Source organism: Monodelphis domestica, chromosome 5 (genome assembly GCF_027887165.1).
Source record: "Monodelphis domestica isolate mMonDom1 chromosome 5, mMonDom1.pri, whole genome shotgun sequence".
Lineage (NCBI taxonomy): Eukaryota > Metazoa > Chordata > Mammalia > Didelphimorphia > Didelphidae > Monodelphis > Monodelphis domestica.
The window spans coordinates 159,832,924-160,060,169 of NC_077231.1; the positions used below are offsets into that span (position 1 = coordinate 159,832,924).

The window sequence follows — 227,246 nt, forward strand, 5'->3', positions numbered from 1 at the left end:
TACAGTGTCTCTAATGTTATTATTTTTTTAATTTTTGTATTCATACTATGTACGTTTTTATTACCTCTTATTTTATCTTCTACCACACCCAAATGACTTTTCTTTGTCTAGTCTTTTCCCACAAACTATAATTCAACAACTAGTTCCTGATAGAATCTTTCTCAGATTTCATTGTCATTAGCATCAATAAAAAGATTTTGTATTTATAGCTTGAAGGGCCATTAAACCTTAGACATTACCTAACCAAATGCTTTTATTATATGGAAAAGAAAAATGAGACACAAAGAGGTTAAAGAGGCTAATGTGAAGGCAAATATCTGGTAAAAGACTCAGCACAGAAAATCTGGAACTCTTTTCACTAAATTACATTTTATCACCTCTTCTGAAAACTTCAAGAATTCCAAATTTAACATATTAATTAGTATTTAAAATGCCAACATAATTTTAGTTGCTGTATTACAGATACTCTCCTAAAAGTGGTTTAAGACATGGTTCCTGTTGAAGCCTAAAGTACAGTTAACAGGCTACTGAAATTGAGAGGCGCTCATCCCTTTTAAACTTCATCAGTATTCCCCAATCGACAAATGGTCAAGGGACATGAATAGGCAGTTTTCATAAGATGAAATAAAAACTATAAATAAACACATGAAAAAGTATTCTAAATCCTTCCTGAGGAGGCGGAGTCAAGATGGCAGATTAGGAGCAGTAATAGTTCAGACCTATGAAAAACCTTCCTTGCCAATCACAAACTAAATGCTCCTAGGGGACTGAAAATCAAACCTAACAACAAGACAGAGCCGGGGAACACTCCTGCTGAACTCAATTCAAAATGTATGCTTCCCAAATGCCAGAATACAAGAACACTTGGGCTTAGGGGGAAGGCAGAGGGAAGGTCCCAGGACCCCCCAAACACCCACCTAGAGTGCTAAGCCTCCAGTGGCAGCGGGAACCTCTGGGTGGGAAAAGTTGCTGGTCTGGAGGGTGTACCTTAAGGGCAGGGCTGTGCCAGGTTCAGAGCATAGAACACAGGCGGCAGGGAAGCAGCTAGAGAGGGAGCAAAGAGCTGGCAGCCTGTCCAGGACGGCTGACTCCCTCCATATTGCTCCATTCTTCCAGATGGTTTTGGCCTCAGTGAACATCCAGCCCAACCCAGCTGAATTTGATCCCATAAAAAGTCTTTAGAGCTCAGGGAAGTCCAAGTTTCAACACCCGTCCCTCACTGACTGCTGGACTTTAATCCAATCAAAAACCTCCAGAGGACAGGGAAGCTCAAAATTCAACACTCCTCCCCCAGAGACTGCACTGAAAGATCTAACAAAGCTCCAAAAGGGGAGGCTAACAGAAAGCACCAAAACCAAAAAAATGAGAGGAGCAAGAGCACAGATAAATACGGGGAGAAAAGAAGGTATATATATGAGCAAAAAACAGAAAAAGAAGGAATAAATTACAATTGAGAGCTTGTGCACAGGCAATGAACCAAGAACAAACAATTCTCAGGAGGAGGCAAGTAATAAAACAGCAATCTCAGCAAATTGGATACAGGATTTGGAAGAACTCAAAATGCAATTCAAACACAACTAAGAGAGGGACAATTGAGAAAAGAATTTTAAAACTAAGATAAGTCATCTGGAAACAAAATAGTGTCTTGAAAGCCAAAATCAACCAGTTTGAAAATGAGGTAAAGGAGATGAAAGATGAGGCAAAGAAGATGAAAGATGAGGCAAAGAAGATGAAAGATGAGGCAAAGGAGATGAGAGATGAGGTAAAGAGAATGAAAGATGACCTCCAAAGAAAATCAGACCAGAAGGAGAAGGATGACCAAAATCCAGGGATGAAATCCAATTGTTAAGAACCAGAATACACAAGGCAACAGGGCACTATAAAACAAAACCAAAAGAATGAAAAAAATGAGGAAAATATGAAGCATCCCATTCACAAAACAGAGGATTTAGAAAATCATTCGAGAAGAGACAATTTAAGAATCATAGGTCTACGAGAAGACCATGACAAAAAAAAAAAAGCCTGGACATAATACTACAGGAAATTATTCAAGAAAACTGCCCGATATTCTAGAATAAGAGGGAAAAGGAAAAGATTGAAAGAATTCACAGATCACCTCCTATACTTAAACCCCAAATGACAATACCCAGGAATGTTATAGCCAAATTCAAGAACTATCAGACCAAAGAAAAGATATTACAAGCTGCCAAGAAGAATTCATTCAGATATTACAGAACCACAGTGAGGATAACACAGGATCTGACTGCATCCACACTGAAGGACAGAAAGGCATAGAATATGATATTCCAGAAAGCAAGGGAACTAGGTCTACAACCAAGAATCAACTATCCAGCAAAACTGACTATATTCTTATAGGGGAAAGTATGGCCATTCAACAAAATAGAAGAATTCCAAGAATTTGTAAAGAAAAGACAAGACCTGAACAGAAAATTTGATGCCCAAGCACAGAACTCAAAAGAATCATCAAAAGGTAATTTAAAAAGAGGGGGGAAAAGAGAAAAACAAAACAAAACACTTTTTTTAAGAGACTGGATAAGTGAAAATGATATGTATCCCTATAAGAAAAGAGGTCATTGGTAACTCTTAAAAACTGCTAATTTCAACTGGGCAACTAGAAGAATTACACTTAGAGTGAACAGTGACAAACTGTATAGGATGAAATGACAAGACATAAATAGGTATATAGATATATGTATGCATATATGTACATATATGTATGTGTGTGTATATATATATATATATATATATACAACTAGAGCTAAAAAAGTGGTTAATACTAAAAGAAATGGGAAAAGAAGCAAAAGGGGATAAATTTATATGTCACAATGAAGCTCATGGCAGGAGGGGGGAGAACATCAATACACTGGAAGAGTAAAAGTTTGGAGATGGGAAATACTTAACTCTTACATGCATTGAAATTGACCAAAAGAAGGAAGAACAAACCAATCCAATAGGTCAGAGAATAGATTTTCACCTTATAGGGGAATAGAAGGGTAACAAATGGACTGGTGGGGATGGAAGCAGTACAAGGGAGGGATAGGGTGGGGGTAGTTTTAGAACGATTGCAAAGCAAATGGGGGGAATAAGAAGGGAGGGTTGTAGAAAGGGAAGTAAAATAAGGATGGGAACTAGGGGGATTGACTAAAAACAAACATTGATGTAGAAGGAAATAGTGAAAGAAGCAAAGGCAGGATCAGGAGTAGAAATCAAAATGAGGAGAAATACACAGCTAGTAATCATAACTCTGAATGTGAATGGAATGAACTAACCCATCAAATGCAAGCGAATAGCAGAGTGGATTAGAATCCAAAACCCTACCATATGCTGTCTATGAGAAACACACATGAGGAAGGTAGATACACATAGGGTGAAAGTAAGAGGATGGAGCCAAGTCTATTGGGCATCAACTGATAAAAAGAAGGCAGGAGTTGCAATGATGATATCTGACATAGCCAAAGTAAAAATAAATCTAGTTAAAAGAGATAAGAAAGGTAATTATCTCCTGATAAAAGGCAGTATAGACAATGAGGAAATATCAGTACTCAATATGTATGCACCAAATGGCATAGCTTCCAACTTTCTAAAGGAGAAACTAGTGGAGTTCAAGGATGAAATAGATAGAAAAAGTATACTAGTGGGAGATCTGAACCTTTCTCTATCAGAACTAGATAAATCAAACCAAAAAATAAATAAGAAAGAGGTGAGAGAAGTGAATGAAATCTTAGAAAAATTAGAGTTAGTAGAAACAGGAACAAAAAGGAATACATCTTCTTTTCAGCAGCACATGGTACATTCAAAAAAATTGACCATGTATTAGGGCATAAAAACATTGCAAACAAGTGAAAAAGAGCAGAAATAATAAATTCAACCTTCTCAGATCACAATGCAATGAAAATGATAATTAGTAAGGGCACATGGAGAGGAAAATCAAAAATTAATTGGAAATTAAACAATATGATTCTCCAAAACCAGTTAAAGAACAAATCATAGAAACAATTAATAATTTCATTGAAGGAAATGACCATGATGAGACATTCTTTAGAAACCTATGGGATGCAGCCAAAGCAGTACTCAGGGGGAAATTTATATCCTTGAGTTCATATATTAACAAATTAGGGAGGGTCAATGAATTGGGCATGCAAATTAAAAAAAAAAACTGGAAAGTGAACAAATTAGGCAAAATCCTCAGATGAAGACTAAATTAGAGACCTTAAAAATCAAAGGAGAAATTAATATAATTGAAAGTCAACAAAATATTGATTTAATAAATAAGACTAGAAGCTGGTATTTTGAAAAAACAAATAAAATAGACAAAGTACTGGTAAGTCTAATTAGAAAAAAGGAAAGAAGACAACCAATTTGACAGTGTGCAAGATGAAAAGAAAGAACACACCTCTAATGAAGAGAAAATTAAGGCAATCATTAAACACTATTATGCCCAATTATAAGGCAACAATTATGGCAATCTAGGTGATATGGATGTATACTTAAAAAATATAAATTGCCTAGACTAACAGAGGAAGAAATAGATTAACTAATAAACCCCATATCAGAAAAAGAAATTGAACAAGCCATCAAAGAACTCCATAAGAAAAAATCCCCATGTCCTGATGGATTCACAAATTATTCTATCAAACATTCAAAGAACAACTATTCCCAATATTATACAAACTATTTGACAGTAAGCAAAGACCGAGTTCTACCAAATTCATTTTATGACACAAATATGGTACTGATCCCAAAGCCAGGCAGGTCAAACACAGAGAAAGAAAACTATAGACCAATTTCCTTAAAGAATGTAGATACAAAAATATTAAATAGGATACTAGCAAAAAGACTCAAGCAAGTCATTATGAGGGTTATTCATTATGATCAGGTGCGATTTATACCAGGAATGCAAGGATGATTCAATATTAGGAAAACCATCCACATAACTGACCATATTAACAAGCAAACCGACAAAAATCACATGATTATCTCAATAGATTCAGAAAAAGCCTTTGATAAAATATAACACCCATTCCTATTGAAAACACTAGAAAGCATAGAAATAGAAGGGCCTTTCCTAAAAATAATATACAGTATATATCTAAAATCATCAGCAAACATCATCTGCAATGGGGATACATTAGATTCATTCCCAATAAGATTAAGAGTGAACAAAGATACCCATTATCACCTCTATTATTTAACATTGTACTAGAAACACTAGCAGTAGCAATTAGAGAAGAAAAAGAAACTGAAGGTATTAAAATTGGCAATGAGGAGACCAAGCTATCACTCTTTGTGGATGATATGATGGTCTACTTAAAGAATCCTAGAGAATCAACCAAAAAGCTAATTGAAATAATCAACAACTTTAGCAAAGTTGCAGGATAAAAAATAAACCTGCATAAGTCATCAGCATTTCTATATATCTCCAACTCATTTCAGCAGCAAGAATTAGAAAGAGAAATTCCATTTAAAATCCGCCTAGACAATACAAAATACTTAGGAATCTATCTGCCGAGACAAACACAGGAACTATATGAAAACAACTACAAAACACTCTCCACACAATTAAAACTAGAACTAAACAATTGGAAAAACATTGATTGCTCATGGATGGGATGAGCTAACATAATAAAAATGACCATTCTACCCAAATTAATTTACTTATTTAGTGCCATACCCATTGAACTACCAAAAAACTTTTTTACTGAATTGGAAAAAAAAAAGCCATAACAAAGTTCATTTGGAGGAACCAAAGATTAAGGATATCCAAGGAAATCATGAAAAAAAAAATACAAAGGAAGGAGGACTTGCAGTCCTAGATCTCAAACTATACTAGAAAATAGTGGTCATCAAAACAATTTGGCACTGGCTAAGAGACAGAAAGGAGGATCAGTGGAATAGACTTGGGGTAAATGACCTCAAAAACAAAGACTGCAAAAACAAAGACAACAGAGAGACTCATCCTGGAAGCTCTCTTTGCAGATGACTGTGCTCTCATGGCCCACCAAGAAAATCATCTCCAAACCATTGTGGACAGGTTCTCCACTGCAACAAAACTGTTTGGCCTGACTATCAGCCTCAGCAAAACAGAGATGCTATTCCAACCTGCACCAGGGAGGCCAACGAACCAGCTGTGCATTACAATCAACAGCACGCAGCTTTCTAACGTCAACACTTTCAAGTCCCTGGGCAGCACCATCGCCAACGTCGGGTCCCTAGACCATGAGATCAATGCCAGGATCCAAAAGGCCAGCCAGGCACTCGGGCGGCTGCACTCCAAAGTCCTCCAACACAGAGGTGTAAGCACTGCGAAGAAGCTCAAAGTGTACAACACAGTGGTCCTTAGCTCTCTCCTGTACGCTTGCGAGACATGGACACTGTACCGGAAGCACATGAAACAGCTGGAGCAATTCCACCAATGCTCCCTCTGGTCAATCATGAGGATCCGATGGCAGGACCAAATCACCAATCAGGAAGTCCTCGACAGAGCCAACTCCACCAGCATTGAAGTCATGGTCCTCAAAACCCAGCTAAGATGATCTGGACACGTCATCCACATGGACCCACAGCGAATACCAAGACAGGTATTCTATGGTGAACTGTCAGCTGGACTCAGGAAACAAGGCCGACCAAAGAAAAGATTCAAGGATCAGCTAAAGTCCAACTTGAAGTGGGCTCCAACTTGAAGTGGGCTGGCATCACACCAAAGCAACTAGAACTCGCTGCCTCTGTCAGAAGCAGCTGGCGAATCTACATTAACCATGCCGCCATCACCTTTGAAGATGAGAGATGTCGACGTCTTGCCGCTGCACGTGAACACGGACACCAGGCCACAACCGCACCTCCCTTAACAACTGGCGTCCCATGCCCCATGTGCCACAAACTCTGTGCCTCAGCCTTTGGACTCCAAAACCACATGAGGGTACACCGTAGATGAAACTGCACAAAGACAATAGTCATTCTTGATCACCGAGAGACTACCACTAGAAATGACCTCAGCTAGGCAGTCTATGATAACCCCAAAGATCCCAGTTTTGGGGACCAAAACCCACTATTTGATAAAAACTGCTGGGAAAATTGGTAGACAGTGTGGGAGAGATTAGGTTTGGATCAACATCTTACACCCTATACCAACATAAACTCAGAATGTATGAATGACCTGAATATAAAGAAGGAAATTATAAGCAAATTAGGCGAGCACAGAATAGTATACTTGTCAGATCTATGGGAAAGGAAAGACTTTAAAACCAAGCAAGTGCTAGAAAAAAATAACAAAATGTAAAATCAATAATTTTGATTACATCAAATTAAAAAGGTTTTGTTCAAACAAAACTAATGCATCCAAAATTAGAAGGGAAGCAACAAATTGGGAAACAATCTTCATTAGAAAAACCTCTGACAAAGGTCTACTTACCCAAATTTATAAAGAGCTAAAACAATTGTATAAAAAATCAAGCCATTCTCCAGTTGATAAATGGGCAAGGGACATGAACAAGCAGTTTTCATTTAAAGAAATCAAAATTGCACATGAAAAAGTGTTCTACATCTCTTATAATCAGAGAAATGCAAATCAGAACAACTCTGAGGTATCACCTCACACCCAACAGATTGGCTAACATGACAGCAAAGGAAAGTAATGAATACTGGAGAGGATGTGGCAAAGTTGGGACATTAATGCATTGCTGGTGGAGTTGTGAATTGATCCAACCATTCTGGAGGGCAATTTGGAACTATGCCCAAAGGGTGATAAAAGAATGTCAACCCTTTGATCCAGCCGTAGCACTGCTGGGTTTGTACCCCAAAGAGATAATAAGGAAAAAGACTTGTACAAGAATATTCATAGCTGCGCTCTTTGTGGTGGCAAAAAAAATTGGAAAATGAGGGGATGCCCTTCAATTGGAGAATGGCTGAACAAATTGTGGTATATGTTGGTGATGGAATACTATTGTGCTCAAAGGAATAATAAAGTGGAGGAATTCCATGGGGACTGGAACAACCTCCAGGAAGTGATGCAGAGTGAGAGGAACAGAACCAGTAAAAAATTATACACAGAGACTGATACACTGTGGTTCAATTGAATGTAATGGACTTCTCCATTTGTGGCAATGCAGTGATCCTGAACAACTAGGAGGAATCTATGAGAAAAAACACTATCCACATTCAGAGGAAACACTATGGGAGTAAAAACACTGAAGAAAAACAACTGCTTGAATACATGGATCGAAGGGATATGGTTGGGGATGATGACTAAATGAAAATCCTAGTGCAAACATCAACAACATGGAAATAGGTTCTGATCAAGGACACAAGTAATAACCAATGAAATTATGCATGGGCGGTGGGAAGGATGGGTGGTGCAGAGGGATGGAAATAATATGATTATTGTAACCAAGGAATAATGTTCTAAATTGACTAAATAAACTAATTCATATGAAAAAAATGCCTCCTGATTAGAGAAATGAAAATTAAAACACCTCTGAGGTACCTCGTTATACCTAGCAGACTGACCAATATGGCAGCTAAAGAAAGTAATAAATGATGGAGGGGATGTAGCAAAATTGGGACACTAATGCATTGCTGGTAGGGTTATGAATTGGTCCAACCATTCTGGAGGGAAATTTGGAATTATGCTCAAAGGGCTTTAAAAGAATGACTACCCTTTGATTCAGCAATGCCATTATTGGGTCTGTACCCCAAAGAGTAAATAAGGAAAAAAAAAACTTGTACACAAATATTTATAGCCAATGTCTTTTTAGTGGGAAAAGATTAGAAAATGATTGGATGCCCTTCAATTGGGGAATGGCTAAACAAATTGTGATATCTGATGGTGATGGAATACTATTGTGCTCAAAGGAATTACATATGAACTGGAATTACTTCCAGGAATTGATGCAGAGCAAAAGGAGCAGAACCAGGAGAATCTTATACATAGAGACTACTACATTTTGGCACAATCGAATGTAACAGACTTTTCTGCCAGCAGCAATGCAATGACCGAGGACAATTCGGAGGAACTTGTGAGAAAGAATGCTATCCACATTCAGAGAAAGAACTGTGGAAACAGAAATGCAGAAGCAAGGCATATGATCAAACATGTAGTTTGATGGGGATAGGATTAGAGTTCTAATGTTAAAAGATCACTCTACTGCAAATATGAATAACATGGAAATAAGTTTTGAACAATGATACAGTGGAACTGCTTGTCAGCTCCAGGAGCAGTGAGGAGTGGGGGGTGAGGGGGAGGAATGATAATGAATCATGTAACCATGGAAAAATAATCTAAATAAATAAAATTTTAAAAAATAAACTCTATCAGTGAAAAAAAAAAACACCAAATCACTGATTTTGTCATCTAATTAGCCAGAAGAATTAGTTAAATAGGAAGTTACCAGTTAGTAGTCTTCCACTGGTGGCTACACCTAAGTGTTCTTTTACAGATTGCCTAGAAATGATATCAAATTGTCTTAAGGTATCTAATAGGGGTCTAGGGTCTTTATGTCTCTCCATCTGGGGTCTTGTTTAATGGAGTCTCTCCACTACACAACTTATTTCATTTTGATAAGTTGATGTGACAACTTATTTAATGTTTCTTATCCTGGACATAAAAATATTAATAGCTCTAGTACTCATCCTAAACTCTTTTTTTTTAATTTAGTCCTCAAAATAAATGAGAAAATGATACCATTTATATTTAATGATGATTTAATTCTGTATGTATGCTTAGGTCTGATTTAGTGATTTCAGTAAAATTATTAAAGTACAACTTAGATCTTCGAGACTTGTTTAAAATTTTTCCTAAATTGCTCATGTAATAACTAAAAACCATGACATTTTCAACCAGTAAATTCTTTCATGCCTTCTTCCTTTTATTTTTGTTATTTTCCTTTCATAGCTTATTGTAGTCATTATTAATTTCAATAATAAAAATGTTTTATTAGGCAACATTGCTTAGGTACTAGTGGAATATAAATAGATACTATAAAATCCCATCGAAAGTCACAACTAATAGGTTACAAAAGATAACTATTTCATTATTAAATTATATAACCAAGTTCTGTAATGACAACTGTATTCAAAACATAACCACTGAAATTTCTTCTTTAAAGACAAAAAATGGGAGTTTTCCTATAGAAAAATTAAATCTTTCCATCTGTCTTTTAAAATCTTTCAACTGAACACTCCTTTCACTTAAAATGAATACATATACACACCCATACCTTGATGTTTGTTCCTTATTTTTTCCCCAATCTTGGGAATATTTTATCCTAATGTTATATATAATTCATGCTTTTATGTAAAAGTTATTCCTATTGACTTAATGCAGGAAGTTCTATTAGGTAAAAGTCTCTCTTCTCCTTTGTTTTTAAAAACATGGCTCTAATAATGGACAAAAAGACTTGTACAAAAATATTCATAGCTGCGCTCTTTGTGGTGGCCAAAAATTGGAAAATGAGGGGATGCCCATCAATTGGGGAATGGCTGAACAAATTGTGGTATATGTTGGTGATGGAATACTATTGTGCTCAAAGGAATAATAAAGTGGAGGATTTCCATGTGAACTGGAACAACCTCCAGGAAGTGATGCAGAGCGAGAGGAGCAGAACCAGGAGAACATTGTACACAGAGACAAACACACTGTGGTATCATCGAACGTAATGGACTTCTCCATTAGTGGTGGTGTAATGTCCCTGCACAATCTGCAGGGATCAAGGAGAAAAAAACACTATCCAAAAGCAGAGGACAAACTGAGGGAATAGAAACACCAAGGAAAAGCAACTGCCTGACTACAATGGCTGAGGGGACATGACAGAGGAAAGACTCAGAGCGAACACTCTGATGCAAATACTAACAACATGGCAATGGGTTCAAGTCAAGAACACATATGATACCAGTGGTGGAATCACACGTCGGCCACGGGGGGGTGGGAGGGAGGAAAAGAAAATGATCTTTGTCTTTAATGAAAAATGCATGGAAATGATCAAATAAAATACTATAAAATTAAAAAAAAAATCAGGATCAAATAAAAAAAAAACATGGCTCTATATTCACCTTCTCTAAGAACTGATTCAACGTTAAGTTCTATATGATGTGCACGTGTATGGCATGTTCCCTGACTTTAAGTAATTTAAATACCATTTGGAAGATAAGAGTACTAGAATAGAACAATTACAAGACATTAAATGCTAAACAAAATATAGTAGGAGTTCAGAAAAGGAAGACATATGTGGGATAGTGTATTTACAGGAAGTGAGGATTTGACTTTAGTCTTGACATGATTCATTTACAATTTATGACCTAACTGAACTTAGAATGTTAGATATGGAAGGAAATTTAGAGATCATCTAACTCAAACTATTTTATATAGGTGAAGTAACTAAATACCACAGAAGCTAAAATTAGTGTTAGAGACAATATTAAAACAATAGCTCCTTTAACCAATATTACTTCTATTTCCGTATGATAAAGAAATTAAATATTGGAGAAAATTTATTTTTACAAAAATATTTAAAGCATTTTTGTAGTTGTAAAGAATTGGAAATTTAAGGGATAGTCAACAATTGGTGAATGGCTGAATAAGTTGTGGTATATGCTTGTTATGGAATACTGTTGTACCACAAGAAATGACAAACAAGATTATCACAAAAAACCTAGAATGTGATGCAAAATAAGGTGAACAGAACCAAAAATTTGTACATAGTAACAACTATAATGCATGTATGAATCAACTGTGAATGACAACTATTTTCAACAAGCTAAGGATTCAAGACAGTTCCAAGAGACTCAACACACACACACACACACACAAACACACAAACACACAAAGATATCCATAGAAGGAACAGACTGAGTCTTAATGCAATATAAAACATACTATTCTTAACTTTATTTTCTCCATGAATTTTTCTCTAATGTAAGCAATATGTCTTCTTTTACAACATGATAAACATGGAAATATGCATTGTATTATATGTGCAGGCTAGATCATATAACCTGCTTTCTATGGGAAGGGGGAAGGATGGGATGGAGAGAGAGAACATGGGTTGCAACATATCAGAAAATGAATATTAAGAAATTTTATGGATGTGTAATCTGGAAAAAAAAATTAAACCTGGCTCCTATATACCAGAGACTTTAACATCAAACCAAACTATTTTTTCTCCATGGCTTTCTTGTTCCTCTATACCTTTTTCCTCAAAAAAGCTCCTCTTCTGACTAATTCCTGGGAACCTGTTTAGAAATCCAGAGAATTATACCTGAAAGGTTCTTACATAACATCTAACAGAGGCCCTCATTTTATAAATGAAGAAACTCGGGTCCCAAGAGACTAAGGGAATTTTCAAGAGTTTTAAAATTTACAAGATGCAGAACTAGGACTATTCCTGGTCTTCTGACTTTATAAAAGTCCCTTTACCACAATGATTCTTCCAAATGACTTACAAATCTTTTTTAAACTTAAATTATGCCATAAAATGCAAATGGAATGGTGACAAATGAATATTTCTAATAATTGAGCATTTTTGAAATAATTACTAATATCTTTTTATATCATTATAAAGGTTTTAGATAAGTAATATTAAAGGAAAATTAGATATATTATGAAATTTCAACAACAAAAATAAATATTGTTTTTGTTATTTAAAAAGTAATTGTGATTTTTATCACCTATACTTTGAAGCAAGTATTCATTTTGAGCAATATAAGATTCATTATGTTAGATTTAAAATGGTTGAAGGCCTTAAACTGTAACAGTTAAAAGAGTGATGTTGTAAACTGTAGTGAGTTAAAATGGTAGGAGATATAATTGTGATAGATATAAGAGAGGGTGAGTAAATTTGACCGCAGAAAATATGTTTCACTACAGTGTCTTGGTTTTTAAACCAAATATAAGGTGGTTGCCAGGGAAATATTCCCAATTATTCAAATACCCAAGTCAACTGGGTTTTATGGAGATTTTAATTAATACAAATTTGGAATTAAAGAAAAGAGAGAAAGAGAGAAAAAGGAAATAAGTATGAAGGGCCTTAAGCCAACATGGCCTAGACCTGAGTCTTAAGAGAGAGAGATCAGTCAGTCAGTCTTTTAACACTCACCACAAGGTCTGTCTAAGCAAGGATTCTAGTGACACCAGGCCAGCTCCATCTCAGCTGACTTCACCAGAGAGAGTTCCAGCCAGAGTCCTCCTTAAAGAGCCTTCCAGCTAGAGACTGTTCCAAAGGGCCTCTCTCCAGAGCCTCCAGAGGGACAGAGTCCCCTCAGAGGAGCTCCAGTGAGACCTCCTTAGAGATTGTCCTCCAAGAGCTTCCCTTCTCCAGAGCCTCTCTCAAGAGATTCTTCCCAAGCGATCCTCATCAGAGATCCTCCAAAAGGATTTTTTTTTCTCAAGAGATTCTGCTTTTTCTTATATAGGGATTTTTCTCCTATGTCACCTCCCCTAAGTCCTTACATCTACCAATTACTGTAGACGTTTTCCAAAGGACTGCCCATCTGAATTCCTGCTAAGTCGATTAATCTCCTCAGTAAGTCTGAACCAGAAAAAATGCTGCTGTGTCGACTAATCTCCTCAGTAAGTCTGAACCAGTGAAAACACAGCTGAGTCAACTAATCTCATTAAGAGAAAACTTGCCCGACCCTTTTAGTTACCCACCATCTCATTGTATCAGTTCTAAAAAACAGGCATGGCTCAAAGAACTCCTTGCCTTATTATAAGCATGGGTCCAAGTACTTTCACTGTTTAGCAAGGAGTTTTCTCCCCTAAAGCAGTCTTAAGTATGGGTGGAGTAGAGGTCCTCCCACTTCTGATCCTGGCGAGTTCTCACATCAAAATAGGGAATGTTTCCCAGTAGGGAATTTGTTCCAATGGAGGATTCCTCAGTGTGGAAATTTTTAACATTCACAAGTCTGAGAAATTTCAAGATTTACAATTAGATGCAAAGAGAATGAAATAAATATTCTAAAAAAATACACACTGACTTCATACTAATGAATGTACCTCAATTGAGAACAAATGCAAGAAAATCAGTTTTAGTCTGTTTAGAGTTTTCAAAGACTCTCTGCTGAGAAACAATCCAGGATTTTCTGTTCTTGTAACACACAGTGAAGATATCACAATTAATGGCATAAGAAGATATACATTATACTTTTGGATTTACTTATCTTTTACCTCACTCTAGAACAAGGATATGCTGGTAAATATTTAAAAACTGGCTAAAAAACAAACACCCTTTTAAGTTTAATTTGTGTTATTAATATTTTATTCACTATTTAAGTTTACAACCAACCACCACCAACAACAACAAAAAAACAATCCCTAATGCTTTTTAATGGTTTGTAACTGATTTTTAAAAATCCTTACTTTTGGTCTTATAATCAATACTAAGTTTTGGTTCCAAGGCAGAAAAGGGGTAAGGGATAGAAATTGGAGCTAAATGACTTGCTCAAGATCACACAGATAAGAAGTGTGTAAGGCCATATTTGAACCCAACTTCCTGGCTCTCAATCCACTGAGTCACTTAACTTCTTCATGATAGGCTTTAAATATAAAAATCAATTCTTGAGCACTGGTAGGAGCCAACTTTAGCATACTTCTGCTCCATTTTGAGTAAATGCAGCTATCATGACAGGCACCATTCAAATCATAGTTCATCATACTTTGTGGAAGAGAGATTGTTTGTCCTTTCTCTTTCTTGAAAATAATGCTAAATAGTTCAGTGGAGCCAAGATGGTGGAGTGAACTGAAAGAGCTCCATGTCACCATGAGAATCCTCTCTAACCAAGATTAAGATATTGCAAGCTAACATTCAGATCTTAAAATCCTGCCTGGGAAAATAGTGGTACAAACCAACCCACATCACTTGAAATTTCAAACCTGTGGAGAACTCTGGAGTCCCAGATCAGGGCAATCTTTTTCAGATCAAAATGAGGTAAAAATCATCATTAACAAGGGTCTATGGAAAGACAAATTTAAAATCAATTGGAAACTAAATAATCTAATTCTTTAAAACTGGTGGTTCAAAAAAATCATAGAAACAATTATGGACTTCATTGAAGAGAATGACAATGAGGAGATAATATATCAGAATCTATGGGAGATAGCCAAAGCAGTACTCTGGGAAAATGTATATCTTTGAGTGCCTATATCAACAAAATAGAGAGGGAGATCAATGAATTGGGCTTGCAACTTAAAAATTAATTAACTTAATTAATTGAGGGAAAGAACTCATTTTAATTTATTTTTTGGGGGAGGAGGGCAAAGTTTAATTCTTAGCAACTTACCTTCTACCTACTTGACAATGTACCACATTCTATAGTATTCTAGAATTGAAATCATATACACTTGTGTTTAATCTTACTTACCTCTGACACAGAGGTAAATTACCTCTCTTTGAATCTGTTCAAAATAATAATATGCATACTACTTACATCACTTGAATGCTATCAAAGTTCAAATGCCAATGTAATTTAAGCATGGCATAAACATTAAGGATTGTTAATGAATGCTTATTTAATTCAGTTTAATAAATTCAATTTTGAGTTGAATAGGAAGGACAAACAGAAGATTAATCTAAAGTGTAGGTGCAAGTACTGTACATGAAAAATTAAGGGGCAATAAACTCACAGTTAATATTGTAAGTACATATGAATTTCCATACTTTTGAAAAAAACTGAAGAATTTCATAAGGAAAACTACATAAACACAAACACAAACAGAGGATTAAGGAATGAAGGGGAATTCATAGTTGTCCTTCCTAATTAAGAAAACCTAATAGTAACTAAGAGTAACTAAGTCCTAGTTACCTAGACACCTTCTTCTATGCTAGTGTCAAATTACTTCTCTTATGAAAATAAAGAAGAGTGATTTCTTTTATGTAACTGTTGAGAGTTAACAAGTTTTTCTTGTTTACAAAATAAATTTGTACCTAAGGATACTTGAATCTCCCCATCCCACATACTTTTACTGCCTAGGGAAACAAGGGGATTCCCACTGAAGTTATTGAGTATGGGGGATCAGAACATGCAATTGTGCAAACTGTAAAATGGAATATATATCCCTGGTGAAACAATACTATATGTGGTAGTTATCTATAGTTTAAATATAATTACAGATTTGGAAAGGAACTTGGAGCTCATTTATTTCAATCTCCCACCCAATTCAGGAATGTCCTCTAAAATATCTCAAATATATGGATGCATATCCTCTCCTCAAATATTTCCAGATACATGGAACTTATTATTGCACCCAAAGCCCATTCCACATATGTAAGTGCTTCTTTTCTTGAGTTCTTTGGATAGTTGTCACTGTTTGTAATAATTCTAAATTTCTATATTTTAAAGGTTCATCTTTTAAATATTCATATAATTTAACTGGTCAAGATTATTGTGCTATAATATATATGTATATATATTCATATATGTATATACCTGACAATAGAACCAGGAAAAACAATGTTTTAATCCCATCTTTGGCCTATATTGCCCTTGTGACACTAGACAAGTCTCTTTACTTTTCATTTCTTTATGAAATTGTTTAAAACTATCAGTTTCCAACCTACATTCATAGTTTCCTATATTATATCAATGAGGTATATGTATATACCTGTGTGTATATCTGCCTATATACACATACAAACAGATATAAAATGATAGACACATAGAAACTTGCCCATATGTGTGTATATACAATACATTTATACATACATGTACACACATGTTTATGAGCTCAAGTTGAAAGAAGGATACAGAGAGGAAGAACTATCTTTACAAGTTTAAAAAGAGTCCGTCCGAAATCCAGAGATGGATTTCCATTGGAAGACTGAATTGACAACAAGGGGTGGAAAAGAGGAGAGAACCTTCATTTTTCCTAGCTTCTCTGCTTTTATTTATTTCATAAATCTTCTTCCAAGATTGTCAGGTTCACCTATTAAAGTCCACAAGAAGTGTACTTAAAATTTATCCATTCGGTGATCAGCTGTTCTCTAATTTCACTAAAGGAGTGACAGGATATTTACTTTTCTGAATTAGTTTAATTCTATTATGGTGGATTCTTTGTTCTCTAGCCACTTATAATGTAGGGACTAAAAGGGAACAAGGATGATGGAGGGAGAGAGGGAAATAGAGAGGGCTGAGAAATCCTTCTTTCCCTCTCTTCCTTTTGGGAGAAGGTAACCAAGTCTTGTTTCCTTGACAGAGGGAGTATGTCTTCTCAGAGAATGGTTCTGGGAGATGGAGGACAAGAACTAGAGGGGAAAGCCCTGGCAAAATAAAACACTGTCCTTCCCTTGAGGTCCAATTTCTTATGGAGAGGCAAGATGAATTCCTCTACCTCTGGTTTCCTCAGGGACACCAACTGCCAGTTCCCTTCAGGATCCTGGGGCTACACCACTATGAAGAAGAAATGTTTGTTCCTTGGGTCTGGTAGTTTGGATCACTGGGTCTGGTAGTTTGGATCACTGGGATCCAGAGGTTAACCCCCTTTTTGGGGAGAGGTATGACCTCCCCAAATCTTCAGTCCCCTTTCCTACTATTAGTAACTAGCCCAGACCTAGATGTAAGGTAACAGATGAATTTATTTGGGTTCAAACAGGGATGGAGTGGTAAAGGGTATCAAATGGGTAGGTGGGTGAACAGGAAGCCCTAAAACTTATCCCCTCTGACAAGTTAGTCCACCAAAGTCTTGGGGTTCAAGACTTTTGGCCGTGATCCTTCATTTTGCCAGCTGCCAGTTGGCAAACTAACTAGCTTTGAATACAGGAGTCCAGGAACAGGTTAGGGAGAGAGATGGAGAAAGAAATCTTTGGAAAGGGGTGTCAGTGGACTGCTTCCTTTCAAAGTCCCAGTCCACAATATCCACAGATGGCTCTAACTATCTTCTCTCTGGCTTCCAGCTGGAAGAAGTGAGAAAAGTGGCCAGCTGGACTTCTCCAAACTTCTGAATCTTTGACTGGAATCTTGAGTTTTTTCCTTCTTGTACTTCCTCCACACTCTCCAGCTAGTCTCTGTCAGAGACTGTTCTCTGCTCACAGTGGACCCTCTCTTTTCCTGTCTTACACATACCATTGCTGGGTCTGCACCCCAAAGAGATAATAAGGAAAAATACTTGTACAAAAATATTTATAGCCGTATTCTTTGTGGTGGCAAAAATTGGAACATGAGGGGGGTGTCCATTGACTGGGCAATGGCTGAACCGATTGCGGTATCTGTTGGTGATGGTATACTGTTGAAGTAAAAGGAATAACGAACTGGAGGAATTTCATATGAAATGGAATGACTTTCAGGAATTGATGCAGAACAAAAGGAGCAGAACCAGGAGAATATAAAGAGACTAATGTACTGTAGCATGATCAAATGCAATAGACTTCTCTACTAGCAGCAATGCAACGATCCAGAACAGTTCTGAGGGATTTATGAGAAAGGACACTCCCCAGGTCCAGAGAAAAAATGGTGGGGATAGAAACACAGAAGTAAAACATTTCCTTCATCACATGGTTTGATGGGGATATGATTGGGGATATCAAATTTAAATGATCACTCTAATGCAAATATTAATAATATGGAAATGATACATGTAAAATCCTGATAAATTGCCTTTCTTTCCCTTTCAAGTTCACTGACTCTTAATTCTCTTATCAAGAAAGAGTTTTACAAAAAGTACAATTTCAGTTGGCATTGCACAATGGGGACCACCTTCTGCGGTCACATGAAGCCTGAGAGTAAGCCTTTCATCTACATCTACCAAGGCCAGGTTGTCATTTGTTTATTGAGGTCTGATTAGAGCACAGATTATATTCTCTCCACAATAAATTTCTAAATAATAAAGACTACAGCATAAATTTCAAATACTAGAAATCAAGGTCTTTAGCCTTGAAATAGAAACACTAGCCTTTATTGTATTGTTGCTTTTGTTCAGAGTTAAAAACCAATGTATTGTAAAACATTTAGTAAAACAATTTAAAATTTGTATTAATTTTAAATTCCATACTCCATTCTTCTTTACATAAAAAACAAGTTGCTCTTTTATAAAAGGAATCTATTGAAGATATGTGTTAAATAAAAAGAACAAAGAAAAATAGGTTGCAGACCTTAAAGCCAGGTAATGAATCCCTGCTCTAGGCAATTATATTTGGTCTAAAGGCTCACTGTTATCTTTCTTTTTGACATGATCTAGCATTCCCTAAGGTAATGATATTATCCCAGGATGGGGATGGGGAGGAGGGAGTGGAGAGTGATCGTGGAATTGAGATAGGATGCTGGAGGGGAAACCCAACACATTCCAATTTAATACTGACTGGTAGTGGAAAGAGCACTGGGATTTGGAGTCAGAAGCTTTTTTTTTGGAAGTCAGCTCTGCTGCCTACAACCTTGGGCAAGTGTTAACATATGGTGTGCACTCTAATTTTACATATATCTGTATATACTTCAGTGCATGAAATCAAACTTTATTAAGCAAAGCCTGTAAACAATATTCTCACCAGCCTGCCTCTTAGAGATATCAATAAGCTTCTTTCATACCAGACTCACAGAAACTTTCCACTTTGCCCACCCCAAGACCTTGTGTCTTCCTCTGAGGTGGTCATCTGGAAAATCTCCATCAGTCAGCACTGCCCCCATGTGAAAACTGACTGCTTGAATCTCAAATGTTGGGAACACAAAGTCAGTCCTAATTCTACCCTAGGAACAGGCTTTTAGTTGGCATTTTGGGTTGGTTTTTTACTTTTAATTGTGGGTGCTCCTACACTGGTTACCACAGAGTTTGATTGTTGAATTTGTTTAGAATACTTTTTTCCCTGGTGGCCCATCTTGTCATGTGATCCATATTTTTTTTTTTACATATTTAGATGGACTTACAGGTGTTATTCTGTAAGAAATGCTCATATGTAAAATGAATTTATCATTTGTTTAGGAGTAAGCATATATCATTTCTAGAATACACCATGCTGACATTTATATTATTCATGAAAAACAACTTAGAGCAATTCAATCACAAAATAGACAAAGTCAAAATGGAGTGAGGTATGCTAAGTTGACAAGCTATCTTCTTAAGGTAATAAAATGATTTAACTACACTATCAGTTATGCTAAATTGAAATGTGTATTTTTACTAACTTGAACTTATTCTCTCTACAAAAATATACTAAATTAATAAACTTATTCTCAATACAGTAAGTCACTTGACTTTCAGGGGACAACTTTTATTTGTCTGTAAAATGATCAGGTTATGATATTTGATCTCTGGATCTCTTACTGCTCCAAATCTACAATTGTATGGATCTATTCAAACATTTCCAGAGATTTTGGAGCAAAGAGACTTTAAAGGGAGAGATTGGTGTTGATAGGATGGTGCCAGCATCTTTACTGCTAATGTGGTATTGCATCCTTACAATTATGGCTCAGTTACCAAGGGAACAAATTCTACTCCATCACCTTGCTTGAATAGAGTAAATCCTGAGCTTCTTAGTTCAGTGTTCATTACCATCACCAGGATGAGCTAAACAATACAGGCCCAGATATACAAAGAGGAGAAATTGAGTCACAACATAGTTTATTTCACTGAGCGTCACAGTATGAATTCATGGTACCTCTGTAATTAATGCTGTTAGAATTTTTTGCACCCAAGAGATGAAACTAAATGATACTTTTAAATATAATTTCTGGCAGCCATTTCATTTTGAAGCAAAGATATTTCTATTCTAGTGGTAAAGAACACAGTCTTTAAGGGGGAAAATAATCCAACTAATTCTCCAAGGAACTTTCCTTTCTTTGATGAATTCTACAGATTTATGTGCAAGGCTAAATTTTCTTTGAAAAGGGCAGATTCCTTTGTTTTAGTGTTTGTACATAGTGGATTCCTATGTTACATGATTTCTACCTTTTTACTCATTAAGTAGATTCCACTTTTAGATAAATTTTGCAATTAAATTATGTATTGAGTCACTTATCAATCCTATAAAATTGATTCATTCTGTCAAAAACTTTAAAGCATATTTGACATATGCATTTTCTTTTTAATACTGAGGATGAAAAGGAAACTGTTTTGAGAAGGGTTCTTGTGTTATTAATGTATATATACATTAAGATACAGTCTCTGGTTTACACCCTTGTGAAGGAGTACTGTGAATAGGTAGAAGATAAGACATCAGCTACTAGAGAGAATCAGGTAAATATAAAAAGTAGGGAGGCAATGGAAGATAGAAACTTGTGCTGTGAGAAATGTTCTAGATTTATTTTTTGAGGGTTACATATTTAGATGGACATAAAGGTGTTACTCTGTAAGAAATACTCATATGTAAGTCTAGTTTAATAATATTGAGTCAGAAATTAAGCAGTGTGCATATGTGTGTGAAATATGTCCTGTAGTTTTATAGTATGTTAAAATTTTATTTGGTAAGATTGGTTCTCAGAAAAACTAACATGTCTCCAAGATGTTAATACTTTGGCCTTGATGATCAAATAATCTCATATGTCTCTCAGCAATTGTGAAGTTTGTCAAAATGTGGAGTCATGAAAAATCAGTGAATGTTTAGAGTTACTTTGCTGCTTTCCCATTTCCTTACTGCCTGCCAGATCTGGCATTATCAAAGTATCATTTAGCCTATTTATTATTAGGTAGAATTGAAGACCTTAGAGTTGGAAAGGACTTGCAATACAGTTTAACATTTTCATTTTATGAACAAGAAAATGGAAGACAAAAATGTTTAGGTGATTTTCACAGGGACAATAGTAGAAATGGAAGAACTCAGATCTCCTGGCTCTAATTCCAGGAGATTCTAATTTTTCCATTACACCACACTGACTCTCAGAAAGAGAAAGTAAGCAAAAAAATCTCAACAACAAGGCACACACTCAGTTTTGCTAGAGGGCATGAAGTAAAAAAAAAAAAATCAGAGTTCTCCTTTAGAGGGAGAAGAAATTGCTTTCTTATTTTGCATCCATTAGTTTTTGTAGCACAAAAATTACTGAGTTCATACCAAACTTTAGAGTTCAAATATAAACCAATATTGTCATCATAAACTGATGTAAACCTTTCAAACTCAAACTAAAGCATTGAAAGCATGTTCTAACTGTGCCAGTGAATATCTATTCTTCTATCATCACTAGAGTAGAAAGAAGGATTTATCATTGTTTACTTAGTCTTAAGTATCTCAAACTGTCTCTGTCGAGGGACAAAGGCAGTTTTGATAGTCAATAATACTAACTGACCTGAAGCACACCTCTGAGCATCTCTTCAATTGCACTCTTCTGGACTCCTTCAATGTCACCTTTATCTTCATTAAGATGAAATCACCAGCTCCCCTTCGAGCAGCTGTGGTAATGCAGTTTGGTAATGCACTTTGTCTCTGTTTAAAAGGAACTGGTGATTTTGTCCTTTAACAATGTCCTTTGTGTTTTATGCCTGTTTAAATGGAGCTCTCTAAAAGCCATGTTCTGTTTTGGAGTGATTGTTGGGGAAATATTTAGAGCCATTTTCATCTCACACTTGAAATCATTCTAAATTTTGCTTGCAGACCTAAAAATCATCACATGATCAGAAATACTCAAAGTTCTCTGGGCTATATTACTTTTCTTCTATTGATATAAATAATACTGCCAAAGCTTTTAGGGAAAACAGAGATATATGTGTATATAAGCATATAGAATTAAGGCCTGGTGGAAAAGAGATTCAAATGCCAAGTTTTCTTCATCCTGTTTTTATGTATTTTAGACATATTGATATATTTTCTTCTATCTTCTAATTTGATTTTTTTAAGCCAATTTAACTGTTCAGTTCACACACTTTCTCCCCTTCATATTCATATTATTCACATAAGAGAAGGGTGTCCTGCATATCTTTCACCAGTGACAGAGTCCATTTGTCAACCATTGGGAATGGTCTTTGAGGAGTTTGTGTGGAGTCATTTGGGACCTGGTCTTTTGGAAGCTAAGATTGAGCTCCCCAAGTTGCCCTTATGGAAAAACTTAGACTACCTCCCTACCTTAGAACCTGGTTTTGACCTCAGACATCTGGGTATGATTCTAACGCCGGACTTTCTCTTTCTTTTCAGTGTTTTGGACCACGAAGGTATCTGAAACTGAAAGTCCGTGGGCAGTTTGTATCCCCCTTGCATACAATGTAAGGGACTCTATTGGTCCAGTAGGGCAAAATAAATCTAGTGTCTCATAAAGCCTGAACCTTGGGCTCAGAATTCTCATTGGACATCAACTTTGGAAAATGTACTTTGTTACAAGGTCCAGTCGCTAGTTCCGGGTGGAAAGTGGGGATTATGGTAGGAGTGGCCAAAATACCGTCTGGATCCTGTCTTCCCCCGATGCCTCTGAGCAGTCTTGACTTGACCGTTTTAGTATGTAGCTATATTTATATATACTATATACGTAGAGACTTAGTGTCATGCTGGGAAAAGCTTCCTGAAAGTGCCTCAATAATGAGTTTTAGTCCTCAGCAAATAGCAGGAGGCAACTAGGTGGCTCAGCGATGCTGGCCTTGCAGTTAGTAGGACATGAGTCGGAATCCGGTACCACACACTTACTAGCTGGGTGTTCCGGGGCAACTAACTCTTTTTTACCTCAGCTTCTTCATCTCTAAAATGAGCTGGAGAAGGAGATGACAAACCATTCCAGTATCTTTGCCAAGAAAATCCAAATGGGGTTAGTTACAAAGAGCGGGTCACTACTAACTGACAAAACAATCATGAATGCCTGGTAATGGAATTCTTGTGGCCATTACTCACTGGCATGTACTCTAGGGCTCATTTCAGCAAGACTCTCTCCATAGGTCTCCAGCAGATGGCATCACTCCTTTTTCTGTCATTTTGTCTGTGTTACAGCCTTGATGGTATTCTGTGGTAGGAGGTGTGGAGACCCAAGTTCAAATCCACTTTACGCTAATTTCTAGCTGTGGGATTTTAGGCAAGTCACTTATTCTTTCTCTGCCTCTGTTTTCTCATTTATATCTAAAAATATCTATAAAATAACGCCCATATGAAATAATAATAGAAAAGAGTAGCATATTTCCTAGCATATTTTACTATATAAATGTTAAATATTGTGATCATTATTATTGTTTTGACCTACCATTTATTTTTATTTTTATATATAACACAATATAATATATAACAATAATATAATGCATATGATTTATTAGAAATAAGGACTAAATTACAATAAATATGCTTATCTAAGAGAAACAAATTTTCACATTAGCTATGTCCAAAATTCTATGACATCTCCCACCCCCATCTTTTCTCCCTCCCCAAGAAGGCATGTAATATATTATTTGCACATATATTATCATATAATACATATTTCCATGTTCATCATGTTGTGAAACAAGACACATATTGCTTATACTATTAAGTGTAGAATGATATTTCAATCTGCATTCAGACTGTTCCTTCATTAGGTGGGGATAACCTTTTTTGTCATAAATCCCTTTGAATGGTCTTGGATTCTTACATTGCTGATAATAAAATTGAGTCATTCACAGTTGATCAATGTACATTATTGTTATTGTGTATAGTGTTCTCCTGGCTTTACTCATTTCACTTTATATCATTTCATGTAAATCTTTCAAGGATTTTTTATGTTCATTTTATTTGTCATTTCTTATGGCACAGTGGTATTCCATTAAAATCATATACAACAATTTCTGCTACCATTCTTCAATTAATGGGCACTACCTCAATTTTTTGACCCCACAAAAAGAAATGCTATAAATAATTTAGGACACATAGTTTCTTTTCCATTTTTCTTTATCACCTTAGGAAATATACCTAATAGTGGTATTAATTGGTCAAAAGGTACACAAAGTTTTATTATTCTTTGAGAATAATTCTGCATTTTTCTCCAAAATGGCTTGATTAGTTCAGAGTTCCACCAACAATGTATTGGTGTCCCTATTTCTTACATTCCCTCCAATATTTCTAATTTGCCCTTTTATCATTTAACCACTATGTGGTGTGAAATGATACCTTAGAGTTATATTGATTTGCATTTCTCTAATCAATAATTATTTTGAGCATCTTTTCATATGATTATATATACTTTGATTTCATTATCCAAAAGATGTTTGTTAATATCTTTTGATCATTTATCAATTGGGAAATAGTTCATTTTCTTATATATTTGACAAAGTTCTCCACATTTTTTAGATATAAATTCTCTATCTGAGGAACCATCTATAAAATTATTTCCCAACTAATTTTCTTCTAATTTTGGCTACATTACTTTTATTTTTATACATTCTTTTCAATTTTAAAATATTCAAAATTATCTATTTTACATTTCACAATGCTTTTTATCCCATCTATTCATAATGTTTTCTTCTATACACCAATCTAATAGGTAATACATTTATACTATTTTCATTTCTATATAGGACATATATCTATTTTGATTTTATCTTGGTAGGTAGGGTAAGATTTTGGTCTATATGTAGTTTCTGCCAAACTGTTTTCCAGTTTTCCCAATAATTTTACAGAATGGTGAATTCTTATTCCAAATATTTGGAACTTTATCTTAGTCAAATGTAATATTACTGTCATCTTTAAGACTATTTGTTTCATGTTTACTCTGTTCTACTTATCTATTCTTCTCCTTTTCCTTTTCCTTGTTGTTGTTCTTATTGTTGTTATTCTTCTTGTTGTTGTTCTCCTTGTTTTTCTTGTGCCTCTTCTTCTTCTTTCTTCTTCTTCTTCCTCATTATTATTGTGCCTAAGATTCACATCTGTCATTCTTTTTCTCTGGGAGGAGTCAGATTTCTGTCTCCATTTCTGTCATGTTAAAACACATTACACATCACTCCACATTAGTATGCACCTACTCATAGGGCTCCCTTTTAATAATATGACTTCCTGTGGCCTTTAGCCTCACAAGAGAATTATCTTATTCTCCTTCCCAATTTCTGCCTTCCCTGTTAAAATAGAGTTGCACGATCATAATATACATCAAATAAACAGTTCCCAGTTTCAAAGAGTATATAAATTTTAATAAGTATATGTAGGAACATAAAAGATGCACACAAATTATATTTGATAGAAAAGCATCATTACTTGCTGGGTTACCAAAAAAAGTGGCATTTGAGATGAGTTCTGGACAGAATTTATCAATAAAATGTGTTTTTTTAAAAAAATAACTTGACTAATGAATACTGTATAAAATTGTTATTCTTATTTTAATTATTTTCCTCTTAAATTATAATATATAGTGATCTAAAATTAATGAAAAACAAATTAATATTTTGCATCAAGTTATTTCTTAATTTTGTGATCATTTTTAAACTTAAGAAAAAATAAATTTTAAAATTTCACATTCTCCAAAAAAAATCTATTGGAAAATGAATCAAAGTTTCTGTTTATTTTCATGTATCATTTTCAACTAAATACTTGAAAAAAACTTAAAAGGGAGATAATCAGGTGTTAGGTTAATGACTGGGAGTTTCTGATACAAATGAAATCACAGGTAAAAGTTCAAAAAATAAGACAAACCAACTTAATTTATTAAAGCCTACAAAAATCTTTATGAATATTATTTCATTTTCTATTAATAAGAAATGGTCATGGTACGTATTCTATGTATTATTATTACCATTTTACAGAAGAGTGAATTGGAATTTAGGACATTTAAATTACTTACCCAGGGTCACAAAACTGAGAAAATCTTGAGCCAGGAATTAAAATCAAAGCTCTTCTGGATCCAACTTCAGTTGTCATTCTAACACCTCAGAAAGTCAATCTCTTATCTAGAATGTTAAAATAAAAAGATAAGAAGCGAATTTATTTATTAATATAATTTATGTTCACTTATGTTGAAGTCTATGTGTTACAACAAAAACAAGAATTCATTTTCATGGATCACTTCATTTGATCCTCATCATCTCAATGATACAGGTTTCATATGCACAAATGTTTCTGGTTTATAGGTTAGAAAATTGAGGTTCTGACTGGTTAAAGGATTTCTGCAAGTCCACATCCAACTCAATTAAAACCAACAAGTACCAATTCTATGCCTTTAGAATGCAACAATAGCCTTTTTTTTTTTTGAAGTAGAAATTGAGTGACATGGACCTTCAATCAATCAACAAGTATTTAAGAACAGCTGTAAAGGAACACATATAAAGAAAGATACAATCCCTTCTTAGAAGGGTTTTGCATTCCAACAATCCATGGTAAGGGATGAGAAGGACTCATGGAGAGTCATTGAAGTCTTTGCCTTGAATTGCTCTTCTTGAAATAGTATAGTCTCCTTAGTAAAATTGGAAATTTTAGTAAATGTTTTAAATTAACATGTAATGCACAATTATTTTTTCCTTTTTCTTCTTTTACAGGTGAAAGTAAGCTATGTGATAAAACCCATGATGACTAGCCCAGTGTACCTACACATAGAGTTGGGCAGAGAGTTCATTCTGGAGTAATCTTCTAACACATCATTAAGATAAAAAAGCTTCCTCACTATTTGACTAGACAACCCAAATTTGTCTGTCCTTAATCTGGTATTCTCTTATCTTATTGAAGTACGCAGTAGTGATCTATGCCTGTTCTTCTGCTTAAGCCTAAGAAATATGACCAAGGAGGTAACACTGAGCAAATGATTCCTCTCTGGAGAAATTTAATACTGCCCACACATACTATCAGGGTTTGACTGGAGTAATATTAAGTTAGTTTTCTTTTTTGTGAACAGAGAGAGAAATTAGGAAAGACTCATGCTGCTATCTCAGTATATCTTCCTTTTTCTTTTAACTAATAAAGGTATATGTGTTACAATGAAACCCATGCCTCCTGAATTCATAATCTTCTGGTTTTATTGGTAAAGTCAACATTGGAATGTAATTCTAGTGTCCTTTTTATAAGATTTTCAGGCACTCAAGGTTTTGGCTCATTTTTTATAAGCACCCTCAAATTTTTCTCTTAGAAATATACTGTATTTCCAGTGGGAGATATAACAAATGCATTTTATACATCTGCCTAAATTTGGAATTTTTTCTCCCATATTATGAGCAACTCTACTAGTTGGATGCATATTTATATTGTTATAAAATTCTTTTCAAATGAGGTATTGATTCCAAAGCCTGAAACACAATCTTTTTACAAAAACATATTAAAACTTCATTTAAGTCAGAGGACCTTAAGAAAAATGGTCATTAACTGTATTGTGGTGTTTTAAACTTCCTACCTTAAATTATTGTTAGTTACTGGGAAACAGCTGTTGCATTTCAATGTAGAATTGGCTATATTTCAACAATGGATGATGTGATGCATACATCATGGCAGTGCAGGGTGGCCCTTTGGAAAAAAGAAATCCTACAAAAGCAATCTCACCTCAAATGAGGTTGCTTGTAAGAAGGCTATTGCAGTCAATTTTCAATTATTCTGGAGTAGATCATCCATTGTGATATGGAATTTCATTGGTATAGACATAAGTCCTTAACAGCCAATATTGAAGCTCAGATAGGAGCTCTTGTCAAAATTGGACAGAAAGTGGAAGAATAGCACCGTATGTGTGTGTATGTATACATATATGCTACTATTGCACACCTGCCTTAAAAAATCAATGATTTCCTATTATCTGATATTTAAAATCAAATAATTTCTGCTCCTTGTCACAAATTAGACAAGCATATCTATGGGTGTTGGTGTTAGTAAAAAAATAATATATGTTCTATGTACAGAAAATGCTGTGTTTCAGTTTGTTGGTATCACATAGGTGACTAAAGCACTTGGGATCTATTAGGATAGGAAAACACTTTAAAATACAAGGTATTCCAATTTTACAACATATAACTTCTAAAACATACACGTTGCCTTCTGTCTAGCCTCAAAAATGTATTTATAGCTGAAGTCAAAGTTACCAACTTAATCCTTAAAATGACATTATGAGACCAGGTATAAATTATTCTCTCCTCTTGTACAAAAATTGCACCACCGTCTTTTGAAATGGAAAATCCTAAATCTTTTTGGATGAATTCAAATGTATCCTCTTTCTAATCTGAGATTGAAACATTTTCACTTTGTTCTGTAAAACTACAAGTTAATGATAAATGAGGAGAGCCTACAGTTACATTTACTCTTATCTCTTTTGAAGCAGAAAAATCTGGCAGCATCTTATCTGGACTTTAACAAGTGGAGATAAACCTTGATAGAAAAATGTCTCTGGGCTGCCATAGCTTTTAGTAACAGTAAACTATTTAAACTAAAAGCAGCTGTTGGATTAAAAAAGTCAATCTGAAAGTAAGATTTTCTTTAAAGACAGACACACTATTCAATGTGGGTTTCATTCAACTGAGAAAGCAACAATAAAAGAGAACTATAAACTATATGTTACACATGTAAAGCTATTTACATTAATTTCTTTTGGCTGGGGAACATAAAGGCTGAAATAATGACCAGTTCAAGTAATTGGATGTGATTAAGGACAATATTACAATGGTACACAACTAAGCTCATCATTATTATCATTCTTTTTTTTTAGTTTTGTGACAACTCAAGATAAAGTGATCTGACTTCTCAGTTTCCTCAGAGGAAACCTATTTTTCACCTTCTCATCTCAGCTGCTTGGAGGCTCTCAAAGAACACCTAGAAAGGGTCTTGGCTCCCAAGGCAGCAAAGTTTAGGAAGTCTTCCTCCTCACAGAAAAGCATGAAAGGAAGAAAAAAAATATTAAAGTCTATAGGATGTTGGAAAAATAGGAGGAGGAAACCTTAGAGGAGAGACAGCCAGCAAACAGGTGTTCACTAAATATAAATATAAATATAATTGGACACTTTAAGATTTTTACCACTTTTCAATCTTAGCTAACATCCACATTTACAAAGTAAAACAGCTTCTGAGTATTCCTCACCTTACTTCACAATGATTTTAAAATCCTGTTCTCTTTTTTCCCAGTGCATGAACTTGTGTGCAACTCTTAGATTGCATCAAAACTCACATGTATTTTCACTGAGTTATGGCACAATCCATAAAATGGTAGAATGGAAAGAAACTGAATTTGGAGTCATATCACATTCATTACTTGTTAGCTCTATGGAATTGGGGGAAGTTATTTCATCTGTCTAGGACTCAATTTCCTCATTTGTAATATGGGACAGTTGGATAGTTGATCTCTAAGGTATTTTCCAGCTCTAAAACCAATGGTTTGATATGGTCTGTCTTATTTGTAACTTCCTGGAAAAGCAGAGATCACCAAAAAAAAAAAAAAAGGATTTTGGTGATTTACATATAGCTGTAGACAGCGGGAAGGATCACAAAAACAGCCTGATTTGGTCAGTTTTCTAAGAGACAGAAATGTTCATGAATCTTGCCCCTAGATTAAGTTAGTTAAGCTCTTGTCTCTGAGGATGCTCTGTCTTCACATTCAAGGAACAAGATTTGGGGCAGAAAGAGATACTCTATCTGATAGATTGACTCCTGGCCTCTTCTTATTAATAAATTCTGACAAAATTTATGTATTTATGAGGAGAATAAAGTTAGCTAGTTGGACAAAATTCAGAAAATCCTATTTATAGTTTAATATTAATAAGCAATGGGAAGTACTATATAGGCAGAATTTATAATAATTATATTTTTGCTCTCAATGAAAACTGCAAAATAATTCTATGGTATTGAGGCAAGAGGGATTGTTTGAGACTTTGCAGAACAACAGTATAATTGGTATTCTGGGTTTCTCAGGTGGAGGCCTAAAAATGATATTTTTTGGCTTCTTCCTAGGAAGGCAGCCTGGTAATTGATGAAATAATTCTGGATCTAGAATCAGATAACCTGGTTTCAAATCTGCCCCCAAGCTTACTCCTTGGGTGGCACTGAGAATGTTGCCTAAGTCTCTAAGGTGCAATTTCCTCATCTGTAAAATGAGTGGGTTGAAATAGAGAGCCTCCAAGGTTTCTTCCAATTCTGAATCTATGACCATATGATCCCAAGTGTTGCCTCCAATATGAAACACAAATTTCTCAATGTGGCATCAAATTTCCTCCATAATCAGGCCTCAGTCTCCATTCTGAATTGTATTTCATATTACTCCATTTGGGGCACTCTATGGTCAAGTCAAATGCATCTACTGTTATCTGAATTGTGCATATCTCCCATCTCCCTACCTTTGCAGAAGCTACCCACTGAAGGTTGTTTGAATTCCTAGTTTCCTTCAAGTTTCAGCCTAGGTGGTCCTTCTAGAAGGAAACCATTATTGATACTCCCATTTATTAGTATTCCCTAATTTCTGAAATTATTTGGTATTTAAATTAAAATAAACAAAGCTTTTAAGTACCTAAGATAGGTCTATGCAAAGGCATTGGTGATCCAAGAACAGGAATGAAACAGTTTTGCCCTCAATGGACAAACTTGGTAACTGGTAGGACATGGGAGTGAAAGAGAAGAATGAAGGATGGCTACAGAATACAGATAAGTATAACTATACAGATAGTGATAATTTTGATATAAGTAAGACGTTTTGGGATAAAGGTGAGGTTTTGTTTTGGACACGAGTTTAGGACAAGCATGGGGCATTTAGATGAAGGTGAGTATCAGAGAGTGGAGATGTATGACTGGAGCTCAAAAGAGAGTTCAGGGCTCTGCTCATGCAGATTTGGGAGCTGTTGATAAGAAATGATAACTGAATCCTTGGGACATGATGAGATCACTCAGAGGTATAGAGAGAAGAAAAAAAGGGTTGAAGATTAAGTTCTAGTATACAGCTGCAACAAAGGGGAGTGGGAGAACTAGAATGTAAGCTCCTTGCGAATAGATTGGTTTCATTCTTTGTACTTGCATTCTCAGTTTCTGGAATATAGCTGGTGCTTAATAACTGCATTCTGAATGATTGACTTACTGGTCAAATAGGTAGAAAGAGAACAAGAAGAGAAGAGTGACAGGAAAACTCAAAGAAGAAAAATACTCAAAATGGCAGAAACTGTATGGAACTTTGTTTCCCAGAATCTACCCTAGTGCCTAGTTCATAAAAGGTACTTGATCAATATTTAATGAATTGAATTTTTTATAAAAATGAAAATAATAAAAACATATGGGAGTCTCAGATAAATGGCTTCAAACCCTGGGAGATATTTGGATCTGTGTTTTAGGGAATCAGTGTTCACAGTCCTTTCAAATTCTGAGGAACTTTCCAAAAAATTGATTTCAAAATGCCTGTAATCTGTTTGAATTTTTCCAATATTGGCTCACTGACAATTCTTCTTTTAGCTTCAATTAACTTCAAAGCTTATTTTTTGAACAAAACATTTGTTTTTTCTATTGATTTTGAGTTCTTCAGTTTTATGCTTTGTTTATGAAGCAATGAGTATGGACTTTCAGGAATTTATTTTGGAACCCTGAAAGAACATCAACTCATCTGCCAATTCCTTGGATGTGATAGGTCCTATTAATATTCAAAAGCTGCCAATTTTCTTTATCTTTGCTCTTTATGAGAGACGGCTGGCTGGCAGGGGGGTTTGTCTTCTTTCATCGAGTTTGGTTGTATGAGGTGTCATTATAAAATAATGAGTCTGATTTTCCACTGTGGGTTGTGGAATGTCTCATTATTATATAGTCAAAACTCATCTACATGGAACATTAAAAAAAGGTTGGGGGTGAGATTTTCCACATTTTTGCTACTTTTGAATTCTTATAGATTTCTTTTGGCACCATGATATGTTTTATAGTATTGAATCCTGTTTTAGAAAAATATGTTTTATTGATGCATTTTTATATCAGTGTCTCTTGACAATGGCCCAATCCCTACCTCCATCCTCTCTTGTGACAAAGAAGCATAACTAAGCAAAACAAACCAACATGTTGATTCTCTCTTACAATGTAGTCTCATTCTACACGTACATTCTGTCAAGAGGGGGAGGTATGTTGCACTATCTGTAAAGTTAAGATTGGCCACTGCATTCCTCACTGTTCTGATAACTTTCTTTTAAAAATGTTTTAAGTGAATTCCTGCATTAATTTTTAATATTCATTTTTTAAAATGCTGAGTTCCAAATTCTCTCCTTCCTTCTAGTCTCCTTCCCATCCATTGAGAAGACAAACAATATGTTTCTGATGTCTTTCTCTCTCTTTAAAAAACAACAAAACTTACCTTCTGTATTCTGTGTATTGGTTCCCAGGTAGAAGAGTTGTAAGAAGTAGGCAATGGGGACTAAGTTACTTGCCCAGGGTCACACAACTAGGAAATGTCTGAGGCTAGTTTTGTCTTTATCCAGTTAAATAGATAAAACATTTCTCCACTTGCTTCTAAATGGAGACCTAATGCATTGTAGAGGAAAGAATATTCTATGGGTATTATATGCCCTGGTTCCATATCCTGGTCCCGAGAAATCTTAGTTGTGTGTCCACATCCAAATCATAATCTATCTGTACCTGTTTCCTCATTTCTAAATTGTGAAAGAAAAATGTTGTATTCCTAAATCTCTGGGCTGGGCAGCCATGATTTTGGTCAAACATGCCCCCATTCTCCATTCCCTTTGCATAGCGCAGAGAGGCAGCACTGTCTAGCATATAGAGTATGAACTTGAAAGCAATCATATTTGGAATCAAATGCTATTTCAGACACTAGAAGTGATGAAGTCATTGAACCACTCTTGACCTCAATTCTGCAATATGAGGATGGGTTTTATAGCCTCTTTTGCCCCTTTATTGATATATTATATTTTGGAGGTCTGCTTTTGGAGATCTGCTATTGTTAATTGACTCTTGGTTCTGGGTCAAACAAGTACTTTTCTAATTGATCATTTAGACACAAATTCTGGTTCTGACCTCAATGTTGTTTTGGAAGCCTTTCCCCCTTCCTCTAACCTACTGACCTATTAGCTCATTCTATACTTGAGTCACAAATCTATAAACTACTTGTACTAATTTCTCTGGCATCCAAATCACATCAGATTTTCCAAGTATCTCTTTGTATCTCCTGCTCCTCATTTTCTCAGTCCTTTTTTCCTTTTTATTCACAGCCCTCTACCTTTATCCTTTTATCTCATTTCTTACTCATCTTTCACACCTGTTGCTCAGTTGTAGCAGCAGGAGAGGTCTGTTTAACTTTTGTTCTCTCTCTACATTCATTCTGTCTCTGGGCTAACATCCTGAACATCATAAATATCCCTATTTGCATTTATAAAAGTTCTTTTCTACATGAAAAAGACAGTGCTACTCATAATGAATACTAAGGCCAGGAAGGGGATTATTCTTCACTGTAGGGAACCTGACTGTTGTCTAGAGAAGCTGATGGTGTCAGGCATACAGACAGTTGAGTCCCTAATGAGGAACACTAAGAAATCTGGATTCTCAAAATGGAAATTATGTATTCAACAACCAAAGCCAGAGTACTAGCTGAATGGTAAGGAGGAACTTCTTATTCATCTCTTTCTTTCTGTTGATGTCCACTCCTCCTTCTTCTTCTCTACCTAAATTAATTTACTTACTTGATGTCATATTAATTGCTCTAACACAGGATTAATCTAGAGAATTAGAAGAAAGCCCCAAATAATATGAATACTCAAAACGTCAAGAATCACAAGAGAGATAATGAAAAAAAGTAGGAGAAAAGGAATCCTAGCAGGGTCAGATCTCAAACTATACTACAGAGTACAACTCTCAAAACAATTTTTCAAATTGAAAGACTCCTAACTATAGAGAGGATCATAGTCAATTAAAGGAATAATTTAAACTACATTGTAAAAAATTGACAAACTCTAAGATGAAAAGGGAAATAACTTGAAAAAATCTTTGCAGCAAGTTTTAATAATAAAAGTCCAATTTCCAAGACTTATATGGAATTGAATCAAATGAATAAGATTATTTCCCAGTTGATAAATGATCTAAGGATACAAACTGTTCTGAAAAAAACCAAGAGTATCTATAGTCTTAAAAGTAAAAGGGCTCTACACCATTACTAATTAGATAAATTTATATTAAAGCAAATCTGTGATTCTACCTCACACTAACCTTACTAATGAAGATAAAAAAATGGAAAATGATCATTATTGGATCGATTATGAAAAAATAGACACATCATTGCTTTGTTAGTAAATTTGTGAAAGGGTACAATCATTCTAGAAAGAAATTTGGAATTGTCCATAAAAATGTGAATGCCCTTTGATGCATGACACAAATAGACCTATAACCCAAAGAAATAAAATAAAATAAAAGGGAAAAAGTCTTTCATATATATGTATAGATGTTTGTATGCATGTGTTTGTATGTATGTATATGTGTATATTTATATATAAAGAAACTGAAAAGTAAAAATTGTCCATAAATTGTGGAATGAAAAATAGATGACTTTGAAAAGATATAGACAACTTTATGTGAATTGAGGTGGAGTGAAGAGAACCAGAAGAACAACTGATACAATAATATCAGAATTTAAAAATTTTGGGAACTTTTTTAAACTGTTGAAGAGCAAAATGATTAGAACCAATAGAATGATTTATACAATTACTATGATACTGTAAAGAAAACAACTTTGAAATCTTTTAAGAACTATGATCATTATGATGACCACACATGATTTCAAAGAATGGATGATGAAACATACTACCCACATTCTGACAGAGAGATGATAGATACAAGGTACAGAATGAAGCATAGATATAAAGACATAGACACATGTACTCAAAATATATGCATTATATACACATACATAGTATACATTTAATGATGAAATTTGTTTTGTTTTATTACGTATATTTCTTTTTCTTTTCTCTTTCCCCCCCTTAATGTGGAGAGGGGAGGAAGGAGAAAATAAATTTCTATTAAAAACTTAAAATAGTATTTTATTTTTACCTCAATTACATGTAAAAATAATTTTAATATTTAAAAATTGCATTACAAATTATCTCCCTCCCTTTCCCCTTTAATCTCTCCATCTAATATAGATTTTACATACATGATTATATGAAACATCTTTCATATTGGTTATTTTGTAGAATAAATATTAAACAAAAAACAAAGAAAGAAAATGAAATGTAGTATGTGTTGGTCATGCAAATTCCTTCAGACTTTCCCTGGAGACAGATGGCATTTTTCATAATTTTTATTATTTGTCCTTTGGGATTCTCTTAGATTATTGTATTGCTGAAAATAACTAAGTCATTCACAATTATTATTCATACAGTATTGCTATTAGTATCTACAATGCCTTCCTAATTCTGCTCAATTTACTCTTCATCAGTTTATGTTCATCTTCCCATGTTCACTTGCAATCATTTTGCTCATCATTTCTTTTTTTTTTTAATTTCTCTAGGTTCAATGTAAATACAATTTTAAAAATAAATTCTATTTTTTCCAGATTACCTATCAATACTATTTCTTAATATTTGTTCTCTCTCCTTCCCAAATTTCTTCATTCCCCACCTCCAACCAAGGAGGCAGGTAATATGATATAGGTTGTACATACGTAATCATATAATACATATTTCCATGTTCAGCATATTGTGAGAGAAGACATATATTGCTTACACCTGAGAAAAATTGTATTTATTTGTATTATATAATTTGCAATTATATGTTTTCATCTGAATTCAGACTGTTGTTTTTTTTTTATGGTGGTGGATATCCTTATGGTGGATATCATTAAAAGTCCATCGGAGTTGTCTTGAATCCTTGTAATAATTGTTAAGTCATTCACAATTGATCATTATACATTATTGTTGTATTATTTACCCTGTTCTTTTGGTTCTACTCACTTCATTTTGCATAGCTTCAATTAAGTTTTCCAAGGCTTTTTGGGGGATAATAAACTAAAAGGATTTAAATATATCCCTTACAAATATTTTCATATTAGATTTGGTCCAAGCTTTAACATTTGAAGTACATTTTCAAACACCCTCCTTTTCTCAAGGATTCTCATTACATGTGCACATAACTTCTTTTATTAGTGAGTTCTTCCTTATACTGAGTCTAACTTGTCCTCTTTGAAATGTTAACCCAATGATCCTAGCCCTCCTTTCAAGTACCAAACAGAAATAATCTATTCCCTTAAAAAAAAAAACAGAAAACACCTAAATATTTTTAGATAAATTGGCATATATCAATTCCTATTCCATATCATATTTAACTTTCTTTTTCCAGATTACATCTTGATACAATTTTTAATATTCCTTTCTGACATTTTGCAAACCATGTTCTCTCTCTCTCCCAGGCCTTCCTTCTCCCTGAAAAAGGAGATAATATGAAAAAGGTTGTACATATATTATCATACAAAACATCTTAAAATGTGAGAGAAATGGCTAATTGACTTAGCGACAGACCGAGGATTTCAAAAGATCTTTACCATTTTTTGTGGTGGGGGATGCAATTTGTGGAGAAGCTAATAAAATTAAATTTTAAAGGATATGAATGTAAATTCAAATATAGGTTCAAGAAATAAGTTCCAAATATTCTATAGAGTACAGGCCTCATGAATTTTTCCCTAGCATAAGTAACATATCTTATTTCACAATGTGATGAACCTGGGAATCATAGTTTTTAGAGCAACAGTTTCCAATTTCAAAATGGCCTGCTTTATTTTACACAAGATAGAAATATTTTTTTTTCCACAAATGAAGAGGTATCAGGCAGCTGAACATGAACACCAAAGTTAAATTCTTTAAAATTTCCTTTTCAGATGTAGAACCATTTTTTCTTATCTGATAGAGATATATTTTTTAACTTCTTCAGCCATGTCAGTGTATTATTTTTGCTGCCCAAAAACCCACAGTGTAGATAATACTGTACTTTGAGTTGGGATAACTTGACTAGGGGTAGCTAGATGACACAGAGTGTATTAGAGGCTAAAGCAACAGGAAGATCTGAGTTCAAATATGGCCTCAGACCCTTATTAGCTGAATGTGATCCTGGGTAAATCACTTAGCCCTTATTTGCCACAGTTTCCTCACCTGTTAAAAATAGAACCTAGTATTGAGGATTGTTGTGGGGATCAAATGACATAAAAATTGAAAAGTGATTAGCAAAGTTCATGGCACATACTAAGTGCTATGCAACTATTAGCTATTATTAATATTATCTTGATTGGGAATCCTACCTCTGATATTAGCTATATGACCTTGGGCAATTCACTTACCTCCATAATCGGATTTTACTCCTATGCAAAAAAGAAGAATTTGAAACTGATGGCCTCTAAGATCTTTTCCAGTACTTAATCTATGATCTTTTGAATCACCAAACTGGATACCCTGCTGATTACTATACTTTTAACTTTACTTTGCCAGCTCACAGATGATATAGTTCTACTGAACTGAGTATTTCAAACCTTTCTTTCACAGAACCTAAACACTAAAACCACTAGTAATCACACTGCCAATGGTCAAACAGATTTTCTGTCCCAAGAGTTTCTTCTACAAAATATCTGGGACAATATGCCTGCTTTATAAAATATGGCTGAGCCTTGTAACTAAGAATTATAAATCAGAATCAGTTTCTGGTCCAAGCCATAAATTAGTGGAACATTTTACCAGCACATGTAATTCACTAGCTTGTGCTCCTTTTGCCCAATTTTTCAATTCAGTCTGATTAATTTAATTTTGGCTAAGGAGTCTTTTTCCCCTCTTTCTTATCTGGTTCCAGCTACTAGTACAAGAGAAGCATGATAAAGGCTGCAAAGTTTTTATCAAGACTTATTTTGTTCATTTATTGCTCTTTTTGTTGTTATCAAACCTGACTCTCCCACCTCATAGAAATTGTGTGGTGGTATTTTTGATATGTAAATGGGTTGCAACAAAGTATAAATTGGATCTCTGTATCTCATTATTTACCCTTAGAGACTTTGATGTCCTTAAACATTACCATTTGAAATTGTAAAGATCAGGGTTTGTTCCCTCTATCCTTTAGCTCCAGGATTAAAATAATTTTTAATAAAACTATAGCTACAGGATTTAAATTGACTCCTTCAGCGCAAGCAGTAAGACTTAGTCTCTCATGGAACCTGAGGTAAAATTGGAGAGGAACTGGACCTTTATTCACAAGGAGTGAAAATTTGATATTTGCCCCTTGCATAAGTACCTCCTGCCTGAAACAAAAGTACAGCAATATTTTCCCAAGCTTTATAAGAGAAAATGAAGGCGGCCAGGAAAAGGTGGAAAGAGTCCTTCAGAAAGTACCCTTTCATCCCATATTTGAAGAGAAAACTTTACTGTGGAGCATTAGAATTTTGATTATTTTTTTCAGAACCAATACTAAAAACATGCTAAAGCAAGCAACAGAAAGACATTTTTTGGTCATTGACCTAAGAAATGGCTTAGATCCTGGACACCTTTTAATGAGTAGCATAGAAGCACATTCTTTCTAGATTAACTAATTATTTTTTATACCTAGTATATATGTTGTTTTTTTTTGCTAGCTTTAAAAAAGTCTTGATTGTTGGGGTTTGGAATTGGACAAATAGTTTGCCTTACAAATAGATAATTGGCCTCAAAGCCTGGAAGACATGGTCTTAGGCATTTCCTTTGACAAATACTAGCTGTGGCCCCTGGGTAAGTCACTTTCATTCTGAAATAGCTAGGTCATTCTCTAAGAATTATAACATAAATAGAAGATACCAATTTGCAATGATAGTAGCAGTGCATTCATCCAGGGAGTTCCTTATTCCAGTGAAATTACTGGTCCATTCCCTATAACGGGATCTAAAAAGTAAGGGGAAAGGGTTTCTCAAGTCCTGCTCCTTTTGGGCTCTAAATCCTCAAACCATTTGGCTTTTGTCATAGTGATAATATCAGAGATGGAAAAGTTTGGGGCTTTCTAAGCTTTACCTGGTAAACTTTTACGAATTCCTTTGATTATGAAGTTAATGGACTTACTCAGAGTCATACAGTCAGCATGAGTCAGAGGTAAGACTTGAACCCAAGTCTTCCTGACTCTGAGACAATACTTTAAATGTAAGGCTGCCATTTTATCTAGCGATTTGTAGCATTGCTATTTATAGATTATATAAATTACCATTCATTTATATTGATTTAAATGGTAATGCTATAAATCAGTATATTATCTAATATAATATGATTATATTATACTATAAATCAGTATATTAAACAATATTATACAATATACTGATTTTCTATGGGGTATATGGTATGTTTCAGGATAATTAGCACCTCTGGTCTGATGACTAACTAAACCCTTTTCATGGTTGCTCATCCAACTTTGAAGCCCATCTTCCACCCAACTCTAATTTGTGGCTCCAAGAATCTATAGTATACATAGCAGCCATACTTGATCCATCCATTTGATAAAAATATATCGTACAGATTTCAAAACCAGCAGAGTTTGGGGATTGCCTCCCCCAAGCATGTGAAGACTTCCTTGGCAGAACTAATGGATGAAAACAATTTGTTCCAATAGCCAGATTGCTGCTGAAACAGGCACTGTAGAGTGCTAAGTGTTTGGTTAGACATCAAAGATGCTACGGTCATCTAGTCCATCCTGGATCATGCCAATCATCCCTAATTATTTTCTTGCAACTGGACAAGGATGACTCTGGAAGAGAGTTTTTGCAACTCTGCTTCATTTAAAATACAATCCACACACAGTCCCGACCTCACTCCATAATGTCATTTGTTTTCTTCAAAAAAGAAATATGAGCAACAACAATATAATGTAGTAGTTTGTAGCACCAATACATATCAATGTATAAATAAATAATACTATAGATCATGGCATACATATACATATATACATATACATATACATACATATATTATAGAAGTTATTCCAAAAGTTTTAGTGAAGTTTTCAGCTTTAACGAATTAAAACTGAACTAAGATATTTTAGTACTTTGTATTATTTCATAATATACTACACTGGACCACACTACACTGTACTATATACTGTGTTGTGTATAATAACATATTTTAACTTCTTATGAACAAAATACAAGATACTAATATTTAATACTAATACTAATAAAATGTGATAGATATTGATATTACATCATATGTAATAATAGGATATATTTTATATAACTAGATAATAACTAATCAGTTGATAAAATAGAGTCATAGTACTGCTAATCAATCATCTAATAAATTGGCTTTTAGTATTATCATTATATATGATAGTTTCACATGGTAATGCTTTAGATCAGTGTATTACTATGGAATCCTTAGGGCAGCTGGGTGGCTCAATGGATTTTGTGTCAGGCCTAGAGATGGGAGGTCTTGGGTTCAAATCTGCCCTCAGACAGTTCCCAGTTGTGTGACTCTGGGCAAGTCAATTAACCCCCATTGCTAAGCCCTTACTGCTCTTTTGTCTTGGCATCAATACACAATATTGATTCTAAGATGAAGATAACTTTATTAGTCAATTTGGTACATTTCCCCCTGGTTACAAGAATTATGTTCCTTCCCTCCCCTCCCTACCCCTCCCGTAGCCAACACACAATTCCACAGGGTTTTACATGTGTCCTTGATCAAAACCTATTTCCATGTTGTTGATGTTTGCACTAGCATGATTATTTAGAGTCTACATCCCCAATCATATCCCCCTTGACCCATGTGATCAAGCAATTGTTTTTCTTCTGTGTTTCTACTCCCACAGGTCTTTCTCTGGATATGGATAGCATTCTTTCTCATATGTCTCTCAGAATTGTCCTGAGTCATTGCCTTGCTACTAATAGAAAAGTCCATTACATTCAATTTGTTAAATTTAATTGTGGTTGGTCTTAATATTAAAATTTGTGGTTTAATTAGTGCTTGCCAGGAATTTAATTTCTAAATACCAAAATGAATTACTAAAGTAAAATGCAATTTGTGGTAGTTTATTTTACAATAGAAGTTAGATATTAAGGAAGTAAGAAAAGGGTAGAGAGGGAGAGAGAGCTCTGGCTTCCTCAGAGCCAGATAGAAAATCTAAGGCCCTAATCAGGGAAAAACATCCCAAGACAATGGGCCTTTCTCAGAGGTTTACACCTCTGAGAATGGCAGGGTTACTAAATCAGCCTTTCACTTACAAATGGTGATCATCTAAAAAGAAAGCAGACAGGTATCCTGCACGAGCTCCTCCAGGGGTTCAATTCTACAGACAAGTCCAAGTGTCTGTCTTCCAGTCTCTCCTCCGAGTGAGAGTTCTTCAATCTAACTTGAATTGAATATATATCAATTCTTCTGGCCTCTGGTCCTCTTTATAAAGATCTTTTTTCTCTTGTGTTACCTCCCCTAAATTTCATGTCTACCAATCGCACAGTCTCCAGGACTGCCCACTCCTTAGTTCACACCTTCTTTGGTTAGATTATACCTTTTTTGATGACAACACCTTTTTTGGTTAGTTCACCTTTTGTTGTTAGTTAACACGTTTTTGTAGTTAAAATGGGTAGATATACTTCCAATACTGAGTTAAAGATAAAAAAGGCATCAGCAACAGGTGGAAAGAACACTTCAGTCAGCTTCTCAACCGACCCTCTTCAGTCGACCAAAGCGCCCTTGACCAGATCTCCCAAAACCGCTCCATTGAACAACTTGATGTCCTTCCTTCAATAGAGGAAGTCCAAAAAGCCATTAAACAAATGAGTGCAGGCAAGGCACCTGGTAAAGACGGGATCCCAACCGAGGTGTACAAGGCCTTAAATGGAAAGGCGCTCCAGGCATTCCACATAGTGCTGACCAGCATATGGGAAGAGGAAGACATGCCCCCAGAACTCAGAGATGCCTCCATCATAGCCCTATACAAGAACAAATGCTCACGAGCAGCCTGTGACAACTACAGAGGCATCTCACTACTCTCCACTGCTGGAAAAATCCTCGCCCATGTTATACTCAACAGACTCCTGTCATCTGTTTCAGAGCAGAACTTGCCTGAATCACAATGTGGCTTCCGACCAGATCGCAGCACCATCAACATGGTCTTCACGGTGAGGCAAATGCAGGAAAAATGCCTTGAGCAAAACCTGAGTCTCTACATTGTCTTCATAGACTTGACAAAGGCATTCGACACAGTGAACAGGGACGCATTGTGGGTGATCCTCAGCAAGCTTGGTTGCCCAGCAAAATTTGTCAAACTGATCCAGCTCTTTCATGTCGACATGACAGGGGAAGTCCTATCTGGTGGAGAGACTTACGATCGCTTCAACATCTCCAATGGTGTGAAACAAGGCTGTGTCCTTGCTCCGGTACTATTCAACCTATTTTTCACCCAAGTATTACAATATGCTGTGATGGATCTAGACCTGGGCGTCTACATCAACTACTGACTGAATGGTTCACTATTCGACCTTTGCTGCCTGACTGCAAAAACAAAGACAACAGAGAGACTCATCCTGGAAGCTCTCATTGCAGATAACTGTGCTCTCATGGCCCACCAAGAAAATCATCTCCAAACCATTGTGGACAGGTTCTCCACTGCAACAAAACAGTTTGTTCTGACTATCAACCTCAGCAAAACAGAGGTGCTGTTCCAACTTGCACCAGGGAGGCCAATGAACCAGCCGTGCATTACAATCGACGGCACCCAGCTTTCTAACGTCAACACTTTCAAGTACCTGGGCAGCACCATCGCCAACGACGGGTCCCTAGACCACGAGATTAATGCCAGGATCCAAAAGGCCAGCCAGGCACTTGGGAGGCTGCGCTGCAAAGTCCTCCAACACAGTGGTGTAAGCACTGTGACGAAGCTCAAAGGGTATAACACAGTGGTCCTCAGCTCGCTCCTGTACGGTTATGAAACATGGACACTGTACCGGAAGCACATGAAGCAGTTGGAGCAACTCCACCAACGCTCCCTCCGGTCAATCATGAGGATCCGATGGCAGGACCAAATCACCAATCAGGAAGTCCTGGACAGAGCCAATTCCACCAGCATTGAAGTCGTGGTCCTCAAAACCTAGCTACGATGGTCTGGACACGTCATCCGCATGGACCCACAGCGAATACCAAGACAAGTATTCTATGGTGAACTGCCAGCTGGACTCAGGAAACAAGGCCGACCAAAGAAAAGATTCAAGGATCAGCTAAAGTCCAACTTGAAGTGGGCTGGCATTACACCAAAGCAACTAGAACTCGCTGCCTCTGACAGAAGCAGCTGGCGAACCCACATTAGCCATGCTGCCACCACCTTTGAAGATGAGAGATGTCGACGTCTTGCAGCTGTGCGTGAACGCGGACACCAGGCCACAGCTGCACCTCCCGTAACAAATGACGTCCCATGCCCCATGTGCCACAAAATTTGCACCTCAGTCTTTGGACTCCTAAGCCACATGAGGGTACACTGTAGATGAAACTGCACAAAGACAATAGTCATTCTTGATCACCGAGAGACTACCATTACTGAGTTACCACCATTTTGTAGATTAAAATCTAAGAATAGACTGGATTATAATTCAATCTTCCCAATAAAAGGAGAGCTAAGTACCTTCATTGTTACAATTAGAGGATTACAATTTAATCTTAACAATAAAGGAAGAGCTAAGTATCTTCATTGTTACGATCAGGAGATAGTTAAATCCAATCTTCACAAATTGTATCACAGTGTATCAGTCTCTGTGTATAATGTTCTACTGGTTCTGCTCCCTTCACTCTGCATTGATTACTGGAGGTCATTCCAGTTCCCATGGAATTCCTCCACTTTATTATTCCTTTGGGCACAATAGTATTCCATCACCAGTATATACCACAGTTTGTTCGGTGATTCCCCAATTGAAGAGCATCCCCTCATTTTCCAATTTTTGCCACCACAAAGAGAGCAGCTATGAATATTCTTTTACAAGTCTCTTTCCTTATTATCTCTTTGGGGTATAAACCCAGCAGTGCTATGGCTGGGTCAAAGGGCAGACAGTATTCTAGCACCCTTTGGGCATAGTTCCAAATTGCCCTCGAGAATGGTTGGATCAATTCACAACTCCAACAGCAATGCATTAATGTCCCAATTTTGCCACATTCCCTCAAATATTAATTACTTTCCTTTGTTATGTTATCCAATCTTCTAGGTGTGATATGATACCTCAGAGTTATTTTGATTTGCATTTCTCTGATTAAGAGATTTAGAACACTTTTTCATGTGCTTATTAATAGTTTTATTTCTTCATGTGAAAATTGCCTATTCATGTGCCTTGCCCATTTATCAATTGGGGAATGTCTTGATTTTTTGTACAATTGATTTTGCTATTTATAAATTTGAATAATTAGACCTTTGTCAGAGGTTTTTATTATGAAGATTTTCTTCCTAATTTGTTGCTTCCCTTCTAATTTTGGTTGCATTGGTTTTGTTTGTACAAAAACATTTTAATTTAATGTAATAAAATATTTATTTAACGTTTTGTAATTTTTTTGTAACTCTTGCTTGGTCTTGAAATCTTTCCTTCCTCACACATTTGACACGTATACTATTCTGTGTTCACCTAATTTACTTATAGTTTCCTTCTTTATATTCAAGTCATTCACCCATTCTGAGTTCATCTTGGTGTAGGGTATTAGATGTTGATCTAAACCTAATCTCTCCCATACTGTTTTCCAATTTTCCCAGCAGTTTTTGTCAAATAGTGCATTTTTGTCCCAAAAGCTGGGATCTTTGGGCTTATCATAGACAGTCTTGCTGAAGTCACTTAACCCAAGTCTATTTCTCTGATCCTCCCTTCTGTCTCTTAGCCAAGTATCATATTGTTTTGATGACCACTGCTTTATAGTATGGTTTAAGATCTGGTACTGCTAGGCCACCTTCCGTCACATTTTTTACTGGTGAGGTTTCAATAAATCCAGTGCCAAAGACAACTCGGGGGAGTTACTTCCTTATAACCTAAGCAATTCTGTCCCTATTTAAAGACATCTCAGAATTCAAAACAGCTATATGCAATTTACATAATCTCTGGATTGCATTCAAGCCTTCCAATAAGTGTAATCTGAAGACTGAGAAGGAAATGAATCATACCTAGGGGAAAGTCCATGCAATTCCTCCTCAAATTAAATTTTAAGTTTAAATCTAAAGAGCTCAATTTCTCTTTAAGTCTCCTTGGGGTCAAGGACAATTAAGAATTTTTTTCTAATGTTTGTTAATAGAAGTACTCTTCTACTGGTCTTGATTGCATTTACTCATTCCTTGAAAAAATATTTAAGCACCAATAATACTCATTAGCTACTCTATCACTAAGTCAAAAGTGAACATTTCTTTCATTTAAGGAGTGGCATTTTGGGGGTTGAGAGGAGATATGGATAGCTGTATATACATCTAAATAAATACAAAAATATACAAAAATTATTTCGTGTAGGATAGAGGAGGGATGAAAGAAAGGGACAAAGGGAAAAAGTATGTGAATGAAGAATCAACAGATCTTGGTAACCATGTATGTGCCCAGAGTTAGAGAGAAAAGATAAAGGACTGAGTGTGACATATGAACCCTATAGAGTTACACAAAATAGCACTGTGAGTAAGTAGTAGGTTCCATCTGGCAGCTCTGTTGACCATTACCCAGTTCCACATTACAGATTCAGAATCGAAAGGAGTGGTTGCAAGTGAGCACAGGGGCCCACCTGATTCCTGAGCACAGAACTCATTGTAGAAAACTTGCATTGTGGCTCTGAGCTCAGGAACAGAGGAAATACTTATTTCTAACCTTCAACTAGCACATAAAGCTGCAGTGGAATAATCAGAGCATGAGACCAAGACCAAAAAGAGGATTCAGCAGTTCAGTCACTCTTGAACATACAGAATCCCCTAGTGGGTGGACAATGATAATTCAGCAACAGAATAAATAAATTCAACAACAAGAAGACCAAATCTACAGAGCACAGAACAAGGGCCAGTAAACATATATGCGCTTGATGACAGACAGCATTTTTGAAGCACTGAACACTTGTAAGCCTCCAGAATGACCTGTGAAAGAAGCAAAACATAATAGAAAAGCATCTCAGAAGAGATATTTGTGCCCCCCAGAAAAGAACAAAGCCCAACACTTACATTAAGTCCATAGTTAAGAAGTAGGCTGAAATAATGAGCACACAAAAAAGGTCTTGAACATAAAGAGCTATTATGGTACAGAGAAGCTCAAGACTCAACCAAAGAAGATGATGACAACTCAAAACCATCTACAAGCAAAGCCTCAAAGAAAAAAAAAGATAAATTTAGGACATAAGCCGAGCAAGAATTCCTATGCAAACTATAAAATATTTCAAAAAGGATCTAAAGATGATTTTAAAAAGTCAAATGAGGGCAAATGGTTGAACATAATGACATATGATTGTGATGTAATACTATTGAGTCATAAGAAATGATAAAGAGGACAATAACAAAAAAATATGAAAAGACTTAATATGAAGTAATGCAATGTGAAGTGAGAAGAACCAGGAGAATACTATGCACAGTAACAGTAATAACGTACAATGATCAACTGTGAATGACTTAAGTATTATCAGCAATGCACAGGGCCATGAGATAGGCACAGTGCTCTGTATATTGAGACCACTAGCTGTCTTCTAAGCATTTTATGGCAAGTCTCAAATAACCTCATTGGAAGAAGGATCAGTATTCTATTCTTAAAACTGGTCATCCACAGGAAGCAAAGAAATTTAGCAGTTAACAGATGCTCTAATGTGTTCATGTTAAAATTGTCTCTTTTACATTGTCCAGCAAGGAACACTGTAGCTTTGGCTTAGTGACTTAGCACTTATAAAAATACCTGAAGAAATTTTAAAAGTTATTTTCTTTCTTTCAAGCAATCATGCCATTTCTTTTTGTACTAAATGTTATGGCCATCTGATGAGTTAAAATTAAAAAATTAAGTCCTATCCATAATTGAAGAGCAGTTTCCCCTATGCTCAATTTGACATTGAAAGAATCTCACCTACAATAAAGAATATCTATATCAAAGTGAACTTGCAGAAATAGATAAATAAATGGACTGAAATCTTGCCACGTCTAAGACAATACTTTAGATATCATTAACTTTTAGGCCATATTTTCTTAGTATCCTATAGAAATGCTTTTACTTGCTGAGTTTAATGTTAATGGTACAATGGATCAGTTCCTGTATTCATATTTTTCTTTTCAGGAAAGAAGTTTGTTTTGCTACATGGATTTATAAGATTTCTTTTATAAAAATGAATACTATTTATTTTTGCTTTAGATATGAAAACTCTGAGCAAAATTCAATGCCCAGCTTTAGTAGGCAATTTACCTCATGTGCCTAGTAGTAGCAATTCCCTTAGTTTCCTTTAGATAGTCTCAGTTTTGCTTTTATTTTTAATGGTTATAATTCACTTAATATTCCACTTGGAAGCCATGTCAAATCCTTTTGGAAGAATAGTAGAATATAATTACCAGATCAAGGAATAACTAATAAAAGTGAACATAGTACCAAAAAATAAAAATGAATGCCTTATTTACATAATAGCTTTTAATAATAACAATGGTGAAAAAAAACAAAAAACCTAGACCTAGGAATTTTTTTCCACTGGGGGGAAAAGTCACAAACATTGAAATGATATGGGCTAATAATTGTTATTTTAAATAGTTAAGTGAATTATAGCATATTCAGCAATATGGATAGTCCTGAAACTAGTATAAAAAATTTGGGTTCAAATCCTATCTTTGAGTCTTAAAAACTGTATGGCACAAATCACTTAATTTCTATTTGTTTATGGCAACTCAATAGGATTCATCTGCTTAATCACAGACAATTTAAAAGAGTTCACACATCAGAACATCCTTGTTCTTGTAAAATCATAAATCTTTACTGAGTATTAACATACATAACATTTGGCAAAACTGATAAAGCCTGTATCTATCAGGACTCCTCATTCAGGTCAGCTTATTTAGACTTGATAATGGACTTCTAATCATGAATTTTCCATTTGTTCCAGTCTGAGAAAACCAGAAGATCTTTATTTACTTTAGGGGAACTAAGGTTGAGGGAAATACTTGGGACAGCCTTTGGAGAATGATATTTTTGTGCTTTTTATTTTAGTCCTTATCAAATATATTCATATATTTGATAAATATACAAAATATTAAAAAAGAAAGCTATAGTTCTATTTACATGCATGCATGCACATATATATGTGTTTGTATCTATATCTATATCTATATGTACACATCTGCTCCTGGCAATCTATAACTCACATACCATCTGACTGTTTCTTAACATACTGGGTGTCAGAAAAGAATGTGAAAGAAAGACATTACAAAGAAAACAAAAATGTAAACTCCTAGCAAACATATTAAAATAATGTATGCAAAGCAAAACAAAGTATACACCACAGGAGGGAAGAACTATCTGGAACACATATGGAATAAGAAAGCTGTTAGTTTAGATAGATTTATTAGACCTTCATTTTTATCCTCAAAAGTTATTATCAGAGCTTCCTAAAAATGATTAATATGGATGACATAAAAATCATGTGTCTTTATATAAAGAAACAGATTGTGAACATACTGTTTGAATTACCTCCAAAGTGTAAATTTGAAATGTTATTTCAGGAAAAACTAAAAATGTTTTACATTATGCCAAAATGCTAATAATGGAGAAACCATGATTTAGCCTAAAGTTGATAATTAGAAAACAAAAGAACATCTTGTTAATATCTTCTAAGATAGGTTGCACATTAATGATCAGAATTGGCTAATAAATATTAGCAAAATAAAAACTGAATTAAAATGTAATAAAATATATAAGGATCATAGATGCAGTTAGAATAAATGTTAAATATCACTTAGTCAAGTGGTTTCCATTTGGTGGTAAATGAACCCTTGAAGGTTTAAAAAGATGGTTTGAGGGTTTCAGGTTCAAATTTCTTTACTGATGCAAAAATCAGTGAATATGAGCTCAAATATTTTACAAATAGACTTTTCCTATGTGGCAAACATGCACATGTATGAAGCATTAAAGACTTGTTTGAAATTATTTAATATGATCATTATTATACATACATATTTCTATATATGAATAAAATTACCATTACAATTTCTTTTATTAAAAATGTCATTTAGACAAGCTTCTAGGGGGAAGATTCCCAACATTTTCCTTCAAACAATATTAAAACAGCACCTAAATCAAATTCTGGATTGACAGAGTGAGCAAAAAGTCAAAGTGGGACATTCTTGTAGGTCAAGACGATTGAGGTGGTAGGAAAGAGAGATATCTGACATGTCATTGGAGGTTGACCCAAAGCACACACAGATGAAACAACAGTGGTGGGTATAGGTGACAGTGAGAAATAATAGCAGTTACAGGAGCTCTCAAACCAGACATGTTAAGGGGAGCTGGCAACTGGTCAGAATGATACTACAAGGAACTCTTAGGTTAGAATTGGATGCACAGCCAGATGCTATTTGACAAGTCCATTATTCATGTCCATTTCTGTGTTGTAGTTCAAGGGCTGAGAAGAGCACTTTCAGTCAAAGAGGAATAGAAACCCAGAAGGACCATATTACTCTTTTATGCAAAGGATCATAGACCCTGAGGAACACTATCACTTCTCATCCCAAATGTGGAGATCTTGAGAAGCATTATTAATTATAATGCAAGGGATGAGGCATCATTCCTGGATAAGGACAAAAGGACAGAACAGGAGAGCAGTGATCACAATTCTCCCCAGTTAGCACCAACTTGGAGACACCAAAAATTTCCAAACACAAAGAACTGCTACTGAAAACAGTAGTACAAAAGAGTTTGAAGTGCAAAAAAAGTAATTACAATCCCATATATGGGAACAGAACTCAATTTTAATATACAGTTCATAATCAAGAATTAAGGGAGAAAAATAAGTAAACAGAAAAAAAACCCTTGATCTTAAAAAGCTTCTATAGTGAGATGGGAGATTAAGAAACAAACTCAGAAGAAGATAATGAATTCAAAATAGCTATAAGCAAAATGTCAAAGATAAAACTGTGACTTGGAAACATGCCCAACGAGAATTCCAAGAAGAGCTAAAATTATTTTTGAAATCAAGTAAGAGTGGTGCAGGAAATTCTAGAGAAACAAATTAAAATAAATGAAGAAAATTATGAAAAGACAATTAATAGAATGGTAAAAGAGCCACAAAAATTCTGAAGAAAATAATGCCTAAAAATTTGTAAAATGGAAAAGGAGATATAAACATTCATTGAGGGAAAAAATTTGCAGAATTGACCAAATTAAAAAGAGGTACCAGAGGTCTTTTTGAAAATTATTCTTTAAAAATTAGAATTGTACAAGTGAAAACCGACTCCACAAAACAATATGTAGAAGATGTCTCAACTTTAATACAAAGCAAAAGTCAAGAAATGGACTAGATAAATGGGCAAATAACAGCTATAACAACAACAAATCTGTTCAAAACAAGTTATTATGATGATAGGGAAGATCAAGACAAACTCAGAAGACAATAAAGTGAAAATAGTCACATGCAAAGTTTCAAAGAAAAATGTGATTTAGTCATAGATTCAAAAAATAGTGCCTAGAATAGCTCAACAAAGATTTTAAAAATCAAATAAGAAACAGAGAAGGAAAATTGTGAAAATGTGAGTGATGCAAGAAAATTATGAAAAAAGATTCAATAGCTTGATAAAGGAGACAGAAAAAACAATTAAGAAAACAACCCCTTAAGAAACAGAATTGGCCTAGTATTAAAAAAGAAATAAAAATCAACTAAAGGGAACTTCTTTAAAAGTAGAATTAGACACAGGGAAAAATAAAGTGAAAAAATAACAGTAACTATGGTGAAGAGAGTACTGTTCACTAAGAAAAAGATTACTTATGGGGTATAGAGCCAAGATGACAGAGAAGCTATAGAGATCCACCTGATATTTACCAAATTATCTTCTAAACAACTATGACGTAACATCTGAAAATGAATTCTAGAGCAGCATAACCCACATAAAGACAAAGTGAAATAATTTTTCATTATCCAACAATTTTAAAGTCTGCATCCAAGATCTCTTGTTCCGGGGTGGAATTGGAATATAAAGCAACACACCAAGGCAGGGCCCACTGCAACAATAGGGCTTGGGAGCAGTTGAATCAACAGTAAAGGTTTCCAGAGATCTAAGATACAATCAGTGAGGTGGGGTTAGACAACTGCTCAGAAGGAGATTAAAGGGGTCCTATTACTGACTCTGAGGAGAAGATTCTTGTTGCATTACTCATTTGCAGATGCACATCACAGTCCTGGATTATGTTCTCAGGTTGAGGAGAAACAACTTCACAAACAAGTGCCTGTGACCACAGTGGAACAGGAGACCCTAGTCACAGTTCCAAAGTAAAAAAAGAGTACTTGTGGTTGCTTACAGACAAGAGCACAGGATGGGTGAATATTAAACACAACTCTCCTTACATCAAACCACTTTGGAAGAATTGAAAGCTTTTATTTCCCCAGAGCTGGTTCTGAAGGCAGTTGCATACAATGCCTAAAGTTTTAAACAATGATTCCTTCATCACAGCTACAGAACCCAACTTTACCAGTTTCTGTTAAGTTAAAAGAGGAGGGAAAATGGCTGCAACATAAGCAAGCAACAATAACAGGAACTCGATATAAAAAAGTTATTTTGGTGACTGGGAAGACCAAAACTCAAACTTGGAATAAGATGATAAAGTCAATACTGCACATCCAAAGCTTTCAAGAAAAATTGTGAATTGGCCTCAAGCCCAAAAAAGAATTAGTGGAGGAGCTAAGAAAAGAATTTTTAAAATAAAATGAGAGAGGTAGGAGACAAATTGGGAAAAGGAATAAGAGTGATACAGGAAAACTATGGGAAAAAAGTCAACAGCTTGGTAAAGGAGGTACAAAAAATACTCAAGAAATGAATAACTTAGAAAACAGAATAAACCAAAAGGTAAAAGAGGCACAAAAACACACTGAAGAGAATAACTCCATAAAAATCAGAATTGGCCAAATGGAAAAAAGTCATACAGAAATTTCTTGAGGAGAACTTCTTAAATGGCAGAAGGAGTGATACAGAAAAAAGAGATACAAAAATTCACTGAGGAAAAGAAATTCTTAAGAAGCAGAATTGGCCAAATAGAAAAGGAGTTACAAAAGCTCACTGAAGAAAAGCATGTTTTAAAATTAGAATTGGACAAGGGGAAGTTAAAGACTCTATGACACATCAAGAAACTACCAAACAAAGTCAAAAGAATGAAAAAAATAGAAGAAAATGAAATATCTCATTGGAAAAATAACTGACCCAGAAAGTAAATGCAGGAGAGTCTACTTGAAAGCTATTATCAAATAAAAAAGCTTTGATATCATCTTTCAAGAAATTATCAAGGAAAATTTTACTGCTATTTTTAGAACCCAAAGGTAAAATAGAAATTGAAAGGATCCACCTATTAATTCCTGAAAGAGATCCCAAAAGGATAATTACAGAGAATATGATAGCCAAATACTAGAACTCTGAAGTCAAGGAGGAAATATTAAAAGCAGACAAAAAGAAACACTGTCACTGTTTGAAATTTTCCAATTTACACAGTGTAGGATAAGAAGCTGTTCAAGAATTTATTTCTTTATATCAGCAATTTTTTTTTTATCTGCAGACTTAAACCTTTATGGATAGCTTTTTGAGAGTCTATACATTTAGATGGCAAGAAATTACATGTTTGTTTTCACTAACATCTAATTGAAACTTAGCATTTTCTTTAACCATGAATACATTATTCTATGTATGCATTATTCTAAAATGGTACAATGTATACAATATTCTTAAAGGATCAAAATGCTTCATCTCACTGCCAAAGCAGACCCTGGTACAAAAGGAAGATTAAGAACTCTATTACATATTCTTTTCCTTTTAGTATTGCTGCTTTCCTTGTAATTGTTTCTAGAAGATTCTGATAAGGAAATGATGTTTTTGTGGACTCACAAAAACAATTAGATAGTTATTTAGATTATTTAAAAGTTATTTGGACAATGGCTTTATAGGCATTCAAATCATAGCAAAGTCTTTGAAATACTAATGCCAATTTGTTGTTGTTTAATCATAGATTTTTCTTCTCATTTCTTTATTCTCTCTTTAAGACTACCTTCTTAGAAAAACCCTTGTTTTTCATTCCAATATTTTTCAACCATTTGTTTATAAATCAGTGACCAAGCTCTCCAATGTCTAATAAATAATCACTCTCATTATGTTACTGTTGATAAGTGAATCATATGCAATCATTCACAGCTAAGATCTACTACGAAACATTTGGCCAGCCATGAAATGAAGCAAGAGGAGGTGGGTTAATAAATAACCGTGAACTCCAAAGTATAATGACAAATATCCAGAAATATGGAATCTTCTGTTGGAAGTACTTGTGACCATGAAATACACTCATTTGCAGTTTGTTTTGTCTGCACATAAAACTGAAACAATCAAAGGATAATACTTGCCAAACTACACAAAAAGATAAAAATATATATTTTCCCCCTCATATAGATGAACTCTACATATATCCAAAGTATAGTCAATTATGAAGAAAATTTCTTTGTTTTTTGGACAGATTTGGTATAGAGAACTGCTGGTGAATAAATCTCCTCCAGCAATGTAATTCAGAAACTCTTTAGCAATTTGTGGTCTATGAGATTTCCTAAGGACTGAGAAGTTCAATGGCTTTTCCAGGTTTGTATAGCCAATATATGTAGGAGCCTAGACGTGAATTGAGAACAAACAGAATTTGAACCTAGATCTTCCTTTTAGAGGCCAGTCTTTTACTAATCATGATCCAATGTGATTGCATTATTATGAATATTTATTTTGCTAGAAGAAGCATGATGAAGAGAAGATTGATTTTAGCATCAGGAAAATTCATGTCTACACCCTGTCTCTGATACATGTTAATTGTATGACTATGGACAAATCACTTAACCTTTCTGCAGATCTGTATGGAGGTAGGAATTTTGGGTCTGGGAGTTCTCCACACTGGAAAGATATTTGAACAACATTAAAAACAAAAGGACAAACAATCAAATAAGCAAATAAAAGTTTTTTTTGACATTTGGAGAATAACTAGTAGAAGAAAATAAATATTCAGTTTTACAAAATAATGTCAAAATCACTATCTTTGAGGACCAAATGAGATAAAATCAGGTGATATGCTATTACTCATAACAAAATTATTGGAAATATAAAAACAGAGATCTTAAAATAAAGTAAGGTCTGTTGGAGAAAGCATAGCAATCATTCCAGCATGTCATAACTTGTTTTCTCCTCCATATACTAATAGAGGGCTATATAGATTTCATGAAAGTTAATTTCAAGAAAATTTACTTCACTATACTTTTATATGTTACACATACACATGTTTATATATATGTATGTGTGTGATATACCTACCATCATATTTGCAGACAAAATATTATATGTAATTTTGAATATACATACACACCTATATAAGATAGATGCTAGAATGTTTAAAAAAAGCATCAGGAAATGATAGCTCCATCTTTAAGTCTCTTGAATTACATTTTCTTTTTCTCTTTTATTAAAAACTCTTACCTTTTGTCTTAGAATTTAGACTAAACTTCCATTCCAAAGCAGAAGAGTGGTAGGGCTAGGCAATTGGGGTTAAGTGCTAAGAATTTGAACTCAAGACCTCCCATTTCCAGGCCTGGTTCTCTAGCTCCTGAGATATCCACTGCTCCTCAGGTTACATTTTGTCCAGGCTAAAAGGGTAAGAGATGAATTTGCAATACATTTGTTACCCTTTAACTATTCTCATAAATAATCAAATGTACGACTACAGGATTTTTGGGGGGCATCTCATTTATAGATAGGGAAAAACAAAAACAGAAAAATAAAATTTGCCCATCAAGTTTTCATTCTGTGCTCTCATTATAATGAATTTTAAGAGCTAATAAAAATCAATCTGGAATTTGAACATTTGATGCTCTGTTTTCATTCAGCAAAACAAAAAGTAATTATGTGTCATCAAAAAAATCCAGCTGCATTTACCCAGTTTAAAATGAAACATTAAAATATAAACTCTTAAATACTTAAGAAACTTCTGCTTCTAGTCATTTATTACTCATTCTACTTCCTTTTGGAAAAACTGACTGTAATTGGCAGTCTCAGTTGATGTTAATTTGATGATTTTATCTTTTCAGTTAAAAGTCTGTCTTATAAGAAATTTTGGCTCAATTGTCTTAAACTACATAAAAGATCATAACAGCATCACCTCAAAGTGAACATATTCCAAACTGAAATCATCATATTATCTTCCAAAACATGCCCCTCCTAATTCCCTTAATTCGATTGATGGTATCACCATCCATCAAGCAGACTTAAAACTCTGGTGCTTAATTTTTACCTTTCTTTCAGTCCCTACATCTAGTGCATTGCCAAGGATTTTCCATTCAATCCCACTTTATATGTTCTTTTTTACTTCTAATGCCATCCTGTCTCAGAGTCTCATAATCTTTCAGAAGGACTACTGTAAAGTCTGTTACGTGGTCCTCTGCTTCTACTACCTCCTACCTCCAATCAGTGCTACAAATTGCTGCTACATAGTGGCCTTCCACTGCTCACTGAAAGAAACCTAAATTTCTCATCTCAGTATTTAAAGTCCTCCATAATCTGAGAGGCCAACCTACCTTTTTTGGCTTTATTGCACACTACCTTTTGTACATTCAATGTTCCAGCCACACTGGGCTACTTGCCATTCCCTGATCTCACTCTGTCCTTGCTTTTGGTGTCTGGAACAGTCTCTTCCCACATCTTTGCTTGGTGAAATTCTTCCCTTCCTTCAGCATCCAAGTCATGTCACTTCCTCTGTCCTTCCCCAGCTTCAAAAGTTCCAATGACTCCATCTTACCTCTGGGATCAAGTACAAAGTTCTCTGGCTCTTAAAGCCCTTCTAAATCCAGCTTTAGTCTTCCTCTCCAGGTTTGTTCCCATTACCTCCTTCAAACATTTTACATTTAAGTCAAATTGGCCTGATTATTGTTCTCCCTACATGGTATTGCCTGTTTTGGATAGACTTTTCCATATTTGGAATGTTCTCCCTCAATAATTCTGCTTTTATAGAATTCCTAGCTTCACTGAAAACTCACTTACAAATGTCATGTTCTACATGAGCCTAAAGCTTACCTTCCTAGGTGCTAATGCTCTCCCCATCGGAACTTCATGTTTTCTTTGTACATTTAAAAATACATATTGTCTACAAACCTGTTTTTTCCCTCCCAGAGAATGTAAGCTCCTTTGATACTAACTAGCATTTATATTATACATAAAGGTTTGCAAAGTATTTTTCATGTTATCTCTTGTTATTACCTCAATCCTGTCAGATATTCTTCTCATTTAAGAGAGGAGTAAATGTAGGCGAAGAAAGCTCAAGTGACCTTTTGAGAGTCACTCAAGACAAATTTCTGATAATACTTGTGATACAAATCACTTTCTGTTTCTTCAAATGTATCCTGAGGGGATCCCCCTTTCTCCTGCAAGCACTAAATCCATATATATATATATATATATATATATATATATATATATATATGTACTATAGGAGAGATTTTATTTCATAGCCCAGAAAAGGTAGATGATGCAAAAGATTCTGAAGAGTCATAAAGACAAAGAGGAAATACATAATACTCTCACATAACTCACTGGCTCACATTGGAAGGGAACTGAACTTGGATTTGCTTTCAGAACAACCTTTAAACTGGCCTGTCTGGCCTCAATATTTTTTGGTAAAATGTAAGGGTAGGTCTTCATCTGAAAAGATGAGGGAGTTCCATATAGGCAAGGATTTTGAATCGACAGGGCCCCTATTTGCTTCTACAATAATAGTGGTGGCATAGAATGCTATGCTAAAAATCTCATAGTTTTTGTATTATCTCTAAATTTTAATTTAACTATTGGTATTTTAAATTAAAGTCCTTCCCTAATGTTCAACAAACTGATATGTTAGAGGAAATAAACCATATAATATTAAAATTTTCAATGAAAATGAAACCATAAGAAAAGGAACTTCATCTAAGTGGAAAGATACATCTTCAGACAGAGAATCCATCAAGCACTTACAATGTGTGAGAGAGATTGTATTAAAAAAAACAAACCAGAATACAAACAGAAGAAGGTAGGCACCTGCCTTCAAGGACCCTACATTCTAATGGGAATGGTGAAACAAAAAAGGGAGTTGGAAAGGGGATGTGGTATTTAATGTGATGACTTGTTTTGGAAATAATGGCCTGGATTTGGGCAACCTAAATGAAAATTCACTTATAAGAACCTAGTGTTCCTGGATCAGATTCGAAAGTTCCTACATGTGGGGTAGAAGAGGATGGCAAAAGTATAGGCTTCTTGTTTTTAAAATGTTGTCTCATGGAGACAAAAGATTTGGCAGAATTGGTTTCAATCTATGGCCAAAAGAAACAAAAATGCAAAATTCCTTGGCACACTTGGGCATTTACCCTTGTAATGTTCATGGTAAACGCACAGTAAATAAGAGGTTACCAAAGTGGGATTCATTTCTAAGTCAGTTATTTCTGTGTTGTAAAGATACTGATTAATCAGAGTAAAAGTAAAAAATCAGCATAATTTTAGAAAGACAAATATGAGAAATTTTTTCTCTTTATATTACCAGTATTTAGAATAGTGCTTGGCAGATAGTAGAAACTTAATAAATGTTTGTTGACTTGATTCGTGCAATGACGAAGTCTAACCAGACATAGCATTTACTAATGTTAAATGTGTGTAGTGAAAAAGGAAAAATATTGATGCTAATTTGTGTCATTTTCTGCAGAAATTTCACCAATATAAAGTAGTCATCACAGAAAGAGACCCAAAGATCCTATAAACTATATTGACCAGGAAGCAATATTTCTTTGCCAAGTGGAGATATGACTTTATTCATCCTTTTCTGCTTCTAAAATGTCTTCCTATTCTAAATCTTTCTGTTCATTTCTACCCATCCTTTAAGACACAGATAAAACATCATCTCGTTCATTATGCTCCTCATGATATTATTTCTTAGAACTTAAACAACAATTTCTTGTTTTTTAATGAATCTGTGATCTAGTAATAGATGACAGTCAGAGCACAGGCAGAGAAATTCTATATTTTTTTATATGTATCTTATTTTATCTCCCATACCACTAGACTTTATGCTTCTTGAGGACAAGGATCATTCATTACCCTTTCTCTGGCCATTACCTAACAGGCTTCCTTGAGCCTGCTGAATGTTTAATAAATATTTGTTTGCTGAATGGAAGTTTATATGACACAAATTATAGATAATATCAACTTAAAAAAAACCTTTGGATTATTCTCTTCAACAGTGAACCCCAGTACCTTCACCATTCTTATTTATACAAACAATAAAAAGTATCAATTTGAAATCATGTGAAATCTTGGTTAATAAAAGTTTTGTGTGCACTTTCCCAAAGAATTAGAATTTATGGAGTAATACTGATCCTGTGCACTTTATTCTTAAACTTAGAATTTTGAAGAAATATTATAGTAAAAGATTCTAAGAGAAAAAGGAGAAATATTTATTTTTGAAACAACCAAATTAGAAGTCTGTCTTCCAGTCTTGGAGGCTACATGAGAATGCTTGTTAGTGGTGCAGTGAACTAAGTATACTAGCAATGTTTGTTTGTTTCTCCAGTGAGGACCACAGATTCTAGCCCCTCTCCACTTGAGTTCAGTTTCTAGCATTATTTGATTGAATTTTCCCCTTTTGCTTTTTCGGGTCCATTTTGAAATATTTAATAGAATTGTGAAATTTGTACATAGGGATGGGCAGTGAAAATGTTCAGCATCCACTACTAGTACTCAGTAATTAGTTGTCAAATTCTTAATCATAGGTATGCATGGGAATTATACAAACTATATTCTGGGTTCTATAGGCCTATATTTAGTACAGTGAAGACAGATTTAAATCTAAACAAACTTCAAAAACATTTCATTGATGTATGTTGTATTTTATATCACCATAGTTTTCCCCAGGATTTCTCATACTCCCAAATAGCCATCCCTTAAAACAAAGTCTTTTTTAGAGCCCAAAATGTGAAAAATCAGTCTAACTTGTCAATGCATAATAGGTAATGAAAGCTTATTGTTATATAGCACTTAATATGGACCAGCCCTGTGCTAAACACTTAGCAACTATTAACTCAATTGATCATTGCAACAACCCCAGAAGGTAGGCATATTATTACCCCCATTTTTCAGGTGAGTAAAACTGATGGGGTACCAGAAATAAAGACATATTACAATCCACGAGATTGAACTTTTGACTCCAGGTTCAGTACTCTGGGCTGTGTAAAACCAAAACACAAAAAAGTCTGAAAGTACGGGAAATCTGCAACACTTATGGAACTATCATTTCAGCAGTGGGGTTGTGTGGGGAAGTCTCATCACTTCTTTTGAGTCCTGCTTTTAAAAATTATTTTATCAATTCACTTCTTTTGGAAGTTATTCTTTCCATTTGCATTGTTATACTCATTTTCTAAATTGTTTTCCTGGTGCTACTTACTTTACCCTGTGTTTGTCATGCAGATTTTTAAAGCTTTTTTTTTTTTTGTATTTGTCCCATTTACCATTTCTTATAGAACAGTAACTAACATTTCATTCCATTCATATACTAGGATTTGTTTTGTCATTTCCCAGTTGATGGACATCTTCTTTTAAGTATCTTATTTTTTTAATTGTATATTCTACTAAGAGAATAGGGCAGCTAATAGATAGAGCGCCAAGCCTAGAGTCAGTTCATGAATTCACAATTCAAATCCAACCTCAGATACTTACTACCTGTGTGTCTCTGGGCAAGTCACATGATTTTATTTGCCTCAGTTCGTCATCCATAAAATGAGCTGGAGAAAGGAATGGCAAACCACACCAGTACCTTTGCCACGAAAACCCCAATTGCAGCCACAAAGAATTGGCCATGACTGAAACAACTGGACAACAATGACTAAACGAGTAGGAAGAGTTTCTTTAAACATTTGTTTCTCATTTGTATAGATTTACATAGGGAAAAGTTAGCTGAAATAGAAGAACAACGTATGTAGTGAACACAATAATGAACAGGAAAACCGCATTGAAAGTCATTGGATATCTGTCAATACAAGCAACCAATCAACTTTGAAGCGCTCATGTGAAACATGCTTCCCTCTTTTTTGCAGGGAGGTAGGAGTCTATACTTGTCAAAGGGGAGACATAATGTAGATATGGGTAACAGGTTGTTTTTTTCTATCAGTTGTATGTCTATGTTATAATGGAGAGTTCTGTGTTGGTTTTGGGAAAGAATTCATTGGAACACAACAGCAATGTTTTTAAAAAGAGATTCCAATTTAAAACATATTTTAAAAGTTTCAGTTTCTCTTACTGGGAGGTCTCAGTCTTCCTCTGCACCCAAAGTCAAAATTACTGAATTTGTATAGAGCCTCATAATAAGCTATAGTCTGAAGACAGGAGAAAACAGAGGAAATTTATACTCATAAGCAAGATAAAATGTAGATAAAAACATAGTGCCACATTCAAAATGATATGATATGGGAACCTCTGCTAATTAGGTTTGCAGCCTTAATTTGGGCATTTTATTTAGCGTGAGTAACAGAAGAAAACTAAATCTGCCTTCCTCCTGGGACAGTTTTTAAGAATTCCTTGTGTAGACAGTCTTTTCCTGTCTGTCTCCATTCTTACCTGCCCACATCCCACAGAGGTATTGTGAAGCATATCAAGCCACTCATTTTTATCCTCCACAAAAAAGAGTCTGAAACCACCAGCAACAACTAATAGAAATGTATTTCTTTGAATTTGATGGCTTGCCAAGGAAATATGAATTCATGCCAAATCAAACTCCAAACATTAATGCTTTCACACTTAAAAAATTTCAGTCTTATTGTAATGTGATGTCCAAAGGACATTTTCTTTTCAATACAACATGATGTGAAGGGAGGGGGGGAAAGATTTTGATTAAGCTTGTTATCTAATAAGAAATAAATAATTTTCACCTACTTACTTACTCTAAAATTACAGGAGAAAAATAGTTATCCCCCTAAAAGAAAAGCTTTGTGTTGAATCTTCAATGCATGAGGGCTGGAACATAGAGTATTTTTAAGTCTTTCTCAAGATGAGTCTATGCAAGAAAGTTCCCTGAAGAACATGTTTTCCAAGTTGAAAATAAACATGGACTTTGTAGATTCAAAGACAGCAACATAACCAAGCTTTCTCTAGTCTGTTTTTGTTTAAGGATAAAAAATACCACCTTGGATTTACACAGTACTTTTCTTTCAAAGAGTTCAAAGGATAACTGGGTGTACTTTTTCCCTTCTATGATAAAAGTCTTAATGTCACAGAGGCTAAAATAGCTTTTCAGTTAAAATGTATTTCATTTTTAAAAACTATTTATAAATAAGATAATGAATAATTGAGGCTCTAATCTGGATGAACTTTTCCAGAAAATGGATACGTTCGGAATAGTTTAAACTATTGAAGGACTTGTCAAAATGTATTTAGGCTAAAAAAAAATGCAGAGTTGTAAAAGCCGGCTTAGAAATCTGGCTGGCAACTAAGAAGAAACAAGAAACATTTGGTCTGTAGTGAAGAACTCTCCAGAGGAATACTGCTCCTCCTTTAGTTTGTTAAAATGACCCTATTCATTACACAATTAGGGAATCTCAGGGTTGGAAGAGACTTCAATATAGACAATTTTCGCTTTACATAAGTGGACTGTTCTGCAGACTTCTACTTAAAGTGATTTTTATGTAATATGAATTTGCAGCAGACAAGGGGAAGGGAGGGAGGAGGCTCTTACACAGTACAAGAACATTTGGGGGCAGGAAGATGGGAGGAAGACAGAATTGTAAGCCAGACACACAAGATGGTCAGAGCAGGGCAAAGGTTTCTTCTCTCAGAGCCAGAGGTCTCAAGCCAAGCTCTAATCCACAGTAATGATGGCAGTCTCTCTAGGCATTTATTCTTCTGCTTTCACTTGTAGATTTTTTTTGGGGGGGATTTTATTTTTAGGAGATTTTATTTTTGGAGGGAAGATGGAGGCAGCAGAGGGCTGAATAGAGGGGCGAGAGTTGAGAAAGCACAGTACTGTAAAGTTAACAAATGCTTTTTTTTTTTTGGTTTGTGGCTTTCTTTTAGAATTCTTTAAAATAAAATTAAGTTTGCGAAATGCAAGTTTACATAAAAGAAGAATTATCTGTGCTGATCTCATACAATTTATGTGATAAAAAATAATCAAAAAGAAAAAAAATAAATGTTACATAAATGGTCTTCTAAATTCCATTTGCTTTAAGATTTCTAGGAGAAAGGTATAATTCACTACCCCTCTACTCACCATGTGCCCTTTTGGATAGCTCTGATTTTAATAAAATTTCCTTCTATCAAGATGAAATCTTATTCTTTATAACTTCTATGCATTGCTTCGAATTTTCCCCTGTGTTCATGCAACACAAGTCCAACTAATCCTCTTGTCACCTGACAGCTTTTGAAATACTTACAAAATTAATATGTCTTCTTCAGTCTAACCATCTTGAACAAACATTTTCATAAGATCTGATTTTTTAAGCCCTCTATCTTCCAGAGATAATATCCACTGAATGCCTTTGGGGTCTTAATACCCTTTTAAAAACTTGGTATATTGCTCAAAATAATCACCTCTTTTTGTTCTAGACACTAGGACAACCTTCTTAAGTTTTTTGACAAATTATTTATTTTTAGCATTGACTTAAGATTGAGTTCAAAATTCTTCTTCTTCTTCCTGTTCTTTCTTTGCCTATTAGGAACAAAAGCAATATGATATCAATAATACATGTGAAATTATGCAAATAATTTTTTTCCTTTTCTCAGAAATTTTTCCCTTTTCTCAGAAAAGGGAAAAAAGTAAAGAAAATAAAAAAAATATACTTTGACATTCACTCAGAGTTCATCAGTTCTCCCTCTGGCAATGGATAGCACTTTTCATCATGAGTCCTTGAGAACTGACTTGAATCATTGTATTAATCAGCGAAGCTAAGTCTTGAAGAATTGATCATTAAAATACTGCTATAAGTATGAACAAAGATCCTGGTTCTATTCACTCATTCTGCTTCAATTCATATCAGTCTTCCCAGGTTTTTCTGAAACCATACTTCACTTCATTCTTTATAGCACAATAGTATTACATCACAATAATATATCACAACTTGTTCAACCATTCCCTAATTGATGGATATCCTCTCAATTTCTGATTCTTTGCCACTACATAAAGAGCTGTTATAAATAATTTCTTTCCTTTCCCTATGACCTTTTTTTCATTACAGAACCAGCAGAATATTTCTGGGTCAAAGAGTACATGACATTTTAGAGTCCATTGGGAATAGTTCTAAATTGTTCTCCAGAATGGTTGTCTAACTTACAAGTCTAATAACAGTGCATTAGTGTCTCTATTTTTTTCCATATACCCTCTAGCATTTGTCATTTGTCTGTTATGCCATGTTAGTCATTCTCTGTCATCATCCTAATATACTTGTCTCCAACATTTCTTTATTAGTAATTTCTTCTTTAGGACCTGTGACAAAAAGGGATGGGAGGAAAGGTGAGAACATGGATTTCATGAAGAATACTAAGAGATTACAAAATAAATTACTTTTAAAATATTACAGCATCCATGTTCATATAATTTTGAATATTTGTTGTTTAAATAAAATGATGTACCCCAGGATTATGTTCCCCAGAATTCCTTTACTTTTCCCAGAATTCCTTGAATTACATTTCCCACTTTGCATCCTTATGTTTTGTAAATAAGTTGTGCAACCCAGCCTTTTCTCTCTCTTTTCCCCCATGTTCTCCTCAGTGCTCTCTTCTTTCCATGCTCTCCTCCTTGCTCTCTCTTTCTCTTTCTCTAGTGTCCCCACTCTTGGATGCTCTTCTTTGTTGAGACTATCACTGTACTTTTCTTCAAGTTATTATTAATAAATTCTTATAAAAGTATAATACTTGAAGTATTTGGATGTTAATTTTTAATCTTACGTTTCTCTGACATTTTGTAATCCATGTTCTTACCTTTCCTTCCACCTTTTTTTTTTGTCATGAGTCCTAAAGAAAAAAACTACTAATGTGATAACCCATGAATTAATTAAATTGTATAATTGAGAGGAAGAAAACAAATGAAGATGAGAAGAGTTTTTTGAAATATATATAGTAAGAAGAAAACTAATGAATAAAAATTTGGAAAGAACTATATTGGGATGGGAAATTTTGAATCAACCATTCTGAAATTGAGGAGAAGGTAGGATGTCTGGCAGAAAATGGATATATAACCCTAATTCATTATAGGCCAGCTGAAGAACAAAGAAGCATTACCTAAGAAGTTATAAGACAAAATCAATTAGCTTGGAGATACTCAAATAGGATCAATTAAAAATTGACATAAAATCCATCTGATTATTTCACATACATCTTTTTTATGGTTCTCCATATTTCTTATGGGACAACTGAATTCTGTTTTTTTAGATGCCTTCTTGTACTGTTGGTTTATATGGAGGGAGCAGCCCAGAAGTTTGTGAAAAGAGTTATTTCACTATTCATTTCCCATCTCGTATTTTTGAAACTGCTTGAAGTCCAGTAAAAGACTACAGTTTTCTTTATTAAGGTTATTCTTTCTCTAAAAATTCCTACTCTGATAGCTCATTTTGTTGCTGAGATGCTCCTGGATTCTTAAACACCATGCCAGAGGAGCTTAAGCTCTGGCAGTCTCTATTAGACTGGAGAGGCTTTGAATATTGTCCCAGAAAGTTAAGTCTTCTCTCTGATGCTCAACCAGAAAAGAATAAAGATTCTCAGTAGGCGGGACACTAATTAATTTCATTTTTGTCATGGAAACATGAAAAAAAAACCCAAAGTGATGGTAGTTGTAGGAGAAAAAAGGAGAAAGTTCTAAGAAACACAAAATTTTTATATGATTTATAAAAATTATCTTAATTACTGGTACTCCAAATCAATTATTTTTATCCAATTATTATTGACCTTACCAAATTATTAAAAGAATTAAACAATAATAATGTCAAAAATTTCATGAAACAATGGATTCAAAGAGAAACAATATAACTTGTAGAATTGGTTTAATGAAACTCCCAAGGGGATGCATGGCATCTTAAGATAAGTTTGTAGTCAGCAATTTGAACAAAGATAAACAAATGGAGTCACTTAATGCCAACTACAGTGGTAATAGAGATTCAATGGTTCATTTGTTTTAAGATTTCTTTTAGTTTAGCAAAAGTTACTACATACCTCAAACTAATTGTTTTTAAGTCATGGAGTTCATTAGCATTGATGGATAAAAATAAAAAGGACAGCTAGCATATCACTTCAGTCTACTATGCACCAGGTACTGCTAAGTGCTTTACAAATATCTCATTTGATCTTAAGTACAAGTTCATTTAAAAATATACGACTTAAAATTCATGTAGCCAGTTTTATATGCCATTTAATGTAAGCGGTATTGTTTCTCAGAATGGAACTCCAAATCCCTAGGGAATCAAAGAGTTTTAGGTAATTTTCTAGTTAAACTGATATATCTATGAAATAGGTTAACTTAGCTATTTATGATTCCACAATCTATACTGCTTTATTTTTCATGATACTACTTAATTGATGAGTCATGATGTCAACAAATAAGATATTCTATGAACAGTTATGTTCATTGTTGTTATTAGTGCCCAGAGAGGCATATTTAAGACTGCTAATAAAAAGATCTTACAAAAATAAGTTTTTTTGATATATTTTGTTTCATATCATCTAAAAATTATCTGTATGTCTTTTTAACTGCCTTCTAAAGAGCCATCCCATATAATGTTTTTTGATAATAAATACTGATAAAATTGAGTGATACTGATTTTAAAAATATGACAACATATTTAATGTCTCATAGCTGTTAGTTCAAAATTTAGAAAGAAAAATGTTTAAAATATAAAAAAAGAAAAATAATATTATGGAACACTCAAGTCTAGTTATTATTATCCCCTAGTTCTTTAAACCTAACTATTCTATCTCTTCTAAACTTAAGAGGAAAAGCATTAAATGACCCCTTTAAATATGTCCAAATCAGGAGACCCAAGTCAAGAGTCACTAAGTTCCAGAGGGAGTTATTTCATCCAAAGAATATATTTATTGAAAATTTGTTAAATGGAAATAGGCAGTGTCTTGGCCAGAGAAATCAACAATGAGATTCAAATATTTTGGACTACAGAGTACTTTTGAGGTGACGAAAATATATTATAGATGAACTACTCCACTCACTTGTACTGGATTCAACCAAGTTCTATTATCCAAGCTCTTGCAGCAGCAGCAAAGTGATAACTGCATAAATGTTATAAGGTATAGCTGTTGAATTTCCAGCAAAAAGGAATTGTTAGTTAATAACTTTCTATCCCTTCTGTTTCTTTTCTTCCACTAAAAACAGGAGTATAAGGCAGATCTTGGTATGGACCCTCCTGACATTTTGAAATATGTCATGCATTACCTGGAAGATAATCCTAATCTCCCAGAGAACCTCAGACCATGACCTAAAAACAAATGCACTACTTTAAAGGGTCCAATCCATTTTTGCAATGCGGCTCAATAGCACATTAATGGCAATAGTGTGTTAGAAAAAGCAAGAAAAGATTTCAGGTAAAATGAGGATAATTGCTCTTTCATCAATTTGACCAAAATAAAAAAAAATAGCCTACTGAAGAAAAGAATAAAATCAAAGTGCTGAATGTTAAAAATTCTATTGTTCTGATAAGTAAACAAAGATCAGATAATATTTAAAATTTGTGTTTTAAGGAAAATGTCTTAAATAATGCCTCAGCATGGTTTAAGTCTAGGGTCCATCCAAAAGAAATTAACTTGATATCATCTCAAAAAAGCACTCAATACCCAAAGTAGATGTCAGAATAGGACAACTATTTATTTCTTCCAGCACTAAAGAAATGCTTAAAACATAAAATAGACCCATAAATGTTCCTTAACTCAAACCCAAAACAATGTCACTCTACCCTAAAAGGCAAAAGCATTTTATTAGGAAAGCTGAATGGATATTTCTTGATCGCCACTGATATATGCTGGTTGTGCAATACACAAATTCAAATCTGGCTCACCTGTCTTAGGCTTTCTTATTCTTTTCAACCGTAGTATCCCTTCTAAACACTGGCCATCTTTTTCTAAAGCATTTTAAGACTAGTAAAAATCTTCTGGACAATCAGCATCAATTCAAGAACTCTTAACTACTCACTCTTAAGTTCGCTGTGCAGTCTAAAAAAACATTAATTTTTCCTTTTTTAAAAAAATAATTAAGTCAATTCCTCCATCCCCTACCCATACCATAGAAGGCAACATTCAGTAAAATACATATATAATGTTTTTCCTGTTTCTATTTCTCAGTTAATTCTCTGGAGGTTAACATTCATAAGTAATTCTTTAAATATGAAATTCTTAGCTGAATAAAATGTCTTCTTGGTTCTATGATTTTCACTCTTCATTACCTCATGCAAAAATATTAATCCTTCAAGGAAGACCTCTGTTCAACCACCCATGCTCAGGAAAAGAAACTCAAAGTGTAATATCCATACAAGGATTTAGAGTTCCTTGTAATCCTCATGTAAGTGAGCATATGTTAATTGCTCTGACTTCAGGTAGATCATAGTTATTGTGTAAGGGTGAGTAATGTCCTCTTTCCATCAGTGAGAAGATAAAAGGACAGACATGTCCCAAACCAGACAAGGCCCAAAAGAGAGGAAGGTCAAGCTTTTTTGTAGCTTCTGCAATCTGTCCAGGAAGAAACTCTTCCTAGTCACTCATTATCTTTCCTATAATCTGGCCTCATGGAGACAGATTACTATCAATCCATTGCTGTTCATCATGAGTATATTTGCAGATGGTCCACAGGAAAAAGCCTGAGTCCATTCCCAGCACCATTACTGATTTAATATATTTCTGCTTCTAGGTTTGTAGCACACATACATATCTGAATCACAATGAGAAAAGCTACAATCAAATAAATTATAGAAGTTTTGTATAATATTATTTACTCAGAAAAATAAGCAAAAAGAAGAGATATAAAAATACCTTCAAAGCATTTAAAACATTTGAGCTTCAATTTCCTTATCAATCCAATGGGAAAATAATGCCACATACATTAAGGTTTGTCATAAGGAAAGCGGGCTATAAATCATAAATACTATCTTCATTTAAATCATTATTACTCCTCCTCTAGAGTCCTATTCTAAGGCCTCATCATAGAACTGAGGTGACAATGAATTCTCAGAAGTAATCTCAGAAGAACATAATGTTGGGGAAATCTTTCTAAGCAGCTTTGTGAAATCTGGAGAGTCTAGGAATAAGAACACATTCCAAAGCATTGGCCTCATCATCGAGTAGGACCACATTTTGTCAGAGACTGCCAGAAAGGAAGAGGAAGTGGAAGATGAAGCCAAGGAGTTTTTGAGATTAAGAGAAGGGGAGGAGAATGAACTGTAGCATAGGCTAATTTTCTTTTCAATGAGATACCAGTTCCTCACACGAGATAGAAAAATGATGAATTGTAGAGGGCTTTAAGAGGAAAAGAAAGTTGGGAACAGGTTTTGATGGTATCAGATAAGTTTTTGACAGTATAAGAAAGAACTTTCTTTCAGAGGTTGAAGAGTCTTAACTTCATGTGTAATAAACTCTTACCTGTGCCTCTAAGAAGTTGTAGTATGCATGGTGGCCACACCCTGGTAAAAACCATGGAATCACTTAGGGTAAATGGCTTTAATTTTTTAAAACTGAGAAAGAAAGAGAAAGCAAGGGGGAAAGGGATGCTATGGAAGATTTGAAGGGAAAGTCAGTTTAGAATAGAAGGGGAACGTGAATTGATTAGGGAGAAGTAACATGAGTGTCTTGCTAAAGTGAGAACCCAATTCCATTTATGTAAATAAAATGATGCATTTATGATTTATCATTAGGAAAGATAAAAAATTAATACAAATAACAGAATTTCAAGTTGATGAACATATGAGTAGAAAATTGTGGGTTATGGAAAGATCAAGAATATGATCATCTTTGTATGTAGCTGAGTTGGAGTGGAAAGGTAGGTCATGAGAATGAAAGAGACTGAGGCAGTAGGAAGTGAGAGTATTTGAGGAAAATTCAAAAGAATGTTGAAGTCTCCTAACAATGGCTAGAAGAGAGAGTAAGGCTAACAACTTTGAGCAACTGTGCCCCATTTAAATCCAAGTCAGGATACCCCCCCCCATTATGTCATTGGTCCTTTTCAAAAGTAAGGATGAACAATAATAAAGAACTGATAGGATTCCATTTTGAGAGGGAATGTTAGAAGGGCAGAGACACCTGATCTCTTTCTTCCAAAAAGTATTCTATAATGTCTCAAAATGAAATCTAAAGCAGCAAAAACCACATAAAGACAGGGTTACGTAATTTTCAGCCCCAAATGATTTAGAAGACAAGCACAAAAGACTTTTTGCATCAGGGTGGAAATGGACCACAAAGCAGTACACCCAAAACACACTTAATTGTTTTGGGAGTAGCTGCTTCAGCAGCAAAGACTTCAGAACTTCAGAAGCTCTCAGTCATAGATGGTAAGGGGGGTTTAGATAACTATTTAGAATGAGGTTACAGGGATTCATTTGTTAAATTGACCATCTGCAGATCCTGGTCTCTTCCTGCATTGGTGTCTCATGGTGAAGAAGAATATTAACACTCAGCACTTGTACCCACAGGGGAGGATAGGAACCTGGTCACAGTTTTAAGGTGCTTGTAGTTTCTCACAGACCAGAGCACAGACTAGAAGAATATTAAACACCATCTTAAACAGACTAAAAGCTTATAGCTCCCCAGAGCTATCTTTGAAAGCAGATGCACAAAGACACTGAAAACTGGAACAGTGCTCCCTTTACCACAATTATAGAGATGAACTTTAAATTGTTTTAAAAATTAAAACAAAATTTAAAAATTCTGGAATATAAGCAACAAAGAAAGTTATTTTGATGACAGAGAAGACAAAAACACAAACTTAGAAGAAGACTACAAAGTCAATAATAGTTTTACAACCAACACCTCCAAAAAAAATAGGAATTGCTCTAAGGCTCAAAAAGAATTAATGGAGGAGTTAAAAAATGATTTTATTGATAAAATGAGAAGTAGAAGAAAATGGGGAAATAAATGAGAATGATGCAGGAATATCATGAAAAGTTATTCAACAGCTTGTTAAAGGAAGCACAAAAATGTTGAAGAAATTAGTATCTTAAAAAATAGAATAGGACAATCCTTTGAAGAGAACTCTATAAAAAGAAGAATTGGCCAAATGGAAAAGATATACAAACATTCCCTGAAGAAAAGAACTTCTTAAAAGTCAAAATTGGATGTATGGAAAATGATGTTCAAAAATTCACTAAGGAAAAGAGCTTTTTAAAAAGTAGAACTGGTCAAATGGAAAAGGCGGTGCTAAAGCTCATTGAAGAAAAATGTGCCCCCAAATTAGAATTAGGAAAAGAATCTAAGGACTCCATGAGACACCAAGAAACAAATAAAGTTAAAATAATAGAAAAATAGAAGAAAATATAAAATGTCATTGAAAAAAAATGTGATCTGGACAATAAATCAAGGAGAGATAATTTAAGAATTATTGGACTACAGGAAAGCCATGATCAAATAAAAGAACATAGACATCATCCTTCAAGAAACCATCAAGGAAAACTGCCCTGATATTCTAGGTCCAGAGGATAGAATAGAAATTGAAAGGAGCCACCAATCTCCTCCTTAATGAGATCCTAAACAATAACTTGTAGGAATGTTATAGCCAAAATCAAGAATATTTAGATCAAGGAGAAAATACTGCAACCAGCCAAAAAAGAAATAATCCAATAGCATACGATTTAGCCCCATTCTACATTAAAGTATCAGATGGCTTGGAATATTATATTCCAGAGGACAAAGGAAGTAGGACTTGAACAAAAATCACTTACTCAGCAAAAGTGAGCATATTACTTCATGGAAAAAAAATGGGTCTTCAGTAAAATGGAGGACTTTTAGACCTTTCTAGACTTAATGGAAATTTTTATTCTCAAATATAAGACTCAACAGAAGCATAAAAAGAAAGAAAAGTGAAGTTAAGATTTTCAATAAAGCTAACATTTCTATATACATATATGGGAAGATAATTATTGTAATTCCTAAGAACTTTATCCTTTTCAAGGTGGTAAGAAATAATATACATAGAAAGGGGGCAAAGGTATGAGTTCAATATGATGGGATATTTTAAAAAATGGAATTAAGGAAAGAGAAAGAGGAATACATTGTGAGAAAGGAAACACTGAATAGGGTAAATTTCGTCACATAAAAGGGAAATTTTAGCTATAGCATTATCTATCTATCTATCTATCTATCTATCTATCTATCTATCTATCTATCTATCTGTCTATCTAATTAAAGCATCACAGACCATGAAGAGCTATAGTATTTTCCTAAATATGATACAAGTTCATATAAAATTAAGAATATTTAATATATTTTTGAATGAACATATATAGGAATAAGAAATTTAGTTGTACCTGTAATCTATTTAATACACTCAGTTTACTATTTGATGATTATTACTTTAACCCAATATATTTTGAATTTATTTTTAACTCCCCACCTGTCCACTAGCTTTGGAACAGAGGGATTAATTCTTAATAATTGGATTAGATGATATTTATTTACCTATGATTCATAGTAACTGTGGGACCTTGGGTAAGTCCTATAACTTTTTCAAAGTTCTAGGCAACTCCATAAGACTAGAAGTCACATTAAAGGTGCTGACTTCCTTTGGCAATTTTACCAAGAGTTATCTGTATCAATGAAATCACAAGTCCAGGTTGTATCCTTGCTTATCAATTCATGTAGTTTAGACTATAAAAAACTTATTCGTGTTGCTATTAATACATAGTTATACAGATAATAATCTCAAGTGATTTCTTCTATGTGACATGGGATCTTTTACTTTCCCTAAACATCACAGAAATATTCCAATGCTACCTAGCTCATTTGCAAAAAATCATGTTCTTCACGATCTCATATTTTGCTGTTTGTTGCCTGGGATGCACAAAATATTTGAAGGTTCAATTTTGTTATGATTACTAAATTCTACTGAATTAAAGTTTTCTGATCTGATTGTTTAGTATTACTCATGATGTACCAGATGTAGAGCCTAGGAATTCCCAGGAGTTTTATGAGGTCATATAAAAAGAAAGCCTTTGTTTACTACATTAATCATTTCTTCATTACACCATATATTCCAACAATGGTTTTCTAAATATAGAGAAGAAAGAAAATTATACTACCAAATTCACTGATTTGAAATTCCATAAAATTGTTATTTTCATCTTCACATGGCACCAGCACTAATTTTCAACATCTGTGCCTTTTCAGGATTTTGTACTACAACATATCATTTATATAACATTGTAACAAACCCATTTCCTAGTCATGAATTTTTACTAAAAACTTCAGATTTTAGGAAATTTATTTGATTTGTTTTTCATCATAGACTTCCAATTAAAAGTCACTGAATATATAAGTAATATTGATTAATAATTGGAAAAGTAACCCCCAATACCCAACTTCATCAAAATTATTAGCCTACAAAATGTTAAGAAACATGGAAAGAATAAATTAAAGGATTCTCCACAAAAAATGTTAATTTGCACAACTGCCTTATACATAGTCAATCATCATCAATTTTACTGTCTTGGCAATAGTTTAAAGCACATTTTTAATGTAGCTGAATTATGTTTCTAAGTATTTTAATGCATTAAGCAAAAATTTTTTTTCAATATTATCCAGTAATTGGCTGAATTATGTTTGATTAGTATTCCTCTTTTTGAGATCATTTCCTTTAAGACTATATACATATCTAGCATAGATCCATATTTAAGTCATTCTTTTAGTAGAAAAGTAATTTTTAAAAGCTTATTTTAATTTTGATGATGCTTAGAAAATAATTTTAAATGCAATGATGATTACTTTCTATGTCAATATTGTATAAATTAAATTTCATTCTCAGAATTAATTTAATTCAATGAGTCATTATTCTAGTGAATGTTGTACACAAATCATTAAATAAAATGGCTAGTCATTAATACAGTTATAGGGTAGCTAAGTACCATAAAGGAGAGAGTGTTATGTTTGGAGTCAGAAAGATTGCGGTTCAAATCCTGTCTCAGATACTTACTAGCTGTGTGACCCTGGGCAAGTTACTTTATCTTGTTTTCATCAATTTACTCATCTGTAAAATGAACAGAAGAAGGAAATGGCAAGCCACTCTGGTACCTTTGCCAAGAAAACCCCAGAAAGTGGTCCCAAAGAGTCAGATATAACTGAAAAAACAAGTGACTGAAATTCAGACAAGGAATTTAAAAAATATATTTTCTAAATAGTAATTCAAAGGATATGAAGACACTTTATTGCAGTCTTGCAAAGTGATCCTTTGATATAAAATATAGGCATTTTCATTAGATAGTTAAGAGCAAAGGAATACTTGTCATTTATTATGCCAAAGAATATTACTTACTAACACTAAATCATCAGTATCCTCTTTACATCAAAATAACTTCCTTTAAAGTTGTAGTTTCATTGTTGTTAATACCAAAGAGCTAATTTTTTGATATCTCATTTAAAAAGGATGGGGATTACTTCTACCAAAAATGATACTATCGAATAGGAACATATATGAGATAGTTTCCAGATAGTTTCTTTACATGAGAGAGGGCATGCATAAATAATCCTTTCTTCTTTCATTCTCTGTTTCTCTCACCCTTTTGTCCAATTTGAGTAGAAGTACATTGACTACATGAACATATTAAGTAAATATATGAGATAATCACAATGATTATTTGAGAATAAAACAACTAGCTGTTATTTTAAGGAAAAAGGGTCTATTTGGCCCATGAGTGTTGTTTCCATTACCCAGGTTCACCAGATAATTGCTAAGATGTTAATTTCATCATTTTACTAGACTAGTTTTGAGGGGTTTTGAGGCAGGGCCAACAACTCACAATCTTGAATCAATTTAAGGCTCTCAGAAGTAACCCAGGTTTCTCCTAACTGATAAACATTCTTCTTGGGGGATGAGTAAGTTATAAGGACATGCTGACCCTTTTAATTGTTATTAACCATCCTTAAAGAGTGATCATAGATAGAGCAAATGAAAATTGTTTTTCTGTTAGTAAATAACAAAATAGACTAGAAAATATTGGTGCAAGGAAATTATTTGAGATTAGTAGATTGAGAAGTAGGTAGGACTAATGTGGAAAATGGAATTAAATGAGAAAAATGGGAAATTTATCAAGAAGTATGACACTTTAAATGAAAATGTTTAAAAGTAGATGGAAATTTAAAATTATAATAAAACTTTGCATTAATCTATTTTAAACAGAAACTTATTTGCTCTATTTTTTACAAAAGCTCATTTTCCAATATTATCAGTTATAATTCACATATATATTAAATGTATTTGAGGAGCATAACAAAGCCCTAGAAAATAATCCTTTCATCATTGGAATTCTTGATATTAGCCTTAATCAATATAGTACATCTAACTGAGGTTCCATTCACCCTTAACTTTACTTTCCAGTTATCTTCTTGCTAATTGCTAATATTTCTTCCCATTTCCCATTTTTAGTTCTAGAAATATAATCAATTCTGTTCTTACTCTGAGAAATTGATGAGTCTATATACTTTCCCTTTACTCGTCATACCTATACCTTTCCATTGGTCAACATTTCTTTCATGGATTATCTCTCCTATTAGAAAAAATTTCCTTGAGGATTAGAACTTTCATGTCTTTTTATTTTCTTTTCATTCATTTATTTATTTATTCATTCCATCCAAATATTTCATTATTTTATTGAAACTCATTATATATTAAGAACAAGGCAGTGAAATGATACTCTTTATATAAAAATGCAGATCTAATCATCTCCTTTAAAAATTAATACAAAGAACAAACACTTTAGCTTTTTCATTTCTAGAATAAAATACTAATTCTTCTTTGACATTTAAATCCTTTGACAAGCTGACACTAGTTGACCTTTGAAAGCTAATTATGTCTTCCAATCAAAATGCTCCAATGGATGGTCTTTGTACATATTCCATATTCCTAGAAATCCTTTGGAATATGTCATCCTTCAAATTGGGAAGGTTTTTTTTTTCCTTCTTATACTTTTGTATTGTCCAGAAGAATTCACAGGTCCCATCAATGTTCAGAGGACTACTTCCAATTTATATTTTTATTGATCCCTTCCCATGTGCTTGCTCCCTCCCAATTACTTTGTATACATATTATACACATATATATTTCTCTATGTATACATATATGCATAAACATATAGATTGTATTTGTATAAATATATAAACAAAACATAATCTGTATTTTACATATGTATATACAAATGTGTGTGGATGTATATGTATATACATACATGATACATGTATGCTGTTTTCCTCAACATAATTCCCTAGATTTCCCAAAGGAATAGCTCCTCCAGTGATGTGTTTTTTTGTTTTTCTTATTCATCACTACATAACAATGTCTGACACACTATGGGGATTTAATCAATGCTTGTTGATTGACTAATAAAAGCTAATTATGTTTTGTTCTCACTTACAATAAAATAACCAAGATAAAGGAAATAATCTATTTTTCTATCATTTCACCTGTTATCTTAACATACCACATAATTCTTGGAGTTTAGCTATTCTCTTTTTAGAAAAAGAAAGATAATACTTAACTTTCCTTTATAGTGCTCTATATAATTTTTGTTATTTCCCAAAGACCCATCTAGCTACATGAGGGAGAACACATCTGTATCTTTGCTATGAATTTCTAAATAACACAAATTATGATAAGGATGAGAAATAACGTTCAGGACTCCAAGGATATGATAGCTATAGATTGTACACTCAGAAGTGCTGGCTGTTATTCCAAATTATTCCATCTGGTATAATTATTTAAGAAAGGTAGCTTCCTATAAACAAGGATCATACAGCTGTTTAGGGTAAAAAGTTAGAGATAAATTTATAATACTTAGGTATAAATTATAATGACAAACATTTCTTGTAATAAACAACTGCTTTAATGCCCTTCCCACAAAAAAAAAACAGAAAACACTCCAAAATGTTTTTTATAGACTTACAGCTCTTACTGAAGCTATGTCTACACTGGTAATCTTTCTGACCCAAGTTTTGCCAACATTTGTCATCCATTCCCACTGCAAAAAAAAAAGAAAAAGAAAATGGATGTTTTCCATCTGCAACAACATACAGTCAAAACAAATGTATTTCAATTGGAAACACTTGCTGGTAAAAGGTCTGCTCTCCTTTAAAACATCTGGTTGTGTTTTAAGGTCATTGCCAAATAAACGGATGCAGGAACATCTATTTTATGTGGCACATGGTTGCTAGTATAGACACAGCTTAAACCTGTGTCAGTATAAGGGCAACACCCTATTTTAGGGAGGAAAATATACATTTATTTGAGCTTCAGCAGTGGTTTCTTAATGGCAGACTGGAATGTAAATGTATTTTCTGAACCTGTCTATTCCCCTGTAGGAAGGGGAAATAATGGACATTCCTTTTGAGCTCTCAGCTAGACAATACAAAGGCTGAGAAGGGGGAATTGAAATAGCTGCTACTTGCTAGTAAAGGCTTCCTGTGGTTAGCAAGCCTGCCCAGTTCCATTAGTAAGGAGTCCCTATATGACCAGAGACTCAAATGAGTCTGCTTTCTATCCTTGGTTGGCCCATGGTGTATCCCCTTTCCCCTCAGCAGGAAGGTGATGTCTCTTCTACTGGGATATCAGCACCTTCCACTGAACCATGGGCTTAGGAGGGGGCACACCGAGACTCTTTCCATTTCCAGTCTTTTTGTGTCCTTTCTTTCTCGAAGGCAGCTGGGCCAAGTTATGAGAATTAACACAGGCTACTTCTTTTCCCCAAGTAGGGGGGAAGTGCAGACAGAGCCACTTGCAGCAAGGCTCAGAGAAGAAATCCACTTCCATAGTGGATATTTGTAGTTTATGTTAGATTAGTAAATATCACATGACTTTATTAGGTTTCACTATATAATTAATCTTGACTACATTTCCAAGGATTTATTGTTGCATCACATAAGTACCTTAGGAGTCAGTCTGTAGTTGGTAAGTATTTATTAGGAGTCACATATTTGCCAGGCACTGTGCTAAGTAGTGGAAATTGAACAGCCAAAAAATTGTCCATAATCTCAAAGAATTTATAGTATTAAGAGGGATATAATATGCAAACAACTATGTAAAACAAGATGTATAGCTTTATCTATCTATATCTATATCTGCAAATATGGCAAAGTGGAGATAATCAGCAGAGGGAAGGCATAAGCTTTAAGGCATATGGAAAAAAGATTCTTGTGGAAGGCTGGATTTTACAGGGATTCTTAATCTGGAATCTGTGAATCTTTAAAAACTATATTTTAACATTTTCTCTGTAATCATGTGTATTATATATTTTAAAACATTATTTATTCTGAGAAGCCACAGACTCCATTAGATTGTTGAAGGGTCCCTGACATAATACAGGTAAAACTTACTAGTGCAGTGGAAAGAGTTAGTGGTGTTTAAAATTGGCAGACCTAAGTTCAGGTTCTAATTCTGATGATCCCTAGATATATAATTCAGAACAAATGTGTAAAATGGGGATGATATGTCCATTCTCTATGCCATATGCAAATTCTATGTAAATTATAAATTGGGGTATAATTATGAGCTATCATTTTACTGAAAATAAATTCATCAGGATAGATGAATTATAGTATAGATAAGATTACATATGAAGCTAAAATAACTGAACATTTAAAAATCCAACAATCAGCCAGATGTTTGATCTACGTAAGCCAATTAGTGCAATTCATTATTTTTTACAGAACTAATATACATTTTGCATAATGTAGATATATCTTTATAACAAAATGATTTTGTATTCACGTGAGTGAGTGCCAAATCACACAAATTCTTCCTGAAAATTTTGTTTTAATAGTTAAAGTACTGAGACCATATATACTTCATGTAGCAACAGGGATCTAAAAAGCAAATTTTCAAATGATCAGATGGAATGAATCCTTCCCTCCATCCACTGTTTTCCTCTCTTTCTCCTTTCCTCAATCCAAATCTATGGATACATTTTTTTTTCTCAAAAGTCAACTAACTGAGTGCCTATTGGTTGCATGACTTTTTTTGTAGAGGTCAACCAGTCTTAAAATTTTAAGCTTATGCTTTCTGAAATGTTCTGGGAATTTTCATTTTGAAAGGTGCAAACTAAATGCAGAATGTTAGTCCCACTAGGATAAAATGGATAGTCCAGAAGAAGCTTATAAATAAGTGCCAGTTTCTATACTAATAGCAAAACCTCTAAAAAGAGTTTCTGATTTGAGAAGTTCACTATGTCACTGAATTCTCCACAGTTATGTGGGCTGTGTAACAATGCTGAAACAGATTGAGAATTGTTCCATTTCCTCCAAGGGCTACTTAAGGCATCAGTTCAAAAGATTTTCAGTTACTCACGAAAGATCTGGGTATTTTCAGTCAAGCAACCAGAGTGACTCATAGGGTGAGTAACAGAACAAACCCTTTCTTCCCCCATCTTTGTCTCTATTTTCCTTTACCCAGACAGAAAGACTACTCTCGCTGACTACTTTTTCTCCCATATCTTTCTGTTTAATTCAGTCTACAATCTGCCAAGTTTACTCTGATATTTACATAACTGGGTTGCCTAATCCTACCAACATCATTTTAAATGCAAAAATAGTCAAGTAGGTAACAAGGTGTGAATAAAGAGGCTTATTTGGCTGAATGTCCTATTTGCTTACTGAGTTACCTCATTCTCCTTACTTGTCACAGTATTATTCAAAGAAGAAAACTATCATCACTACCTAATGAAAGCTGCTAAAGCTCTGGATTCCCATAGACCCAGGTGGCCTAGAGGGACTCTAACTAAATTTCTCTTTGGTATGTGTCCTTTCCTCAGTGATCATTAGCTCCAAAGACAAACAACAACATGAAAACACTCAGATTTATAAAACAGTTAGAGGAAAGACATGTTTTGATTTGTTTTTAAATATACCCCCTTTCATAGCCTTTAATATGCTCAGAGAACTAGCTTGTACATTGGTTCGGCTCTCAAATACTTGTAAAAAGGAAATAATTTCGTTTTGTTAAAAAGTCAAGAAATTCCCCTCCTCTCCCCCCTCCCCCACTGGCTCTAAAGACAAACAACATTTTAGCACTGCTAACAAATATCATATATATATATATATATATATATATATATGAATGATATACACATGAACACAGGCATATTACTTTTGTTGTTCAGGCTTTTCAGTTGTGTCCAGTTCTTCATAACCCCATTGAGGTTTTTCCTGGCAAAGATACTGGAGTGGTTTGCCATTTGCCATCTCCAGCTCTTTTTTTAAAGATGAGGAAACTAAGTCAGAGAGGGTTAAGTGATTTACCCAGGGTCACATGGATAGTAAGTTTATGAAGCTGCATTTAAACTCATGAAGATGAGTCCTTCTGACCCCAGGGCTGGCATTCTCTCCTCTGCACCAACAAGCTACCCCATATAATACTGCAGCCCTAGTAAAAGCTGTCAAGTACCGAAAGCTTATCTTTTGCTAGCAATATTTCTCTTTCCTGCATTTTCTCTACCTATCCCACCAAACCCATGATACCTGTCTTGCATCCCATTGTTATAGGAGATATCATAGAGAATCTGATATCATAGGATCATAGATTTCGAGGTCACTCATTTCAGAAATGAGAAGATTTACTACCAAAAGGTTAATTAATTTATCCAAGGTGAAATGACATTAGAGGAAGTATTATTTCTACTGTAACACATTGCTTCATAGTATCAGTAGAGATTCAATTTGTTATTACAAAGTAATTTGCAATTTTTTAATAGCCTCTGGAGGACCGAACAAAAGACTTGAATGAAAAAAAAAATCTCCAATGGAGATTCTGAGGTAGAGTAACAGTAAAAGTTATATTTTCAGAATGAAGGCCTTCACATATGTAAAAAAAGCCCTGCACAGGTAGAGATGACTACTTTGTCAACTTAGTGCCCCCCTCTATAATTTTATGTGAAGAAGCATAGATTATTGGATTTTGAAGTGGTTTCTGCTCCCCTCTTAAACCCATCTAGTCCAATGTCTACTATTACACTGTATAAATGTAATTTGTGACATACCTGATGGTTAATCAGACCTACCTTGAATTCCTCAAGCCCCAGAATACTCCCTTCTTCTCTATTGAAGTGGCTAATACATTTTCACAAAGATTTAGTTGTTAGAATTTTCTTTCTTACTTTGAATTGAAATGTACCTCTTATAATATGCCTCATGACCTTTTTTTATAAAAAGAAAAGAATGAAACTGAACAATAGGTCTAATAAATTTTACACATAAAAACTTTTTTGAATATGATATTTGAAGCAACTATTACATATATATATATATATATATATGTATATGTTAGTGTAAAGTACCACAAGTTCCACTTTGGTGACTTTACATTTTTTTCTCTTTTGCATCCCCAATCCTTAGCACAGTGCTGGTTACATAGTACAATCTTAATAAATATTTTCTGATTTGTTGATTAATTAATACTCTCTAATTCTACTCTCATTCATGCTAAACTTCCCCAGTCTCCTGAACTGATCTTCATATCACTATCACTTGTTTTTAGTCTTTTTGCCATTTACCTCATCTGCCTCTGAATATATTCTATTTCCCTAAAATGCCTCTAACAATGTGGAACTTAAAATTATACAAAATAGTCTCTGTCCAGCACTGCATAAATAGAGCTTGTTACCTCTTTCTCTTTTTAAAGTAGAATACTATGAATGGCATGCAATGCGAAATTAGGTCCCTTTTATTTTGGTAACAGTATAACATTAGCAGCATGTTGAATGTGTAGTAGGGAGCTAACTCTCCCAAATTCTAGTGCCTTCTCAGGTTTTCCTGATGGTATAGTTATATTTTTAAAATTGGACTGTAAGAATTTACATTTATTCAGGATTATAGGTAGAAATTTAATATAAATGAGCTCCCCACAAATTGTTATAGAGCATTCTATATGAAAAGGTATAGAGAATACTTTTTCATTCTCTTTCTAATAATATCACTGGCTGATTGAACTGCTACTTATCATCAACTCAATTGAGAAAAAATAGTCATTAATTAGATGATGATTTAATTGGACAATAGATTAGCCTTCTTCTAGCCATCCCTCTCTGACCTCACTTCTAATTCCACATAACAGGAAGGTTTGAGGAAAGAGGAGGCCAGATGTACACAGATACTTCAGAAATGGCAGACCAAGTGTGGATATTACCAAATCCTCCAAAGCATCTTGTGTTTTCATCTTCACTTTTTCTGTAATGATTTGGCATACTTTCCAGCTGAGGTTCTGTCATGTTACACTGTACTGTATCATCTCTCCATCAACTGACCCTATGTAGTAATAGGGTTGTGGTCATATCTATTAAATTTCTCTTTGATAGAGTCCACTATCATTCTAGACTTTGAAAATCTTTTTGGACAATGAAATTTATCACATAAGCACACCTAAGCAGTTCTCCCCCTAGTTCTGTGTGATTCTTCAGATTTGATGAGGATAGTATTTATCTTCATCCAAGACATGAATAAGAAAGAAAGAAATTGGAATTCTTTGGTTATGGTCATTTACAACATCTGTGAATCCACCTACTTGTATTACCAACAAACTTGCGTTTGTTTCTTCATTTTCTTATAGACTCTGGCACTTTTGAGAAGCAGACCCAGACAGTTAAAAGGATTCTGGAGTTGAGGTTTGAGGAATCTGAAATAATATCTTGAATAGGATACTCTTATATGTTTGACCATGGTCAAGTCATTTAACATCATTATATCTCAGTTTTCATATAAGCAAAATAGAAGAAATATTAACTGTGATATCTTTTTCACAGTAGCATTTTGAGGATTGAATAAGATTACAAATGTAATCTTTAGAAGCTCTCTAATGTCAAGATACACTACAGTTATAGTATTCCTCTGAGCTATCAACATAATAACCCTGTCATCAAAGAGAATTAGATTAATCTAGACAAGTTTGTTTTTACTTAATACATGTTTATTCCTAATAATCACCCTTTCTTTTCTGAGATCTCATAAAATATTTAATATTTTTTTCTAGAAAGATCCCAGGGGTAGAATTCTACTTCTAGCAGCTGAAAATGGTGGAGTAAGGAATGTTCTGAGCTCATTCAAACCTACCTCTAAAACAACCACAAAAGAAAAGAAAATGCCACAAAACAATTTTTGGAGAGATAGAGCCAGTAGAAGATAGAGTGAAGCAGGGTTTCAGCCAAAGAAAACATAGGGGGATAATAGGAAGGAGTCAGCTCACTGGGGTAGGAGGTGAAAATAATGGACCCCCCAGCATGAAGAGTGGCCAAATGTAAACACATGCTGAGGAGCTTGAAGATCAAATAGATTCAAGAACACTAAAGGAAAACTCCAGTGGACAACAACATACAAAAGTTATTTAGGATACTTAATGTAATCAAGGAAAACAATGGAGTTAAACTTATTGCCTTATTATATAGGGTAATAACATACTTGAGATGTCTGATATATGAAATACTTAGGGTACTTAAGATACTTAGAGTAATGAAGGGAAACAATGTGATTAAAGTGACTGAATTACTACATAAGATGATAACTGATATACTTGGGATGTCTATGGTACTTGAGGTGCCTGGAGTGCTTAAATTGGTTAGGATAATTAGGGTATGGAAGATGCTTGAGAATTTTAACCCTACTGAGACAGTGAATGGGGACATATATGGACAGAGAACAGGAAGTGGGTTGAATATGAAAATGATATCCAAAAAAAAACACAAAGTAAAACAAAATCAAGGACTAAGGAGGACTACACTGGGAAAAGAGAGAGAGAGAATTGGGAGTGAATTGTCTAACACAGTGAGACTGTAGGAGTCAATGCAATGTAAAAGGTCCTTCTTGTTTCTTACCTTTATCATTCAATTATCTCTTAACTAGTCTTTCTGACAAGGACTTCTGGCCAGATTGGTTGCCTAAATGGAGACAAGTTGCCCTGCTCTTTCTCAAATATTCCAATAAAACCCTGAAATTTACATTAGACCAAATAATGATCAAGAAATCCAAAGATAAATGATAGTAAGTGACCTCGCCTGGGACACACTTGAGACAAAGCAAGAAGCAATCTTTCTACCTCCCTACACTGGAACAGATCTTCATCCCTCAGAATAGCTTGAAATCCTGCCTACCCCACTGGGACCTCTTCTCTATCCTTTATTCTAAATCTATATCATTAAGACAATATAGTTTAAATGGGACCATGGTTATTGCACAATCTTTAAAAATAAAATAATTTCTACAGACAGTCTATCTGTACCACTTTGAAAAAAACATTCTGGGGCTCCTACATGCCAGTGGCATCCCCGATCCTAGAAAAGCCAATTCAAAGTGAAGCAAACAAACAGCATGCAAGAGAGATACACATGTATATATGATCTTAAGTGTTCTGATTCTGTAGCCTGCAAGAAATGAGGTCCTTCATTAAGTTCCCAGGTATCTCTTTCCCTCCTTTCCCTTCCTTTCTCCTCTTCTCTCTTTCCTTCCCTACTAGCACTAGAGAAGTCATTTAAAAACTATGTTTTTCTTATTCCTATTTTCTATGTTTTCTTATTTCTATTTATTAGGTCCCCCCCATATAACACAAATTAATCTTTAAGCATTGTGTCTGTTGCTCTTCATTCTGCTTGTTTGAAGAAAATTCTAGGAAGAGTGTAGACATTTCCACAGCAGTATGGCAGCCCTCAAATATAGAGAATGCAGGCCAAGGAACTTCAAGGTATGTACTATCCTGTTCTTAGTATCATAGAAGGCCCTGAAGATTCAGTACTATGAAACTCAAGTATTGGGCAGGGGTTTGGGGTGGGGTTGAGGAAGTCAACTGGAATTCAAGAAGAGACCCATTCCACATGACCACCCTACCAGAAAGTGCAGCAAAAGTTGGAGTCTGACCCTGGAAAAAAGCTCCAATTCAGGACCAGAATTTGGAGAGTTAAGCAAAACTACTCTATAGACTTATCTCAAATCTCTCCTCACTCTGGAATTCATTTCACATACTGATATCACAGAAATTCTTCCCAAAACATATCTCTGACCATATGACTCTCCTATTTAACTCCAGTGGTTCTTAATTCCCTGAATAAAATCCAGACTCCTTATCCTGACACTTAAGGTCTTTAGTCTTTTATTTTTAATGAATGAATTGAAAATTTTTATTTAATTAATTGATTTAGAATATTTTTCCAGGTTTACATTATTCATGTTCTTCAATGAGTAATTCCACTGGGTTTTACATATGTCATTGATCAAGACTTAAGGTCTATAATCTTGTCTCAATATACCTTTCTAGTCTTTCAACTATTGCTCTAGACACACTCTAAGATCCATAAAAATAATCATTGTCATTCCTCAAGCACATGCTGTACTTTTATTATGGATGCTTCGATTTTTACTTAGAATACTAACCCCATTCTCTTCTGAGGAGTCTCTTCCCTTCCCATTTCTGTCCTCAGAATTCTGTAAGACCCAATTGGAATACCTTATTATTAAAAACAGCCCAGCCTGTAGTGATAGCTCCTTATTCTTAAATCCCATAGCACTTGGTGCCTACATTATGATACTTATGACATAGGCCTTATATTCTAGTTTAAACTGATGTCTTCTTTCTACTAATGAATTATAAATTCCTTAGGATAAAATCAGGCTTCACTCATCCATATATTTATTACAGTTCTACTTCTAGTACTTCATATGTAGCATTGTTTAATAAATTTGTATCAAATAAACAAGTAAATGAATTTCAGAAATAGTCCTAATAAACATATGTGTAAAAGTATCAGCTCATGGAAATCCTCTTTCCCATAAGGGGCTTGTAGTCTGGCCTCACATAGATGAGATTTCATTCTGCCACCACCACTGACCACACTTCCTCCTAATATGTTTTCCCTCCATAGTTTCTGGTTCATTATAATCCGTCCACACCTAAAGAAGTACTCCAGGAAAATCTCTCAAAGATTAAATTTGGTTCCTCTTCAAAACAGAATGAATGTTGTTTAGTGAAGTTACCAAATGCACTAAATACTAGGTATAAAAAAAAGGCTACTTTTTTTCCCCTTCAGAACAGAAGAAACAATTAAAACAAGACTCACAAGCACATATTAACAAATATTTAAATCATAAAACAATAATCCAAAACAGGGCACTCCAAGGAGCCCATAAAGCTAAAGAAAACACATGCCATTCTAAAAGGACTCAGAGAATCCCATCATCTCCATTATACTTTATGGGGAGAGAAAGCTCCCTAGGAAACTGTTGTCCATTTGACAGATTTCACCTCAGACTACTCTCTAGGAAGCAACTCAATCTAAGTGCATTTTTGTAGCCAGCCAGTCATAAGATGTATAGGAACGTGGCCAGTGCATCCCCCTGGCAGTGGTCCTTTTATCTTCCACTTAAGGGGGAGATGCCAGGAGCTATCAATCTTTCAGGGCACTATTTTTTAGTCACCTTTGCTCAGGGAAAGAAATGCAAAGCACAAGAGGAAGATATGGACTTGAGATTCAGCCTCAGGCTGACCCATTCAAATACATATAGTGTACTACATGCAATCAACCTCTGGTCCGTAGTCAGAGGGATGAGGAGTTTGAGAAAAATGTTGTATTGAATATAGCTTCAAAACTGGAAGTGTGGGGTTGGGGGACAGAGTAGGAGGAAGAGAGACAAGGACAGAGACAGTATCAGAAAAACAGAGAATCAGTCATTTTAAAAGTTGACTGAATGAGTTGCTTTTCCCGGCTCAGTGGTTAATCGATTGTGACAAAAAATGCATCCTTCCCCGTGGAATCAGAACTTATGATCATTGTTACATGTATTTAAACATGTATTCAGAATTTTAAAAATTGTACTCCTTTTCACTTAACAAAACATTTATTTTAACAGTTCAAAGGGCATGGAATTTGGAGGCATAAAATTTGGATTCAGAATTCAGGACTTACTGTCTATGTGACTTTGGATAACTTTTTTGAGCTGGTTTTTTCATCTCTAAAATTAGGGAATTGGATTAAATAATCTATAGGGTTCCTTTTAGTTCTATACATGAATCTATAAATCTATGACTTGAAAAAAATCAGTTTAACACTAGTTAAATGAAAAACTCATCCATCTCTTCCACCAGACCCCAGCCACTAATTATAAAAATATCAAATTCTAAAACTCAAATCTGAAATCATCATTTATTAATTTACAGCTATATAATATTCCTGACATTATTGAAAACCATCTTCACCACCTATAGTTGGAAAAAACAACAACAACCTAGCAACGGAAATAAGATCCATGCTTATAGTTATTTGGAGGTGGGGGGAAAGTAACTAGATTTACTACTGGGCAAAAACATGTTGACTTGTTGGCTTAATTTGAAAAGAGATTAACTAAGTACAAGTAAAATGAAACAATCTGTTAGGAAAACATTGTCCTTGTAAGCAGTAGATGATTTCAGAAAGTCTGAACATGTACATCTTCAGGGCTCTTTTAATATGCTCAGGTAAGTTTAGGTTTAGTTTTCAAAAATTAAGATTTGTAATTCATAATATAGTCTTGGAAAAAAATGATGGATTTGCATTTTAAAATTAAGATAAATTTTTTCATATTAATGTGCTTAAATATTTTGAAGTAATTTACTAATAGATATGAATGAATTTCTTAAAATATTTAAAAATAATTAAAATGCCTTGGAAGTATAAGATTAGTAATTAGTATTTAATACATGGTAGTATTATTGGGCTATATTCTATAACACTGAAGAATTCTTTCATATGAGAATATAACATATTTCAATCATTAGTTACTTTTAAAAAAGTAATAGGAATGTAGAATTTACTAAAAGGACATAAACATAGGTTAATATGTTTTGATTCTTTAGCATCTAGATATATGTTGTGATACACTTTTTGGATTTTATTTTCCCTATCTATTAAATTTAGAAGTCCTTTAGATTAAAACCTGTTGAATGGAACATTAAAAGAAAAAAAGAAGTCATTGATGATTATACTAGAGGGCCTATATGTGATAATTTAAAGAGATCTTGTGAATTTGAACATAAAAGATTGATATTTGCATGATTTTATGTGTATATTTGTAGACTCAGAAGTAGAAGAAACACAGCTAAACAAGTTTTTAATTATAGTTAATTATATGTTATAATCACAAAATACTAATTTTATTCTTGAAAAAAAACCCCAAAATCTTATCCTATGTTGGCATTCGAATTTTTTTACCACCTTACACTAAGTTCTTTATAAAAATGGGCCCCATAATCTTCTCTTCCCCAGTTTACTGACTACATTTGTTTTCAAAAGCATTGCTAAATTGGGCTGTTGAACCTAATACCCATTAACATATCTGTTCTGATATCTATTATAACTCTAAAATATTAGTGAAAATCGACTAACTTTGGAATTGGATAATGATTAACATTTGCACAAACTGAGTTTTATTATTTTGTTTTTAGTAAAAAAAATCTAGTTTTCTTTGAAGCAAACAATAGAAATTAATTTTTATGAAAGTTTTGGACAACTGTACACAAGATTTTTCTTGTTATGTTCAGTGATTCTTAGGGTTGCAACAGAAATCCAGATTTTAATTAATCCTGTGAATTTGCCTGAAAATATGCCTCCTGGGACACAACTAAGCAGAGCTTATGACAAAGATGTAGTTGGAAAACCAGATGCTTATCATTTTTTGAATAAAACAAATGAGTTTATAATTAATTCAGGTATGAATTTTAACTACTTCAATTACTACTCATAGTATAATTGTTGTTCTATTTACTTCCCTATGTGTGTACTTTAGTCACAACTCATTTGAGTGATGGTTTCAAAAATGCAACACTACATTTCTGCCTTTGATGAAAAGCAGGAAGGAAGGGGTAGCTTGGTGACCCAGTAGCTAGGGAGCTAGGCCTGGAGATCAGAGGTCCTGGGTTCAAATGTGACCTCAGACACTTTCTATCTATATGACCATGCGCAATTTACTTTTCTCCCATTGACTAGCCTTTACCACTCTTCTACCTTAAAACCAATACATAGTATGGATTTCAAGATGGAAAGAAAGGATAAAAAAATGAAAAGGAAGAAAGGAATTAGGTGAAATGTTTAAAAGTTCCAGCAGGAGAAGACAAAAGAATGGAGGCAACATGATACTCTGTGATTTTGTCCTTTGGTCAATTAGATAATATAGAATAAAGAAGAAAATGAGGATTTTTTTCTCTCTAAAGAAATAAAGGATTCCCCAAATGTCCTTAAATCTAATTACATTTGAGGAATACCTACTTTTATTTTAGATAAAAGTTAAGTGACAACTATTTATTAAATAATCATAGTCTTTGAATATAGAATTAAATAATAACTTAAAAAATTTTAAATATTGGTTACCAATTTTGGCAGCAATGGATCATTCCTCTATCTGTTAGAACTACAGTTTTGGAGGGAATACTCTGAAAAGATGATATAATAAAGCCAAAGAATTTTGAATTAATGTTTTCCTTGAGAGCTTTGTGGATTCATGTTTCTGCTTATATTTTGTTTGTTTTATGATGTAAAATGGATCAATTATATAACCTCTATGGACCTCAGTTTACTTACCTCTAAAATAATGGGATTGACTTAGTAGCTATCTATTTTCCCTCTTATGTCTAAAAAGGGCAAATTATCTCTATATTAAGTATAAAAAAGGGCTGTTTCTGTATTTCTCAGATTCTGGTGTGATCACAAGTACCAAAATCTTTAATTTTGAGATGGATCCAAGAAGGTTCCTGTTGATAGTTGACACAGGAGGAAGTAAGAGGCATGTTTTGACAATCAATATTATTGATTTACCTGAACAGCCAGACTGTTCTGTTGATCCTCAGTTTTCTTCTGGAACAGGTAAAGAATAAAACTTTTTTTTTTTCAATAGATATCTAGAATGGGGAATCTTAGAGATGACTAATTCAGGTAGGATACTGAGACATTTGAGCAAGAAAACAGAAATTTTGGAGGTAGTGAGAAATTCATAATATCTAGGCTTAAAATATATGTTTATAATTAGGATTCCCAGTCTATACCCCTGAGGTTGGAAACTGAGGCATAGAAGAGAACAGTAGGAATCCTTCTGTAGTATAAAAAATGGGGCACAGAATGCAGAGGAGGAGAGGATTTGTGAAGATGAAATGTAAAAATCATATTGAAATAAAAAATCAATTTATATATATGGTTGATAAATGGGATTGGACTAAATCAGAGTCCCCTTCAACTCAGATCTAATGGAAGAAGACAATGTATAAATGAAAAGTAGGGGTAGGAAAGAGAGAATTTTGTAGAATTTGGCATCTGATTTTTTGAGAGAGTCAGAAATTTTAAGTATTCCTGAAAAACTGAATGTGATAGTGACTTTGGTAGCAATAGTGAAGTTAAATGGAGGGACACTTTTTCCAGGAAAAAATGGTTAGCTTTGCATGTGTTGTTTTTGGCGGTATTTGGACATTTTCCTTTAGACAGAGATATAGGTCTGGAAGGTAAGGTCAGTGGTCAGGCCTTGAGATATAAATTTGGTACATTTGTGTAACATCAATAATTGCAGACATAAGGCTAAAATTCATTTCATTCAAAGTGAGTATATTTAGAGAAAAGCCTAGTCAAAGACTGTTCATCTTAATGAGTTGGGAAGAAGGGATATCTGGGAAGATGCAGCTCTTGCCTTTCTTTTCAATAGCTATGGTTCTCTGTATGGCTTCACTTCTAAAGAAGTTTTTACTGACTCTCTCAGATGTTAGTGTCCTCCTATTCCCAATTTACCTTGTTTTTTTTTACATATTCATTTTAATGTACACATCTATCTCCCCTAATAGAATGTAAACTTCTTAAGAGAAGGGACTATTTCAGTTCTGTCTTTTTGTCCCCTAGCACAGTGCCAGACACACAGCAAAAATTTAAAAATGCTTGTGGATTGGATTACTTCTTATAGTGCAATAGAGTTGAAGTTCCATATGACTTTTCCCCTTCCGTCCTATATGCCAATCCTTTTAATCCTCCCCTACTTCTTATGTTTTTTAAATTAAATTTTATTGTTTTTTTATACATATATAATTTCTTCCTATTATCCTTCTTTCTTATCCCAATGGGGGAAAAAACAGAAAACAAATACACAAGCCAAAAAAAAAAACCACAAAAGAACAAAACCTCTTACAAACATATATAATGAAGGAAAACAAATTACTATATTCACCAGGTCAAAAAAATCTCAATCTGTTGTGTGAGATCATCACTATTTTGTGGTAGGATGTTTCATTTTTAATACCATAGAATTGTGATTAATTATCATATTGCTCAGCGTTCCTAAATCTTTCAAAGTTGTTTTTACCCTACCTTCCATCTATAATTCAAAAAAATCCTTGAACACCTTTGGATGTAAGTTTAAAAATCTATTAATTTCAGTTAATTACAAGTGAAAGTTGTTTTATCCCTCTAATTGTCTCATTATCCATTTGATTTTATTATTATTATTTGTTAAAATTATAAAATCTTTCATTCCCTGAACTAAAAGAGTTCACAAATTCATGAAGGAAACAACATGCAAACAACCTATATACATCATATAAATAGAATCTAATCAACAGAGGGAAGGCACTAGAATTAAAGAGTGATTGGGAAGGATTCCTGTTGTAAGTAGGTTTTAGCTGGTACTTGAAGGAAGCCAGGAAAATCTAGAGATAGAAATAAGAAAGGAGAATGTGTGCATGTGTGTGTGTGTGTGAGTGTGTTGGAGGGTGTTTGCAGTAAGAAGATGGAAGGGAAGAAGAGCAAGGTTTAAAAGGGTCTGAAATTGCAGAGGATTTTGTATTTTATCCTTCAAAAAGAGGCACTTGTTTATTGTTATTGATCGTTTATTGAATAAACAGATTCAATAGGTGACTTGGAGATATGATGGGTCATGCTTAAGGAAGATTTCTTTGGCAGCTGTGAAACTGTAAGTGGCAAGAGATTTGAGGCAGGCAGAACAACCAGCAGTAAGAAGAGATCAGGCATACAGAGATAAGCACCTGTACCAAGGTGATGCCAGTATCAAAGAAGAGGAGACATATTGGAGAGATGTTGCAAGGGTGAAATTGAAAGGGCCTGGCAACAAATTGGATACAGGAAGTGAAAATAGTGAGGAGTTGAGAATGACACTTAAGTTCTGAGTTTGGGGGAATGGGAAGACATTGGTATTAAAGAAACTATTCATGAAATGTTATTTTTTCTATACTCTTTTTAGAAATTTCTATAGTCATTGATCTAAAAAAAGTAAAAGTAATCAATTCTTTAGGATCCTTTTAAAATTAAAAACTAATTGAACTCAAAATTAGAATAAAATATTATTTCATGCAGTGCTACTAAGTGCATAATATTAAAATGTAATAACAGGTATTTATTTTTACTTTACAGCTACTATAGCTATTGATGAGAATTACCCATTATTTCAGTCCATCTACAGAGTAATGGCCACAGATGAAGACATTGAAGATAATGGTAGACTAAAGGTACTATATGTGTGAGTGGTGCTGTGAGAATTAGGTTATGCAGTTCAAATATAGTACTGTGACTCAATGGTATTTTTAAAAATGAATTGCAAAGCATCAGCAATTCTTGAAGGATGAAGTCCTTAGTTTGTATTTCTGATTGGTAACATTCAGTTTGAAAAGATTTAGTTTGAGAAAGTGATGAGCCAAGAGTCCCTTATGAATCTGCTGAGGAAGAAATCAGAGTAAGATTCTTTTTCCACTTTCCATACTAAAATGGGAAGAAACACTATTAGAAGATGACATTTCTTTGATGTTTTGAAGGAAGTGGTGTAATAATTTTTCCAATTAGAAAAAAATATAGTTTGATGCTGAGTCAAGATAGAGATCTTGTCTTTACCTTTCCATTTCTAGTGGTTTAATTGTCTCATTTATTTTACTTTATGTTATTATTAATTTATTTTTTAAAATATGACAGCTTCCCACATACAGGTATATTATCTGTGATGATCCCCTTTCCAATTTTAAAATTGTATGAAAATTATGTCCTTGAATATCTCATAACTTATCGTTGCAAAATCTTTTGGAGGTCTGGGAAGTAGAACTCCCCTATCAAGTATGATCAAATATTGTTAGTACTTTATTGGACTAGGAAATACTACTCTCTCACATCTGTTCATTTTCAGCACTCACAAAAATAATAGAACACTAGTATTTTTATAATTCCCATAATATGAATTAATTTATATTCACAGGGCTTTAAATTTATATTCACAGGGCATTAAAAAGTCATAAAATACACTACATTCATAGTTGTGAAACTTGAGTTTTAGGCATTGTCATCAAGTAGCTATATGACTTAAGGCAAATCATTTATTCTATCTGGTTCATTCTGTGATAGGTTCTTCCCAATTCTTGTAGTTTCCTTGAATTATATTTAAGTGTAGATGTATTTTCAAACAAAAACTGTAAGGGACCTGAGGTGTTACCTTGTCCATTCCCTCATTTACCAAGGCACTTGGAAGTTAAATGTTTTCCTGAAGTCAACTGCAGAAAAAAAGATTTGAATGGAGGTGGTCAGGCTACATATCCAGTACTTTTTTTCCCATTAAACATTTATAAACAAAGCATTAATTAATTAATTGAGTGTTTGACACTTTAGGAGGCAGGAGCTAAGCAATGAAAAAACAGAAGGGTAAAAAATACAAATGGCCTAAATAAGTCATTAGGTCATAGAAGAGGTTATGGTAAAGTCTTTGAATTGTGATTTTTTTTGGTAGAAGAAAGTTCCAGTGAGGAAGTTCCCTCTAAATAATACAGGTTTTCATAATTTTAATGCAATCTATAGTCATAGAGTCTTGCCTAGATATTAATTGACTTGTTTAATACACTTAAACAGGATATGACAAAGCCAAGACTTGAAACTACATCTTCTTGACTATGAAAGTGATTCAGCTTCTGGTATCCTCCTATAGCAGGCATTTATGAAAACCCATAAAATTTTTAAATTTGATTGTATTCTTACTCTCATTGTAGAGGCATGTTTATGGAACATTAAAAAATTATGAAAATGCACTGTGTTCATAGTTGTGAAATGAGTTCTAATACTAGCCTCATCATTAACTAGCTTTGTGACTTAAGACATGTCATTTATCCTATCTGGAACATTCTATGATAGGTTCTTACCAATCAATATAGTTCCCTTTAAACATATTTAAATGTAGATCTATTTTCAAACATGAAAAGAAATATTAAAACTATTGGGTCATACAGAAGCATTATTTATAGGTTTCAAATATTTAGGACTTGCCTGAAAACAATTTTGCCAGGAAAGGACAGGAGCTAGACTTATCTTTTAACCAAAATAGGGAACTCATGGATGAGGACAAAGACTATCTTTTTTTAAACTTTCTTTTCCCCTCCCAATTACACCTAAAAACAATTTAAGCACCTTTTTACAATTGTTTCTGACATTTTGCAATTCAGATTATTTCCCTCCTGTCCTGCCCCCTCCTCAAGGTGGTAAATAGTCCAATTCAGGTTATATCAGTACTTTCATACAAAACATATTTTCATATTCCCCATACTGTGACAAAAGACACATATCACAATACAATTAAAAAAAAAAACCTCATGAAGGCATTAAAGTAAAATGGAGCCTTCTTTGATCTGCAATCAGACTCCAATAGTTCCTTTTTTGACTGTGGATAGCATTTATTATTTTGGGGGGTTATCTGGGTACTTTGTTTTGCTGATAATAGTTTAGTCCTTCACAGTTGATCATCATACAATATTTCTGATACTGTATACTCTTGGTTCTGCTATCTTCACTTTGCATCAGTTCATATAAAGTCTTTCCAGGTTTTTCTTAACTCCTCCTGTTTATCATTTCTTATGCCACAATAGTATTCCATTATAACCACATACCACAACTTGTTCAACCATTCACCAATTGATAACTTTTCATTTTCCAGATCTTTGTCACTATCAAAAGAGCTGCTAAAATAGAATTGTACAATATCATCCCCCCCTTATATCTTGTCTCTTTGGGACACAGATCCAACAGCAGTATTGAGATACAGACTCAGTAGTCATCAAAGGGTATGAATAGTTTTATGACTTTTTGGGTGTGGTTCTATATTACTTTCCAGAATAATTTAATCATTTCACAGATCCACCAATAGTGTATATGTCCCAATTTTCCTACATCTTCTCCAACATTTAGCATTGTACTTTTTCATCATTGAAATCAATCTCATAGGTACGAGCTGTATCTCAGAGTTGTTTGAATTTGCATTTCTCCAATCAATAATGATTTGGAACATTTTTTTCACATGGTTCTAATTTTAATTTCATTATCAGAGTTCTTCCTGTTTGTATCCTATCACTATTTATCAAATTGTAGAATGCAAACATAATATCTTGATATTTAAACTTCTGCTATTTGAAAATAGTCAGAGTTTTGGTATTCCATCTTATGTCTTTTAACTTCAGTTTGCAGGACTTTTGTATGAAAGATAGGTTAAAATTATTTCATTCAAAGGGTAAAACTAGGATTTTGCCTCCCTCTACAAAACAACAACAACAAAACAACTTTCTAACAATTTGAGGCATTCCATAATTGAATAGTTTGTCATCTGAGATACTTAAATAATGTGACATTTTGTTTATTCAGAAGCTAGATAGTCATTTATGTAGGATGTGCTAAAGGTGATTCAAAAGTTGATAGGAAATTAGACTGACATACCTGGGATCCCCTCCAACTCTGAATTGATTTTATGTTGATTAGAAATATTTTTGCATAGAGTCATAGATAAAAGTACTAATTACTTGTTCCATACTTATATCAATACTTGAAAGTATTCTATTTATATTGAAAATATTTGAAATATTATTTCTGATTATTTTCTCAAACATTTTAAGCCTATTGCTCAGTTAACTAATCAAACTAACAAACCAAAGACTAAAATTAATTAGTTTGAAAATGATAACATTGTCTAAACATTCCTCAGACATTCTATCTAAATACACTACAATACTTTTCCATTCCTTTGATGGTGAGTAATATATGTATTACTTTTTTCCTTTTATAGTATTCAATTGAAACACAATCTTCTGGACCCAAGAATGGAGCAAATTGCTTTGGTGTGGATTCTGTAACTGGTATTGTTAGCCTGAGATCTGAACAATCTCTGGACTTTGATGCAGGATATCATGTAATTAAAAAACAAATTTATTTGGATCCTTTTTTATTATTTTAAAGTATTCTTTTTTCACGAAGTTTTAAAATTATTTTGATACTTTCCCTTTTCAAGAAAGTGAACTTAAAAGAAAAAGAAACACCTTATTTTAAAATAACATTACTAATCAACTCTTATTAAGGGGAGTAGTATGATAGAATGAAAAGGATGGTGGTGGTTTTGGAGTCACAAGTTCTGTATTTACCTAATCTCCTTGGTCCTCAGTTTCCTCATCTATAAAATGAGGAGGTTGGATCATTTGACTTTTGAGGACCTTAGATTTATGATCTTGTGAAATGTGGAAAATGGAAACAATGCTAGTTCTGCTGACACTAAAAATAAGTCAGGACAGAACTCCAAATACATGCCAAAATAGAAGAGATTTCTTCATTTTCATATACTTATATACTTGTGTAGTTTATCAAGGACTAAAACATTTATTTCTAGATATTCACTTTGTTGCCTTATCTTTGACTAATAAAACCAATCATTTAAGTACTCTGTTGCTTAGAACTATCATAATTATGAAGCACTTAATATATGAAATTTGTATAAAGGATGGTAAACTGCTTTTCATCCTAATACATTACTAATGTAGGTAAATGTTTTGAAAATCTTAAAATACATTTTAAAATATTTTACATTTATATTATATATGTATAATATATAAAATATTGTATTTATATTGTATCTAACAATGGAGCAAATTACTTTGGTGTGTATTTGGGTATTGTTACTTTTAGCAATAAATGCTACATTTATTTATACTATATTAATAACATTTAAATCTGACAGTAATCCATGTATAACTGCATAGTTATATATATATATATACACACACACACACACATATATATATATATATATATATGTATATATATATATATCCTGATGAGATAAGTGAGGCTCAGAGACTTCAAGTGACTTTGCTACAACAACCCAGAAAATCATATTAGAGACCACATTCAAATCTGTGAATTCCAAACTCCAATGTGAGCATGCTCTCTCTAGCTACATACTGCCCACATTGCTATGCAATTAAAACTATGGTAATTTTAAAAGAAGTATAAGACAATCCTACATTGAAGCTCTGAAGCAAGTTGATGAGACAAAAGTGACATACAATGAATAATTGTGGTTTGGTTAAATGCAAAATTATATGATATTGACTAAAACTCAACTTAAAGCTTTGAAGGGTGAGAAAAGATAATATGGTAGTGGAAAGATGAACTGATTCTTCAAATATGAATATCTATCACCAAACAACTGTAATATTCTGATTTGTTCACATTTATTTTTGTTTGTTTTAATCATACTTTTATCCCTGTTATAATAGCTCAAATGTTCCTGGAAGGCAGGAACTATATCTTTTGCATTTTTTATTTCATCAGGGCCCTTAGAATAGTGGCTTACACATAGTGGATACCCTATCAGTATTTATTTAGGCAATGAAATAATGAACAGACAGGCTATTAGGGGAAACAAAGTCACAGATAGCATATAGGATATAAGGTGGATGAGAAAATCTGACTCATGGGATGAGAGAGCATTTGAAAAGGAATAATTCGAATTATGTTTGGATGGCTGGAATGAAGCTAGATTCTAGGGGGTTTAGGAAGCCATGTGGAGGATTTGTATTTAATAGACATAGAATCATGATTAGGCAGACTGACATGATGGTAGTCATGGTTAAGACATCTACAGTCATAGAATTTAAAAACTGATAGTAAGTTTGGCAATGAAAAAACAAGATAATTAGTGGTAGAACAGTATAATGCTCAGGTTTCCGATGGCCACTCCACTATATAATGATTTAAGAATATCATCTGACAGTGGTATGCAAAGATGTCCATGGGAAAGGTCATGGACTGCAGGAAATAGAGGATAGCTGGATGGATCTTGGAGTAATTAATAAATAATACATATAGCACGATGCTGAATACTCTTTTTCTTTCATAATGATAGCATCTGCTACTTGCAAAAACTGTTGGATCTCTTCTCATATTTTCATAATTTACTCTTATTACCATTCAATCAAATAAACAGCAAATAGGAGGAGAATGAAATAAGCATTGATGTTTCAGTAACTGTGCTAAGTGCTTTTCTTGTGGTATCTCATTTGATCCTTACAAAAATCCTGTAAGGTAGGATCATTATCATCACTTTGCAGTTGAGGGAACTGAAGCAGTGTTAAGTCACTTGTCAAGGGTCTCACAGTTTATAAGTATCCATAGTCAAATGAAAACTCAGCTCTTCCTGTCTCCAGATACAGCACTGTATCCACCACACCATCTAGCTACATCATTTTTTTAAATATTTAGTAATTGCTTACTATAGCATATACCAGGCACTATCTAGATACCAAGTTCACAAAAAATAATAATCTGATCTCAATGAGTTTACTTTATATCTGGGCATACAAATATATTAATACAGTATATGCAGAATCTATTCAAATTAAGTAAAAAGTTGTCTTCTGAGGGAGGCAAATAGCAGCTTTCGATTAAGAAAGACCTCCAGTTGAATGTACTGAACCTAAATTTTGGAGAAAAAAAGGTTTCCAAGGCATGCTCATTGATCATTCTTACAAATTATATTATTCTCATAAAATGTATTATACTACTTGAATGGATGATTATTGATGAATTGTGGGTTGCATTTGTTATCTTTTGAAATGTTTAATATCAACTCCCCAAGATATCTTACAAAAAGATCACTCAACATTTTTAAGAATGTTTCATTTTCTAGCAAAGATTTCCTTAGGATTTAGAGACTTTGGTCGAGTGGTTCTTCCAAATTTTATTTTCTCCTGCACCAATCATTTTGACTTAAACACAAAATAGTACTCCAGATTCCAAAATTGGCAGTTAGTTATACTGTCACAAATAAAATAGATTGTGATAGAAACACCAACATATTTGTTCCATTTTGTTTATACTTTTTGTTCTCTTTCCAGTTTCATCTATGACTCCTCATAGGACAATGTGATTTATATAGGTATCCTTTTATTTACATGCCTATGTAATTTTTAATGATCATTTTCTGACACTTTGAATAGATGGTTCTCAAACTTTATTTTGCTTCTATTATGTTTTACTATATTATCAGGTGATATTGCTTATAATCTTCCATCATACTATTTATCAATTATTTTGTCTTTGAAATTGCCCCTGGCTTCCATCTCTTTGAACTTGGCAAGAAAATCAAGTGTTTGCTGACTAATGTTGTTTATGGACTTTTTTGCAAAAAATGGTAATAAACCTTTTAATGAAAGGATAGTCTCATTGTAAGTGATCAGGTTCCTTTTATTTAATCATTCATCCTTTTAATTTCTTATTTTATATTGATGGTTCAAAGGTCAGATTAAAGCAGTTATACTTTTATGTAGTGTTTTCATTACAATTTTATCCCTTCTAATTTGACATGGATATAAATTTTTTGGCCTGACTAGTAGATGATTTGCTTACATGCAAACAACTTCTTATTTTTCCCATATCAGAAATTAGATGTCTTTTTCCCCTGTAAAAATAATTACTTTTATTCATTGTGATGACATCTGTTGCTTATCACTTTCTTCCTGAAAAAAATTTTGAAACATAGATATGAAGCTTCCATAATATCTATAAGAATGTTAGTCTTTTTGTTTCTTAAATTTGACCTGTATTTTCCAACTTTTGGGGGTGTTGTTTTCTTCCCCTGGGCCCATCATCCCATTAATATCAGTATGGAAGATCTCAAGTTCTCTGCCTAACTTTTAAAACTTGTTCATTTGCAGTCAATATTGGTGCAGAGACTACAATGATATTTAGTTTTCTTTGCTTGATATTTTGACTTGTGTTCACTATCACTGCAAAGTGATCTTTCCAAGAGTGTCATGAAATGATACATCCTCTGAGGGGAAGAAACCACATCTGCTAGCTTCTTTGTTTCTTTCTCCAAAGGGAGTCCATGAGTCATACTTCCATTCTATTGCAGCCTGTATTATCTTTAATTTGCATTTATTATGATAATAATAAATGTCAATATCAATATGACTGAGTTCTTTCAGTTGTATGCCAATGCATTTGGCTTTTGTACAAAAATTCATTATTTACACTGCCAATAGTTAATGTTTGTAGGTTAACCCAAGAATATGTGATTTCTATAATACTCTGTCTCACTTTCCATATTCTATCACTACCCCATTGTGGAATCATAGTCCTGAGGGCCACTAAGTTTTTCTTTGAATCTTGAGTTGCCATTACCAAAACATTCACCACCTAAATAACTATATAACTGGTCATGAATCCCTCTATTAATTATTCAAGTCTTCATCTAGAAGATTCAGTCTATTGTTAGGGCTATACTGTTAGTAAAAAATTAAGTAAGAGAATGTCAGGTCAATAAGCACATGATAGAGGAAGAACAAGCAGCACACAGGGAGCATAGCTGGAGCTTGTTTTCATCAGTTGTCCTTTATCCTGGAATAACAAACTCCAAGATTCTGATGTTGGTGATCTTATCTATCCATCTTCCAAAAACAGTGATATTGATTATCATGATTTTTGGAATCTTTCTATCTAAGCAGGATTATGGGAGAGTAGCAATACTGATACTTTGCAGCATGGACGTTTGTAGATGAGGTTGAAAAACGAACTGGTTTTTCTCTGTTCTGTAAAATGGATTCGCTTTTTCCCACCCTAGTTCTAATATATAGTCAATTTTTTCTAATTTCTGTGCCAGCCTATGTAATATTGGCAAAAAAGAAATAAGTATTATTGCTGTGTTCCTTAAATAGTAGAAAGCTCTGTTTAGGGATACCTTTAGGCTATGTTGCTTTTGTAAATGGTAAGAAACTGGGGAATTAGTTCAGATTACTACTGGAGATACTGATTATAATTGAATTTATCAGACAGGCTGCCATTCTTATCACTTAACGGATGAGAGATTCAGAGAACTGGTTTTGTAGAGGAATACTGAATGCATACATTCACATTAATTTTGGGATGATGGCAAGACATCTGAACTTAAAAAGTCACATTATAGGTAATGGAAAATATGGAATTTCAGTTCTGGTTAAAGGAAAAGGTTGAAGATACATAATTAAGAGTTATTCATACTCGTAGTGTTGGGCAGAGCTATGTCAGTAGAAGAGATCAGGAGTGGAATCAGTATATTCAAAGGTGATGGTCCTTAATATTATGTTGTAGAGACTTTGGCCAAAAAGATCATTGGTAGTATTTGAGAAAATGATTTCATTAGTGTTCAGAAGCTATGGTAAGGTAAATTAAGATAAATAGACCAAAAATAGAAGTGACTGTTTTAAACTATTCAATCTCTGGATTTGAGATTTTGTCAATGAAAGGATGAGAAGTTGTGCTATGTTTTATGAGATAAAAGAAAGCAGTTATCTAAGTTTTTGTTATTTTAAGAGGGGGGAAAAAACAACTGATACACTAATTGAGCTTAAGGTGTGAATGACTCAATATGCTATTCTTGTGGAATTTGCATTTCAAAATAGAACATGATAGAATCCTTTCTAAAGCAAGGAAATGATCCTATTATCCATATAATTTTAAGGCCTGTAATAGGCTAATAGCAAAGATATTATTAAGGGAGTGGGAACATTTTTAGAACTTCTCAAATCATATCACATAGGTGACCACCTGTTCTGTCTCCTCATAAAGCTGGCCCCTTTGTGGAAGTTGACATCAACCATTCTGCTTTGCCAATCTTTTGAACACAGACTAGTTTGAGTTTATGACTGAATCTGGAATTCATTCCCTTTCTTGTCCAGTTTCATCTCTTTTCAGGGCACACTGCCAAGGCATACAGATCTTTGAGTGAAATTTAATGGTGTATCAAATTAGGTGATTCTGAAATTTATAACTAACCTAGTTAACTACATTTAGAAGAGAATGGTTGTATTTCTTTCAACTGTCCAAAAGCCAAAAGGGCAGAGCTGACTGAAAAGGCAGCTGCAGAAATATTGACATGTCTGATTCCCAATAGATGAAAGATCTTTAACAAATTCATACATTACCAGATTTTCCTAAAAAGTTTTCTCTTCTTTTTTTTTTTTAAATAGGTATTCCAACTTGCATTAAGGGCAACTGACACCACAGGTCTGTTCTGCCAAGGAACACTGACTATCATGATCAGAAATATAAATGATGAAAAGCCTCAATTTGAGTAAGAAGATCTACTTCCTTTTAATTTTTACAAGATCAATTAATGGTCATATTTCAACATTATTAACTGATTGCTGAAAATAGTTACTATTTTACATTACTGTGCTATCATAAACACATTCATGAGAGAGAGAGAATTTCTTATCAATGGTTTTCTAGGTCACAATTCTATAATACAGTAGAATGCCAAATTCTTGAAGGAAGCAACTGCTTTCATTTTTGTTTTTATATCCTCTTCACCAAAAGGCATATTGCAAGTATATGATTACCTCTTAAATATAACTAAAACAAATGGAAGATTTTTTGGGTACAGGATGATGAAAGACAAATTTAGAGAGTTCAAATAATTTGCCTCAGGTAACCCAGGCAATACCCCAAAAGTCCAAAAGAAAGAAAAGATTGCATCAATTAAGCAATTATTATCTCAATTCAATAGTTCAATTTGCTGTGGTGTTCTGGACTAGTATGCATTTATGGTGGTTTCACTAATTATACAGGGATTAAGGCATAGTAGAGGGAATGCTGGACTTTAAATCAGGAAGACCTCTGTTCAGATCTTACCTCAGACACTATATGAACAAAAGCAAAGGATTTATCTTCTTTATTCCTTAGTTTCCTTAATTGTTAAAAGAAGTGACTCGTCTCAATATCCAGTGATCCTTCTAGCTCTGAATCTATGATTCTGAAAATTCTACTGAACAAATGTCTGTATTAATTCAATAAATATTTTTGAATACTTACTTATACTATGCTAAGTACTTTGGATAATAAAACATTGTGTAAATATAGCTTATCCTCCAGTCTAGTCTAGTAAAAAATGACAAACAGATTAATTTTGAAAAACATAGAAAGACCTTTATGACATACTTGAAAAATGAAATTAGTAGAACCAAGAGAAATTATATACAGCAACAGAAATATCTTTTGAGAAATGACTTTTAGGTCCACCTGTAGAGAATGAACTAATAAATAAAATGAATAAGACATATTTTTATACATACATAATAGCTTTTGCCAAATGATGATTTCTCTAGAGGGGGTGGGGGTGGGGAGACAGGGAGAGTTAACTGGGTATTTAGATGGGAAGAAGGAAGCAAGGAAGAAATAATAGCAGATATATGCACATGAAAAGTTAAACAATATAAGATGTGTGCATGTATTATATATGATCTCCAAGTTTGTTCTATCATCAAACATCCTTTGTGAAAACTTCCTTCACCTTTGCATATTGACAATTTATTAATAACTTAATTCTCTAGCATAAATCTAACTTTTGCTTTTATATTTAAAAGTAAAAAGCATTCTTAACTCTCAGACATACAAAACATTTGAAGGATTAAACAAGCTATAGTCTGCTGTGCGAATTGCTTAAGACAATGAAAAGTTAAGTGACAACCATGGTCCCAGAACCAGTGTGATTGAGAGATAGGACTAGAACTTAATCTATTTGAACCTGAGGTTAGTCCTCTACTCATTAAACTACAGTACTTTACTTCTCTAAATTTTATGTATGTCAACAATATTTGAAACGGGAGCAGAGTGTGATTAAATGCCCAATTAATGATACCTAAAATAAAAGTTGAATTTATAGTGTGAGCACTGTGGGTGATAGTAATCAATGAGGCTGCTTTGAAGAGGTTGACCTTGATCAAGAGCTTTGAAGAAAAAGAGGGATTTGCATAGATGCAAAGGATAACTAGGCATTTTAAGATGGAGAATTTGCAGATACTTTTGCTCTAATAAGTTGTCAATTTGGGCATGTCTATATGATGCCAGAAATTTAGATGGAAACTAAAAGTTTGATTTAGTTGTTGGATGTACCAAACATTAAATGCTGGCTGTTCTGTAAAATGCTAATAATACATTTAGATCGTGCTTTAAGACATATCGAGACAAATAATTTGAATACTTCTCTGGTATATTTTATATTTTATCTAGGTATTTGATGTCATTTTAATATAGCCAGAGACTAAATAGTTTGGGAGAGTTAAAGCACCTACAAAAAAGAAAGCAACCTTGCACCACAGATGGATTTTCTCAAGAACTTGAATAGTTTTTGAAGAAGTTTAAATACCAGAAAAGAGGAGGGTGGTATCATCACAAATCTCAATGAGGTTTTGCAGACATCCATAACTTGGCAAATGCATGTGCCTGAACTTGCATCCTCAACATTTTTCATTCACCAGCAAATGATTTTCTTTGGTTTAGATCATTTCCTTTCGATTCCATTAATGTGACTGAGAAAAAATCTGTTGGAGATATTATCGCAAGAGCAAAAGCTACAGATCTAGATGAAGATAGCAACATCACTTATTCTTTTAAAACTCAACAGACAGTGTTTGGTTTGGACCCTGGTAAGGTTTTTATATGCTTTTAACTTATTTCAGTAAAATGTTCAGAATCTAAAAATAATATGGACAAATAACTTATTTCTACTTCCCCCTAAGAGAGAGTATTAGTAAATTCCCCCACCCCTTTCAAAATGAAACTAAATGTAAAAAGGGCAAAAGTAAAAGCAGCAACTAGGAAAGTTGCATAAAAATGGCAAAAGAGTGAATAGGTTAGACACTTATTAGTAGCCTGAACATACAGTTCCTCCTCATGTCCATCTTTCAAAATTCTTATGTTCCTTTTATAACAATCTTCAAAATATTTCTTTTCCTTCAATAACACCAATCATAGCATAGAGAAAAGAAACATTCACTTATAAAATCTAGTCTCCATAATCAATTAAGAGCAATATTTTAAATTGTTCAATGAAACATGAATCAAATAATCATGTGTTTACTTCTCTATTATTTGCCATTATATTTAAAAACAATAACCATGTGACTTTTAACAAGGTATCATCACTATAGTGCATTGCATTTACCTCGTGGTTTGCAGCTGTTTGGCACTGATTCCTTTTAGCTAGTTGAAATCACTGGGTATGTTGTTCTTTTGGTTAGGATTTTTTTTCACACTGTATCATTTCATATCATATGTCTTTACTTTTTGGGTAATTGTTATAGTTGTTATTCCTTACAGCAAGATAAATATTAAAGTTTCTGTGTTCACATCATCTAAAATTCATTGAGGGGACTAAATATGTTGAGCCTGGAAAAAGAAGACTTCGTTGCTTTCTCCCCAAGATATGCTAACACACTTGAAGTTTTTGAAGGGCTATCATATGGATGAGGCATGAGGCTTGTTCTATTTGTAAACCAAAGGGAAGAACAAAGAGCAACAAAAAACTGCAGAGTCAAATTGAGCTTTTACCTAAGCAAGCACTTCCTAATAATTAGTGATGCTCCAAAGGAGAACTGGGCATTTGGGGTATCGTTAGACTCCCTTCATTTGAAGTCTTTAAATATTAACTCCATAATTGACTTTTGGTACAGTTTTAATAATTCTTGTTTAGGTATATGAGGAACTTTTAAATCCTTTTCAATTATGTGGATCTCAACGTAGTAGAGTTTATCGATTTATTCCTCAATAGTTTGTTACAAATATTTTTGTATAGATGCATCCTTTCACCTTATTCCTACCCTGCTCAAGATATAATGTTAAAATATAACATCTAAGTCATGGGATTTGCATTTTATTCTACTATTTATTATATAATCAACTATTGATTGAAAAAAATAGTCAAACCACTTTAAAATACTAACAGTGAACTGCATGTCTGTTATCCTGAATTTTCATTAGTGTTGAATTGTGTCATCTTTTACCATATTTGCAATTTTGCTGAGTGTGAAATTTCCAACATTCATAAGTCTAAGAAATTTTAAGGTTTACAAAGGTAACACCTCATAGTTGTTTTAAGTTGCATTTTGCTGATTAGTCATTTTGAATACTTTTGAAGTTGATGTGGATCATTTGTGCTTTTTATATTGAAAATTAGTTTTTCAAACTCCTTGACTAATTATCTTTTGGAGAAGGGACAAGTTCTTGTAAATTCAAAGTTATTCCATTGAAATTATTTTGTCTAGTAATTTTACCTATTCTTTTGTATATACTTTACTTATATGCATGTTGGATCATCCCAAGCAGAGTGTAAATTCTTTGAGGGCAAAGTTAGTATCTTTGTAAATCCAGCAGCAACACAGTGTCTTATTTGTATCATTGTCTTAATAGTTGTCTAATTGAGCTCAATGATTTTTCCCTTAAAATAAAACCAAATGAAAGGAACAACAAACTAAGATGATGGTATGAAAAACAATAAAAGAACCTAGCTTTCTCACATATATTCCAAAAATGAATTTTTAAAAAAGGGTGATATTGAATAATGATCAAGAGATCTGAAGTATACATCAATCTTGTTGAGCTTAGAACTAGAGACAGACAAAAGCATTGAGTGATTTTGTTTTAGTATATGTGCTGCTAAATTGAGTGCATTGGAAGGTTTTGGAAAATCTAAATAAACCTACTTTAAGAATTCTGAAACACATAACAGCACACCTTAATGCAGAGAATCCCACAGAAACACCAGGACCATAAAGTACTTGTTGGGACAGAGAGCCACAAAATCCTCAACCATGAAAGCCTCAGCAAGAACAAAAGCCTAAAACAGCAACTAAACAAAGAGGTGAAACAGAATCTTGTCTAAAATGAGGCTGCAGTGGAGCATGGAGGCCTAACATAGCCCTAAATGGATACAGCTAATTACAGAATATTGAGCAGGGATATTGAAGTATGTCATTGCTCTGCATGCAGACATCTAGAGAAATGAAAGTCAATGGCAGGAACCTATGGAATTGAAATTAAGAATAATTAGGAAATGAACATGCCACTAAAGAAGGCAGGATGGATAGAAATTGATCTTGGTTTAAAAACTTAAATGAGAAACTCAAGTGGGACACATGAGAAAACATAAGAAAACATCAAACCCTAAACAGAAATATTATGGATAAAGAAAAAGGAGGTAAATCTAGAAGAAATTAGCAAGTTCTATACTGTAAGTAGTTATAGAAAAAATAACTTGCTCATATGAATTATAAAAATATGAGAAAGAAAAGAACCAATAGAAAAAATGAAATATAAATGAAAGATCATAGAATTAGTCAACTATAAAACTAAATAATACCTTAGGACAAAATTTATAAAGCTTATCTTAAGTAATGGAACTCCAAAAATTTCTTTTTTTTTGTGCAGTTTAAAGAAACAGCTTTTATTTTTTTCATCATATTCTCAAGTTTAACAATATTTATTTTTTTAATTAATTTATTTAGTCAATTTAGAACATTATTCCTTGGTTACAAGAATAACATTATTTCCCTCCCTCCCCTACCCTCCCTTCCCGCAGCTGATGTGCAATTTCATTGGGTATTACATGTGTCCTTGATCAGAACCTATTTCCATGTTGTTGGTGTTTGCATTAGGATGTTCATTCAGAGTCCACATCCCCAGCCATATCCCCTCAATCCATGTATTCAAGCAGTTGTTTTTCTTCTGTGTTTTTACTCCCACAGTGTTTCCTCTGGATGTAGATACTTTTTTCTCATAGTTCCCTCCAAGTTGTTCAGGAACACTGCATTGCCACTAATGGAGAAGTCCATTACATTGGATACACAGTGTATCAGTCTCTGTGTACATTGTTCTCTTGGTTCTGCTCCTTTCACTCTTCATCAATTCCTGGAAGTTGTTCCAGTCCCCATGGAATTCCTCCACTTTTTTTATCCCTTTGAACACAATAGTATTCCATCACCAACATATACCATAATCAGTCATTCCCTAATTGAAGTTATATCCTCATTTCCCAATTTTTTGCCACTACAAAGAGTGCAGCTATGAATATTCTTTTACAAGTCTTTTTGATTATTATCTCTTTGGGGTACAAACCCAGCAGTGCTATGGCTGGATCAAAGGGCATACAGTCTTTTATCACCCTTTGGGCATAGTTCCAAATTGCCCTTCAGAATGGTTGGATCAATTCACAACTCCACCAGCAATGCATTAATGTCCCAACTTTGCCACATCCCCTCCAGCATTCACTACTTTCCTCTGCTGTCATTTTAGCCAATCTCTTAGGTGTGAGGTGATACCTCAGAGTTGTTTTGATTTGCATCTCTCTGATTATAAGAGATTTAGAACACTTTTTCATTTGCTTATTGATAGTTTTGATTTCTTTAACTGAAAATTGCCTATTCATTTCCCTTGCCCATTTTTCAATTGGAGAATGGCTTGATTTTTTATACAACTGGTTTAGCTCTTTATAAATTTGAGTAATTAGACCTTTGTCAGAGGTTTTTGTTATGAAGATTGTTTCCCAATTTGTTGCTTTCCTTCTAATTTTAGTTACATTGGTTTTGTTTGTACAAAAACTTTTTAATTTGATGTAGTCAAAACTATTTATTTTGCATTTTGTGACTCTTTCTAAGTCTTGCTTGGTTTCAAAGTTGTTCCTTTCCCAAAGATCTGACATGTATACTATTCTATGTTTACCTAATTTGCTTATAGTTTCCTTCTTTATATTCATGTCATTCACCCATTCTGAGTTGATCTTGGTGTAGGGTGTGAGATTTTGGTCCAAACCTAATCTCTCCCATACTGTCTTCCAGTTTTCCTAGCAGTTTTTGTCAAATAGTGGGTTTTGGTCCCAAAAGCTGGGATCTTTGGGCTTGTCATAGACTGTCTTGCTGAGGTCACTTAATCCAAGTCTATTCCACTGATCCTCCTTTCTGTATATTAGCCAGTACCAAATTGTTTTGATTACCACTGCTTTATATTATAGTTTGAGATATGGAATTGCAAGGCCTCCTTCCTTCGCATTTTTTTTTCATTATTTACCTGGATATCCTTGATCTTTGGTTCATCCAAATGAACTTTGTTATGGTTTTTTCTAATTCAGTAAAACAATTTCTTGGTGGTTCGATGGGCATAGCACTAAATAAGTAAATTAATTCCAGTAGGATGGTCATTTTTATTATGTTAGCTCGACCAAAACCCATGAACAGTCTATGTTTTTCCAATTGTTTAGATCTAGTTTTTATTGTTTGGAGAATGTTTTGTAGTGGGTTAATATAGTTCCTGTGTTTGTCTCAGCAGATAGATTTCTATGCATTTGATATTGTCTAGGGTGATTTTAAATGGAATTTCTCTTTCTCATTCTTGCTGCTGAGATGTGTTGGAAATATATAGAAATGCTGATGACTTATGTTGGTTTATTTTATGTCCTGCAACTTTGCTAAAATTGTTGATTATTTTCACTAGCTTTTTGGTTGATTCTCTGGGGTTCTTTAAGTAGACCATCATATCATCTGCAAACAGTGATAGCTTGGTCTCCTCATTGCCTATTTTAATACCTTCAATTACCTTTTTTTCTCTAATTGCTACAACTAGTGTTTCTAGTACAATGTTAAATAATAGAGGTAATATTGGGCATCCTTGTTTCACTCCTGATCTTATTGGGAAGGCTTCTAGTTTGTCTCCATTGTAGATTATGTTTGCTGATGGCTTTAGATATATACTGCTTATTATTTTTAGGAAAGGCCCTTCTATTCCTTTGCTTTCTAGTGTTTTCAACAGGAATGAATGTTGTATTATGTCAAAGACTTTTTCTGTATCTATTGAGATAATCATGTGATTTTTATTAGTTTGCTTGTTAATATGGTCAATTATGTGGATGGTTTTCCTAATATTGAACCATCTTTGCATTCCTGGTATGAATTCCACCTGGTCATAGTGAATAACCCTCATGAAGCCTTGCTGGAACCTTTTTGCTAGTATCCTTTTTAAGATTTTTGCATCTATATTCATTAAGGAGATTGGTCTTCTGTTTTTGACCCACTTGACTTTGGAATCAGTAACATTTTGTGTCATAAAAGAAATTTGGTAGAACTCCTTCTTTGCTTATTCTGTCAAATAGTTTGTATAATACTAGGATAAGTTGTTCTTTGAACGTTTGATAGAATTCATTTGTGAGTCCTTCTGGACCAGGGGATTTTTTCCTTAGGGAGTTCTTTGATGGCTTGTTCAATTTTGTTTTCTGATATGAGGTTGTTTAGGTAGTCTATTTCTTCCTCTGTTAGTCTAGGCTATTTATATTTTTTGTAAATATTCATCCATATCACCTAGATTGCTATATTTTTGCCAAATAATTGGGCATGAAAATTTTTAATGATTGCCTTAATTTCCTCTTCATTAGAGGCAAGGTCTCCCTTTTTATGTTGGATACTATCAATTTGGTTTTCTTCTTTCCTTTTTCAATAAGATTGACAAGTACTTTTTCTATTTTATTTGTTTTTTCAAAGTACCAGCTTCTACCCATATTTATTAAATCAATAGTTCTTTGACTTTCAACTTTACTAATTTCTCCTTTGATTTTTAGGATCTCTAATTTAGTCTTCATCTGAGTGTTTTTAATTTGTTCACTTTCTAGTTTTTTAATTTGCATGCCCAATTCATTGACCTCTGCCCTCACTAATTTGTTAATATTTGAACTCAAGGATATAAATTTTCCCCTGAGTACTGCTTTGGCCTCATTCCATAGGTTTTGAAAGGATGTCTCATCATTGTCATTTTCTTCAATGAAGTTATTATTTCTATGATTTGTTCTTTAACTGGTTTTGGAGAATCATATTGTTTAATTTCCAATTAATTTTTGATTTACCTCAATATATACTCTTACTAATTATCATTTTCATTGCATTGTGATCTGAGAAGGTTGCATTTATTATTTCTGCTCTTTTTCACTTGTTTGCAATGTTTTTATGCCCTAATACATGGTCAATTTTTTTTAATGTACCATGTGCCGCTGAAAAGAAGGTGTATTCTTTTTGTCCCTGTTTATTTTTCTCCAAATATCTACTAACTTTAAATTTTCTAAGATTTCATTCACTTCTCTTCCATCTTTCTCATTTATTTTTTTGGTTTGATTTATCTAGTTCTGATAGAGGAAGATTCAGATCTCCCACCAGTATACTTTTTCTATCTATTTCATCCTTGAGCTCCACTAGTTTCTCCTTGAGAAATTTGGATGCTATGCCATTTGGTGTGTACATGTTGAGTACAGATCATCATTGTCTATACTGCCTTTTATCAGGATGTAATTACCTTTCCTATCTCTTTTAACTAGACTTATTTTTACTTTGGCTTTGTCAGATATCATGATTTTGACTCCTGCCTTATTTTTATCAGTTGATGCCCAATAGTTTATCTCCATCCTCTTACTTTTACCCTATGTGTGTCTGCCTTACTCATGTGTGTTTCTTGTAGACAGCATATGGTAGGGCTTTGGATTCTAATCCACTCTGCTATCCCCTTGTGTTTTATGGGTGAATTCATTCCATTCACATTTAGAGTTATGATTACCAGCTGTGTATTTCCCAGCATTTTCACTCCTACTCCTAGTCCTTCCTTTTCTTCTTTCACTACTTACTTCTATGCCAATGTTTTGTTTTTAATCAGTCCCCCTAATTTCCACCCTTATTTTACTTCCCTTTCGACCCCCTCCCTTCTTATCCCCCCCCTTATTTTCTATACAGTCCCTCCTTCTCCCTCCTTTGTACTGCTTCCCTCCCCACTGGTCCATTTGTTACTCTTGTACTTCCCTATATGGTGTAAATCAATTTAGTGCCTCAATGGATTCAATTGTTCTTCCTTCTTTGAGTCAATTTCAATGCATGTAAGAGCTGAGTATTTACTATCTCCAAATTTTTTATCCTTCCAGTGTATTGATGTTTCCCCCCCTCCTGCCATGAACCACTTTGTGAGATACAAATTTATCCTCTTTTGTTTCTTTTCCCATTTATTTTAGTATTAATCTCTTTTTTAGCTCTAGTTGTATGTATATATGTATTTATGCACATATATGTATTTATGCATAAAATATTTATATACATATTTATGTTTTGGTATTTCATCCTATACAGTTTGTCACTGTTCCCTCTAAGTGTAATTCTTCTAGTTGCCCAGATGATAATAACAATTTTAAAGAGTTACCAATGACCTCTTTTCTTATAGGGATACATATCATATTAACTTATTTGGTCTCTTAAAAAAAGTTGTTTTTTTGTTTTGTTATGATTTTTTTTACCACTTTTTAAATTACCTTTTGGTGATTCTCTTTAGTTCTGTGCTTGGGCATCAAATTTTCTGTTCTGGTCTGATCTTTTCTTTACAAATGCTTGGAATTCTTCTATTTTGTTAAATGGCCATAGTCTCCACTCCAGGAATATAGTCAGTTTTGCTGGGTAGTTGATTCTTGGTTGTATACCTAGTTCCCTTGCTTTCTGGAATATTATATCCCATGCCTTTCGGTCCTTCAGTGTAGATGCAGCCAGATCCTTTGTTATCCTAACTGTGGTTCCATGTACCTGAATGGCTTCTTCTTAGCAGCTTGTAATATTTTTTCCTTGATCTAATAGTTCTTGAATTCGGCAATAACATACCTGGGTATTGTCAGTTGGGGACTAAGTACAGGAGGTGATCTGTGGATTCTTTCAATCTCCACTTTTCCATCTTGTTCTAGAATATCATGGCAGTTTTCTTGGATAATTTCCTATAGTATGATGTCCAGGATTTTTCTTTTTTCATGGTCTTCTGGTAGACTAATTATTCTTAAGTTGTCTCTCCTGGAACAATTTTCTAAATCTTCTGTTTTGGGAATGAGTTGCTTCATATTTTCCTCAATTTTTTAATCCTTTGGTTTCATTTTATAGTGCTTTGTGAATTGCTTGCTTCTAATTGCTGTATTCTGGTTCTTAAAGACTAGATTTTATCCCTGTTTTTTTGGTCATCCTTCTCCTTGTGGTCTGATTTTCTTTTGAGGTCATCTTTCATCTCCTTTGCCTCCTCTTTCATTTCCTTTGCCTCATTTTCATGCTGATTAATTTTAGCTTTTAAGACACTGTTTTCTGTTTCCAGATGACTTATCTTGCTTTTAAAATTGTCTTCAGCTTCTCTTAATTGTGTTTTGAATTGTATTTTGAGTTCTTCCAGATCCTGTATCCAATTTGCTGGGTTTTCTAGTTTTTTTGCTTGGAGTTCCCTTGTCCTTCTCTGTTCTGTTTGTTCTTTGTTCATTTCCTTTATAGAAGCTGTCAATTGTCATTTCTTTTCTCTTTTTCTGTTGTTTGCTTATATTTATCCCTTCTTTACTCCCTTGTGTTGCCTGAGCTCTTGCTCTTCTCATTTTCTTTCTTTCTTTTTTTTCTGTGGTTTTGGGCTTTTCTTTCTTCTTTAACCCTTGGAATTTTGTCAGTGAATCTCTCAGTGCAGTTTGTGTGGGAGGGGTATTGGAGCTTGAGCTTCCCTCTCCTCTGGAGGCTTTGATGGGATTAAGTCTGGCTGGGTTGCTGGATGTGCCCTGGGGCCAAAACCTCCAGAGGTTGGGGCAATATGGAGTGTCTCTGCTGCTGCAACATTGGCCCGCACCCTGAGCTCTATGTTTCTCCTCTGATTCCCCACTGCCTGTGTTGGATGCTCTTAGCCTGTCACAGCTTTTATAGCAAGGTACTCCCTCCAGACCAGTGCTTTTGCCTGCCCAGAGGTTCCAGCTGCTGCTGGAGGCTTAGCACTCTAGGTGGGGGAGGGGTCCTGGGACTTTCCTTCTTCCTTCCTCTTAAACCAGAATGTACTTGACTTTAGGCTTTTGGGGGTATACCTTTTAAGTTGAGTCCAGCCAGAGGGTTGCTTGGCTCTGTCTTGTTGTTAGGTTTGAATTTTTGTCCCCCAGGAAAATTTAGCTTTAAGTTGGTAAGGAAGGGTTTTCAGAGGTCTGAACATTTGCTGCCTCTACACTGTCATCTTGTCTCTGCCCCTCCAAAAATTTCTGAAAGAATACATAAAATAAATGAAACAAGAGTTTAAAATTTTAATTTTCAGAGAAAAGAAAAGAAAGATGAAAATATTACAGATGAGAAAATGATAACGCGTTTTCAAATATCGAATTCTCTGAGAATTATAATAGGTCAAACAGAAATCAGTGGCTCTAAGAAAGAACAAGAAATATCAGAGAAAAATCAAAACCTTGAAAATATGGAAGAAAATATAAGATAACTACTTAAAAAACTGACTTGGGAAACAGGTCAAGTAGGTATTCTTTAAGAATCATTGGACTCAGCTGCAATCTATGAGAATTTTTTAAAAATCTGGATTCTAAATTTCAAGAAATCATAATTTATTTTTTAAAACCTTTACCTTCCTTCTTAGTATCAATACTGTGTATTGGTTCTGCGGCAGAAGAGTAGTAAGGGTTAGTCAGTGGAGTTAAGTGATTTGCCCAGGGTCACACAGGTAGGAAGTTTCTGAGGCCAGATTTGAAGCCAGGTACTCCCATCTCTAGGCTTGGCTTTCAATCCACTGAGTGACTTAACTTACCCCCAAAATAAAAATGAAAAAAATTACATTTTTATTAGAACCAGAGAGAAAGGTAAAAATAGAATGAACTAATCACCTCCCAGAAGAAATCCCTAAATGAAAATTCCTGAGAGTATTATTGCCAGAGCTTTCATGTCAAAGAAAAACATTTCAAACAACCAAAAGAATTAATTCGAGAAGAAAGATTTCATAGTGAGTATCCCACAAGATCTGGCAATTACTACTATAATGAGAGATAATCTCATTGTAACAATAGAGAAGCAGCAAATATAATCATCAAAACAACCTATTAAATAAATAGAGGTGAACCAATGAAATAGATTAAGTACATGATATACAGAAGAGAGTGATTTTAGTAGTCTAATATTTAGTAAATACAAAGTTTTGACCTTCTGATATAAAAACTCACTATATGACTAAAAACTGCTGAGAAAACTAGAAAATAGTATGGTAGGAACTAGGTATAAACAAGAATCTCACACTATATGCCAAGATAAGGTCAAAATGCATACCTTAAAACATATAAAGTATACTATCACAAGTAAATTAGAAGAGCTTAGAATATAGTTTACCTCTCAGATTTATGTAAAAGGGAAGAATTTATGAACACAGAAGAGGTAGAGAGCATTAAGACACACAGAATGGGTAATTTTGACTACATCATATTAAAACATTTACCCAAACAAAAACAATGCAGCCAAAATTAGAAAGAAAATTTTAAAAAATGGGATGGAGAATTTAAAGCAAGTATCTCTGACAATGGCTTCATTACACACACACACACACACACGTGTGTGTGTGTGTGTGTGTATATATATATATATATATATATATATATATATATATATAGAGAGAGAGAGAGAGAGAGAGAGAGAGAGAGAGAAGAATTGAGTCAAATTTATAAGAAGATAATCATTCCCCAACTGAAAAATGTTCAGAAGTTATGAACAGGCAATTTTCAGTTGTATCAATTATAGTTATCTATATTAATATGGAAAAATGAAAGTCAAAATAAATGAAAAAGATTTTATAAAAATTAAGACCTTAAAAAACCTTTTAAAATAGAAATTTCTAGATATTCTGATTTTTTAAAGAGCGAAGACAAGCAAGTTACCAATATCAAGAGAATCCTAATGAAAGAGAAAGATGTGCTGAAGTCTGAATGCAGATGGATCAAAGCATGTCTTTCTTTATTTGCTTCATGGGTTTTTAAAAAATATGTCTTGTCTAATTAATTGACAGCTATGGAAAAATGCTTTGTATGATAGTACATCTATAATAATATTGCTTAAATTTTTTGCTTAAATTGCTTAAATTTAATTTAAGCTAAAAAATTGCTTAAAATTGCTTAACATCTTAGGGAAGGAAGAAGAAGGGATAGAAGGAGAGAATGTGGAAATGATTGAAAATGAATGGCAAAATTTTTCTTTATGTGTAAGTTGAAAAAAACCCCACAACATTCCTGAAGCAAAACACATAAACAAACTACTATTTGTTATACAGAATGCTTTACTAAGAGGGAGAAAAGATACTGGAGAAATTGTAGTGATATAAAAAAATCAATAAAAACTTATTTAAAAAACACTGAATCCCAACATACATCCAAGAAACAAACCTATAAATAAACATAAAAATATAAATTCCCCAAATAAGAAGTTAACAAAAATGAAAGTAAAAATAAACATTGGGATGATTAAAAAAGTAAAACTTTAAAAGAACTTTAGAGTGAGGATAATCAATTTACTCGTGTTAAAAATTAAAAACCAATGAACTAAATAAAAGGAAAATGAGAAATCATTTTAGTTTCTTTGGATCAAATGATAAAAATGATTATTACCTAAGTGGACCAAATGAATCTTTAAATATGTAAAAATAACTAATTAAGAAATATTCAATTCAAACCAACCAGTTTAAGAAAAACAAATTGAATAGTACATAAATGAAATCTGTTTCATCTTCTCTAAAATCTCTAGGAGGCGATGAATCTATAACTGAACTCTTTTCAAAGAACAGTTAATTCTAGTCTTAATAATTGCTTATTTTTTTATCATCTCAGTGGTGGCTAGGAAGAGAAGAGGGGAGACAATTTGGATCTTATAATCTTGGAAAAATATGTTGAATTATTATTACATGTAATTGGGAAAATAAAATATCTGAATTATAATAAAGAATTATTTTGAAATGATATTTTAAAGTACTTTTTATTCAGCCATAATATTCATAATTAAATCTTTGAGAGAAAATGACTAGGAAGAAAATTATAGACCAATATTCTCAAAATCTAACTGAGAATATTGAATATAATATAGGTATGAGGCTTAGTAACATATTAAAATGACTATATATTGTGGCCTTGTTGAATTTTTATCAGAAATGAAGGAATGTATTAATAGTAGGGAAAATACAGATATTCTAGGCAATATCAATAATAAAACAAAAAAGTATACAATTATATATTTATATAATATCTACAACATTGAAAAGAATATTTAAAAAACCTCAAAAACTAGGATCAAAGCAAGAATGGATATAGAAAATTGATAATTGTAATAGAGGTACAAATTTAGACATATGTTTTTCAAAATGGACAATGTACGAGTTTCTTTTGCTTGATTGTAATTTGTTACATGTGAAATTGTTTGATAGGAGCCTGAGAATTTGGGGCAATAGGAATGTTCTTTATAGTGATTTCATCCAAATTAGTAAGAAAGAAAAAGCATCTATTGAGCATTTAAAGCAAAGGGACAGAAGATCCCAAATTATAAATGTCTAAAACATATAAATAAGCCTTTCTTAAGGTATGAAACCTAAAGAGTATATATATATATATATATATATATATATATATATAAATTTGTAAAAAACCCTTACCTTCCATCTTGGAATCAATACTGTGTATTGGTTCCAAGGTAGAAGAGTGTTAAGGGCTAGGCAATGGAGGTCAAGTGATTGCTCAGGGTGTCTCAGGCCAGATTATATATAGTTATTTAACAAATGTTCCAAATTACTAATAATTAGTGAAACAAAAAGGAAAAAAGGAAAAAAAATTAAAAATTTCTATGATTTCAATTTATACCTACAATTTTAGCAAGTTGACAGGAAAGAAAAATTTACAGATATTGAAGGGGTACAGGAAAACAGGCACATTATTACACTGTAGGTGGAGATATGAATTGATACAACCATTCTGGAAAGCAATTTGGAGTTGTGTCCCAAAGATCATGAATCTATTCATACCCTTCAATATAGTGAAACTACCCCTATTCGTATACCTCCAAAGAGAGGTCTTGTATGTACAAAAATACTTATAGTAGCTCTTTTTGAGTTGTCATAGAACTAGAAACAAAGGTAATATCTGTTAATTGGTGAATGGTATGTGAATGTAAATTAAATACTATTTCTGTGAGAAATTATGAAAAGTTTTAGAAGTACCTGAAAAGATTTATATATACTAGTACAGAATGGAATGAGAACTAGGAGAGTAACATAGTGTAATAAAATATAAAAATAAATAATTTTGAGACAGCTAAGAACTCTGATCAACACAAAATTCAACCATAATTCTGAAGAAATAGTCATGAAGAATGATATTTACCCCTGACAGAGAGAGATGACAGACTAAATAAGAGGAATGAAAAACTCAGTTTTTGATAGACTCACACTCAAAAAGACAAAAAAACTTCAGTACTAGGTTTAGGAGGTAACAAAGATAAATGAAAGAGTTTGTAAGTAATGTGCTGTTCTTAGTATATGCTTACTTGAAAAACATAAATTATAAGTAACAATTTAACAATTGGTGGCTTCATATATAATACTTTGTCCCCCTTTTCTTTTTTGTATTTGGAAATATTCAAGTTTGGTTTTCCTTGCCAAGATTAGGAAAAAAAATATAAGATAAACAAATATATTAAAAAGGCTAGAGGAGACCTTGGATTCTTTAGCATAACCAATTCAATTAATTTATTATAATAATTAGTATGAATTTTGATCTTTTTAATGTCATTGACTCTTCTCAATGGCTTTCCCTCAACATTCAATCCTTTCTTACAACAAAGAAATATAAACAAAAACAATCAAAACATTGACCAAATGTCTGCCAATTAATGCCTCATTTTGCAAGTTTATTCTACCATCTTCCTGCCAAGAGAAGGGAGGAAAATTTTATTGCCAGTCCTCTGAAGTCGATTGGTCACGGCATTGATCAGAACTGTGATGTCTTTCAATGTTGTTTTCCTTTACATTAATGAGGTCACTTTGTAAATTGTTTTCTTGGTTCTGGATACCATGCTCCACATTAGTTCAAACAAATCTTTCCAAGTTGCTCTGAAGTCTTCATATTTTTTTCATTTCTTATGGCATATACATTCCATTATATGCATTCATTGCAATTTGTTCAGCCATTTCACAATCAATGACAACCATTTTCCTTCAAGGTTTTGTGTCTATTTGCTATCATGAAAAGTGTTGCAAATGTTTTGTGTATAATACACAGTCATACACACACACACACAAACAAAAAAGTACATACATATCTATATATAAATATCTTAAGTTCTTTCTATGCACTCCTTGGGATGAATTTGAATTTCCTATTCCAATATGAAGTAATATTTCCTCACCTATTCACCATTCTACTGAGTTCCCTGGGGCACTGAGAGATTAAATGACTTTCTCAGAGTCACATAGTATATGTGAAAGACTAGAATAGAATACAGGTCTTCTTGATTGTAAGACTAACTCTTTATTTACTACAATATGCTACATCTCCTACCTTGGATATAAGAATTTTAACAGAAATTTTTGGTATAAATATTTCCTGCCAGTTGACATCTTAATTTTTTATAGCTCCATTAAGCTTTTTTTGCAGAAGCTTTTTAATTTAATTTAAAACATATTTTCTCTTTTATGCTCTTATATCCCTTATTTTTCTTCAAAGTCATAATTGTACAAAATACCTCCTTCCATTCTTCTCAAATATTTTAAAAATAAAGTGACCTTTTTATATAGGTCACATATTTATTCAAAGATTATTGTAGTGTATGGTTGAAAGTATTGGTCTAAATATAATTTCTCTTCAACTGGCAGATTTCTCTAGTGCCTTCTTAACTGTTTTTGTTAATTAAGGAATCATATCCAATAGTTTTTTAAGTCAAATACTAAGTCAATATATCCAACTGATTCTGGGTGTAACTTAATTTGTCCCAGTTATCAGCTTTTCTATTTTTAAGTAGCACTAATAAATCTTGATGATTACTACCTTTTAATGTCATTTGTGACATAACTATGCTATAATTCTTTAATTTCTGCTTTTTTTCATTAGTTATTTTTTGTATTCTGACCATTTGTTCTACTAAAGAAATTTTGCCATTTTTAATTTTCTTAATTTCATTGGTATGGCTAGAAATCTATAAATCAAATTAGGTAGTATTGCCATATTTATTATTTTGACTCAACATAAATTAAGGTCTTTAGTTATTTAAAACATTCTTTATTACTGTGAAATGCTGTCTTGTAGTTCAATCTGTCAGTAAAGATTGATTAAACAATTATTGTGTGCCAGGCTCTTGGTATACAAAGACGAAAAATGAAACAAATTCTTACTCTCAATGCATTTTCATTATTTCTGAGGAGACAACATAAATGTGTTTATACAACAGAGATATATATTCATATACAATGGACAGGTAAGCTACATAGTGTAGTGAATAGATTATTAACTCTGGAGTGAGGAGGATTGGAGTGTAAATACAACTTTAGATATCTACCAGATGTGGGACTGTGGGCAAGTGACTTACCCGTTTGCCTCAGTTTCAACATCTGGAAAATGCAGTGGAAAAAGAATGGCAAACAACTACAGTATCTTTGCTAAGGAAGGCCACCAAAAGAGTCATGAAGTCAGATACGACTGAAAATGACTAAACAACATTATAAATGATATAAAATAAATTCAAGGTTTTAAATATAGTGAAGTCAGGTAGTTAGGGAACTAGTAGTTGAGGAGGTCAATAAATGTAGCAGTTCTTTTTGTGGTGGCAAAGAGCAGGAAACTGAAGGGATGTCCAGCAGCTGAGTAATAGCTGAACAAGTTGTGGTCTGTGATTATAATGGAATACTATCGTGCCATAAAAGGTGACAAACAAACTGAGCTCAAAAGAAACCTGGAAATACTTATATGAAGAGATGTAAAATGAACAAAGCAGAATCAAAAGAATGATGTATACAGATAACAGCAATAAAGTATGATGATCAACTGTGAATGATTTAACTATCATCAGCAATTCAAGGCTCCCCAACAGTTCCAAAGGGCTTATGATGAAAAAAAGCTATCCCCTGGTATGGAAGAACTGCTGAAGTCTGACTGAAGATCAAAGCATGCCACTCATTTTACTTGCTCCATAAATTTTTCTCTCGTGTTAAGCAATATGTATCATATTTTATAACATGAACATGGAAAATATGTTGTATACTAACACCGTGTATCTTATATCATTACCTTCCATCTTGAGGATGAGGTAGGGATAGAGTGAGTGAAAATGGATCACAAAATGTCAAAAAAATGATAACTGAAAATTACTGACATAATCTAGAAAAAATCTTTTTTAAAAAGTATATATTCTGCAGCAGGAGCTATTCTAAGACCTGGTGATTCAAAGCCCTTGAAGAACTTCCAGCTTATCATTACAAAGGATAAATAACCTTATATTCATTGTTCCTAACCAAAACTGACATGTGACCTTATAAAAGTAACATTTTCACTAGTTTCTTTAGCCATAAAATGAAAATATTCATTTGATATTCCTTAATAAATATTATGATCCTATATGAAATGACTTACTGTGGTCTGACATTCTGAAAACATATACTACTAAGAGTTTGGAATTATTGTAATAAAATAAAATTATACTATACATTTTAAGTTTTTCCAAATGAGCATTAATAACTTAAATGCTGCATTTGCCTAGTCAATAAGTAAATAGTGAGAGAAGATAAAAATTCAGATACCTGAAGGAAAATGTGTGAAATAAAAATAGCTTTTATTATTCAATTAAAAAAAATAAGTGACAACTTTTCATATGTAAAAAAAAAAACAAAGCAAGCTGAATTACTAAGCATTTAGCTTCCTTTATGAAGAAAAAGTATGTCCTTTAAGTTATCTAAAAGAGGCTATATTATTTTGGTTTCATAATCTATTTTTTTTTTCATTAGTAACAGGCATAATTACTCTGCTTCAGCCTTTGACTCTTGATAACTCAAATAATCCTAATGCCTACCCTTTGGAAATTGAGGCCAAAGATAATGGAAATAATACCAGCTCCTACTTATTTACAATTTTTGTAGAGGATGTAGATGATCCTGTTATCTGTGATCCTGGCTTTTCTACTGGAGGAGGTATGCTAGCCTTCAATCTTCAAAACAAAGTGAAATGTTCTGAGACAAATTTTTTAAAGGATACTTCCAAAATGTATATTGAAACAGTGGTGCTTAATGATAGAAATTCCACATTTTGAAAATAGTGCTTGTACTTAAGGATCAAAAGTTTCAGTTTCTTGAATGAGAATGATGAAGGTGCCAAATATCACATGACTTCTTTATGTTCTTAAAAATAAAGAAACCAAATGGTGGATTCTCAGAATGTATTAAAGAACCATAAAAGGGGGTACACGTGATCTTAAAAGAAGCCAGTCGAACTCCAGTTTGGATCAGAATGTACTGCTCTGATAGGGGCAAGATCAAGCTGACTGTTTTTTGTCTTCTCTGGGATTTACTGTTCAAAATTTCTGTATCCTGAATAACATAGCAGTCTAGTGACATCATCAGTAGGAAAGACATCACTCCATTCATTGTGACCAATATAATATCAAATTTTTCTCCAAGGGAATTGCTCCTCACTTCATCTGGGATACTGAAACTATTTTAGCAACTCTAGGTAGATAATTTTAACACTTTCATTCATAAAAATTCAGTGTTCCAATTTGTCCTATTCTGTCTGCCTCAGATCAAGGAAAATGCAGATCACAAACTTGAATATCTGCCTCTAAATGTTATCACATTCATACCAAAGTCAAGTAGGTCAAATAAGCAAGCCAGACAGATGTACTCAAAAATCTATTACCAAAGTCATAATATATGACTTTGAGACTCAGACATGATGGTTTACCTCTTCTGATAATGACCCTTTGATTCAATAGATTTGTCCCTTATTAATGATCGCCATCCTAGTTAATATCTATTTCTTTGATTTCTGGTATAACATCAGTCAAGAATTCTTTCAATGAAAAAAGCATTTTTTCAACCACATTGAATAAATCATATCACTCTACATTGGGAACTAGTGTCAAAATTTTCATTTTTTTAGGCAGCTTTCTCAGACAGGTGAATAGACTGTGTAAATGCAAGATGACTATGTGTGTGCGTGCATGTGTGTGTGTGTGTGTGTGTGTGTGTGTGATGTATGTGTGCACACTCACCCATATATGTTCTATTGTTTTCTTGGTGGTATAAGTAAAGGAATGGAGGAAAGAGTTGAATATCCAAGAGTATTACATGAATGAATCAAACAATTAAATTAAATTCTACAGCTGTTTTGAAGGTGGATAATGTCCCAAGGACCACCCACATTCTACTTAGCATGACTGGCCATTTAAACACCCCCTCAATCTACACTTGTCCAAATCTGGAAGTGTGTAAATGAAAGGACATAAGAATAGTGCGATATCTTGGCTAGCCTGGAAAGCAAGGAGTCACCAAAACAGCTGTGATGTTTCTCAGTTAAGAGCCTATAGTGGAGGCATAAATGTTAGCAGCAGGACCAGTCTCAATTAAGAAATAGAAGTGGTAGTGATGTACTTTATTACTCATAATGGTTTTTGTAATGGTTTAGGTGTCTCTGTAGTTATTCCTGAAAACATTCCACCATCTGCTTTTATATACATGATTCTTGCAAGAGATCCAGACCCAGGTCAAGAGGTTGAAGTAAGTTCATACTCTTTTAATATGCTTATTCTCATGAATTTATTTTTAAAACTACCATTTTCTCTGTAAAAATTTCTTTACAGGAATGAACATGAAGTGATTTCAGTTGGCATTTATTATTTCAAATTTTAGAAATTTTATGTTTCCACGGAATAAGTACAATGCATTTTGAAAAGAAAAGGCAATAAGCTGTCATAGTTGGACTGAGAACACTGTGTAAAAATTGTGCTTACATTTATTTTCATCCATTTTATTACATTTACACAAACTGATCGAATATCCTTTCATGTTTCATTTCCTTTTATGCATCCCATTTCAGACATATTTTTTTTATTACGCATACAATTCATACAAAGGATATTCTGGATCTTTATGTGCTTTCTGGTTTCAATGTTCTGTAGGATTAATCAAGAAGGGATGACATTGTAGTTACAGATTAGCAAGACTGGGAGGAAAAAAAGAAGAACAATCTAATCGCTATGGATTTTCCCATAGTTTTAGAGGGTAAAATGGCCTATATTCAAATTATAGTAATAAAGTAGTTATCTAATCTCTTATGTTATTATCACTATAATGTACATGATAAATCATATTACTATAGTGATATAGTACAACAGATGTCATATTCCTTCATGTAAAGTCTCTATAGATTGAAAATCAATTTCCTAATCTTTTAAAAATTATTCTGAGCATTCCGATGCACCAATTAATTGGCCATTTTTTTTTGTCACTGGGTTCCTATTGAAAAACATACTTTCTTTTTGAGGAGTTTGTCAGAAAAGTACATATTAGATCATCATCAGGAAGTTGACCACTAGATGTGGATTTGGATGGATATCTCTGATCTCATCTCATCATTTTTCCTTTAAATGTCTAGATGGTGACCCATCAATCCCATTCTGTCTCATTTGTACATTTTCCCTTAAAATTTCACTACACAGTTTCTTCCAGTATCCTAGGATGTCTTACTATTATCTTAAAACTGCCAAGCTACCAGAAGAGCCCATGGACTGTCCAATCACTTTCACCACATGATCAGTTCAAATTCTTTTTCACTCATGCATGTATTTCTTTGATGACATCTTTTCTTCTATTCTTCTTCATTATTTTTACAGTGTATTAAAAACAATTCATATCAACTATTTGCTTTTTCTGTTCACTTTGAATAATTGTTACATGTCTCTATAAATATGTATGCACAATGCATTTCCTATAAATATTTATACATAATTTTATACAGAAATATCACATAGATATATATTTGTATATAGTCAGTGCAAATGAATTGGTCACATAAATGAACAGGAACTTTTCAGAAATTTCAAATTTCTTTTAATGACTCCAAACATATCCATGAAAAAATCCCACTTAAAAATATAGATATTCTTATGATTGTTGTATGACTACTAGATATGAAACTATATTGTATTTTTGTGATGCCTTACTTCATATAAAACTGGATGCTGGGCCAGAATTCCAGGCCAGCATACAGTTCAGTTATATACTTTTATAGTATTTTCATGAGTTTATCAGAGATCACAGGAAAGGCAAGCCACTCATACATGTATGACATGTGTGATTGTTTTTTTTTAAAATAAGAATCAACAGTTACTGGGTATTAATCAGCACAGATTAATGCCACAGTAAAATTAAAAATAAAGACTATATCTTGCAAAGAAGAAATTAGTGGTGGCTGATTGAGGAATAATTTGAGAGTTAGCTGTTAGTGTGAAATCGGATAATCTACTTGTTAAAGTAAACATTGAAACTGATATCATATTAAAGGGAATAATAAAGATGAGAAGACATTGTGTGCAATTATAGTTGCTCCAACCCAGCCTGATTAAATTATTTGTTATTGCTAAAAATAGGATATAAGCAAAAGAAATATATATATTTTTTGCATAGATCATTCCTTTCTTGAGTAGTTTAAGTAAGGGAAAACAATTGTCACACTGATGAGAACAGAAAATGCCAGAAAACACTGAACCAACCACTTGTTCTTCTTATCAGATGGAGATTTATGGCAGGAAAGTCCATGGATCAGAGTATAAGTTCATTTGCACTCTATTATGGAGAAAGCAAAACCTAGCTTACCCAGCTTATCCAAATAGAATATATAGATAAGATTAGAAAGACAACAACAAATGAGCATAAAATGGAATATGATATTCTCTCATCAATAACAATATTATGTTGTATATTAAGGTGGTAAAATTAAAATGTTTAGTTTTAGTCTGTGAGCAACTGACATTGGCATATAAGAAAATCAAACTTGAGAGAGAGAGAGAACTGATCAAATGAATATAGAAGTCCATGCTGGAGTTGACAAAATTTTAAATACATTCAAGTATCAAATTTCCAAACAAACTTGCAAAGATGAAAAACAGGAATGCGCAATCTTGGAGGGGAATGCTGTGAAAAGATGGGCTCTCACTAAATTTACTCACAATGAACTTTGCATTGTTCCAATCATTTTGGAAGGTAATTTGGAATTATGGAAATTGTGATGAAAATAAACCATACCCTTATGACCAGATATCTCATTGCTATATACTCCAAACAGGTCTGCCACACAGACAGAAAGGCCCCAAATACAGCAAAATATTCATAAAAACACTTCTTGTACAGTAGCAAACTAGCACTAGCATCAGCATGAATTCATAAATTAAGGAACGGCTTAACAAATTATGACATATGAATGTATTAGAATATTTTTGCAGCAAAGAAATACTGAATATTAAGGATTCAGAGAAACATGGGAAGACATAGAAATTGATACTGAGTAAAATGAGGAGTATTAGAAAAACAAGCTCAGTCACTTTAAGGAAACTGCTAAAGGTTTTCCATGTGTCCAAGTTTCTTAATATTTCTTGAAATGCTCATGTTTTTTTTTAATACCAATATCCTCTTAGAGGTAGTTTATGGTCATGAATCATGAACAAAGAATTTAAAATACAAGTAACCCAAAAGAATGATGAAGAGGGGTTCTAAGAAGACTATAATATATTACCAACTATGTTATGTGTGGAAAAATAATATTTGGGCATTTACAGAATATTTTAATATTTATGAAGTTATTTGCATATGGTGCCTAAATTGATCTCCTCTATAACTTTTGAGGTGTTATTATTCCAATTTTGCAGGTAGATTAATTAATTTAGAGATACTAAGTTGTTAATTGACCATGGTCACAGACCTAGCAAGTGCCATAGGTAGCATTCAAACCCAGGACTCTCCTGAATCTGGTACAATCTTCCCCTGAACCATGTTGCTACTTGCAGTATAATGAATAACACCAAGGCAAATATATCTCAAAAGGCTTATAGACAGACTATAGGAGGAGACTTGAGGATAATAGATGGATAGCCCATGTGTAGCACTGATACTCACAAGATATTAAAAAAAAAGAACACAAGAATTTCAAATGCATTGACTAGATCCTCCATGGAAGATTTAAAGAAAAAAACTGGACATATAATAATCATTCTTGATGAAAAGTAATGGAGAGGTTGCACTCTGCAGAAGCAGAAGGAATCATGGATCATTTAAATATTTTAGTTTGTTTCTTTTAAGTGATGCTGTTAGAGCTGAAGCTTAAAGTACAGGTCTCTAGGGAAATGAGTATAAGTAGATCATTTGCACATGGCAAACTGATTAGAAAGAAGCATTGCTCTGTATATCCAACTATCTACCTCTCCCTGTTCCCCCAGTGAAATCTGTCTTGGCAGTGAAGATAGTCAGATACTTCCTTAGCTTGCCTACCTTGCACAATTCATCTAGTAACACACCATGGCTCCCCATACTGCCCCCCACACACACACAACTCACACACAGAGGAAAAAGACAACAAAACTTTGACAAGGAAAGAAAGAAGAAAACCAGTCTGTTTTTTAAAAATAACCTCTAATTAGATATTATCATAAAATAACCCATTTAGTTGCTCAATGAAAGACTAGCCAACATATACCAATTTGCTCTCAAAAGTGAGGAGAGAGATTAAAAGTTATTCTTTTAAAGTTATTCATGTCATTGGGGATTTGCTAAAATTTTAATATTGCAATTACTCATTTTAAACATATTACCTTGGACTAGAATGTAGAATTTATTATTATTATATGATTCTCTTCAGTGAAGGCCTTTTTAGTAAGTTTGTAACTGTACCTTTAAAACACAGTTAGTTATTGTCACAGAATCACAACTGTGAGTGGAAGCATGCTGATGCCCATAAAAACAATATGTTTGTCCAAAGCTGTAGTTTCTGTTGGATGAGCAGACAAGACGGTTGACATGAAGCTAAAATCAGGCATTTTCTTCCAAATAACACAGTGCTTTTCCCTTGTGTAGTGATTATTTGAGTAGAGAAGTAGGAAATGGCTTTCTTAACTATCAAAGTCTTAAAAATTAGCAATGATTTCAGTTAATAATTCTACAAACAATAAATATGCACCCAAAACTATAATGCTGAGGCTGAGACTTTAAGAAATACTACTAAGAAGCTGAAAGAATGTATGGATTGTTTTTGAAGTTTGGAACTGAATGTAGGTTCTGCTTTGCTTTATGGGATCTGTCTTCACAAAATTAATTTCTGTTTAAGTCTTGCCAAATAAGGTTCTTTCAACAATGTCAGGGCTCAAAGCATGCCTTCTGCTGAAATATTAACCATTTGTTTTTTCTAGTTTTCAATATTAAGTTCTACAGTTAATGCCACTGATTACTTTTCTTTGGATTCAACAAATGGCATTCTTTCCAAGACTGTTAAACCTCATCTGGACTATGAAACAAATCTTAAGGTGAGAATTAAAGAAAATAAAAATCCCTCAAAGGAAATCTGAAAATTGTATTCATGTTTTTATGTTTATATGCTTTCGAAGAGCAAGGTTTTTTCTCTCACATTGCCATAATCCAAAATACTTTTCTTTAAGGATGCTTTCTCTGCAACAATCATAAATCACAAATTGAAAAATGAATATGTACTTTAAAAGTCTATATGGCTTACACAATACATAATATAGATATGAAATACATCCATATACACGTGTTATTTTGTGTATATTTTCCTATATATGTTTATATTAATATGTATATATGTGTATGTATATATGTATACACACACACACACACACACACACACACACACACACACACATATATATATATATATATATATATATATATTTGTGTGCACAGGATACAAATCTGCAATTTCATCAGTGTGGAGAACTCCCTCTCACTCCATAATGTGAGACTGGTAGCCATCAATTTATAGATTTAAATAGTTCTCTATGGCAACAAGGAGTTAAGTGACTGGCTTATGGCCATATCCTATGTTAGAATACTTGAATCCAGATCTTCCTGAATTCAAGGTCAAAGCTCTGATGTTCTGACTCTCTCTCAGTCTTTTTCTGTTTCTCTCTATCAGTGTTTGTCTTTCTCTTTGTCTCTGTTTTGCTATTTCACTGTCTGTCTATCTGTCTGAGTCATTTTTTTCTTTATTTCTTTCTCTCATTTGAAAACTTACTTAAGATTAGAAATATTTCTTTTTGGCTGGCAATTAGAAAGTAACATTATTAATGTTTATTTTATATCCTAAATTAATTAACATATATTATTTGGAGGTGTGTGTGTGTGTGTGTGTGTGTGTGTGTGTGTGTGTGTGTCTTACCCATGAAAAAATAACACTGAAAACAGTTAGGTAATTAAATGGAATAATGATTTTATTTTCTTGAATTATCAGGAGAATTGCTTCACCCTTGGCTTTGACTGACCATAGAGATCTGGTCTGTTTTTAGCTCCCTGATCAAATTTAAATTAGTGAATGTTTAGAGGTACAAAGGATTATAGAAAACATAATAAATGCCAGTATATCCATTGCCTCTTGGTCCATTTTAATTTCAAATATCTAATAGGGAGGCTGTTACTTCTTTTTTTGAGATCATTTAATGAACAATTATTTCTAACTTTCTCCAGTGTCCCTCATATTTCATAAAATAATTATTTCTGCTTATTTTGTACTGTGTAACTTCTTTTTGGTATAAGTATCTTTCATGGTTTAGAGGAAAATGCTCTTGACTGGGAAATAGATGTGGATTTAAGTCCTAGATCATCTTTTGGAATTTGTGACTGGATACATTATAAACCTCTCTGGCCCTCAGTTTCTCCAATGGTAAAATGTGATCATAGGCTCATAGATTAAGAATGGAAAGAACCCAAGAGGTTATTTTGTCTAAACTCCTCATTTTACAGATGAAAAACTGAGACCCATGGAGTTTGAGTGACTTATCCAATTTCAATTAATAAGTTGCAGGGACCATATTCAAACCTCTAACTCCCAAGTCAAACTTTTACATAACCTTGGTTTGAGAACCTAATGCAATAACTTGCCTTTGTTGTGTCATATGACTGTAAGATATTATTTTTCTTTATTTTACATTAAAATATACATGTTTCAAAAGGGGGGAAATGCAAAATTCTGATTAGCAGAATTATTTGGCTTTAGTTCCTCAAAATTTCCTGTAGCATTTAGGGTTTGGGGATGGACAGACTTTGTTATAATTTTCCTTGTAAGAGTCTGCTCCTTGCTATCTTCATGGTTATTAAAATTAAGTCTGGAACTGTTGGGACTAGGGGAAGATGGTCACCACCTTTGACCCTAGGGTGTCTTTCAATTGCTAATGTTCCCTCATCATCACACCACAATCCTGATCCTGAATTCATGACTACATTTTCCTGTAACATGTACTCTTAGATTTTAAGCAAAAAGTAAACTACCTCCAATTATGAATTTGTTCAGAGAAGTACTTCTTTTTGTTTCTTCTGTCTTTAATTTATTTTAATAACAAATTTCCACCTAAGTTTTCCAAAGTCACATGATTCATAATGTCACCCTCTCTGATCTAGGTTTTATATGAATTAAAAGACAGAAATTCTTAAAGCAATATACCTATTTTCAAATGAGTTTTATCTAATAATAATGAAGTAAAGGAGGATAAAAACAAAAGCTATGTTTAAAAAATTGGTTATTAAATTTTAAGTTCCAATTTTCTTGAAAATCATCTTCTAGTCCAGATTTTCTCAAACTTATTTGGTCACAGAATTATCTGAGCTTTAAAAAAATGTTGATGCAACTTAAAAAATGCATGTCTTAGTGTCAGGTTATGCGATAGTTCTAATCAATGGGGGTAGAATTAATGGTATTTAAAAGAAAAGAAAGGATATCAAACCTATTAGTTTATGCCCCCCAAAGTTGTTTCATATAATATATATTTTCACATATAATTACATTTGACATATTAGAAAGGTGACTAAGCAACATTTTTCATGGAATCTCTTCTCATATAACATAGATGTGTTCAGTATTCCATTGATCACACTTTGGGAAGCTTCTTTGTTTCTCTAATCCAAGATGAATCTATTTCTGCACTGCTTACAACTAATAGTTAACAGTAGTGTGTTGGTCAAATCAGATTTCAGTTAAGCTTTCCCTTTTGTACCTTATCATATTTGTTTTATCTTGTTTGTTTGATGTACTTCATACCTTCTGAATAGTTTCTTTCATAAGGAGTTGAAGGAGTAAATAACCCTTGTAAAAGTTTATCTCCATGTTCACAGCCTGTTGAATTATTTGTCAGTCAGTTAAAAAAAAGTTAAACAAGGTAAAAACAAAACAGATTTCATAGCTTTTTTTCTGATCAGTATTCATCTTATTTTTCACATACTAAATAAAATGAATTATAAATCATCACATAATAGACATTCATTTTTGAATGAATAAATGAAAATGTATCACATCATTTTTCAAAGTTATTTGATCTTTGAATAATTCATGATTTTCACATTATTAACCTGGATATGACTTAAAATAATTCTCATTAGCTCTCTTTTTATCAGTGTCATAATGGCCACCTATCTATGAAAAAATATCAGTAATCACAATACCTTTTTTCTTTGGCTAGCATACTGCGTTTTCAGTATAAACATGCTCAATATATTAGGATTTTTTCCAACCCTATTCCTTTCCTAAATTGTTAGATTTGAGTCTATACATTCTAAATATATAAAAATTGATAATTTTTGTATTTATTAGATTGTCAACTCTTTTACTAAAATTATAGGTTCCACAAGGGAAGAGGTCTTGTATTATTTTGTCTATCTTCTTATTCCAATTTCAATAACCATTAAGCATTTAAATTTTTTTGTTGGCAAAACTTTTAGAGATCGAGTATGTAAACTGCAACTTTAATATCTCTTATTCCAGACAGGGGAGGGAGGAAGTGCTCCCATTGGACTGCTGGACTGGCGAAGGGAGAAATGTCCTCAGGCCTGTGTGAACAGGGGGAGGGAAAGTCCTCTCTGGCACATGAGCCATAGGTTTGCCAGCATAAATAGATTTAAGGTTTTCTCCTCTGCTCTACCATCAACTTCATGAGGATAGAAACTTCTGACTTAAATAAATATTGTTCATGCCTTAATAGGGTATTTTGCACACCATAAGCATTTAATAAATTTTGTAGAATTAATAGGTGTTTAATAAGTGTTTGCTACTGAATTAATGTAAAATTAATACTCATTATTCCAAAATTGTTATCTGAGAGATTAACTTTCAATTGTAAAATCTAATCATTTCATCATATCCTAATACATATAACTATTAAGCTCACTTTTCAAACCTACTCATATCAGTCTTGAAAAATGTAGTGTTTCTTATTTATATTTAGCATTATGAGCTCAATCATTATTTTTTCTAAGCTTAAAATGTAATTTAGTGCAGGTTTTTCCCAAAACAATAATAGAATTGGTATGATTTTTTATCTTTTCACCCTAAAAACTGAATAGTATTTGCCCTTTCATTTCTCAAAAATATGTCGAAAAGGGAATTTAATATATTGCTTTAAATACAGGATGCCAAACACCAATTTTTTAAAAATATTTTTATCAGATTTCTGAAGCAGCATAAACTGCAAGAATCTGGGACCACAAGGAATCTTAGTTTCCTGTTCCTTATGAAAAAAATAAAATTTAAAAAAAGTAGTTGTTCTGAACTAGGCTGTTGTCTTAAACTATCTTCAAATTGCATTTCTAAACATTCTTTTAAATGTGAAGCAAATTTAATTTGCACATTTGGGGGAGTAAAATGTACTGTCTTCTTTTATTTGTTTTAGCGTTTCCAGATAGTGATTTCTGCCAGAACCAGAGGAAACATGTCTCTGGAGTCATGCACTGGCACCATCACAGTAAACATCCAGAATGTTAATGATGAGATTCCAGTCTTTGCGTAAGCTTTGGAAGAAACTAAATATTTAAATTATATAAGATTTCTATCCCTACTACTAGCATAGAGTAATTCAAATAGAAGTATGCTACTTTGATTCATAGTATCATGATCTTAAAAATATTAAAGGTAACATACAAAACAAAGTATCTCTACTAGTCAAATAGTATTGTTCATTTTTATTTATGAGTGAAATCAGACCCAGTTACTTACTTAGCATGTCTTCCACTGCACTGGTCATTTTCAGAGATGAAATTAGAATGCAGATCCTTTTTGCTTTTCTAATTTTCTTTTTAAAGAGGAAATATGACTAGGTAATTGTGAAAGTAGAAATGAAGGAGTAAATTTAAATTTAATATTTAAATTAATATTCAACACTCCAAAATTATATTTTATAAAGTTAATTAATAATCACTTGAAGTAGGAGGAATGAGAGGAAATAGAAGTATAAAAAACCTGATTACCTAATAAAATTAGTAACATGTGACTAAGTTCTCCTTGTCTATTTAAAAGGTCCCCTCCACCAAAGCTACAACAGGAGAAGAACATGAGAAGCAGGGCTACATGAAACTTATATCCTCCCTAAGTCAGCACATAATGTGAGAAGGAGAGTAGAATGTTGTGAATTATAGTTTTAGGGCACAGATTACACAAAGGGAAAGAATTATCCAATTTATTTTAAATGTTAAAATTTAAAATCTATTGTCTAATAAATAAAATAATTATTTGATTATTCTGAAAGATAAAAGTAACTTTTGTTCCATAGATATCGACCAGATAGACCTATATATATTTATGAAAATCTACCCCTTGGAAGAGAACTAGTCAAATTAACAGCAAATGACAGAGACATAGGAGACTCTGTCCATTATGAATTTGTGGGAACTTTCAAAGGGTTTTCCATAAATGATGGTAAGTCATAAATATTAGTTTTATGTTCCTGTATTATATATGAAATTTATTGATCATGATTCCAGATGAAATTAGTCAGTTTATTTCCATGTGAATTGATAGTCTTGTAAAATGTACAATTAACATGGATTTAGGATATCGGAAAACATTGTCCTTTTCATACTCGACTCCACAGAACAGCCTTGAATTTTCATGCTATACTCTGTGTTAAGAGAGCTTTGACTTTTGTTGTGAGGATCAAGAATCAAGAAACTACTGCCTCGGCTCATCTTAGCATGGAAAGAAGTAGAAACCATACATAGAAATGATTGTGTGAATGAAAAGACAAAAGACAGACTGGCCTTCTGTCTCCCTCTCTTTCTCCTCCTCTTTCATCAATAGAAATGTAAATTAAATCATGAGTATTATAAATATATGAACAGTATTTACAAATGACATTGTGCTTATGCTTTATTGAAATTAAATATAATACTATGGTTTGAATCATTTAGGAAGTGGTAAGAATTGTCAGGGAATGAGAGATGTAGATATAGATAAAAAGAGGCAGAAAGACAAAGAGGTGTAAGACAGTGATTGAGGGTTTAGAAAGCAGATAGAGAGGTGGGCAGCTGGTTGACTCAGTGGATTGAGAGCCAAGCCTAGAGACAGGAGGTCCTGGGTTCAGATCTGCCACTTCCTAGCTGTGTGACCCTGGGCAAGTCACTTAATCCCCATTGACTAGCTCTTAACACTCTTCTGCCTTGGAGTCAATATTGATTCCAAGGACTCCAAGGCAGAAGATAATGGTTAAAAAAAAAACCAACAACTCAAGAACAGAAAGCAGATAAAGGGAAGGGAGAATAACTATGTAGGGAAGACTTAGGAAAATGTGCTTTATATTGGAGTCAGTGGGCCTCAAAGGGTTTTGGCTCTGCCCTTTTCTATCTGTGTGCTCTTGAACAAGTCACCTAAACTCTTTGTGCCACCATTTCTTCTCTTTAAAATGCAAAGCTTTGCTTGGTCTAAGTGGCCTCTGGGCTTTGAAGAGGCTCTGAATCAATGATTCTGTGATATATAAATTTAGAAGGGATCACATTTTAAGATAAATCTCAATCAAGTCCTGTTAATGAGTAGCTAATGAGCTGCAAGGTATGTAAATGTTGCATTTGCAGAAAATATAGGATAACTTTCATTTAAGATTTTGACAGAATAAAAAGGATATTAAAGTGTTACCCTAGTAAAAATTCATTGAAATATTCAGAATAGAATTGAATAATATTAATCAAAATAACTTTTAAAAGTCCATTGAAGAAAAATGATGAAACATGCCAGTTTCATGTGTCATCATTATACTAAAGGAAAATATCAAACCATGCATTTCAGATAGATTATATCAATCCTTGAATCCTAAGATCTATGTGATCATAAAGTACTCTTGTATTTTTGGCATTTCTTAATTTTTTGTGCTATTCTCTTAGATTCTGGACTGATCACAATTTCACAACCATTAGATTATGAAGATCCTGCCATTCCGCAATCTTGGATATTAAAAATCAGAGCTTATGACAATGATCGAATGCATTCCACCACAGGAATGCTAACTGTCATTTTACAAGACATAAATGACAATCCACCACAGTGTACTCAGGACTATTATATGTAAGTTGAAATGAAAACAATTTTCCTCCCAAATGTTTAAGGGTCAAATGGGGAGTGGGGCAGGATGGAAGAAAAGCAAAAAGGTAAATAATATATTTTTCAAGTTTGGAAGGAAAATCCTCTGTCAGCAACCCTCATATTCTCAGAACATCTTAGCACTGTCTTTCCGCTATGTAGAGTCTGATGGTCTTTCATATAGACCCATGGGATCCCAAATTTCAGAAATGAAATAGTTCTCAAAAATAATTTTTCCTAGGGTGATTATTCTGCTTTGGAAGAGAGCAGAAATACTGTATTAAGAAAAATAAAATAAAATATATTCTACTGCTTCAGTTGAGTTGGTCTTCAACTTTTACCTATGAAACTTTTAACATAAAAAAAAAAAACTTGTGCCCAATCTCTTGAAGATATATGAGGTCTGAGATGCTTCTTAGGAGATTCAGGGCTGAAATGGATTTTTTAAGATCATTTGGTTCAACCCCTTTATTTTGCAGATGAGGAAACTAGTGCCAAGTGATGTAAAACAACTTATCTAGGATCATATGCATAATTGGTAAAAAAAATTGTGTTTGAACAGAGGTCCTCTGCCTCCAATGATTATTCTTCAACACTGATGGATCAGAACATTTAACTCAATAATGGATGGTGAATGCATATTAATTTGTAGTAACAGGAGTGTTGTAGGGCTCTAATATTTGACCCATTCTACTCAACATAATCTCTCAGTAAAATAAAGGCATGAATTAGATACAAATGTTATTTATTACACACTTATGGGCTGCATGGCATGTGTTAGATGACAGGGAAGGTATAAAGTTAGATATAGCATAATTTCTTTATTTTTTAGTCTAGTAGAGAGATAATGTATACACATAACAACGATTCAAATTATTACCATGGGATCAGGAAGGGGAAACATCCTAAAAAATTGGCTTTTGAATTAAACTTTTGTCAGTGTCCTGTGGTGAATAGTAAAACAAAATTGTCAGACAGAAAGAACAGACATAGATAAACAGAAACTATCAGATAGAATTGTCTCTTTACATTGCATTGCCCTGTCCTTCCTTTTAAAAAATAGAAGAGGGCAATTTTAACATTATAAATTTATGGAACTAGAAAATAAGTTTTAGAAAAGTATCAACTTTACTGAGTCACCAAGTTAATTTTTAGTCTGCTTTCTGAATAATTAATATATGACTTAGCATTACAAACTATTGGTCATGAAAAGAATATCCACAGTCAACTACTTCTTGCTTAACTGATATGGTTGATCCTTAGATATATATTTGATTTGATATATATTTTCCATTTTGATAGAATCTGTCAGAGATTTTACCTTTGAGAGGACAGGGTTATGAAAATGTCATGATGCACCAACACTAGACATTTTTGGAGGGCAGTTCCTTAGTGTTGGAGAAGGGAGCTAAAGCTTTTAAAAATCAAAGACATTGTTCCAAATAATATTTAGGAGTTTATTTTTTCACCTGAAGGAATGTAGACTGCCATGTTGATAACATACTTCTTCATATGTTTTGCTCTATGTAGAATTGAATTTCCCGAAAATATTCCACTTGAAACTTGCTTAGTGTCTTTAATTTGTACTGATAAGGATGGAACATATCCCAATAATAACATCACTTATCATCTGATCTTGGATGAATTTTCAAATGAAACATTTACCCTCACCAACAATGAAATAAAAGTAAGTATTTTAAAGTTGCCAATAATGACACAGAGATTTCCCTAAGATTAATAAAGAAGTTATATTTTTATTAGTACAAAATTTCTAATCAAGTACAGTAGTTTAAATAGCTGATAGCAGAATATGTTCTCATGTTTTCAAATGAACCTTAAATCACTAACAGACACTCCAGTTTGGAATTAATGCTGGAATGCATTTTTAAATCATTGGAACAAAATTAGAACAAATTGTTCTATGATGAATTATTCTTTTAATTTTGAAAATAATTGATTCACAAAATGTTATTCTTATGATTTTCAGCAATGAATGTTAAAAATTTTGCAGTGAGAATTTAGGGTAACACAACTAGCTAATTTAGAAATCTATTATAGGATTGTATTCCATAATAAAATAAGGAGAAAGTTTAGGCAACACGACATATCTAAGTGTACAAAATTCTTCTAAGGACCATCTCTATCTTATATTTTTTACTTCTCCAATCCATTCACTTTGCTAAGGCCTATCTAGTCTACCTCCATAGCATCTTTCATATCCTTGCTATTTTCTGCTTCTACTGATACCAGTAAGTTCAGGTTATTCTTATCTCTTACCTTATCTCTCACCTAATGTGTCTTCTTCCTTCATTTTGTCTTATTTCTACTCATTCCTCTATCCTTACTAAATCTTCCCAATAGATTCAAATCAATAAAACCTAGAGAAAATTAAGGCACATTAAACAGAGTGCTAAAAATTACATTTCAGCAACTATAAATTGGTAAAATAATTGACATTCAAATTACATAATTTTATAAATTTAAAAATGTGACAACTGAAGATTTGATTTAGAATGAACTGTTATTTACAAGATAAATCCCTACAAGTTTCTGTTCCTTATCTTCACAATGCGATGCTCAATGTGGATGATATTTAAGGAATCTTGCAACTATACATAAATGTTTTTATGATATTTTGTTTGATTCAGCATGGCACAGTGAATTGAAAACCAAAGTTGTAGTCAAGAGGCTAACCATGACTACAAACAAAACTTTTTTTCAGTTTGCTCATTAAGAAAAATTTAAATATTGATATTTTAACTGCTAGTCATACAGGGTTCTATCTTTAGTAAGAGAGGCTTGTTTATCCTGAGGTGGAAGGAATCTCAAGGACCATTTAGTCTAATCTTTTCGTTTTACAGATGAAGAAAGTCAGGCCTAGTAAGGAGAAGTGATTTGGCCAAGGTCACATCACACATGTATAATTCAAACCTAAATCCCCTGAATCCTTGCTTTTTAAAAATTATACCATGATGTCTCAAGGTCAAATGTGTGACAGGGCTCTAGGAGAGCAGTTCATTTGTCTTTTACGTAAGGTAACCACCAAAAAATGGTTTTAGTAATTAGAAGCATCCAATTATTTCAGAATCATTGTGAAAAATGTCCATTTTCCTCACATTTTGAAGTTTTGAAGCAGAGTTTAGCAATATAATTGAAGATGGGAAGGGAGTCATAAAGATATTAGCACATGAGAATTTATTTCCAGGTTTTGTGTTATCCTTGCTGCCTCTCTTTTATCTTCCTCCCCCCAAAATTCCCCAGAGTATGCAGTGTCCTTAGATATTGAACCTTTGATAAAAGCTTTTATACCAAAGACTTACTTTGGAGCTTGTTAATTAGACTAAATTGTGACTTCATTATTAGTTCACCTCTCAAGTATTCAGAATAATGCTCCCTCAGATATAAAATAGAATTGAATTCAGGAGAACTCAGGGAAATATCTATTTAAGAGGGCTCTGTGTTCAAGGAAAGAGGCAGTGTGGTTGAATGGAATGAGTGTGGAATGTGACTCAAGAATATCCAAGCTCCTGACCTGCTGCTAACTAGCTACATGACCATAAGCAACTCTTTACTTTCTTGGGTTTCAGTTTCTGCAAATTACCATGAAAGAGCTGGACCAGATCATCTCTAATGTCTCCTAGATATTTCCAACTCCATGATTTTATTAATTCTAAGTGATCCCTGTTTGTTAATTGTTTTATTAAAGGTCAAGTATCATACCATTGTACCAGAGTTTTTTACTTAAATGGAATTTGAGCCTTTGGCTATTATACATTCCAAATTTTGCCAACTAACTTTCATGTGAAGAGAAGGAAAGGGCAACAGAAAATGTCAATAAGGATTTTATTAAGTGTCAAGGTCAATTGCTTACCAAGGTCCTGAAAAAGGTTCACCACCAACATGCATTGGAAGTGCTTATGGATCATTTCAGGCTCAATTTCTAATATTTCCTTTTGGGGCACATGGTTCTTTCTTAATTCCACTTAAATCCCAGAAATTCCTCTTCTACATCTGGAAGAATAATTGTGATGTGTTCTTATAAGTGTGAAGTGAGTAAAAAAAGATAATTTTTGCCCTAGAAATTTTAAAAATGTTTATGTTTTATTAGAATAACATTGTATATTTATAAATTACTAAGCTTTTTAAATAGCAGTTAGAATTTAAATAAATGCATTTTGATACATAAAAGTATAATAATCCTTTTATGAGATGCTGCAAGTTCCAGTGGGAATTTGGTGTATTCATTCTTATTTATATTTTCTCATGCAGTCATAATTTGGGCACAATCCATTTTATTCTTTCTCTTTCTTTTATTAGACATTATTTCATAAACATCTTTTTAGAGGTCATTGTATTCCTCATATTTGATGAGAACATTGATTGATTAAACAGGAATTCCAAATTAATGCCAGATTATGGGGCATAGCTGAAAAGACACTACATGCAATCCTCACTTACTTAGGCAAGTTGCTAACCCTAAGAAATGGGACATTTAAAAAATAAAGACAATGATTATAATCATCATCAGTTCTTAGAAAGATGTAAAGGTTATAGAAGATTCCCAAAGAGTCCAGAAAGAGCAAGGTCTCCTCCTCATGTCATCACTGTCTTCTACTTTACTTTCACTTCCCTACCATATGAACATCTACCCTGTTTCTTTTTTGTCATTTTGGGTAACCATCATATGTTCTCATTATGTTTCTTAGTGCTTCTCTGCACTGTTTGTCCAGAAGAGAAATAGTTTGTGAATCATCTCCAGTTGCGGTACCCATGTCATGCTATTTCTATCAAAGATATTTCTCTTGATTTTCTCATTCTTCAACTGCTAGTTCTGGTATCTCTCCAGCCTGATTTTATCCTTTCTATATTGCTTCCCCAACTTCCCATAACACTAGGATGCAGATGGACTAAAAGAGAGAGTTGCCCTCCCAAGCATGTCCACTCTGTAGTCCTTCCACAAATGTCTTTTCAACACAGAAAAGATCCAATTAAAGTGTCATTTTTAGAAATTTCTTTAAAAATTGAATCCTCAAATTTTAACAACTTTATTTTTTGCAATTATAATTGAGTTTACTTTGATGAACATATGCCTCTTATGGGTCATTTCTCATTCAAAAGAAAATAATTATAAATATAATTTTCCCACCTATAGATTGGACCTAATCAACTGAATTATGATAATTTTGTTTTTGCTGGGATGCAATTTAAATATACTCTTTTTGTTAGAGTATCTGATGGAGGTACCCCAGGATTATCAAGTAAGTTACTGCTTGCTTATTTTATTTAAATATCTTAGTGGTTCTGCTATGTCATTGGTGCAGGTACTTTCTTTGAGTGACTATGGAGACATTATAGCCTTTTTATACTACACACTTTTTACTTATATTAGAGAATTAATAAAATTGCTAAGGGCCTTTCTGTAGTGTTTGTTGCTTGTTTTATTCTTATTATAGCAACATGTTTTTCATTTATTCTCCCTCCTTCTTATTACATCATCTGAACCAGCTCCATTTCCAATGACACATCTCTTTGAGTGGTTATTTTCCACCATTGCTTGTATACAAGTAATATCTTTATATACCACTGCCTATTTATGCCCCAAATGCATCTTTTCATTGACTCTTTTGAAATCTTAAAATTGGATTCTTTGGAGATTGTGATGTTGCATTACCTTGTAGATAGAAAAAGTAAATTATTGGTATTTAAAAGATTGATTTTTCTTTAATGTTGCAACCTGGCTGATTAGAAAGTGCTACATAATTTCCCAAATATAATCTGTCCCAATCCTTTTCCTGTTCAATTCTGAGCTCCTCGCTATGCCTCTGCAGTTTCTATTCAAGATACATGAACTGATATTGATTAACTTAATGGGTTCTCCATTCAATTTTATCTTAGTCTAGACGATTAACATTCTTTTAGTTTTTCCACTGTGTATTATTAAGTTTAGTCTAATAATAGCCTTAGTTGTAGTTTTCATGTTTAGGAGAATATATCATTTCCCCAGGTTTGATAAAATGACTGTAACACTGTTTGTAAAACAAGGGCATTTGGAGAAATTCAACAACTTTAAGGAAATATTATTTTATTTGGATTTTCTGACAATTTCCAGCAAAGTCATAAATACTTTGATGACCATGTCTCCTTTTGTGACTCAATATTAATAATGAAAGTAATTGAACAGTTTCCTCTTTTATTTCATCTATAAGGATTTCTTTATGATTTTAACATTTACTTGGCAATTACTGGTTGGAACAGAACTTTGAAGGTTACATTTTGCTCTATTAAATTAAATGCTTTTTAATTGTCAACCAAGTAATAAACTAAGTAGAATCATATTTTTGGAAGCTTTCAATTATATAAATGTGAAGATAGTATCTGTTGTAGACTTTACTTTGTGAAACATTTTATTGCCTTGTTTTCTTTATATTCATTATATCAGTATGCCATTCTCATAACATTTTGTTGAAATTAGAAAGTATGCATATCAGTTTGAAGTTATACCTGCCCTCTCAATCATCTCTTTTTGGTGGTAAAATAAATTATTCTAGTTCTTCAGTACTTTCACACTTTAATGTACCTTGATTATCAATTACTCAAGTTTTAAAAAAAATAAGTCATCTTAAAGATAAATCTCCTAAGCTTTGGTTCTGCTACCCTTGTGTACATTAGGTCCATATCCAATTTCTTGAGCAATATATTGAGGCCTGCCTAAAATGAAAGAATTTAAGTGTGTTTTCTCTACTGTCATATGTGTGTAAACACATATGTATGTATTCATTGTCTTTCTTATAGTTTCATCTCTAAGTATTTTTAGTATGATCTGATATAAATGGGTTTTGTGCCATGACTTTTATGAGCTGTTTTTCTCTCTTCCACTTACTGCTTTATATGCTGGTACTTCTAATATACTTTCATATTCTTCTCTATTGTGAAATGCATTCATATTTCAATCAAGTGTTAGATTTTTTGGCTATTTTCATCTTCTTTTTTTTTTACCCCATTCTTACTCCTTTTATTTATCCTCTTTCTTTTGAATAAGGCATTCATTCCCATAAGGAGCTGTATTCTAGTCATGAGTTGCTTTTTTTTTTTGACTTTTTAAACATTATTTTATCTGGTTATTTACAAACATTATTCATTGGAAACAATGATCATTATCTTTTCCTCCCCCCGTCCCCCTCCCACCACTTCTCCCATAGCCGGGGCACAATTCCACTGGGTTTCACATGTGTTATTGACTCGAACCCATTTCCATGTTGTTGGTATTTGCACTAGATGTTCATTTAGAGTCTCTCCTCAGTCATTTCCTCTCAGCCCCTGTAGTTGAGCAGTTGCTTTTCATCAGTGTTTTTACTCCCACAGTTTATCCTCTGTTTGTGGATAGTGTTTTTTAGATCCCTGCAGATTGTTCAGAGACATTGCATTGTCCCTAGTGGAGAAGTCCATCACCTTCAATTATACCACAGTGTATCAGTCTCTGTATACAATGTTTTCATGGTTCTGCTCCTTTCTCTCTGCATCACTTCCTGGAGGTTGTTCCAGTCTCCGTGAAATTCCTCCACTTTATTATTCCTTTTAGCACAATAGTATTCCATCACCAACATATACCATAATTTGTTCAGCCATTGCCCAATTGAAGGACATCCCCTCATTTTCCAATTTTTGGCCACCACAAAGAGTGCAGCTATGAATATTCTTATACAAGTCTTTTACCTTATTATCTCTTTGGGGTACAAACCCAGCAGTGCTATGGCTGGATCAAAGGGCAGACAGTCTTTTATCGCCCTTTGGGCATAGTTTCAAATTGCCCTCAGAATGGTTGGATCAATTCACAACTCTACCAGCAATGAATTAATGTCCCAATTTTGCCACATCCCCTCCAGTATTCATTACTTCCCATAGCTGTTATGTTAGCCAATCTGCTAGGTGTGAGGTGATACCTCAGAGTTGTTTTGATTTGCATCTCTCTGATTATAAGAGATGTAGAACACTTTTACATGTGCTTATTAATAGTTTTGATTTCTTTGGCTGAGAACTGCCTGTTCATGTCCCTTGCCCATTTATCAATTGGAGAATGGCTTGATTATTTGTACAATTGATTTAGCTCTTTGTAAATTTGAGTAATTAAACCTTTGTCAGAGGTTTTTATGAAGATTGCTTCCCAATTTGTTGCTTTCCTTCTTATTTTAGTTATATTGGTTTTGTTTGTACAAAAGCTTTTTAATTTGATGTAGTTGAAATTATTTATTTTACATTTTGTGACCCTTTCTATGTCTTGCTTGGTTTTAAAGTCTTTCCCTTCCCAAAGGTCTGACATGTATACTATTCTGTGTTTACCTAATTTACTTATAGTTTCCTTCTTTATGTTCATGTCAGTCACCCATTTTGAATTTATCTTGGTGTAGGGTATGAGGTGTTGATTTAATCCTCATCTCTCCCACACTGTCTTCCAGTTTTCCCAGCAGTTTTTATTGAATAGTGGATTTTTGACCCAAAATCTGGGATCTTTGGGTTTATAATATATTGTCTTGCTGAGGTCACTTGACCCAAGTCTATTCCACTGATCCTCCTTTCTGTCTCTTAGCCAGTACCAATTTGTTTTGATGACTGCTGCTTTGTAATATAGTTTGAGATCTGGGACTGCAAGGCCCCCTTCCTTTGTATTTTTTTTCATTATTTCCCAGGATATCCTTGATCCTTTGTTATTCCAAATGAACTTTGTTATGGTTTTTTTCTAAATCAATAAAGAAAATTTTTGGAACTTCTATGGGTATGGCACTAATAGATAGATAAGTTTGGGTAGGATGGTCATTTTTACGATATTGGCTCATCCTACCCATGAGCAGTTAATGTTTTTCCAATTGCTCAAGTCTAGTTTTAGTTGTGTGGAGAGTGTTTTGTAGTTGTGTTCATATAGTTCCTGTGTTTGTCTTGGGAGATAGATTCCTAGTTATTTTATTTTGTCTAAGGTGATTTTTGAATGGGATTTCTCTTTCTAGTTTTTGCTGCTGAACTGTGTTGGAGATGTATAGAAATGCTGATGACTTATGTGGGTTTATTTTGTATCCTGCAACTTTGCTAAAGTTGTTGATTATTTCAATTAGCTTTTTGGTTGAATCTCTAGGATTCTTTAAGTAGACCATCATGTCACCTGCAAAGAGCGAAAGCTTAGTCTCCTCCTTGCCTATTTTGATGCCTTCAATTTCTTTTTCTTCTCTAATTGCTACTGCTAGTGTTTCTAGTACAATGTCTAATAGTAGAGGTGATAATGGGTATCCTTGTTTCACTCCTGATCTTATTGGGAATGCATTTAGTTTATCCCCATTGCACATGATATTGGCTGATGGTTTTAGATATATACTGTTTATTATTTTTAGGAACGACCCTCCTATTCCTATGCTTTCTAGTGTTTTCAATAGGAATGGATGTTGTATTTTATCAAAGGCTTTTTCTGCATCTATTGAAATAATCGTGTGATTTTCATTGGTTTGCTTGTTGATATGGTCAATCATGTGGATGGTTTTCCTAATATTGAACCAGCCCTGCATTCCTGGTATAAATCCTACTTGATCATGGTGGATGACCCTTCTGATAACTTGCTGGAGTCTTTTTGGTAGTATCCTATTTAAGATTTTTGCATCTATATTCATTAGGGTGATTGGTCTATAATTTTCTTTCTCTGTTTTTGATCTGCTTGGTTATGGAATCAGTACTATGTTTGTGTCATAAAAGGAATTTGGTAGAACTCCCTCTTTGCTTATTATGTCAAATAGTTTGTATAGTATTGGGATTAACTGTTCTCTGAATGTTTGATAGAAGTCACTGGTGAATCTGTCGGGCCCTGGGAATTTTTTCTTAGGGAGTTCTTTGACGGCCCATTGGATTTCATTTTCTGATATGGGATTATTTAAGAATTCTATTTCTTCTTCTGTTAGTCTAGGCAGTTTGTATTTTTGTATATATTCATCCATATCACCTAGATTGCTGTATTTATTGCCATATAATTGGGCAAAATAATTTTTAATGATTGCCTTGATTTCCCCTTCATTGGATGTGATGTCCCTCTTTTCATCTTTGATGCTGTTAATTTACTTTTCTTCCTTCCTTTTTTTAATTAGATTGACCAGTACTTTGTCTATTTTGTTTGTTTTTTTTCAAAGTACCAGCTTCTAGTCTTATTCATTAAATCAATAGTTCTATCCCTTTCAATTTTATTAATTTCTCCCTTAATTTTTAGGATTTCTAGTTTGGTTTTCTGCTGGGGTTTTTTTAATTTAATCGCTTCCAAGTTTTTTTATTTGCATTTCCAATTGATTGATTTCTGCTCTCCCTAGTTTGTTAATATATGCACTCAGGGATATGAATTTACCTCTGATTACTGCTTTGGCTGCATCCCAAAAGGTTTGAAAGGATGTCTCGCCGTTGTCATTTTCCTGGATGAAATTATTAATTGTTTCTGTGATTTCTTCTCTAACTAAACGATTTTGGAGTATCATATTGTTTAATTTCCAATTAATTTTTCATTTGGTTTTCCACATACTGTTACTGATCATTATTTTTATTGCCTTGTGATCTGAAAAGGCTGCATTTATTATTTCTGCTTTTCTGCATTTGTATGCCATGTTTCTTTGAACTAGTGTATGGTCAATCTTTGTGAATGTGCCATGTGGTGCTGAGAAGGTGTATTCCTTTTTGTCACTATTTATTTTCTCCATATGTCTATTAACTCTAATTTTTCTAAGGTTTCATTCACTTCTTTTAACTCTTTCTCATTTATTTTTTGATTTGATTTTTCTAAGTTTGATAATGGTTGGTTCAAATCTCCCACTAATATTGTTTTACTGTCTATTTCTTCCTTCAATTCTCCTAGTTTCTCCATTAGAAATTTGGGTGCTATATTATTTGGTGCATACATGTTGATTAGTGATATTTCCTCATTATCTAAAGTCCCTTTTAACAAAATATAATTACCTTCCCTATCTCTTTTAATCAGGTCTATTTTTGGTTTGGCTTTATCAGATATCATGATTGCCACTCCTGCCTTCTTTCTATCAGTTGAGGCCCAGAAGGTCTTATTCCATCCTTTAATTCTGACCTTGTGGGTGTCTACCCACCTCATGTGTGTTTCTTGAAGACAACTTATGGTAGGGTTTTGGATTCTAACCCCTTCTGCTATTCGTCTACGTTTTATGGGTGAGTTCATCCCATTCACATTCAAAGTTATGATTGTGACTTGTGAATTCTCTGGCATTTTGATATCCTTCCCTAATTCTAACCTTTCTTCTTTAGCTCTAACCTTTTAATCCAGTGATTTACTTTAAATCAGTCCCCCTTGTCTCCTCCCTTGATATGTTTCCCTTTCTAGCCCCTCCCTTTTTTCCCTCCCCCCTATTCCCCTTGGTTTTCCCTTCTCCCTACCCTTGTAGGGTAAGATAGAATTCAAGATCCCAATGGATCTGGATGTTTTTCCCTCTCAGAGTTGATTTCCCTGAGAGTAAGGTTTAAGTATAAACTCTCTTCCTCTCCTTCTTATAGTTTTCTTCCCTTCCCCTTCCCATGTGAATCTTTGTGTGAGAAAAATTATTCTATTTGACTTTTCTTTTCCCATATTTACACATTACATTTTCCATATATTAATATATATAGATTGATATAAATGTAGTCCTTATAGAAGAGAGTTTGAATAAAAGAAAAGATAACAATTTTCTCCTTTTCCTTTTCCATCATAATTACCTTTTCAGGTATTCCATGCTCTTTGTTTTTCGATATTGAACTTTCCACAGAGCTCTGGTCTTTTCTTTGCAAAAACTTGGAAATCTTCTATTTTGTTGAATGCCCATACTTTCCCTTGGAAGTATATAGTTAGTTTTGCTGGATAGCTGACTCTTGGTTGAAGACCCAGCTCTCTTGCCTTTCTGAAAATCATGTTCCATGCCTTAAGCTCATTCAGAGTGGAACTTGCAAGGTCTTGTGTGACCCTGATTGGCATTCCTTTAGGTCTAAATTGTCTTTTTCTGGCTTCTTGTAGGATTTTTTCTTTTGATTGAAAGCTTTGCAATTTGGCAATTACATTCCTGGGAGTTGTCTTTTGGGGATTTAGTGTAGAGGGTGTTCTGTGAGCTCTTTCGGTGGCTGTATTGCCCCCTTGTTCTAGAATCTCTGGGCAATTTTCTTTGATTATATCTTGCATTACTATGTCCAGTTTGTTGTTTGTTTCTGGATTTTCTGGTAGTCCAATTATTCTTAAATTATCTCTTCTTCCTCTATTTTCCAAGTCTGTCACCTTGTCAGTGAGATATTTTATGCTCTCTTCTAATCTTGATCTTTTGGCTTTGCTTTATTGATTCTTGCTCTTTTACCTGCTCGTTGTCTTCCAGTTGCCTAATTCTGACCTGTAAAGCCTGGTTTTCCTTTTCAGTTTGGTCAAACCGGTTTTGTAGTTGTGTGAAATTCTTTTGCATTAATTCCCACTTTTCCTGCCAGAAGGCTTCCATCTTTTTGATCATTTTCGATTCAAATTCTTCAAAAGTTTGTGGAGAGTTTCCATTTCCTTTGGAAGGTTTTGGTGCATTTGCTTGTGTTTCCTCTTCTATCTCCTCTGTATTTTGTATTTTTGCTCCATCAAATGTGTCCAAAGTTGCCCCCTTCTTGTTTTTCTTGTTGTTTTGAGGCTTTTTTGCTTCTTTGCTGTTTGCCATCTCTATCTGAGTGAGGGGGGGGCTGGCTCTTCTGTTATCTGTCTGGTGTTCAGGGGCTTTAGCCCCAGGCAAATTGTCTGTCTTCACCAGGAAGCCTGGAATTGCTGGTGTTTCAGTGTTACTACCCTCCTCAGTTCCCTCCTGATGCTTCTCTGTTTCCTTACTTTTATGTTCTGCGCCTGGCTTGACACTCTCAGATTTATTTCAATGCCTTTGCTGGCCAGAATAGCCTGCACTCTGAGGGGGGGGGGGGGGGGCGTGTCTTCCAGGAGCTCCAAGGGCTGGTGATAGGATTAACCTCAGACTGAGTATTCCCTGAGGCAGGGACCTTAGGTGAGACTCAGATGGAAGGATCTGGTCAGGGGGCTACAGGCTCCCTGCGCCTCTCTCTGTTTCCCTCCTGTCTGGGTGCCCCCGCAAATGGGTCAGGTTGTTTTCAGGATGTGGCCTTCAGAATAGCCGGCTCCCGAGGCCCTTTTGCCTGCTCTGAGGTTCCTGCTGCTACGTCTAATTCAGCGCTCTGGGTTGGGGGGGATGGGTCCTGGGACCTTCCTTTTTCCTACCCCTTAGATCCGAGTGATCTCAGATTCTGACTTTTGGGGGGCTGTACCTTTTGATCCAGGTCTAGGAGGAGTGTTCCTGGGGTCTATTCTGTTGTTTTGAATTTCGGTGCCCTAGGAGCATTCAGTTTGAGATCGGTAAGGAAGGGTTTCTGGAGCTCTGAACTTTAGCTTTCTCTAAGCTGCCATCTTGACCAGAAGTCTCTATTTTCATCTTCTATGAGATTAAGACTAAATTTATGGAGGTTTCCAGTTTCTTTTGACTTTCTCATTATGACAATTATTTACGTCTCTTAAAGTAGCAATGGAAATAGTGATAGTCCAGATTGAAATTGATTCTATTATGGAACATTGGGATTGGGCTCTTACAGGGTCTTATTTAAAGCATTGTAAATCACTATACCTACCAAATATTGAGAAGCCATAAATAAATGTTTCTTGAAACATTCATAGTATCTAAAGGGGTGAAGTGATATTAAATTGTAGGGTATTTTCTTTGGTAAATATGAATTTAATATATTATTTATTGATTAGATAGCCCATCAAAACTATTTAAAATGATGAAGGAATCACAGAGAGATAATGAATAAAATCTTACTTTATTGATAAAATGGGTCGGAAAAGGAAATACCATACTACTCCAGTATCTTTGTCAAGCAAATTCCAATGGGGTACCAGAGTCAGACACAACTGAAAAATGAATGAATGACAACTAGAAGTTAGACCTTTAGTGTAGTTTTAGGATACTATGTGCTAGCTTTAAAAAACTGGAGAAAAAACCCCTCTGCCTTAAAGTCTAAGTTCAAGGGAAGATGAGAATGCCCAAACAGAAAAATCAGTTCTGTCCTAAATTAAGAGGATAAATATCAAATAAGATTATATGTGATAGCTGCCAATTAAAGCCCTGAGTAAATATAACACAATAACCCTTAGAAACAAAATTTATACACTCCAATGGAAATCTGGATCTTGAACTAGAGTATAATTTCCATTTTGTTAAAGCATTGCAGTCATTCAAAGACAAAGCCAAAATTAGATATTCCTTAATTCTTGGTGAGATGGAAGGCTTTCTCAGCAAGGGAATACAGTTGGATTAGATGGATTCTGCTTTGGCAAATATATAACTTCCCACCAGGGAAGATGTTAAATGAAATACAGAAATTTTTTCAGGGTATAGTTATTTCTATATATTATAACATTAGATATACAAAGGGTGATATTCTAAAAGCTTTGATAAACCATTGATTTTTATATGAACATGATTTTAGAATTGATCTGGGTAATATGCCTGCTTGAACTAAGATATTAGAAAAGCTGATATTGCCACCTTATCATAAAGGAACAAGATACCTGAACTGGAGAGGGGTTAAGGGTAGAAGAGGCATTATAGGAGTAAAGGTTTATGACTAAGAGATAAAAAATAGTATAGTACTTTCCATTCTGGATCAGGAAACTGCATTTCAAACTTCTCAGTTTGTATGTCCAGTAGAAATCATAAACTCAACATGATGAAAACTGAACTTATCTTTCCTCTAAATTTTTCCACAACCCCAAATTTCCCTCCTACTGTCAAAGGTACCACCATCCTACCAGCCTCCCAGGATTATAACCTCGATTGTTATCCTCAACTCCTCACTATATTTCAAATTTTATATTTCCCACCTCTCATATCCAGTCTGTTGTCAGGCCTCTCAGTTTCACCTTTTCATCATCTCTTGAACATGGCCCCTTCTCTCTTCTGTGATACTGCCACCACCTTAGAGTAGAACCTCATTACTTCATGCTCCAAATGCTGAAATATCCTCCTGTTGTATCAGGTATTTTTGCCCACCAATCAATCCTTCATTCATCCACCTAAGCAAAACACAGGTTCAACTATGCCACTCCTCTTCTCAAACTCCAATATTCTTCTCATGTCTAGGATCAAATATACATTTCTAGGTTTGGTTTTGGAAGCCCTTCATAACCTGACCCAACATTCCCTTTCTAGTCTTCTTACACTCTTTTCCTCATTCTGTATACTTGAGTGATACTGAACTCCTTGCTGCTCTGCAAACAAAGCAATCCATCTCTTGGCAGTGGGTATTGTCCATCTCTTTCTGCTATTCTTGGACTGTTTCTCATCTCTGGCTGCCTTCACTTCTTTCAGTTCTCATCTAAAATCTCATCTTCTAGAGGAAGTCTTTCCCAGCTTCTCTTAATTCTAGTGCCTTCCCTCTCTTAATAATTATCTAGTGGATAAATTAGTGCCAGATTCTGAACTAGGAAGACCTGAGTTTAAATACAGTTTCAGATACTATGTAGGTAGCAATGTAACCCTGAATGTGTCACTTTACTTCTGCTCAGTAAACTGGGGATAAAATAGCACACGCCAGCCAGAATTATTTTGAGGAACTAAATGAGATAATTATGAAATGTTAAGCACTTTGCCTGGCATGTAGTAAGTTACATATATATATATATATGTATATGTAATCTTTAGCTCTTATTATTATTGATCTTATATGGAGCTAATTTGCATTTATTTACTTATTGTCACCCCCATCTTATTGTGAACAGAGAATATTTTTGGCCTCATTTTTAGTATTCCCAGAACTTAGCATAATGCCTGGGACATAGTAGGCACATAATAAATGATTATTGTCTGCCTGAATGTAATGAGACATGAGACCATTGTTCCCAGGAATTCCCTAACTTCCAATGTAAAAACAGAGAAAATAATTTTCAGAAGAGTGTGGGCATGATTTCTTTCTATCTTTCTTCAATTGTTACCTTCTGTCTTAGAATCTATATTAATTATTGGTTCCAAGGGAGAAGAACAGCAAGGACTAGGCAATTGGGCCTAAGTGACTTGCCCAGGGTCATACAGCTAGGAAGTATCTGAGGCCCAATTTGAACCCAGGGCCTCCCATCTCTGGGTCTAGAGCTCTGTCCTCTGAACCACCCAGTTTCCCCTGGGAATGTTTTCTAAGAAAGAAAGAAAGAAAAGATAGGAAGAAAAGAAGGAAACTTGGAAGTAACAAAGGGTGGAGGAGGGAAGAAAAAAGGCAAAGACAAGAAAAAGAAGAGAGGAAGGGATAGAGGAAAATGGGAATAGAGGAATGAAAGGAAGGAAGGAAGAGAGAAGGGGTGGGGAGAAGAAAAATAGAAGGGAGAAACAAAAAAGAAAAGGAAGAAAAAAGAAAGGAAAGGAAAAGAAAAATAAAAAGAGATATATCTGTAGGGGGAAGCTAGGTGTCTCAGTTGATAGCCAGGTCTAGAGATGGGGAGGACCTGGTTTCAAATCAGGTCTCAGACACTTCCTAGGTGTATGTCCCTGGGCAAATCACTTAATCCCATTCACCTAGATTACTCTTCTTCTGCCTTAGAACCAATACTTATTGATTCTAGGATAGGAGGTAAGGATTTAAAAAAAATAAATCTATTGCCTACAATTGGAAAAGTTTAAAAAATCTATCTATTTGAAAGGGAAGGGGAACTAGGGAGCCTTAAGTAACACCCAGAAAGTAAAGGATAGTAACTTTGACATTGCAGAAATTGAATTTAGAGTTTTAAAATATTTGATCCTTCTTTTCATTCCAGAAAACAGCTGGATGGATCAAATGCATTTAAGGGGAGGAATTCACTTGCTGCCTCTTTGTTGCAAATAAATTTTAATTCAGAAACATCTATTAAGCAATTATAGTAAGGAGAACAATGTTGGAAATCCTGGAGAAGATGACAGAGCTTAGATTACTAGGAAGTATCTATGCTCATGGAGTTGTGTGAGGATGAAACACAAACACCAATAGCTCTAACATAAAATATTATTGTGAGATAGATAGATAGATAGATAGATAGATAGATAGATAGATGCATCCTTACATTATATACCTGCTCTTGTTTGATGATTTTCAGTCATGTCTAAGTGTGACATTTTTTGTGTTTTGTTTTTATTTTTTTGGCAAAGATATGAGTAGTTTGCCATTTCCTTCTCAGTCTCATTTTAAAGGTGAGTAAACTGAGTCTAACAAGGTTAAAATGACTTGCCCAGGATCACACTAGTAGTGGTCTAGTAGTCACATACATACATTCATGGATAGATTCATAGAGTTACATATACATATATATAAACAAATAGATAAAAATATAAATATTTATTCAGCCAAAGTATTCGGTTAGAGATGAAAATATGAGGAAAAAATACGGCCCTTCCTCTCAAGAAGCTTAAATTAAAATGAGAGAAGATAACACATGAAATGGACTAGAAAGTGAAGGGATTAGAGTAAGGTAGAGGTGGTTGGGGAGGAAGAGGAAAAGTTCAGAGTCTGGAAAATAGGTGGAAGGGAAGTCACAATGGTTTAGGCACCCCATGAAATGATTGTCAGAACCAGGAACTCTCCTAAAAATTAATTAGTTGCTTCATTAGCTTTCAAAATTTGACTCAGAATAATATTATTAATATTAATTATTAATATTAACTTATTATACCTCTTCACCCCCACGCCATTCTCCAACTATAATGAATCTTGATTTTACTAGTTCTTCATCTTATAAGCCCTCTCTTTATTTGGAATGTGCTGTTTCTTCAACTTCTGTTTAAACCCTTTCTTCAAGTGCCATATCTTCCAGGAAGCCTTCACTGAATATCTTAGCTGAAAATATCACTTCTTGCTTCACATTTTCCTAAATATTTATTGTTATTAATTGAATTAATGGAGAGAAGTACAAAGAACAATGGTTCAAGGACTGATACAGGAATGTTGTTACTGAAGGAGGAATCATGCGTCATGAAGAAAATGATAATTATATTGGTTTTTGACTTGTAAGTGGATCTGCTTATTACTGAATGTCTCATAGAAAGTACCTACCATATCTCTGCAGTACTTAACAATGCATGTAATGAACAAAGTCTCAAACTGGACGCCAGAGCTGAATTTGACTACATGAGAAAAAAAATTTTAATGCTTCTCTTTCCACAGCTACTATTACAATTATTTTACATGTGACTCGTATAAATGAATTAAATCCAATTGGTAACATGCCAGCTTTTATATTCAGTGTACCTGAAAACAGTGCAGTGGATACCTTTATTGGGAGAGTTGCATTTACAGATACTGATTGGCCATTCAATAACCTAAAATATGCAATTGATGGAGGTAATCTGAGAACACCATCCAAATTTTACATCGAACCAAACACAGGTAATAACCTAGCACCATGAAATGTTTTTGTCTTTTATTAATAAAAAAGTGACAAAGAGCTTATAAAGCCCTCCTTATTGGTGGATAGAATTATGATTCTATCATAATTGATTCTAAATGTTCTCATTTTTGGCTTGGAAAGAAGATATGGGAGGATCTAGACTCTTTCTTATTCTGTGTGCATGAGATGCAGACATGAAAAATCAAGAATTCGGCTTCCCAATGAGGAAACTTTCATGCAAATAGTCATGAGGCACAGGTCACAATAACAAAAAGAGAACAATGTGTAACAATAGCTCCAAAGCTATCATTGCAGTCAAAATGACCTTATTTCAGATTTCTCCTTGTTATAATCTGGCTGGAAATTCAGTTGCTTAATTTCTCTGGATCTTGGGAGAATCTCTAAAACCATAAGTTGGAGAGTGGGTGCCACCAAAAGGAATAGTTTCCTATTCTACTGAAATCAGATCTGATCCCAAGTCCCATTATTAGCTTATTTTTCTATCATGTTCTTTTGTTTGCAAATCCTTTTATATTTAATTATATCACTTGATTCCTTAAAACATTATGGGGGGGGGGGATGTAGCTGGATAGCTCAGTGGATTAAGAGCCATGCCTAGAGAGTGGAAGTCCTAGGTTCAAATTTGGCCTCAGACACTTCCCAGATGTGTGACCCTGGGTAAGTCACTTGACCCCCATTGCCTAGCTCTTACCACTCTTCTGCCTTGGAGCCAATACACAGTATTGGCTCCAAGACAGAAGGTAAGGGTTGTTTTTTTTTTTAATTATAAAGATGATAATATAAGTATCAATATGCTAATTTTCATTTCCTATTTTTCTTGTTTCTTTGTCAACCTCAGATGGAGATTGAAATCCTTTGATAAGTGTATAACAGAAATTTTTGTGCTTTTCTTTTCAGGAATGATAAAACTGTTGGATTCATTAGACAGAGAGGTTCAAGCCCAATACAGGTTAGTAGTCAGAGTAACAGATAAGGACAATGACATTGAACCTGATCCACTGAGACAGAGAAGTAGTTCTGCTCTTGTGACCATCAATGTTCTGGTAAATATGAGACTATTTTCAAAAGTAATACTGTTTAGATTTTCTTAGTATTTATGAGAAAATTATATTGCCTTGTTTAAGAAATGTTGAAGATTTACTGGCCTAAGTTTAGAACTAAATTCAATTTGTGATGAGTCCTTCGATTTATGATCAGATTTTATGTGCTTTATATATTAAGTGTTTAAAGGGACTTATAGGTCATTTAGTACAACTGTTATCTGAACATAGTACATATAAAAGAAATGTTTTTAATTGTTATTTTTCCAGATTACATATAGATAAAAATTTAATAATTGTTTTCTGACACTTTTCAATCCATATTCTTTTCCCCCAAGCCTCTCTCCTTCCTAAGGCAGCAGGTACTATGGTATAGGTTGTACATGTGTATATAATATGTATTTCCATGTTAATTAAAAGGCACATTTTGCCTACATCAGAGAAAAATTAATATAGGAAATAAATTGGAAAATGGTATTCTTCAAAATGCATTGAGGCTCCATCTATTTCTACAAAAGATGTTTCTTGAACATCCTTATTATTCTCTGAGGGTGCTCTGTAATTTAATAATATTCTTCCTAAAATATGGTTTCCAGAAATTAAAATAAAATGCCAGATGTCCTACCAAGTATATTATCTGACATAGTCCTGAACAACCCAATCAATCAATCAATCTAATCAATCTCTCTGTGTGTGTGTGTATATATATATATATATACATATATATATATTTAAATAAATTTGTCTTTTACTTTCTAAATCATTCTCTTTTAATGGTAGATATTATATCTAGAGCCTGTACTGTTAAGCTACCTCATTTCCTTTCTCTGTTGAAGAATTTACTTTTTGCCAGCTGTGGACCCTTTTATCCTTGAATTATATTTTGCTAGTTTTTCTCTAGTAAAATATTGAAACCTCTTCATTGCTCTCTGATTGAACATCAGTTCTTTGTTTTTTTTTTTAATTTTTATTTAAAATATTTTCCAAGGTTACATGATTCATGATCTCCCCCCAAACTGCCCTGCTCTCTCCTCCCTGCTCCCAAAGCTGACAAGCAATACCAATAGGTTATACATGTATTATTGTTCAAAACCCATTTCCATTATATTCATATTTGCAGTAGAGTGATCCTTTAACACCAAAACCTTAGACATATCCCTATCATACTACATGATCAATCATATATTTTTCTAATGCATTTCTGGTTTCACAGTTCTTTCTCTAGATGTGGATAGTGTTTTTGCTCCTAAATTCCTCTGGATTGTCCTGGATCATTGCATTGATACTGGTAGAAAATTCCATTACATTCGATTGTGCCATAGTGTATAAGTCTCTGTGTATAAAGTTCTCCTGTTTCTGATCTTTTCATTCTGCATCACTTCCTGGAGGTCATTCCAATTCACATGGAATTCCTCTGTTTCTTTATTCCTTTTGGCACAATAATATTCCATCACCATCATATACCACAATTTATTCAGCCATTTCCTAATTGATGGGCACCCCCTCATTTTCCAATTTTTTGCTACCACAAAGAGCATGGCTATAAATATTTTTTGTACATGTCTTTTTCCTTATCATCTCTTTGGCATACATACCCAGCAGTGGTATGACTGGGTCAAAGTGTAGGCATTCTTTTAAAGTCCTTTGCCCATAGTTCCAGATTGCCCTCCAGAATGGTTGGACCAATTCACAACTTCACCAACAGTGTATTAGTGTTCCAATTTTGTCACATCCCCTCCAACATTTATCACTTTCCTTTGTTGTCATATTGGCCAATCTGCTTGCTAGGTATGAGGTGGCGCCTCAGAGTTATTTTAATTTTCACTTATCTAATCAGGAGGTATTTAGAACACTTTTTCATGTGCTTATTGATAGTTTTGATCTCATCCTGTGAAAACTGTCTATTTATGTCCCTTAACCATTTGTTGATTGGGAATGACTTGATTTTTTTTTTTCATAGATTTGACTTAGTTCCTTATATATTTGAGAAATTAAACCTTTTTCAGGGAGGTTTTTTTAATAAAAAATTACTCCCAGTTTGTTGCTTTCTTCTTATTTTGGTTGCATTGGTTTTGTTTGTACAAAATCTTTTTTAATTTGATATAATCAAAGTCATTTATTTTGTATTTTGCAATGTTCTCTATCTCTTGCTTGGTCTTAGATTCCTTCCTTTCCTACATATTTGATAGGTATACTAATCTCTGTTCACCTAATTTATGATTTCACTTTTTATATTTAAGGCATTTACCCATTTTGAATTTATCTTGGTGTAGGGTATAAGATGTTGATCTAAACTTAATTTTCTCCATGCTATTTTCCAATTTTTCCATCAGTTTTGTCAAAAAGTGAGTTCTTGTCCCAAAAGCTAGGATCTTTATGTTTACCAAACATTAGCTAACTGAAATAATTTATCCCTAGTCTATTTCATTGATTCACCCTTCTGTCTCTTAGCCAGTACCATACTATTTTGATGACCACTGCTTTGTAGAACAATTTTAGATCTGGTACTGCTAGGCTGACATCCTTCACATCCTTTTCATTATTTCCCTTGATATTCTTGATCTTTTGTTCTTCCAGATGAACTTTGTTATAGTTTTTTTTCTAATTCTATGAAAAAAGTTTTTTTGGTAGTTTGATAGGTATGGCACTGAATAAGTAGATTAATTTGGGTAGAATTGTCATTTTTATTATATTAGCTCATCCTACCCCAGAGAAATTAACAGTTTCCCCATATTTTAGATCTAGTTTTGATTGTGTGAAGTGTTTGGTAGTTGTGTTCATATAATTCTGTGCTTTTCTTGGCATATAGATTCCTAAATATTTTATATTGTCTAGAGTGATTTTAAATGGAGTTTCTCTTTCTAATGTCTGCTGATGATTTATGTGGGTTTATTTTGCACCCTGTAGCTTTACTAAAGTTAATTATTCCCACAAGCTTTTTAGTTGATTTTCTGAGGTTCTTTAAGTATACCTTCATATCATATGAAAAAAGTGATAATTTAGTCTCCTCATTGCCTACTTTAATCCCTTCAATTTCTTTTTCTTCTCTAAATGCTACTGCTAGCATTTCTAGTACAATAATGAAATAAAAACATGAGAGTGGACATCCTTGCTTTACTCCTAATCATATCGGGAAGGCTTCTAACTTGTCCTAATTGCAGATGATACTTGCTGATGGTTTTAAATATATATTTATTATTTTGAAGAATAACCATTCTATTCCTATATTTTCTAGTATTTTTAATAGGAATGGGTGTTGTATTGTGTCAAAGGCTTTTTCTGCATCATATAAATATTCATCATATGTATCATATCATATTATATCATCATATACATCATGTTAACATAATCAGTTTACTTTTCCACTCTCATTTTGAGTAAATTTCTTTTGTCTTCTCTACTACTGATAGTAATTTTTGAGAATTATAGAAATCCTCTTTCCATGTAGACATATAAACATTTTTACCATAATTAACCCTTAATACATTTTCTCTTTATTATTTACCTTCCTGTCTGGGCTTCTGCTATGTCTCATATTTGGTTTCCAAATTTTTTGTTTAGGTCTAGCTTATTCCTCTAGAATGCTTGGAAATCTTCTATCTTATTAAGTTACCATTTTTTTCCTCTTAAAAGAATATACTAAATTTTGCTGGATAGGTAACTCTGGGTTTTAAACTCTAATCTTTCTCCTTTCTGAATATCATATTCTATGCCTACCGATCCTTTAATGTAGAAGCCACTAGGTCCTGATTGATCCTGATTGTAGCTTCATGATATTTGAATGGCTTATTTCTGGCTGCTTGAAGTATTTTTTTCTTGGCTTGGTGGCTCTTGAATTGAGCTATTACATTCCTGGAAGTTGTCAATTGAGGACTCTTTTCTGGAGGCAATCTGTGAATTCCTTTAATTTCAATTTTATTTTCTCAATCAAGAATCTCTGGAAAGTGATCTTTGATAATTTCTTGTAATATGATATCCAAGGTTTTTTCTTCAACATGTCTTACAGGTAATCCAATAATTCTCAGATTGTCTCTCTCCTCTTTGGTCTTTTTTCTAGGTCAGTTGTTTTTCAATAAGATATTTCATGTTTACCTTTTTTTCATTCCTTTGATTCTGCTCTCTTGTTTCTTGATTTCTCATGAAATCATGAGTTTCAAGTTAGTCAATTATTTATTGAGTCAGTTAAAACATTATTCCTTGGTTAAAAGAATCATATTCTTTCCCTCCCTCCCCTCTCCCACCCTTCCCATAGCTGACACACAATTCCACTGGGTATTACGTGTGTCTTTGATCAAAACCTATTTCCATGTTGTTGGTGTTTGCATTAGGATATTCATTTAGAGGCTACATCTCCAACTATATCCCTTCGATCCATGTAATCAAGTAGTGTTTCTACTCCCACAGTTTTTCCTCTGAATGTAGATAGTGTTCTTTCTCCTAGATCCTTCCAAGTTGCTCAGGATCACTTCATTGAGACTAATGGAGAAGTTCATTACATTTGATTGTACCACAGTCTCTGTGTATAATGTTTTCCTGGTTCTGCTCCTTTTACTCTGTATCAATCCATGGAGGTCATTTCAGTTCCCGTGGAATTCCTCCAGTTTATTATTCCTTTGAGCACAATAGTATTCCATCACCAACATATACCACAATTTGTTCAGCCTTTCCCCAGTTGAAGGGCATCACCTCATTTTCCAATTTTTTGCTACCACAAAGATGGTTTCTGGATCTTGAGGAAGCAGGTTCTCTGTCTCAGGCTCTGACAGTTTTTATCACTGACAGTTGGGATCAAGAAAAACAGATTTAAGGAGTTCATTGATGATGAATGTTTATTTATTAGTATATGTAGGTAGGTAGTGAATAAATTTATAGGTAAAAAAGGTTAGATTAGGCCAAGCCAAGAAGAAGATAGAGCAGTTGTTTTTTTATTTTAGAAATTTTATTTAGGATTAGGAATTTAGGTATAGTAATAAGATATTAGAGTAATAATTCCTCTTTCCTCCTTTATATTTTCTATCTGTACTTCTCAAGTTAAATTGTGTTTTATCAAACTGTTCTCACTTTTGTCAAACCCATACCAATTAACCATTAGAATCATTGGCTCATTTTATCTCTGTAATTATAGGTAGGCTCTGTTTTCTGTGAAGTTGGGTTGTCCTCTTAAACTTCAGTCCTTCCTTGATGTTATCTATGACTTATTTTCTGGGTTGTTACTAGTTTACCAGATGGTCTGAAGACTGAGAGCTCTGAGAAGCCCTTCCCACTGCTGATTCAATTGACCCTTGAGATGCTGATAGCTTAAAGATTTTCCTAGGGCTTAGTGTAAGCTTTTGATCTCAGTTTGAACCTGATTGTTAGGTGCTGATCAGATTCTAGCCCCAGTCTTAGGCTTGTTTTTTTTTTTGGTTTCAAGTTGTTCTTGATTCAATTAGGGCCATCCTTGATTGCCTTATCTTGGAGCTCTATCCTTAGTTTTGGGCAAAAAGATGCCAGGGAGGCTTCCCCTGAGAACTGTGTCCTCACTCCAAGGCCAGACTGAGATTCCTGGCTTTACTCTGGGTCCATGTGGATTGGTTCCCTTCAGTCCATATTGCCTTGGATTGGGATTCTGGACTTCTTCACAGGTTTGCAATTTCAAGGGGTGTTAGTTGACTTGGATCTCTATTTTCTCGGCATGATCTTAGGGTCTCACTTAGCTTAGACCTTTTAGAGCAGATGTGTGGGGAGGTGGGTTGGTGTGTTTTGCTCTTGGCTTACTCTTCACTCACTGCTATGCCTTCTGCTGGCTCTGCTCCCCTCTCACCTCAGTTCCCCACATGGTCTCTACCTACTTTGGGGGTTTTTCTTTCTCTGAAGGTTGTTTCCCTCTGTCTTTTTTTTTTTGGTTCTTTCACTCCTGTATTCCTTTTGTGGCAATATTTTACTCTTGGCCAGAGAGGATTTTCATGGTGAAATGGTCCACTGCTGCCCTAGTTACTCCTCCATCTTGGTTCCCAATGTCAGTTCTTTGGAAATGATGGTAGTCTGTGTTAGCAGATTAAAGAAATTTTCGTATATTTTCTGGATGAATGGCTATTTAGTCACACTTTACCCATTTTGCACGTGTCAAATTAATGCTTTTGAATATAAGTACAAGACAACATTTATCTCATTAAATATCATTATATTGGATTCAACCCAATTGTTATATGCTATTCAGTTCTTTTTGTATCCCTATTGTCTAACCCATTAGCTATACCATCAATTTATTCAAGTCATTGATTATGATTTTTTAAAAAGTATACGGCTTACTTGAAACCCTCTACTAGAGATTTCCCAAGTTGATATCATACCATTAGCCACTATTCTTTGGGTTTGCCATTCAAACAGTTCTGAACCAATCTAACTCTACTTGATTAGTCCATGGTTCTTCTTATTCACAAAAGTAAAATGAGAGGTCTCATTAAATAGTTTTGCCAAAGTCTAAGTAATTCCAATAATTGACCTGATCTAAAAGTTTAGGCCAATGTCAATAAAACGAGGTAGTTATATACCATATATTTGAAGCTGGAAGTTTAGAAGGTAACTAGTCCAACCCCTTCATTTCATATTTGAGAAAAGTGAGACTCGGAGAAGTTAAAGGAATTCACTTAAGGCCAAAGTTAGATTGTGTAAGGATGATATTGGAAAATAAGTATTGTTTTATTAGTTTAGAGGTAAGAAGTAAAGTGTGGCTGCTTGAGAAAGATCTGGAGTTTGGAGCAGAGCTGAGGGAGAATGTTGATTTCAGATGTGACAGTTATAGTTTTTCTACGTCAATTACTCTCTCTGGCAGTTGGTAGAGACACATACTCAGGGACTCTCTCTCAGGGCTGGAGGAGGTAATATCTTTGCCTCTCTCTCTGTCTGAGGGAAAAATCTGAAGGTGCTCAGTGATTTCCTTTCCCAATTTAGTAAACATTTTTGAATATCTATAGTGGTTTTATAGATTGTTTAATTCTGAGAAGACCAAAGAAAAACCTGGTATTTGGTTTGGTTCTTGTTGAGACTCAACCAGCTAGACTTTGCTATTTTATAATTTGAAAGTAAAGTTAAGATTTATAAGGATAACAGCGGTAGTTTTTATTTAGATAGTATAAATTTGGGTTAGTCAGATCAGGGAGGATTAGTGTAGCCTGTGAAACACAGGAGAAGCGGTTCCTTGTAGAACCTGGGAGTTTATTTGGGTGGATTTAGAATACCAGAAATAGAAATCATTTATTTATCTTTATATATTTCAATAAACATTGTATTTTTATAATGAGTCTCTTCAGTGCCCTTGTGCCTGGCCCTGAAGGGAAGTTCATATTTGAGCTTCACTTCACTACTGAGGATACTTTTGATTACATCTATCAAAAGTATCCAGTTTTTAACCTATATTGGAACAGTTTTTCCATCTAAATATTTTATTTTTATAACTTGCCAACTTATTTTTCCACTTGAGAAGTAAGAGTTGAACTCAGGCCTTTAGACTTCAGATTCTGTGTTTATGTTATTGTCAATGCTGCCTTTTAATCATCTTTTTTTATGAAACTCTTTGTAATCACAATTTATTTTTCTACATCTTAATAATTCCTTAACAAGAGTATTCTAGTGTTTTACAATGAATCAAAGTAAAGTTCACTGATCTAGATTGCCCATTATCTGTTTGTTTTTTTTAAGCTTGAGTGTTCTGTGCCCTTTTCCAATGTTTCAGGCAGATCAAAAACTTGTACTTTCTGTGCCTAAGGCAAGCCATGCAAAACACTCATGGGACGAATAAAATAAAATTTACTCTCAAATAACTTTTTAAAGAAAAATTAATCTGTGTATGTTTCTGCATGTGTGTTCATGTGTGCATGCATGTGCATGTGTGTTTATAGGGGAGAAGGTCCTTTAATGTCACCTTTGGACAGGAACAGAGATCAACAGGAGACAACATATATTTTCTATTGTTTTTCTATTTTGTGATTTAATTGTTTTACTCCAAACTCAGGGAATAATACTAGTCAGATAATGACTTCTGTTAACAGAAATATAAAACCACAGAAGTTATTCATTGCCAGTGCATATATGGTGAACACTTGCATATGTGTCCTTTGTGAACTGAAGTCCTCATCACTCCACAAAATGACTCAGTATTACAACCCCCCACTATAGCCGGATCATGTCTGGAAAACACAAGGAACCAGTCCAACAAAATTCTGTGGAGAGAAATTGAATAAGGTAACTTGAGTGGTTTAGACAGTGACTCAGAGTAGGCCTTTTTGTTCAGACTCATCAGCCTGCTATCCTTACAAAATAATTTTTAAAAATACACTCAAAGGGGGATTTATGTTACTTTTAGAGTAAAAGCAACTGAGTAATGGTTATATTATAAATTTTAGTATGTGCCTTCTCTTCCATTTAAATAGATTTATACACTCTTAACTTAAATGTTTGTGTATGGAACGAAACACTTTCATAGTAGAAACAAAAGAAAAAAAAGAAAAAAGGAACCTTTCCTCCTTCCACAAGGCTTTTAAGGATTGCTTGTTTTATTTTTGTTTTTGTCTTAAAATGGTATAGAATTTGCTTTTTTTTTTTTGTGAGGTGAGAGCAAAAATTTGGTTTTTGTTCCTGTGAACTCTGTATAGTTCTTTGATTAGTTCTTAAGGAAACTAGTGTAGAGATCTCTCTTTTTTTCAGAAACTATGTTAGTTGATGCGAATTAGTCTTGTTGCTGTTATACCATTAATCAACCAAGCTGAACAGTGTTTGCAAACATTTTGAACTGAAGTTCACATTGTGATAAATGTATATTTTTAGAAGAGATTTTTAAAATACATTTTGTTTTATAGGTAAAGGCAGTTTAAAAATAGCATGTATTTCACTATCTGGAGTAAAATGAATGTTTTTTTGAAAATGTGAGTCATAATTATAGAAGTGGATTATGAATATTTGGATAGGATAATTTTATTGTTTATTTTATACTGTAACTCCTTAGCTTTAAAGGACTTAGGCCCTCAAAGGTTTTCTGTAGCTTCTTTATATAAATGACTTCACCTAAATTATGGACTGCTATAAAGGTATTTTCTAAAATAATGAGAACAGCATTTTCTAATTTAGAGTACTTCCCTCAAATTATTTTTTTTCTTGTGCTCTGTGGAACCCCTACTGTATTTTATTCCCTTTCATCCTTTCAATCTTCCCTTTATGCTCCTATCCCCTAAAAACTGTCTCCCCCATTTGTGCTCCCTTCTCCAAAGGTGGCCTATTTATTTTAGAAACTGGAGGAAGAACGTCTTACCCTTTGGTTGGTCATTCCCCAATACTCTCTCTGATGCCATTTCTCAGAATCTTCTTTGAAATTCACATTATTTGTTCATAAAATCCAAAGGGTATTGTTGATGTCATCCAGTAATCTTTATGTAATTTTCTTATTTTCATTAATGATATTTAGATATTTGAACTTGATACTTCCAATATTCATTTCCTGAAAAATTTCACTCTAGGATCTTTTAAAAAATATTTGTCCTTTTTGTCTATTCCCAAGTTGTTGAATCTATGCACAAAGTCCTGAAACCATTCTAATGGATCCAAGAATATTGCAGGCAGACTGACTTATTACCAGGGAGGGGTGACCAGAGTTTGGCACAGTATGCTGAAATCTAGAGGGCATTTTAACTTTTCTAACAGATATCCATCCTACCATTTCTACACTACATGTTCCTCCTATGATCCAAAATCATGTCCCTTTTTCTCCCTTCCAAATATACAACATGACACTATGACACTACTCCTCTCATACATTTTCAATTAATCCTAGAGTTTTGGGCACATAGTAGGTATTTAATAAAGCGTGTTAGATTGTCACTATGAGAAAATCATGTAACCTCCCATTGTCTCAGTTTTCTCTTCCATATAGCTAACCTAATCATGAGTGAGGAATAATGAAATGCTTCCATGACACAGCAAATATATTGGCAGTCATGGGTTAAAAGTATGATCTTGAGGCCTTTCCATAGTCCAAAAGAAATTCTCTTGATTACCTACAACCTCTTTTTCTCCTGTCAAGGGCTTTTTTATGGAATGGAATACTTTTTGCAATATACATCTCTCCACTGAGCTCTCACCACTGCATAGCCTTCTCTAATTTACTCCCCTGTATTGTGTGTTTTTGAAAGCCTTTTTTTCTGAAGTCATCTTAACTTCATGCATTTCCCATCTCTCTTAACAAATGATCTTGACTTCTGCTTTTCTGAGAAAATTGATTTCATCTATCATGAGCTTTCTCATTTATCCTCTACATTTCCAAAGCTCCCTTTTATCCTCTTCTTTTTTGTTCCAATTTCAGGAAATGATGACCCTTTCTCCTTGCTAAATCTAATTCTTCACTGAAACTCTTGAACCTTTCCTTTGGGAGCTTTTTTCATTGTTCATTCCCTTTGTATTTTTCATCTTGAATCTCCTTTTAAGGGCCCTATCTCTTCTGCCATGAAGTATGCTTAATTCTGCAATATCCAAAAACTTAAAAAGAACTTTCAAAAAAAAGTTTCCTTTAGTTAGCTGAAGTTATCATTAAAATTAGCCTTCTGTGACTCTCTTCCTTTTTACTCCTAAATTTCTAGACATAATAATATATAGCTAACATTTTAAAATAAAGCAAGGAACAAATGATGCTCTTGTAGAAGCAACCATTTTGCTGAAAATTGAAAACTATCTCTCACTGGATCCTCAGAATTTCAAGCAACTAATGGTATCTTAAGTCCATGATCACGGGTCCCCACCTAGATTTTGTGAATTAGAGGAGGAAAATGGAAATTATTATCTTACAAGTGAAAACCCAGCTGAATGTGGCAGTTTCTGGACATTTACTTAGTATTCTTTTCCCCAAGTAACTGCAAAGTGACTATCTTTGGCAGAACAACTAGTGGATTATGCTTAGGATTTCAACAGTCATGATTACAATGATGTAAGCCAAGCTTTTGAGTGTATCCTGGGCAAAGGCACATAGTGTAGTCAAGCAAAAATGGCCCATTCACATTCCAAAGAGAGGAGGCCAATGCTTTTGTCAGAGATGTGGCCAGAATAATATTTCATGCCTGAGACTGTGGCATACCCTCATCCTGTTAGCTTTGCTTTTGAAGTAATAGTTGTCTTTTTGAGCCAAAGAAAAAGAAAATATTCAAACTTTAATTGTGATAAGAGTACAGGCAAAATGAACTTCACTGGAGCTTGCTATGGGGTACAGAAAAGAAATTGGAACACTGTACCATGAAAAACTCTCAGAGTATATCCTAATGGATATAGCCTTTCTTACTGAGTGTGAAAATATGTGTGGCTTTGCTGACTATGCATTTTATTCATCCAATTGATGTGAATTTGAATCCATATGGAGTGTCACAGATAAAAAAAAAACTGAAGACATAATATGCTTAGTACAAAATTATATAAAAAAAACTAAATGCATCTACCTAAATGCATCTTCCCATTTTAAAATAAAATCAATCTAGGAATTTATCCAAGAATAATTTTTTCTTATTTTAGTGAGAACCCCAACAAGAAGGAAACAAACTCTTGAAAAAAGGCATGAATTTGCATTCCTGGTTTTCAAGCAGTAGAGACTATAATCAAATATATGATAGAATGACTTTAGGTCAATCAAGACATAATAAAAGCATCACTAAAAAACTATGAGATATCTTTATAGCAATGATAGTAATTTTTAATTAATTTGATAGCAAAATTATCTTTGAAAAGAAAATAAACATTTAAATACTTGAAATGAAAACTTATGTCCCTATAAGTATGTATAGATTTCAATTTGAGGTACTTTTATTTTAAAATATATGCCATTGATATATTTTGTTTTATATCACCTATGTTTTACTATCCCCTACCCTACATTTCCCAGAAAAACATCACCCAAAAAGAAGTATAAAAAGGAGGTGGGGTGAGAGGAAGTATGAAAAAATAAGCTAATATATTATATGTAGCTAAGATCATATTTAGAAGACTGAAATTATATAGATGAGATAGTATTAAAATATTTGTTAAATAAAATATTTCAGCAAATTGTATACCCCTTTATTTTATTTGTGTTTTACTTTTTATTTTTTTTAAACCCTTAACTTTCACTTTAGAATCCATACTATGTATTGGAGTCTTAGGTCTAGGCAATGGGGTCTAAGTGACTTGCCCAGGGTCCCACAGCTAGGAAGTATCTGAGATCAGATTTGAACCTTAGACTTCCCTTCTCTAGACGTGGCTCTCAATCCACTGAGCTACCCAGATGCCCCAATGTATACACTTTTAATTTGGAGAATGTCATGTAATTTAGAAAAAAATGATACTTGGATCAAATTGGGACAATTGGTGACTGAATCATTGAATCTTTGAGCAAGATATATGATATTTCACTCTGCTTTTGAGGTTGTGAAATAGAGTAAATTGAAGTGACATATGAAAGTTTTTAAATTCATATATATATATATATATATATATATGTTCAAAGCTAGAATACCAATTTCCTCATTACTTTTATGCCTTTACATATAAATGAACAAAATGAAGTCATTTCATAATTTTAAAAGCATTAGTTACTACTAACTTCCTCAACATTGACTCATCTTATATTTTAATCTCTGACTTTAATAACTGAATGGAAGGTGCCTTCTCTAGGAGTGCTATTAACTCTTTTTTAAAATTTGAGGACCTTTCCTCAATCTTATTTCTCCTTGATCTTTCTGTAACATTTAAGATTGCCCACTTAACAGATATCTTGAGGATTCTCTCCTCTTTTAATGTATCTAGAACTTTTTTTTTCTTGATTCATCTCCTACACATCAAGCTTTTTCTTTTTAGTCTCTTTACTATTTATTCCTTTGGACTCATCTCTTCATATTGAAATGAGGGAAACTTGGATTCATTTTTTTAAACCTTTACCTTCTGACTTGATATAAATATTGTGCATTTATTCCAAGGCAGAAGAGAGGTAAGGGCTAGGAAATGGGAGTTTAGTGACTTGCCCAGGGTCACACAGCTAGGAAGTGTCTGAGGCCAGATTTGAACACAGGACCTCCTATCTCTAGGACTGGCTCTCAATCCACTGAGCTTCCCAGCTGCCCCCAGAGATTCAACTTTCTGCAGGAATTGTTGATTAGGGAAACCAAAGAACTTATTGAGCCCTTCCTGCACTTTTGTCTCAGCTGTCCTGTCCCATCTGGCTTAGGGGACTAAGTTTCCAACAGCCATGGTGGAGCATAGTTATATTTGACACCAGCCATATCCTGCAGTGAATTTTCACTTTGACTTTCCAGCATTCCTCTGATCTCTAAACTCTTTCCTTCCAAACTAGAGCCAAATATATACAAGTTTGCTTGACCATAGTGCATGTGCTGGCAAAGACAGTTGGACCCCTCTGGCTCCTAGAGTCAACTCTCCCAATGGAGTCCTCTGCAACTTCGCTAACTTGTTAATTTGACAACCATCTTATATGACTCAGTTCCTATTCCCTCCCACTCATATGTTCATTTTCATCTAATCTATTAGGAGAGTTTCTCAGTCTTTCAAAGATGGCAATAAAATGTACTATCTGTTTTGCTCTACATTTCCTAGTTCATGTAGCTAGGCTTTGAGAAGCTTCTTCAACACAGAGGAAATGTTATGTGCAATCCCAAACTACAGTTTGGTTATATTCCATATAATTCCATATAAGTGGAATAATTCCAAATAAGTGCTTTTTGTTCATATCTTATTAGGTAAAATATATTTGTGGCCAAGAGTACATTATTCCTATTTCAAATTATGATAAAATAATTTAAAACACTCTCAGGTGCTACATTTTAAAATCTATATATTCACTTCTCCTTCAAGCCCCCATTACACAAATCTTGTCATATCAAAATCTTTGAATGGTACTGCATTTTTCTATGGGAAGATTTACAAAGTACTCATCTGGACAATCCCAATCCCAAAATTCATTAGAATAATTAAAATATATATCTAATAAAACCATTTCATTCTTTAGGTGCTCTCGTCATATTAGACTGGTATTTGTTCTTTGGTTTTATTTGTTCTTTTTCCTGACTCTTGGTATTTGTTTAGGCTGTTTATAAGGTTTTGGAGGAATACCAAATGGTGATTCTTCCCCTAACTAAATTTACAGTTTCAATTGAAAAGAGAGGACTAAATTATAAGAAGCAGTGAACATGCCTAAAAGGTTTTGAATTGCATTGTGCAAAGGATAGGGAGATCAAGGAGAGTTGAACTAGGCAAGAATAAAATGTCTCCTTGTAAATGAAAATACTCTTTGATCATTGTAATCATGGAGTACCAAAGACAAGTATACAATGGGAATATTTTGATTTTACAGCCTTCCATAATGTGATGAACTTGTTTTGGGGAGTTGGGAAGACAAGAGTCTTTAAATGGCAGTCTTAGGTTAACCTTTCTTGACCTTGAGGCATAATCCTTGAGTGATCTCTTGTTGTTTACAACAGCAATCAGATAAAAATGGAAATCAAAGCAAAGGTAAAAAACTTATTTCTAACCTAATAAATTTTCATCTATGGTCATACACATTAGTAAATTTCATGACAGAATTAGGGGTGTTTGTCCTTTCTGCGGAATATTGTTCCATTATCAATTACTGATAACAAATTTAAGATTTTGGACAATTTTAATAATTAGCGTTCTTGTTGAAAATGTATTAAAGTATTAAAGTATAGAAGATCATAAAAAGTACATCATGACTGCAAAATTACATAAAATTGGGAATTCTGTGTAATTATTATTATTTATTAAGAGATATTTTATTCTACTATTTACTTAGGGAGTAACCATTTTTGGGGATTGATGTCTACAATTTGTCCTTTTTCATGTTTTTATTGGGACATTGTTGTATTCTAGGTGATGAAGAAATGTTCAACAACAGTTCTAAATATGATTTTAGTAAACTCATAGATATTTCAGTTACTTCCTAGGACATGTCAAATAGAATATATGGGATTCCATATCTAGTTTTTACTACAGTAAGGAAATAAAATAAGCATCTATACCATATTTGCTTCTTTAGCAATTTAGAATTCACTTTACTATTTCATTTGAACACACCCCAAGGCAGGGTTAGCCATATATGTACACTTATGTCAGTCATCATTTCATATATATATAAGATCTGACTTCTTTACAATAGTTAAAATATTTCAACTTCAAATCTCTATTCAGTAAGGAATTTTAAAAATCATACTAAGTTCTAGGAAATATTTTAGGAATCAAAGATAGAATAAAACCAAAGAAGGCATTGCCTTTAATAAGCTTTTGTTCTATTGGGGAAGGAGGAAAGCAATAAAACATTTATTCAAAGTAATTGCAAAATAATTTCCCAAGGGGAGAGAACTAGGAATAGGGAGAAATTGGGGAAGAAGGATGAGAAGAAAATTAAGATAATCCTAGACAAGGATATAGCACTTGAGTTTAAAGAGGCTACAAATTCTATGAGGGAGAAAAAAGGAAGAAGTGACAAACTCTTAATAACTAAATGTAAGAAAGGAGTAATCCACACCTCAAGCACAATTCATTTAACTACCATGATGCTCTACGCTCAAATATACTTATCAGGTTAGAATACTTCTATGATTATATTATTGAATCAAGTAAATAATGACATGAAAATAGGTGAAAAAAATTAAGTAATTAAATTGTAACAGTGAATCAAAGATTATCTACTAGGTGCAAAAACCCCTAGTTATTCAGTATGGAAGGAGGGAAGTGATTCATAGATTGGATGTATTCATATTAAGAAACATATTATTTTTGTTGTCAAAAGAACTAAGCTTATCTTTGAGCCTATAACTATTAGAGAAAGAGAGTCCAGCAGGACCATTCTATCAATAGCTTCACAGAGAAATTAAGACATTGGGATTCATTCCTCTCACCAGGTCAGCATGGTACCATAAAGATTTGTTATCTATTTTATCTATTTATCTATTTATTTGCATTTTAACTAAATGTAGTACTTATGACTTTACATTTATATGCTGGAATTTTTAAGATAGCCTCAGGTAACTAAGGTAAAATAAATACCCAGGATGCTTGATATGGTACTTAAAGAAATGGAGTAACCTCTCTGGGTCACTGGACTATTTTTTTGTATATTAAAATGGGCTCTCGTTAGATGAAACATTCATTGATTCAGTTGAGACTATTCAATATAATTAAATAAGTAATTTAAATGATTTTGTGATAGTGCTCTCTCCTGGCTCTTCCCCTTCCTGAGTGACCTTCTCAGTCATTTACTCCTTAGTTTCCTTTGCTGAATATTCATCCAGTTCATGTGCACTGTACATGAGTAACCCTGAAAGCTCTGTCTTATGCTCTCTTCTCCTCCCTCTCTCTCTAAACTATTTCTCAACATGTCTAAAACATTAAATTATCATCTTTATGTAGATAATTCTCATAACTGTTTGTCTATCTCTGACCTTTCCTGTCCTCCAGACTCAAATCTCCAAATGCCTATTGGATACAGCTCCTTCTCTCCTCTGACACTGACCCCCTCCTGGTGTAAGTCCTCATGACCTCATGCCTGGACTAATGTAATAGCTTATTATATGGTCTCTTTGCCTTAAATCTCTTTCCATTCCAGGCTGTCTTCATCTCAGTTGTCAAATTGATCTTCTTTAAGTGCAGGTGATCATGTTACCTCTGATGATCCACATTCAATAAACTCCACTCATTCCCTGGTACTTTCAGTGTAAAATATAAAATCCTTTTTGATTTTTAAAGCTCTTGATAATGTGCCCTCATTTGATGTTTCCATTATTTTTATACCTTCATGTACTCTATAATCCAGTGACACTGGCCTCCTTGCTTGTCTTCATTCAAGACCTTCCAGTGCTGTATTCTGAGCATTTTCGCTGGCTTTCTGCCCTGCCTGGATCTTTCTCTTTTCTCTTCTCCATCTCCTTAATTCTCAGGCTCCCAGGATATAGAAGCCAAAGCCCTACCTTCTGAAAGCAGCCTTTTCAGTGACAGTACATAAAAGACTCTCCCATTTATTCTACATATTCTTATATATTTTATTTATCCTATATGTGTATATATCATCAATATGTTGTTTGTTCATAGTTGCTTGCATGTTATCTTCATTAGTGTGTGAGCTCCTCAAGGACTTTTAAAATGATTTATTATAAATATTAAAATCATGTTGACATAATTTGGGAAAATGAATATGTATTATAGCAAAAATGATTTATAAGCAACGACTCTCTGACAGGATCATAAAAAAAGAGAGATGAAATTTTTTTATTTGGGAAAAAGGGGTAGCAATAAAACATAAAAGTTTTTTTTTCCATTTATTTTTTAAAGAGGGTAAGTGGTATGAGTCCAGGAAAAAGCAGTGATACAACTGCACTGATGGCAGAGTAGAAGCATCAGACTTCCTTCTTTTCTGATATAGTTGTCAAACCTCACGTTGCTACATGGACTATGAGAAAGGGCTAGAATTACAGGAGTAAGTAAAATACTGAAGATGTGCTTTTGTTCTAGTCTAGAGCTGTCTTTATGAATAAAAAGATGAAGATTATTCCTGATTCCTCTTCTCTGTGCAAGGTCTCTCCAGTGTCAGTCATTAGGTACAAAGTGTGCATGGCATGTTCAGGAAAAAACTATCACTTCTGGTGTGAGAACTTGCTGAGCCATTTTCAGGGCTCCTTATCCACCTTTCTTGTCTACCTCTCACTCAATTCTCACCTGTGACTCCAAGAAGCTCTATCATGGAGCAGGTAGAAATTAGCAAGATTTGGCAATTAAGGGAACATGTGGGATAAGAGAATGAAGAGGCAATATGCAGCATCCAACTGAAAATGTTTAATAGGTGCTAATGAGATATTAGAGCTCAGGAGAAGAGTAGATTTGGGAATCACCTGCACAGAGAGGATAATTAAACCCAAGAATGAAGGAAGACAAGAGAGGGCCCATGAGGGAATGTAGTCACAGTTGGAGATGAGACATTGATCATGACTCCGATCAGTGATGGCGAACCATTTAGAGATGGAGTGCCAGGCACTGTTCCCACTCCACCTCCTAGATCAAATTCAGTGCCCCACCTCATATGGCATGCCATTCCCCTCCCTCCACCATATGCTAGGTATGCTAGGTCCTCCATTTACCCCACACAAGGTAGGAAGAAAGCATTCCCATTGGGCTGCTGTATAGAGGGGCAGGTAATGTGAAAAAAAGGTCATCAGGCACAGTGGAGGTGGGGAAAGGAGCAGCTCTGCCCAAGTCCCTTTGCCTTTCTAGTAATAAACTATGAAGTGAGGAATGGGGAAGGAGGATGGCTGAGTGCCCTCAGAGAGTGCTCTGCATGCCACCTTTGGCACTTGTGCCATAGGTTGGCCATCAATAACCTAGTCTGAAAATATCAGAGATTTAAAGAGAATCTCCAGATGAACAAGAAGAGAAGCAAGGGGAAAATGCCACAAATACCCAGATAAAGGGAAATAATGAGGAAGGAAGTGTTAACAATGATAAGTATTACAAAGAAGAATGTAGACATAAAATGATATTACATTTGACAATTAATAAACTCATTGGAAAAGAAATGTTGTGGAGAATAAATCATTTAGAGAAAAGAGAGCAATTTCAGTTTAATGATGCTAGTCTTGCCATTGCCTGCTCTCTGGGGCTGTGTCTCCATCTGGTGTCACACACCTCTCTTGCTCTCCTCCTAAATTGCCATAGCAGGCAAAATTTATTACACTAACCCTTTGTTGATTCTACTACTCCAAAGTTCAATCTGAGATCTTTTTTTAATGTTAATGGATGGGGAATATTGGGAGAGTTTGAATGAGGTGCAGCCTCTAATCTGCCATCTTGGCTCTACCTCCCCTAATCACTTTTATTTTTTCAATCCCAAGATTGCTCATCTATTTCTGGCCTTCACAACATTTTGCCTGACCTATTACAATGGTCTCTCTTTTGTCCTCCCTGTCTCAAAGTCTTTCCTTGCTGCAATCTAGACTTTACTCAACTGGGAAAGTGATCTCCCAAAGAATAGATTTTGACATGAATCTTCCCTACTCAGCAAAATTCTATGTAACGCTCCTGTTGCCTTTAGGACAAATTATATAAATTCCTTCATAACCAAGCTCCAGCCTTCCTTTCCATTTTGTTATACAATACTTGTCTTCACACCCAACTGACAGATTGGCTGTCTTCCAATTCTCAACACATAGTTCTTCATCTCCTATCCCTATTTGCACTGACTTTCCCCCATACTTGTAATGAATTCCCCATCACCTCTATCTATCTTTTAGTATCTCTTGTCTCATTAAGCACTCAGTTACAAATCCATATTTAGTCCTTCCTAATCCTCCAGTGTCTTTCCTGACCCCCTCTTTCAAATTACCTTGGATTTATTTTGTATATGTTTTGTGTGCTTGTGTGTTGTCTCTGAAAGAATGTATCCTTCCTGAGAACAAGAACTGTTTGATTTTTAGTTTTGTATCTCCAGTGCCTAGAAAATAGCTTACTTTTAAAAAATGCTTGGTGATTGGTTTATTGAATGAGGATGTGGGAGTGGAAAGATATGAATAAAAGAAATAGAGATAGTAGAGCAATAGGTGACTGTGCTTGATGGAGATAGGTGGGATATTCATTATAATGTTCATCTGAAATTAAAGTAAAAAAGAATTCTATTTTGGAAATTTTGAATATGAACTCCTAGATTAGAACAGCCACTATTATTCTCTAGGAGTCTTTGTAAAATCATTCCTTTCTAATTATGCAATGGTAGCCAGAAGCTGACCAAGGGAATTCAAAATTTTATTTTAGCAGGCAACCTTAAATTGGCCCCACTACCATATTCTTTCTATGTACTACCTTATATTAGTACAATACATCAGGCATACAATAATGTGAACTATGGAAACCAAGATATCTCATGAGATTGATGGTACATTAGAATTCCTGCAGTATTGGAAATACCACAAAAAAAAGATTTTCTTGATGGATTTTGGTACTTTTACATCTTTTACAGCCAAACATTGATATCTAAAAATAAAGTCTGAATACTTTTTAAGACCTCAAAAAAGTTTGATATAAATATATTTTTTTAAAAAGCTAAACCACTTTTCTTTTTATTCTTAAAATTAGGCAATGGAAATATGAATTGGAAAACCAAGAAGAGGAAGCATTATAATTAACTTTTTTTTTGCTTTTGTGCAAGAGAGATTATTAAAGAAAACAGATTAAGAGAAAATTACAGCTGTGCCCACCCACAAGTGGGAAGTCCTTTTAGGTTAAAGTAATTAAAATCCAGCCTCAAGCTATAGCCAGTGTATGTCTAAATCCCAGAGCTGATATAAAAACAGATTTTCAGGAGTCCTTTGAGACATATGATGTTCAATCAACTTCCAAGAACTCCAGAACATGTGTTTTATAAGAGACAAAGCCAAAATACAAACTTTCCAGTAAGTACTACAAATACCATATGGAAAATTGATCCCACAAAGTACAAAAATATTGTAAAGGAATGGTTTTTTTAAAAGAGAGAATAAATAAATAATCCCAGTAGGCTAGCAAAGAACATGTTTTCTAGTCCATTTTTCTACTTATCAAAAATGGGAATAAAGTACATTGGATTTAGTAGTATGAACTTGAACTCCAGGTCTCTTATCCTTTGTTTAATGTAAAAATAGCAGATATTCAGGTGAGAGGTTCTTGCATTTACCTTGTTCCTCTGTTATGCACAATGTCTCACATGTAGTAAGCAATTAGTTTTGAGTGAATGGATGTAGAGAGTAACAAATGAATAGATCAAGGAGGTAAATGATGCTTAGACTGATTTTACCTGGTAGAATGTAATTTCTTCAAGGGGAGGGATTTTTCCTCTCCTTATATCTTTATATTTGATACTTAATATAATTCCTTGCACATAGGAGGTGCCCTATTAACTTTTGTTGAATTGGTTGGGGAAAAAAAAAGCAACATACTTTTTATGGTTATCTGAAAAATAGCCACTAGAAAGCATCTGAAGGTAGACACAATATGGCCATTTCTTGTCCATGTTTCATTCTCTGGGCAACACAGTTGAGATCATCTCATTTTATATGGGAAAATAATCTCTTTTTACTTGGATCTGGTAGTTGGAAGGACTAGTGGCCTCATCATATGGTAATTACTTCAGTGCTTTAAAAAAATCCATGATTTCATTAGTGTGGGTACTCCTCCTGCCAATGCATATCACAACCACTTCCACACCTCAGAAAATGATGTTCATGAATTTCTATAGCCAATAAATTTTGTCAACTATTCACCAATCTTCTGGTAATGAGCCTTTCTGAACTTAATTAGGTTAATCCTCAGACAGGATCCTGTTGTTTAGGCTTCTACTTGAAGATTTTTTAGCTTACTAGGGCTTGCTACCAGAGCTTATGCTCCATTGGTATAATTTTTGAGGAAAAAATATCTTACTATGATACAACATCAGTGATGGATAGAAAACCAGACTCAAAGCCAGGAAGATCTGCTTTCAAATCCCACCTCTAATATATGCTGACTGTGAGACCCTAAACCTCAGTGCTCTAGGCAACTCTCTAAGACTTCCAGTAACAGAAAAGGTACTAAACTGCTATGGAGGAGGGAATTTCCTATAAAATGAAATCACATATCTTATATCTAAGCATACACATCTCTAGGGCCATGTCTCCCAAATAACTTGAGTTTAATTAATTTGTGCATATTTGTACTTGTTTCCTCTTTTCTTATACTATGTATATGTAGTTCTTTTTCTTATTAGAACATTTCTTGTAGAGATAAAGCCCCATGAACATATATATGTGTGTGTTTGTTTAAAAGTTTTGGGGCAAATGGTGATTTGCATGAATTGAATATATTTCCTTCTTTGGAGTTCTGGATACTATAATTGGTACCGGATTAGTTATATGTATATGTGTATATACACCTATTTGATTATGCATACATATGTGCACATATATTTATAGAGATATTTATGTATATACACTCAGTTATTATTGCTGTTGCCTTCTATAAAGTAGTAATATTCTATAAAGTAACTGCACTCAGTGAATTAAGGTATACTTAACTGTTATTCCTCGAGGAAAGAGTTACTCTACTGTGGGAGTCTGGCCATAAAGTTTACTTTACTTTCATAGTGTTCACAAGTACATATCAGTAATTTCCTCTTCCTTTTTAAATGTATCATTTTGTTGATTCGATAACATTGAATTCATGGCCAATCGGGCTATAACTCATACCTTAACAAACATTCTCTAATACTCATTTTGTCCATAAGCACATCCCAGCCTTATTGTGTGGAGGAATTTCAGAAAGCTCTTAAGAATTAGGCTTGGGGACCATTTAAAGCAGTGCAAAAAGCAACAGAAAGCTCACAAATGAGAAAATGTAGCTCTAATGGACTAAGAAATGGACACTCATTTATAGTATTAGAGCTGAAATAAGAAGGGAGACGCTTACCTTGTTTAACCTCAGCTGAGAAGATGTGCAATAGGTGACTCCAGGTGTTCAGCCCTCTGCACATATACATACATAAATGAATGAATGCAAAACACCACAAGTATGTATTTAGGGGTTCAAAGTACATTTTAGCAAGTAGGTGAGTCCACAAATAAAGAATCCCTGAATAATGAGGATTAAAAATATGTGTGTATATTCACACCTGACTACAGTGCTCTAGCCATCTCCTTTTTTCTCAACAATGAATGACACAACTGCTGGCCAACAGTTCACATTCTAATGGGGGAGAAAAGAAGTATATATAGCACAAAAATAAAGTGAACAACCATAAATATACACAAAGAAGTTAAACTCAAATTAGTTTATGAGGTGGGACACCAGCAATAAAAAGGGATAAGGACTAAATCTGTGTTTTTATTTGTATAAGGCACTCCCTCTCTGTGGAAACTCCTGCTATGCATAAACATACATATACAAATGGACACACACAAGCATACACAGAGGCATCTATATGTACAACCTGGAATCTATCTTTGACTTGTGCTTGGCTCCTGACTTATCTAATCAATTGTCAAGTGTTGGTGATTCTACCTCAATAACATCTTTCACATGTGTTCCTCTCTCTTCACTCATGGCTATCAACCTAATCAACACCTTTACTACCTCTTATCTGGACTTTTATAACAGCCTCTTAATTGTACTTTTTGCCTATAATCTTTTCCTTTTCCAATTCATCTTCCATAAAGCTGCCAAAATTTTCTACCTGATGTACAAGTTAAATTATGCCATTCCCCTGTTCAAGAAAATTCAGTTAATTCTTCCTGCCTCTTGGATGAAATATTAACTGCTCAGGATGGCATTTAGAGACAGTCATGTTCTGGCACCAGCACTGATGCCCTGGATTATTGCATTTTTCTCTTTTCTTGATGCACTCAATATTTCAGCCAAAGTGAGCTTCTCACTCTTTTCCAAACAGAATATTCTTTCTCCTACCTCTTTGCCATTGTACAGGCTTTGCTCCAAACTGTCAATGTGTTCCATCTTTATCTCCACCCCTTGGAATACTCATTTTCTTCCAAGGTACATGTACAATTTTTTAAGTCTTTCTTGGAGATCTCAGCACTCCCTCCTCAAATAGTGAAATCAATGCTTGCATTGTTGTGCCTTCCCAGAAGAAAGATCCTTGTGTATTGGTACAGTCTTAGTATATCCTCTGTAATTTACACACACGAGACTAACAAATTCTTATTGGATTAGATCAGCATTGTATTACTCTCCGGCCTCTTCTTTGAAGTTTTCCTTAAATAGTGTAGCCTATTTATAGTGTAGTGATTTCTACAATTTCCCATACCTTATAATATTAGGATTTATTAAAAATATGATTATCTCATTGTATTAATTTTATTTTGTATACCATATATAACATAATATATAACAAAATAATGACACTTGAATTGTTATAACTATAACAAATATGCTTATCCAAGAGAAATAAATTCTCACATTAGAATTGTGAAAAAATCTATTGTTCTTTTATTCCCCCTCTCTCCCATTCTTCTCCTCTCCCCAAATGTGTTAAATTTTTCCACAAGTTATATAAAATTGCTTAAGAATAGTAAATACATGTTTTCATTTTCTATTTAAATAAATGATTTGTGGATAAAATTGATTGATCACTTAACTATTTAAACACAAACTATTAAACACATAACTATTTAAATAAACAAATAGTGTAGTCACATTATAAATAACTGATTCAGGATGAATTAGTAAACTACACAACTTCTTCATAAACTCCAATTTTGCCATGCTAATTAACCACTTTTGCTCCTTGACTTAGGTAAATCAATTAAACTTCTAAATAATGCAATTGTTCAAAGAAACTGTTCATCATCCCTGTTGTCCTATGGTGAGATCTCCTTACTAACAAAGGAAACTACTTTGATAGCATTGACTCTTTAGTAAGTTGTAGGTGGACTCAACATTATTTTGGATTGTCACCTTATTTTGTCCCTTAGACCAAAATGAATCACAATGAAAGATTGATGACTGCAATTCATAGTAAGTTCACACAATTAAGTTACAATTTCAAGGTTCTGCCTTTAAAAGAGAACTCCAGTGAAAAATGCAGAGAAAACCAGAAAAACAGTGCCACAGATTTGCTTTCCTGAAGCAAAAAGTCTTGACCTTTGCATTCAGTCACTTCTCTGGAGTTATATGCAATAAAGATGGAAGCAGTTGAGAAGATTACAGCAGAGTACTTCTATAGAAAAAGAATTCCAGCACAAATCAGAGAATGCTTTGAACAAGCAAGGAACTTGAGAAACAAGGGTCAGAGATAAGAGACATTTTTGTAAAGCAGTAAATCAGGACCTTTTCCTTCAGTGGTGCTTGGGATTCTATAAACTTATTCTGGTGTGTGTATTTGTTATGCTTGTGTGTTTACTCCTGAGTTTGGAGAGTCATCTCTTTTTAACCCTAAGAACTTCTTGTTTGGGGCCTATTTCATGTGTAAGTCAAAGAAGGTGTGTGTGTGTGTGTGTGTGTGTGTGTGTGAGAGAGAGAGAGAGAGAGAGAGAGAGAGAGAGAGAGAGAGAGAGAGAGAGGTGTTTATTTTTGTTTGTTTGTTTGTTTTGTTTTGTTTGGATTCTATCCTCTCTAAGTGGCTTCTCCTTGATGAGGTAGGTCATAAGTAGAGTTTCTTGGGAAGCCAAAGACCCATCAGAAGGAAGAGGAAGTAGTTAACTAATTTATGGGTTCTGGTGTAAGTCATTTGAAGTTTGGTTTTAGGTTTGGTTTTTATTTTTAGTCTGCTTAAATAAAGCTTGGACTCTATTTTGATGTTTTGTTGGCCTGAGTGTTTTCAGGGAAGCTGAAGCCCTTTTTTATTGTAGAGAATAAAAAATAAGTAAAATTCTGATGTTCCCAGGGGGGAAACCATGGGTGGGGCATGAGACAAGCAATTAGCCTTTTGGGAAGCTTGAGCAAGAAGCAAAAGTTCTGAATTTGGAGTCAAAGAATCCTCAATCATAGGAATCTAATACATCCCAGAAGTCATCAAATACAAACCCATCATTTTATAGTTGAGTAAACTGAGGTTGTGAAAGTTAATTTACTTGCCCAACATCATATAGATAGTAACAGAAACCAGATTGGAACCTGATGCAAAGCTAATATTTTTCTCTGGTTTCTTTTGAAACCCATCTGCCAATTTTTAATTGTGTGACCTATGGGAAATTACTTGAACTTCCTCATCCTTAGTTTCCTTATTTGTAAAAATTAGAGTTTTCTAATAGAATATCATTGTTTGTGTGAGGACAGAGCTGTGGTAATGGGTAACAGATTACATGTGTGGTTGTTGTTTGTCCTTTGTACTCCAAGAGGACCAATGGCAGTAACCATTTTTGAGGTATTTGACAGTGACTGAACAGCCCAATATGAGCTTGGAAGGTCCTACCACAGGTTGGACACAAATTGATCATAAGAAGGTTTGGGATGGAGATTTGTCTCATATTTCCTTTGTGCCACTGAAATTCTGCTTTGAGGAATGCAGTACTTTCTTTTGATGCAGGCATGTCATACCAGGCAGCTCTATTCCAGTCTCCCATTTCTCACAATTCATACTAAAATTCTTCAGAGAGACTTTGGAGATGTCCTTGAACCTCTTTTTCTGACCTCCATGTGAGCACTTGCCATATGTGAGTTCTCTGTGAAAAAGTCTTTTAGGTAAAGGTGCTTATGCCATGTGAGCTATATTTATAGTTATATTCAAGAACCACAAAAAAATCTTTCTTCTCTACTGGCCATACTGTCTGAAATTCTACAGATATTTATATAGGTTAATTGTTTTTCTATATTCAGATTAAAATTTAAGAAATCCAGATTGAGAATAGATTAAGTTATTATTAAATATTAAGTAAAATTAAATTAAGTATATCAAGTATACAACCAATCAACAACTTTGTAACCAAGTAATCTCTTACTATGACTGGTTTTTCTTCTGGACAGGAAGGTTAAATCTAGGCACTAAGAAAATAAACCCCCTGATGGGTTAGAGAAATGAGGGATAGTTCTGAACTATAAGTCACTGTACCTGAGAATAATAAGATTTGATGAATGACTGGGCATCCTTCAGCAAATGAAGGCCTGTCTAGAGAGAGGGTATCAAGAGAAGGAAAAGGGTAAGAAAAAAAAGTTCATGAAAGAATATTAAAGAATATTAAAGTCCCCAGGACTCTAAATCCCTGCTTCCCATGTTCCTTCTCACATTACATGCTAACGTAGAAAGGAGATAAGCTTTGTGTGCCTCCCTCCCTTCTTTTCCCCTGATCATGGCTGGAAAGCAGGCTTTATGCCAGGCAGGAGGATCTATACCCATGGGTTTACTTTTTGTTAGATAATTAGGTTTGAACTTCTATTTCTTTTACTTTATTTTCTTTCTACTTCAAGTGATTATTAATAAATTTTATAAAATATAATAATTGGAGTTATTGGATATTAATTTAAATCTTACATTAAAATAATATCTTTTTGTCACTGCTGCTGATAACAATACAATAGTGCTTTGTAGGTCTCTGTCGCAATATAGTCCTAAAAGAACTATCAGCTGCATGTGCTTCGATTTTATTTGAATATAGTATATATGACGTTGTGTAGCTCCCAGTGGTTATACCTTGTACCATCCCAGAATAAGTGACTCAGAGACCTTCAAAGTAACCTAATGAGGTGGCATCTCAACTCTCTGGGTCACTGCAACATCCTGCATATGCTACTTATGTAAGTTTCCCATTAAGCAAGAGATTTATTCAATCACTCCACAGTTCAATTCAGAATAAATTCGATTACAAAATGCTTTGATATACTTTGCTAGGCAAAACAACCTAGAAATATTATTAGTGTCAACAAAAACAAGCTGAGTAAGTAGCAATTTCAACAACTTTAAGACAGCCAGTCAATAAGACCTTGAAAGAAACAGTTTATCTTAATTAAGCTACTTACACATATCCAGAGTCAGGTATCTTTGTAACTATTTGATTAACAAAGCCATGCACAAAGCAGCCTGACCCCATGGAAGAAATATCTCTCAACTCATCAAATCTTTGATTTAAAAGATTGTTGTCAGATATTTTAATACAATCCCTGTTCTGATTTTTACAGGCTTTAGAATTGAGACTCTTGAAGATTAAATTTCTTGTGTTTATATTCAAGTCAAATCTTATATTTCGTAGAGTAAAACAAACTTCTTAGTTCAGGGAATGCTATGAAGGTAAACAATTATTTTAATGCATAACCATCTCCTTCTTTTGATAAATTCAAAATTTCAGAAATCAGTTCTTCATATAGCTGAGGACAGATAGTTAAGATACATACAACAATTGGGGCAGCTAGGTGGCTAAATGGTTTGAGAGCCAGGCCTAGAGAGTGCAGGTCTTGAGTTCAAATTTGACCTCAGACATTTCCCAGCTGCGTGACCCTGGGCAAGTCACTTAACCTCCATTGTCTAGCCCTTACTGCTCTTCTGCTTTAGAACCAATGCACAGTATTGATTCTAAGAAGGAAGGTAAAGATTGTTGTTTTGTTTTGTTTCATTTTATTTTTTAAGCTATACAATACTTACATCTAATATTTTTTAATGTATTGAGTTTGAAAACTCCTAGATTTGCTAGCACATTATCTTCATTTTATGTGTCAATTTTTGACCTGCAAGATTTAAAATTTAACTTGAAAAACATTGATTTCTGCTCTGAAATTATTTGACTATTTTATTAGGTGGTTGATCTTTAAGGATTATGGTGATGTGGAATCAGATCTGCCACCCTCCTCCTTACTCTGCCTTCTCCCTTCTCCCTCCCCTTCAGTTGGTATCTTCAGTTGGTGACACTAGAAGTCAGATCTGAGAGAGTTTCCTGATATATCTAATAGATAACTCACTCTTTGAATACTTAGAACAAGGGGTTTCTTTAAGGAAAGGGGGAGGAAAAGGAAATTGAATGGGAGAGAGGGTTTAGGGCTTTCCTCATTTTAAAAGAATCCTATTTTAAAGGATAATATTGTAGTCTTGAATGAGGGATGTGGCTAACAGGTTTGAGGATCTTTAAGTCACTTTCTGATACAGAAGAGAGAAATCAGTAAGAAGAGGATCTTCTCAGTCCTTACTCTTTCCTATCCCAGGAGAGACAGCTCCAACAGTTTGGATGCCTCCCTTCAACAGTGTCCTTCCAGTCACATTCTCTTCCAGAATGCTCCTTGATTGACAGCTTCTGCAAACCTTAGTCCTTTGGCTTTGTTGCAGGTTTTCTCCAATTTACTCATCCACACTATATGTAAATCCTATGCAGGCAGACTGTTTATATAAACCATTAATTTGATCATTTTGTCGAATGGAATAAATATATCTAAATCTAAGAATATTCTTTTACATAGCTTATATTTAATTAAAAATGCAAGATTTATATCATAATTTGGAGTTTAAAAACACACTTATATTAGAGAACTACTTTATTTTTATATGTCTGAATTTCTCATGCATTGTATAATGAATAATAGAGGACTACATATCTTGGGATTTGATATAATTTGATATAATTAGCTAAATATTACACTGTATTTTTTTTTGTAATATATTTAAGAGGATTTTTGACTTGATTAAAATTATCTGAAACTAAGCATTCACACATCTAGGTGGTTGAAGCTATGCATTTTTGTTATCACAATTTTATTAATATTGATCTTTCTATAGATGAATAAAATTATATATTCCTAACATACAAAAGAAAAGTTATTGGCAAGTTGTAGGCAGTTGGATAAGCCTTGACATGCTTCTTAAATAAACATTAAAAGAGATAAACATTCAGAATTATTTTCATTTGAAATGAATTGGTCTGGAGCATCACAATGACCCTTTAAAATGTATTTTCTTACATTATCTCAAATTAATCCAAACTCAATACATTTCTCTTAAATTGGGAACAGGTTTTAAAAAACCAATAGATTTCCAGACACTTTGGCTACCTCTGTTATTCAACATTTTCTGTAATGCACTTAATAGACATCTGCTCTAGAGTATACAGCTATTACTAACATCTCTTTTTTTAGGCTGTAGCACTTATGTTCTGTGACTGCTTATGAAAGAGGAGGAGGGGGTGGAGGGTATTACATGAACAGAATAGGACTTCTTTGACCAAAAGTACTTCAACAAGATCAGCACTTTGACTTTGAGAATGTGCGAACAGTTAAAAGTTTGGCATATCTATCTCTTATAGACTTTGGAAAGACCAAATTTCTGTAAATCAATAGTTACCCTTCTAATGTTATTTATTAGGAACATTGAAAGAAATGAATGTGCTGCATTACCCAGTAATTGGAGATTCAGTGAACCAGGGTAATAATGGTTCTTTGCCAAAATTCACCTGGCATGTGGCCCTGGAATATTATATGAAATCCCAGGCAACAGAAACAACACCACAGAAATAAGGAACTGATGATTCAAGGTTGGCAGGATTACCTTGTACTTAGTGTCCAGATACAACTCTGATAGACTGTTCAGTAAGAATGCTGTATAACAGAGAATTTCTGTCTCTCCAAAAAATCCCTATGTCTAAAGGACTATAATGAAGATGTCAAATAGGCTGCATTTTATAAAGATGAATGGAAAGAGACAAATTAGAAAGGCTGCAAAAATATTTTGAAATGAATTGGCCTGGAGCATCATATTGACCCTTTAAAAACTAGTATTGTGGTTTTATATTGTTTGCAATCTCAATACCTGAGCTTAAATTCCAGGGCTGCTGTTTGACCACTTATATGATCTTGGACAACTTACTTAGTAATTTTGTGCCTTAGTTTCCTGATCAATAAAATTAGGGAATTGGAATATTTTTTTCTGAGTTTTCTTCTTGTTAGATCCATGTTAGTGAAACTATGACACACATGCCAGAAGGTGCTTCTGCCCTCCCCCTCTCCATGCACATCTGAGGACATTTCTCACATTACCCACCCCTCTGCCCAGCTGCTCCCTCCCCTGGTCTGTGTTAAGTTGGGGACAATAAGGGTCGAATTTTGGGTACTCAGTCTCTAAAAGGTTTACCATCATGCAACTATATCTTTGATTGGAAGGTCTTCATTAGGATTTCTCCTCTTAAACTTATGAACCACATATAAAAAATCTCTTGACATCTCTGAATCTTATTTTGGTCATTTATATTTAAGGGGAAAGGAGGACAAATATTTGTGGCCCTCTGGCACTTGAAGTTCAGTATTTTGTGTCCACCAAATACATAAATCTAAAACTTGAAGAGCTAAATAAAGGGGTTTTGTCCTATGTCTTAATCAATGGAAATGGGAAAAGAAAGGCCTCAAATGTGAGACAGCAAGGGCACAGAAGAGTGAAGCTGGTAAAATGAATAATAAGAGTATCTCTCTCTCCTGTCTGGCTTTCTTTTGCCTATGCTTCCCCACACCAGCTTGCTAGCTGAGGCAAATATCAGTTTATGGTTTCTGACAGTGATAAAACCCCTAACTACCCACTTTCAGGGTTTCCATTTCCTAAGTCTTTACCTGATCACAAGATAAATTCAGTACATTAATTGAGAATCAATTTTGAGCTGTGTTGCATTTTTTATCTTTTCTCTCCATATGATACAGAAGATATTTTGGATATTAAGGAAACAACCCTATTTCTTAGAAATCCTGGGTTTCTAGAAGCTTCTGTGCTATCTTGTCAGTGCCATTTTCACATTTTGCTTTGGAGGGCACAGAAAAAATGCTAGTGTTTATTGTGAATTTTTATTGCTGCTATGTACTTCTTGCTTTTACTAATTCTATCGCAAGAATAAAACACTGTATACAATATCCACATGTTTCTGGCCATTTTCGTGAGAAACCAGTCCCCTTTATGCCAGTCATATGGCTAAAAGTACAGCAAATTTTAGAAAAAGTTGGGTTAAGTCATTTGAGTATGAAAACTGATTCTGACTTGTATAATAATGATCCAAATTCCCTAGATAATGAGTCTGAAAAGAGAAGCTAAGAATGGATTTTCCACTCTCTCTGACAATAGAGAACTAGCTAACTTCAGAACTTCCAGTATGAAGGTCTACTAGGTCCAGATCTTTCCTGCTTTTAAAAGCATCAGGAAAGTGTTGCTCCATCACACCTGGTGGTCAAGTGTAAAATCAGCCTGATAAAATTTTCAGTTTACCTTGTTCCTAGGGATGTTATAGGGCAGGGCTCCCCAAACTTTTTACACAGGGGGCCAGTTCACTGTCCCTCAGACCATTGGAGGGCTGCACTTAAAAACAAAAACAAAAACTATGAACAAATCTATACACCAATGTCTGGGATAGCGGAGGCTGCAGCGCTGGCTGGGATGAGCCTGTCACACCTTGCACAGGCCCATCACCGCCACCACTATACCAGGCAGCAGTATACACAGTGCGGAATCTCCTCCCCCAGATCTCCACTCACCATGCTAACTTCTTCCATTGTGCAGCCACATAATCCTTTGCGCAGCGCTTTGTTCTCATTCAGTTACTCTCAGAACAAGGTGCCACTCAGAGGATTATGTAACTAGAAGTAGTACTGTATGTGAGTAATGCCATGCTTTGCGGAGCCACCACATACAATGCTCCTCTCACTGACCACCAATGAAGGAGGTGCCCCTTCCGGAAGTGCGGTGGGGGCCAGATAAATGGCCTTGGGGGGCCACATGTAGCCCACAGGGTGTAGTTTGGGACCCCCTGTTATAGGGAATCAAATGACATGATATCTGTAATTTGTAAACCTCACCGTAAGCTACATGTTAACTATCATGATTTAAAGGCTTAAAAACTAGCATTATACTTTTTAAATGCTTTTAGTTATGAAGGATTTTATCTGTATTATCTAATATTCACTTAAATACCTTGTAAGACAGTTTTGCTAAAGTAAAAATTCATCTTCCCTGTCACTCAGGCTCACAACCTAGGTGCCATCTTTTGCTCTTCACTATCTAAATAACCCTATTTGTCCCCCAGGTCCAATATATAGCTATGGACTGACTAGTTAAACTTTGCAATACATCTCAAATAAACTTTTCTTTCTTCTGATCTTATCTGTCTGCCTCAAGTAAATTATTTCCCAGTCTAGTTCATCTTCCATTCAGCCACTGAAAATATTTTCCTAATAAATGTACTATGTACTCACCTTTTTTACTGAATAAACCTCATTGATTCCCTATTACCTGCAAGTTCAAATACAAAATTGCATATTTGGCATTCAAAATGCCTCATAACCTAGCCCCACCCGGTCCCCTTTCCTCACATCCTACTCTGTACCCTCTACACTTTGATCCAGGGACAATGGTTTCTTTCCTGTTTTATGAACAGGATACTCCGTCTTTTGGCTCCCAGAATTTTCTCTGGGTGTCCTTCATGTCTGAATGATTTCCCTTCTCATCTCTGCCAACTACCTTTCTTGAGTCTCAACTAAAACTTGTCTTCTATGGGAAGGTTTTCCCAATTTCTCTTAATTCTCATGACTTCCTTATTATATCCTATTTATTATATATTTAACTTGTTTGCACATATTATGTTTTAGCTCCTTCAGGGTAAGGAATAACTTTTGCCTTTTTGTAGTTATGAACTTAAAGAGATGGTTTCAGAGTTCAGAAAACCTAGATTCAACTCCAGCCTTGCCTTTAGATAAATCACTTAGTCTTTCAGTGCCCCAAGACAACTTTCTGATTATAAATTGCAAAGCAGATATATATATATATAGATAGATAGATAGATAGATATAATATATATAGATAATCTATATATTAGAGGTTGAAGCTTATTCTATGGAAACTTGACTGTTTAAAATCACTAGCATACTCAAAAGAAAGTTAAGTGACTTAAGAAAGATCATAGAGCGGCAGCTAGATGATTCAGTGGATAGAGAACTAGCCTTGGAGATGGGAGGTCTTCGGTTCAAATCTGGCCTCAGACACTAACTAGCTGTGTGATCCTGGACAAGTCACTTAACCTCAATTGTCAAGTCCTTATCACTCTTCTTCCTTGGAACCAATACTTAGAATTGATTCTAAGACAGAAGATAAGGGTTTTTTGTTTGTTTGTTTTGTTTTGTTTGTTTGTTTGTTTTAAAGACCATGAGCTTCTTAATGACCTCAGACCATAGTTGTGTGACCCTGAGTAAGTCACTTTAGCTGCATTGCCTATCCCATGACACTATTCTGTTTTGGAACCAGTACAATATTGATTCTAAGATAGTAGATAAGGATATTAAAAAAAAAAAAAGAAAAATCACAGAATTGCTAAGAGGCAGATCTAGAAATGGAAAGTAGTCATTGTTCCCAACTTCAATACTCTTCAAAGTGAAACATTGATTCTCTCTTTTATAATGGTGCAATGAACATTAATTATTGTCACACCATTTGCAATAGTTTTCTCATCCCATTGTTTCAGCAAAAGTAGTTATAGGACCCTTGACCTTTTTTTAAAAAAAAATAACAGTAATGCTTATCTTTCAAAAACATCTTGTGAATGCTTTTAACTTCAGTCATTTCTCAGTTTCATTCTTAATGCCTTATTTGAACTGATGCAATATAAAAAAGACAACATTACCTAGTATTGCCTTTCATATACGCTGCTGGCTTATTTGAACATTTCAGAACTTATTCTTTCTCCAGTACTTCAATAAATCTCCGATCTCATCAATGTTCATAATCTTACCACCAGCACATACTGAAACACTTACAGGCCCTCTAATTTGTGACTTATCTATATTCTTACACAGATCCTTAAACAAAGGAGGCATTCAATATGTTAAAGGCCTTCCTTTAGGTACTCTTATTGTTTTGGGCATCAGTCCTTATTTTTACTTTATGATTAGCTTATATCCCTTTCTGATTACATTTTTCTTCACTGATATACCTTGTTGCATTTGAATATATCTCAGAATTGAAAATAGTCCATCATTTTCTTGAAGTTAACCATGTACTTTTCTATTGGGAAGTAAGTAACAAAACTCCCAAAACATAATGAATTTTGCTCTTTGGCAAATGCCATTATAGCAAGGATAAAATGTTACAAAAGGTCAAACTGAGAAAAAGGGAAGAATGGAATTGGACAAATTATTTTAGATCTAGAATCATCTCTTACTATTCATAGTTATTTGGAGTTGCAGCATTTTGACTGATTATAACTTTAAACATCTCTCCCTGTTGGACTCTTTTCATCAGAGGATGTTAAACACTCAGTTATGTTTTTTACTCTCTTACTGCTTGGGAATTGGAATACAGAAGCTCTCAGCTAAGTTTGAAATATTTTTATCTACAATGTATTACAGTATATCAGATTACTTTGATAATTTTGTTCAGCCTATTCATAATAGAATGAAATAATGAATTTTAGTTTATTTGTGATTTTTGAGGAGAAAAATTCCTACTTTAATATAAAACATAAAGGATTATGAATTTTTCTTTCTATTTACAATTTGTTGATTTAGTCAATCAATATTTTGCCATGTATTTTCAAAACTTCTGAGTGGTTTTATTAAAATTTTCATACACTATGGTATTCTGGATTTATAATGTCATTTTTTCTGGGATATTCATTATCCCTTTATTATCTTTGCATTTCCTGTTTTAAAGGCTCTTTGGCTTATTTAGAATTTAGAATTTTAAAGTTATTGTTTTATTCTTTCTGACAAACATTCTTCTACTTCTGTATTTTCAAATTCCAAATCCATCATTCATTTTTCTTATATTTGCTATGATTTTTAGAATTTCATCATACTTCTAATTATCCACTCTATTGTTAGTTCTATTTCTTTCTGGAAACCTGTGACGTCCAATATAACTTTCATAAAAATATCTTCTTTTAAACGTTTAAAAAAACTCTCCTGTTGGTACTATTGCTCTACCTTTCAAAATAAACTACTGAAAGCCATGCTTTTATGAGGAACTAAACCATTAGGTCAACTCTACCTGGTACCACGCTGACTTGTCTTTACTTTTGTCATTTCCCCATTTCCCTTTAATATTTGTTCTCATCCTTCTACCTCTGAGAGCTGGAAAAAAAGTTATAATTACCATTTTCTCTGGGAAAAGGTAAATGGTGGAATATTACATTGTTTATTCAGCACTTTTGTTATTGCCCATTTCATAACTCCCTCTCCCTTTAGAATGTATGTTTCTTGAGGCCAGGGATCATTTTTTTTTAAATTTCTAACCCTATGTTTCATATGGTACATAATACAGGGCATAATTCATATTTAATAAATGTCCTTCGTTCGTTCATTTGTTTGTTCGTTAGTTCCGTCCTTCCTTCCCTTTCCCCCCCTCCCCATTTCTCTCTTCATTTACTTCCCCACATATCTCCAGAACTATGATTTCATTAGCATAGAACACTTACAAAATGAAGTCTCCTTACTAATTCGAATTGGCATTTTAAAACTTCAGTTCATTCAAAGAGTATATATATATATATATATATATATATATATAATAGATAGATATAGATATAGATATAGATATAGACACACATATAAAATATTTTCTAGATGCAAGTCGCTGTATTATGATTTAGGGATACAGATAATAAAGAAAATAGTCTGTTATCAGTGAATACATTCCACTAACATGTAGTAAGATAAGTAAACACAAAATATATAAAGGGTAAATTTAGTATAGGAGGGCAAAAAAAGAGGATGAAAGTAAAGTTACTAAAACTTGGGAAGATTAGGAAAGGGCTCTTGCAGGCAAAGGTAAGTGTTTCCCAGAGGAAGAGGTGAGGAAGGAGAGCATCATAGCCAGGGAAAACAGACAGTGCAGAAGCCAAAAGGCTTCCCCTGTAATGTTACATACTGGGACGAAAAAGTAGGTCATCTTGGCTGGAACTTTGGATTGGTTGAGGTGGAGAAATGTAAAATCAGTTGAGATAAGTTGTAACCACATTGTGAAGGATTTTAAATACCAAGCAGAAGATGATATATGAAGTGGGGGGTACCCTTGTGAACAGATACCCAGATCCTGGGTATCATTGAGTCAGGGTTAGTCTCTCCTCATAATCACTGACATGCCAGACCATGTCATCAGTCATTTGGCATAGGCCAAGAAGTATTAGAACCCACAATCTTAAAATAACTCAATTTAGGAAGAAAATCAGAATCTCTTTCTTGAGATTCAGTTAGCAAGAACTATGAATGCTATTATAGTTTTGATTTCACATAGTCAGAAAGCAGTTCTATTAGTAAATTTTAACTAATAGAGTTAGAAGGCTTAATGACTGCCAGTAGTCAGAAGAGAAACAGCTGAGCCTAACAGAGAAGCTGTGAGTTTCAAATTGCTTTTTAAGAGCCTTATACCTTCATTAAAGTGAATCACTCCTTTGATAAGATAATTGCAAATGGAAAAACATAGAAAAAATATTGAATTATTGCACCCAGACAATTTTCCGGATCATTGTTTCAATTGTTCTCTTCTTTCATAGTCAAGTATATGTCTAAATACTATTAATTATATTTTGGCAACATGTTTAATTTGTTTAAAAAAGGTGGTTGATTTTGGGGGAGGAGTCTCTGGATCCTGACTACTGGAAGAAAAATAGACTGCAAAGTTTTTTGGTCTCATCAAAGATTTCAACATCTCTGTTAATAGTCATCTCCTTCTCCCCCTACTCCTAGTCTCACAGGATTATGTCTCATTTCCATTTTCTTTTTGCATTTAGTTAAAAAAAACATTTATTATATACTAGCTTGCTTGGGAGTACTTTCCTAATTGTTCAGGATGAAAAATTTCTGTTTTCAGTTATTAAGGGAATAAGTTGCATATACAAACAGATATAATTAAAATTAAAATTGAGTCAGTGATCAAGGAATAAGGAATAAGACATGCAGGCAGAAGAAGGGCTTCTCACTTGGGAGATCTTTAGAGAGGAAACAGATGCAGGTTATATCTTTGAATTTCAGTGAGTTGTAATGTGAAAGGTAAGGGGAGGATTATTTAATCCACGCATGAGAAGACCTACAGAAACCCATAAAGTCCATAGAAGCAAAAGAGGCAGTTCTAAAATCAGAGAGTTGCTAGGAGGTATTGTTGATTGTTATATAGAATTTTTGTAGATCAGTACTGTGAAAACTGGTTTTATTTGGATTGTACACTGCCTTGAATGTGAGGCCAAGGAAATTTTATATGGGATTTCAGGTAACAGAAGCCAAAGAAGGTTTTTAAGCAAATGAATGGTCAAATCTGTTTATTGTTATAAGGGTTGTCTATGCTTTATTGATTATTGGTATAGGATGGTAATACCAATAATTATATTGGATTTGACTGTTTGAAAAATATGGCCTCTCAGAGCAGCCCAAGAATTCCTGCCAAACATATAAAATATATTTTATTAAGTTTAAAAAACTAATGAGAGGGATAGTAAAAGGAAACAACTGGAAAATAAATTCTTATGATATATAAGTGCCTAAGCTAAATTTTCTTACTCCAACCAACCAAATCTGATCCTTGTGGATCTCCTTCTTCCCCAACAGAGTTGAGGCTACTCTTTCTTCCTATTCTATCGAAATCCCCCCAAACCTTAATCTATATACCTTATCTAAATTATATCCAAGAGAAATAAGTTAGGTCTCTCTTTTCCTTGCTGTATAGATGAACAAACAGCTTTGAATCTCCACAGCCTTCTCCACTTCCCCAGCAAACCTGTTGGGCTTGCACCAATGTTTCAGCAATAATCTCCTTCACTTGTCAGATCTTTTAGATAAATATTATATGTGAAAATACTGAGATTTTCCAAACCACACCAAGCAGCTCTTAGGACCTCCTTTTGGGACAGGATCAGTCCAAAGAGTCAGTTGAGTAACTCTCCCAAAGCACAATGAGAGAATTCTCTCTTACCCATAAGTCCATCTGAAATACCATTAAGATTTTTAAAGATACCTAGCTGATAAATCTCATGCATTTCTCAATAACTTATGCTGTTTAACTCTATTTCCTAATGAACTCTTACTAAATTAATAAATAATTCTTACTTAATAATTCTCTACAGTATTATGAAGAGTATTTTGGCAGCTCTTTAAATGTTGAATGAAATTGCAATCTCAAATGAGAATGATCAATTAAGGTAATATGCCAATGGTTTAAATATGAAGTGATAAAGGTCTCAATAAAGTAATGTTGTGTGAGTAGAGGGTAGGGAACAGATTTAAAAGTGGTGGCAACTGAGAGATTAAGAATAGAGAAGACAATATTGTATAGCTGCTATGTGAACTATGTGAGAGAACTATATCTCACCTCCTACCATCATCCTAGGAAGGGTATTCATAATCATATCCATATTGATAGATCTCCATATTAATAAAACATTTGACACATTAGGCTCTCATTTTCTCAAGATGGATGCTCAACTCTTATGATTTCTATGTCCATCCTACCTTGGCCATTCATGGGTATTATCCAAACATTTCTTCACTAAATGAAACTTTTCCACATCTAAGACTCTGAGATTTCTTTCTCTAATCACAATTTTTATCTTTTTAATCTATAGTCTAACACTTATTTTAATTTCATAATTCAACCCTGTATTACCTAAACCTTGGCAATTCACATCATAAAATGTATAATCTAATCAGAGATTTTTAAACCAAAAGGTCATCTAGCCCCAAATTCTCTTCTAACAGATAAGGAAACTGATGCATAACAAGGTTACCATGTATGCAAAGAAGTCCCATATAGTAATTAATTTATGGCTAAACCTGAATGCATTGCTTCTGTATGAATTATGATAGAGAGCTACCTCACTTTCTGAAATCCTCCGAGGAATGGTCGTTATATATCTATATCCATATTGATGGATATCCACATTGACAAGTAGGTCCGGTGGCATAGCTAGAATTTCAAGATAGATGTAAAATAGGGAACACTGATCATGAATAGGCCTTGTCCTGTAAGAAAGAGAATCACAGCAGTTTCTTTTTTCCAAGCATAGAAGAAGGACTCCTGTAGGTGATATTATACCTGGCAATCTTAAGGTCAAGTAAAAGCCCCTGGGTGGGAGGCTTTTTACTTTCTTAGGTCTGGTGGTAACTTTAAACTACAATCAACCATCATGATGAATGTATCTGAATGGGGAAGAAAGAGGAAAAATAGTCTTTAATATGTATCAAGAATGTCATCAGACATCCTTGATATGTATATGAGTATATATTGTATGTTATAGTATTTACTTGTACCAAATCATCCATTTATGCCTTTGGATGACTTCCATAATCTCTGACCATAGCCTGGGAGAAGCTAGATGAGAAGCATTTCTAGGGAAGCTAGTAGGATAGTTTTGTGATTTCCTTAAGTAACTCTATAAGACTTGACAGTTGGAAAAGAAGTCAAGTACATCAGCCCCAAACCCTGGATTTGAAAACTGAGGATCTGGTCTATTACTTTACTGCTTTCTATCTTCTGATGTTTGGAAGTAAATTTGTTTCTGGATCTCAGCTTATTAATCCGTTAAAAGAGCAGTTTGGGCTGGATGTCCTTTTGGCTTAAAATCTATGATTAGATTATACATTTGAGGATGTGAATTGCCCAAGGGTTGGGCAATATAGGAGTTGAGTTATGAAATGAAAATGAATATTGGACTGGTAGATGTAAAAGTACAAAAATTGTGATTAGAGAAGGAGATTTAAGTTTTAGAAATGAGAAAAGTTTCAATTAATGAAGAAATGGTTTGATAAAATCTATGAATGGCCAAGGTGTGGTAGAGATGGAGGTCATAGGAAGAGGACATCTTGAGAAAATCAGAGGTATTTTGCCAAAAGTTTCATCAATATAGATATGGATATGACATCTCTAGGATAACAGAAGAAGATGGAATAATTATCACAGACAGCTCTGAGGAAGTCACTGAAGAATTCCTAAGAAAAGTTCAAAAGTACACTGGAAGTCAGTAAATTGTATGTACCAGGATTTGGAGAGAATGTTGAGTGATGGTGGAAGGTCAGATTAGGAAATGAAGGTGTGTAAATAAGTTTATGTACTCTCTTCCTCCTGCTTTCATTGTGTACTTTGAGATTAGGAGTTAACATGATTGAAAAAGTGAGAAAGAATATGGTATCCTCAAAGAAGAGTCATTAGTTGATGCTAAAAGATGGAAATAGCAGAAGAGGAAAAGACAGGAAATTGTAAAAAAGAATGTTTAAAAGCAATATAGTAGCAATTCTAAAGGGCTTGGGAGCATCTAGGTGGCATAGTGAATAGAGTGCTAGGCCTGGAAACAGGAAGACTCATCTTCCTGAATTTAAATCTGGCCTCAGTTATTTACTAGCTATATGACCATGGGCAAGACACTTAAATCATCAGTTCCTCATCTGTAAAATGAACTGGAGAATGAAATGGTAAAACACTTCAGTATCTTTACCAATAAAACCACAAATGGGGTCAGACATAATTGATAAAAACAAGTGAATATCCAAAGGCCATTAAGGACTTGAGATTGCAGAATGAAAAGTATGACCTGGGGAGAGATCTGTGTAGAAATAAAAGTACCAAAGAATATAAAGAGCAGCACTTTGGGAGATAAGCTTAAACAATTTGATAGGCAAATGGTTGTTGAATTAATCAAGGTATTTAAATGAAAATGTAATAGAGACTTCAAAAGTTTTTTTCCCATGATCTAAACCAACTTAATTGTAGCTAGGAAAAATACTAAGCTTTGGTGAGATATTGAATGAGTGTTGATTGCAAATGAAGAGCTTTTCTCTATTTGATATAAAGGTCATAATTCAGGATTTGATAATCCTTAAAAATGCAGGATACATTTATTCAGATGAATATGCATTTGCTATGAAGTTTTATTTTATTATGAAAATAATGCAATATGGAGCACATCAGTTAACTTTTGTGAATGTTAGTTGTCTCATGTGTGACAAAGGACTAACTGGATAATGCCACCTCCTCGTGGAACTCATAGGTGTCTTTATGTTCAGCTCAAGTGCTGCCTTCCACACAAAAATCTTCCTTTATTTTTCACTCAGTTCCCAGTGCCTTCCACTTGCTCTTAAATTATTTATATATTGATGGCCCTGAGTAGAATGGAAACTCTTTGAGGTCAAGAACTATTTTATTTATTTTTCTTTGCATCCAGAATTCCTGACATGTTGTAACAAAAATATACTCATTTAGATCAAATACTTACTTGCTGTAGAACTACATACTACCTAATTTATAGGTATGCTATGAGGAGAAATTCATGTAAAACATAGGTTCTAAAAAATTTTATTTTTTTGCATCATGGATTTCTTAGTCAGTCTGGAATGTTTTAAACAAATAAAATGAATAGGATTACAAAGAAAATGAATTATATTGAAACAAAGGTAAAAAATTGTTCCCATACAATTTCATGGACCCTAAAATCTATCTACAAACACTTAGGAGTTTGTTAAGCCTATATTAAGAACTGCTTATGTAAAGTAATTTTAAAGACTGGAAAACTGTATAATTAGTGTGTTAGCATATAGATCCGAATTCATATCTGAGCAACAAACATATTCAGAAGACCCAGCCTCAGTAATAAACCAATTTGCTTATATTATAGAATATAAATGATGAACCTCCTATCTGTAATCCACCACATTTGGAAAAGATTATGTATGCTCCAACCAGGATACCCTTTCTTCAACTGAATTGTTCTGACAAAGATTCTTCTCATAAAGAACTCAGCTATTCAATTATAAGAGGTGAGGGCAATAAGTTAAAATTTGTTTTTGTATCAATAGAAAATGCTTTTTGACTATTGGAAATGCACCATTAGGCTTCTTTTTGCAACACAATATTGCCCAGTTGAGACAAAAGTAGTTACATTCTATATGAAATCATGTTCTGTTCTAATTTTATTACTTCATCATTCACAGGAAACACAAACAACTGGTTCACACTAGAGAGACCAGGTGTTGATCCTCCTTCTTTGGCCACCACTAAAAATTTCCAGTCCGATGTGTTTCGAGAGATTAAAGATCCCACGACTTTCCAGCTACTTATTGAAGTTACTGATGAATTAGGTGGGAATAAAGCTAGTCAGCTGTCAACCACTGCAACTGTTATAATTCATATGTTGCCTTGGACTACCATTCAGCCAACTACAGCCACAAAAACAACAATTACAACAAGAGTAAGTACTTAGTGATGAAATAGAACTCCTGAGTAGTTTGAATTAGTCTATGGAATGTAAAAAGAAATACAGTATTGGCAAAGCTGAACAGAAGTTTTTGGCACCAAGAGACAACAATGAAACAATTATTTCAATCAACTTAGAATTTCTTCAACAAACAGGGAAAACTATTAATTTAGTCATTAATTGGGTCTCAAGGTAAATATCCTAGTCATGTTACCCTGAATCATTCTTTACCATGTGTCTTCATTATGAATTCATGTAACAAGTCTTATATTGTTTTGATTCCTGAATACACACTGGAATTTTTATAACAAAAAATGATCTATGCCCCATTATACTTTTGAAGTTGGCTTTCTTTCATGTGAAAATAATAATAGCAAAATGATTTTTAGTATATACTTCTTTATACAAGAATATTTTAATATTAATGTTACTTAATAACATTTGATAAATAATGATATAAATGTTTAATGCATGTGCTTATAAGTATTAATTTAGCGATGTGATTCCTCAAAAGAATTTTTTATAATTGAACAGTATTTATTAGTATTACCTAAATAATAGTATCATGAACAAAGGAATTAATTAACTCTACCTTGAAAGATGGATAGAAATTGTGGTAGAGAGAAAAAAAAATCAAATCATTGATTCATGATTCATAGGACCTTCCTCTGACAAGGGCTATTTGTATAATGTTACAAAAGTCACTTAACCACCAAAAGCCTCATTTCTCTGTAGAACTTGGGGGTTGAACTAGATGGCTTCTGAAGTGTTATTTTGCTCTAGATCTCTAATCCTACATATTCTTATGGCAATGGGTGACAACATTCAAGTAGTATGAGTAGCCCAAGAAAAGGCACAGAAATGGAAAAAGGTATATTCTTCAAGAATAGTGTAAAGGATGGACAATTTCAGCTGGTGAACAGCAGAATTGCTAGTTTCAATACTATACCAAAGGATTTTTTTTATTTTTCCCATAGGCAATGGGAAATTAGTAAATGTTTCTTAGAGGGGAAGTGAAGAAAATGTTGGAGAAAGAAGTACCAATTAAAATCTGCACATGGTTTTAAAAAGTGAAAATAGATCTATCAAGAAAATGAGTGCATTTGTCTTTGTATGAACATACTATGTTTAAATCAATGAATATAATTTAACATATTTACTTATTTTAAGAGCAGCTATATAAGAACTATGTTGGAGGGAAATTATGAATGTATACATTTCTTTAAGGTGTGTTCCTCATCTGTTGACTATGAGAAGAACTTTATTAGTTTATTTTAACAGTCCAAAGACACATTCAGGGTAATAATCCTTTTGATGAAACCATTGATTGAACAGTGTTTCCACAGATGTGATTATTAAATTTGTTCTCTGAAATAGTTTATATATAATATATAATTTGCTCAACCCCACCCCTGAAAATCTAAATGTATTTTCTCCATGAATGAACATGTTCCTCTTTCATTCCCTAATTCTTCTAATTCCCTTTATATTTTTCTGACCAAATTGGTACTTCCTTTCACTGTTGGCATGTTCATGATATTCATAGGTATGCATCATACTTGGGAGTTAGCAGGAATGTTAGATGTTTTCTCCTCCACACTCTTCATTGTATAAATGAAAAAACAAAAGCACAGAGAAGTCCATCCCCCCCCCCAAAGTCACCCAGGAATAAAATCTTGATTTCCTATTAAAAGAGGATCCTTTAATACAAAAAAGCTGAATGATACCTCATTTTTTAAAAAAGAGTACATTGGTAAAATTCAGACTGCAGATATGTTTTCCAAACATGTTATTGGTTCTGTATAAATATTTTCATTTTACCATGAATTGAATATACTTTGACACAACTTCAGCTTTTCTTCCTTATCAATGTATTTATCAGACTTTAAAACAAATTGTTGGAAGCCATAGTAATTGGAGACTTTTCTAAAATTATCTAAACGTACGATTTGTGTTATATTATTGGCAATTAAAGTTGGCATCAGAATTATCAATCATTTTAGTGGTTATGCAAAAAATCTATCTATCTATCTATCTATCTATCTATCTATCTATCTATCTATCTATCTATCTATCTATGCATATGTGCACTAGGTTGTGATTTCATTAGTGTAGCAATCTCATGAGAGGAAATTTTTACCAGTACAAATTGCCAATTATTTTGCAACTTGTAGACTTATTTGGATGGAGCAATAAGAAGGAAACTTGCCTATGGCCACTTGTCCAATATATATCATAAGTGGAATGTGAACCTAGGTCTTCTTAGCTGTAGGGCCAATTCTCTGATGACTACACTGTGTTCTCTCTGTTCATGAGCTGCTTATGTATTATCATCATTCTGAGCATCAAGCTAGCCTTTCCATCTTCACTATTATATCTTCTTCCACCTATAACTACATGCTTGAGAGGAATTATAGTAAGATATATAGTAAAATATCTATTAAGTTTCTATCTTTCACATAACTATGTAGGGCAGAAGATAAAACCAAAAGCCAAAGCTCCCCTTAGAGGTTAAAAGAAAAATGTCATTGGTTATCCTATTGAAATTTTACTACATTGTCCAGTGGAAAATATTTATATCATCACAAAAATAATGTGGTATTAAAATGAAAGCCACAAATAAAGCAAACCCACTAGCAAGAACTTTGAACTTAGTATTGCACAACTCCATATATTTGGCAAACATACTAGCACTTGGAAAAAAGCTTAAGAAATTATAATCCACTTAAACAAAAGTCTTTTAATTTATGTCTAGAAATTCTTCAATAAAGTGCCAATAAATAAGCCCAGGTATATCCTAGGTAAAAGCAAAATGTTATCAATTCTCTATTAAGCCACATATAATGTTTAATCATAGATGTTTGATATAGGCCAATGGAGAGGGAGAATATAGTTTAACCAACTTGTATGAATCAAATTTAAATCTCCCACCTCTTAGGTTAAGATGTGAAATAAAGCCAATAATCTAATTAGTAGGTACCACTTACTTCTGGATTTACAATTCCCAAAGAAATCTGGAAGTTCATTTCCTTAAGTGAAGTGAACCTTATCTAGCAATGTGTAAAAAAGAGAGTCCAGAAAATTCATTTTATTAGCACGGAAGATGATAAAATGTTCGCATATCTTTTTTTTCCTAGCTATAGGTTTATTTTGTAACCAATGGCAAAACATCCATTTAATCCCCAACATAAGATAGAATCAGCAAAACAGCATGCCTGAATGTTTATATGTATGTGTATGTGATAGACAAGTGAGGAGGTAGGCAGGATCCACTGATGCATGGAAGCATTGTTAGTAGTAACGATAGTAGTAGAGAATAGTAGTCATCAACTACCAAGGCTATCATGATCACAACTTGAGGCTCACAAACCTTATGTAGCCCTTCCTGTCAGGCTACTTCTCCTTGCTATTAAAATTAGCTGCTCAAAGGTTGCTAACTAATTCTTCCCTCGGGGTTTGAGGTGTGATATCAGCTGAAATTTTGTAATATTGTCACTTATGAGTTCCAATCTAGTGACCCCATTTATTATTAGCTGTACAATTAGGTTTTAAAAAGGGGAATTTTCTAATTAGGTATAACTGGTATAAAAACAATCTCACCTCCATCCCCAAATAATAAACCTCTGGGACACACTCTCCCATAGTTACATGGATACAAGGAGAAAGTGGGCATATGTGGGAAAATGTTAACTCACAGCTTCTAGTTTCTAGAAATCCTTTTTTCCCCCATTTCATATAGTAGTCATGAATTTTCCATTAGCTAAAGCTTTCTGCTGGACTTGGAACTAGATGTCCTTGTAGAGACGCAAAGCTTCCATTGATTGATGTTCTATCTTTTTCTTACCTCCCAAGGCAGACACTACTATCAACCACTGCTGCTGCTCCAAGTTTATCTATGTCAAACTTTACAAAACATTTCAGTTCACAAGGCTGTTGTTCTTAGTCAATGGAGAGAGGGGAGAAAAGAGAACTCTTTACCCTACCTGCTTCTCCCACTTCTTTCACCAGACTGGCTTCTTGTTTTAATATCCTGTTGAAATCTCAAAATTCTTGGTTCCAAATTGACTTGCCAAGGTATACATAAGCCCAGAGTTGTGTACAATTCTTTTAATAGACTCCACTCTATCTGATATATGTTCTCAAAGGATTTCATTCAGTGATCAAAGTACTTCACTTTTCCAAACCTGATTTAGGACTTGTTCACACTGAATTTACAGATGTGATTGATTGATTGATTGATTCAATAGATTGCCAAGGACTTGCTCTTAACTAATCTACACTCGATCAATTCACTTATTCAATTTAAGACTTCAACAATTATATTAATGTAGGTTCTATATTCCCTCTACCTTTAGATCTCATGAAAGAGAATAGGAAGGAGGGAGAAAGGAAGTAGAGGAGGAAAACTTGAAGCACCTGCTCAGTGGTGGGGAGGCAGAACTAAAATTGCTAAAGGAAGAACTAAGGCAAAAGTTGTGTATTCCTTCCTCTCATCTTCAAGAGAAATATTCAACACCTTCTTTCTCATGGTCAAATTACTCCTGGGCCAACAAGTTTTCTATACATCTTTAAAGATATGTATTTCTATTTCTGTGGAAACTCTCTAGTCTCCTAACTTGTACACATTTAAATCTTTTGGAGAGTGCTTATCTGACTTCCCTTGTCTGTAAGTGGGAATCATTTTTTTTCCCTTTCTCTAGTCATGCATCATCTCCAGCAAAGTTATTGGTAGCTTTGCAAGAGGGATTCTTAACATAGGTCCCTTGAACTTGACATTGTTTTTCATTAATAGCATTTCAATTTAATTGGTTTTCTTGGTGATCCTATAGATTATTTTCTAGGTGTTTTAATAACCTTCTGAGTAGTCCATAGATTTTATAAGGCCGCCAAAGATATCTGTAATTATAATTTTAAAAATTAAGAAACTTGATTTATGTTATCTCTCACCTTTTTTAATGATGAGGTTAAAATGGAGGGGTTCTCAAGTTATTTTTCATGTTGTGACTAATTGTCAGCTTTAGGCATTTCCTGAAACGATTTTAAAATTGATTAAAATAATTTTAAATGATTTCATAATGAATTTATTAATTAAAAATCCTACATATCATGTGTCGAATATGATCAGTCTGACAAATTCCCAGTGTTCAATGAGTATATGAGTACATCTGGGAATTTCTTCCAAGATCTACTGAAGATGATACTTTTCAATTTGTTACACTGGTTACGTTGCCTATTATGAAAGGATTATTTCTTGGGAGTATTCATAGAATTTCACTCTCTTACAAACATAAGTGATACAATGTTTGGACATAAAGGGAGTGTAGTTTATTTCACATGCGTATGATCTTTTTAACTACAGGTATCTTTATCTATTAATTTGTGTTTTTCCACATTACAAGTCAATGCAATTTTTTATATCCTTTTTCTGAAGGTTTATAATATGCATTCTCTCTCTCTCTCCCATTCCTAAGAAGGAAAACATTATGATATGGATTGTATAACTATTATCAAATAATACATATTTCTGTGTTTGTCATGTGGTAGAAGATATTGCTTATACTAGAGAAAAATTCATGGAGGAAACACAATAAAAATAGCATGTTTTAATTTATATCTTGCTCTTTCTAAGGCAGTGGATTTGTATATTATCTTTATATATTTTATAAAGAAATATTCTGTAAACAGAATTTTACATCAGTAAGGTTTTGTATTAGATTTCTTCTTAATTCGTCCTTATTTATAGGGTAGCTAATCAGTCAGTCAGTCAGTGAATATTTAGTAAATTCTTACTTGGTATGACAAAAGGGGATACAAAAAGAGGCAAAAGATATTCTCTACACTCAAGGGTTTCATAATTAAATGGGGGAGACAAGCAAGCAAATATGTTCAGAGAAGCTATAAACAAGAATAATCAGAAAAGATGGAAAGTACTAGAATGAAGAAAAATTGGGAATGGCCTTTGGTAGGAGATAAATTTTTAATTGGAACTTAAAGGAAGCTGAGGAAGGCACTAGGTAGAGACGAGAAAGGTGGGGAAATCAAAGGAAATGAAAGAAGCTAAGAAGGGGCTCTCTTTTTAATGGAGCAGCAAGGAGGCTAGTGTCATTGGATTGAATATGGTGTGGAGAAAAGAATCAGAAGACTGGAAAGGATATAGAGGGCTAAGTTAACACAGGCTAGGAACACCAAACGGAAGATTTGTATTTGATTCTAGAAGTCATAAGGAGCCATTGGAGTTTAATGAATAGAAAAGTAACATGGAATGACCTGTGCTTTAGGAAAATCACTTTAGTGGTTGAATGATGGATTAAAGTGGAGATAGACTTGAGGCAGGCAAACCTAGCAGCAAGCCTTTCTAGCAGTCATTGCATAAGGTGTGAAGGGTTTGCAATGGAGTGGTAGCAGTGTCAGAAGAGAGAAGAGGATATATTTGAGAGAAGTTAAAAGGGTGACATTTAGGACCCTGGCAATATATTAGATATGGTGGTTGATAGTGAAGAATTGAAGATGACTCCTAGGCTCTGAGTCTGAGCGACTTGGAGGATTGGGTTGCCTTCTATAGTGTGGGTTTTAAAAATAATATTCAATAAATATTATCTTTTATGAAGTTTTATTAATAGTAACTAAAGTGAAAGAACTACCTGAACTCTAACAAGTGGCAAGTAAAAGAGAGTGTGGGAGGAGTCTTAGCAAACTTAAATACAATGATGTAAATGGGAGGACATAGGAAAAGGGAAAAGAATTCTAGGTAATACCAAAAGGAATTTTGGGTAATGTAATTTTTAGGGGTTCAAGAATTTCTAACTATACAATAGTATCAGGGAAGTTGATGTGGAGGGTTTGGGAGAAAGATAGTAACTTCAGTTGTGAATATGTTGAATTTAGGAGTCTATTCAACATACAGTTCGAGAGGTCTGAAAGACAGTTGGAGATGAGACTAGAGTTCAGTAGAGTTCATCATAGAGATGGCAATTGAATTCCTGGGAATTGATGAGGCCACCAAATGACGCAGTAGAGGGAGAAGAGAGGAGAGTCCAGGACACGACCCTTTGGGGGCATATATGGCCAGAGTACATGATCTGGATGAGGAAAGTAAGAGACACAGTGGAGGCAGTATTGTGCCTGAAGTGAGGCAAACATGATTTAAATTCAGTCTCAGACATTTACTATCTCTGTGACCCTGAGAAAGTAACTTAAGCTTTGTTTGTCTCAGTTCCTTCAGCTGTAAAATGGGGATAATAATAGCATGTATCTCCCAGGGTTGTTGTGGAGATCAAATGAGATAGTTGCAAAGTAACAACCAAAGTGGCTGTCAAATACTAGATACTTACTAAATTCTTGTTCTCTTTTCTCTCCAACTTTAACCTTTTATTTAAAATATTTTTCAAACAATTGTATAGAACTACTTTAAAAAAATTACATTTTTTTCCTGCTTTTGATTTAACTTGAATTATATTTGTGACATTCCCATGTGAGCTTGGCTCACTTAACAGCCTTGGTCCTCAATTTCTTTTTCTCTGTAAAGGAAGGTGTCAGACTAACTAGCTTTCTAGGTCCCTTTCAGCTCTGGTTCATAGGAACCAAGGACATTAAGTACCTAATTAATGTTTGCTGTGTGTTTCTATAGACTAGTAAAGAGACTATAAAATTGTATAATTTAGCTTCTGGGGGGAAAAGAGAACACAAAAACTTAGCCTGGTGTCTTGGTTTATACTGTGGCAGCTTAACAGAAACTAAGCACTCTTATAAATGAATATAGAAGTATTCCTTGTAAAAATTAAGGAAGTGTGTTTGGTCACATATACTAGTTTTCCAATGAATTGGGTCCAAAAGCATTTGGCAGTGTCCCTAGCTTAAAATTTTATTGTCTTCTACTACATATGAGCTCCATATGCTGAAAGTGCACTGAACAGCTTTATTTAGAAGGAAGCTCAATCTGATGCAGAAGAAAACAATAAAATTCAGCTTTATCACAGGGAACTAATAGACTCGATTCATTCGTCACGGAATTACTAGTGTCCACACAGGGGCATAAGCATTAAACTCAATTGTATTTTGTTGAGACTCGGAGTATAAACAGCCTCTATCTTTGGAAACTTTGTTTTAATGCTTTTTTCTTAAAGAATGGAGAGTATTTTCAGTAACATAAAGAAAGGCATGTGTTCTTCACAGATAAAGTTTACACGGTGAAAAAATATGAAGTACCATTTAACAAAAAAAGGTTAAATACTAATATATTTTAAGTGCTTTCACTATTACCCCAATTCTCTCTTTTTGGTATTTTTCCAATTTTTTTTTTTTACTGTAGAAGTGAGAAATTAGAGTCTTGGGTCTTCAGTAAAGGGGTGACATCTGTGTATTTAAGGTAGAAGCTGCATTTGCCTGCCTATAGAATCCAATTAGATTGTACTTATTTCTGTGGTTTCAGGAAATTTGCTGGTGTTGAAAATGAAATATGTACAAGGAGCTTGGAACGCTAGTGTTTAAGGGAAACACAGGACAAGTGAGAGTGCATGTGCTAAGTAGGGTTGTGTTGTGTTCTAAATTCTAGTGCCCTTCCCATATAAAGCAATACCATATTATAGAACCATGATGAGAAAGGTCTATCAGAGCGGGTAAGTAGCAAACTTCTTAGATACCTAGTTCTCTATAAGGAAAAGCATGTACACCTGGGGAAGCAAAACAGTCCAAATCTGAGTACCACTGACACTCCCCTATTTAATACCTCAACCTTTTGTTTCCATTTTATTTTGGCATCATAAAGTTCACTTCCCCCTCCAACTTATTTGCTTTTAAAATGTTATTTCTTTTAAATATTCCTGTTTTAAAAAATTTAGTTCTGAATTTTCTCTCTCTTCCCCATGTGAATCTTAAAAACTGAATCAGACTGTACCTTAGAAGATTTGTTTAAGCTATTCCCCTATTGTAACAAATGGAGGTACTTGATCAGGAATGTATTGGGAATTTTAAAATTTTAAACTCCACCCTGCTCAGACAGTGCCTTAGGGGAAGATAAAGTTGTAAATTCCTGATTGAACAATGAAAAGTCCCTAACTCATACTCATAGTAAACCTAGAACCTTAAACTAGGTCTATTTTTAGAACTAATACAAAAGGGTGCTAAGTACCTAAAAAGGTTAAATTAATCACTAAAAGGTCAAGCAACTTACAGAAGGCAAGCTTAACAAAAGAGGTGTGAAGTTTTAGTCTAAGCAGAGAAAGTGAGAACCAAAGAAGATAGGAACTGAGAATGGGCAGTCCTGGGAAAAAGTGTCTACTGTGATTAGTAGACATGAAAGTTTGGGGGAGGTGACATAAGAGAAAAATCTCTTTAAGAGGAAGTGAAGGAACAAGTGCAGGGCAATTGAATTCTGTTACAATTTGAATTCAGTTTGGAGGCTAATTTCAGTTCAGAGTGAAAGAACCCAGCTTGAAGATGATCTTGTGGTGAGAGATAAAAAGACTCATTCACTCTCCCTTAAGGCTCAGGCCTAGGCCATTTGGCCTAGGCCCTTTCTACTATTTTTCTCTCTCTCTCTCTCTCCCTTCCCTTAATGCCTTCATTTATATTAATTAAAATCTCTGTAAAACTCAGAAGACTTGGGTATTTTCATATTTGGGAATTTTCCTATGGTGACCACTTATTTTTTATAAAAATCTAGACACTAAAATTTATCTTTTACAGTTTGGCCAAAACCTTTACAGTTTTGGCAATTCACAGTCTTGGCAAACTATATTTTCGCGGTTATACTCTTTAAAAATCAAGCAAAATAATATCAATTATACATGTGAAATTATGCAAAACATATTTCCATATTAGCCAAGATGGGGTAAACAGACAAGAAAAATAGAGTTTATATATATATATATATATATATATATATATATATATATATAAAGTAGATAGAATTTTTCATCATAGGGTCTTTGAAATCATCTTAAATCATTGTATTAGTCAGAAAAGCTATGTCTTTTACAGTTGACCATACTTTCAATATTGCTGCTACTGTCTATGATATTCTTCTGGTTCTGCTTAATTCCTTTTGCATTGGTTCATATAAATTTTCCCAGGTTTTCCTAGACCATCTTCCTTGTCATTTCTTATAGCACAATAATGTTCCGTCAAAATTATATATCTTAAGTTGCTTAGCCATTCCCCAATTGAGGGATATCCTCCCAATGTCTAATTCTTTGCCACCACAAAAAAGTTATCAATATTTCTGTAAATGTATAAGTCCTTTTCCTTTGATTTCTTTTGGATATAGACCCAGTAGTTGTATTGCTAATTTGAAGGAAATGAATAGTTTTATAACCAATTGGGACATAATTCCAAAATTTTCTCAAGTATTATTGAACACCAACAGTGTAATAATACTTATTTTTTCCTCACCTCCACTAGCATTTGTTATTTTCCCTTTCTGTCTAATCAATAGTGATTTAGAACATTTTAGAAATGGGATTATTAATATCTTCAACTTCTTTCTTCTGAAAACTTCTATTAATATCATTTGACCATTTATCTCTCAGAAAATTGCTCTTATTTTTATAAATTTAACTCAATTCCCTATAAATATTTGAGAAATGAGGCCATTGTCAAGAAAACTTGGTGTAACTCCCCCACCCCCCAATTACTAATTAGTTGATGCTCTTAAAATGTTGGCAATTAATGAAAATCTATTACCTCATCCCCACTGTAAAAGGAAAACAAAAAACATTGCAACATATATATATATATATATATATATACATTATACACACACATGTATACCTAAATAAAAGAAATTTAAACATGCAGGTCTTTCATTGATGGTCTGTATTGTTTTCTTGCTGTCACTATTACCCTTCTTCTTTCTGGGTCCTTTAATATCTAGCTCTCCTTTTTCCTCAGTGAAATATACTATCTTGGGTATTTGAAAAAAAAAACACAATTTATTATAGAGTACTCTTGAAGAAACATGAGAGAGGTATGGGGTGATACAATAATAGATAAAAGGGAAAGAATTTTTCAGGTAATATTATGGTGATGCTATTGGTCCTAAATGGGGCAGTTTGGTGGTGGCAATGTGTAGAGTGCATGGCCCTGACAAACATCAACTTAATTCCTGGTCATTCTGTCAGAAGGAAATGGATTTTTCTCATCTTCCTATTGCCATAAATAGACTTTACTTGTAGCTTAAGATCATGAAGTGTGGCCTTCATAATCTCTTTTTTCTGATGCTGGCTCCCTCATAAAGCTCCTACCATGAGTTCTTCAACACTTGATGGCTCAGGGACTTAGAATTGAATGACAACTTTCCTCTCTCCTTACAGATCAAGTTTAATGAATAGATGTAGTAAAGGTCCAGCCATTGGCCCTATTTCCTTTCTTCATTTTTCTCTCTCTTTCAAGGACACTGAGTTATGACTTAGGCCTTTTCTTAGGAAGTAGCTATTTATGAATTCCATGTTTCACAAACATGATAAACAATATTTGGCAACTTTCTTACCCTATATCTACATATTTCTACTCTCCTGTCATTCCGCTCTCTCAAAAAAAAATAGCAATTAAAAAAAAGAAAGGGGCAAAGTCTTAACAGACACAGCATCATGGTACTTAACATTTTTCATTTTCAGTCTCTTTTCACATATAATGAAAACAGGTTTTCCTGGCAAAAGGAAATATGGAGTTCAGAACTACCTAGCATTAAAAAAAAACCCTGTCTTTTAATTTGGATATCATAGACTTCAAACTTTAATAATTTCGGCTATGTCACTAAATGCACTAAGAAGTATAGAATTCAGAGAATTACTCAAGTAATTAATCAATAGCAAAATCTCTCACTTCAGTTTTCTGAGTATTTAAAATATTTTTTTCTTTATAAGTTAATTGTTCAATCTTCTATTCCTATATGCTACTTGGTTGGCCTATAGAAAGTATTGAAGCAATCATGTGAAAAAATTTAGACATAATGTATGAGGCAGCATAGAATACTGAATGAAACATTAAAATAACTACATTGTAGTCCTGATGGCTACTTCCTCATTTTTTTACTTTTGTCAAATCATTTAACCTCCCCTTTTCATCCATTAAATGGATAGGTTAGACCAGATTTCCTCAAAAATCATTTCTAGATCTTGCATTCTTTGCTTTATAATTTGCTATCATCTAAAGATTTTGGTTAACTCAGGCAAAAAGCAGATATTTTGTCACAATACTTCAGGTCCAAATGTAAAAAACTTAACTCATAAGCTTTTTTAGATCTATTAACATTGTGTACCATATTACCATTTGACTATGATTAATGGGAATTTACTACTTATGTGGAAGGAGTTAAAACAAAAACAAAACTACTGAAATGAGAATTAATTATAAAGTTTAAAATGTCAGTAGATATCCTTTAGTGCCTTGTACATTTACCGTATGATAGCCACTGATGAAAGATATCACGACAAGGCAGAGTATTGTCACTGTCATTTTTTGGACAATGAAATAAGTCAAGCAATTAGGGTTATGAATCAAATTCAATTGACTGGATACAGGTGTGAGACACTGAATGCATGACCAAATGGCAGATGGTAATTTCTTTTATTTTCAGTGGTCACTCACCTACAAGTACATGAATGCTTGATGATATACACACTCAGATTTCTGTACATCATTAGTCATATATTTCAACAGTTTTTTATGTTTGTGATAGAAAACTGCTCAGTTTCACGTTGCGATGATTTCCCCCTACTTTTTGCTGATGTTCATAAGTTTTTGAGAAGGAAAGCTTTCTTAACATGATAAAAACAAAAGACTACATTAATAAGTCCTACTATGCAAAGTAAAATCCTGTGTAAGAAGGGATTTTGGAGTACATTCATCTACCATGTTATGATATATGCACAGACCCCTATTATATATGCAATTGAACATTAAGGGGAAATGTTCTTATGGCAACACTTTTGTTAAAAAGTTAAGATTTCAATTAAGTGATCTTTTATCACATATTCTAAGTTATAACCAATTGTTGAGCTGCCTGCATTAATGTCTTATTTTGATACTTTTTCCAGAAATTGTGGTGGCTATAACTTATGATAATTTAAATGCTAGAAGGATCTACAAAACCAAAAATTTTGTGTACATGCCACAAACTCTGTATCTTCTATCCAAGGAACTAAAATCAGAGAGGATCATCACCAGAATGTTAGCTATGAAATGAGCAATTTTGGGGACCACTGTATCACAAGACTGTCTACTAATACATTAAATCCATTGCAATATGAAGTAATGGCAGGAATGTTCAAAATGATAAAATTCAAAGATCCATTAAGAAAATTGTTAAAGGGATTTTTTGTGTTTGCAAAATAATTTCATAGGAAAATAGAGATGGAAAGGAGTTGAGATACCATTTAGTACAACCCCCTCATTTCAGGGATGAAAAATGAAGCCACAAAGAAGTGAAATGCATCACTGTGCCCAAGGTGACAAAGAGAGTGGAAGTGAGATTCAAACCTAACTTTAAATTCATTGTTTTTTCTATTGGTACACACTGCTTCCTAAAATCTAAAGAGTCTTGAAAGACCAAAGAAAGGTAAAATTAGAAATTAATAAATTTTAACACTTATTTAACATCATAATGAAGGAACAGAATACCATTTAGTATTTCTCCTAGATTTTAGATGATTTAGTCAATGGAACTTCCAGATCATTCTTTGATATTAGGTCCTGAAGCCAATGGAAACGTGTCTGAGATTTTGTATCCAACTTACTTAGAAAACTTATTTGGATAGAAAGGTCTAATAATTTGAACAAAAAGGATTAATAATTGGTAAAGAGTACAATAGACATAGTTTTAGTCTAAGCTCTGGAACTTATGTATCAAAAACCTACAATAATTAATGAGCAAATTTATTGTTAAAGCCTCTGTTTATAAAATATAGGTTATCAATTTAATTTGAATCTAGTATAGAAAAAAGGCAAGTTATTGAAAAGTACAAAGAGGGACAGAGAAACAGATCAAAATGCATTTATTAAGCACTTAACTGTAACTGTGTTTCTAAACACTAGTGATATAAAGAAAAGTTTAAAAAAAGTTCCTATCACAAAGAGCTTACTTTCTAATGGGAGACATGACTTATAAATAACGGAATAAATCCATGACAGATAAGGAGGAGATGGAATGTCATCTTAGAGATAATGATGTAGCAAGTTAGGTGCCTGGAGTAGGGCTGTTATAAATATTGGAATTTAATCTGGTTTTTGAAGGAAACAAGAGAAAACAAAGGAATAGCGATGAGAGAGAATATTTCAGTGATAGGGAAGAGTCAGAGCAGATGGAGAGACATAATATGGAATGTCACACTAAAGTACCAGGATGTAGCCTAGCGTATATTTGATGGTTCTTACAGTCTGTGGAGGGGAGGGAAGTGTAAAAAGACTCCCAATAGGAAAGGACCAGGTTAAAGAGCCTTCAATGCCAAACACAGGAATTAAGATTTCACCCTGGAGATGGATCTACATTAGAATTGACTAAGTTCTAACAATAATAACAGCTAGCATTTATATTGCAAGCCTACTATGTATAAGCTACTGTGCCAAACATTTTACAAACATTTTCTGATTTGATCCTCATAACCACCCTGGGAGGGAGATGCTATAATTATTCCCTGAGAAAACTGAGGGGTTTAAGTGAATTCTCCAAGGTTATGCAATATGTAAGGGTGGTTTTGAACTCAGATCTTCTTGCCTTGACACTCAGTGCTCTATCCATGGCACCAGCTAGCTTAATCCAAGATCTGTACATTAAGAAAATAACTTTGGTAGCCATACGGAAGATAAAATGGAATGAGGAGAGATCTGAGTCAGGGAGGCCAGCCTGATGGCTTCAGCATAGTCACAGATCAGCACATGGAGCTGTAAGGAAGGCCGGAACAGAGGTGGTCCATCTGGGAGTGAGTGGAGAGACAGAAGGGATGCCCAGGAGAATGCCGAGAAGGGAGGAGATTGGATTGGACAAGCAGTGGTGTCTAATATTTAGATGAATTCTAGTGGATGAATCTTTCTCCCCTCTTCTCCCATTTCCATTTCCCATCTCCCATACAACAGTATCATTTGGGTCTTCTAAAATCTGGAAGAGCTCTGGGAAATCTGGCCTCTTCGAAGATTATACCTAGATGGGAGAAGTAAAAGACCCAGAGATTTGCTTCTAAGGAGAGAGGCCAGGACAATGGATTGAAAGACAACACAACTAAAAGAGCCAGGAATGTCAGTTGATACGTATTTAAATATTTACTGTAGGTATAGCATTTAGTGAGGAGATTAAACTACTTGTCCCTCCTAATTCACCAAGATGTTGTTAGGATCAACTGAAATAACAGACGGCAAAGTTATGTGTAGTGAACATGTTATATAAATTCAGTGTATTGTTATCATTAATCCTTGTAGAAAGATTTCTTCCTACACTTATTTTTATTCTTTCTTAAAATTCAAACTTTTGATTAAATTCCCTAAAAACAACGGATATATCTTTCTTATGAACATGTGACACACACATACACACACACACATATCATGTATATCTATATAGACAGCTGGGTGCCACAATGGAGAGAATGATGGACCTACAATCAGGAAGACTCATCTTGGTGAGTACAATTCTGGCCTCAAACACATACTAGCTGTAGGACCTTAGAGAAGTCACTTAAACCTTTTTGCCTCAGTTTCCTCATTTTTAAAATGAACTGGACAAGGAAATGGAAAACCACTCTGCCAAGAAAATCCTAAATAAGGCCATGAAGAGTAGGATATGACTTAAATTACTAAACAACAAATAAAAATAGATGCATCTACACAAACATGTAAATGTGTATGTATTTTGTATGTGTGTTTGTGTATGTGTACACACATTGAGAAGTGGGTTGTTAAAGTTGTGTAAATAAAAGGATTAGAAAGATAACCATTACCATTAGAGATTATTTTTATTGTTGTCATTCTTCCCAACTTCCCACTGACTTCCCAACCCCATTTGGCATTCTCTTGGCAAAGGCTCTGGAGTTCTTTGCCATTTCCTTCTCGGTCTCTCTTTACAGATGAGGAAACTGAGGCAAACAGGATGAAAGGTCTTGCCAAGGCTCACACAGCTAGGAAATGTCTAAGGCCAGGTTTAAAATTAGAAAATGAATTTTCCCTACTCTGGCTCTGTACTCTATCCAGTGTGCCACTTATTTGCCCCCTTTCAGATTATACTTGGAATCATAAAGATTATTCAATTGTGTAAATACTTACTACAAATTCTTAGAGAGTTATAGAGAAGGCCTGAGGAGTTAAGTAACCTGACTAGAGGCATATTGCAAGTATTCACGGAAGAAAATGAACTCAGAGCTTTCTAATTCTAAAGTTAGCTTTTATACAATGTAAGTAGTACATGATTTTTCTTGGTAGACTCATATTCTCCCTAAATTAAAACTGTAATCCTTTCAGTATTCACACCCCTTTGACATGCATACATAATATAATGTCTATGTGCATGAGTGCCTATATATGTATAATATATCCACATATTTTATAAATTATAATATATGTAATTATATGTATACATACAAACAGCATGTATATCTGTATGTTAGAATATTATTAGGGATGTATTTGAATTGTATATATACATATATCAATATTTATATCAATATAATTGACATATTGCCCCTTCTAGCAGGGGCAAGATTTTGTTTCTCACAAATGTTAAAAAATATACATCTACACTAATCTACTTATTCAATGCCAAAAAATATTTTATTGATCTAGAACAAATAATGACAAAATTCATACAGAAAGACAAAAGATCAAGAATATTAAAGAAATTATGAGGAAAATTAAAGGAAGGAAATTTAGCAGTACCAGACTTTGAACTATATGATAAAGTAGTAGTTACCAAAAATATCTCATATTGACTAAGAAATAAAAAGGAGATGTATAAAAACACTTGTAAAAGATTATAGTAACTTTGTTTGATAAAAGTAAAGGTCCAAGTTTTTGGAATAATCATTCACTATTGGGTAAACATTATTGGGAAAATGGGAAATCAATTTGGCAGAAACTAGATATAAGCCAATAATCATCACCAAAATAAGATCACAATGGATACATAACGATATTGTTAACAAATTAGAATAGAAAACATATTATGTATCAGATTTATGGATAGAATTTATGAATAAACAAAAGATGACATTATGAGAGGGATAATTTTGAACACATTAAATTGAAAAGTTTGAACAAATAAAACTAATATAGCCAAGATTAGAATAAAAGCAATATATTAGAGAAAAATTTTATACATACTTTCTCAGATAGAAGTCTCATATCTAAAATATATAGAGAACTTTTTAAAAAATAAATGAGAATATGAGCCATTTCCCAATCTAAAAATAGTAAAAGTATAAAAACAGATAGCTTTTGGATGAAGAAACCAAAGCTGTGTATAGAAAAATACAAATCAAAACAACATATCAGATTAGCTAAAATGATAGAAAGGCAAAATGACAAATATTGGAGGAATATGGAAAAACAGGGATACTAATATATTGTTGGTGAAATTGTGAACTGATCCAATCCTTTTGGAGAGCAATCTGGAATTACACTCAAAGAATTATAAAACTGCATATTTTTGACCTAGTGATCTCACTTTTTGGTTTATTTCCTAAGGTGATCAAGGGAAAAGGAAAAGGATCTACATTTTCTAAAATATTTATTGCAGCTCTTTTCATGATAGATAAGAATTGGAAATTGAAGGGATGTCCATCAATTGGAGAATTGCTAAACAAGTTGAGGCATATGGTTTTGATGGGATACCACTACACTATAAAAATTAACAAGCAGGTTAATTTTGGACAAAAATATGGAAATACCTGTATAAAATTATGAAGTGAATAAAGCAGAACCAAGAGAGCATTATGTACAGTAATAGGAATACTATCTGAATAATAACTTGTATATATCCACCTCCAGAGAAACAACTGATGTAAAGGAATCAGTCAGAAATAGTTTTACATATAGCATATGCCTTTTTGTCAAATGATGCCTTACCAAATGGGGGGATATAATGGAGAAGGGAGTTAACTAGGTATTTTAATGTTAGAAATAAACTTAAATTTATAATATACTTCTAAGCAGATTAGCAGATGCTTCTTAGACTGAACCCTTCTTCAGTATATTGAAGATTAACTCCTTAAAAATCACACAGTTTACTTTAATATTTGCAATCTCATCACCTCACCTGATGTCTACCATGTAGTGGATACTTTAATTTGCTTTTTATCTTTTTTTCCAGATTACATGTCAATGCAATTTGAAACAATCATGTTTTGACATTTTGTGATCCATGTCTCATGTTTCCTCTAGTCCCTTCCCAAGATGGCAGGTAGTATGTTGGTTGTACATATGTTTTCATGTGATACATATTTCCATGTTCATCATCATATGAAAAAAAACACATATTGCTTACACTAGAGAAAAATTCATGCAGGAAATAAAGCAAAGATGGGATTCTTTGATTCACATTCAGATTCCATCAGCTTCTTTTATGGTGGTAGAAAGGCTTTTCTTCCTTCAGGAGTCCCACAATCCATGCTGAATCACATGAATGGTTGCTGCTTGTTTGGTTTTCCCTCTGCTTCTTTATCAAGGGCCAGGGCCACTGAATGTACACTGGTGGTATTATTTCCATATGACTTTCTGCTGGCTAGAGGTATCATTTCCAGATGAGCTGAGAAGGAATTTGGGTGATTTAATGATTGAACCATATTGTCACCAGCTTAGTCTATTAAGCACTTGTGATTGCAGCCGACTGCTTAGTTTAAAAGGGAGTGACAAATGAGTGCTTGATCTGTTGTGTACCATTGAACAATTGGCACTGTCAGTATTTATTCTCATCTCTTAGTCTTCCTTTGTCCAGACATGCCCAATTCTTACACTGTAAACTAAAATGCAGTCATACACTTCTTTATTCTCTATCAGAAATTTCCAGTAATCAAAGCTTCTTTAAAATAAAACAAACAAAAAAACCCTACTCAATTTCCTTTTCTTAAAATAGTCATCTTAAAACAATCACAAATTATTCCCTTTGTGAAGGTTCAGGTCAAGTTTTCCCTTTTATTTGTGTCATCCAGCTTTTTACCTTATATTGCATTAGAAAACACCAATAAACAAGTTTGATAAAACGTAGGATGTGCTATGCTGCCATCTGCTGGTCAAAATGGGAATTGTTTAATCATAGAAGTTGAAGAATTGAGTTTAGAATGTTTTGTTACCATTCACTTACCTGACCCTTTTAGAGGGTACATGAATATTTTTACCTATGTCCTTTAATCTGTGTTTTGTACACATTTCCAGAGGAAAGAGAAAATAACAATAAACTCTTTGTCTTGTAAATTTCAAAGTATGTCCTGGAATCATGGAACTTTCTATTTTATTTGTTCAAAGTTCAACTCTTACCAAAAAAAGGTCATGACTATAAAGTGTAAGATAAGAGTCTTTAACTTGAGATAATGACATAGATAAGTTTCTGAAGGTGGGTAATGTTCATCATGGAGACTCTAAATTTTTATTTTCACTAAGCTTTGATTTTCTCTCAAATCCTATGCATTTTGTGCCTTTAAAAACTATTTTAAAAAGAGGTTATAGGACTCTCACTAGTCTATCAAAGAAGCCCATGACAAAATAAATACACTGATTGATTACTTAATTAAGGACTCCTGGTTTAATTGGAAAAGTGAATTAGAATGTTAATTTAATAAATTATGACTTACATTTCCAGTTTTATTCCTGCTTACAATTTATAAAAAAAAAAGTTATGTCATTAGAGTACAGACTTTAGCAAATTTTGCCATTTGGGGAAAGTTTTGAAAATGGTCTCACAGACTTTGCCTACTGACTAAGGATCATCTCAGCTACAAATGCAGAGGCTTATTGCTTATTGCTTATTCATCATAAGGTGATGAATTCTCTGGCAGTTGAATCCATGAAACAAGGAAAAATACAAAACTGTTTTCAGTCCTTTATGGATCTCTTTTGCTTCTGCAATGATGGTATCAGAATAGTAGAAAAGAAGATCTAGAATGCACATAATCAGTTTTTAAACCAGCCATAAACATTGATTCAACTGCTGATAGTCTATATGTTTATACTTTTCAAATGACCAATGAATACTGGAGGGACTGAACCATCTCAATACTGACATTATTATTATATGAATGTCAGTTATTATTATTTATATATTATATATCAATTATATATATAATGATATATATGTATTATATATCAATTATATGAATGAAACCAGAATGCATATGGAAATTACAGCTAAATAGAAGGACGACTAAACTGAATATACAGTAGACACTTCTTCTTGTCCCTTGGATTTAGATTCTGTGTAAGAAATAAGAAAGGATTAGATAATGAGGAAGTAAAAGCAACAAATTGAAACTATTATTTTTAGTGAAGAGAAAGAGATAATGAAGTTGATAGCTTGAAAGGAAGGCAAATACCCAGGCAGAGAAGGAGCCAGTAGAGATTACTTTGGCATCTGCTATTATTTTATTACCTTAGGACCTATGCTTTATTATGGTTTTTATATTTGTTTTCTCCCCTTGAAAATGAATTTCTATACTGGAGATATTTTAAAGATTTCTACAAATGACAATTCCTCAGTTAATGTCACCCCTTTTTCTGCTTATTTGGGAACCATTTCTTTAAATTCTTCCTACTTTGAATTTGACAAAAGAGTTAAATTTTATTGATATAATTTTACATTGACACAACTTCTCTCAGACTCCTTACCACTTCCAGAAAGACATCCTATATCAAAATCACATTTAAAAGAAAAAAGAGAAAGAAATCATGAAAACTGATGTGAAAAAACCAAACATCTGAAAACATATATAGGATACCCTTCTACTAGGCTTTCTACCTTTACAGAAGAGTGTGGTGGGGCTGACTTCTCATAATTCTTCTTTAGAGCCATAGTCACCTAAATTTTTTTTTTCAAAATTCACTTTTGATTTGTATATGGAGGAGGGCATTATTTCTGTTTAATTTGTAGTCATTCTGCATATTGCTCACTGCTTACTTAATTTAGCATTAGATCATGCAAATTTTGGTTTTCTGTATTCATTATATTTAATATTCCATTATATTCATGTATGACAGTTTGTTTAGCCATTTCCCACTTGATGGGTATTTCCTTTCTTCCTATATCTTTGCTGCCACAAAAAGGAATACTATAGCTATTGTTGGAAGTGAGAGGATTTTCCTTTTATTGATAGTCTACTTGAGAATAAAAAACTAGAATCAAATCTCTGGATCAAAGCAAAGGGCATAATCATTTTAATCACTTTATTTTCATAATTCTAAATTGCTTACTAACATTATTATCTCAATTCAGAGTTCTACCAACTCAATAGAGTGCCTATATTCCTATTAACCCTCAAAAAATGATTATTCTCTTTCTCCCATCCTTAATAACTTTCAAAAGAATTCTTCTGATTTATGTTTTTCTTAATAGTAGTGATATGGAACATTCTTTCATATAATTCTGAATACTTTATAATTTGTGCATAACATTAGACTAATAAGGAATGGATTTTGTTCATATATATTTTATATCTATGTATGTGCAAACATGAATATGCTTATGTATGTACATTTATGTGTATACACGTACAGCTATTAAAATGAGATTTCTCTATTTTGCCTCTTAGATTTTGCTGTTCTTATAGAAAACTGGATTTCCAGGATAGATAGAAAAGTTTTTGAGAGTTTGTTTTGTAGACAACAGCTTAGCTGAAACTGTTTAGATGATCAATTAATATCCTTCTTGATTCCTTGTGATTCTCTAACTAAATAGATATGCCATCAGTGAATAGGAATAGTTTTATCTCCTCTTTCATTATCTTTATGTCTTTAAGGTCTTTTAATTGTCTTCCCGCTATTGGTAGCATTTTCAGAATTACATTAAATTAGATTGAGGGGTGTAGGTCTCCTTGCTTTACTCCTATATTTATTGAGAAGGCTTCTATCACAGTTACACATGATGCTTACTTCTGGTTTTTGATGGGTGCTTTTGTATGACACTTAATGAGTCACATGAATGACAATAATTTTCAGAGTAATGAATGAATGCTGCTTTATAATATAGTTTGAGGGAAGCATAGCCAAGATGGTGGCTTAGTTATAGTGAAAACTGAAACCACTCTAAAAATCTTTCCAAATCAATCTTTTAAAAGTGCCTCAAAAATGACAGGAGTAAAAACCAACAGCAAGAACGAGTGAGTGGACTCTTCTGCTGAATACAACTAGAAAGGTAATTAGGGAGAGTTGATTTTCATGGGATAAGGGGGAACTGGAAGTAAAACTGCACACAGAGTACTGGCTGACCATCCCTACACCTACTGCAACAGGATTCAAGCTTGGGCATAGACCAACTTTGGGACTTGGGCTATACCAACAATAGAGCACCCAGGACGTAGGCCTTGAAGTCCTAGTCCCTGGCATCAGCCTGCAGTGAGGCTTGGAAGTTCATAGAGCTTGGCAATTTCAAGTCTGCAATGCTGTGAAGATTTAGCCCCAGGGCAAAATAGTTCATAGGTGGAGCCCTGTAAGGCAACAACAGAAGACACAGGATAATCAGCTCTTAGAACTCAAGTTCCATAGGTGAAAAAAAATAATAAAACTGGGAAAATGAGAAAACAGCAAAAGAAACATTTAACTCTAGAAAATTTACATAGTAACAAAACGCACAGGTGACTGTGAGATCCAAGCAACCATATGCAAAACTTCAAAGAAAAATGGAAATTGATCTCAAGCACTGGAAGAACACAAAAAGGAAATCATATAAAATAGTTTGAAGTCTGGATACACTAACCTCATTTTCTCATATGATACTGTATAATTTTTGTAAAATTCAAGATTAAAAAAATTTTTTTGAGAATAAGTTCAGGAAAAGAAACTCATTAACTCCAGAGTGAATTCTATCTACACAATACATAAAATGATAATTGTACTGTAGGGGGGTAGTAATTGTGAGGGATTTTTATAAAAGTTGGACTGGATTATTTAAGAATAGGGTCCTCAGGAATTTAATTCCAAAGAGATTTATTTTAACAATTTATTTATAAAATATAGAAAGAGTGAAATTGAGAAAATCGGAGAGAGGATAGGGTAAGATATGTAGGCTACACACTAAGTTTTTTGCTCTGGCCCTGGTTCAATGCAGGCGGGGTTAGTTGGTCCTTAGCTGGAGGGGCCTCGGTCGGAGGTCCTGGGGGTGCAGGGAGCCTTTCTCAGGACTGTAGGACTCTCCTGAGGCTAGTCCCTTCAGAAAATCCAGGAAAGGAGTCAGCCTTTTTCACTCACCACGTGTCAGTCCAAAGGGATGCAGTCTGGGATCTCAAGCCCAAACTCCTCCAAAGTCAAGTTGAAGGCTAAAGACTGAAGAGTCAGCTCAAAGGAAAGGAAGAGTTTGACATTTTAAAAGATCATTCCTTTTCATCTCTTCCTGTGACTTTCTTCCATTTGACTTTTATCAATTACAGCTAAAGACTTGCTTATGACTGCCCCTGGGGCAGTCAGTCAATTCTGATTGGTTACCCACTATTGCATAAGTGGGTCACAGACCTCCCCCACTCAAGTGTGAGTGGGGTATATACCCTTTTGGTGATTAAATCTAAAAAATGGGCAGGGGAAAGTTCATTTAATCTTCACTATACTTTGACAAAGCCTTTATCTGAATCTATGAAGAAAATGATGCCATTTTAATATTTTTTGTTTCTAATATGATTGTATTGATTGTTTTCTTTTATCTGAACCATCATTTTAGCTCATAGGGAAATCCAAATTAAGCACTATTAGTTGTTGCATGAATTGGTCTAGTCAGTTTGAAAAAAAATTAAAATATTTTTGAGACATCCATTAATGATATCTGTCTATAGTGCTATAATTTATCCATTTCTGTTTTAATCATGTGGACCATTTTTGTCATATTAAATGAATGTTGTAGAATTTCTTCTTATATTTTGAGAATAATTTCTAAAGTAGTAGTACTAGTTGTTTTTTTTTTAAACTTTGATAGAATTCTTCTGTGTTAGTGCCAAGAAATTCCCAATCCTTGAAGTAGTTTCTTTAAATCTAATTCTATTTCTCCTCTGAGGTTGGATTACTTAAGATTGCTACTTGGTTTATTTTTCAGTCTGTGTCTTTTATATTTTGAAAGTACTCTACTTTTCATGTTCTTAGTTTGTTAGAATATTAAGTGTATATAATAGATTTGGTTTTAATAAATTCTTCTTATTTTGTTATACTTCTATCTTATTTGCTTACTATTTTGTTGATTTCTTTCCTTTCCTCTTTTTATTCAGATTTGTTGATTTATTTATTTAACATTTTGGCAAAGAACCAACTTTTTATTTAAGGTAGTTAATTGGCACAATGAAGGGAACACTGGGCTTGGAATTGGGAAAACATTATCTTGGGTTCAAATATAGACTCAGACATTTCTTAGTTGTGTGATTCTGGACAAGTCACTTAACACTGCTCAGTTTCATCACATGTCAAAGTAATTTGGAGAAGGAAATGGCAATCCACTTTGGCATCTGTGCCAAGAAAACTGCAAAATAGAATCAAGAAGAGTCAGACATGACTGAAAAAGTGTGGAAACAACAAAAACTTTTAATGTACAATTTCTACTGACATTTTGGTTTTATTTTACCTTTAACTTTAATATCTCTTTTTTTGTTTATCTCAGATCTATTTGTTGATTTTCTAATTTAAAAAATAGATATTTGGTTCAATAATTCTCTCCATATAAATTTTAGTGTATATCAAACGTTAATGTGTTTTTAGAGATTTAATTTTTCCTCAGGTATATTTTAGGTTCATCCCAAAATTCTTGGTATGTGTTTCATCATTTTATTTTCTTTAATATAATTATTCCATCTATGAATTATTCTTAGACTCATTCACTATTTATGATATTATCATTAAACCTCTATATTTTGTTCTATCTATCTTTATGATCCTGAAAATGTAGTTGAAACAGAACCAGTTAGGGGAAAGCAGACAGTAGGGTAGTATTTAAGTTGATTAACTGTTCATTTTCTACTTCCATCCTATCATGTTCTGACCTCCTAACTTAAATAATTATTTTCCCTAATCATAAATTAACTTGGATCTCCTGAGATCCTTCTATCTATCTATCTATCTATCTATCTATCTATCTATCTATCTATCTATCTATCTATCTATCTATCTATCTATCTACCTTCCCTTATATCATCTACAGCATGTGAATCATAGCTCTTAATCTTTATGTTTCTGATTCTAAGCTGCTAGATTGACCCTTTTTATCATTTTAACTTTGGAATCATTGGTCCAATCCCAATCTTCAGTTACAATAAACCTAGTCATCTTGATTTATTAGAAAGGCACTCAGATGCTTCCCTTGAAATTTTTCTTATTATATTATCAACCTAGAATTTGTTTTCATTTCAGATGCAAAATTATTCAACATTTAATGCCATATTCCCCAAAACTACCTAGGAGAACAGCTTAAAAATGTTTATGTAGGCGGAAATTAAGTATTCAATTTGTTCAATAATGTTTTTCCCCTTTCTAACTATGGTAATAATAATAATAGTCAAAGTCTCATTTTATTTAAAAAGAAAATTGACATAGAAGAATGGAATACTTAGAAGCCATCCCTGATGCAGATGTACTTCACAATATGATACATTCCCAAGGTATCTTGCAATTAAAATTTAATAAATGGTTTCTTATTTTTCAGATGACTACATCTATAATATTGAGAATTTCACATTATTGGAATCCTGATAATTGGATTTCTGCGGTGATAACTATAACAGGAGTCCTTTTTTTGTTGTGTATCTATGCTGTTGCATGGTGTCTCTTCAAAGAGTAAGATGTGAATAATTTCTTTTCCTTAAGCATTTTAAGCCCCAGTAAATAAAATTCAGAATGACTAAAACACATGATTGAAGAGGATGTCTAGATTTAGGACAACAGAAATTATCAAATAAATCAAGACTTTTAAAAGAATATTTTGTCTGAAATATAGTTAATTAAAGATTATTGTGCCCAGAATATAGTTGTTCACTTGTTTCAGTTGTATCCAACTTGGTGATCCCACATTGCACTGATAATGGGAGTGGTTTGCTCTTCCTTCTCTAGCTCATTTTACAGATGAGGAATTGAAACAAAGACATGACTCACCCAAGTTCATACAGTTAAGTAAGTTTTTGAGGCCAAATTTGAACTCATGAATATGAGTCTTCCTCACTCCAGGCTCAGCTTTATATATTTTGCACCATGTAGTTGCCCAGCATATATATCTAATTAGATATAATATCTCATTTCCCACCTTCTTTGTAAATAGATACCTGTGTATAATGTGTTAAGAAAAAAAAAAAGTTTTGCTTAGTTCTTAGGAGTTACAGGACAACATAGCATTCTTCCCTGAAACTTTAGCTGCAAACCAAAACCAAAACCAAAACAAAACAAAAAACATTCATTTAGTACACTACATGTACTTTCCCCCAGTGTATCAGATTCAATGGAAATCTCATCAGAATTTGAGGAATGAAATTTTCTTATGTAAATGACTTACAGAGAATCTATGGTCACAGTGCCTCTAGCTTATAAATAGCAACTACATATTCATTTATTGGTCCTGGATTATTATAATTAATAGGTAAAGTGGGTTTTCAAATGTGATGGGTCAATATGAGTAGGGTAAATTAATTTATTAACTAAAATTCAAGTAATATGATTACTAAAATGACTACTTAAAAAAATTAAACGCCCCTTAAAAATGGGGTTAGTATAGTGTACAATAAAGGAAAAACTATTTAATGGAGATGTATTTCAATGAAACATTTACCAGTTCTTATAATATCCTTGAGGACAAGACAAAAAATTAATATAATCAGATGCATTCAGAATTGGTTAGATGTCTGAATGTGACCCAAGATGGTTGATTGATGGATCAGTGCAGACCTGAGGAAAGATATTTAGTAGAATACTGCAGAATTTGACAGTGGCTCTGACTTCAATAACTTCATCATTTTGACAGCTGCATACTTATCAAATTTGTAGATGATATAAACTTAGAAGGGACAGTTAAAACGTTTATTTCCACAACTAAAACACAAAAAAGAATCAATAGTCTGAAATAATGAGAAAAATCTATTAATATCTTTTAAATAAATATAATCAGAATAAATGAAAAGACTATATAGACTTTCATGTTAAAATTTTTCTCATTATTCTTAATAATTTGAATCAATCTTTAATAAAACTACTCTGTCTTTGGTATGACCATTCCTACTAATTATCTTTGACTAGAACATCATCTTGTCATTTCATTACCTATATTGGACTGGATCTCTCTACTGGAATGCCATGTAGGTAACTCAAATTCAGTATGTCAGAAGCCAAATCATTACTTTCCCTCTAAATCTACCTTTCCTTAATTTCTTATCTCTTTCACAGGTATGGGCATTTTTATGATCCTCTAGGCTTATAGAATAGAATCATAATCGCCCCTTTATTCTCTTTCATTCACAGTTTATCCAATAATTTGCTAAATATTCTTTGTTTTCTTCACAATATTTCTTGCGTCCATTTCTCCTTTTCCTCTCACATAACCACTATCCTATACTTTCTCATCAACTCTAAACTGAACTATTACAATAAATTCTTAATTAGTTGCCCTGCTTAAGGTGTCATCCTTTTGTAAACCAATTATCCAAATGAATATTCCAAAAATATAGATCAATGCACACTACAAATATCCAAACTCAAAAGCTTTTAATTGTCTCAAAAACAGATCTCTTGCATACCTGCATGAAAAGGGGATAATGAGAAATGATACAGGGAAAGTACATTTTGAAGGGCTTTAAATAACAAGCACACAAGTTTATATTTTATGCCCCTGCCAATGGAAGTGAGTGAATTTTCTTAAAAAGAGAAATAGCATAGTAGATATGAATTTTGTAAAATTACTTCATCATCTGTGTAGAGGATGGTTGGAAGATGAGATAGGATGTAGCAGGAAGGCAAATTAGGAAGCTTTCCAATTGTTTAGGTGAGAGGTGATGAGGACCAGAACTATAATGGGAATTCTTTAGAACACAGAGGTGGAAGAATAACTGATATTATTTGGCAACCAATTGATATGGAAGGAGAAGGGCAAATGAAGAGCTAATGATTTTTCTGAGATTGTAAATGTGGATGATGTGCAAGATATGGGAAGAGAAATGAGAATATTTTGGAAGAAGGCAGGTTTAGGAGGGAAAGAATTACCTATACCATCTTGAATTTGAAATGCTTGTGAGACAGTATCTTTTAAACATTTGGTGATTGAAGACTAGAGCTTGGGTGAGAGATTCAGGATTAATTAATATGCTATTAAATATTAATTAATATTTTATAATATAATAATTTTATGATATAATTAAACACAAACATAAAATATTATTAAATATTAAATATCTATATTTAATGGTCATCTGCAAAGAGATGAATATTGATCTCATGAGAACATATGATATCACCAAGAGAGGTGGTATTGAAGAAGGGATAAGAGCTTTACACATAGTCTTTGAGCAGACCATCAGTTAGATGGAAGGTCAAAATGATACAGCAATAAAGGAGAATGAGGAGTTGGATGGGAACCAAAAAAGAGCCATATTGTGAATGCTAAGACAAGAGTATGAGATTAACTAGAACCAAAAAGTGGAAATTACAAGAAGGCTGATTTGAAAATTAACATAATAAAATGATTATTATTTAATACCATTGAGAAAGAGAATGTAGTGAGTTGTAAGCAACTAGGTGATACATTGATAAAGCACTAAGCATGGAGCAGGAAGACTGAAGTACAAATAAGGCCTCACATACTATCTGTGAGATCCTGAACAAATTACTTAACTGCTGCTTGCATCTGTTTCCTCATCTGTAAAATGCAAAGAATAATGATATCTAATCCCAAGATTAGTGGAAGGATAAAATGAGATAATATTTGTAAAGTGCTTAGCATAATGCCTGGAAGATAGTAGGAACTTAATAATTCCTTGTTTCCTTTCTTTCTCCCTGAATCAAATTGAAATTAGCTGGTTATCTACAGGGTTATTGGAAACTGGATGATTGTAGTAAAATGAGATGAGGGAATTTGATTAGTGTAAGAGCTATTCCTAAACCTAGTCTACAGAGCTTGAACAAAATGATCTTTAAATACTTTTCTAGCTCCAAGCTTTTGTTATTTTTATTATTTTATTTTTTTATTTTATTTTATTATTTTATTAACCTAAGCCAATGCCTTATTGTCTGTCTCTCATATATTATTCCCATAACAATAGTGCTCCAGGCTGTTCAAGATTATTTCCCAATTGTTACCACTATCAGATGAGTCAATCAAGTCTTACAACTAAGGAAATCATCACAGTGCCAAGGTAGGAGAAAAAAATTGTTAATCTCAACTATATTTAAGCTTTTAACAATTATTTCAATACATTTTAAAAGTGAGGACATGGTTAAAGCTCCT

At 33.8% G+C, this 227,246-nt stretch overlaps 1 protein-coding gene across 1 annotated transcript; it reads left to right on the top strand.

Annotated features, from left to right (window-relative positions):
• The first annotated feature begins 31,348 nt into the window (after nucleotides 1-31,348).
• Nucleotides 31,349-197,680, top strand: LOC103100696 (protocadherin Fat 4). The gene is made up of 19 exons (XM_007504022.3): nucleotides 31,349-31,451; nucleotides 84,684-84,765; nucleotides 88,571-88,758; nucleotides 89,738-89,908; nucleotides 92,447-92,541; nucleotides 96,114-96,236; nucleotides 102,328-102,431; nucleotides 104,639-104,784; nucleotides 121,937-122,119; nucleotides 123,612-123,703; nucleotides 132,865-132,977; nucleotides 133,741-133,886; nucleotides 135,344-135,524; nucleotides 137,070-137,226; nucleotides 140,692-140,797; nucleotides 153,759-153,980; nucleotides 154,900-155,045; nucleotides 197,096-197,237; nucleotides 197,412-197,680. Exons 1-19 carry the CDS (start codon nucleotides 31,349-31,351, stop codon nucleotides 197,678-197,680), a joined length of 2,769 nt encoding a protein of 922 aa, XP_007504084.2.
• The last annotated feature ends 29,566 nt before the right edge of the window (nucleotides 197,681-227,246 follow it).

Excerpts from the sequence above, each read along its gene's own strand:
- LOC103100696 (XM_007504022.3), top strand. The coding sequence starts at position 31,349 with ATGGGAGTGAAAGAGAAGAATGAAGGATGGCTACAGAATACAGATAAG. Across the intron at positions 84,766-88,570 it reads GCAGGCCAAGGAACTTCAAG|ATTTTTCTTGTTATGTTCAG; the intron begins GTATGTACTATC and ends ACTGTACACAAG. Across the intron at positions 197,238-197,411 it reads CAGCTATTCAATTATAAGAG|GAAACACAAACAACTGGTTC; the intron begins GTGAGGGCAATA and ends CATCATTCACAG.